The sequence below is a fragment of the Eupeodes corollae genome, chromosome 3 (assembly GCF_945859685.1).
Source record: "Eupeodes corollae chromosome 3, idEupCoro1.1, whole genome shotgun sequence".
Classification (NCBI taxonomy): Eukaryota; Metazoa; Arthropoda; class Insecta; order Diptera; family Syrphidae; genus Eupeodes; species Eupeodes corollae.
In genome coordinates, this window is record NC_079149.1 from 70255457 (window position 1) to 70543814 (window position 288358).

Below are 288358 nucleotides of genomic sequence, written 5' to 3' on the forward strand. Positions count from 1 at the left end.
TCTAGTATCTGATTGGCCAGCTGCGAAAAAATTGCCTTCCAACTAAGGCAACTTTATTGGAAAGTTGACTGGAAAGTTATTCAAGAAGAATCTCCCTAACTATCAAGTCCAGTGAACTTATGTCACAATGACAATTGATGATGTTTTCTAATTCAACTGAAAGCTGAACTTTATTACTCCATGAATTATTTATTTTTTGCACAATTCTATTTAATCTTTTGTGTAAAAGGCTTCTTTGTCTAATTGAAAGATAAATTAGTAATATTTCTCTATAATACAAAATACAAATCCTGATGGATTTGTAGCTTGAGGAGTGTTTTGAAGACAATCTCCAAGGTTGAAGATTGTGACAGTTGAAAAACTAATCAAAATGTACGTTCAGGGAATGCAGTTGACTGCAAATGAAGTCCCTAATGTTGTCTGACCTGTCCAGTGCCATTGTTATGATTTGTTGAAATTTGTTAAAATGATTTAGGAACGGCTATTGTCGGAAATTGTCGATCTGTCAAACTACCAATGCAATGTGAAAAATGAAAAAAATGATTTCACAAATTCAAATCGCCAAATCAATAGTGGTAGAAAAGTTGAAGCTGCTCTTAACTTGCTTGACAAAGGTAATACAAATTGATGACGTAATAATGTATAAACAAAAGGATGAAAAGCAAAAAGAGTCGTCAACGTTTAAAACATTGGTTTATTGTGTAATGAACTTTTGTCGTTCGCTATAGATTAACTTTTAAAGTCAAGGTTTTCTCCCAAGCAAAAAATAAATAAACCAATCATTTTGTTTATTGCTGACAGTTTTACACTTTCAACTCATATCGTCGCTGAGCAAATAGTTAGAAAATTGCCATCTTCAAGTGCGATTATATATAAGTTGAAAGTTGCGTTCATATTTATAAAATTACAATAAGATCGAGAATTATGTAGATTTGGTGTACAACCTATAAATCGCGAAATGGAGGTTAATGGTGAATTTCATCATTTATATCAAAATCTTCACAAATTCCCAGAACGATTTTTTCAATATTTTCGTAAGACAATACCATCTATTTATTTGCTGTTGGAAAAAGTTCAACCAAAATTAACAAAACAAAAAGAAAGAACAACAACTAGTTTTATGTTTAATGTAAACTTTAAGTGTTTATATTATCCATCTTTATTCTTTCTGAAAAATTAAAACAGATTTGACGTTGCGTCGCTCTGTCGCTTAAAAAATCGCCCAGTCGCTCTAGGTTTTTGTGGCCACCTTCATACTGGATTGAACCCAAGACCGTCCGCATGACGGATTTCTTACTGGTTTTAAAAATGGGTTTAGTATTTCATTGAAATTTTGTGTTATTTGTTAATCCTTTTTTTCTAAATTGCACCTGCCTCCTAAACCCATAATGAATGACCCCTCCACAAAAAAAATGCCATCAAAATTTACAGTCTAATTATCGTACTTGTGCCATTTAAATTTAAGGACCTGAAAACATTGACTTGCTTATACATCTAATCATATATGTATATCATCAGAAAGTAAGGAAAAGAATTTACCAACATTATTTTATAAAAAAAATGTCCATACACAATGTATATATAGTAACATGTAAATGTAACTTTCTTACATTGTATACACAGGTAACTTATGCAAAGTATAAACAGACCATAACGCATTATCTGTAAAACCAACTTCTCCACACTTTCTTCTATTTGTGTGTTTGTTTTTTATTATTCTGAAAGATCTTTTTTCAGTTGTACCAATTTTTAAATACAAAAATCTGGCTACTGCGGATCGTTTTGTTGGCAATTTTTGACTGTACTATATATGGAATACCATTGCTTCATTTTCTATCCACAGTAAATACATTTTATTGGCCGTTTAGGGTGGTCTATGAGTTTCCCAGATTTTTGTAACAGTATTATTTATTTTTTTATTTAGCAAAGATTCATTGAAATAAAATTAATATGCTAAATTATTAATTGCCAAATTTTAAAATTAGTTTCTTATTTTATTTGTTGTGTTTTCGAATAGTTACAAAACATATGAAGCACATTACTTGCTGTTTAAAGCGTCGAATTATTTACTCGCATGCTCTTTAATAAGTTTTGACACAAGCTTATATATTACAAGTTATGTCTACTATTGCATAAATAAAGATGTTCACGTGTAAACTATGAACAACTGGAAAAGAATGTCATTAGTTACATAATAATTTTTAATGCAATTTTTTTTTTCAATCAGTAACTCATAATGTTACATACATCCCTGGTTTAATAATAAGTGATTTTATATCTTACCACTTTCAATTTTAATTATACTCAAACGTTTTTTATTTTTCTTATGGTAAAATTAAAAATTTAATTTGTATTTACTCAACAGTACTCTGTTCAATATGTAGTTGAGAATAATAACTGAACAGTACATAATGTTTTTAAAACATGTGGTCTTGTATTTTTTTCAATGAATTTAGAAATTATATATGAAATTTTTAGTATAATTTATGATTTTAATTATTCCATGTTTAGTAAAAATATATTTTGTACAAGGTTGGTTTAACAAAGTTATAAGAAAATGTATTGTCCAATTGTTAAATATTTTATAATATAAGATGAGCTGAGATGTATAGTTATGTATGTATATTTAAAACGATACTTAATTGTTTTATGTTTTAAATAAAATCAGTATGTAAAAATTAAAAAAAAAAAAACGGAATGGGAATAATATTTAATAGATAGGCTATATAATTATATACATTCACTCAGATAAAAGATAATTTATTATATATGATTGTAATTAATAAACAAATCCACTATAATACAATTTGTCAATAAATAATAACAAATAATATAATTTTTTATAAATAAAAACAAAGTGAAGAAATAATTTAAACAATATAATATGTTAAGTTTTTGCATCTTTTATACAAATTTAGTTTAAAATTTATTTAAAACTAATATGTTTGCTCAAAGGTAAAAAATAAAATAGCTATAACAAAATAAAGTACATACAATATGCAACATTTAAAATGAACTGTAGTATTTTTAAACAGAATTAAAGTTGTAGCAACGAAAGAAAAATACAAAAAATACATACATAAATAATATAAGAAACTTTCTTAATATCTTATTGCGAATATCAACAATTAATTGATAGTTGATAAATATTTAAGTTCAATTTTGCAAAAGCAATTTTATTTATTATTTATTAATTTGCTCGTATTATGCACAACAGTCTGAACAGGCATTTTCAATTATAGAAACTCAGTTGGTTTTTTTAAGTTTAATTGTTAAATTTATCAACTATTAGTTAAAAGTTAACAATCGCAATAAGGCTGTAAACTATAATAAAATAATAGACTTACATAAAAAAAACAACATTATGGAAATAAGTGTGTAATAGGTTAAGTTGTTTTTACTTTAAAAAAAAATGAAAATGGTTTTCTATTCTACGCAAAAAAAAACGAAAATGTGGTAACAATAAAATGGATTTTAAAATAACAATTGTATAAAAAACCTTAATCGATACACTATCACATTAATTAAATGATTCGATAAAATGTACCTTTGGCCCAAAAGAAATTGTATACAAGCTTAAATGTGGTTTACAAAGAAAGTTTCATATTTTAAGCCCACCTTGGGCTCCTACTTGCGGCAACCTTTTTCTGACTATTTTTAAAATAGTTTAAGAGGATTTTGAATGCAGAAACTGATTGGGATTGGAATGATATTTGTTTTGTGGTCTTTGTGGGTATCGGGACAGGATAATTGCATTTGTTTATCCCACACGAACAAACATATAAAAATAAGCATATTAACTTTAAATTATAGTTTTGTTTGTATGCTAATTTACATTTGACCTCCAAGTACATTACACGGAGTTATACGTTCGTTGTGTAGAAACCTTCCAGCTTCCATTTTAAGTTTAAATTAAAAGTCCTGAAGAATGTCGGCTGTTCAAAACAGCAGATTGTACTTTATTAATTAAAGAACCTCAAAACTATTATAACATGCCCTACGGCACACACATACCTACTTATGTGGCTATTTACCAATTACACAGAAAAGCATTATAAAGTATTGATGACATCCAGATAAATCATAAATATTCCAAAGATGAAATAGTTACTTCTGCCTTTTTCACACATTAATTCACTTTTCATCAAAATGAGATTTGAGGCTTAAAAAAATAAACCTTTTCACTGAATACCAACCAATAACTATAGCTAAGTTGTAATTATTTTTTTGCTGCGTAAATATTGTTTTATTTTAAAGTTTAACAAAAATTAAAAAGCTGAAAATTTGATAAAAATAATTAAATTTATTTTCTTTCTTCGTCAATAACAACAAAAAAAACTCTATAAAAAATAACAATAATAAATCGTAAATTCGGTTGTATAAATAACTATAAATTAGATTCAAGTAATATTGAACTTTCAATTATCTATCTCTGTGTATATATGTAATATCTATATAAGAATACGGGTTTTATTTGTAATTATAAAAATAAGTTAGTAAACTACATATAATATATATTCGAATAAAAGAAAATGCTTTAAGTCAAATTTATACAAAAATAAATATGAGGTAAGTTAAATAAAAACATGTGTTTTAGAATAAATTAAAATTTTGTGTTTGACTCAAAAATCGAAATATAAAAGATTCATCTATTGCATCCAAAACACATCATATTTACATTTATTATTCACAACTCAAAATACAAAATATTCAAACAATTGAAACTGATTATTTTGTCATATCTCTTCACTGACACTCAATAAACAATTCACACAATATTTTTGAAAGCACTAAGTAAGTATATTTTTTCATTCTTTCAAACAGCGACTAAAGCATACAAAGGGACTTTAATAATAAACGTACACAAAAACATAACATTTAAACAAATCTCTTAATATTTGGTAACACATCAAACCAAATACAATATAAATATTTAAAATGTATACATACCTATACTTCAATATAAAAAAAATTAAATTTATAGTGAATGTTCACACTTAAAATAGAAAAGTAACATTATTTTTGTAAAAATCAAATTAAAAAAAAAAAAAACAAAAAAAAACTAAAAAGAAATTAATATATTTTTTAAACATTAATTCAGTTTCGCCTCTTTATGTTTTACCATTTTACAATTTTAATCATCATGTAGATTAAAATATTGAAAACAGAAATAAAACAAAAACAAAACCGATTAAAATAAATATAAGGACAAAAAAGAGTTAAAAGAAATATTTAAACCATTTTTTATTGAATATAAAGAATACAAAATATTTATGATAGTAAAATAGGTTATTTGTAAGAGATTTATCGAAAAAATAAAAATAATTTATATGAAGGAATTATGTTATAATATCAAATCGAAGTAAATAAAACAATAAAAGAAAACATGAATATTTAATTATTGATCTTGTGAAAATAAAGATCAAAAAGAAAATGTAAAAATAATGATAAAAATGGAAATATATTATTAATATATAAAACAAATATCTGTCTTTCTTACTTTATTGTGTCTTAATGAACATTAACATTACATAGCCGCCTGAATATCCCTTAATTCCTAAATTAACTTATTTTTTTTATATTGTGCCTGCATCTAAAGGGGTTATGAGTACCCTTATAATGATTAAACACAGTTCGAGCAATTAGGAAAGGAGAATAGGATTAGAAAGGAAAAACCGATGCACATTGAAGCATTCCACATTTGTGTAGTGCGGCTAAAGAAAGAATCTCTGTACTTAACAGTACGTCCGAAATTGGGCTCAAGGTTAAACTGATGGGAATTCAGGGGAGAAATGCAACTGGCTATTTCGCTAGAGCATTGGTTATAAAAATATCGATAAAACAATGCCACGAATGATACCTTGCAGCAGCGGTATTCAAGAGAAGCAATTGTCTCGGTGAGAGAACGATCTCCTATCATTTTTAGAAATCTTTTTTCGATTCTATCCAGAAGACTCAAGTACGTTCTTGGAGCACCAGCTCAAATGTGAAAATTATATTCGTGTTTTGGTGAAGAAAAGCTTTGCAGATTATAGCCAGATCAGAAGGGGTAAAAAACTTCTTGCATCGTCTGAGAAAATCTAAACACTCAGCAGCATTTTTGGCGATGTTAAATATATGATCACTTCACAACAAGTGGGGGAGAGTCCTCTTTTGCGACAGTAGACAGCATTTAAGAGTTTTCGAACCATTAAATTCTACACAGTTTTTGATTCCCCATTGAATAATGCTCTCAAAATCAGAATTTTATGGGCTTATCATACGCTGCTTTCATTCGCAAGGCGGGCAAATGCTCGCATGTCAACCGTATAGATCTAAGACCTATTAGCCTATCATCCTTCATTCTCAAAACTCTGGAACGATTGATTGATATTCATGTACGTAATAGCATTGATAAGAGACTACCGATGTCTCAGCATGCTTACTGCATAGGGAAAGAAACAGCCTTGCACACTCTGGTAAGAACTATCGAATACTCCCTAGAGCAAAAGGAATATATTATAATGGCCTTCCTGGATATTGATGGCGCTTTCAACAACTTTGACACATCCACTATCACTTCTGCTATGACGACCCTAAATGTCGAATACTTAATCTGTGAGTTGATTAATCTAATGCTAAAAAGTAAGATCATCAACTCTAAGATGGTGGATTTTTGTACGAAAAGGTCTGTCTGTAGAGGCACTCCGAAAGGTGGTGTTCTGTCCCCTCTCCTGTGGAACAAAGTGGTTAAGGAACCACTAATATCCCTTAAGAGGGAAGTCTACAGAGTGGTTCGGTATGACGATGATGTTGCTATCGCCGTCACAGGAGAACATCCTAATACACTGAAAGATCTCCTTCAAAACGCACTTAATATGTTCACTAGATGGGCTGATCACTGCGGAATTAGTATTCATTCTCAAAAAACAGACCTCGTCCTTTTTACACGGAAATACAATTTTTATCCCAGTAATTGTAACTCCTTCAACAAAAAGTGTACCACACTAATTTTTACTAATGAAGCCATATATCTTGGTCTGGTTTTGGACAAAAATTTAAGTTGGAAATCTTATATTCAGAAAAGAGTTAAAAAAGCTACAGTAGCTCTTTTCTTTTGCAAGAAAGACATAGGAAGCAAATGGAGTTTTCAACCTCGCATAACCTATTGGCTATACACATTGGTCATCCGACCAATACGTATGTACGTGGTTGCAGTATGGTGGGCTGCACTGGGGAAGTCACATACTACGAAAAAACTCAGCAGAGTCCAACGCACTGCATGTCTCTGCATAAGCGGGGCATTGAGAAGTGGAAGCTATAAGACTCAACGCCTCATCTCAATGGACCAACAACAATGTGGGGCACTCCATCATTTTGAACCTCTTTGGTTCTATACCAAAGAACACAGACTACACTATTCCTAAACCACAATTTGAAAAAAAAAAACTTCAAGGTATTCATTCCGTCCAGAGATGAATGGGAATACAAAAAACTCCTGGATAACAAAAGCATTCATTTTTATACAGATGGATACAAGACAAATGAGCGGGTTGGTTATGGTGTGTACTCAGAAAAGCTTAATATGAGAAAACGTGATATCAACTTTTGATATCCGCACCTTCTCAGTCAGGCTGTTATGAAATCTCTTGATGGTGTCTCAACCAAATCTCAAACGGCCCTCGATTGTCGATCGTCTCTTATGGAGATGGCGCAGCAATTTAACATTCACCTATGTTGGGTGCCGGGCATCAGAGACATCACGGAAAATTGAACTCGATAAATATGGAACCGTCGTGCCTATTTCACCTGAAAGGGAAGAGATAGGTATACCGATAGCTACATGTAAACTTATGCTAAAAGAAACGGCTTTTGCGATAGCCAACTCTAGGTGGCACAGTTTACCAACATGCGCAGCCACAAAACTCATATTGCCTTCACTGGGCCTAAAGCACTTTAAAGACTTGTTATCTCAAAGCAGACTTCATATTTGCTCCCTAATAGGTGTCCTTATGGGACACTGTCTTATAGGCAGACACGCAATACGACTTGGTGTAGCCTCAAATGACTTCTGCAGGAGCTGTATGGACGAAGAAGAAGAGGAAACAATCTCTCACCTTCTTTGCACTTGCCCTGCTCTTTCACTAAGACGCAAACTTCATCTGGGAGACTACTCTTTTGATAATCCCAGTAAACTAGCTAAAAAGGATATAAAATATCTTCTTCGCTTTATAAAAAGCTCAAAATGGTTCGTAGTAAAAAGTAATTCTCTGGATTCATGTGATATCACAATGTGCCTTTTCTTTTGGCCTAAGTGTGTGGATTCTGAATCTGCAGCCACTTTAACCTAGCCTAACCTATCAAACGCTGCCGTTGGTAGTCCACATCCGAAGAACAAGGATGAGAATCTAAAAACTAATTTGAAAAGCTGAGCGTACTGTCATCTACGAAAAAATTTAGTGGGTTAGAAGTTTCAGACAAAAGATCATTTATAAAAACAAGAAAGAGCGTCGGAGACAAAACGGAGCCCTGGGTCACACCAGCGTTTATTTTGTGAATATCAGATTTTAACCCGTCCAATACTACTTAAATTGAACAGTCCGAAAGGTAATTTCTCACCCAACAAAGAAGAGATTCATCGATACCAAAAGCACGCATTTTCAATAAGAGAGCTTGATGCCAAACTCTATCAAGTGCCTTTGAAATATCAAGTGCGATAATCTTACTTTTTCCAAAACCATGTAAAGATTTGTTCCACTTTTCGGTGAGATAAACCATGAGATCACCAGTGGAGTTATTGCTTTTCTAATAGAGTTTAAAATTGAGGGAAATCACAACCGCCCACCCCCAGTATACCTGTCAATGTACTGAAAGTGTATGTCCACCTTAAGCACTATTCACATGAGCACGACCAACGTATGAACAAATGTTTGTTGATTTTGACATTTCTTTCACAAGAGAATTTTTAATTGGTCGCGAATAAAGTTTGACTTTGACCACAGCCGAACACCATTCACCACCGAACCAAAACAAGAATAATTTGTTAGGTTAAGTACGCGTGATTATTTTATTCGTTGCGAGTGTGGATAATGTGGAACGCGGATAAAGTTTGACAGTTCGTACCAACTACAATTTTGTTCGTGACGAATAAATTTGTTTTGTTAAATTTATTAATATATGATATTGAAATGTAAAAGTATGCATCATAAATCAAATAGAAACTATATTGCTATCGTTTTATTAAGAATTTGTGTGGAAATGTGTCTCAAACGTATATAAACTCACATTTAGTCGTTCGTTGGTCGCGCTCATGTGAATTCTGCTTTATTATTAAGACAAGCTTTGATGTGTGTGTAATAAGCTTCGCGTCTTCTGAACCCAAGGATCAAGAATTAATCTGCATATCTGCAATCTAGTCGACAATGGGTTTTGGTTTATTTAATTCAAATCCACCTTCTAAATGAATGGATTAAGTCAGGTTTTTGAAATATCACTTTTTAAATTCGAAAAAACACGTACCTAAACGTTTATAAATTCATGAAGTATCTTTATTTCAATAAAATCTATAATGGTTTTTCAAATCTTTAAACCTCTTCTTCCATATTCAGTTCAAATATATGTATATATATATATATATATTCATACAACTTCACACACACACAGTAAAATGTTTAGGTGGTATTCGAATTTAAAAAATAACATTCTTTGTTTCTGCAACAGAAATAAAAGTAAAATTGTTGACCAGAACATGTCGGAAGGCATTTCAATATTTCGCAAGTGTTTTAAGAAATTCTTTTAGGCATGTTTTTTGACTACAAACAAGTCAACACAAACATTTCCCGTTACTGTTATTACAAAAATTAGATTTATATTTAAATTCTGTAAAACAGTGGTTTATTTTTATCATTTTTAATTATTTTCTAGAAATTATTTAAATGGCAAAACAACGTTTGCCGTATCAGTTAGTCTACATCAAAACACAATATTGTGTGGATTTCCATTGCTGCCAGTATCCTTCTGATTTTTGTACAGTTATGTAGGGGTCTCAATAGAGCAAGTTTAAACTATTAAGAACGCCACCGTTAAGTCACAAAAAATGTTTATTTTCAGATTTAACCCTCCTTTTTTTGTATTTTATTTTTTTTTAAGCCACTGTAAAAGTTTAAGAAAAGTTTTTTTAATGGAAAGTACGGCGTTTTACACAGATGGCTCAAAAACCAAAGAAAGGATTGGTGGTGGTGTGTACTCTGAACGACTGAAATTAAGTCTCTCATTCCGACTTCCCAATCATTGTAGCGTGTTCCAGGCGGAACTTTTGGCGATTAAGGAAGTCTTGTCTTGGCTCAAAGAAAACGTGATATCAACATCTGATATCCGTATTTTCTCCGACAGCCAGGCCGCTATCAAATGTCTGGACTCTGTCTCTACAAACTCTATAACAGTCCATAACTGTCGATCATCTCTAATGGAGATGGAGCAGCAGTTTAATATTCACCTATGCTGGGTGCCGGGCCATAGAGACATTCCAGGTAACTGTAAGGCAGATGAACTCGCCAGGAACGGTACAGTACAGCCCATCCTACCACGTTTGGCAAGTACTGGCATACCAATCGCTACTTGTAAACTGCTACTAATGCAAGACGCTGCGAGGAGGGCAGGCACCAGGTGGACCAATATCACCACGTGTCAAGCCACAAAAAACATCTGGCCAACACTGGATTTAAAACGTTCAAGGTGCTTGCTCTCTCTAAGCAGATCGCATATAAGCTCGATAATAGGTCTCATAACCGGACACTGTCTAATAGGAAAGCACGCCACGAGACTAGGCGTATTCTCAAATGACTTTTGCAGAAGCTGTATGGACGAGGAAGAGGAAGAAACGGTTTTTCATCTTCTCTGCACATGCCCTGCTCTAGCTCGAAAACGCAAGAATTACCTAGTAGAATTCTTCTTTAACGATCTAAACGATCTAAATCATATCAGTATAATCAGCCTCTCACGTTTCGTAAGCGACTCTAACTGGTTCCATTGAGCTTAGGAGGAAGCCTCAAGATTCATGTGGTATCACAATGAGCCATTAAACTGGCCTAAGTGTGTCCGTTTCCATCTTGAACTGCCACTATAACCTAACCTATCCTAACCTAACGGTGTTCTAACAGAGACGTGTGTAAAAAGCAGCAACCCCTCTGTTTACTTCACTTCAATGAAGTCCCCAAAAGTAGAAGTCAAAAGTAACCATTTTTGCTTGTATTTTTTGTATGTGAAAAGTGATCTTTGAAAACCAATTTAAAATCAAAATAAATGTTTCCTCGCTCTAAAATTGCATTAATTATTTTTTATTTGAACATATCTCGCAATCAAAATGCAATTGGGATAATAATTTTTTTGTTCCATTTAAGATTTTAAACTCACTTTTCGTATTACGTTGTGAACGAGCCTTCTTACATTAAACATGCCTGTTTGTATTTTTAAAAATTTCGGGTTATCAAACATGTCTATTATTCAATAATTTTGTGTACCACTGTAAGCACATATCTGTAATCTGTCACTGTCAACTTGGACTTTCACCAAAGATACTTCAAGTTCATATGAAAGAACGAATTTCGGTATTTTGTAGTGATTGTCGTTGCCTGTCGTCCCGTCGCTCCGGTCTTCAGTTCTTTATTGAATTATACTTATTTATTTAAAAAATATTAAGTTTTGATAAAGTCCTAACACTGCAAACAAATCGGTGAAGTGTTTTAATTTGTGACGTGAAAATATCCATTTCATTGGAAAGCATAAATCGTTTGTTTACAACTCGTGCTTCGTGAATCATTTATTTACACTTAAGAACTACTTCTTTTCAAGTAATTGATCTTTTAGGTACATTAATTGTTTATAAAGGTATTTTTAATTTTGTTTGGAAACAAATTAGCATATTTTGAAATTTCAATCTTTAAATCATAAGATGTGTCACAAGAGTCATATTGCCATTAGAGTTTTAGCCATCTACATAAATACAAATAGATATGATAACAACTCGATAAGCCTTATGAATTTATAATGTATGAACGTAATGCGTAAAATACTTTTATTTTACACCATATGTTGGCTATAAAACTAATTTGAAGCGTCTGCGCTTCGGTAAATTGAAATATTTTTGAATGTTACTGTTGAGTTCTGAAAAAAATAAGAGAGTCATCGAATGGGTTTACCACAAATAACCGGTAATATTTTATTTGTCTACTACAAACACGGTTAATATAATTAATCACCAATCAATTGAATATTTATAAACACAAATGGTTTTATGGAATATTATTTCATTTTGTTTACATTAGCGTTCTACTCTCTATTTTTGTTTAGAATGTTATGAACAGGGTTAATGCACCAATACCCGACTACCAACTACATTTTCTTAAATCGAAGTTAGTTAAAAATTCAGTGTTTACCATAAGTATTTTTATATCTGTTATCTAAATATATTGGAAAATCTTTATCAAATAGACATGATTCGAAAGTTATACCCGAAAACCTAGTTTCATTAACCTGTCGTTTTGATCTAGTACCCGACCAACATTTTTTTAAGAAAACATTATCATTATATTATGTTTTAGTATCCGGTCATCCGTCCGGTTTCTAATAACATTAATATAAATAATTTGGGATAAAATAGTAAATGTTGGTTAGTTTTATATTAAGTTATCGTAGTACCCGTGCTGTGATTATTAGTGCGTAGGAACTAAAATGCTAGAGGTCTTGGGTGCTGCTTCTTGCGAGGACTTAACAAATATTTCCAGAAAAATTCTTATCCTGAAAAGTTCTTTCTCAAACTAGTCGAACACGGAAATAGTTGAGTGTTGTGAGTCTCTTTTCTAGGTCCTATTTCTAATTTATTGGTATAGATTTTTTTAACGTACTTACTTAAGGTGGCGCTACAGTCTTGTGTGAACTAGGGCCTCCCCCAACAAACTTCTCCATCTAGCTTGGTTCCTAGCTATGTGTCTCCAGTTTCGCGCTCCAAGTTGGGTGAGGTCACTTTCCACTTGTGCGCGCCACCTGATCCGCGGTCTTCCTCTACTGCGCTGTCCTGTGGGTGTGGATTCGAAGACTTTCCGGCCGGAGCATTGGTTGCGCTCTACGTCACCCAGCCATCTTAGTCGTTGGACTTTTACCCATCTGGCTAAGTCTACGTCGCTGTACAGCCCGTACAGCTCGTCGTTCCATCTTCTATTTCAAAGATCTTTTCTCTCAAACCGACCCAAGGTGCTTTCATCCGCTTTTGTCATAGTCCATGCTTCTGCACCGTATAGCAGAACGGGGATGATAAAGGTCTTATATAACAACACTTTGGTCCCCCCAGAGAGGACTTTACCACTCAATTGCTATTTTAGTCCAAAGAAACAGCGGTTAGCAAGAGTGATTCTGCGTTTGATCTCAGCGCTGGTGTTGTTTTCTGCGTTTACAGCGGAGCCTAGGTAGACGAAGTCCTTGACTACCTCAAAGTGACGTTTTGACCAAGACGTCGGTGTTGTATGTCCTTTCTTGACGACAGCATGTACTTTGTTTTGCCCTCATTAACCGTTAAACCCATTTTTGCCGCTTCTGCCTCAATACTCACAAAAGCCCCATTGACATCACGCTGAGTTCTTCCGATTATGTCAATGTCATCAGCATATGCCAGTAATTGGACAGACTTTTGAAAGATAATGCCTCTAGTGTTGACGTGTGAGCTCTGCACTATTCTTTCAAGCACGATGTTAAAAAAATCGCATGACAGCGCATCACCTTGTCTAAAGCCTTTTTTGACATCAAAAGGTTCTGTTAAGTTGTTTCCAATCTTTATGGAGCAGCGTGAATTCTCCATGGTCATCCTGCACAAACGGATGAGTTTGGCAGGGATGCCAAAACTAGACATGGCTCTATACAGCTCGTCCCTGTAGATGCTGTCATATGCGGCCTTAAAATCGATGAAAAGATGGTGGGTGTCGATTTGGTGTTCTTGAGTTTTTTCCAGGATCTGCCGTAATGTGAATATTTGATCAACTGTGGACTTTCCTGGTCTAAAACCACACTGATAAGGACCTACCAGGTTGTTGACGATGGGCTTAAGACGTTCACATATAACGGCAGAGAAGATTTTATAGGCGATGTTGAGTGACTGATTCCTCTATAGTTGGTGCAGTTTAGAGGGTCTCCGACCATATCTTACAGATAAGTTGGTGCATGCTCCTAACCAACATATCTCCAGCTGCTTTAAAGAGCTCGGCATTCAAGCCATCTGCCCCAGCGGCTTTATTAGACTTCAGCTTAGATATGACTTGACTTCGTCTAAGTCGGGAGGATGGAATTGTTGGCTTTCGTGGTTTATGTTGAATGGATCATCATCCTGCCTGACAGCGGAATTCGGTTCGTCGTCACCGTTATGCAGTTGCAGAAGTGGTCCTTCCATATCCTCAGCATTGACTGCGAATCCACTATGATGTTTCCACTTTCGTCTTTGCAGTCTTCGGTTGTAGGTTTATGTACCTGTGAATTTCGTTTCACCTGTTCATAAAACTTTCGAACTTCATTCCATTCCATTTTAAACCTCTCAACATCTTCGACCGCACCCTTCTCATGCCCTCTCTTTTTTCTTTTGAGAAGTCCGCGTTCCTCTCGCCTCTTCTGCTCATAGAGCTCATGAGCAGCTCTCGTCCTTTTATGCGCGCCGCTTTGCGTGCCTGTTATTTGGCTGCATTTGCCTGCCGACATTTCTCATCAAACCAGGGGTTCCTTGTTGGTGGCTGCTTGAAACTGATGATGTTGACACTGGTTTTCGATACATTTTGTTGGCGGCAGAGAACTTCGAGAGAGGTTACTTGTAACTCGGTCGGAAAAAGATTTGGCGATCTCTGGCAATTGTAGCCGTTCGACGTTGTACCTTCTCACAGCACCTCTCTCTTTTGCCTTGGGTCTGGAAACCCGAAGTGCTACCTTGGCTACAACAAGGTAATGGTCCGAGTCGATGTTAGCTCCTCGGAAAGTTCGAACATCCATGATGCTGGAAGCGTGTCTGGCGTCGATCGCAATATGGTCAATCTGGTTGACGGTAGATTGATATGGAAACTCCAAGTTCCTTTGTGGATGTTGAGATGTAGAAAACGCGTACTGGCTACCATGACGTTTCGCCGCGCAGGAAAATCTATGAGCCAGAATCCGTTGTTGGAAGTGTTGTCAAGCAGGCTGTTTTTCCCGATTCTTCCACCAAAGATGTCTTCCCTTACTATAAATAAATTGGGTGGCAACAGTCCGTTTGAGAACTAGGGCCTAGTGACTTACAACTCTCAACCATTCCTGTGTGTAAGTACTGTTGTCAGGGATGAAAGGGACCTACAGTTTTAAGCCAAATCCAAACGGCAAATTTGAGAAAGCACTTTTCACGACAAAAATTACTCTTGGAGAATTTGTCAATTCCTGGCAAGAGGCAGTACCCGTGAAAAAAAACTTTAGGTAACATAGGCAGGGATCGAACCCAAGACCTCTCGCATGACAGTCCAACGCTCTAACCATCATGCCATGGGTACTACTTTCCTTCCTAGCTTGGCATTAAAATCGCCCAGAACAATTTTAATATCGTAAGTCGGACATTGCTCATATGTTTTGTCTAAGAGCTCGAAAACATATCATTGGTGTTATCATCTTTCTCTTCTGTGGGGCGTGCGCGCATATCAGGCTAATGTTGCCGAATTTAGCCTTGATGCGTATGGTCATGAAGCGCTCATTGATGCACCTATAGCTCAAGTTAGCCTAAGTCTGGTTCCAATGAGAGTAGGAGTTGATAGACAGAGGTGGGTTTTGAGAAAAACCTGTGGACGCTTGTGTCCTCTTGAATGCACATGTCTACCATTTGACCATCGATTTTTTTTAAACTTAAAGAAAATCATCCTTCTTAGCAATAAAACTTATGTTTTTGCTTTTCGCTCTCCAATCACATGGAAAGAAAAAGCTTGATTTAGCTTTTTACATTTCATGGAAATTTTCAACTTTCTAATTGTTCTCCTTTCGAATCTAACAATTTATGAATTGCCAAATTTTAACAAAATAATGGTAAAATGAGCCTGAAATAAATTGAACATATTTTTGAATTCTTAATATTTTAGAATGTGTAATTAAAAACGTGACCAGAAACTAGTGACTATCCAGGTACTGGTCACAAACTCTAATCCGAAGACAAAATAGCAAAGCAATTTAAAAGACCACAATTTTAAAACAAACAAAAAAACACGATTTTTACCTCATTGTTAGGAAGCTTAGGTTTTGTGCCTAAGAAGCTTTAGTTGTATCTTAGCAGCAATCGTGCCGTAATGGTTAGAGCATAAAACTGTCATGCTAGAGGTCTTTTGTTCAACCCCTGACTATGCTATCCACAGTTTTTTTCACGGATAATGCCTCTTGCAAGGAATTGACAAATTTTTAAATACTGACATAACTCCAACACAGGAATGATTGAGAGTTGTAAATCGCTAGGCCCCAGTGATTGGGCTGTGGACTGTTGTGCCACCCAATTATGTTATATTATAAAGAAAAGTAAATGAAAACCTTCATTTATTTGAATTGGGTTTGACACTCTTTAAAGGTTGGAAACATAGTGCTGATTTCATATATTCTAGATCCCGAAAAAAAAATATTTCTTTAAATTAAGTAGAAAAAGTAGTATTTTAATGTCGAATATATTGGCTAATTCAAAATCTATAACAAACAATAATCTTCTAAAACTAAATTTTTTAACGTTGTACACCTATCTCATTTGTAGGCACTAGACGCACAATAATTTCCTCTTATTTCATTCTCTAAATCGTATTAAAAAAATAGGGTTTTCATACTGTTTTGTGAATTACTTAAATCGTCAAGAGTGAGCAATACTCTCATAGGCAATTCTGTGTATGAAATATGTAGCTAGGCTTAAAAGCTAATTCTCCTTTTAACTTATTATTATTGAGGTCCACCTTTGAAGGACTTGAATTCAAGCACTTAAATATTCCTTATATTTGTAAATAAGTAACTTACACTATTTTCTTGACCCTAAAATTATTTAAAATTACACTATTTTCTTGAATATAATTATTGACCCAAAAATTATTTAAAATTGAAACCTAAAAATATGCTAATGATAATAAATGTTTAAGTAAATAATAAATAATAAATCAAGTTTAACGAAAACAATTAATTGCCAAAAAATTTAGTTTTTGTTAACAAATATTATCCGCAACTATTTTTTTTTTTCAGAATCAAGTTGAAAAATAATTAATATAAATTATTGTAGTGAAATAAAGACAGTGTGAGAGAAAAAATGCCGAGCTTTAATTATAATAACTATCCGAAAAACTACGGCGCGACCGGTATCGGGCTCGTGAATCTAGCTGCGCTCGGTTACGCAGATGGCGAACAACGTGAAAAAAAGCCAGTTGGATTGTATCCTGCATTGCCGTATCCAGCAGCAGCTAACTTATCGTATGTGCCAACAGCACCTTCTGGAACATCTCCGTATCCAACATTACCATATCCGTCGTCAGCACCATATCCAACTTCAACTCCATACCCATCGTCAACACCGTATCCAGGATCTGCCCCTTACCCTACTAATATGACAATGCCAACACCTTATGGCAACGCACCTTTTCCAAGTGCCCCTTCAATACCTTCTCTTCCATATCCTGGAAGTTCTTCTTTCCCAGGAATGCCTATGCCCTATGACACTGTGTCGCAAAATTCACAAAGTTCTGGCTATGCCAGTCTGTATCCTTCTATTCCTTCCTTACCAGGTATTTAAATCACATCCAGTTGCACTGGCATGTGGTTTGAAGTTGTTTTTTTCTAATTTTCAGATACTGACGGATCATTTGCTAGGCCAGATTTTCGCAATCCACCATCAAATGTTTATCCAACTTTGAAAACTGACGATGATTCCGACATATCTGTACCATCACAGGCAGAAGAACCATCGGTTGGTATCCCAGAGATACCTTTTCATACCGTCAATGTACCGGAAAATGAGAATATGTTTTGGGTAAGTTAGTTTCATTAAGCCTAAAGTAGTAATAAAACCGGTTCTCAAGAAGATCTGATCAAACTCTTTTACTAGGGAAAATTAAAGAGCATAATATAATTTTTAAAAGTTTCAAATACTGAATTTCTATTAGATGTATGTATGTATATGGTTGAGAAAAATTGTTCTTAAATTTGCTTTTGACAAAAATTGGAAATAACTATTTACATATGTACTCGTAGCTTCTTTTACGTATGCGTATGTATATGTATATAAGTGTAATTCGACTATTTTTCGTATAAGAAGTCTTTAAATTTTTGCTTACAACTTACACCAACAAACTTCCCATGCCCTCAAAAGGAAAAAGAAATTTTGTATTTATTTATAGAACTTCTTATAACCTACATATTATTACATACAAAAATGTATTGGACGAAATAGAAAATGCATACTAAATTAAATTGCTATAATTTTCCATTCATAAATATGTATGCACATAAATATTTAGAAAAATCAAAAAAATTGTATTATTTTTCTGGAAATTATTTACTTTTCCCTTATTGATCAATGAGTCAATTTACTTGGAAGTTAGGAAATTAAACAATGAACCAAAATGTGTATCTGTTTATATTAGGTTTTCTGACTCACTGGGAAGTTGGCCGGCTTCCAAACGAACATAAAAGACTATATAAGAAGAATCATTTCTTCGATGTATATGATTTTATAAAAGCTATATCAGTGGCTAAAATTTATAACGTGTTTATTTAAAAGAGTATTTTTATAAACTGTATTTGGAACAAAATTAAAATTTTAGAAACAGTTTAATATGGATATTATTTATTTCAAAAACACAAGTCCAATGAAAAATTAACGCACGCACGCTAAGTATTCTATGTCTTCTTAATTATTAATGGGTCTATTTAAATATTGATTGTTTATTCATATCAATAAAATGTTATGTTAATTATATTTTATAGAAAGGTATGTTTTTTTTTTCCAAGAAATCTAAAAATTCGTTACCATTCAGATCTGTTTTCGAGAAGAAAACTCTCTGACTCGTACAAATCAATATAACATAAACTTTACTTTAAGCAACAATTTGTTGCCATGAAATGAATTCTAATTTTAGTATTTTGTTAAATGAGAAAGAATGCATTTGAAGTTAATTTATTTTGTAAATCCAGCTGCAAATCCGCATTACGTTTTGAAACTGATGAAATAAGAATGGCAATAGGCAGTGATCATGTTACATTGCTAACACTGTTAGATTATTCAAAGGCTTTTGATACTGTTAACCACTCAATTCTTTGTAGAAAGCTGCGAATTAACTTTGGGGTTTCTTTAGAGTCCTGTAAGCTTGTTCTTTCGTACCTCAGTGGAAGGCAACAATACGTGGTGGCCAATAAATACTCGTCCACATTTCTCAATGTTTTTAGGGGAGTGCCACAGGGATACATCTATCCAATCCTCTTCTCATTTTACATAAGTGAGTTACCACAAGTTGCTAAATATTGTTTAATGCATCTTTATGCTGATGATGTGCAGTTCCTGATAAGTCGACCTTTTTAGGCTAAAATTGATGCCGAGGATCTGCTCCGCATTTCAAAGTGGTCAAAAAAGAACGATATCCGATTTAACTCAGTCAAATCACCATCCCTTCCCATCTTCAGCAAAAACTTTGATCTATAGGGTTTAAACCTGTTCAAACTTGACGACGAAACCATTGAACATGTTAGCACTGCTAGAAACCTAGGAGTAGTATTCAATCGCACTCTCACTTGGGATGAACACCTTAATAGTGGCATTGGTAAAGTCTATGGAAGTCGCCGCCTTGTTCAAGCCACTTGAAATTTCATACCGGTCATAACTAAACTGCTGCTTGCTAAGGCCCTTATACTACCAATTGTTTTGTATGTTTGTGAAATCTTTTGTAAACTAGACTGTGTGCCTAGCCGTCAAATTGAATGTTGCTTATAACAATATTGCCCGCTGTATTTAAAATCTACGTCGTTATGATCACATATCAATTTTTGCGGTACGGATTTCTTGTTGTAGCCTAGACAGCTTTATAAACTTTCGCTCTCTGAGTTACCTCCATGAAATCATCCAAACGCAACAACCTGATTATCTAAACGGTAGGCTGAATTTCCCTCATTCAACAAGGTCCTTTGCTTTAATATTACCCCGATACAATTTTCTAAATACTGAGCGTCAAATTTGTATTCATATTGTACGCCTTTGGACGTTTCTGCCCATCGTTATGAGAAGAATAAAAGCATAAGTAGATTTAAATTTTTACTTTTTAACTATTTGGCAAATAATTGATGTTAAATTTCCTTTTCTTTATATAAATATGTAAATAGAAGTCTGAGGTATATAATTTTTATTCAAATTCTGAAATTAATGTAAAGGTTTACAAAACTTTATAAGACTCATGTCCTACCTTGTAAGCCATTTTTGAAATAACTAAAATACAAATAAAAACAAATACATATTTAAGTGGTGAACGTTCATTTTTATTGAACTACGAAATGCCAAATTATTATTGGAACACAATGTTTTCTAAACTTAAAATAGTTGTTTATGCCTCCACAAACATATAATGTTGTTTAATTTTGCTTCAGTGCTAGTTGCAACTTCGGTTTTATAGATTCAAATTTAAAGACATCTAACAAAAACATTTTTAGAAAAATCAAAACGATGGCCAGATTATAAGTTAGACATGACGCTCTGTTTAATATTAGCGATTATTCTATTTGACATAGACTTTATCAATTTCGTGACTTCACATCCAAAATCTTACCATTCTTCATTTAATTCATTACATGAAGCGCATTCATAAAGCTAGTGACTACGTAGTCAAAATACAACTACGAGTAGCTTTGTGAATGAAAAATTACACTATAAAGGTAGCCAATCCGAATATGTCATTAATGACAAGTATACCAAATAAGAAAGATTACTTAAGGTGGCGCCAGAGTCCGGGGCGGACATGGGACTCAACCAACATGTGTTTCCAGCAAGCTCGGTCCCTAGTTAGCCGTCTCCAGTTTCGCACGCAAAGTTGGTTGAGATCTTCACCCACCTGCGTGCGCCACCTGAGTCACGGTCTTCCTCTCTGGGCCGTCCCTCGGGATTGGATTCGAAGACCTTCCGGCCTGGAGTGTTGATGTCAATTCGCTCTACTTCACCTAGCCATCTAAGCAGTTGGAATTTAATTCTGTTAACTAGGTCAGTGGTTCGGTACAGACCGTACAGTTCGTCGTTATATCTTTTACTCTATACTCCATCTATGCATATGGGACCAAAAATTACCCGACAAATTTTTCTCTCGAAGCATCCTAAGACGCTCTCATCTTTCTTTGACAGGATCCAGGCCTCAGAGCCATAAATGAGAACGGTATGATGAGTGTTTTATAGATGGTGATTTTAGATGCTCGAGAGATGACTTTACTACTCAATTGCCTTCTAAGTCCAAAGAAGCAGCTATTTGCAAGAGTTATTCTTCGTTTGATTTCAGCGTTGGTTTGATTATCTGTGTTTATAGCGGTGCCTAGGTAGACAAAGTCCTTAACTACCTCGAAGTTATAGCTTTCCATGGTGACGTTTTGTCCAAGACGTCGTTGTTCAATGTCCTTTTTTGATGACAGCTTCCGTCGCAATGTTCAAAAACGTTCGCATGACATCACGCTTTTATCTTCCAATTATGTCAATATTATCTGCGTATCCGAGTAATTGGATGGACCTTTGAAGATTGTTTCTCTAGTGTTGACAGTTGAGTTTTGCACAATTCTTTCTAAAACGATATTGAAGAAGTCGCATGACAATGCATCGCCTTGTCTAAAACCTTTTTTGACATTAAATACATCGGCGAGATCTTTTCCGACCTTGATAGAGCAGCGTGTATTCTCCGTCATCATTCTGCACAAACGGATAAGTTTGACAGCGATGCCAAAACTAGACATTGCTCTGTAGAGCTCTTCCCTATGGATGCTGCCATACGCCGTTTAAAATCGATAAAGTGATGGTGGGTATCGATTTGAAGCTCCTGGGTTTTTTACAAGATCTGCCGTAGTGTGAATATTTGGTCAATAGTGGACTTTCCTGGTCTGAAGCCACACAGATAAGGACCTATCAGGTGGTTGACGAACGGCTTCAGACGTTCACATAATATGACAGAGAGGATCTTTATGCAATGTTAAGAAAACTGATGCCTCTATAGTTGGCGTGATTTAGAGGGTCTCCTTTTTTATGTATCGGGCAAACTATGCTGAGATTCCACTCATCGGGCATGCTCTCTTCCGATCATATTTTGCAGATGAATTGGTGAATGCCCCCTACCAAGCCATCGTCTGCTGCTTTAAATAGTTAGGTAGCGATGCCGTCAGCTCCAGCAGCTTTGTTTGACTTCAGTTTAAATATATGTAGCTATCTTCACATTTGTGCTTTGTGGACTTTAAATAATCGTTTTTTTTTTATTCAATAAAATCAGAGGAAATATAAAATAAGAATGATTTCTATTTGTAGTAAGCTACTAAACGATTAATTTAATTTTGAATTCGTGTGTTTACTGAGCAGCTGATTGTGAAACGTCAAAATCAGTTCACTACGACCGGAGGTAATGTTTTAGTTCATTTTGTAGTTGCATTAAGCCAACCAGAATGCCTTGACTACGTAGCCGCTAGCTTAGTGAATGCCCTCAATCCATACCCTCAATCTATGTGCGGGGGTGGCACATAGTAAGGTTAGGTTAAAGTTGCTGTCCGTGATGGAGTAGGTCACACTTAGTTTAATGGCCCATTGTGATACCACATGAATTTTGAAGGTTTCTTCTAAGCTCTATGAAATCAAATTGAGTCCCTTACGAGATGTGAGGGGCTGATCATGTTAATATGATTAATATAATTTAGATCGTTATATAAGAATTCTCCTAGGTCATTCTTCCAATTTTGAGCTAGAGCAGGGCATGTATATAGGAGGTGAAGAGCTGTTTCCTCATCCATACAGCTTCTGCAAAAGTCATTTGAGAATACGCCTAGCTGCGTATCTTGCTTTCTTATTGATAACGATTATCGAGCTTATATGCGATCTGCTTAGAGATAGGAAGCACCTTGATCGGTTTAAATCTAGTGTGGGTCAGATGTTTTTTGTGATGTTGTTATTCCACCTGATGTTTGCCTTCTTCATAGCGTCTTGCATTAACAAAAACTTAAATGTAGCGATTGGTATGCCAGCATAAGCCAAACGTGGTAGAATTGTTTGTATTATACCATCTGCCTTACAATTTCCTGGAATTTCTCTATGGCCCAGTACCCGACAGAGGTGAATATTTAACTGCTGTGCCATCTCCATTATAAATGGTCGACTATTATAGAGTTTGTAGAGGCAGAGCCCAGATATTTAGATATTTGATAGCGGCCTGACTATCTGCGAAAATACGGATATTTGATATTGATATCAAGTTTTCTTAAGCCAGGACAAGGCTTCTTTTTCGCTTGGAACACGCCTAAATGATTAGGAAGGCGGAATGAGTGACTTAATTCCAGTTGTTTTTGTCGAATTGCATTTGGAGGATTGGGAAGTCCGTGTGCTTTGAAATTGATTTTATGTACTTTATAATTTCGGAGTGGCGTTGTTGTTAACCCAATCTGACGAAACTTTCAGGTGAATGGTAGAGCTATTGCTTGCTAAATATATGAAAGGTTTTATGTAGAGTAGGTTGCCCAGTGACGCAGGTGGGTTCGTGCGAAGCGATCCGCTTATACATAGGCAAGCTGAAAGTTGGACTTTAATAAATTTGTAGCGGCTTATAGCTTTTTCTAAAGCAGTCTACTATATTGCCACACCGTACCTACATTAAATTCGGGTTTATAAATGATTTGTATAACCAATACTTGAATAGAGGTTCCAAGGCGCCAGTTTTAAATATCATTGATTTTCACAAACTTCGTGATTGAAATCCACCGACAAATTGGCTACGTTCAATCTCAGACAGATATGTTATTCGGGTACCTTTTTGTTAGTGTTTTACGTATAAAATAATAGCTTACTAAAAACAGCTGAGATGTCAAAAAAAGGAATCCAAAGGTATAAAAGAATTTCTGAGGTATATATGTATCTGACAGAACAGCTGATTCAATACATCGTTGAATTTCAAGAAACTTGAAAATTGATTTCAGCCTTTTGTGTTTGTTGGTAAACAAAAATATACAAAATGTTAGTTGAAGTTGTATTTGAGGATGTTCTGTACATAATAGACGATGAAGAAGCTATTTGCCTCCTATATCTATATATTGTCACTTCATGATAGTCCTCGTTTCTGTTAATCGTATAGAATTCCAATTGAGCTAAGAGGAAATTTAACATATATTGCAGATTTACGTTATCTCTTATTTATTAAATTGTTACGCAATTCATCATCGTCCGACAAATCAGTTGAATTATCCATTAAATGTTTTATCTTTCAACAATTTCGACTTCGAAGCTAAACTTTTTCTCTGCCTTTTGTGAACAGCTATCCAACTCGTTCAACAAGGTATCTAAAAATCTACCTATCCAAGAATGAGGACAGTTTTTCAATGACAGAAATTTTTAATGATAGCTATAAACGACCTTTCAAACAAATTCCAATGTTTGTTTTCAAAGATGAAAACCAATGATAGCTATAACTGGCGCCTTAGTATTTCATTTACCACCAGGTTCCAGAGGAGAGGGGATAGAAGACCACCTTGCTGTGTTCCCCTACTAACGAATCTTCTAGCAAAAGAGTTGCCCAGCTTTAAGCTAGTTATTCTGCAAATAAGTATTAAATGAACTAACTCCCCAAGCGAAATTTCAGAGATGATAGTGCAGATGTGATGTGCAGATTTATCTACGTTGTTGAAAGCACTCTCTGCGTACTAGTGCATGTTTCGCCATTTCCACCGTTTTACCTTTACAGTAGGCATGTTTAGACATAGACAAAAGTCTTGTATGTTGTATCAATACTCGATTGATTGATTCTAATGTCTTAAGAAGGAATGATGATAGACTTATGGGTCGTAAATGTTTGGGGATGACTTGCGAGTATTTACCTGCTTTGGGACATTAGCTCGTACAGTTTTTTTACATAGCCTTTTTGTAACTGCTCCATGACAATACTTTAGATTTTATATGTAAAGCTGTCATTTTCAATTTATTCAGTAAATTGTGCTTTTTCATCATGAGCAACGCCCGTAAATGTTAAAACATTTCTGGAAAAAATCGGATTCTTTGACCGCAACTTTAACTTTAATCACCACTCCATCCACAAGAAATAATTATTTCGTGTGTTCTGCATGCCGGCAGCGTTATTAGACTATATCAGTTCCTCCAATTTATTTGTAAATATGTATCAGTCATGTAATCCCACGCCATAACTTTTTCTACACCATGTTTTTCTGTGGGTGTCAGGTTTATTGTTTTAACAGCTGTGTTAAACTTTCTTACACGGTTATACATTCAAGACACCGAAAAACGTTGAATATGCCTTCATCGGTAAAGATGAAGTCATCCAAGAAAATCTATAGCCTGCCTTTGTATTCGATTCGACTTACTTTTTGCTTCACTATTGATTAAAAATCGACGAACATTATGCATGATGCTGCGGAGAGCTTATCGGCTTTTATCCGTTATTTTCTTAATCTTTGCATATTATTTACCATGGTTATGCCTTAAGAATTGCTTCTCAATTGAATTCAGTGATCTCTTTTTTTAAAGTAATTTGTATGCATTCGTTTTAATAAACTTTTTTTAAATAGTTTTTGAGTAACTGTAACTAAACTTATGTAAGAAGTCGCCTTATCTACTAAACGGTGTATTCAAAACGTGTGTACGTCAATTATTTCCTAAGTTATGGCGGTTCAAACTTCAATTTTTCGCGTGGATGGAGTTAGGAAGTCTTAGTCTTTCTCTATTGGACCTCAAATACCTTTCATTTATTTTGGATAGTGCTCATAAATTTTCAAATCAGCCCTATATCAGGGGTGGAATCGGCTGAGGTGATTGTTGATAAATGACAATCAAAATGATCGAATTTGATCTACATTAGGTGATAGTCAAATTGATGTCTAAAAAGCTATCACAAAAAAATTTGATAGTCGTTTTCAAACAAATTAGGTTATTCCGAATAGAGCTACCAGACGCTTACACAAACGACTGGAAAATTTTCTTAGTTCACTTTGTTTCTTTTAAAAAACACATTCCTGTGACCTACAAAGCTTACGACATTCGAAAAAAAGCAAGAAAAGTAAGAATGTTATTCAAAATCAGCCAATTTGAAACTTTTATTTAGATATTTTATAAGAATCAATTTAAAATTTCACCAAGGCAACAATCGAATTGAATTGAGTTGAATCATCTTACACAGACGGAATGAAAATGATAGTCAATTTGACTAACAAAAAATTGATAGTCCACAATCACCTTAGCCGATTCCACCCCAGAATTTTGGGGCAAATCTTTTTTTTGTAGAATAATTAGCTACAATGTGTAATTGTAGTTTACTAGTAAGAATTTTTATTTGACCCCCTTTCAGAATCAACAATGGACTATGTTTTACTTGCAGAAAGTAAAAAACTCTTATACAGGTTATAAGTTGTCTTTTGTATTGCATTCCTTTTTCAATATGACAAGGAACTCTTACATAACATTTTGACTACATAGATTAATCACAGGACTACATAGATTAATCATTTAGCCTTTAGTTAAATAGAAAAACACGATCAGCTGACATTTTTGACTTGATAACAAGGAGCCAGTTATAGCTATCATTTAAATTAATCCGGAAATTAGTTTAAATGTGTAGATATTTGACTGTGTTTCTCCTTATTAGAAATGAAAATTATGTACTGCCCGACAATCACACAAAGAATTTTGTTGACGAAAAAACGTTTAATTTATTTTTCTATTTTTTCGGACGAAGGTTCATTTTCCTTAACAGCTAATTCTTTTATGTTCAAAAGTGAGAGGAAATGTTCAACAAATTTTTGATCCAATGGCAGATTTCGGTTGATTTCAATCAGGATTTTTTGCAATAACAGGCATTTTTAATGAGAATTTATAAACGACCTGCCAAAAAAATTCAATAATTGGTTTTAATGATGAAAACCAATTATAGCTATGATTGGCCCCTAAGGAAGATTTGTTTGACATTCTCTCCACTCGCCTTTAGAGTAAAGTTGATCAGCCGAATTTGAAACGTTATGTTATGGAAAATATTTTAACATCATTACAAAGATAAAGGTTTACCATTGTGTTTTAAAAATTACTTCGAGCAAGTGGCCGTGGAGTAGACAGGTCCAATTTCCGACCACTTTTTAGAGCAATTGAGATCATATCAGCAATAATGCGCCGAATATTCTATTTCAGGCCCAAGACGCAAGTTAATGCGCTCATCAAAGCTTTATTCAATAAATTGATTGTTTTCTTATCTGTACTCTGTATGGCATGTAGCATGATTTGCGAACGTTGTTAAGAGACAAGTCAATTCATTGGCTAAGTACAATCTCTTGTTGAATAGGGTATCTTGGATAGATGGATTTTTAGATACCTTGCTGAACGATTTGAATAGCTGTATTGAGATAGCTGTCAAAAAATAAAAACAACATTCAATTGGAGGTAAGACCTAGCAAATAAGTCATCTACAAAACGAGAACAAAATAAGTCAATTTTAAAGTTTAAAAAAATAGATTATAATTACCTTCTAAAGCGCCCAATACACTATACAATCTATCGTACCGACTTGAGTTGTACCGATGTCGGTAGCGATATCGAACGTGAGCACACACACATACGACTAGCTCACGATTTGATCAACTGTCAAAATAGTTCCTCATTTTCATCTTCTATTCTCCTACTTACTTGGTGCTAGTCAAAACAAAAACATCGGTTTCACGGTCGTCACATACGTTACAAACGGTACGATTCTCATCAAAGCAGTCGTATGCAACCTCTCGTTTTCGCTCGATAGCATTCGACCATGCGATTTCAGTACAGCGGATACTTTGTTTTACACACACAATACAATCATCGCATGCGATTCAACTTTTGTACGATAATCGGTACAATTATTGTATCGTGTATTGAGCGCTTAAAAGTCGGAGGCAAATAGCTTTTTCATCGTCTATTATGTACATATTGTATCTTTTTGTTTACCAACAAATACAAAAAGCTGAAATCAATACCAGTGTTTTGTTGGAAAAATCTATCCATAGTATAGTAGGATTTTACACGAATAACAAAAACAATATCCGTAGTATGAATTACACCGATAAAAGTTAGAGTAGAATCTTACTATGGATGGGTTTTCGACATTTATACGAGTCTCGAATGGATCTTATGTGATTTCGTTCTCCAATGTTGGTAACATTGATATTGCATTTGTTTCTCGATTGCTTTGCTCGTTGAGTAGTTGTGCATTTGGAATCATGTGTTTTCCATTGGGAAAAAAAATCAATCTATTACTGTTCATATTATTTAGTTTTGGTTGTGGAAATGGGCTAACTGGGCTTATTTTGCACGAGAAAACAAAAAGAAAAGATAATTGAGTTTTGCTATGTTTACATCAGTTTAGATTAAATAAATCTTCATGGTGTTTACACTGCACAAGATGATTTAAAATTAAGTTTGACAGCACTTTCTAAATTTCAAATGGTGTTTTGATGCTTCTTATGAAGTGCAAGTGAGATAGTTTGATTCGTATTAAACAATGAAGAACTGAATACTTCAACACCGTATATATTCTTATATATAGTAGCTACTCCATGTGCAATTTTGTTTGTATTTGATTAAACCAAAACTACATTTCTGTACACAAACATGCGAATAAACAGACCATAACGTATTATCTGTAAAACCAATTCCTCAACACAGTTTTTTTCTTCCCAAATTTTGACTTGACTGGGATCCCCGACCCGAATAGAAGCGAATCAAGCTCATTTCAACTCGGTTCAGGTATATAAAGAATTGAGGCGAGCTTCAAGCTCGCTTCAACACCACATGTTAATGTAGCAGTCTACGGACAAACCCCCTCCTTGAAGCAATTGTTAAATGAACTTTTTTTATAGAATCTCAATTTCCAGATGTTTTCTTAACATTTCTTGTTTGTTTATTATTATTCTGACAGATCTTCTTTCAGTTGTAAACATTTTTATACCTAAAAACGCACTTAATATTTAAGTTTCTTGAAACTCAACCATGTTCTGTTCTATCTACATACCCCAGAAATTCTTGGATACCTTTCGATTCCATTGTTGACATCTCAGCTGTTTTTGATCAGCTGTTATTTTACACGTAAAACACTAACTAAAAGGTATCCGGATATAATTGACATACTATACATGGACTGCTAGTGGTGTGAATTTTCCATACAAAATTTGAATAAACATGGTTCCACTTAGCTACACTAGTCCTTTCAGGAACAGTGGCAAAAAAAGTTATGAAATATTTAGCGACATCTGTTTGTATTTAGTTGAGATAAGCTTTATCTGACATAGAAAGTACCGACATCTAGTATAATTTGTTGACAGCAGTGGTTGTGAGTATTAAATGTAAATGTTACACAATTTTTCCACAAAGCCCTCTTTGCGCTAGTGTTTTGTCCGTTAAAAGTGGAACTATCGTGAAGTTGGCTACTAGCAGTCCATGTATAGTATGTCAATGCTGGATACCCCATCTGTCAGAGATTGAACGCAGTCATTGTGAACTAGCAAACCAAACTCAGCAAAAATCAAGTCACAACTGTCAACAAGATCAACTCCTAAATGGAAAATAAACGCCTCTTTGATAAAATTAATTAAAAAAGTAAAGTATTCCTTTTCGATTCCATTTGAAAAACATGGTCCGTCTGCATTGTGATTTGTGAATCACACTTCACTTTGAGAATTATACCTATTGTGAATCGAACTGTAAATACAACCCTCACCAACACAACTTTATTCACATTTAAAAAAGAAACAGAACTTCCATATGAGTTCGAAGTTTGTATCTAATTTATTATTTTCAGAGTACACCAAATATACCTTGCTTTTAGGTTCTCTTTATAAATAAAATTCTCTTTTCCACAGTTTGAGAACTTCTGACATCAAACATTATTTTAATTTTCTAGAATTTCTTTGGAGACTGCTTTGACAATTAAATCTAATAATATAAGATCTCATAACATCCCTGCAATCTTCGAGTACGAAGAACAACAAAACGAATATAGATTTTATTAAGTTTCGTGGCGAAGCGTTCAGAGACAGAGACAAGTTTTTTACTACGCTGAAATATAAACTAGCCAACTTTTGCCATTTGATTCTTTGACATTTCGTTTCATTACATTCACTACTAGTGAAACATCATAGACCATAGGCAAGGCAGGAGAAAATATACAATTTTATTTTATTTTACAGACTTAAATGGCAAAATAATATAATAAATACAATATTTTCAATTGATTGTGCAAAGAAGCAGATAGTTTCATCAAAATAATTTATATTCAAGTGAGTGTTGGATTAAAGACATTTTATCTAATTAAGAAGCAGTTTATTATGTGAACTCGATTTTTGGAATTTCTCCGCATTCAGTTCAATATGTCTGGTGAAATGTTAATGTTAGGTCAAAGTCGTGGGAACTGGAAATTACTTAAATAAAATTAAATTTTGTGTTTTAGTGACGTCATTTAGACACATTCTTCATGTTTTTGAATTAATATTTATACCAAAGAAATCCCTATTTTTAACCATAGTTTTGGTAGGCCACATTTAATTTAAAAGTACCAAAAAAGGAATCACCCATTAGGTATTGTTTTTATTTATGAATTACTACGTATTATATACCTGAAAAGATAAAGTTTAAATTGACTCTTGAAATACTAACAACAATTAGGGTGTGCTTGCTACCCGGTTGATAAGATGTGATGTCATCAAAAATTGTGAACGTCGCTCGGTCGATTTCATTTGAATCATAAAGACAAAGCAGGTGACTCAAAACAGCAACCAACTAATTGTTACTTCTTAGGAATGTTATTATTTATCATAATGATTAAAAAAGCTTTACTTTATCGATTGAATGTAGGTAAAATAAATTAGTAGCTTAGAAAAGAATGTGCATTATTTTGTGATAGCAATTAAATATCATCGTTGCAGATATACGATAGCTTCTCATGTCAAAAGCGAAACCATGATGCAAGTCTAAAGCATTTATCATTCTCTTATAGATCCAAAAGCCTTTGCTGCTACTTGCTTTTCTTTTATATGCATATTAATGACAACTTACTTTTATTGATATTTTAATTCAAATAATATTAAGTTATGCTTATTGTCGGGACAACTTATTATCACAACTTTTGATTATTCAATTTGTAAAGATAACTAAACTGCATACTAAAAAGTTGTAAAATGCCTGGCGAATAGCTGGATTGTCTTAGGGTTTCAGTTTTCAATGAATATTGAATATTAATTGCACGAATAATTCTTAGTCTATTTTGAATTTAAATAAATAGCATTTTCTGAGATAAAAACAATATTTAAGATAAATCAATATTGATTTATACTCTCACCATATGTACATAGGTATTTCCTGTTCTTCTTCAATAAATTCCAATTTAAATATTATTGATGATAAGTCGAGCATTAAAATTTAAAATAATTTAAAATTTTGTTTTAATGAGACTGAAAACTTCCAAATCCTCGATATGATTAGCAATTACCTCTTGTAGAACGATGTTTACTCTTGTACACGATGTTGTCAAAAATGCCTCAAAATGTTGTTTGGTTTTATTTAATCGATGTTAGCATTTTGTCTCTCCCTCTAATCTGGTTGTTTACTTCAGGACTTATATACGACCAAGCATGAGTATAATTCATATCTCTTGAGTAATTCAAAATCAAATGATTTAATTAATTTATGAAACATAGAAATTGTTCTTCGCTTCTGTCTTTAATTGATTTGTATGCTCCAAGTCGTCCTCTAAGGACTAGATTTTTATTTTTTTAAAGCGATCATAGGACAAATCATGCCAAAAATGAGCCAGTAACTCGCTGTGTCCGTGAAGTTAATCGTATTTCTTGTGTTTTTGATTTTGACTTTCATAGTAATCGTTCTACCCTTAAATGTAATCTACAACGTTATTTTATAATTAATTTTTGAAATAAGCAAAATACTATGTACATACCCATATACGAGTATATTTATTTTTATTTATGTAAGTTATTTTCAAGTAGTCTGTAAGATATTTTTGTCTGATTGATGAATAAATAAATAAATACTAAATACTAAATTAAGCTTAGAACTGTAAAATATGTAAAACTGAAAACTAAGTAGGTTTTAAAGATAAACAAAAATACATTCAATTCAATTGAATCAATTTCTGAACCACTAGTTTTCCTGCAACTTATTTAACCCTCTTGGACAGTGTTAAACGAAGAAAATTGATGATGGTGATACTTTCATCATTGATAGATTTACGTCGCTTGAATATCATCATAAAGTTTCTTGTCTTATCCTTTTTTCTCGTTATTTTGACGGATTTTTCTTAAGACAAGTAGCCAGCCTTCCCAGTCATTGCAAGGTGCACTGACACCTCCTTCCATACCCTCTCTTTCTTTCTTATATTGACACTATATCTTGACATTATACTGGTTAGTAATATTCCATTATGTGACCTATAATTGTAAAAAAAAAATCATTAATTTTAATTTTGAATGACAAATGTGGGAAATATAAATATGTTAAAGTTGGCAGAATTGAGGCGACCAATTTTATGCCCATGTCAAACAAGTATAAAAATTAATTTTACATGAAATGATAGATTTCAAAAAATCTGGTAATATAGACAATATTTTGATGATGCTTTACTTTAACTGATGTAACTAAATGGATTCAAAATCACGTATACAAATAATCTACTTACAAAATTGAATTAAATCGTTTTGCTTTAATGTTATTACTATTTGTTTTTCTAGTAATCTTAACCTAAAGACTCCTAATAAATGACAATCATGATAAATGTATACATATTATTTTTTGTATAAACATAATACCAATATAATATTATACAAATTAAAAACTGATTATGTATAAGCTTCAAGTCAATCAAAGACAAGCACTTACATGCTAAAAAACAGTTGGATAGTGCGTGATACCTTTAATACAAATAATTCAACAAACATAACACTCGTGTTTTTAATGAAATTTGCTCCACTTTTTAATAACTACGTTCAAACGATTGATTTTTAAACCAAATTTTATGAATTCTTACTTGAGATAATGATGCAATCGCAACTAGTATTACCTTGTATTATTCTGTTTCTTCCTTTGGTTTGTGTGTATATATATATATATATGTACATATATCAAACCACAAATATTTCTAACGATTTGTTTTGTTTGTACATCTTAATTGGATTGTTTAAAAAGAAAACAAAAAAAGAATACTGTGTTGTTCTTTTAAAGCGGTTATTTGGATACAATATTAAAATTCCCAATGTCTGTTGAATATAAGTAATTAACTGGCATTTATTTGAAATATAAACAATATTTTAAGGTTAAATAAATAGTAATTTGTCTAAAAAAATACATACAAAGAGGAATGGGCTTTTTGGTCTACCTATTGCTCACAATTGAGATCTATGTTTTTGGAATTCGTTCCTTAGCCCTACTACGCGAATGTAGAATGCCTTTGCGTCTGTATTTCCAAATCATTGCAATATTCAGTAACTCAAAACCAATGTGGTGTAGAACTCCTTTCCAACCCTCTTTCCCTTTAATAATGCTCATACTGTGTCTTTGGAAAGTTTAGCCATATTAAATTTTTGGTAAAGGTTCCAATAAGAGCCCGGCAGCATTGTTTACATCATGTATTACTATCAACAACAAAATAGATTAACTTTTGCACCAACGGCCAATATTAGGAAATAATATCGTGGTAGGCGAACAATTTGCTTAACGGTATGAAAATGGTGTTTTTTATATTCGATTTATTTATTTGTTATGTTAGAAAGCTTATGAGCATCATTTTTGATTATGAACACAAAATTGTAAGGCATGGGGCTTAAGCAGAATGCTAAAAAAATTCTTACTTTAAACAGTATACAATTCTTTTTTTTTACTGCTAAAATAAATGTGTTTTGTTGGTAATTAATTTCATACTCTTACTCATTCGTTTAGCCATCATTAGTGAAGTATTGTTTAATAAAATATTTCCGGATGGAATTATGCATTGAAACAAAAGTATAAGAACTTATTTATTGAATAATAGTTGAACGAAGAATGGAAAATTAAAGAACAAAATAATTTATAATGAGCAAAAAGTTTGTATTCCTTATGAGAAAAAATTTCCAACACATTCACACCATAGTAATAACTTCTTTTCAAAGATAAGTGGTAAGTTGCAAGATACACTAGTTTGTACTTTTTAATCAACGAAAATATACAGCAGATACATGTTATTATTATGATGGGGCTCACATCGAAACATGTTCATATACTTTTGAAAATTCAAAAGCAATGTATTATATAAAATATACAATACATACCATGTTTTTATTTTACCACTGCTCTTGTAACTTCTAACAATATTAAACTCCAAACACAGCACAGAACTTTCACAGAGATTAAAATCTCTGTTTAAAGGTTACAGAGATTAAAATCTCTGTTTAAAGGTTACATAAATAAACATATATTAATAATGTTTAATAGATAATTCATGCTAGATTTTTCATAGCATTCCTGTGGCTTAAGATTGATTATTTGAGCTGTGTATATATTTTGTCTCATCAACTTCCATATAATTAACTAAAATTTGACTTTTGTATGAAAATGTTTAAGACTAATAGACCGGTATTAAAATTTTATTTTAAGTTCTTATTAACTAGATATACATATATAAACCAGATTCCATCTTTTAAAAATTAAATTCCAAAAATCGAGTATCTCTTAATTTATTTATTGATTTCACGTAATAACGTTATAAATTCTTTTTCAATTTCTCCAAAATCCATTAAAAAAAAGAACTGCACGTGCATATCTGAGCACAAAAATGGATGAACTAAAGGGTTTCTTTAAACAAGCCGGCAAAGAATTTCTGAATGCTGCCGGCGAAGCGGCGGCCGGGGCAGCGAAAGAGATCGTGGGAAGTGTAATCAATGAAATTTTTATTAAAAAAGAAGCCGAAACAAAAAGAGTTCTTCCGAGCATAAAGAATATGCGAGTCGTAAGTAATTTATCCTAATTAAAATTAATTCACAAATAAAGTTACTATTCACTACAAATATAAGGAATACGTTGAAAGCGTTTTTTTACTCTTTATATATAGCAATTCAATCAACTAGGGAGCTATATGAATCACCAAATCGGAAGCCATTGAATATTTTTCAATGTTGTTTGTCAACCGCCTCAACATCACACGATGAAAAATATTTGAATGGAAGGTCGATTCATGCTTACATGCTCATTGCTTTATTACAATCTCTACACAATAACAGTGTCTTCCTGTTTCTTTCCAAGCCCTCCACAATTTCTAAAATAATTGTCTGTTTTGTTTGTCTGACCCTCACACATAAAAGTAATAAAACTTTCAAAAAAAATAATATTTTTATTTTTTGATATCGTTTGAATTTTCACTTTCTCTTCTTAGGGTTGTAAATATATGTAGCTATTAAAAGATCTATTCAAAGCAATAATTCAGTCTGGCTGCTTCTAAATAAAACAAGGCGGCGCCTTTTTGAGTGAAATTTTTGTGTTTAAGCATGAGACTGATTCAAAAAATATAGAAAATATCTTTGTTTCAGTGCAAACTTGCTTGTCCCGAAATACTTTTGTTTGTATAATTATAAGAAATCGAAATGGGAAATTTGTTTTACTATGTTCACTTTGTTTTTTTTTTTCAAATCATTTTGATAGAAATAACTGATTTTATTGAGAAATAAAATTATTCTAGAAGAAAACGTTATGTTTAAAATAATTTTTTTACCTTATGAAGTTGTATGTTATAACGTTACTCCAATTACACTGTTCTACAATGTTTTCTCTCGGCTATCAAAATGCACTTTTTCAAATCCAACTTTTATCATGTAAGGTTTTTGAGATATTTATTTTTCAAAATAAAAAAAAAACTGTACGAGGCTTTTAGTAATCTAAATTCATGAAGAAGCTTTTGTTCCATTAAAATCTTGATGTTTTCCCAAATCTTTAATTTTTTTCTTATATATTTAGTTGAAATATTTATATTATTTCATAAAATATTCGAAAAATGTTCATAAGTTGTTAGGTTTCACGTGGCGCAAATTAATATGGAAGAAACGCTGAACTGTTTGTGTTAAAACGATTTAAAAAAAGGAAAAAGAATTGCTCTTGTAACAAATCCGAAGTCTTAACAATTCTATCATATCAAGTTTTTGAAATATATTTAAAAACGTAGAACTAACGTTGAAAACGATATAATATCTAAAACTTGAGACTGAAAAACAGCTCTAATAATAAACTCCAGAACGTATTTTTAAACACTATAAAAGTGTTAAATTCAATGCTCAAAACTTTATATAGAGTCCATAAACTAAGTATTTTGTACTTTGCAAGATCATCATATAAGCCCCATTTTTGGCAATCTTTAACATTTTTAAAGGAACATATTCTAAAAATCTGATGTGATCAAAAAATTAAAAGGCAAAATTAGAATTCAGGACAATGAATGTTTGTGCAACAAAAAAAAACGTAATTTTTTGTCATGGGAAAAATATTTCGTTTTTAATTATTTAAAATATTTTATTATTACAACAAAATTAAAATACAAATGGCGTTGCTCTTGTTCTCCATTTAGCAAGGATTTCAAACATTTTATATGAGAACATGTGGGCATAAGTTTTACTTTTTTAGTTGTAACACAATAGATGAAGGTACACACTTTATAAATATCTAATAAGCACTATACACACAATTAAAGAAACACAAATTAAGCACCAAAGATCCAACTCTTATCCGACCACTAATTGTAAAACATCAAAACATTGCCTGACATTTTATATATGTACTTATGTACAATATACGTACACACATATACATTTTTAATTTGTTTCTAATTTGAAAAACAAAATATAAGTTTGTTAAAATCTTAAGTTCGTAAAAAGAGCTTTCAATTTATAAAATAACTATTCACCACTGTATTCCACCCTATACTGCTCTCTGCGGAACTTTTTTTTGAAACAATGCCAAATATTAACTACTAGAATAACAACAAAAGGGTGTGCGTATATTTTGTGTAGTCAAATGGTTTTCATAAAATAAAGCCAACCCTTCAAGAGTACGATATCCATCCCAGCCAACAAAATGAGTTCAACAAGTTTCCTATTTTCATTGTCATGTTTTGTTGTCGTTTGGGGAACGAAATCCAAGGGACGCACCCGCAAATTCCAACTTTGTCTGCCACTTATCATTCATACCTACATATATACATATGTATGTTGATAAAAAGTAAAAAGGCGACGCTGACTCACTAGTTCCCGAATCCATCATTGAGCGAATAAGTACATGGGAATATCCTTCAGGACTAGTGGTTATGTTATATTACTTTATTTTATTTCATTTCAGTTAACACTTGTTTGTTCTTAGGACTACACTTGAAGCTTAACAATCAATTGTGTATACCAAAAGACTGCATTCAAAATTCTTGAATACAATAAATACAGAAACCGCGTTATTTGATAAAGAAAAACTGAAATAATTTCATTCTAATTTTTTTCGTTATCGCTTATAACCTTATGGTTAGATAAAAATAAAAAAAAAAAAATTTCTATGGTGTGAAAATCACATCGTTTAGTCAAAGTCTTGCTCTTGAAGAATTTCGAAGTAAAAAAAATGCCATTTGTTGCTAAGCCCGAAGTGACATTTTTAAAGACCTTTCGCAATAGTAACAATGAAAGGGTTTCATTGCGAATTATTTCTAAAGAAAAATTCTCAAAAGATGTAAAAAAATGTAATACATTAAATTGTGAGGGTAATGATGACGATAGTTTGCATGAGAAACTCTTTTCAAAAGTAAACATTAGGGAAGCCGAGCATGCATTCGATTTGTTAAAAACACCATTCGTTGATTCGTGTTTAAGTTTAAATGCAAGAAGTGATAGTTTTGCCCATATCGATGAGGAAAAAAGTGAACCAGATAAAAATAAATCTCCCCACAATAATACAAATAAGTCCCGAAAAAAGACCTTTGATGGAAAACCAATATATCAAGTAAAATATTGAATTAAAATTGAAAATTTTTTTAAACTCGAATTATTCATTTGATGAAAATTAAATATTTTTTAACCTGATCTTTTGATTTGTTTAATTACAAAAATATGAATCCAATTAGTGCAGCCATACTCAACCTTTTTTTTTAATGGGCCACATTGATAATTTTGTAACGGTACCCCGGGCCACAAGTAATATTTTTGTATCGTAAATAATAATACTCATTTTAATGTGCATACAGACATACATTATGTATTTATTATTTATTGAAAATATTTTAATGTGATTTTTGAAATTGAGAACACATTTTCAAAACTTTATTTAGATCTGGCTTGTTGCTGCATGCCAAACTAATGACATCATCTAGGTGGGAGTCCTTAAGTTTTGTTTCGGTAAATATTGTTTGCATTTTCATTCTGGAAAACGAAGATTCGCAAACAAATGTAGATCCAAATAGAAGCCACTCGTGAGATAGTCGTTGTTTCCAGATGCCATGGGTTTTCTACAAGCGTTAAGCATTTTTTTTATTTTTCTGATATCATGAAACCTTTTTTCAAATTCTTTGACAGTGCTGTTAAGTAATTTAATATTCTCAGCAGATTTCTTTAGAGATGTCGATGAGTCGCTTTGTAGCTATTGCCATTGTAGCTACTAAGTAAATTTTGTAGCTGTTTACTTCTTATTTCTTCATGAAAAATATTAAGATTTTCTTCAAAAACAAATATTTTATTTGCCATCTGTAAAATTATGTTATTTTGTTCTGGTAAATTTCGATTGAGGCTATTTAGTTTTCCTGTGATATCGCATAAAAATGCTAAAAGACAGCACCATTGATCACCTTGCAATTCTGCGTAAACTTTTTTATTTTGTTGTAAGAAGAGGATTATTTCTTGGCACAAGGAAAAAAACCTTTCCTAAACCCTTCCCCTACTAAGCCATCGCACAGAGGTATACAAAAGAACTTCACCATACTCACTTCCCAATTCTTTTAAATTTTATGTGGCTTAATTCTTCCGCTCAAATATAATTCACAATATCAATTACAATCTTCATCGCAGCATCGAATTTTAAATTGATAATCCGTGCTGCCAAGTTTTCTTGATGAATATTGAAATGAAATGTAATTAAATTTGTCAAATTATATTTTATTTTAACAAGATAATAAATCCATTTTCAGATCGAGTCATGGATGGACAGCCATCTGTACATACACCCACGATTTTCTTAATATCAATTTTATTCTGATCTAGAAAATTTGAAATTGTATCAAGATAATCTATTCCCCGGGTCTGACCTTTCGTCGGAAGGGATTTGAAAAATTCTTGGAAGATTAAATTCTGTTCTGTGCAATATCTAACAAACACCGAGCATTGAGATGTTACTGAAATATCAGTAGTGGAATCGAAAGCCAAGCTAAAAAACATACAGTTCCTTAAGTTTTCTATTAAATTTTTAGGAATATATTTGGAAATGTCTTTAATACGTCTCACACATGTTGAATCAGACAGCAGTAGTTTTTTTATTTAGGACAATATTTGTTTTTTTTTTTTGTTGCTAAATTTATCAAACGTATATCGGCAGCACTTACGAAACATTCTTTGACAATTTCTGCGTCGGTGAACGGTTTCATGTGCTTACCAAGAGTATTGTATATTTCGTAAGATGCCTTAGTTACCACAGACTCTTGAGATAAAGCCACGGACATCACATTTTGTTGCTGTTGCAATGACCTTCATAAAAAAGTTAATTTTTCACTTCTACCAGGAGGATAAGTTTCGTTGAAAGATTTGTATTTTGTTTTAAAATGACGACCAATATTATACTTTTTTAAAATAACTTTTTCACAGCATATTAAACAGGTATCCGCGTTGTTTATGCTTGGCATAACAAAATATACTGTTTCCCATTCGTCTTGAAATGATCTATTTCCATAAGATATATTTCGTTTTAGTTTCGAAGAAATTCCTGCCATTATTCTTTATTTACAAAAATTCACTGCAACCGCACAAACTGAAATTCAAAATGTAAGTACCTAATCATCAAAACAAGGTATGTCAGAAAAATAGTTTCCTTGACTTATTATGCCTGGACTGCTGTGTTTATGAATTTTCCATTCAAAATTTGAATAAAATGATTCCAATTCGATTTCGCAATAGCAAGAAAAGTAAGGAATACTCAGCGACATCTGTTTTTTATTTAGTTGTGAAAACTTTTCATGGCGTTGAAAGGACTGACATCTAGAATATTTTTTTGAAAACACACGATGTCCATTTTTCCGCTATGTACGTTATAGGTTTGCTTTCATTTTGAAAACTTAAAAAGATATATTTTTCTTACGTTTTTCTGTAGTCACTCGATATTTTAAGAATTCATTAAACCAAGCTGCGGGCCAACTTTTATAAGCTCGAAGGCCACAAGCGGGCCGCGGGTTGAGTATAGCTGAATTAGTGGCTAGAATCCATTGGCTTTCAGGGAATGAATAAACGAATTTACTGTCTGTCTATTTTAAAGTAACATTATTGATTAATATATACATTATATATATATATATAATTATTATACATTATTTTATAATTTATACAATTTAAGTTTATTAGTTGAGTTCCGGTTTTATCTATTAAATGTGCATATATTTATTTTGTGTTTATATGTAACACACAACTTTATTAAATTTAATTACAAAAAAATAATACCTATATTGTAATCTTAACTTGTTTATTTTTTAGCTTGGCGAAAAAGCTAGTGGCTTACGTGTTCATTCTGATGTTCAGGATTTTGAAAGTCTTCGCGAACAGTGCCTCTCATCGGGTTCTCTTTTTGAAGATCCCATGTTTCCGGCTAATGACGAATCACTCATGTTCTCACGTCGTCCAGATCGTTATGTTGAATGGATGAGACCACATGTAAGTTCTTCTTGGGTTTCTTCTAAAGAGTTTCTTACGTAATTGGTCTCACATTAGGAAATATGCGATGATCCTCAATTCTTTGTCGAGGGTTATTCGCGTTTTGATGTACAGCAAGGTGAATTGGGCGACTGCTGGTTGCTTGCAGCAGCCGCAAATCTTACTCAGGACCAAAACCTATTCTTTCGTGTTGTGCCAATTGGTCAGGATTTTGACAACTATGCTGGTATATTTCATTTCTGTTTCTGGCAATATGGGAAGTGGATTGATGTTGTTATTGATGATAGACTTCCAACTTATCGTGGAGAACTACTTTACATGCATTCGTCGGAGAAAAACGAATTCTGGAGTGCACTTCTGGAAAAGGCTTACGCTAAGTAAGACATCAAAATTATATTAATTTTCATGACTTGGACGTTATGCATTTTTAGACTTCATGGTTCCTATGAGGCGCTTAAAGGTGGTACTACATGCGAAGCTATGGAAGATTTCACTGGTGGAGTAACAGAATGGTATGATCTCAAAGAAGCACCTCCAAATCTATTCAATATTCTTGGCAAAGCTGCCGAGCGTAACTCTATGATGGGTTGCAGTTTAGAGCCAGATCCAAACGTAACTGAAGCTGAGACCCCACAAGGCCTGATTCGTGGCCACGCGTATTCCATAACGAAAGTGGCTCTCGTTGATATTGTAACACCAAATCGAACAGGAAAAATTCCAATGATTCGTATGCGTAATCCATGGGGTAACGAAGCTGAATGGAATGGTCCGTGGAGTGACAGTTCGCCCGAATGGCGCTATATCCCAGAGGACCAAAAAATCGAAATTGGTTTGACATTCGATAAGGATGGCGAGTTCTGGATGTCATTCCAAGATTTCTTGAATAATTTTGATCGTGTCGAGATTTGCAATTTATCACCAGATTCACTTACTGACGAGCAACAGAATAACGGCAAACGCAAATGGGAAACTTCCATGTTTGAGGGTGAATGGACAGCTGGTGTGACAGCAGGAGGCTGTCGTAATTTCCTTGAGACATTTTGGCATAATCCACAATATGTTATCAACTTGGTTGATCCCGATGAGGACGATGACGATGGAAAATGTACTGTTATTGTTGCATTGATGCAGAAAAATCGTCGATCGAAACGAAACCAAGGCATGGAATGCTTAACTATTGGTTTTGCTATTTACCATTTAACTCCGCGGGACTTGGGTACAAAACCCCAACCATTGAGTTTCTTCAAATATCGGGCATCTGTTGCACGTTCACCACATTTTATTAACACTCGTGAGGTATAAGATATGTCGGTTTTGTTAATTGACAATTCTCGAATGTAGATCGAACACTTTTTCCTAGTTCAAAACTAATTATATTCTTTTTCAATTTGGATTTTTAACATTTATGGATTTTATTTATAAGCGAATATAATATAATTATTCATGAATCCTCAAATGACATGCTTATATTAAACAAAGCATGAAGAAGAATATATTTTTTATTTGGAGAAGGATTAAAAAATTGCTTTATGAAACAACCTCGAGTGAATGTAGTATTTAAAAATTCAATATCTTGTGTTTATTTGAGATTAACTAATAACATCTAAGCTACTGCTCGAACATTTTTGAATAAACTTCGTGATACATGAGAGATTGTCAAATTCTACAAACCAGCAGCATAATGGAACTTCACGATATTTTTTTAGGTTTGTGCCCGCTTTAAGCTACCTCCTGGTCATTATCTTATCGTACCCTCAACTTTTGATCCCAATGAAGAGGGAGAGTTTATTATTCGTGTGTTCTCTGAGACGCAGAATAATATGGAGTACGTATTCAATTCTCTTTTGTATTTGTATTTCTGTGTAAATATTTTGTCTGCAAAACCAGATGCTAATTATTTATTCTTCTAATTTTTTCTTTTGGTTTTTTAATTTCTACTAATATCATTAAAGAGAGAACGACGACCATGTTGGATATGGAGATGTGGATGACAGGGTGAGTTATATTAAGACAATTTATATTAAATTTACATTTATTTTTGCGAGCAGATTTTGAATTAAATAAAATAATACAAAATTGCAGCTTCATGCTCAAATATTAACAATATCCAGCTGCATAGAAGTTTAAAATAATAAGAACAAATGTTAATTTGGATGGATGGATAAATTGTCAATTTAAGAGAAATTTGCCATGAAAGCATTTATTTATAGGGTTAGTTGTTTTTATAACAAAACAATTAAAAGCTCACTGAATATTATATTTGTATTTATTTTTATTAAATACACGTCTTGCTTTAGTCGTGTCTGACACGCAAACAAGGACGAAACATTAATTAAATGTGGCAAGAAAATATATGTAATAAAATTCAAATATCAGCCACAAAAAACTCTAGCTCTGTTTCAGGGCTAAAGCGCGCTATTTTGATACAATAACTCTTTTGCACAACATTGATTTTAAATAAATAATTTAAAACTCAACCTCTCTCACAACCTCTTGGCAGTGATTATTCACCCCTTTACTTCTAGAACAGTATAACAATCTAAGCAAAGTCTTATGTCAGTTACACAATTAAAATTCTTTAATTAAATTTTAAAGCTACACCAACACTAACTTTTAAACTAAATTCACCAGAGTGCATAGAGAAAAAACTCACATTCATACATAATCTGATGTGAATATTATAATTCCACTCCGCCAATTAACTTTTAAAAGAATTTTAAGGACAATAAATTAAATATGTAATGAAGCTGTATTTAAAACTGTAACCAGCTTAAGTCAAAGTATTTGATTAAACTTAATAATAGCAAGAATAATACTAATTAATTATCACACTTAATAATGTATGATATCAACGTTATACACTACGAATTTACATATATCTATAGAATTAAACAAACCACTTGCATAAAAACAATCTATCATTAATTTTAAAAAAAATACCCAAAGCTTTGTGGTCTCATCTAAAAAAGAAATTAAAATATGCATGCAAAAGGATTCACAATTACACATTGTTTGATGAGACCATTTATTTTAACTGCATGTTTACACTACGCTAGAATGAATCAATGGTCACCGGTATTAATATGCTTTAATTCAATATCTATATATAGGTTGGCAATTATGATGGAAGAAATAATGGTGATGGCTATCCCGAAGTAAGTTCCAACGGCTCCAATATATGCCAAATTTTGTTTATTTAAGTGCTTTATTTTGTTAGTTTGAAAATTTGCGTACTTAAATTTTAGATAAATTGTGTTTTTCCTGTCATTTTTAATTTAGAAACATTTTAGTTGTCTAAAAAACTAAAATTAAAAGTGTAAATTCATGATACTATTTTGAGTTTAAAATAAAAAAAAATACGAGGAATGCAACGTTTGTGACCTTGATATACAAACGCAGGTACATTTCTTATTTAGGGCTGTTGGAATATTATGTCAAAAAACGTGTTGCCATATATACTTAATTGAATATTTGATTTCAAACTCAAACAACTTAACGTTAAAATGTTTATGTTAATTTGGTTTTTAAATAGTTTGTATAATCTTCAAGTTGAGTAAACTTAAAATTAAAAATAGAACTGAAATTAGACTGAATCAATAAAGAACTATGCCTTGCCACCGGTATTTTTTCTTACAAGTAAAACAACTTATCACATTAACGCAATACTTCTACTATTTGGTGGGCTTTGATTCTTAATCCCTCAAAAAGTGTTGTTTCACTTATTATTACACTATATTTTCCCTTCAACTACAATACACATTCAAGTAATGTTTGCATAATTCCAAACGCTTTTAATTTCATAGATTTGAGCCCCGCATCATAATTGTGAAATCTTCATTTTATTTCCACCAAATTTTGTTTTTATAAAATCAAAATTAATCATTTTGTCAAAAAACTTAAATTTGAATCAAAATCATTTAAAATTATATTTAGCAAGTTAATTTTAACTCACAACAAACTGCAAATTAAAAGTAACAATGAGAAATATAAATTCTTTCGAAAGAAATTAAAGTATGTGCACAAATATGATTGAAATCCTAATTACTGACGCATTCCTGTTTAAAAAAAAATATTGTAATTAACTTGACTCACTTATTTATATTATTATTACAAAGTAAGCTAAAGAAAGACATACATACGAGTAGCTAGTGATTCCAATTTTAAAGAAAACGATTTTCGTTCTTAGTTCCATTTTTAAGTTTTGAGAATATATTTTGTATGCAATAGTTAAAAAATCTATTGAATAGAATTAAAATGTTATTTTAAAACAAAACTAGTAAACATATTCCGTAATTTTATTATTTTATTTGATTTTTATTAGAAAGATTTAAATTTTTGTATCCCAATTATTTGCTCAAATTAAATACAGAGGCTGCTCTTACATTTTCAGTCTTGGTGAAATTAAGTATTTTTGTTGCTTTTTGGAATTGCCGCTGAAAAAATTGAATGTTTAGATATATGAGCACGAATAATTGTGTTTAAAGCAAATTGAAAAGTAATAGAATCATTAAAAATATCATGTTGGGCTAGAAATGTTAAGAGTAACTCTCGTATAAACAAATACATACATGCATACATATGTAATCCATTTAGAGTTTCAAACCTCATCAAGTTTACGTTGAACTTCATATATGATTTTTTGTTTTTTCCCGAAATTACTTTTTACATTTGAAACATATACACAATTTAGATAGGAAAATAATTTGAAATTTTTAATATCAAATGAAAGATATTTTTCTTAACTCAAGAATATAATCTTAGACCCGTTTGCTGATACTCTTCTTAAATCTGTGCCATTACTAAGTACATCTTAAATTCTAAGTATAACATAATTTATTTTTGGTTGTCAGAAAATTTGTATGTTTCACTTTACTAAGTTTCATAAAATGAAAGCTAACTTCGTTTAGATGTAAAATTTCAAAAAAATCAAATTGTGTAAAATTATGTGTGATATTTCAAAAACGGTAAATTTATGAATAGATTGTGAGACGCTTTGTGTTTGTTCAAAAAAATGTATTATTAATGGCTGACAAAAAAGGACAAGAAATCCCAATGTTTCTCTAAAAGAAAAACCGAACACTTTTAGAATGTGCTTATGAAGAAAAAACAACAATTGGGAATAGAAAAACAGATGGAGTTACGTGGAAGAACAAAGAAACAGCTTGGGAGAGAATAACATCGAATTTTAATTCCCATTCAAATTCAGCATGCTACAGGACCGTCGAAGCGCTCAAAAAAAATATACCAAGGCTATAAAAAAAGAAATTAGGAAGGTGGCCGCAGACGAAAAAATGTCCAGAATTGAGACTGAAGGTGGCAAGGCCATAAATGTACGGGATAAAAACTTGGATCTTGCCATATCCATTATGAATCCAAAGTTGTTCTGCTGTGTCACGAGAACTGAGTAAGCGGAATCACCTGCGTTAAAGTTATACTGCATATACTATGAAATCATTACAAATCAAATTCTAAACGCAGAATAACGCAATCAGTAAAATCTGTGTTTTCCATCTTGGCTCTTATTTGGCAGCTATTAAAAATTGTTTTATCATGTGCAGTACCAGGCCACCTTGGAAACGCATCAGTAAACACCATATTCGCAGTATATACTTCTTGTACATTTGTTAAAAAATAGCTTTTTCTATTCCTAAATATTTCCCCATCGGACCCCTCTGAGACAAACTTGAATTTCGTGTGAAATGAAACCATATTTTATCATATCTGGAGACTGAATTTTAAGATGTGTGCCGTCAACAGCACCAATAACAGAAGGAAAAGATGTTATATCAAAAAAATACCTTTTAACCTGTGAAACTTCTCATGATGTAGATGGAATTTTAATATATTTCCTATACAGCTTTGCAATTCTTTTGGCACCTCTTGAAACTATTCTTGAAACAGTTGAAACATGTATCGCTCCAAAATCAGCAATACTTAAAAGATGATTACCTGTAGCAAAGAAACGTAGAGCTACCAATAGCTGGTTTATGGGTGGAATTCAATTATTTCTAGAGGACGGAAAACTTTGTTCAAAGATTTGTTATAAAAGTCATGTATCAAACCTGTAATAAGGACGTTCTAGATCCTTCTCTATTTGTTCTAATACATGGATAGTCATCTTTTTAGTCAAACAAAATCTTTTGTAGAAGGCCAATTCACCGAAACTAAAAAAGTACTCATTCCTATCGTAAACCTGATCGGGGACACCAACTTCAATCATTTCAAGAACCTCAACATCATCTTAAAGCAAATCGGCCAATTCAAAATTCATTGTTATTATTTTATTTTAGTTTGAACAAAGAACTCCTTTTTTTGGCACAACAATTTACTGAAATGTCATCACACAACATAATCTCCTAATTGAAACTTAAGGAATTATGCCCTACTATATTTTCCCCATAAAATAAGTTTCATTTAGGTTCATTTATGTCAAACTTTGAGTTCTGTGACAACCATTAAGCAGAACTTAGTAACTTACGTGGAACTTAAATAGTTATGAGTCCTATCAGCAAACGGGCCTTAATGGATGGAGTATAAAGAAAACTCACGGACCAGTTTTGTTCATAACAAGATATTATTTCAGATATCATGATCAATGTAAACTTTCATTTGATATTAAACTAATTAATAAATGTTGTTTGGCTTGAAATGTACATGTAGTACCTAGTAGTAAAATAAATTTAAAACTTAGAATAATTTTGTTAATAATAATTGTTCTTATTTGACGGAAAGTTTATAAATATATTTTTAAAATATTTATTGTATTAACATATTTAGCTGCTTTTCATGCATAACTACTGCTTACTTGTAATTACTTTTGTTTCGGTTGCTTTCAAGGGATTGGATTATTCATCGTAAATCATTTATATAATACTTATACAAATATATTAATTTGTGGATTTTAAAAGAAATGAAAGTAGATGCTTATGTATAAACTTCTTTTATTGTAAAAAAAAAATTGAAGAAAGACGAAAATTTTACAACTTTTCGGTTACTTAATTTATCTACAGTCAGTGGTGGAAAATAATTTAAGAATTTTTTTTTATATTTCAAAATGTTCTTTAACTTCATTTAAAAAACAAAGAAGAAATTTGTGTTTTCAGTTTAAAAAAATAATTAAAAACATACTAGTTATTGTTATCCAAATTTAGAGCTGACTAGTTTAAAACTCTCAAACGCATTACAATTTCTAGTATGGTTTTGATGTGATAAGGACATTTGTCTTTCGATTCGCGCTATAGGGCCAACAATTAGCTTGTTAAACGCTACGAAAACCGTCACATTTCATGAAATAAATTCGTGGTAAATTGGGCATCGCTCATAACAGTAATCTTATACAAATATGTTTACTGTTGATTTATCACTCCATAAGATCTATTTCCAACTTGATATTGTTTTTTCTAAATGTTCTAGCGCAAAATCCGAACAACTTTTAAAGTTTTTTGTTGAAACACATAGTTTAGCTCAATCGGGATGAAAATGGTATTGCGAATTGCTGAAAAATTGACCCTACTGTATGCGACTATGAGATTTTATTCTCTTTAAGTTGTTTTATAATTCTTTGATTTTTTTCTCTTTCCACTTGCGGCACACAAGGCTTTATTTTTCGCAGTAAACCTTTACAGCATTATGTACCAAATTTTTTGGTTTTAAATGGTTTACAATGGCTTCTTTGAAAGATTTTCCTGAATAGTACATCTGTACAATGAGCTTACACTTTTCATTTGTGTGGCTTTTGTTTTTAGTAATTCGCGATTTAACCGGATATAAACTTTTATAAATTAGAAAGATAAATTAGGAATTGTTCGAATCCAATCATTCACCACGTTTCCAGATAATTAACTAAATCAAAACCGTTTCTAATTATTTTCCCAGAAAATCGATTATTTTTTTTGGGAAGAACTCAAAATATAATAATTTGTTCCTTTTTTGTCATTAAACAAAAATCCAGATAAGAAGAGACTAATAATAATTGTGTTAAACTAAGTACTCGCCATTAGTATAAAATAGTTAATATAACTAAAATTAAGAAAAGAAAAACAATAAGTGTTTTTTTTCATCGTTTCTAATTATTTTCCACCACAGTATTTCAAATGAAAGCTGATGTTTTCTCTTAAATATTATATCGTTATTAATTAAAATACATTAACCCACCGAAGATGGTTCATACAAACTCAATGGTATACAAAATTAAGCTTGCTTTGAACTACGTGGACGTTTCTTTTAAATTCCATTAAATTTAAAATATTTAACAAAAAAAAAAACCAATACGAAGAATGTTTTTAACATAAGTTTTATTTTGCATTTCCCTAGGTTGCCCCAAGCATTCCTTTACAGCCTCTCGATCCACAAAGAGAAAGCCTGCGGCGTTTATTCCAAAGCATTGCTGGATCTGATCAAGAGGTTGATTGGATGGAATTAAAACGAATCTTGGATCATTCGATGAAAGACGGTGAGTTGGAAAACCAAATTGGTCCAAATCAAGTTATAGATTAATAACAGAGTGAATTCTTATGATAGTTGGTTTGGAATTATTACAACAATATTATAACTTAAGAATGTGCGGCTTTAATTTGTTGTCATATAAACTTTTATCAAGAGTAGAGTCTCAGGGTTCTAGTTATTGAAGAACGAGGTAAGAATAATAGATGTATAGTTGTAGAACGTAGAAATCTAGATATGATTTATGTTGCCCAGTAGCTTTGTGAAATAGAATAGTTTAAAGTTTACATTTTATGATTCCAAAGGATTCGGATATACATTTTTTTTTAAATGGGCTTGAAACTCATAATGCTACCTTTTCAACTCATTTAACTTAGTCTTTTCTGAATGGGAATGTTATTTGTGTGAAGATATATAATTTGCGTGCCCTTTATATTTGTTGGTTAAGCTTTAGAAAAAACAAAGAAGCCAATTAATGTTGTAAATACGTTTACAACTTCACTGTCCCCATAAAATCTAATTGAAAAGCACCCATAGCTCTATTATTTCTTTAAAACATCAATTATAAGTCCCATGAATCGTATTTGATAAACAAAATTTCTTGTGGTCTGCGCCTCAAAAGTCCATGGTTTAATTTTGATAAACAAACAAAGTTCGGCCTCTGTCGTCATACAAATTGATTTAAAAACATCTCCATGTTTTGGTTTTTTTTTCAATAAAATTCATAATTATTGGCATTTGTTTGGTTGCGCAGACAGTTAATTGTCTACTTCTTTTAAAAAATGTTTGAATCTGAAATTAAAAGCACTGCAAGCCAGGTCTGTTGAACTATTCTTTTTTCGTTTCCTATTTCAAACTTAGTACATGATGCATATATGTATGTATGTACATATTTAATTTTTGTTTAAATCAAAAAACAATACGTTTCATTACGTTTAATATTTTGCTTGGCTTATCCCAAAATGCTACAAAAAGTTTTAAAGTTAGACTTTGTAGATCATGAAATGATCTTTAACATGATTTTATTTAACTTTTATTTATATGAGCAAGCATTTAGAACTTACAGCGATAAACAAATGTAAAATGTCGAAAATATCACCTGAACGCTACTTTGTATAGAAATCGACATACATATAATAATTTTATACATAGTGTTCTTCTTTTCGAAAACCTATTTTTTTCTATCATTATTTTTTTTTAATGTAATAAGTGTATTGTTTTTCGTAATATGGGAAATATTAAAAAATGTGTTTTGTTTTATTTTTCATAGTTTGTTATTTACTTTTATTTTTGGTCTTGTTTCTTGTTTTTATTCAAAAAGTTGTTATTGTTTTTTTTTTTTTGAATTTCATAAGTATATATTCGTTACTGTTTTTAAGATTAAATTGTGTTTTTAAAAAAGCTTCTTTTTTATGTTTCAAATGTTCGTGCAATTTTTAAAAAAAAGAAGACGATACATAACCTTTGCATGAACATTTGGCTCTTAGGAATTTTTTTTTAAACAAATGATTTTGTATCGAAAATGATACATGTTACTTATGGATAATTGTTGAAGAAAAAATTATGAAGTTACAGGTACAGACAAAACGACAGGACCACTTTTAATGTGCTAAGATTTTTTAAGAACATTTTGTACCTTTAAATAATTTACATATTATTATTTTTTGAACTGCTACGATATAATTATAGTTAAGGAAGAAAAAAACATTGTATTTAAAAAAGATAAGATGTTAGAAAAAAAAATTTTTGCAAAAAAGGGGCTAAAACAATAGGACCACTTTTAAGAAAGTTTTAATTTTACTATATGATAAATGGGGCCTTCGTATTGTGTTATTTAAAGTATTTTTAAATGTATTAATTTACGCAGTTATTGCCAAAAGCTTGCCATGGTACATCACTGTTTATTTTTAATATTGTTTTGATACAATTGTTTTGGATTTCTTAGCACTTAAAGACTTTCGAGTATGCAGTGCAAGGAAGATTATATATTTGCCTTTCAACCATACTTTAATGGAGTTCAATAGGTTATCTGCATTTGAATGCTCTTTCAAGGCTTCCGTCGTTATCATTATACTTCGATATAATTTTTTGAAAATTGTCGGTAGGGTTTCCAACTGTTTATAAAGATTTTATGAACAGAAGCATGTAGATCGTAAGTTAGTAAATTAAATTAAATCTATCTTTTTCCAAACCACTAATTTTGTCGACTTTAGCTGCCATGCAAACACCAGCAGGCATCAGTGTGTTTGAAAAAGCTCTGCCATAAGGAATATTCCAACTAAATAGAGTATAGCTCATTACTATGGGCCTACATGCATGTGATATTTTTCAATAAAAACACTGTAAGGACGTGAAGTATGCCATGTGAAGCAGCAGAAAAAGTTAAATAACTTCAAACGGTTCTTAAAGTTGATTTATTCCCGTGACCTTCCTAATTTTTTGTCTTTTTTTATATAGAATATTAAATAAGTATTATTCCCAAGTATCCTAGTGCTAAAAACTCAAATGCCTAAACTTATTTTTGTACGAAAATAAAACAGTACATACTTATGCCTTGAACTGTGTAAGTGAATACTTTTAAAATTAATTTAATTTTGTATTGTAAGTCAATACTTTTAAAATTAATTAAATAGTCCAACACGAAAACTTCAGTGGTAAACATATAGTCTCTGCTATAAATTAAGACATCGAATATTAATTGTTAACATACTTAAAAGTGCTTTGTCCATTTTTTTTACAACTACTTCTTGTCTAATGAAGTATATTTTAGGAGTATATGAACTTCTTTACCTTCTCAGTTTGTATGTAAATATTTGTTTTTTCTTAAGAAATCTTAACATGTTAAAAGTGGTCTTTTCCGTCACTGTAGAGATGTTGGCATATTAATTTGTGAAGTCAAATTCGATAATATATAAAATATGACACATTTCAGAAAGGCACAATTTTCTGAAAATATTTAAGATTCTTGATATTCTTCTTCATTCTGAATTTGTTTGCATGCACAAATGGCATGAATATAATTTGGTTTTGTATTTTAAATATGTTAATAAATTATAAAAATTAAAAAGTTGTAGTAGATTCAATGAAGAAATAATTATCATTTATCATGCATATCTATCATTTAACATACATATTACGTACATGAGAAAGAAACGCATGCTAAACATGTACAATTTATGTAATTTATTTCTGTTAACTATTTTATTGGTTTTACAAATTTATTTTCCGAATGAAAACCAAGCTTTCCTAATGCTCTTTTTCTTGACACAATTTTAAAATCGTTTAAAGTTGTTACTTTTAAGTGTTCTGGTTTATCAAGAGATGAAATTAAGTTCTAATTTTCCCTTAAGTCGATTTTTAAGGCAAGGTTATTTTCATGATGTTTTCGACCTCAATTCATAAATCCAACCAACTAAGAAAAAACAACTGATTTTAAATCGTTTTAATAATTTTACAATAATTCTTCAACGGTTTTTAACATTGCATTACATAAATTAATACATATTTTCGATAGTTTTTAAAACGTTTGGCCTGCGGTTTTACTTCATAATTCAAAGATACAAATTTGAGATCTTAATATACATATACAGCTACACCTGAGAGTGTCAAAGCATTCAACTAGCTGTTTGATAATAATTTTTATAATTGTACAGCTAGACGGACAGTAACAAAATTTATAATTTATTGATTGATTGGTGCAATACATACATATAACACTGTGCTAGATCTAAAAATCAACAGACTTAGCATAGAGCTCCTAAATATAATAATTTAAAAGATGCCGATCACGTTTAATTATTTTATGGTAGTTGATAAAAGAAAGGTATTTGGGTTTAAAGTTTTTCAATACCTTTAGGAGATTTATCTGCAGTCTGTTAGAACAAAAGTTCCTTTGTCAATCACAGTGTACCAACTAATTCAACCAGGGTAACGTGGAAGCAATAAAAATTGTCTTTTGCGTTACTGTTAAAAACAAAATCATTAAGATAATGATATCCAAAATTAAAAATACGTATTATCAATAAATAATAATAATTAATATAAACAAGAAATTGCACTGTCATCTGTTCTATTATTATATTTATTCCTAATTGTATGAACAATTGTATTTATAGTTTAGAAACAATAATTTATAAGTATATACATAAATTAAGATTTTAAAACCCTACGATTTATGTTTTGTTGTGTTTTTTCCTATAAGCATTTCATTTGTATAGTAAGATTTTTTGAAGTGAAATTAAATCAGTAGTATGCATTTATTTACATTTGCTTTTGATAATTGGTTTTGATAAAATTTAGTAATGTGTTTGCTTTATTTGCCTTCTCTTATTACATTTCTAAAAATCGAACATCAACTCATATCGTCGACGCCAATAAATGCTAAAATCGAAATTAAAACCAATGCAATAATATAGACTTGCCAAAACATCCGTCAAATGGTTTTATGCAAACATCTAATAATCAGTTTGCAAGTGGAGGTCCTGGATCTGGAAATAATGATGAAGATGGGGGCGGCGGCGTCGGTGGAGGAGGGGGCATGGATTTGTTTGCCTTGCTCTGTGGTCCTTTCTGCAAAGGAACTCCTCTTGAAGGAGTACTTGGTTTGGACCAACAACAGCAGTCTTACACTAGTGTGAATCCATTAAATGCAGATCCTGGTGAGAATAATATGTGACATTTAAAACCCCTTTTTCAAGTTTGTACATATTTTTGATCCCCTCTGTTCTTGTTTTTTTAAAAGAAAAGTGTATATGTGGAACAGCGCTACATATTAACTTATCGGACAGAGGCCTGAATTTTTTTTTTAATCCAAGATAGTGATAGAATTATTTTTGAGTTTATAGCAGTTATTTTGATATATGTAAGTAATTGCTATGAATATAATGATACACCTTTGTTATGTGCATAATAACTGTCTGTGTCAAATGTTTGCACTCGTTTAAGAATGCATCTTAAATGCGGAATTGTGAGTAAAAAGTTAATTGTTTTTTTTTTGTCTTTAAATTATTTATTTATAACGAAGTAATTTTTCCCGAATTAGAAAAGAAAGATGAATCGTACAATTAATAGAAAACAATCAAAATTTAAATTGTAGCACCTGTCCAATTTTATACGTTTTATTTAAAGCCAATAAAAGAATAAATTAAAATCTTCTAAATTGAACATTTCCTTTTGAAGTGAACTACTAGGGGTTGTATGTATGGCATTTAAAAATTTTTGATAGACGTCGAAAATCTCAAGTTATTTTTAAAAAAATACGTTTTTTCAAATTTGCGTTATAAATATTTTTATTTTTCTTATTTATTTCACATGATATAGGGCTAGAAAGAGAAATTCTTTTTGTTCTTAAAAATACATACTTTTTGGAAAAAATAAAAAAAAAGAAGGGCGAATGTTTTGGATTGAATTCAAATTTTATTTTTGCATATTATACTTTGAAGGCCACTTAGTCAGTTTTTTAAATACATTTTATTTCAATACTTGTTATGTAATGAATATACTGAGTAATTGTTCATCAAACTAAGACAGATATTTTGAATCTGTAAATATTTTAAAGGTATCCTCAAGAATAATATTTGGTACATCCGTAACATATAAAGACTAATAACTTATACTTATATTTTTTAATAATTAAGATAATGAAAATATTTAAACGGAATATTGAAGCTAGAGATTGTAGCTTTGAAAGAACCGCACGAATTGTCTTGAAAAAAATACTTTATTACAAAGCATCAAAACAACTTATGTATAATTATATATATACATATATATAATATATATTTAATTTAATAGCTGCATTGAATTAAGGCCATCAAAAGCTATCGTGCCTTGTCCAGTAAAAAATGAAAAAGCCAAATCAGCAAAGCACCGATTTTTGAAATATGACGGAATAAGTGAAAACAAAAAAGGTGTAAACATAATATTGATAACATATAAACACAAGTTTAATTAATTCTTATTAGAAATGTAGAAACAAATTAAAAAAATCAAAAAAATGATGTTAATGACATTTTAAAGTATTTTCTAAATAAGCGATAAAATATAATTTATTTTGTCAATAATGAAATTTATCGGAAAGAAGGAACGAAAAGTAATTTTTATCTTCAAACGATATTAACGAACCCCTGTGACAACCAATACATAATCCGGAAAATGTTATAAAGTCGGCCATACTGGAATAAGCTAATAATAGTCCAGTCAATGAACGAACAAAATTGCTTTCACCTCAAAATATATACAACAGTTTTGAAACTTGGCACGCTTACTAAGGAATGTCTGGTGATGACAGTTAAGAGAAACATGGAGTTTGTTTCAGTTTTTCGCGTTTATCTCAAAAACAATTTGTCGTATCAAAAAATTAAATTATATAAAACAAAAAGGTATCATGAATGTTTTCGTATCTCTTATAGTTTATAAAATAACTCTAGCGGCAGTGGAAAAAAACATACGGTTTTTTCGGGTTTATCTTGAAAACTATTTGTCGTATCAAAAAATAATCTGGTAAAAAATTAAAGCTTATTGAATTTACTTAAGAAATATGATATTAATTTGTTTTTTCTTGTTTTAGTTTGTAAAATAACTTTACCAGCATTTAAGGAAATCATGTGTTTTTTTCACCCGAAAAGAAAGCTTATTAAATTTCCTTAAAAAATATGGTATGCATTTTTGTGTCTGTAATTGTCCACAAAAAAAAAACTTTAGTATTCAATTTGTGAATGCCTTCTTACTTTTGAAACTCGTTGGCCCACTATATGGCTCATTGCCTGCATGCCTGGAGAATAAGCATTGTAGCAAGTTAATTTATCACTCGCTAATGACATGATTTCATTTGTAACTGGAAATGGAGGATGATTTTGGGACCAATTTGACAGCTTTGCAATGTCTGTATTATCTCTAATTTTATGTGCCTCCCCAAAATGTTCATTTTGCTCACTAGTAGAAAAAAGAACGCCAATGAAATCTTCGAGTGATGTGCAAATTTTATGAGTAGCAGTCAGCCCTGGAACACATTTGCTAAGTACAATTTCATCATGTCCTGCAATACAGGCGACATGATGTAGCGTCCGAGAAGTGTCTGGCGACATGGAAATATGGAATCATATTCTTCACACAGAAAATATAGGCATTCCAATCGCCAGACCACTCAGCGTGAATAAAATCTTTAAGCGATGTAATCATATTAATCAACTAATTCCATAAGGCTGCTGTTGGTCATTAGATTTGAGTTTGTAGAGATTTGTTTGTAGTTTCTCACTAAGATGGATCAAAGAGGCTTTTGTTTTAGTGCACATAACGAATGAGACTCATCAAGAAAATTTGTCTAGATATTTTGTTGGCTTATGTCAACTTGTTTCATTATTTTATTAGCTAAAGATCTGGTAGCGAAAGCTTTTCCTTGCAGCATCTTTTCAACAGAAACAGGGGCGTATATTGTACTCATTAACTCTTGCAGGCCACTTCCACTTAGCAGCAACCTTATTGAACCAATATAGGTCATTAAGAGGTGAAATCCACTCAATCTGACTGCGCATTTTAATAGACGGGACTCAATGCGGCAAAGATTTCTTTACTTTTTATATAAAGACGCTGGTCAATTGTTACCACCAAGCATTTTTGGACAAATTTGTCACACAAACTGCCAGCATACGGTGGGGAGTTTATGAACGGAAGAGGAATGATTTTAGTTTTTGCTCTAAACAACCCTATTGTTATTGAGTGCATGTACCCTTTGCGTCCTGGAATATCGTAAATGCCAATCATTTATTTAATTGGCTGTAACATTTCTTTGGAACACGCATTCACATTCTCAAAAACTGTTTCTGAAATATTTCCAAAGGAAGTTCTGCAGTTGATTTAGCACAAGGTATTTTTTTCAGCTTTTGCATTCGTGTGTCGGTTTCTTTTCCAATGGAAGCAGATACAGAGATACATCTTATTCCGCCCGACATTAAAGTCGGCATTATCGAACACAAATTGGTTAAATAGCTAATAAATAAAAATCTGATATCTCCAACAACTGAGCTTCATAGAATGAAGAACAAAACCCTAAGCTTGATATAAGGTTTACCAACTTCTTAGAACCAAGCTTTCTGTATATAAATAAGCAAGGCTGTTTAGTATTGGAAACATGAATGATCTGTGACCCACAGCTGATACAATGATATGCCCTATGAACGTGTTTCACAAAAAAAAATAATATATATAATTAATTCATTAAGCTTTAATTTTTTAGAAGAATATTTTTTGATACGACAAATAGTTTTCAAGATAAACCCGAAAAATCCGTATGTTTCTCTTCACTTATTATTTATTTTATAAACTATAAGATATACGAAAAATCTCATGATAACTTTTTTTATAAAATTTAATGAGCTTTTAATGTGTGCAACAAAATTTTCTGATGCGACAAATAGTTTTCGACATAAACGAGAAAAACTGAGACAAACTCCATGTGTCTCTTAACTGCCGCTATCCGGCATCCCTTAGTAAGTGTGCCGATTTTTTTTGAGGTGAAAACCTTTATTATGTGCACTATAACACCCGCACGGCATGCGGCGAGCTAGTTACTGCCTCGGTCGTGTATGATGAGATACATTTTTCATGTGAGTAAACAAAATACAAAAGTTACAATTTGGCCTAAAAACTGACCAGAGAATCCTGTCTGCAAAGTAGAATACAATTAATGGAAGCGCTTATAATGGTTCTTTGATATCAACTTAATATAATATCTTTGGTTGAATTTAAAAGGAATGCCAGAAACGAAGACGTCTTATTGTCAAAAATAAAAAGTACTCCATACCTATAAGGACATATGCCATGTCAAAGACAAGAGTGTAAAGAATATAAATTAATTTTAACATTTAACACACACATACTTATTTTCATACTCTTCCGTAAAAAAATGTTTATTTTATTAATGTGTTTTTATAATTTAGTTATTTTTATACGGTATTGACATATTTTATTTTATACAAATTAGCCATTAGTCTAATTAGTCATCAAACATTCACTCAACATTGAAGTGAACTTTATTAAAAATAAATTTCATTTAAGTTTACTTTTGGTGTATTCTTTTTCGAACAATTATTAACTATTATTAATATGTCAAAAATGTTACGAATTGTTAGAATTTGTTAAAATTATTTACGACAATTGTTAGAAGTTGTTGGTCTGTCAATCTGCCAATATCCAAAATGAAAAAATAATATAAATTAAAGCCGCTCCTTCCTTCAAATTTTGAATAAAGAAAAATGGTAAATAATAAAACATTTCCGGAATTAAATTTTATAATTTTCATAGCAAAAGGATGTAAAGAAAAAAAAGCAATTTACGAAAACCATTAGTTTATACATAGTATAATGAAAATTTGTGGTTCGATTAAGATGAAGATAGGCTTTTAAATTTATTGGTTTCTGTATAGTTAAAACAAAATCATTGTTTGTAAACAAATCAACAGTTCAACACTTTCAGCTCAGCTTAACGTTTAGAAAAGATAATAGTTAACTATTGTTAAAAATAGTAAACAATGGTTAGAAAAAAACTACCTGGTATGTCTTATAAAAATAGGTAAATTATTTTTAAATCGTAAACCAAAAATTAAGTTAATTCGCTATTAAATTTAGCAGAATAAATAAAATGATACATCATAGTTCCTGAGATATCAAAACATTTTTCGAATACAAAGTTTCTCGATGTATGTCTTCGTTTTCAACGTTTTTTATGTTTAGTTCCTTAAGTTCTCTAAAAGGGTCAATTAGCTATTAGATAATAATGTGTTTTATGATTTCAAGTATTTTTTGGAAAAAGTGAGAAGTGAAAAAAGCTCAGCAATAATTATGTTGACAAATGTAAAACCATGAGTTTTGCACGCAAAAAAATTGCAATCGTTTTTAGTTACATGTTTGATTCTTGTCCTTTAAGTAGAGTATATGTATTTTCTGATTTTGGGTGTTGTTTTAGATCCTAAACTAACATTCAATTAACATATTAACTTCGTAGTTAAAATAGTAAATCGAATTCTGGGTTTTGTTAAGAGATTTGGCTGTGATTTCCGTGATCCATATGTTTTAAAATTACTTTGTGTTTCATGACTAGTCCTGGAATACGTTTGTACAGTATTGTCACCTTACTACGCCGTACACGTCACAAGACTCGAAGCCATTCAGGAAAGATTCTTGCGTTTTTGTCTACAATCCCTTCCGTGGTTTTATGATATTTATACATTACCGCCTTATTTACAGAGAATTTCTCTCATAAATCTTCCTTCTTTGACAAATCATAGGAAGTTTTGTTTTATTGTTAAAATAATAAACGGACAAATTTAAACTTTAGTTTTCGTCGTTCAAGTATAAGACTCCAGAAACCATTGAATACTAATTTTAGCTGATGGAACTATGGTGTACATAACCTCTTAAATCAATTATTTTAAATCTATAATAAATTTTACTCTTGTATTAATTCACCAAATGATAATATAAAAAGTATGAATTGCAAATTAATATTTTTCAATAGTCTAGTTTAAGTTTTTAGATTTTAAGTACCTATATATTAAGAATTGTTAACGTAGGTATTTAACGAATTATAAATAAACAAATTATTTTCATATAACGCTAGATAACCGTAGACATAAAATTAAAATTTTAACTGGGTTTAACAGCAAATGTATTTTGATTGAAAATTAGTTTTTAATGCGAATATTATTAAATTGGGGTAAAGAACCAAGAAATACACTAAAGTACCCAGTTTTCAAACTTCACGTGTGATATTAACACACTAATAATTAAAACAATGTCAGCCAATGGTCTATTTTTGCAGCACAATATACTTTACATGGAATGTTCCATGACCAATTCACACATTTGCAGTTGTATGTCGTCCACAACTCGATAAATTCAATCAAGGGCCTTTAATCTGAAACATTCGTTGTAGACCTTATCTTTTACGTGGCGCTTCAGATAAAATTTAAAAGTGTCATATCTTAAATTATGTCAAAATCACGATGATGTTTTATTTGTGGTCAACTTTTTAAGAAATAACACGATACAAAAATTCTTCCAAAATTTTGATTGTTTCATGTGGCACGTAGCGCCGCTATCTTGTTAAGCAGAAACCTTACCTATGTGAATATCACCTATGTAAATTCCGGCCCTTAAAAAACATTGATCAAAGCACCATAGCGCAATCCGGTCAACTTAAATGAGACCTATCTAATTAATAACGTAGGCTCAAAGGCGAAAATACATACGCCTCATCATTGTTTTTTTTTTTATTATTATTATTAGATTCCAAATCATTTCGATGCATTGAAAGCCAAAATCAGCGAAGATACGACACTTTCCATTACTGCTGGTTGACCAGCTTGCGTTCTAGTGTTAATTGAGCTTTAAAAACATATTTTAAGAATATACGGGTTGGCAGCAAAAGCGCACATACAAAAAACGCAGTAACTCAGCAAAAAACCATTAAAATTAAAACTTAATACATTTATTATGTTCAGGTTCCGGTTATATTTTAGCTAGAATTCATAGACTAATATGTTTTACGGGTGCTAGCAAACCGATCATCAGATTCCTGTATTTGTGGAACTTAGTCTTTGGTTCGTGCATATTAATTGCCTCAGCCACATCAGCTGGATTTTTTACTCAAAATAAACTTTAACTTTTACAAAGCACTTGCTGCATGAGAAGTTGTAGATTCTACTGTGATTTGAGGGATACGACAATCATCTAAAATGATGTTTCAGCGCACCAAACGTCTTCTCCGAAAAAAAACAGCTTTCTTTCAAAAACTCTTAAAAACTGTGTTCCGATACCAGAGTGCTTAAAGCAAAGAACCACACTTTCTGCAGCTTACTGTCATATGAATCAACGCGATGCAGATAAAACACTAATGTTTTATATTTAATTAATTGAACAACAGATAAAATTAAAACATAAGAAGTTATACAAATTGTGACAACCAACAGAATTGTTTTTTGACTGATATACAGTTTTGGCCAAAACAAAAATAACTTTTTAATTGCCTCGATTATTAAATATTTAAAATACAAATTAAGCGTTTAATTATTGTATTTTTTTTTAAATTTTAATAAATATTTACAGTTTCTAATGGAAAATCAAATAAAATTGCTTTTGTAATACTTCATTAAATATAGCACAATAAGTACAATCAGTTCAATATTAGGCTGGTCCAAACAAAAGCAACTTATAAAAAGTACAACCATTTTTGGTAATGTTCCTAAAATATTGCTAGATTTGGTAGAACATATTTGTTTTTTATCACATCAGCACGTTTTTGAAGCGTGGAGTCAATTAAATTGCTTATAATGCTGCTTGGGATACTTTTCCAAGCCAATTTGATTTGATGAAACAGATCTTCTTATAATTCGTCGATCTACAATTTCCCATAGATTTTCCATGGGGTTGAGATCTGGGGATTGAGCTGGCCATTGTGTGCTTTAGGTCGTTGTCCTGCTGAAATATCCATGGCATCATAATATTTTGCAAAATATCACGGTACAAAAAAAGGTCAATTTTACCATCTATTTGGTTTATCTTTCTCAGTCCATGCCCTGAACGACATCCACCACTATATTCTGTAGTGGTCTATTAAGAAGTAAATACATAATGTATTAAAAAAAATTAACATGATTTGAATGACATAAAGATGAAAGTATTTTTAGTTACTAATGTTTTGGCCAACAGTGTATGTCAGGTGGTTTGTTTCTCTAAATGCGGTGGACCAAATTTTGTGACATACCCAATTGCTGTGAACAAAGCCGAACAGACTTATGCGGGCCCAATTGAAAACTTTCAAAAATTGCTCCTACGTTTTCAGGAAGTGAAAGAATAGCAATTGTTTTCATGTTCCGTTCGAAGATCGTTCAAAGTTTTAGCGACACTCGTCGCTTTTTCATTATAGTAACGCTTTGTTCAAATGTGAACCTCTCCATGAAAAAAAATACCAAAAACTGCTAAAGTTAAGAAAAACATTGGAAACTGCTGCCAACCTAGAAATAATAAAATCCCGAAGTTTTTAAAATGTCCGCTTCTGGTGGGACACCATGTATACGAATTGAAACGAAGTTGCCTAATTTAATAAACACGATCCATAAAATCTAGAAACCGTAGACAGTTATTCTCTGTTTAAAAGTATACCTTAGCAAACTTTTAGCCTGTAAAACAATTCAAGATACATATAACGATTTTTATTAAAAAGTAATGGACGGCCCCATGCCGAGAGACCAAAAACAGACAATATTTAAGTGTTTCCCTGTGAATAAAATTTAATTTTATTTAACTTCTTATCTTTATAATTGTGTAACATGAATATTAATAACCATTTTTTTGTTTAATGCTACCTACATGTAAGTACTCACGTCCAAACGAATATATTTATTGTAATTTTATTTTTGTACCTTGTCTTAAAAGCACAACTGCACTGAAAATATAAGAATATAATACTAACTAGTTTATTGTACAATTAGTTAGGTAGGAAGTAGGAGATTCACCCAAAAGTTAGATTAAATATCCAGCAAACAAAAAATTAAAAAAAAAAAAACGTTAACTTAACTCACCATCTTCGGGTCAAAGTCTTATACTTTCCATTCGTATACCCCAGACTGATCTTGTTTCCCAAAAGAAAGGATTAAAAACCTCAATATTGAGATACCATTTATTGATTATTATTTTGATTTTGAAGCAATTTTGCTATAATTTTGATATATATATATATTTGATATAATTAATATTTAAGTTAAAAAACTGTAATTTAGAATGATGTTAATAAGGCTTATTGCAAAAACTAAAAATGTCATTTAAACTAGCAAAGAAGTTTCTGATGGCATTTTTATATCCATTTACGGATGACCAGGTCTACATTTAAGTAAACCCTTTTTAACTTAACATAGGAAGTTATTGTAATTGGATTAAAAATTTTGACATTTCTCGAGTTTCAAGGTCCCTAGAGTCTCAATAACAGATTTTTACAGACATGCATTCGGAAAGTTGTTTTTTCGTATTCCATAGCTCAAGAACCAAAATATTGCCTTCGAATAAATGTTTGTACTACAAATTCCCAAAGGTAGTACAAATTTCTGGTCATTTGTAAAAAAAACACTACAACACAAAACACTACGTCATCGTCAGTTCCTACACTCGTTTCCAAAGACATTCCTTTTGTAGCTCGATAAATAAAACCAATTTGCTTGCAGCACAGTTTGCTATTAATTCGATGCTGCCAATGAGTGACATGACTCCTCCTGTACTTGAAAGCGTAAACTATTCCATGAGACGAATCTTCTTTCTTTACATTCACAAATCCGCTGGCCCGGATAGTATCCCCGCTATTCTTCTGAAGAGATGTTCTTCAACGCTGGCAAAACCACTTTGTAAGCTTTTCCATCCGTCCTATTCTACTGGTCTCTTTCCGAGTGGATGGAAAACTGCATTTGTCCAGCCTGTTCCTTAAAAGGCGAACCCTCCTCTCCCTCTAACTATCGTCAAATTGCACTTACGTCCCTTCTTTCCAAGGTCATTTAAATGCTGATGATTTTCAGCTTAAGAAATATCTTGAAGAACGGAAGCTTCTTAATGACCGGCAGTATGGTTTTCGTTGCAATAGTTCCATTGGTGATCTTATGGTTTATCTCACCGAACAGTGGAACAAATCTTTACATCGTTTTGGAGAAAGTAAGATGATTGCACTTGATATTTCAAAGGCATTTGATAGAGTTTGACATCAAGCTCTCTTATCGAAAATGCGTGCTTTTGGTATTGAATCTATTCTTTGTTGGGTTAAAAATTACCTTTCGGACCGTTCAATTCAAGTTGTATTGCACGGGTTCAAATATGATATCCACAAGATAAACGCTGGTGTGCCCAGGGCTCCGTTTTGTCTCCAACTCTATTCCTTATATTCTTAAATGATCTTTTGTCTGAAACTTCTAACACACTACATTGTTTCGCTGATGACAGTACCCTCTGCTTTTCATATTCGTTTTTAGATGTTCATCCTTTTTTTTCGGATATGGACTACCAACGGCAGCGTATGATAAGCTCATTAAATTCTGATCTTGACAGTATTGTTCAATGGGGATTCAAAAACCGTGTAGAATTGAATGCTTCGGAAACTCAATGCTGTCTACTATTTCAAAAGCGTAACCCTCCCCCAATGCCACTATGCATGGGTTGTACTTGCATCGAGGAGATTGAACAACTAACAGTCCTAGGCTAGATGTGTGCATCACAAACCACTTGTATTAAAGTGATCACATATTTTACATCGCCAAATCGCCTCATATTTGGGCTGGTACTCCAATAACGTACTTGAGTGTTCTGGATAAAATTGAAAAAAGAGTTTAAAAAATGATTGGAAATCGTTCTCTTAGCCAGACATTTGCTTCACTTGAACACCGCCGAATGGTCTCATGCCTATCGTTGTTTTATCGTTACTTTTATAAACAATGCTCTATTCAAATAGATAGTTGCATTCCTCCCCTTAAACAATTCAACCGTAACACCCGTACCGCTAGGAATGCCCATTAGTTTACTCTAGAGGCCGATTTCGGACGTACTGTTTAGTACAGAAATTCTTTCTTTCGCAGTACACGAAATGGAATGCTTTACCAGGCTCAATATTTCTCACTCATTACGATGTGCAGACATTCAAAACATCGGTGCATCGGTTTCTCCTTTCTAATCCTTTCCTAATTGTTCGCACTGTGTTTAATTATTATAGTGCACGCATAATATAAACAAAATAATAATGCAGAACGATGTAGAGGGAAAGGAGTCAAAAGAAAATTGAGTTGGTGGTTTTTTTACCACTAAATTTTTGGCTAACCCAAAATATCTCACTTGTAGCCATAATTTCTGCTTTCGTTGAGTTGTTGATAAGGCCACGGTTCGTTGAAGCTGACTCGCCCGTGATACAGCACTACCAGCAGATAATGAAACTACTCCAGTACATCTGGTTTTAAGATCGCCTGCATAATCAGCATCACTGTAAACTGCCAAATTGTCTTTGCTCTTTCCTTGGTATCTTAAAGATAAGCCGGTAGTACCACGGAGATAACGAAAAATTCTTTTAAAGCTATTCCAGTCATCTTTGTAGGATTTTCCATCTTCCTTGCTGCAGAACTTAGTGCAAAAGCTTCACGGTATGGAACTTGTTCTCTTAAATCTTCAAATTTTGAATTTTCTTCCTCCCGACTAGCTGGTGTCAAAAATAGATCGTTTTGTATATTTTTCTTGGCTTACCTTAATTGAACCATCATTTTCAATTTATATTCATGACTAGAAAATTTTCAAGAGTTCCAAATGTAATTTTGAATTCATTTTGAAGAACATTTTTACTATTAAAAAAAAATTGCGTGGCGCAACAGTCCGTAGAGAATCAGGGCCTAGTGACTTACAACTCTCAACCATTCCTCTGTGCGAGTAATTACAGGGATGGAGGGACCTACAGTTTAAATGCCGAATCCGAACTTCTAATTTGAGAAAGCTCTTTTTCATGACAAGAAAATACTCTTGGAGAATTTGTTAATTCCTCGCAAGAGGCAGTACCCGTGAAAAAAACTTTAGGTGGCACAGTCAGGGATCATATCCAAGACCTCTGGCATGACAGCCAAACGCACCAACCATCATGCCACGGGTACTACACTATTACTTCTATAAAAAAGACATGGATCAGCTGTTGAATCTTAAAATCCCTCAGGCTGCTCTAAGTATACTTCCTCCTCAAAAGCACCATATAAAAATGCGTTTTGACGTCAAATTGTTGAATTTTCAGTTTTTTTGTTGCAGCTAGGCCTAACAGCATGCGAACTGTGTCGTAACGGGATACAAGACAAAATTTTTTCATCGTAATCGATACCTTTTTGTTGAACGTACCCTTTTGCAACAAGTCGTGCTTTGTATCAACTATTCCCATCGTTTCCTGCATTCTTCACAAGAAATTTCTATCGATTTTAGACTACTTTGACGTTTTTAGGTGGTTTAACAAGTTGTTCCCATGTTTGATTTGCTTTTAGAGATGATACCTAATCTACTATTGCTAAAAGCCACTGTGCTTTATCTGGTGATTTTAAGGCTTCGAAGTATGAACTCGGTTCTTGACTAGAACCACCTTCTCCTGCAAACATGAGATACTCCCCACCTGTCATCCAACTTGTCTTTTTCTCGTTCTCTTCTATTGATGTTCAATTCGTTTTCCATTAAATCTTCAGCATCGAAAAATAAAGCATTTTCTTCATTCTGAAAACTTGAACTTGATTGATTTATTTCTTCAGAACTTAAAGTTTCGTCGGTACATTTTTCACGGTCTTCATTCTGAGAGCCAAAGTCAACACTTGTTTCTGCATTTTCTTCAGTTTTTGCTTCCCCATTTACATTCTGAAAAACAAACTCAACACTGTTTCTAGTACTTTCTTCAGCACCTGGAATGTCTTCATTAGATTCGCATTGCAGACCACTTCTGGCTTGAAAATTACGTCATGACTGCAGACAAGTTCCTTCAGGTTAGGAATCCATACGCCATATCCATCTTTTTCGCTGACATATCCAACAAATCTACCATACATAGCCTTTTCATCAAACTTTTTACGAAGTTACGGGCCTAGAACATCTGCATGGTTAACTCATAAACAGTAGTTAATTGATTACTTCTGGACTTGAAAGGAAGTCGATGCATTTTACCAGCTGCACATCCATCATTGAACTCTTCAACACTTTCGGGAAAACTAATATTCATCTTGGCAAGATTCTGGTGAGCAAATTTTTCGTGGTATACTTGAAGACTTTCTGAAGCCTTTGACATGTATACCTGCGCTATATCTGATGGTTTATCAATTACTTCACCGCTACAAGTGTTTTGAATTGTAACAGTTCGGTCATTAATTGTTGTCGTACAACCAGCCTTCACAGGAAACAACTGTGCACTTGCTTCAGGGACGTACCATACCTCCATCAAAGTTCCTTCTTTCCACATCTCTTCAATGTTGACCTTAATGTTGATTTTGCCTTTACCATACGCCTGCAGCGTGACACCTTGCTTACCTAAACACATTACTTTAAGAACATAGAATTGTATGTACGTTTTAAAGGGCGATTTGTTTGGTGTAATATGTGTTGTTCTGCCATTAAGAATCCGTTTAGAGAGGATATTTTTCTTATGCTTGACTAGTATATCATTTAGATCTACAAATAGCTTTTGTATTTTAGCAATGTGTGCCTGTGCACTGATATCCTCTTGTTCATCTTTTCTTGCTTGGAAGAAACTGTCTATTAACATGTTAGGCATTTCGATGCTGCTTTTTTTGAAACGAGCGCATAATTTATACCAAATGTCCTTTTAATATACACATGTTAAGACCAGTTCTGCGATCGGTGAGCTAAGCGATGCAGCAATCAAGCCAGCAGCTTTTGCGTCTTGTTTCAACTAATCGTTTTGTTCTATCTTTTCATCCGCTTTTGATGTTGGTGTGACTGGGACATTTTTTTTCTCCGGAAACGATCCCTTTGAGATCATATGCACGAAAAAGCATACCCATCTGCCATTTCCATTTCGCCCAATCGCTAGGGCCTTCAAGCTTGTCTACAGATACCTTCAAATCATTTGATACCATTTTCTTCTAATGCAGTTTACACGAGACCTGGGCCCATAACCTGATAAGGATTGTATAAATGAAAGGCAATCTTACAAACAAACAATATATATTTATTTAAGGAAAACGTTCCTACAGCTTGAAGTATTCATTTGATAATAATTAATAATTTTTCTAATTGATTAACTCATAATAAAATTACTACTTAGAGTTATATATATTATCTACAAAGTAACATGTTTTTTTAAGTTATTTATCTAGCTTTAACACAGACTAATTTTATTTCACAGAAAATATTGACTTCGACATTCATTACATTTTTTATAAAAATCTAACATTCTGTTTTTTCATCTACAAACAAAAAACTGGGTCGCAAACCAGCCTCCTTTTATTTATAATAGTTTGGAATCAGGTTTAGTCTATTCAAATAAAAATAATAAGTTTCATAATAAAGATAAGAAAACAAAATATTGTTACGAATGTAAATGAATAATAAAAACAAATGTCGATATTTGTTCTTCTGCCATTTTCTTCCAATGCAATGATAAATACATTATTAAATCCTCCTCCCAACAGTTTATGTTATTCATTCAACACCTAAAGGTCAGGTGACCTTGGGGGTGAGCGAATAGTGGAGATCCTGGAAATTAATTTGTTTGGGAATACTATTCAACGAGGTTCATCTGTAAGTAACGGTTATATTTGACAGTTACTGTTACACCATTTTTTTTTTTCAAAGAAGTACGGCCCGACAATAGACCTTTATGAAACTGCGTACCACACAGTTACTCGTTCGGGGTGCAGTACCGTCTATTGAAGCATTTCTGGATTTGATTCACTTCAAATATGGCATTTTTGCTTGTTAACATTGCCGTTTAGGTCAAAATGGACCTCATCAAACATGAAGAAACAATTAATCAACGTGTTGTCGTCTTCGGCCAATGCAATAATTTTTAGGCGAAATTCCTCTCAAACAGGAAAACCCTGAGGATTTAACTTGCTTATAATTTGGACTTTGTACAGAAACAAGTTTAAGTCATCTTGTAGTATTCGCTGTAACTACCGTCTGCTAACTCCAATTTGCCCGACAAATTTCGAGTCGAAACGCTTGCATTCGCCTGTATTGCCGATGCTTAAGCGGTTATTCTGAACACGTACATTGGGATCTCGATTGTACGGTCTTTGTCCGATGCTTCTAGATTCGGCGGATATGCTCACCACCTATAATTGTCCATCTACTCCGCAAAAATCCCGCCTAAATTTGATCCAAATTCCTGCAACATAAAAAAAACTAAGCCGATTACTCACACAAAATAAAGTTAATACGTTTTATTTTTGTAGCACAATTCATGCGCCACATAAAAAACTTTCGATAGTTGTCTCCATAGCAACAAATCTTTAAAATAAGTTTTAGTGAGTTTTGGTCTTTTTGTAGACCATGTGTTTGAGATGGTATCAAAAAACTTCTTTGGCTAAAATTATTGTATTTCTTGGTTTTATATCGGTCTTAAAATTGAAAAAGAAAAGCTTTTTAGTAAAATTATTATTATTGTTCTCATCTATAAGCTTTTGTTATTCCACTGCCTTGCAATTCCTTTTAAATAATTAGATGTCTCATATTTATTTAATGTTATGTTTTTGACTTATATCAACCTATGTTTAGATTTAATACTCTAAGAATATTTTAAACATTTCTTTAGGTTTTATTTTTGTTTCCATTAAAATCTAAAATTTAGACTTAAAGTTTCACAAAAGCCGCAAATTATTATATTAAAAAGCAGTAATTCTGAACATATTTATGAAGTTATAAAAAGCACTTGAATCACATTTAGTAGTAGAAACATACCTAACCTATCTATCATAAGCACAACAAATTGTAAGCACATTTTGTATTTGTGTATTGTAAATTTCTAAAATAAATAAATAAATTATATATGTATTTATATTTTCAGTAATGTTTGAAGACAATACCGGCTTCTCCAAAGATGTATGTCGTTCAATGGTAGCTATGCTTGATGCCGATCAATCGGGAAAGTTAGGCTTCGAAGAATTTGAATCACTCCTGAACGACATTGCGAAATGGAAAGCTGTGTTTAAACTCTACGATACTGAAAATACAGGACGAATTGAGGGTTTTCAATTAAGAGATTCCCTTAAAGCAGCAGGTTACCAAATTAATAATCGAATACTCAATGCATTGGCACATCGTTATGGATCGAGGGATGGTAAAATTGCATTCGATGATTTTCTTATGTGTGCAGTAAAAATTAAAACATACATAGGTATTTTCACTTTTATACTTCGTGTTAGTAATTTTGTTTATTTATAAATTGTTCTACTTATTTCAGATATCTTCAAGGAAAAGGACACAGAAAAAAGTAACACAGCCACATTCAGCATGGACGAATGGATAGAAAAGACATTATATTCGTAGAATCTATCAAGCAACATAAAACATCATACACAACAAACGATTATCTCTTCCACGTTATAAGTTCAAACCAAACAACTTCCTAAATATTTTAACTAAAGTGCTTTAAATCTGCAGTTCAGTGAATCTCTGTCGAACAAATACAATAAGTTTATTAGATCTTACCTAGCTAAAAATGCATTTCATGTGCAATTTGTGGTGCAAATTGTTTCTTGAGTGGATAAAACCTTCCCACATTTTTCTATCTCATCTTTCTTGAAAAGCTTCAAATTAATTTTTTTATTGGAAAAACTGTGATGAGACCCCAAAATGCTGAATAGATAAAAATTAACAATCGAAATTGAGGAACATGGACTACCGATTGTAAAATAGGAATAACGAATAAATGTGTTCTCATATTATTTATCAGCATTGCAAGTCTACATCCAATATCATCCAGTAGAAAAAAGAACATTTTAACACAAACGCGACACTTAGTGGTTGCGTTTATCCAACAGCGCAGCATTCAACAAAAACTCAGTATATTTACATGATTATACCAAAACAAAAATAGAATTTACTTAATATTCTCTTAAGTAATTTTTGCATTTGATTTTCTCTTCTTAAGTTTAATTGAGTCTATTTTTGATACAGTTTTGTTTTATTTGTTGTTAAACTAACCTTATTACTAACTATTAAACAGTCGGTTCTCTCTTTTTATTTGTATTCTAAAGTTGAATTTCAATTGTTTATTTACTAAAACTTATTATTATTAATATTTATACAAATAAATAATTGCCAAAAAACTTTAATAGTAATTATTACTTTGCTCTAGAGAAATAATACCAATGGGTTTGATAAAGCTCAAAATATATATACATAAACTGTGCTACAATACAAATATTTATATAATTTGAAGTTGCCCAGTAAAGGTTGTAGCTATGACTTTGAAGATCATTTCATAGCACTTAAATGTTGTTCCCTATTTTTTTTCTGACCAAATTAAGACTTTTTTACAATTTGAAAGAAAGTTTTCTTCAATTCAAAATATCTTTAAAATATTATAAAATTTTTCAGTTGTGAGATATAAATTAAATATCAAATCTCTGAGCAAGCTGCGTATTATAAAAACAAAAACAATAATTTGTAAAAAGCATAATTTGTAACAAAGAAAGTTTTCTGTAGTATTTCGAAAACTAGATAAATATTTTCATAACAACAAGTGATCTAAAAAAAATACTTAACAATGAATTTCAATTATACCTTATATTTAACTCATGTTTTAACTATAACAGATTCTTAAGTTATAAAACGATGATGCAAAGACGACGAAAATTCTTACACAAATTGTATGGAAAATAGAAAAACCGGATGAGCCATCACTAAATACTAATCCTAAAGGAGTGAAAATTAAGAAGTTGTATTTTGCGAAACTAACCAAAATTCACATTGAATATTGAAGAATTTTCTTTGATTATATTAATAAGATTGAGATCGTTCAGTTCGTTATAGAATAATTCACTATTCTTGCGTTTTTGAGCTAGAGCAGGTCTTGTGCATAGGAGGTGTAGAACTGTTTCATACCCTTCCTTATCCAAACAGCTTCTGCAAAAGTCATTTGAGAATACGCCAAGGTACATGGCGATTATGCGATCTGCTTAGAGTTAGTAAGCACCTAGATCGGTTTAAATCTAGTGTAGTCCAGATGTTTTTTTGTGACCTGAAACGTGGTGATGTGCCTTCGTGGTACCTACCTTCTTGAAAGCATCTTGCATTAGCAATAGTTAACATGTAGCAATTGGTATGCCAGCATTAGACAAAGGTGGTAAAATAGGTTGTACTGTACCAATTGTGGGTAATTCATCTGGCTCCCAATTTCTTAGAAAGTCTCTATGGCCCGGCACCCACCAAATGTGAATGCTATTCTGTTGTGTCATCCCCATTAGAGATGATCAACAGTTATGGACTATTATAGAGTTTGCAGAGACAGAGTCCAGATATTTAATAACGGTCTGACTATCTGAGAAAATACGGATATCAGATATTATATACAAAAATGAAGACTTTAAAATATACCAAAATACTTGTCCTGTAAATTTTTTACAAATGCATGGGTTTTGTCGGTATCTAAAACAACGAAACAAAATTTTTTACGACGTCTCTTCAAACACTTATTAATCAGAATAAATGTTTGAACAAAATATTTCTTCCATAATTCATGCAGTATGAGATTTACATACATTTTTAAGAAACAACCAATGGTTAATGTTGATGGTATTATTTTAATTACCACTCAAAAGATTTGCTAAGATTTCATCATTTCCTAATTTATATTTTCAAGAAGCTTCTGAAAACAAAGTTCAATTTAGGTTGGAATATGCAGTTTTTTTAATATAATGAAATAAAACACGTCTTGTCTAGACAAAACATTAAATAAAAATAAAGGATTTATAAAAAAACAATGGTTAAACAATGTTTTACAGACAATGATATCAAAACAACATCCCCTATGAAAATTCTGAATCGGAGGAATCGGAGCCAAGACGATCTGTTAATAAGTATTATTTGAAGCAGGTGAACAGGCGATCGACAGTCCTAAAACTTGTTCATAATCGAATCAGCATAATAAATAAAGCATAATCATAGATACATACATATGTTATTGTCGAAGGGTAGTATATTAGAAAATTATGCTAATGGTAAATTATCATGATGTTTTCTTTAGAAAAAAAAGTGATTGTTTCCCATCTGTATTTAAAAATTTTGTTAATAGGCTTAAAATAAAAATCATTTTGATAATTTAAAAAACACAATTTGGAAACACGGAATTTTGAGATACATTTTGATCATGCAGAATTTTGTAACTAAAGTACCTACTTTGAGATTTTATATACAGTATTATCATCAATAAAGTATTTTGACCCAAACCCATATATATTTTTCTCCTAAACAATAAAATGTTAATTTGATACATTTATTAAATGAAACACTCAAAAAATTGCTTGGGTTATTATCGTACTGTAATGACACCTTTGTGGCATTTTATGTGAAGCGGACAATGAAAAACGTGTTGGTTGTTGCAATTAGTTAATTTACATATGTCCAATATAATATGGCCAATTTTATATCCAAAAGGATTTAGAATTTTTGAGCCAGACCTTAGAGCTATGGGCTCGTAAAGTTTCCCAAAGTTTTGAATGACAAAATGTTCTTAATAATATCAAGAGCGATACGTTTATTTTTAGGTAAGTATGAATTAAGGATTTTTTTTTTTATTTTCGTAAAAAATCGGAAATTAACATTTTAAATTAGTTATTTTTAGATAAAAGTTTCAAAATGGGATCTTTATTTGCTAATAAAAAACTCCAGTTTAAAAAAATCAATGTTTTGTATACAAAATTAGAAAGAGGAGGAATTGTGGGTAGATTAAATCATTGTGCTGTATTCTTTTAATTCCTCTAAATATTTTTTATATAATATATATATAAAATAACATGTTTGAATGTGTCATCTTATTAATGTTATTTAAAAATAATATCGTTTTAACTTGGGGTCTCCATTAAACATTTCTGATGACAGAACTATCAGCCTGTCATCAGATAATCCAATGGAGACCAACAATCCAATATCCAGTCCATGATCCGGTCATCGCAGTTTGGATTTTTAGAGCAGATTAAAATCCTGTCATCAAATTTGACGTTTGTGTTGTATGTAGTGGTGAGCGTCCATTTCACAGTCTTTTTGAAATTAAAATTTTATTTCGTTTAAATTGTCGTCGAGTGCCTAAATTCATTAACTCAAAGTTATCTTTACTCGGCACAGAACAGCTTCAAAGCTGTCCAACGACATCATACGAAAATTCTTATAGTCTGCACCCTCCTCCCATAGTAAGCCCTTGAGTAGGTGCGCCTCCAAATCATGAAGTTCCCTTACTTCGAGAAATTGATTGACACAAAACCAATAACTACCGACACTAAAGGTAAATCAAAAAAAATAAACAACAGATTAACCGTTTCTAGTGTCAAATGTGATATTTGAAGTTGCTCATGTCAAGACATAATAAACCCAGTCAAAAAAAAAACAATGGATTGCGGAAGAGAAGCTGGATTTGAGTTTTAAGACCAGACAGAATTACATTGGCTTTAGGTGGATTTATAGATACCTTGTTGAACGAGTTGGATAGCTGTATTGAGATAGCTGTCAAAACTAAAAACAACTTGTTAATGTCTATGATAATGTAGTAGCGCTTTTTCGTAATTTGTATTTCTAATTCCTTCCCATCAAAAATTGACCCGTGTTCTTCAAAAACTTTTGAAATTTTTTGAAAAAATGTTCCTCGCTGGGTTTTTGGGTCTAGGAGCTGGTGCCTTCTCTAAGAAGAGCAGAATGGATTTATGTTCCCAACCTTAAAAAAAAGTGGTTCTTGTTTGGGTTTTGAATCATCTAAAAGAATAACTTACCTTTACTTTCAGCGACCTTATTTGCTTGTAGCTAGGCAAGCTGACCGCTTCTGTTTGCTTTTAAACATAAAAACCAAAAAATTAGATTTATTTACTTCCACAAGATTAATATATATTTACCTGTATTCTGTTCTACCTGTGGAACAGGATGAGGTTCTTCAACTTCAGAATGCTGGACGCTAGACTGGAGGTAAGACCTAGCAAATTGGTCATCTACAAAACGAGAAGTTTAAAAAATAGATCATAATTACTTTCTAAAAGTTGGAGGCAAATAGCTTGTTCATCGTTTATTATGTACAGAACATCCTCAAATACAACTTCAACTACAAAAAGCTGAAATCAATATTCAAGTTTCTTGAAATTCAACAATGTGTTGAATCAGCTGTTCTGTCAGATACCTACATACCCCAGAAATTCTTGGATACCTTTGGATTCCTTTTTTGACGTCTCAGCCGTTTTTGATCAGCTGTTATTTTACACGTAAAACACTAACAAAAAAGGATCGCGATACTCTATCTGCCTAAGCAGCCATTATGTATCTTCTAAGCGAACAGAGTTCAAGGACAAGTTACCAAACAGTCATATAAAAGACTTTCCCCGAATATAATGTTCGAACCATTTTTAAGATACGTTCGTTATAGTATCTTTGTATATAAAAATGTATACAAAAACTGCTTATGGGAATAAAAATAATATTTGTCTTCTGCTTTTGTGAATCTCTCCGCTTCGACACCAACTCCAACGAACCGGCATGTGCACTATGGTCGCACTATGGTTTCTGCTCATGAGAGAACTATGGTTTTCATATACAAAGATAGTATCCAACAGCTACAGAATTAAAAAACAGTTTTATTTATCTCCTCTGCAGATATCGTAAATTTGTTTGAGGCTTTTCGTGATTTGTTTGAATACGTAAATTATAATCAAGTTCCAAAAGGTGTTTCTTTTTTTAAGCTCAAAACAGACCATTGAGATCATCGAGAGAGCTCCAAGCAGAGTTTGGTAAGAGCTATCCAATTTATTTTTGAAACAAACTAGTGAATTGAACTGTAAAAATGTTTTGAATTTACCATTTGCTTGTAACGTATGTACATAGGTACCACACGAAACAAGCGTGAAGTTAGCTGCGCTCAGATTTTTAACCCATCGGGTCTGTAATCTACACTGTTTTTGTCATATATACTGCCAGTATATCATCTCAACAGCACTGTATTTATTTTTAAATTCCCTGACTGACCCTGAGGTTCTACAAGAGTAAAATCCAATCCAACTTCTCTTCCGCAATCTCATCTGCAATCCATTGTGTTTTTTGACTGGGCATATTATGTCTTGCAACTTCAAATGTCACATTTGACATAAGAAACCGTTAATCTGTTCTTTACTTTTTTGTTGATTTACCTTTAGTGTCGGTAGTTATTGGTTTTGGGTGGATCCATTCCTCGAAGTAAGGGAACTTCATGATTTGGAGGCGCACCAACTCAAGGACTTACTATGGGAGGACGGTGCAAACTATAGGAATTTTCGTATAATGTCTCTCGACAGCTTTGAAGCGTTTCTGTGCCTAGTAAAGATAACTTTGAGTTAATGAATGTAGGCACTCGACGACAATTTAAACGAAATGAAATTTTAATTTTTTTTTTAATCAAGAAGAAAATGTACCTGTTTACCGATTCATTGACCTATAGAAATAAGTGTGCAACGAGTCAACGAGTTTTACCTTTCACACACTAAGAACCCAATGTTTGCGGATTAAAACTAAAACCGAAGATTAAAATAAAATCTTATTTCTCTCACTCTATTAGTTTATACAAGAGAACTTTGCTTTCCCGTCTTAAATTAAGGTAAAACCGATTTAAGAATCGTAACATTTGTTTAATTGTTGTTCAACTTACAGAGTATTCAATCGAGGATAGTCGGTCGTCGATCAATTCGAAACAATTTATTTTTGACAGCACGTAATTTGAGACGAGTTCCATTGTGACTTTTACTTAAAAAGTCATTGTGAACTATAAAATAAAATGTCAAATGAGTTTTTTTGGCAAATATTTCATTCTAGTTTCAATTTTAAGTTTTTTTAAAAATGTTTTTCGTTGATTCGGAGAGGTGAAGAAGTGTCCTGTGCTAAAATCAAAAGAAGATTTTTGAGAGATATTAGCAACCCTTTAGAATTGAGAGAAAAACAATTTTTGTTTAGCTTTGTGCAGCAGTTAAGAGTCAACAAGGAATGTTTTCACACGATACCCAGCTCGTTAGATCTTTCAGGATACAGAAAAACAACATCAGTTCCACCAGTTCTACAGCTTTGTGCAATATTCAATCTCCTAGCCAGTGGGAGTTACCAAACCAAAGTTGGAACAAATGTGTTGCTAAGTTTGGTACAGACAACAGTTTCCAAGTTATTTTGGAAAATAATTTTTGTCGCAATGGATTAAATTTGATAGCTCTTAATTTGGAGACAGCAAGGAGTATTATTACAAGAAATTTAAACTACCGGGGATAGTGGGCTGCGTTGATGGCACTCATATTTCTGTTTTAAGACCAAAAAAAAACGAGCACATCTATTTCAACCGATGTGTATATTGCTTTTTTTCCTCCCTTGGACACTTTTAAACTTCCCCTAGCTAAATCAACGTGAGTACTCATAAAATTGTTCAAAATCTCAGTCTATTTTTTATTTATTTGCATATTAGTTTGTTTTTCCATTTTTCTCATACAAAAATCACGCCGATGATAACTAATTTCAGTCGAGTGAAAACTTTTGTTTCAAACGATTATTTAGTTTTTCCATTTTTCTTATACAAAAATCACGCCGACGATAGCTAATTTCAGTCAAGTGAAAACTTTTGTTTCAAACGTCAATTTGAAGTTCATGTGCTGCCAAATATGGCGAAACAATCGAGGACACTCGATTGAACCAAATTGTATTTTGCCAATGCCCGATTTTATCGACTTATCTCAGTTGTATCAAGTTACGTGCTGGCACTCCAGTCTGTTCTAATTTCTCCGTATGAAATTAAAAGAGAATGTTCAAAATCTTAGCATATCTGTTTCCAGCTTAAAGAAATCCAAACCAAACAGCTTGTTATAAAAGTTATCAAACAGAGCCAATTTGAGTAAATTTGACGTTTATGAATAAGGGAAAACTTTGGTGAAAAGAAATAGATACCTCAAAGCCACACCTGTGCTGGAAAATAATGGGAATTTCTTTTTTTAACTTGGATTTATATATCTGTCTCCGTTATTATTATTATTATTATTTTAAAGGTCGGCATCGCCATCGCCATTCGACAAGCGCAACGGCGCAATCATTTCTCAAAACAGAAACAGACACTATTTTCTGTCTGCTCCTGTGACAACGACAAGATTAGATACGAATACGGAATACGAAAAGTCGAAAGGGCGATGTGCGACATCTCCCACAACCTATCATACTGGTCATTTTTATTTCAATATTTGGCTCTTTCACACCAATAGACGAAAATATATACCTATATATTTTTGTTGTTGTATTTTGTTCATATTGCAGACGACGGACATTGTCACTGTGTCAGTGTTGGAGTTACAGCGCGTCAGGTCAAATCCAAGTGAAGTGACGTGAATGGTAGCTCCCGTTACATTCCTATGTTAGGTGCTGCATTTTAATGGAATACAAATAATTTGAGTGTTTTCATATTCAAATAGTGGGAAATACAGTTATTAAAATAGAGTGAGCATAATAAACAAAAGAAATGTCACAAAAATAATATATGTAATCGCAAGAAATCGAAAAAATGTGGCTACGTCATCATCTCCAATCTACAAAAAGAAAAGAAAATAGGAATAATAGTTGGTAGACCATTTTTTTTCGTCTGCTGCTTCACACGTCAAAGGAGATCGTCTTCGTCATCCCGGAAAATAAATAAAAATGGGATATTTTACGTCATTCACACCACCACCACCACAAACAAAAAAATAACAGGCGCACACCGAAGATCGACTCGACAATCGACATCGAACAACTTTGTGCTCTTTTGCTCTTCTAGCACCTTCGTTTATCTTTATTTCTGTACTGTTCGCAATTTGAATACATCGAATTCGAAACGAATTAAAGATGGCTGCCGTCGTTCTTTCCGAGTGAATTCGTGTGTGCAAATTTGGGAATTAAATTCACAAATAATTGCCGTGTTAATTTAGAATTTTTTACAAAATTAAATCCATTGCGGTAAATGGAAGTAAATATTAATATCAATCAAAATTGCAGTAACTCATTGTAAGTGTGCGCGAGAAAGTAATTTTTCTAAGCAGTGCAGATGTGGAATGGAGAAGAATTCTCGTCAAGAAAAGTGAAAACTTTTTTCTTTCTTTCATCTGCAGATGGATTAACTTTTCTTACAATTGGAATACTGAAAAGACCATAAAACAAATCTGTAATAAATTTTACGTTCTATTGAAATAAATTTCTTAAAAGTTTTTATTTTCTATTTTCTGTGGAAAATTGTGTAAAAGAAAATTTTTCGTTTTATAAAAAAAAAAAAAATATCCTCAATAACTATTTTCCCTATTCCCTTGTCAGTGTTTATATATATACTTGTATATATTTATACCTATTTTCATACAACTTATCCATACATAAATTTTAAAGTAGTGTGCGTTGTTGCGGTCGCAGAGTTGAAGTTGTGTGCGAGATTTGCGGTGATGTGTAGTTGTGTTCGAGTTGTGGGTTGTGCTTGTATGTGACCGACAATGGGAAAATTTTTTGAGTAAAAGGATTTTTCATCCAAAATTAAACCAACAACAAAAATAAAATAAAGAAGAGAAAAAACAAAATAATTTTTTTTATTAAAATAAAGAATAAAGTGCTTAATATTTGCTTTTGTATTTCTTATTCAAATACTTAAAAATATAAATTTCCCATTTAAATAAAAAAAAGTGAAACTGAACCACATATTGCCCGAATAGATCGTTTCTTCGTCATCTTCGTGGTGTGGTCTTTGCCTTTATCCAAGTCCCCAGAGCCAAGATAAAGATAAAAAAGAAACAGTGGAAAACACCGAACCAAATGAAGAGAGAGAACATAAAAAAGGAAAAGAAAACGGTAAGAATCAATAAACGTTGCATATTAAATGGTGCCTATTCCAAAGCCAGGCCGAAAGTGGGATTGGGATGTAGTTGCGCCCTTTATGGTTGATTCGATTCGAGGTTGTACAAGCTTGGCCTGGTCAAAATCTATATGTACAATGTACAAAGACAGGAATACGAGGAAAGCAAAAATGCAATAATATCGTCTACCATAAAAAAAAATGAAGACAAAATCAAGTTATCTTCAAATTGGTATAAGAGCAATTTTCTGAAAACATATTTTTTTTTAATATCAAATTAAAAAATTATGAAAGATTTAGTACATATATATATATGCATAGGTATTAGAAAAGATATTATTTATGTGCACCAACAAAAGTTACTTTTAAAGTTTGTCTAGAGGGGAATTCGGGATTAGATTTTACAAACTTTTATTGGCAATGAGCACTGAAAAAGTCAAATGATTAGGTATGTGAGTGAATTCTTCTAGAGAAAAATTTGTAACATAAATAGGGTTTAGATAAGTACCACCTAATCATATATTTGTAGATTTAACTAAAGATGAAAAATAAATTTTGAAAATTGGCTTTATATCAGTGTAGGTAATTAGTAGTTGTCAAAACAACGCCATTTCGATTGCCCTAAAACCTGACTGCACCTTCTTATGCATTTATATATGAAGCATCATCACCCAGCGGGTACTTCAGTTAATTAAATTTGGTCAACATTAGTCTAGCCGTTTAAAAGATTATATCGAACACGATAATTCATCTTTTGTGGCAAGAAATGCAAACAAAAATTATTTTATATAGATATCCATAATATGTGCGGTACGGTACGTCTGACGAATAAAAGATTTCTTTACACCTATGAAGTTGCTGATGACTAACATTCAAAGATAAATTTTTAAAAACAAAAACAAAGCAGACCATAAATAAAAACAATACTTGTCGAAATCGGGAGAAAAATTGGACAGTTTTTGATAAATTTAGCATTTTGTTTTGTGTGTGTTGCTTTAATAATAAAATACCTTAGAGTTTAACATTTTGTTTTTTAATTTTTAATTTTTGATGATAAGAAATTTAAAATTATCATTATTTTTAAAAGAAAGAATGTTAAATTGATGTTAATTAATTTCTTATTACACTTAAAAAACACTAACCCTTGTTCACGTGGTCATAGATACAAATTTTCCAACAATTGAAGCTCAGGCTTCTGGTTAAAATGTGTACTTTTATGTTGTCACCATCATGCGTTGGCCAAAGTCGTACATTTTGTGAAGAGGTAGGTAAATGAATTGAATACTTAAAGGTAATATACAGTTAAGGCCAAAACTAAGGCACGAAAACATCACACATTGAAATCATTAGAAAAAAAAAGTAAAATACTCCTAGTTTTGAACGTCTGTTTGTAAGGGAAGTAAATTGCCTTTTTAACAGAACGACAAGCTTTTAAGTCCTGATCTTCGCCGGATCAATCTATAAGAGATCTTATTCTTTTTTAAAAGATCGGTATAAAAGAGACTATTTGTATAAATATGCCACTATAAAAATCGGACCATTAGAATATTTACTTTTACTTTACACTTTTTACTTAAATTTAAATTACGAACGTTTGAATATACATACTTGGCAAAGTGGTAGTACCATTTGGAAAGAAGCGGTAAAATTTGTTAATTGTGGGGAAAAAATAGAACTTCTTCTTAAGTTTTATCCAGCTAGGTTTTAAATACATTTTTGAACTATTTTAATTTTTCAGAAATAAGTAAGATTTTCAATAAATTCATGCTTGAAAAAATAAAAAGTTACAAAAATATCCCTTTTTTTATGTTTCCTGTGTCACTGTAGATACCCACTCGTCGTATGTCATTTTATAGACAAACAATTGAAATAAAATTAGAATGTAGTACCTACATGGCATGATGGTTAGTGCGATGGACTGTCATGGGTTCGAACCCTTGCTATGCCACCTAAAGTTTTTTCACGGGTACTGCCTCTTGCGAGGAATTGACAAATTTTCCAAGAGTAATTCTTGTCATTAAAAGTTCTTTCTCAAATTTGCCGTTCGGATTCGACTTAAAACTGGAGGTCCCTTCCATCCCTGACAACAGTACTCGCACACAGGAATGGTTGAGAGTTGTCAGTCACTAGGCCCTAGTTCTCAAACGGATTGTTGCGTCACCCAATTTATTTATTATAAAATTAGAATGTGCTGGGGCCTACAAAAATGGGTTGGTACATTAATTTGGTCGCAGAATTTGTCTGGACTTATAATTACTATACCTACTATTTTTACAACATAATGTTTAATAAAATCAAGAAGTAAACTCCTTGAAATAAATTTCACGGCGCTTTTAAATTATCTATGTATGTATGAAATGTATAAACAAATATCTATAAAATCTCCGTTTTAAGCCTAGCCCAGGCGACAACATATTGTTTGATTTCCTAGTTATTTTTACTAGTCAGTCTAGACTCAAAAGAAAAGAAGTTTTTTTGAAGAACAACAACTTAATCCCAACACTAATAACTTTGGGAATAGCTGGTAAAATAAATCAATTTAATTATAATATTTTATATCTATTAATTCCAATTCAAAACACACATAACATATCAAATATACAAACTTAGGGCTTAAACCTAACCAAAGATGAGTTTCTTCCTTTTGTAACTTTAATACATTTAGCGTTGATTTGATTGTTATATTGATGTTTGGCATCAATTAGGCTGTTTAGGCGGAAGGGGCAATTTAAAAAAATATGTACGTTAAGTAGAAAACAAATACCTACGTATTAGGGAATCCAATACTGGCCGCGGATTCCTAAAGGTGCGTGTCCATTTGAGAGTACTTCTGCTAGTTAAATCTCGAGAGCAACTTGTCCATTTGAGAGCCAAATATTAGAAGTATTGCTATCGCGAGCTCTCTGCTAGAAAATTGAGAGTTTTCTTGCTCAGAGTACTCTCATAATCGTGTCCACTTGATAGATTTCTTCTTCTGGCATATTATCCACACTGATAACTTCCCATCCCGGTTGTCGATTTACCTTGCTTAATAGGTCTGTCGGTTTTCGTGTTTTGTTAAAAAAGTTGTCAGTTGAATTATTCTAAAAGATTTAAAAATTACCAACAAAATTTAATTCAAGTCTCAAGCGTTTTTGGTTCGTAAGATATTTAGGGTTAACCAACATTTTCACCTTTTTTTTTTTAAATGCTGTGGTAAAAAAACCGACCACTAAATTTTCTTGAGATCCCTTTCCTCAACTTTCCATAGTCGATATCTTTACTAGTTTTTGAGCTGTGGACGACGAAAAAACGTCGGACGTGTGAACGAACGTACACACGCATGCATTGGCATCGTTCTTAAAATCTTTTATTTCGACTTTAGGGATCTTGAAACGTCGATAAATGTCAACATTTTCAATTTTACAAATTTTCAAAGTTATAAATGTATATTCAAATCGAATGTATTTGCAAAAAAAAGACATAGTTTTCTCTGCTTTGACATGTTTACTCTCGACAGCTACTCGCAGAATACGAACTGTGGTATTCCGCGAGCTTATCTCGGATAGTGGTAAACACATGTGTCCACTTGCGAGTGACTTTCAAAAAGATCGAATGTCGAGAGTAATTAGTCAACTCTCCAGACTATGTCCACTTGCGAGATCGCTCTCGAGAGCAGCTTGAGAGCAACTCGCAGCACGTTTTCTCTCAAATGGACACCCTCCTTAAGGTAGGGCGGGTTATGGCCTTACTGCACTAACATCCGCAGTGCCCTGATGTGCCAACAGTCCTTCCGTGTATGTTTCCCTCCTTTTCTTCATTCCTAGGCCTGATCTGTGTTTTTGTCTGCAGGTGAGGTTGAGTTTCGGGGTAAGCCCCCCCCTTCCGACGAGCTAACGCCGTGCACTGCAAGCAGGCCGCGTCCCCCGGAGCTCTAAAAAATCCCACCTAAACATTTCCAAATCTTCCTATCTCTTTTTCCTACCTCATCCTTATCCTACCCTTCCACTTAACCCTTCTCCTTACCTCCTCTTGCATAGTTTTTAAAATTTGGGCAAAACAAGTTAAAAACGGTTGAAAGTGTAATTTTTCAAAACTTTAAGATTATCCACTATTGTTTTTTTTTTTAATCCATTGTTCTCATTTTTTCTGATCAAAAACTGAAAACAAGAGATTTACATTACATTACATTTCACACTACTCTGCACATAAATGTGCAGACTAGAGAACACAGCACCTTGAGCAACTAGGCTATGTAAGGTGATAACAACACAAAACATTAATACAAGACAGTAGGACAGAAGAGAAAGAACAACAGAAAGAAAGAACACATGACAACAGCACGCGGTAGGTTTCGAGACGGTCCCCCATCTTTCTACTAACCACGCTCACTGATGCTTGATCTCGGTGATCGATGGGAACCGAAGCTTTATCAGTGACTAGGCCGTTGCCAAGAGATTTTATGTCTTCTAGTTCTTGAGCAAATTGAAAATTACAAACAAATATTTTAATTAAATTATTTTTTCCTTGCTTAAGTATTTATACGTACCCAGTCTTATTTTGATATTAAAAATCGAATATGGATTAAGATATATACCTAGGATAAATTAATTTGTTTAAATCCAGCTTATTTAACTTTTTTTTTTCTCAAATTTTGAGTTTAAAATTACATTTTTCAAAAACTATGCATAGCCTTGACTTGGCTAATAGAAAAGAATAGTGGCTTTAAAAATACGTATAATACTTCATTGTAAGTATTACTGTTATTTTTAACTATTTTTTCCATTTTAAGTAATAATTTTTAATTGCCCCTCCCGCCTTAACTGGGGGAGATAGACCCTCTCCCCTTCTATAGTATAACAACGGTTGTTTTAACTTTTCTTAACAAATCCCTTATAATATTATAATATCTTGTTGCTTGAGTTATCGTACTCTTGTCAATTTAATTAACCTTTACATACTTTTTTTGTATAAAGCCCGGCTTTTATAAACAAAAATGTACCATAAAGAACACGAATTTACATTTTTATCATTGTTTTATAAACAAAAACACAAAAAGTAAACAAGTCTTAAATTCAAAGCTACACTAGTTGAAAAATGGATAAAAGCGTATGTAGGTAGGTATATCAATTGGCACCAAGAGTGTATAATATCTATTTCCATACCCATTCATTTATAAACCGGATGAAATACATTTGTATATGCCTACGTTGCGTTTAGATTGTCTCTCCTCCCCTAGTTCAGTTATTTTAGAGATTTCTTTGTTTCTATTCAGTTTTAAAACAAAAAACCTCATATTCTCTTCTGAATGTTTAGAATTCAATGTCTGATAGATCTCTTCTCAATAAAAATTTAATCTCAATACCTACTCAAAAAAGATAATACCAGTTTCCGTTCATAATATTTATGTTATTCACTTTTGCCGGAATAATAGAGACAAGTTCATCTCTCAAAATTGGAAATCAATTTTTGTTTATTCATGAATGACAATTTCATTTGTATATTTGTTTCAATTAGCTTATGTTTCCGCATCAAGACACCGCCTATAGATGTCATAAATTAACACTTAAAATAACATGGACATCACTCGACTGTCCCACTATTTCAATATGAATACGATGTGTTTTTGATATGTTTTATTTAGGTTTAAGTAATTTACGTTTCCACTCTAGCGTACTCGTGTTTTCTTAAGGAAAATGTCAAAGGCAAGTATCTATGTGGTACCCTTTGTTGAATACATACATGCAAGCATACACACACACATCCATATATTTGTAGTATATGTACAGTACATAAATGCCATCTATTTGTGTTGTTGGAATTTCTGTCTCTGAAATGTTTGTTTTTGTACAAAGCGGTGAGAACAAATTGTGAGTTCATTTAGGATGACACAAGTTGCTATTCTCAGGTGTTGCAAATCTAAAGAGGAAATTTTTCATTTAAAGGGAAGAAATGTGAATATACATAAATCAATAAATCCCGGGTAAATAGATCCAGACTACGTTCAAATTCCTATAGATTTTGTGCTAGTTGGATGGATTTCAATTGTTTAATATTGTAATAATATTATAAATTAAGCACTTTAAAGTTTCTAAAAATGTATTTAAGAAGGTGAATACAAAAAATAGAATAAATAGGTACAACAATAATTGTATTGTTGTTTATGAGCGTTTTTATGTGCTGGACAGGCTTAATTGACACTTCTAGCATTATCAATTAAATTCATGAAAAAATGATAGAGCTACATAAATGCCTTAGCAGTGATAAGACAGCTAAAACCAATTTGCTTACAGACCAAGACGGAAGTACAATAGCTGCTAAATGGCTTTTACACTTACTTAAAAAATAAGGATTCGAACAAAAAAGAAACAAAAAGGGTTTAATTTTGATGGCCCTCCTCATTTATTTAAGTTTTATTTTCACGAATTAAGAAAATGAAAAGATTTATAAGCTTCATACCAGCCGTAAAGCAGGTGTTTGAAGATTGATATGGAGAGCTGTCAGGTATTGTGGAACAGTTAAGGTTGACTTGGCGTAGTTAATTGTACGAATAAAACTACATACTTCTTTGTATGTCAAGAGCCGAGGTTGTCTTGGCTGTAACACATCTTCTTATTGTTTGCAAACGTCGTTAGGGTCAAAGTCATTTAGTTGCAGATCAAACATGGGTATCATTTTTTTTACATCTAGTAAAAATTCTAGTATTTGAGATCCCAAGTCTCCTTGTTTATTTTTCAACTCAGTATTTTCTAGAAAAGGCAAGTGCAATAATTTTTGTTAACTGATTTTCAAGATCATTTATTGTGTTTTGTCAGCATATTGGCCTTTGCTTTGTTTCGTTACTTCATAGCTCTTAACACAGGAGAACATTTTTTCAATACCTATGTACTATGACATACATACATACATATGTATACGCATACTTTTATATTTATAATTGGCCCTATCAGGAATTCCTTGGGAAATATTTTTCCCACGGAATTTTGTTGTTCCCGGGAACGCATTCCTTCTATCGGGAATTCCCCACGAAATGCTTTTCCCTGGGAACATCTTTTACTAAAATGAAAATGAAAACAAAAAATTCGAATATTGTTTTCGAAGATTTTGACATTTGTGCAGTGCTTAATTTATAAACAAAGTGATAGAAAATGCAAAGAATATAAGTTTTATTATTAATTGACGAGATAGAACAGAGAGGACGAAATGAGCAGAGAATTATAAGGCGGAGTTTAAGGGATCATTCAAATCCTTTTTCTATCTACAGATTCCATCGTTACTATAGAGCCATTTTTTAAACATTTGATGGATACGCTGTCTGATTGCTTGCCTCAGTCAAAGAAACGTATCGCTATTCCTCCTTTTAGGTAAGTGCGTGTTTGCGTTTATTTGCAGTAGGTGGGATAGGAATGGGAAAAGACCATGAGGTTGGGTTGGCTCAATCTTCATTTTCAGAAGTCCTTTCAAATGTATTAGATTTCTTTGAGAACAAAATTTTCCCATTATAGATCAAGATGTAAATTACTCAAGAAGAAAAAAGGAAAACAAGCTTGACAAGCCTTGCACTGATTCGCCCATTGCACAAATCCTAATGATGGTTTCTTCCAGAGCTGAAGTTGTACTCCTTGCAAGGGCCTCCGCCAGTCGCTTCTTTGTTTTTTAAATTTTCTGCCATTTTTGTTCTCATATACCTTAAATTCTTTTATTTTTAAATAAAAACACCATTAAATTAACTAACCACTTATTTTTTTCCAATCGGCAACTCATTTTACTGGATTCCCAATGCAGTCGAAAATTTGAAAAATTTCATGGGAAAAAATTCCCGATAGCCCCAAATATTAATAATTTTTGTATCCAAATTCTTTAAATGCAAAATAACTTAACGTGCACAAAATATTGTTTGATAGATAGATAGATATTTTATTTTCATAGATAAATGCTTTTTACAAATTATTGTTTTTGTTTTTATAATACGCAGCTTGCTCAGAGATTTGATATTTAATTTATATCTTACAACTGAAAAATTTTATAATATTTTAAAGATATTTTGAATTGGAGATTACATTTGAAGGAAAACTATGATTAAAACCTTCATTTAATATGTTTTATGCAGGGTTTTATATAAAAGGAAAAAAAAGACTAAATAAAAATAAAACTTAAGATCTAAAGGAATTGCCAGGCTATGGGGCATAATATTTGCGTTTTTAAATAATAATTGTAACAGGGAATAAATAATAAATATATAGACAATATAAATAAATAAATTAATTAACATATAAGAAAATAAATAAATAAATAATGAATAATTTAAACAAAAAAAAAATAATAATACAACAAAAACATTTAAACATGTATATTTATAATTAAATAAATTATATACATTTATTGGTTTATTAAATTTTGTATTAATACATTTTTAGAATCGCTACATCTTAAATTAAATTTTTGGTTGAGAAATTCAATTTTTCTTGCAACTGGATATACACCGGTTTGTTTATGTAAGAGTTGAGTGGAAAAAAACCAAGGTAGATTTGCCATCATTTTCAAAGTTTTGTTTTGTGAAATTTGTAGTTTTTGAATGTGCGATTTTGCACAAGTTTCCCACACTGGACATCCATACAAAATTATAGCTTGAAAAACTACTTTACAGAGGATTATCTTATTTGATTTACTCAGAGGTGATTTCCTACATATAAGGGGTAAAGCATTTTAGTAGTAATACTTATCTTGTTTAGGGTTTTTGTGATATGGTCACGGAAAGTTAATGTCTTGTCTAAGTGTACACCTAGATACCCGCGGGATATCACAATTGTTAATTTTAAGCTGACCAAGTGGTAAGGCACAGGCTTTTCTTTTTCTAGTGAAAAATATGGCCTGTGTTTTTTCAGCATTAAGCTTAATTTTCCATGATTTAAAATAATCGTAGATTTTGTTTAAACCATGTTGCAAGTCATTCTCAATTTCATGGCCAAAATTATTTGAGCTATAAATAGCGGTGTCATCAGCAAACATTGCTATTTCGCAATTCCAAATTTCTGGAAAATCAGCAACGTAGGTAATGTACAATAATGGAGCCAATACTGATCCTTGGGGTACACCCGACGATATATTTTTTAATGATGAATGTATGTTATTCATATTTACTTTAAATTGTCTGTTTCTGAGAAAACTTTGTATTATTTTTACGAGACATAAAGGACAACCAAATAAATTTAATTTATGAAGTATCCCGTCATGCCATATGCTATCAAAAGCCTTTTCAACATCCAAAAGGACAAGACCTGTAGACTGTTTTGCACTCATTTTTTCTTTAATGTGTCTGCAAATTCTAAGGACTTGGTGTGAGGAGCTATGACCCTGTCTAAAACCAAATTGTTGGTCTGGTATGACATTCGAGGTCTCAAGAAAATACAGAAATTTAATTTTTATTACCTTTTCATATATTTTGCTTAAGTTACTGAGCAGACTTATTGGTGGTTTTCCTGGTTTGAGAATCGGTGTGATCTTCGCGGTTTTCCATTTACTTGGAAAGTATTGCAACTTGATACAAGCGTTAATAATAAAGCATACAAATGTTATTCCAATGATTGGTAGCTCTTTAAGGTAAATATTTTTAAACGTTGGAAACGAAGACATCTGTGGGTAAGGATTCATTAGTATGGTTTAAGCCATTTATTGTGTCATATACTTCGTTATCAATTGAACTGGTTTCATTAATCAACGGATTATAAAAATTGTTTTCAAAAGAATCTGCAAAAACTTCTGCCTTTTCTTCACTAGTAATTAGCAATGTATTATTGTGTTCTAAGTGAGGAACAAATTTATTTTTATTTTTAAGTACTTTTGCAATTTTCCAAAATGGTTTCGAATTTTGATCGAGATTGCAAAGTTTTTCATTCCATGTTTTGTTTCTGAACTTAGAAATTTCGAAGGCTATTTGTTTTGTGTATATATTCATTTCATTAAAATCACTAACTTTTCTATATATTTTCCACTGACTTCTAAATCTATTTCTTAGCTTGATTAAATTTAAAATGTACTGTGGAAGAACAGATGTTCTCGTAGTTTTTGATTTTTTAGGAATTGACTCTTCAACACATTCCAGTAAGGAATTTGTGAAAAAATCTATTTTTTCATCAATTTGGTGGGAACTACTTATACTATCTATATCACAGGGTGTATTTCTTAGGTGTTGTTTGATTTTTGTTCTATATCTATTCCAATTTGCGTTTTTAAAATCTAGGTATTGCACATCTTTTATTTTACTATTAAGGAGAATATCACAGTTTATTGGAATATGATCTGAACTCAGAGCGTTAATTTCCACAGGCTGAGTAACGATTTCAGGCGAGTTCGTAATGATCATGTCCAATGTTGATGGCGAAAACTTTTTGTTGGTTGGGAAGTATGTTGGCCCATTTGGATAGAGCAAGCTTACTGGATACCTCATAATGATATCCAGTAGCAAATTTCCCCACTTGTTTGCTCTTTTGCAACCCCAATTTCGATGCCGGCAGTTGAAATCACCCCCGAGTAAAAATTTGTCATTAATGGTGATAAGCTTTCTAAGATCACTCTTAAAAAAGCTTATCATTTGAGCATTAGAAGCACCCCCGGGAAAATAAATAGAAATGATTTTAAATTTAGTATTATCATTCAATATTAATTCAATACCTATTGTTTCAAAAATATTAGTTTTTACGTTTGGTACTAAATTATATACTAAATTCTTTTTGACTACGATGGCAACTCCACCTCCTATGTCATCATCGGTACGATGACGATCTAATCTATGACAATAATAATTATTGTGTGAGAAAGAGATGCTACTATTAAGCCAGGTTTTTCAATTTTTTTTAAACTAGGAAACAGTAACTAAACTAGAAAACATAGTTTTCAGTGATTGATTTGATTTGTTTTTCAAAAAATACACAAACAAAATTTAGAACGTACATAATTTACATAAAAACGTATATCTAAAATTCGAAGGTATTATTTTTATTAATTGTATCGAAGCAGTTAAACACTAACTAGTTGGTATTGAAGTTGTAGGTAGTCTTAGAAAAGGTGTTAACAAAAATGTACGTCTACCAGCGGGTAGTGGTCACGTTTTTGATAAAAACATATTGTAATGTACCTACATATGTACATAAATTTAAAGATTTTTAACAACAAAAAATTGAAGCTTAACTAGCAGAAGCTTTAACCAAACCCTTATATCTATTGTATTGTAAAGGTAATTTTTTAAATTGAATATAATTTAAAACGGTTTTCTCGCGAGTGCTTATTTTTATGAAATCTAGAACTCAAATTGTTTGGATAAAGCTCAATACAAAAATCAAGAAAAAGAATTTGCGTGCCACTGCCATATCTGCAATAGGTCTATGGGCGCAAGTGGAAAAGGAGTCTTTAAATTCATTGATACAATTGTGAACAAATCAAAATATCTGGACATTTTTTCAACTGCAGCCAATAATATTAAATCAATTAAAAGCGAAGGTCACCGAAATTAGGGAGATTTCTACCCTTGTATTCCATACAAAAATTTTCGATAGCGATTACATGCTGTGATAGTAGCTAAGGTGGTCGTAAACAATAATAATCTTCTTATTTGACCAGTAGTACCCGTGGCATTATGGTTAGTAAGTTTGACTTTTATGCCAGAGGTCTTGGGTTCAATCAATGTCTGCGCTATCTAAAGTTTTATTTCACGGGTATAGCCTCTTGCGAGGAGAAACATAAAAAAGGCTTTTCTTGTTTGATTACGGCTGTAATTTTGAGGATAAGCATAGTAATAATATCATCATATTATTATTATCTTTTTTTAAACCTTCAAGTGCCATGTTTGCAGATACTTAAACAAATTCCCTTGTTAATACCCTGCCCTTATTTTGCCTTCAAGGGTATTTTTGGTCAACTTTGTTGTCTGCGAAATCTAAAATTCGGTTGACTTAAATACTTTTTTGTTTTTTGCTTAACGCATTCTACATCATGATGATTGATTAAAAAAAATACAATTTTTCGTAATTTTTGTTGTTGTGAAAGAGCTTACCTTCCTTTTGAATATTTCGAAAAATTAATTTACAGAATCCCTTCGTTGTAATGAAGTCAAATATTATTTTTTTTATGTAAATCTTTTTTATATTTTTCAGGGCTTAACTTAGTTGAGTTTTTTTCAAAATTCTAATTCTAATCATCAGACATTTTTATTACAAGTAAATCGCACTAAACATTATATAGGTAAATATATACATAGGTATGATATCCCTATCATGAAGTTTTACTATCTGACTAGAATAAACACATACAAAATACTTTTAAATGCATGATGTAGTAGACAGAAATAACCATTATACCTAATGGATATATGCACGAACACAATATCACTCATAAGAATTATGATGAACATATTCGTTTTTAAAATTCAACAGTCGGGTTAAGCCTTGAGTTATTCTTCTTGTGCACTTAATATTCCCTTTTCTGTATGACGACCTTGACTGCTGCGTTTTTAATTGAAATTAGTAATTCCATTCTGTTTACTCACCCACCATTTCTGTAAACAAATGTATGTATGTACTTTATAGACTATATACATACATATTCCTGCACCCAGCAACCCAACGTATTCCTTTTTATTTTAAAAGGCTTTAAGTCTACGACAGCGTCATACATTTTGAAAAGGTTAGAAATTTGTTGGTTTAAACAAATAAAAAAATGTTTCATATTACTTTTACCAATGTAAGTTATTTCCACCGAAACCTGTGATTTCTAACAATATTTTCCAGCATCTATTCATTTTTCTTTTGTGGTTCACTGTTTTCGAGTAACTCTTGAATCACTAAAACTTAATGATGAACTTATGTTGTTGAGTTGAATTTCGATTTAACGTAATTTGGTGCTGTTATTAATCAAACAATAATTTCAGTTAGGTATTACTGATGAATTATTTTTTTGTGAATTAAGTTGTTTCAAATAAATATGTTTGGGTTATTCACCTTCGATTTTGATAGTTTACATATTTATATGTTATCTACGCCAATTTCTCCAATATTTCATCCATAAGACATTCAAATCCATCAGTGTATAGTGTACATTATGTTCGCTGCCGCTGCACTTCGATTGAAAAATGCAATTTCTGTTTTATTGCTGCTTAGTGGTAAGAAGAGAGAAATCATAATATTGATTCGGTAATTAACGAACGGATATATGTAGGTATACATGTAAGTAAAAAAAAACTACGAGATGCAATCAGTCGCCGACGCGTAAATCGTCAATCAAATGCCCTGCAAGGATAAAACTTGTTTGTCTGGCTCGAATCGGGAACAAAATACCAATGGGCGGGGTATGAAGTGGGCAATCATGTTTGCCGTATATTTAGTGTCTTAAATGTATCACCGAATGCGTGGCTCTAAGTATGGAGCCTCATGACAAATTCATGTGTTGCTTGTTTAGCGAAAGTTTTTTAATCATAAAACTTTTTAAATATCTAAATTTACATGCAGCAAAAAAAAATACAATGCATTTTCTATGAAATTGTGTGTTAACTTGTTTTATAAACGTTTTCTATAAAATATTATATACATATAAATAAATATATAAAAGTATTTTTAAATTAGTTAAATATTTAGAAACATGTACTTAGTAAGTTTACAAATGCTTACTACAATATTTATAAACTTAAGATTAACTTGTGAATGGTGGGGTGGAAATATAATACATTTTTATTTTTCGAAGCAGCACTTGCCAAACTTTTAAATATGTACAAATTAAACAAGACCCAAATACATTTCAAAACACTAATTCTTGACGATAGGAAAACATATTTTTGATTATTATACAATCTATGGGGCAAATCTTTTTTTCGCACTCGTACTGTAGCGAGAGTCCTAAAAGATCTTAACATACATAAATCTGCTGGTCCGGATGGTATCCCCGCTATTGTTCTGAAGAGGTGTTCTTCATCGCTGGCAAAACCACTGCGTAAGCCTTTTCATCTGTCCTACTCCTCAGGTCTCGTTCCAAACGGATGGAAAACTGCATTTGTCCAGCCTATTCCCAAGAAAGGCGAATCTTCCTCACCCTCTAATTACCGACCGATTGCACTTACGTCCCTCCTTTCCAAGGTCATGGAAACGCTGATTAATTATCAGCTCAAGAAATATCTCGAAGATCGAAAGCTTCTTAATGACCGACAATACGGCTTTTGTAGCAATAGGTCCACTGGTGATCTCATTGTTCATCTCACCGAACAGTGGAACAAATCTTTACATAGTTTTGGAGAAAGTAAGATTATTGCACTTGATATTTCAAAAGAATTCGATAGGGTTTGGCATCAGGCTCTCTTATCGAAAATGCGTGCTTTCGGTTTTCATGAATCCCTGCGTCATTGGATTAGTAATTACCTTTCGAATCGTTCTATACAAGTTGTATTAGATGGATTCAAGTCTGAAAACCACAAAATAAATGCTGGTGTGCCCCAGGGCTCTGTTTTATCTCCAACACTCTTTCTCATTTTTATTAATGATCTCTTGTCTGCAACAACTAATCCAATACATTGTTTCGCTGACGATAGTACTCTCAGCTTTTCATATTCGTTTTCAGATTCACACCCCTCTTCTTAGGATGTGGAACTGCAACGACAAAATATGAGAAGATCATTAAATTCCGACCTAAACACCATTGTACAATGGGGAATAAGAAACCGCGTGGTATTTAATGCTTCGAAAACGCAATGCTGTCTTGTATCGTTAAAACGAAGTATACCCCCCTTGCCATTATCCATAAATGGCACTTGCATCGAGGAAACTGAACATCTCAAAATTCTCGGTATGTGTATCACCGCCAAAAATGCTCCAAGATGTTTGGTTTTTCTAAGTCGATGCAAGAAGTTTTTCTCCCCCTCTTATCTGGCTGTTATTTACAAGACTTATATACGTCCAAAGCTTGAGTATAAGGCCCATATCTGGGCTGGTGCTCCTGCAACTTACTTTAGCCTATTGGATAGTATTGAACGTAGAGCATTTAGATTGATTGGTGATATTACCATCATAAAATCATTTACGTCACTTGAACATCGTCGAAATGTTTCTTGTCTCACCCTCTTTTACCGTTATTTTAATGGTTTATGCTCTAGAGAAATAGCCAGCTGCATTCCTCCCCTTAAACAGTTCAACCGTAATACTCGCGCTTCTAGGAATGCTCATCAATATACCCTCGAGCCCAACTTCGGTCGTACTGTCAAGTACAGAGATTCGTTCTTTAGCCGTACTATGCGAATGTGGAACGCCTTGCCACACTCTGTCTTTCCCAGCTATTGCAATATTCAGGAATTCAAAACCAATGTGCACCGACACCTCCGTTCAACCCCTCTCTCCCCTTCCTAGTGCTCACACTGTGTCTATATAATAAGGGTAGTTATCCCTTTGAGTGTGCGCTTATTATAAAAAAAAAATCTAAAGCGTATCTGAGGCAGTCTATTTCGCCCTGTTTGGAGCGAGAAGCAATTTTTTTAAAAAAATAACACCTGCAAAGTCATGGTACAGCATTTTGAAAAGCCAGAAACGCATTCTTTAATTTTATTTCTAAATTAAGCTGTTTGGGAAAAAGTTATCATTACAGATTAGTTCCAATTCCATGTTGGTATTTTGTATGGAGGTTAGTCTGATAAAGGTAATTCTAAAGCTACCAAATTTCCAGAAATTGCTTGTCAATGTCTAAATATCTAGCATATTTCGTTGCAAGAACTGAACTTCGAAATATGAAAGTGCTGGTACATTATAAGAAAAGCAACATTATTTTTTTTTACCTGACTGGTGGATAACGTAATTTTGCAATTAATTGTTTATAATGAACTATACCAATAAGGTCTTGGAACAATGTTTATGAACTGACATTTTAGAAAAAACTCATACTCACATTACAGTTAAAGATATTTAAATTGTTATGTTTATTTTGAATACGATCAAAACGGTGAAAGTCGATGAGAAAGCAAGATTCTGATCTTAACTGGTTTGGCTTGGGAAACAAGGAAATACTATTGACCAGCAGCGTTGCGTTTTACGAAGGTGCGGCTTAAGTTGACTTTCCTGGTAAGTCTTGAAAATAAGAATTAGTTTCAGGGTCAGATAAATTATTTCCACATCAATCCTTTATTTAAGGATGAATTAAATGTGAACGGTAAACTGCTTGCGAAGTCAAGATAAACTTACGACCTCATGAAGAAATTCACGTTGCATATTTACAATTGAGCCTTTGTTTTGATAGTATTTTTAAATTATTACGGCACTCTCGCAGAAATTTTTTAAAAATATGTAAAAAGTTTTGAACACCCAAGTCTGCGCGTACACGGTTTATTCTTAATAAAACTTCATTCGATTGTGTAAAATATAATGCCATAGAACGGTACATTTACGAGTATGTCGTGTTATTATACATATAATAATTATTTTAAAAAAAAATCTACAGGGATATGGTACGGAACTTATACCACTGAACGAATAATAGTTAAATATTTTAAATGGACATCTTTGAAGTAGGTTTTGAACATTGCATGCAGAACACAACTATTTTGTTGTTCTTTGGTGACTTCTTGTTGTTCCTTGATGATCTATTTTTGCTCAAATACGCACATTTTCTCAATACAATTCTTTCGGGTTGGCACAGAGAGACATATTGAAGCCGTTGGTTTTTTTCTTTATGAGCAACTTTTAATTTATTAATTAATTTATAATTTATACATCCAGTTTAAACTGTTTGAGAGATCCCTGCATAATTCATCAAGATGTAAGCATTTACTACAGCAACTAGAAACATCTAAAAATCTCAACTGACTTTTCTTTCATAAAATAGTGTATATTATTTATAATTTTCACACCACTTAATACGTGAACCAGGATTTGAGTTTTTAGGTCAAACATGTTTTTATCGAAATAATTGGAAAATTAATAATTTTTCTAGAGAATCACATCACGAGCAATTTTTAAATTTTTTTCCAAACGGTGAACTTAAACACCAAGTTCAAATTAAATCATTTTGTTTCTTCAAGAAAATACTTTTAATGTGTAAATTAAAATTAATGCATATTAAAGCTTAGAGGCTTAAATAGGTTGTACAATTTTCTTACTCCTAACCATCATCTTCTAATAAATATTGATCTAGTAGCAATTGCCTTTTTATCAATTTATTTGAGATACATTACTTTTGTTTTTGTCTGTAGGTTTCAAGATGAAATTCCACAAATAAATCTGTAAAAACACCACGACCTGAAAGAGGTGTATGTGTGTAAACTTGTTGTATGGAAAGAACTGAAAAAACTAGATTGTTGGTTTGTTCAAATCCAGTTTTCTTATTTTAAATTTTATTGAGGAGGCTGCGTTTTTTGTTTACTTTTTGTTGGTTGCAAAGAGAAATAATATATAGTCAAATAAGAATAGTATTTCAATTTAGGATTTTTAGACTTTAATTGAAATTAAAAAAATATCCAGTAAAGCTGGATATAATTTAAGAGATTGATTTAAACGCCAAAGGAAAAATCTTCAAATATATTTAATTCCTATACTGCCATAAATGCGTTATCTTAATAAAGCGTTTTTAAAACAAAGGTGACGCAGAGTAATTGAAAAATGAGTTAAATTGCCATGATTCACTTTAGCTTTGTCCAACTCAGGACAAAACTTAAATTACATAAAGATCGATTAATTAAATCAAACCAAATTTCATTCTATTTTGTGTGTACTCCTAAGTTAATGGTTGTATGTCGAAAATTATAATATGGAGCTCTGTCTTTATACAGTAAAGACAAAATAGTAAACAAGAACAAGGGAAATTTTATATCCCCTGTATTTTAACCAGGACAAAAATCAACATGCATCTTTATACTGGGTTCTGCAATTTTGTCACCGTATATACGCTATATTCCGAAATGAACAAAAGATTTAATTGTGTAGCCATATTTTGAAATATTAATTCACAACCCTTTAAAATGTAGGTTTTTAGTCTTTACAAATATTTTAAAAAATAATGAAAGTATCGAAGATTGAGTAAGGTAAGAAGTAATTTAATATTGGAAAATATCAAATTATCTACTAGGAATTAGGAAGAAAAATATTGACCAGTAACCTAATTTTAATCAATTTTCAAAGTTTTATTTTTAAAAATTGAGGTTTTTAGTGTGTATCTTAAAGAAGAATAACAATGACAAAAAGCACTTTGTAAATTCGAATAAACATAAACGAAATAAAATGAATCGTATGTGGACTGTAGGTTCTTGTTTCGCTTTAGTTTAAGTAATTTAGATCAACACAACAACTTGACTTCAAAATCATTAAAATGTTGTAGCATTTTAATAATAAAATAATTCTAATATATAAAAAAAAACAAAATTCTCATACTTTTAATCTAAATGTTCGATAGTAAAAGTTTCATTATTTTGGGGTGTATTGCGTTCATCAAAAGTGGCCAGGGGCCCTACTATAAAACTAGTTATACAATGAAAGTGCTCGAATTCGAAAAATTGGTACTATGTATCTATTTGACTACTTTCGAACCAACGAGAATCGAATAGTTCTAGTAGTGCCAACTATATTCTAATGAACTTTCGAATAAACGAGGAACTACGTAACTCGCTTAGTCCAATTTTGGCATACACTTTCCAACATTTCGCCCGGTATCTCACGAATAAATGCTTCAATGTTTTCTTTCAATGCGTCAATTGAAGCGGGCTTGTCTGTTTAGACATGGGCTCTAACAGCTTCACAAAAAATTGTCTAAATATAGACATAGGCTTTAACATAGCTTCACAAAAAATAGTCTAAAGGTGTTAAATCTCACGATCTAGGCGGCCAATTGACCGGTCTCGAACGTGAAATAAGTTCATTATTGCGCGTGCTGTGTGGCATTAGTCACATGTCATGCAAGGATGCAAGTTAAGCTCTTACATTTTGGCCAAACAAAAAGTTGGGTATCATCTCACGGTAGGCCTTACCATTCACAGTTACGTTACGATTCGCATCATCTTTAAAGAAGTACCGTCCGATAATGCCACCAGCCCATAAATCACACCAAACTGTGACTTTTTCTAGATGCATTGGTAGCTCTTGTAATGCTATTGGCTGATATTCACTCCAAAATTGAAAATTCTGCTTATTTACGTACCCATTGAGCCAAAAATGAGCTTCGTCGCTGAACACAGTAAAATGAAAGGAGCGCGCGATGAATTTTCTTAACAGAGCACGCATTTTGATAATAAAATTCAATAATTTGTAAGCGTTGTTCGTTTGTAAGACGATTCATGTTTAAATTATGGACCAAACTGAAGATGTTTGACAGTGAAACAAAACACGAAACGTGCGTCAGACGTTGCCAAAAAGATAATAGCTAAAAAATTATATGTACAAACCTTTTCTCACTCAGTTCTATTATTTTAGAATTATCTCTTATTCTTCTGCGTTCAATTTTCTAGTACCGTTCTTCATTTCCTTGCAAATTCCACCGGTGTCCATTTTTGTAATAATCATTCTTGTCCAAAAATTGTATGTTTTGTTTTCAAAACTGTCAAACAACTCGATACTCGTTCGAAAGTACAGCATTTTTTGAAAACAATTTTGTATAACCGGAATCCGATTCTACTTTCATACGTAGTACGATTTGAAAGTAGAATCGGAAATAAGTTTCGAATAGAATCAAAAGTAGAATCGAGTTACATAGTAGAAAACTAAAGCAATATATTTTTTCTCTTATTATAATCTCTGTTGTCATATTCTGCCCAAATTCTACTCTGTTGGCTTTTCGAAATGTTCCTCTTAAAGAATATCCCTCTTAATAACTATTCTTATTAAAATTATATCAATTAGCAATTGAAATTGAATTCCTATAATTGTAATGCTAAGAAATCGAAGAATTACTCTTCCTTGTAATCTTTGCCTAGTAAAAATCGAATTATTCTTTTTATTAAAGAAAAATATGTTCGATGTGTAAATACATAATTTTGTATGCAGATTGTTCTTGCAAATATTAAGGGATTGTCTCTCTATCTCTATCTACAACATTTCACCCCATAATTGGGGTAAATTTTGAATGTGGAGTACCTAAATAAAGTTCCTCCCAAAAATAAACCCAGTTACGCAAATTCATTGCGGCGTTCTCAAGGTCGTTAGAAGATATGTCCAACTAAATGGATGCATTTTGAATTATTTATTACAAGGATAGACTTAACTGATTGATATTGTCAAACTTTTGCATGAAATAATTTCATACAAAATAATAAACGAGCAAAATCGCATATTTGGAGACTAGGAAAGTGCATTGACACTGGTTGTTGTTGTTGGGTATGCTCTTACTCACAAATACTCGTACCTAGGGCTTTATAAAATGATTTGTTTTATTGCTACACGCAAACGCAATTCTTGCCATAAATTTAGTGCCATATCTGGAACGCTTCGCTGGCTGGTTGAGCTATACAACACCTCATTCAACCCTCACTGAATCATCACTTAAGCAAACGTACTCAATTCATCTATTAGCCGGTAAATAAAATTAACATATTTATTGTTTTTTATTTTTCAATACATTCATATTATGGAAAATATGTACATATATAAATTGTGTTGCTTTTTACCGGTGATGATATTTTTTTTTTTAATTCTGCTAATACAGTGTATATGTTAATGTTATGTAGTATTATTTTTATTTAATAATTTATAAACAAATAAGTAATTCAACTTTGTTTTACTCTTCTCTCAATGATTTTCGATATTTTGGAACTTATTAGTATTAAAATTACATTATTTAAGTAGATGATATATGTAAATGGGTTGCAAAACTACTGTGAAAGTGATTGATCACATATACAATCCTAACCAGTAATCTTTATAATTTGCTGATTAATCTGGTAATACTATTAAATAAACATTATATTATAGTTCTTTGCTGTTGACAGTTTTGATCAAACTTCTCGCAACGACGTATCTACCCAAATATCAAAAATAGGTAAAAAACTAACAAAAACAAACAAATTCCGTTCAATTATGACAATTTCCGAATCGGATATACAGATATTAAAAAAAGATATCGATACAGCACTTCATATAAGGCTCTGTGATGAGATCACCAAACTTGCTACAAAAGACGCCGTGCTCAACTTGAATAATAAAATTAAAAATTGGAGATTAAAAAATTAAGAACTGAGTAATTAAGTTCAAAAGTTTGAAAAAGATGTGAAACACTTGAGAATAAACTTGAAATAGAGAGTCAGATTTTACTAGAAAAGAATATCATTCTTCCTCAAAAAACATTAGTGAAATTTTGCTTGGTGAAGCACAACAAATCACGCAAACAATAAAGCTAAGTGAGAATACCTCTCTTGTTATGTAACTCGTAAAAGCTTAAAGGCTCTGGTGCTCGCATTCAACGAAATATGACAGAAGATGCAATTCAAACGTCATATTCTTCCTGCATGTAAACAAATTATCAAAAAAAAAAAAAAACAATTTGACATTTTATTTAAACATTTGTAATATTACATATATACAAAAATGAGGTTAGAAAACAACAGGTTAGGTTTTAGAATCCACACACTTAGGCCAAAAGAAAAGGCGCATTGTGATACGACATGAATCTATAGAATTACTTCTTACTAGTCGAACAATTTTGAGCTTTTTAAAAAGCGAAGAAGATATTTGTTATCCTTTTTAGCTAGTTCACTGGGATTATCAAAAGAGTAGTCTCCCAGATGAAGTTTGCGTCTAAGTGATAGAGCAGGGCACGTGCAGAGAAGGTGAGAGATTGTTTCCTTTTCTTCTTCGTCGATACAGCTCCTGCAGAAGTCATTTAAGACAACACCAAGTCGTACTGCGTGTCTGCCTATAAGACAGTGTCCCGTAAGGAAACATATTAGGGAGCTAATATGAAGTCTGCTCTGAGGTGACAAGTCTTTAGAGCGCTTTAGGTCCAGTGAAGGCCATATAAGTTTTGTGGCTGAGCATGTTGGTAAATTGTGCCACCTATAGTTTGCTATCGCAAAAGCTGTTTCTTTTAGCATGAGTTTACATGCAGCTGTCGGTATACCTATCTCCTTCCTTTCAGGTGAAATAGGCATGACGGTTCCATTTTTAGCGAGTTCACAATTTCCCGTGATGTCTCTGTGGCCCGGCACCCAACATAGGTGAATGTTAAATTGCTGCGCCATCTCCATAAGAGACGATCGACAATCGAGGGCCGTTTGAGATTTGGTTGAGACACCATCAAGAGATTTAATAGCAGCCTGACTGAGAAGGTGCGGATATCAAAAGTTGATATCACGTTTTCTCATACCCAAGAGAGAAACTCTTTGATAGCTAAAATTACAGCTTGGAGACGCTTCAAGGATTAGGGAGGCGGAATGAGATGCTTATATTAAGCTTTTCTGAGTACACACCATAACCAACTCCCTCATTTGTCTTGTATCCATCTGTATAAAAATTAATGCTTTTGTTATCCAGGAGTTTTTTGTATTCTCATTCATCTCTGGACGGAATGGATACCTTGAAGTTTTTTTTTTCAAATTGGGGTTTAGGAATAGTGTAGTCTGTGTACTTTGGTATAGAACCAAAGAGGTTCAAAATGATGGAGTGCCCCACATTGTTTTTGGTCCATTAAAATGTGGCGTTGAGTCTTTTAGCTGTACTCGCTGCCACTTGTTTACTGAAGATGTCGAGGGATGTCAGATGGAGGAGAGTGTCTAACGCTGCTGAGGGTGTGGTTCTCAATGCTCCGCTTATGCAGAGACATGCAGTGCGTTGGACTCTGCTGAGTTTGTACACGTATGTGACTTTCTCCAGTGCAGTCCACCATACTGCAACCCCGTACATAAGTATTGGTCGGATGACCGATGTGTATAGCCAGTAGGTTATGCGAGGTTGAAAACCCCATTTGCTTCCTAGGGCTTTCTAGCGAAGGAAAAGAGCTGCTGTAGCTTTTTTTACTCTTTCCTGAATATTACATTTCCAACTTAATTTTGTGTCCAATATCAGACCAAGATATTTGTCTTCATTGGTAAAAATTAGTGGTACACCTTTTATTGAAGGGGGTACAATTACTGGGATCTTGTATTTCCGTGTGAAAAGGACGAGGTCTGTTTTTTGAGGATTAATACTTAGTCCGCAGTGATCAGCCCATCTAGTGAGCATATTGAGTGCGTTTTGGAGGAGGTCTCTTAGTGTATTAGGATGTTCCTCTATGAAGGCGATAGCAACATCATCGGCATATGCAACCACTCTGTAGCCTTCCCTCTCAAGGGATATAAGTAGTTCGTTAACCGCTAAGTTCCACAGGAGAGGGGACAAAACACCACCTTGCAGAGTGCCTCTACTGACAGACCTTTTTGTGCAAAAATGGAAAACAACAACTTTAAACTCCAATCAAAGAAAATGAAAGTATTAAATCTGTAACCAGAAAGGTATCAATTTATTAAATCTTTTGCAGAAGTTTGGCTGTAAAGTTCTAAAAGGATGTAATAATGGTGACACTGACTTTCACATTATCTTTTTTGCATATGAAGTCAAATCGGTTATAGACTACTGTGCTATCAATAACGAATGGAATGGCTCAGTGAAGAAATTCGAAGTCCAGTTCAAGAACTTTTCCGATCATATGCCAATTACAGTAGATTGTTTGCATGACTTTCAGGCTGGTTTTGTTTTTAATTTATACGAAGGCTGATTATGTTTTCTATGCAAGAAACAAGGAAACCTATTAAATTGAAATGCTCTCTTTTATAAGCTCTAGAAATAAGAACTATTAACGAAATTCTTACATGTTATACAAAAATTGTATTAAGTGTTAAAAGCTGCTGCACTACTTACTCAGAATGGTTTTTAACTGACAATGGACTGAAACATCGTTTCCTTCTGAGTACACTCTTGTTTTCTCCTAAAATCGATGTGTCGATGTTCTTGTTATACTTTCAGAATCTCAAAAAACCTTAGTCAATTAGTAAGAAGCCAAAACATAGGTATATAATTGATTCTTAGTCTGGAAATTGTAGATAAGTTCAAATATCTGGGTGTGAAACTAAACTGAGTTCTTGATTTTAGTTGTCATTTTTAGGCATCTTCAAAAAGCCTATTGAATGTAATATTCATTAATCGAATCAACCTCTCGTATAAAATAATTGATTACGTGGTATATCAACATTGTACTCGTATTACGCTGGTCAAGTTTGGGGTAGTCCATCGAAAAATATTAAATACACTTTTTAAAAAAGCTTCGAAAACGCCAACCTATTCACTTCATCTTCAAACAGGAATTTTAAAATTGCATACAAATATGAATTAGGATTGTGAATCGTCTAAGTGAAGACGTCTAAGTGGAATATCCAAAATATGAAAATGTTGTTCGAAATGAGTTTATATTGAGAGTGGTGTAAATCGGAGAGTAACTAAATAACAACTTGATGGAGAAAAACTACTTTCATGACTTGTAAAGCTAATTTTTAAAACAAGATGTAAAGTTTCACATACTCGTAATAATGGTCAATATGTAACCTTAGGGCAAAACAACTGTTTTCAGTTTCTAAGTATACGCCAAGAACTTTTTCGATGTATTAAACAAATGTCATTTCGAATGATTTCAACTGGATTTGGTAATACTTTTTCGGAGTTGGTGATTTTGAAAACTGTTACTTTGGTTTGCATTCCATAGTGATCGCATTATCTCGACTCGTAGGTATGTGGGGCGTGGCCTTCAAGATCGTGCGAATTAACACAGCTTGAGTGTTTGTTGACGGGTTTAACGCCTCACATAAGATTATATGGTTTAAATTTTTCTTGAAAAAAAAACAAGTCTAAAAACCATCCTTTAGATAGCTTATAGTTTTATTTTATTTAGGAAAATAGAACCATAATTGATGCTTAGGTCCTGGAGAGAAAATGGAATGAGATAATACAAATATAAAACTTTTTGAATAACACATGTTTTTAATTTGAAAGCAACCGTATAGGAACTTCATTGGTGTTAAGGCAGTGTTCTAAACTTTGTTTTATTTTACAAGTTTAAACAATAGAGACAGAATTATCCAACAAAAATTTGTATCTATACAATATAAAAGTAGGTACATACACTTAAATATACATACATATACTGTATACATATATGTACTGTACATATATAGTATACATGATGTATATATTTTTATTTAGTTTCCTTTGTATAGCCAACAAGTGAAGAGCTTTTTGAAATAAAATCTTAATGGCTTTATTTCTCACCTTTCGTCCCATAACCTTGAAAGCAGTCTTGGTACCTGACATTCTTGCACCTACATAGGTACCAACTATCTGCTTAAGTATTGCACTTATTTTTATTTTTTTTTTCTATTCATTCTTATATCCATTGGAGAAAATTGTTTGAATGAAAAATCTTTTTGTATTCGTAGAACAAAAAATGGTAATTAGAAACAAGTTCAAGGGTTCTCAAATAATAGACCGGAAATAGACAACTAAAAACAAAAACTTAAAGAAAAGCCACCGTGAATTTCTCGGAACAAATTTCGATAAGAGAGGCACAAAATTAACTTAAAAATTGATTATATCATATTATTTGAAATATGTACACTTAGTCCAAAAAGTCTCCGTTCAGCAGCCTAGATTTAGTGTTTTTTTGTGTGAAAAATGTACGAGGAATGAATTCAAAAACCAAAGTGGCAAAATTTAGTTTCCACCATCACATTTTTAACAAATTTAAAAAAATTGTGGTTGTGATTTTCAAAATTCTCGTTTTCAATATCTCAGAATCAACAAAAAGAAAGCTGCTGAACGGAGACTTTTTGGACTATGTGTATGTACCTTCCTAACATCCATTGAAGTTCGTATACACTACTGTCCTGTATGTGCTTTTAATTTTCAAGTTATTTTCCTGACTTAGAATCAGGTGGATAGTAAAATAAAACGCAAGGTCTATGAGCAGTTTCTCTTATACTGTGTTTGGTACAGAGTTTTAATTATATAAGGTACTTTTAACATTTATGACAGATATATTAAGCCTGACAGCTAAGAAATAAAGCAAGGGTAGAGTAGTTTCATATAGTAATTATACAGGAACTTATGCGTGTGGCTTTTAAGAATCATTTTCAACCAACTTGACTTCATCTCTTCTTATATGTTTAATAGAAAGTAATGAATTGATATAATTATTTTTCTAGTAAAAACAAGTAAAAAGGTCTATAATGTTTATTTTAAATCTTAAAATATAAAATTGTTTGTTTAAATATTTTGATAACATTGGTAAGATTTAAAAAAAATGCTTTAATTAAACACATCGTGGACAACTCTACGCTAGAAAAGTTTGGAGATTATCTCTTCTAACAAGAATACTTCAGGAAATGTTTGTCATGTTGCCACTATTGGTTAAAATATAGTTTCAGAGGAAAAATATTTATACATTATAAAATGACCAAGCTTAGAATCTGTTGGAGATTCAAAATCTCTAGAGAGGGATATAAGTTTAGATCTAGTTAATGAAAATTGCAATAGGGTTTCTGGTCCCATTATGTTGGATCTTTTGGTCAGAATGTTTAAATTATGCAGAGTTGATACATATTTAATACAATTTTGCACAAAATAATGTCAAATGAAATATTGATTATTTTTGATTTGATATGACATGATTTGTTCTAAGATGTTGATTTAGTTTTGGTCAGACAAAAAAATATATAGTACAAGAAATGTTGGTTTATTTTATTGTATAGCTAGTTTAAAATTAATTTTGTTTGCTGTTATTATTGTAAATATAGGAAGGTCATTGAGTGATAAAAAGATGTTAGAAAACATCTCAACTCAAGAACAAATGAAAGTTTTTTTATATTTTAATTTATTGAACCATACAAAATTAATATACATTTGGCTTAATTCTAACACAAATAATATTTAACAATAACTTAAAATAAAACATTTGTTGGCATAAAGGGGGCCTTACTTTATACATTGGTGAATTACAAAATTTAACATGTGGCTAAGTTATGACTTATTTTTGGCTATTTTGACTGGACTATATGGTGCTTCTGTCGTTGACGGTCGAATTGTAGATCAGTGCATATCCTTAGTATCTTTATCTGGAAGACCTTAAACTTTTCCATTGCAGTTTTTGATATGGTGAACCATATCGAAAACTGAAGGTGGTAACTGGTCTTAGCAGGTGTTTGTTTATCAACAGTTTCGTTGATTTACTTAATTCTGTTTCCTTCTTTAAGAGAGGATGAACTCGATGGAGTGCGATGTTGGCTTTCGTTATCACAGCCTTAGAGTGCAGGTTGCAGCGCAGCAGCTCATGGAAGTGTATTCCCAGGTATTTGGCATTCTTCTTGGCTTTAATACTTGATCCATCCGGAAACGTCCGAACGGGTCTCCGGAAGCACACCAATTTGGAGTTGTTTATCCTTATTCCCCACTTCTGGTAGTACTCTTAGGGTCTGCTTATGTGTACTTCTACTCTTTGGGCTGCGATCGTATTTGGAGGACGAAGAGGTGAGTGAGTCATCTGCAAACAGCAGGTTCTCACAATTCGTTGGCACTGATTGGTCAGACGTCATCAGGCAGTAGAGGAGCGGTCCAAGTTTTTATCCTTGGGCGACTCCAGCCTTTACGTTTCTAATCTTTAACGTGCAACTATCTATTTCTATGAAAGAGTTTCTGAAAGAAAGAAAAGAAAACAACATTTTTATTATTGGCTGTGGGATATTAAAAATTTGGAGCTATGGATGAGGGCCTCAATCCATACGCTGTCGAAAGCTTTCTCGACATCCAGTAAGCATCCTCCTGTGGCTCGGTGACTAATGAGAGCAGCGGTGACGTCGGACTGAAACTTGTGGATGAATCGTTGAGTGAGCTTCAGCCTCCTTACAATGACTTCTTCCAGAATTTTGCTGATATTGTTGAGGAGTGAGATCATAAAAACTTACGTAAGTCTTTTCAGGATATAGTTGGAAATCCCGTCCATCCCAGTTGACTTTTTCGGCTTCAAGTTGTTAATGATCTCAGCTATCTTCTCAGGATTACAGAATTTATGGGTATTAGATGGTTGGCTTAGTTGTGGCTGGCACTTTATATATCTTCCACGGTGATTTGTAGTGATTTATATATAGTATGTTAAACAACATAACATTTGTTCGGATAGCAAATATTAATTGGTATAAGGTAGATACCTTCATGTGAATTTTTTTCATTAGTACAAAAATATTGTCATATTAGAATATTTGAGTCTGACAGAGGCCAAAGCAGGAAAAAACAAATAGATATTCAGGGCATACACGAATTCCATCGCAATCGGAAACTTTTACGAATTCCAAGGGATAGTTCGTAATGCAAAATTGTTTGAGAACTATGAAAGTATTTGGTAATAGTTTTTTTTCGGAATTTTGTTAGTAAGTTTTGAACCAAAGTTTATGTTCAACATAACTAAAGGTAAATGTCCCCTTGTAATCCAAAACTTATTTATTACTTAATTGATGAAAAATAAATGTTGTCGATTAAATTATGTATTTCAAGGCAATCAGGTTATTGATTACAACTATACATCCATGAAATCAAATCAATAAAACAATATTACATACAATTCAAAAAATTATTTCAAATACTTCTGTCTCTTCTTTGATTTACAAAGTTATAGTACGAAGCTTGTGGTAAAAGCAATTTGTACTTGCATTATTATGATGCAAATGATATCAAAATACAAAAACCCAAAACTTCGGTTCCAGTACATACATCGCAAGATTGTCCTCGAAATTTGTTCGTCTGCGTTGAACACTTATTAGTGCTAGAAAGGTCAAAAGAGCAAGCAACAACATTCATCAGCAAAATTCTCGTGCAACTTGAGATTTTAATCAGCTTGCTACTTGTTTTCTTTTTTTTACTCGCAATTTTCGTTGTTTCCCTCTTGTGATTTGTTGGGAAAAAATTACAAACCATCTTGAGCGGGTATTGGATTACCTAACTAAATAGCGCACCTGTTGTTGTGCAATTTTAATCTGCACTATCCTCGTGTGTCTGCTTTGAAGCAAGAATAAATAATTTTAATATTTTTTTAAATTTAAAAATCATGATTCATAAATAAATATATGTATGCATATAAGTTTGGTAGCTATTGAGTTAATTACATGTCTCTGCTTGGAACAATAAAATGAGATTTTCTTTAAAAATAAATATGTGTGAAAAACAATTATATTATCATTTCCTGGCGACTATTTGTAGTATCTGACAGAGTCGGTTTTTTTTCCATTGATTTAGTTTTTAAGTTGATTTTAATTAATTTGCTTGAACTAAGATCTTTATGGCATACAGCTTTCACAGTATCCATTAAGGTTAGCAATGGTAAAAAACATCACTTTACAGAAGAACTTCTTTGAGTGGTCATAATAAGGAAAACTTTCAAAGGCCTCATCAACTTTTTGTGATACATTCGCAATAAAAAATAAAATAAAAAAACATTTAAAAGTAGTTTATACATATATTTACAAAACATGTAGATTCAAAGTTAACTTTATAGAGTAATTCAAAAGTAATTCTTGTCATGAAAAAGTGCTTTCTCAAATTAGCCGTTCGGATTCGGCCTAAAATTGTATTGGGAGTTGTAAGTCACTAGGCCCTGGTTCCCAACGGACTGTTGCGCCACCCAATTTAATTTAATTTAATATAAAAAAAAGTAATTTTTTTGAATATTGGATGTAAATATATAGCAAACATTTATACTGTGACGATTGCCTCGCACTAACATTGAAAAACTCTTTGAATACAATTTGTTTACCCTCTTAATCAATAATTGCTGATTAAAAACAGTTTGCTGCAAGGTGAACACATTTATAATGTGCAAACATTTAGTCCCTTTTTGAAATGTTGAAAATTTATTCGTAATTAAGTACCAGTTAAAAAAAATACTCTATTAAGATTAAAAGTATAAACACTTTGCTTTTCAAAAATTTAAAAGATAAACCCAATTCTTATAATGATTAATAATTATTATTTATTTCTTTTATTTTCAGATAAACCCAAAACGCGTTTTTGATATAATCAGCAGTTTCTTCCTCATTTTAACTTTGGAAATGAACATTGAAACACAACAACAAAAATTACCGCTTTCGCACACCAAAAAACCTGCGCTGTATTTTTAACAAATTAATTAATTTTCCAAATTAGTTGAGATATTTTCAGTAAATTTTTATACAAACATACATATTTTTGTATTCGACCTCTATTCTATTTTTTTCATGAAGACATTATTATTTTATTCAAGTTTAACAAAACTCCCCTTTTGGAGAGAAGTCATCGAAATCAAATTCAAAAACAAGAAAGAAAGAACACAAAATATCATCTATGAATCTTAAGAAAGATCAATCTTTCTATTCGTATTGTGTTCTTGTGCAACAAGATAATTGCGAAAAAGTGAAAGGCATCTTCTAACAATAAATAATATTTGTCATCGTCATTATTTCTTATATACCTACATATAACTTTAAGCAAACATTTAAACATTAACGTAAAAAGAAAAATTACGAAAAACAAAAAAAAAAACCCAAATATTAACATTTAATCGCGTGTATGAACAATTATGTCTGCCACAATGCGTACAACATTACAAACCGTGCCAGAATCTCTACCCGCCGATCATGTTACCAATGGCGGTGCATCGACACCGACTGCAGCATCAGCCGCTGCAGTGGTGGCGGCATCAGCTGCCATTGCCGCACAACAGCAACAACACAGCACACACAATAGCAGTAGTTCAGTGCAATCGATCAAAGATAATCATCATCACCATCATCACCATGATTCGACAAATGCCAATATCATAGCTCCACCACCGCCATCCGGAACGGTCTCTACTACAGCATCATCGATGTCCAACAATGCCACTGCGATATTGACCAACTCAAGTGTAGGCGGTGGCGGAAACAACGCCGCACCACAACCACAGCAGCATCATGTCAGCAATAATTCGGTTACAACCGTAACTTTAGCAGGAGGTGGTGGAACGGCAACCACAAACCAGGCAGCAATCACATCTTCAGCAACGTCCGGATCAGTTTCTTCCGCTACTGCAGCTGGGACAGCCAACAGCAATAGTAATAGCGGAGGTGGCAATACTGCGGTCACTACTGCTGCCCCAACAACCAATCACCACCATACAACATCAGTGACGGCGTCTAGCGGCGGTGGTGGAGGTACTGTTACCGGTATCAACAAAACCGTTCTACCTCATTCACATTCAAATTCGTCTGCAATGAAACTGAGGTCATCAGCAGCTAAGGTAAGTTTTGTTTTTATTTGTATTTCTTATTTTATAATTAAAATAATGTTTATCTATTTAAAATTAAGTACAAAGTTCTCAACTTTCAATTGAAGACCGTGCCGCGGCGAAAACAAAACAGAGAAAAGATTTGCTAAGACGTCATTGGGTGCATAATTTTAAGCTAATTAAATTTTTATTGTGTTTTTGTTATTATTTTGTATTGTTTGTCTGATCACGTATGTTTGTATACTCGTATTGGTACCTTCAATTCATTTTTGTTTAGATCGTGACCAATTTGGCAAGAGGAGAGGCACTATTTTTTTCTTAAGTTGTTTTTTCGGAAGAGGGTGAATTGTAAAAGTAGAGAATACACCTTGAATATATTTTTTATCATGTTACATATTATGCATAATTTTCTCAAAAGCAAGTTATTAGAAACTTGAAACTTTAAGAAAGGATATTGACTTTCAAAGTACTGATAAATGAAAAGATAATTCATCTCAAGAACGACTTTCTCTTTTATTGAAGATTTTGTCTGGATTTGCGCTGTGAAAATGTTTTATGTTTTATATTATATTTTTTTTTTGTATTTTATGTAATTCATAAATGATGAATGAATTTATAGGTATAGAAAAAATTTAAAGGTGTTTCGCTATCATAATTTGTTTTATAAAAAAGATCACAAAAAGGAATTATTATTTTATATGTATGAATGCACTGAAAATCAAAATATCCTGTTTCGTATCATAGACTTTTGAAGTCTGTTGCATCAGGTCAATACTTTTAACAATAAGGTTCCAACTTCAACTTACTTTTTTAGTCCATATGTATAACGGATTAGCTTATTTTGTTACATATTGAAACATTGATTTTTTGTTCTATCAATACAAAAAAACATGACCTACCTTTTTTTCTTATTTTGGCCCAAACTGTTATGTAATAATTGAGAGCAGAATAGAGTATGAAGTGTTTTAGTTTTTTTTTTTTTTGTATAATGAAGTCAGTTTATTCGGTTAAAAACTCTCTCTCCCTCTCTGAGGGCCGGAAAGCGTTAATTCTAAAATCATACATAAATATAAGACTTGAAAGTCGATGTGTATTTGTTCGTTCATTCCTCAACAAATACATTTAAAGTCCTCGTCTCGGGTAGTAACTGCAAAAGGACACTGCGCAGGATCAAAACAAATTATTTAATAAATATTCGTTGCTATAAAATTGTATTCTTGAACTTAGACACAAAATATAATTCGAGCTGGGTAAAACATCACCTTAATCACACCGTTAATTGATATATGAGTTCTAAAAATAAATATTTTGACACTATCCTTTAAACTTAAGTGTGTTAGGATATCCAAAACATACATAGAAATACATAGATAAAGGGACAGATAAGCTCAAGTATTGATTTAAATTGTGTTTGTAGACAAAAGAGCCTCATGAAAATGTGTTGTTTATGTTGATGATTTCATGCGTGGGGCTCGAAATGAATTGTTGTTGGTTGAAACGGAAGAACTTATTCGTAACATTATTGTTTCTAAAGCGGAAGAGTTTAAAAACATTTTGAAAAATGTGGATTTACTTAATTTGTTGGTTGAAATAAGGTTCATGATACTAATTGATTTTAGCTTGAAACATAGATTAAAGTATTACAAGTGACGAAATATGCACAATTCATTGTAGTATTCTTTTTAATTTGAGTCATACAAAATCTGGTGCTACATTAGTACATTTATGTTGATATATATTTAATTTTTGCAAAAATATTCGTATGTATGTATACATATAAATATGTATTTTCATAAGAACAATTTTGTCTAAAAAAGATTTTCCAAAGAGGTACTTTTGAGAGGTAATAGCTTACTTTTGTTAGAAAGGGGTTTTAATTCAAAGTAATGCTTTACTACCATCATGAAATAGTGGAACAGGACCAATAATAGGGATCTGGACTTGCACCACTGAAGAAAGAATTAAATCAATGTGGCTATAAATAATCCAATTGACAAATTAATAGAATTTCATTTGTATTACTTTTATGTATATTATTTCCAACTGAACGTAATAAAAAAAGTGATTTTTAAGAGCTCCATCTGAGGACTATCAGCTATCGCTGGTCTCAAACAATTTTTAATCAATGGCCGATACTTCTTCAAACAAAATTGCAAAATGTTTTATTCTGAAATTATACCAAACCGGAAAGTCCACTTAAGTGAATGCAATTTCCGCGGGTGGATCAACATTGGGCTTTTTAATGAATCAGTATAGATAAATACAATTATTTTGCTGCTTTGCCATTCCTTGTAGACGTACTACGTAAATATTGTTGTTCTTGATGATCTCATGGCTTTAGTTCTAGCTGAAATCGGATTTTGTATGGAAACATATTAAGTTCTATCAACACTTCTCAATGAACTGCGGTTCAAATCGAGTTGACGCACCTTCTGTTGGAATCTTATTTCTGGACTCTCCACAATATTACAAGCATGCGTTCCACATTCACTTAAGTTCGTCAGTGGTAGGTTTTCTAAGTATAGCAAGATGATTGTTCAAGAAATCGGGCCTGGAAGTTGAATTTTGCTCTTTAAAATTAAGTAATGAAATAATCGAGTTATTTTTTTCCGAACAAAAAATCAATTAGTTTGGTCCTCCCTTAAGCTGCTGCGCCAATCTTAATTACGAATCAGTAAAATTGCTTCATAATTCTAGATTCCCTTTTAATGGTCAGATGCTCGATATAAAAGTCTCAATAGGAGCACAAAATCATTGTCGCAAAATATAAAATTATTGCGATTACGCTGATTAAGAGCTTCCCATTTTATAAGTATCTGTATCAAGACAGATCAAACGATACTTAAGATAAAACTACTTGCTCCAAAACGGTCAGATTATAATAAGCCGAACCTAGGAACAAAGTTAAAAATGTACAAGTAAAATTCTTTTTACGTGACACGCCTGCATTCAACGATACCTACAAAGGCTTTAGGTTTGGCAATTATGCTCACTTCTTTAACATGCTGATCAATTTTTTAATAATTTTTACAAGGTGGACAATTTAGTATAGTTTTGTATGGTTTTTATAGCACCAAAACTGTTATAGAAAAAAAAAAAAACAGCGAAAAATATGTCGCTTTTTCCTTTACCATAGTTAAAGCTTTTTATTTTCCTAATAGGCTTCCGTTTTGACGAATGTACCATCAGTCTTCAAAAAATAAATAAAACAATAAATTTTCCGAATCTAAAAATGATATTTTGTTTGCTTTTGATGGGACAATATTTATGTAATCAATTTATATCGTCGTTTTACTAAAATATTACCAGGAACTAAAGTCGATTCTTTAAACTCAAACATAAATTCTTGTGTTTGACCTAGCCTTTAGTTGTCGTAACTGTGCAAATTACCTTTTATAAAAATAAATACAAATATCCTTTCAATGTTGTCATGAAACGCATAAAAGTACTATATTTAGAATCTTAATCTTGCTTGCGTCAGGTATTATGAGAATGCACTCAGAAATTTCATTGAAAAACGAAAAGAAAATATTTTATTCTGATTTATTAATAAATCTTTAGCTATTCTAAATGTTTTTGTGTACTTGATTTCGAAGAGGAAAGTCTGTTGAAGTTTTTTTGAGATTTGACAAACAATTGTGATTTTGATTTATTAGTCCTAGTGCATAATTGTTTTGATAATATGTAAGTATTTTAGATCTCCCTGTGCATTTCTTTTTTTTTTTTTTTTGTTTTCTTGACGAATAATGAAAATGATGACTCAAAACATGGGATATTTATGGTCCAGGATAAACGGCATAAATAGTTGCAAAGCAATATAAATATGAAGCGCTCATTGATCTCCAACTTCGTGTAATTAGTGAACATTTGTTCAGGATGTTTAAGGTTGAAAATATACATACATATGCTGGTCATACTACACTCTATAATCTTTTAATTTTATCTCTATCTCTTAACTTAAATACTTTTTACGAAAGTTCTCTTCCACTCACTCTACCGAACCGACTTTGTAATATCCGTAAAGCTTTCAAGAGTTGTGTCTTTGATAAGGTAATACAGTTTATTAAGCGTGGAACTTAGCCAATACACATGCACTCAATGATGTCATATACATATATAAGCTAAATTTTAAAAAAAGCTTTTTTTTCAATTGAAAGTTGAAGAATTTTATTTTGTTTATTTATATTTTATGAATTTCAATATACGAAAAGCTTATTTCATTGGTTTGGGTATATCGTCTCCGCAATGTGATTGTCCAAATTAATGTTTTAGATAGGTATTTGCAGTAATTAAAATAAATATTTGTAGAGTATAACAGCCTTATTTTTAAAATAATATATTATATATATACATGTACGTGTAAATATGTATATGTATTCGCTATGAGTGTTGGTGGAGGTTAATTTGTTTTCAATTTTATGATATATAGATACTATGATATATATTTTTTTAATTTGCATCAAATTAAAACTATGATTAATGTGTATGGACAAAAAATTAAAATAGTTCTTTTTGTCTGCAATGTTTATGAAATTTCGGTAGGTATTATAAATATTTAATATTATTTGGACTAAAAAGTGAAAAAGATAGTCAAACAAAAAAGGATTTCATCCCTTAGTAGATATCGCAGGTTTATTATGTACAGTAAATTATTGACCATTGTCCATTTGTCTGTAATTAAATGAACGTAATCTTATGGAAGTTCATCAAATTTGATGGGCATTCTTCAAGTTAATTCATTGTACCTATGAACATTTCATGGAACTTTTTTTATCTAAGTTTACAAGAGGTTTATGGAGGTAATAAGACGCAAATTGGAGTTATCACAAACCTTTTTCCGTCAATCGATTTTTTATTAGATTTCAGAACAACAACTTATTTTGAATCAAGAGAGCTGCAACAAAAGTATACCATAACTGTCTGATTATCGGGTTATGAGGAAATGGTGTTTGGACGTACTACTCTGCATTCGAAAGGAAAATCAACGCATTTTTTGAATTGAAGATATATTACTTAACTTAAAAAAAGAATAGTGCATTGTAAAAACGGCTGATTCATTTCAAGGTACTCAATGACAGTTGAAGCGTAGGTCGTATTGAGCTTTTATGGTACCTATTTTCGTTCAGTAAAGTTTGAAATTTTATCATGGACACAGTGCCTACAAATTATTGTTTTAGCTTGAAAAAAAAAACAGTTTTGTTAAGTGTTGAGGCGTCTATATGTCAAAAAAACAAAATTGCCAAAAGTGGTTCAAGTAGCAAACTGAGAAGATCGAGGGGCTGACAAACAACGGTTTTTATATCTCTAAAATATAAATATAAACAATAGTTCTTTCATACATTTATTTTACGAATCTGATCTGTTATATATGTATTAACACACATTTTTTCGCCAAGTTAAATGACAGTACTGTATATTTCACCATAAATAGGTACAAAACTCTCTCTTATCAGTTTATACATACATAGTATATAAAAATGAATGTATGTACACACTCGTAGTTCCAAAATAGATTCAGAAATTTGTGTACTTCATAATATACCAAATGCTATCTTGACAGATAAATCTAAACAGCAAACTGACGAGCTGTCTGGGTTAATTGTTTTTTGAATAAATAAGGAATTCTTTAATATTTACAATATTTGCACTAGTCTGATTTATTTTGCTTAACAAAGGATTTTCATCATCCACTTATCTTAAAAAATGTGAAAACAAATTAAATTTACGTTATAGAAATTTTAGATCTCATTGATATACTCGTACTCTTATACAATGTTGGAGATCAAACTTGTTTTTATTTTTTGCGAAAGTGAATGTAAAGCATTGGTAGATCTTCCAATATGGTTAAAACTTTCATTGAAAACCATGCTTACAATCTCTTACTACCTGGTTTTATTAGAAGATCATCAAAAAATTTGTATTTTTTTTATAATGACTTTACTTAGTCAGAAAATGTTTCTGACAATTTAGTTTTTTTACCATAAGTGTGAACACGCTATTTATTTGTCGGCGTATTATTAGATTATGATCAGACATTGAAAGGTTTGAATTGAATATGCACGTGTTCTATTATATGTAATGAGAATGACAGAAAATTGAAGTCCCGTTCAAAATTTAAATTTGGTTGGTGTTTCCCAACAATTAATGCAGTGCAAAATCTGATATGATTGTCTTGTAAAATACCGGCGGATATGGATTATCTTAAACATTAATATGGCTAGTATTATGCATTTTATGTATATTAGTTAATACTCTAGAAATTTAATGGTATTGACTCAAAAATCGTGTTTAAATGACAAATTATGGATTATAAGACTGAAATTAAACAACAGTTAATTGAATGGGTTTTTCATAATGAACCATTTCCAACAGTAGAGGTTCGTGCTTGTAGTACATGAAAAACTGGACCATTTATATGTTAGAAGTCTGGTAAGATTAGGAAAACAAGTAAAAAAGATTGGTTTACATATATATTTACTTTTGTTAAGGTATATTATAACATGTTTGAATTGAACGATGGTATTTTATACTTAAATTAAATAATTTTAATTGTATCTCTAGAATATTTGTTTTTATTTGACTTCCTAATAGGACTGATTCGTTTCAAGCGAAATTAACTTGTTTAATAGGTCTTCAGTTAATTTAAAAAATCAGTTTCTAATTAATTTCGTTAAAGAAATTAATTAAATATGTTTTGGTTTTTTGATTCTAGATTAAATAATTAAGTTTAACGGTGATATTTTGTGCAGGACATATAAATTCAGTTATCAATGTTATCAGAATATGTGTTTATATTATTACTAAAGCTATAAATAAAATGTATACGTAATACAGAAATTTATTACAAAACAACATTGTTTTTAATCATAAGTCATATAACATTATATTATATTATGTACTATTAGCTCGTGGGTATAAACAAAGATTCAACAATAATCCTATCTCATAAGATTTGCGTCATGTTTGCGATCGTCAAACGCAAATCTCACGTAAGTTATATCCACATGACTATAACGTTATCTACCAAATCCAAAGGGGGACGCTGCCGTCATAAAGTACTAAAAAAACCTGTCATCAACCGATGGCTGCGGCTACGGCATTAAACGTGAACGCGGCGACTAACTTTAAAAATCTTTGATTCCAAAGTATGATTTTATTTGAAAATTATTTCATATTATAATGTGCGCAATTCTAAATAATAATAACAAACACAAAAAAAAAACTTAAATTAATTATGATTTATTATGTCAATTGTTAAAGTTTAAATATTTGATAAGCTCTATAATAAATATAACAGATACAGAATTGAACTTAACAAGCTCTCGGTTAATTCAGATCTCTATGTCAGGTTTTCGACCTTTTCAAATTAGTATCTCAAGCTGAACTTGTATGAATTAGTGCAATCTTTATTTCTTTTATATATATTTTTATATGTTTTATTTTTTACTAGGTATACTACATTCAATTCAGTGTGACGGTCATTCCAAAGTTAATTTAACTTTTCTCAATGTATCCATGAATTCAATTCGCTAACTTACTAATAAACTCAATAAGTTCATTCTAAAAGTCTTCCGTCTCTGTCGCACTGCCACAGTTTTATCTTTTTTTGATCCACCTACTCTTGCTTGCTTTTTAGGCTTCTTAAATATTAAGGTGTAGTTTGCTGTCATCATCAAAAAATATCTACAAGCAAGTGAATATGAACCACGAAAGAGAAATTCATATCATGTAAAAGTCTCATACATGCCAGTATATAAAAATTAAAGCTTTTTTCAAACGTCCGCGTCGTCGTCCGTTGGACGATCGTTGGGCTGGCCGTTTCTATATTATGTGTCACGTTGTTTCCAGTAATGGATACTAAGTCGAGGTCTTAGATGGAGAAATCGTTTTCAGGGGACAGGAGAGTAATCGGAAAATATTATATTAATTCTATTAAAATCTATATTGCTGTTGATTCTTAAATTAAGGTATACTCTATGTATACCTATTTACCATATACATGACACTAAATGGCACGTGAGTGGACAGGGTGTTGCTTTAAAAATAAAAAATATAAAGCAATAAATGTTTAAACAAAATTTAAGTTTTAATAGTTAAGTGAGGTTTAACAAATTATATCGAAACTGCTAGCATTTAAAATAGTAAAGTAAATGAAGTGACCAAACATTGCGGTTAATGATCTGAAAATGCCTTGAAAAAGAATTCCTTACCCTAAATTCTTAAAAATATACAACCAATAATACTATACAATCCAAAATTCCCTACTTCCAAATAACATCAATTAAGCATATCTAATCAAAAATATCCAAAATTGCTTCTTAAGATTATTGGGATTGGGATAACTTTAAGAATTGTTTGCAAAGTCGAAGTTTCAAAAGTTATTTTATTTTATAATTTGATTTCTTTCGGATGTGTAAATATGCATGTATTTTAATTTATTTGAGATGGGATGACCTATACGGACAAAAAGTTTATTTAAATTTAAAATTGCTTTTCTGTATGATTGGCTTGGAAGATTTATGCATATATATTTTTTTATTGCATGTATAAAATATATATAAGTGCATTAAGCTATCCAAGTATATTTTTTGCAATTTTGTTCATTATAATAAAAATGTATTGCTTTTTATCTTAGGAACTGACAATTTATTTTGTTGTGGTTCTTTTTCAACTCATCAAGTCAATAAAGTGAGCAATTTCACTATTCCTTGTTAGATCTCATCACCTAACATTATTTTTTTGTTTGCTTTAAGGACCTGACATTTAACTACCTTTCATTTTAAATTCAAACCCTCGAAACAGTTTTTCGTTTGTGCAGATGAGGTTTTTTGTCACCGTTTTTGTTTAATTTGTCTTGCAACGCTCTAGATCAAATGGTTTACAGCAAAGTTTTTAGGCCAAAGTTGCAGATATTCCACTTTACTTTGTCCGATAACAGTTTGTATAACAACTTTTACCTTCAATCACCCTGTGGTTTGTACATTTGTTTGTATGTATTTCCTAGTGCAAATATTCAATTGACAGTAGGTACTACATTAAAAAACAATTTGTGCGAATAAAACAAAGGAGATACGTATCATTTATATATTCTCAACATGCATATGTGTATATTCATATGTAAGCACTTTACTATGATGCATCATGATTGAAACAATTCACTTTACTAGTTAGTGCTTGTACCCTTTTTTCGTATCGCTGTAGGAATGTTATTTGGAAAGTCATATGCTTCTAAACCCACTGGTCCTTTTACGAATTATTTTGTTTTTTGAACAAGTACATACCGACTGAGGTCTTAATTTTACCATGATCACTCTAAATTCTGTCTATGTTTATATTTATTAAAACAATACATTTGAATAATGGTAATTGTAAAATAATCCAAATAATTGTAATGAATTAAAATTGCCGATTATAGAGCTTTAAAACTTTGATTTGCAGTAAAGTTCTTTCGCAAAAGCGTCTTATTATGAAAAGAAATAAATGTTACAACGATTTATAATACTAAACAAATAAGGTAAAGAACCAAGGCCTAGTGACTTGCAACTCTCAATCATTTTCCGAATCATTCCTGTGTGCGAGTAATGTCAGAATGGGTACCTACATTTTATGCCTATTCAGAACCATTAATTGGAGACAACACTTTTCAAAACAACATTTACAGCCTTATTACGGTTGTCAAAGATCAATTAATTGACAATTGAAACATTTTGTCAATTAATTGATACATTGGTATTATGAACGCGAGTGGATCATTTTTTGATCCATTGTAAACAAAGATCAAAAATCTATTGTGAATAGTGCCTATTTATGTTTGGGATGGATTGTTGTCTTTTCGTTGGTTTTAACTTGTTGTTGATACATATCTAAAAATACATTAAGGAAGGCTTCTTTCGAAAGTCTAAAGTTGAATGAATCTTAAAGCGAGCCAAATTAGATTTTGTAATGTAACTAAAAATGATCTTTTATCTACATACATATGTTCAGCCAAATCCATCGGATTTGAAGCATCGCGTAGTTTTCTTCGAATCTTTGCTTGCTCCAAATAATTTTTTTCTTCAATTTCATTTTCACCGAAAAATAGTTCAATATGAGACATGCTTTTGGCTTTCGCGATCCGTAAAATATTTTATTAACAAGGAATTTGTGATTGACTGAAAATTTGATAATCAACAAATATTTTGACAACCATAATACCAAGACTGCCAATTTGAATCATTCACAATAGATCTAATTTCTGAAGAGCGTTCACAGTTTATCAAAAATTTTGATTGCTGACAACGATAATACAAATTCATCGATTTCATTGAAAAATGTCAACTATCGTATTGATAATTGACAACCGTAATAGGGCTGTTACTGTGAGGATTTGTCAATTTTTCTAATGAGGTGAAAAAGTTAAGTTTTTTCCAGCTTAATTTAATAGAAAAAAAAGCCAAATTCTTGGCTACAGAATTTGGTTTTACCACATCTCAGAAATTCAGTCTGTAACAGGAATTTAAAAAAAATAACCATATTATAGTTAACTAACTATTTTCTGTCAGGCCGGAAGTATTAAACTTAGTTCGATTCTGCTTTTCCAAGTACATAAATGTTGCTAGTTAATTTTCTCGAAATCTCTCTCTCATCTGCTTAGTTTCCATATTTCAGAAGCATTTTATTATCACTGTCTAAAAAAAATGTTTCTTTTAACTTCAAAATAATTTCTTAACATGTAAAACACCGACGTCGATTTGGAATCGCCTTTTAGTGGTGTGAACAACAGGCGGACACCAGCGTTTAACGTGTTAACATGTCATTATAGGAATTACCAAAGTTAAATTAAAAAAAAAATCAAAGACCTTTTGAGTTAAAAAAATAAATACATATTTATAATAAAAATATAGACATTGGGCAATATGTACAAAACTAAAGTACTTACTACTGGTAGAAAGTAAAAGTTATTACTGCTAAAGCCAAGATTAACGGTGTTTACTTTAGTTGGTATGCATACAAAAAAGTATATACTGGTAGTTTTATACTAGTAGTAAATATTGGATTCATCCAAGTAAGTACTACTAATTCATCTAAAAACGACAGTTTATACTTTAATAATATGTTTACGTGGAGTACAATATTTCAAAAGCCAATCATGTCTAGCTGCTAAAAGTTCATAATTTGAAGGAAACTTTATCCAGAGGGAAGACTTTTGGACTATGAGTTTTTCTATATAGTGCACAGCTTTACAAACAGTACTCTGATGAAACCCTAGGTCTTCGCCAACGTCAACTAGAAACCTGGATCTCCAACATATTTCAAAAATATTAGCATCTTTTCTTCAGGGAAGTTGCTCCTCCTCTGTTTGGTTTGAATACCTTTTTAAGATTTTTATATAGTCAGTACTGATAAAATATTGGTTGTGATAATTTTTAAATTAATTTGTTTACCAATAAAATACTCGCTTAATAACTCAGCGTTTTCTTTTCCAAAACGTTAAAACGTTTTGAAATTGTTACTTCCGGTCATTCTTCGCTCCTTATAAACTTTTTCTTAGCTAATATTTAAAAATGATGCCATTTCAAATAAATAAAATGGACCGATTACTTTAAAATTACACTCACGAATGCGAATATGTTGCTTTTCAACACACAAAACTATTTACTATAGAATATCAAGGTTATTTACTTGACAAATTTCCACTAAATAATAGAAAAAAATGTGTATGCGTACCATTTTAAGTATTTACTGGAAAAATTAATTCGAAGCTTGTACATAATGTTTTTTACAATAAGTACTAGTTTTGTAGTATTTACTTTGTTTTAATACATGTGACAACTATGAAAATTTACCAGGGGAGTTATTCCGTAATTTTCAAAACAATATTCGTCAAAACTATTTCATTAAAGATATCGTCAGTAATTTGCTTCACGTTACTTTGTCACTATAGTCTCGTCAATCGTTTTCAGTATAAGATAGCTGAAATGTCAAAATGAACTCAACGAAAGATAATGCTTGTTCGATAACTTGAAAATGTTATTAAACTTGGTTTGGTCTATGGGAAATTTGGAAAATTTGCAACAAATTGCTTTTTACCAAACTTACCAACTATTTTGTGGTGTTTATTGTTATTGTTAAGGCCCAACTATAATAGACTTAACGGAAAGTAAGCTATTGTCAAAACCGAACGAAAAGTTATCAGAAGTTATCGTCAAAACAAAAAGCAACCATAATGGATTCCAGTAACTTAAGCAAATTTGACATTTGCTTAAGCTCGAGCCATTTAAATAGCTTTTGCGTAATTGCGCGAAAGTAAGCAAAATTTAACGAAACTGAGCAGAATGTTTATTATGGTTAGTGACATATAAGGATGCGTATTGGTTCGTTCCCTTAAGCTGGCTTAAGCTAGGTTAAGTCTATTATAGTTGGGACTTTACTGTTTTTATTTTTTGCCGTTGACGATGTAACTTTAATTTCAACATGTAAGTTATGTATATCTGTTATTATTTTAATTATTATTATAATTTTGTATAGGTATACATAACCCCGATTATGTTCAAGGGAAAGAAGACAAGATTCCATTTTAACCACAGGGTACATACCGAAACTATTTTGGATAATGTGCTTCGTACAAGAACATTGGTATCCTCCGCCACCCAAAGTTTTAATAGTTATAGCAAACCGTCTGGGAAATTTATTGTTTCCAATATCTTTATTAAGGCCTATTATGAAAAACTTTAAAACAAAACTTTAATGGTTTAAATTATTTTACAAGTGAGGAAAAAAAGAAAAATGCTTATAAATAGAGGGTTTGATTAACATCTTAATTGTCGTATTCTTTCTATTTTTTTCTGAGTTTTCACTTTATAACAAAACTCCAAGCCGAAGCATTTTTATTTCAATTTCCTTAGTAAGTATTTGGAAATTAATGACAGACGATACCTACGAGGTGTGTTCAAAAAGTACAAGTATTTTTAAATTTTGCGGGTCTGGAGATTCCGAAGGTCAAAATTTGTTTTGTATTGTGTTGGTATACATGTCCCTAAAGTATGATGCAATTTTCATCTTATTCACTGTTTACTTTCTCTGTGGTAGTTGCTAAACTCGACGTATTTTTATGAGCTCAGCGATTTTTGCTTTTGTGAAATGACGTCAACGACGATCCAAGTTTGCTTGAAAGGGTCATAACTGGTGATGAAACATGGGTGTACGGTTATGATATCGAAACCAAATATCGATTATAATACCATAGTACATCAAGAGATATTTTTGTTGTATTTTCCAAAACGGGCAAGATTAAAAAACTTTATTTTATCAGTCTAGACAAACCAAAGATATATTTTCAATGCTCAAACAGTTATCCCAAAATATGTAAAAGCCAGACAGGCCAGTTCAGCTTAGTGCTATTTTGTTTCAGCTTAGTTACAACTTAAGGGTGTGTGCACATGAAGCTGCACTACAATTTTCACAAGGTCGTACGGTTAATAAGGAGTATTACCTTGAAGTTATGCGACGTCTGCGTGAAGCAATCCGAAAAAAACGCTCAGATTTATGGAAAAACAATTCATGGCATTTGCCCCAAGATAACGCACCTGCTCACAAAACCAATTCCGTAATCATACCCCAACCTCCAAATTCACTAGATATGGCTCCGTGTGACTTTTTCCTGTCTCCAAAGTTGAAGAGACCCATGAAATGACGGCGGCGTTTTTTCTCGATCGAAGAAATAAAGGCCGAATCGCTGAGAATGCTCAAGGACATATTAAAAAGTGAATATCAAGAGTTCTTTGAAGATTGGAAAAAACGCTGGCATAAATGTATTATATCTGGGGGGACTACTTTTGAACTTCAAAAGAATTCCAACAAAACTGAAATTTTGTAACAATACTGTTAAAAATCTCTATAAAATCTTTTTATCGCGTTTTTGCTTTATACTTTTTTGTATAAAAACAAGGTTTTTCTAAAAAAAAAACACATACAATTTTACACCAAAAAGATTACTCCGATAGTCATTACCCTGTTTAAAGGTTGTTAAATGCTTTCCAGATTTTCTTAACCCATCCTAACAAATAAAATTAAGTTGTAAGCAACCCTTATAACTTAGAATCTAATTGACGTACGCCCCCTTAGAGAGTATTAGGGATTGATAACTGAAGCTCAACTTTTTCGGATTTTTGTTTTGATTGAAGTAAGTCGATTTTTTGAGTCTAATTTTCCTTGACTATAAAGAAGAAGAAAAACAAAAATAGAAGGAACAAATATTTTGCATACCACAAGTGGCGACCACTTATAATACTTATTAGCCCACATACTCGTACATACATGCAAATGTGTATGGCACATACATATCTTCATCTATAAAGTTTTGGTTTATTTAAGATGAAATAAACGAGTGTTTTTTATAATAATAAGCTTCTCTCTTCCATTCTTAAAGTTGGTAGGTAAGGTATGTATGTACATAACTATACATGAACATGAGTGCAGTTTTTTGAATGAGTTTGAGTATCTTTTTTGTGTTGCCGGAATTGACAAAGAGAACCAAACGAGTGTCTGCCTGCGTCTGGCTCTGGCTATGGCTGTTGCTCGTCAAGTTTAGTACTTGAGAGAGTCAAAAATGTGGCAACAAAAGCAAAATAAAAATTAAAATAAAAAGAGGAAAGAGAGAAACCAGCCAAAGTTTAAGTTAATTAAATTTAAATTGGATTAAAGTCAAAAGAGTTTCCTTCATTAGCACTTTCCGACGTTGTCTAGCTATTTGTATTCTCTTAATGTTTACAAGAGAGAACAATACAAAAGAAATCAATTGTCTTGTGTCTTGTCACTAAACTAAATCATAATTAACTTAAATTTAAGCTTTCAGTTTTAGGGCGTATTTTTCTTCGTTAAATTGAAAACAAAATAAAATAAAATAACCTGTGTGTATTTATTTCGATAGTGCACTGCACCGCGCCTCGCCTATCCGCACCTTCTTCCTTACTTACAAACTTTTCTGACAGATATACACTAACACAGAGGCACGTTGACTGACTATTAACTAGCGAATTTGTGTGACGCTGACGACTGACGTACACTGGGTCCTACTATCCAACTCTGCGAGCAGTGAGCATCGAGAATAATGAACGAGCTGTAAATAAAGAGAAACCGCACGATAAGTTGAACGTCGAAGAAAACACATTATTCGCGGCTCATTGAAGTACGGAACGCGCGCGGCGACGTTAGATTGCGTTCATATTTTTATTTTATTTTAATCATAATTTTTATTCTCCATTTTACTGTTTTTTTGTTTGGAATTCTTTTTGAAAATTTCGTTAGATTTTCAAAAAAAAAAAAGAATATTAGTAATAATAAACATTTTATTTCTCGATCGTTTCGTTGTTCGTACTGAACGAAATTTTGTTTTGACCGTTTCTCTCTCTGAATCGTCGTTGTTTATTGGTTCGTTGTTCGTTGTTGGTCGTTCGTCGTTGGATCTGTTATGATGATCAAGAACGGATAAAATATCGAATATTTTGTATATCTCTTAATTTTGTTTGTTTTGTTCTACGCAAGTTGGATACGTTATTGAAAACTCGAATTTTGATGCGAAATTGTTTGGATCTGTTTCTGTGCCCGCACTCTTCGATACAAAAAAAAAAAAAACACATTGTAGTGGAGGAAATGTGAGAAACAGGTTTTGGTTCTAAATTTTGTTGCTAATATAAGTATTTTAAATATAAAAATAAAATATAGCAAATCTATACAAAAAAGTGCTTGATCAGTTCGATTTGCAGTGGTTTTATTTCTCCTTAAACGTACAAAAATATAAATAATTTCAGTGTTTATTTTGTTGTTGGAATATGAATGTGCTATGAGGTCCAATATGTGATGTGTAATTATCAGTCAACTTTATTGTAAAAATAACAACAAAAATCTACAGCCGATAAAGTTAGTTGTGGTATTTTTCCACGAAAAAAGATACATTTTTCACAGCAGCAACAATAATAGCAGTGCAATGGAGTTAAAGATAATGCAAAGAGAATCTAGACAAATATAAAATTATATGTGTGTATAAAATTATCATTGAAAAAGCGAATGTGTGCTCGGGCGGATATAATAAGAAAAAATATTTATTATAGCTATACCTACATAATATAACTGAGTTTTATTAAAAGGGTGTGTTTATATTGAAATCAGAAGAAATATTGATGCAATTTGGTGATTAAATCTATTTCAACAAAGCAAAGAAACCAAGAAAATGTATGTATTTGAAATTTTGTCAAAAAATCTTTAAATATTTAACTTGACCTAAATGAATAAGTACCTATTCGCCAATTAAATTAAAGATACAATACGAAGTTAGATGTTTTTTTTTTAAACAAATGATAAATGAAAAATATTAATAATAGTTTTGGATCCTATGTATATTTAAAACAAGAGAAAAACACAAAACAAGTATGTTTAGATTTGAAAAATTATTACCATTTTAAAATTTGTAAAGTTGTAATTTGTGTCTGTTTATGTTCACCGAATTCATTTGCTTGAGAGTTCTTTCAAACGAACTGGTTTTTTTGTTTTATGATGATGAGGTATATAGGTATTGTATAAGTTTCGTTTCTCAAGGTTATATCGCTTGCCTGGTCTTCTGAAGTCTCATTTTTGTCGCTTGTTCCTGTTTTTGTAGCCCATTCAAGCTTGTTTATAAACAAATTCAAAAATCTTTATTTTAACACGGAATTTAACTGATTTATTCATCATAATAATCAACATAACATTGTATGCGATCGTGTAAAATGCTGTTATTTTTTTAGCAAAGGATTTTAAAACGAGTTTGAATTTAATATAATATTTTTATATCACACTATAACGTGCTCGAAGGACGTGGGAGTCAAATTCAATCAAAAGACTGAGTATAATTTTTTAATTGTAAATGTTTTTGATAAAATTAAGTAGCTAAGCAATTAAATTCGTGGAGTTTTGCAAAATAAAGTTTCTAAATTGTAATACATTGAAATTGAAGTTGAATTCAATTTAAACATGTACATATGTAGTTATTTTTTTTAAGCTTAAATAATGTTCAAGGATTAACTACAGACCTACAGAAAATTTGCTTTAAAAATTAAAAATCTAAAACACAATCGTATATTTTCACGAGTTTTCAAAGGATAGGGCACTTCAGCAAAGAGAAAACAACATAATTGAAAAACAAAGGCCGTTAATGGTACAAAATATTATTAGACTAATAATGGGTTTGAAAGTTATGGTGAGATATTTTTTACACCACGACACAAGTCATGTGTAATAACCAATTCTGGCATTTAAGAAACGTTTGACTCACCAATTCTTGACTTATTGTCTATGTCGGTTGTAAAAACACAATAATTTTGCTTGGAATGTTTAGTATTGATTTATTTTTCGTTGGTGGCTAGATACGTTTTTTTTTATTTTTACAGTCGTTAAAATTCTTTTTTTTTATGGTACATAGGTATATGCATGTATTTATGTAAACCATATTTTTTATGGATTCATCTTTAGACTTTTCTAAAAGAAAAACTCACACACATGCCTTAAATTATATTTAATACCGCTATTGCACTAATATTGTTGACCAGTAATAATGGGGGCGTACCTATTTAATGAACAATTCATGTCATCAATTAATGTTTAATATTATTTTTTCACTTCGAACACCTAATGATTACATGACTATATTCGTGGAACACTTTTTAACAGAGTTGTAAGTACTTTACAAAGTAAATCTATAGTAATAAAAGAAAAAGCTCATTTCACAGAGCTGAAGAAGTAGGCAATTTAAAAAAACAACAGACGGTGCACTTATGTACATATATAAAGAACATTTCCTTTTACTTGGCATTTAATTTATTTTATAGTTTTAATCTTCCAAAAATATTAATATGTATGCATAGGAATATATAAGAAGTACATATATATGTATGTACTTTGTATAGTAAGAGTTTATATAAAATGGTACATGGAACATGAATCAGAAAAGAAAAGTTATTAAAGTTTAAATTAGGTGCCGGCAAAGACCGTTGAGCACTAGGGACTAGTGATTAGTGATTTACAATTCTCAACTATTCCTACGTGCAAGTAATGTTGTCAGGGATGGAAGGACCTACCTACTATAAAGCCGAATCTGAACGGCTAACTTGAGGAAACACTTTTCACAACAAGAATTACTCTTGGAAGATTTGTCAATTAACTCCAAGATTTTGAAGATTTTTTTTATTGAACTTTTATATATACAATTGGATAGTCTTAAGATTAAATAGATACATTGTCTTAGAATATAATAGATTGTTTTTCCTCGGGGTGTTCCCGGTTGTCATTTGCTGGATTTGTTGATTACTTAGAGAATGTTTAGCCACGTCGGTGGGCTGACACGGGGTCAGCGTAGAATGCAACGAGAATTTTGTTGTAGTCTTGGATTATATTATCATCCATAATGTCCATGACGCTGAGGTACCTGGGCTCTGGCAGTCGCTGTTGGGTTATCGTCCTTCTTATTAGTTGGTTCGGGTGGCTTGATGAGTTACCTGCTAGTTTTTTAGCCAAGATTAGTAGGTAGTTGTCCAATGTATTTTTTCTCGCTTCAAAGCCCAGTGCAGATTCTTAGGATCTTTCTTTCAAAGGCTTTTAGCTGCTTCATGGCCGTTTTGGAGATGGTTTACCGAACGGGAAAGCTGTGTCCAATTACTGGTCTCAGCAGTTGTACATCAGGATCTTGGTCTCTTGACTGTGTCCATTGTTCTTCTACATCAATGGATGTACACGATGAAAGGCCTAGCTGGCCATGCGGGTTTAACTTTAACAGCTCGTGGCGATAAAAACCCAGGTACTGGACAGTATTCTTGGCTAAAAGTGACAATCCATCTGGGAGTTTCAACTTTAAGTTTCTGCATATTGTCGCTTTTTAAGAACCTTTACGGACGACAGTTGACCCATCTGCTTCTGCCCATTTATGGTAGAAATCAAAGAGACGGTGGATGTGAGCTTCTACTTTCTTCACGGCTATAGGTGGTGAAATTGAGGAGCAGTAGGTCAAAGAATCAATGGCGTATAGAAGGTTCTCGCAGTTGACGGGGGTATTAATTAACTTGATAAAGGCAGGGATTAAAGCCAAGACCTCTGACATGACAGTCCTACCCACTAACCATCACGCCACGGATACTAAAAATTTAAATATGTATAACTAAACCAAGCAAGAACCACCTGTTATCTCTGAAGAATTCAGAAAAAATCAAATTCAAAATAAATGTGGCGCAAACAAGTTTGACAGGAGTGGTCAGAACAAGCTCTTTCTTAAGGTTATTTAAAATACATATGCATCTTTTTTTCTCTTCCGATAACTTCGGATTTTTTAAATCTTCTGATGACTGAATTTTTGAATCATGAATCATCTTAGTATATATATTTCGTGTCTGTACACTATTTAACTTTTTTTTTGTGAAAGTTGTTGCTAAAATGTTTCTTCTCGATTTCAATAAATGAATAAGCCAATGGTTCGCAACATGTTTATCTTATTTAGAATGTGAGTAATTTCTTTGTTTGTTTTGGTTTTGGCGTATAATTATAATTTTAGGTAACAAAACATAAATAAAATAAAGAACAGTTAATCGCAGTACCACAAAAGTTATATCATAAATAAAAAAGAAAAATCCCAAATAAAGTTTACGTTTAATACAAATATTTATCCAAAAAACTTGAGCATATAAGGTCTGATATAAATTGAAGCCAGCAAAACTAATAATCATAACGTATCCTTTTACTGTGGTAAATGATTCAGTTATTGATGATCACACATAATAACCTATTTTTATAACCAATCATTAAACAAAACAGTCCCAAACTACTTGAACGCACAGAGAAAAACAAAACCAGGAAATATGTTACGTTAAGTATATTACGCGGGCGTGCCGATGAAAATTGTTCAAATTCATAAAATATCTTTTGATCTTGCAACAAGCTTTCAAAAAATGTATGTTTATGTATATGAATTTTCCATACTTTTCTAGTTCTCCATTCTTAAAGCTACGTTCAGTGTTACATATTGCAACATTTCAATATTTAACTTTCCACTCATACCTATGTACTATGTTCATACATAAATACATACATACATATTCATATTTATGGACTAATGATTATATTTAAATGCATAACACAATCCTATTTTTAGACCTAAAATCGTCTGCGAGACTGTGCGAAAAGATTTAAATAATGTGCCGCTGCTACAATAATAAAATACTTGCCGCAGTATTAAAATCAAGGCAAGTTTTTCTTTTTATATATAACGATGAACTTCATAAGGATTCGATATTATTTTAATAAATAATTTATCGATGTGGAAGAGGAAGCGATTTAATTAAATGCGTATTGTATTATTTAGATATGCGTGTCAAAAAGATATGCTATACTGTAGCAAACAAATCCGCGTGGAGAATAAATCATCTAATTCGATTTAAAATCGATGATTTCGTGGCTTCACGTTGGTCAAACTGTCATTTGAAGTATTATAATATTAGTTGAGTTTTGCCATTTAAAATGTTGGATCGATTGACAATCGAACAGCGTTTTAAAAATACTAAATTTGCTTTACAATAGTGTGACTTAAAACATAGCCACTTTTCGTTGAGGTAACATTCGCAAAAGCTTGTCGATGAAGTTTTATTTGCGGTTTCCATAGATATAAAAGTTGGACCTCAAATTCAGGCAACATAAGGAACATGAAAGTAAGGCACGTTTTTAGTATATGATTGACCAGCTGCCAAAAAATTGCCTTCCAATCAAAGCAACTTTGATGGAAAGTCAGTTAAGACAAATCTCCCTAACTATCAAGTCCAATCAACTTATATCAAAAATGAGTAAAAAAAAGATTGCGATGTTCAATGTTTAGTTAGTGCCTTATTTACTGCAGTAATAAAATAAGAATTGATCCAATTTTGTGAACAAAATAAAAACCAATAATTTTGTTTTAGTATACTTATTATATTTTACTCACATTAATTTTAAACATGTCTTTGTTTTCTTCTGTTCTTTAAATAAATAAATCCTGTACAACAACTGCATTGTATTTCAAAGTTCTTTATTACTAGACAACAAATCTGAAGATTCACAGACAAATAATGAACACTTGCATCCTGTTAATAGTATGATGTGCCTCTGATCGTAGTTTGACACTTGCTATAAGCTTACTACTTTCTGAAAATTCTGAAGTGTAAAATATTATTAAATATTATTTTAAAGCCAATCTTCCAATCTCAATGTTTTGCTTTCTTATAAATACAAGACAAATAAAACAAACAATAGTTTACACTATAAGCGTTCAGTACTTTTCCTCTGCCTCAAGCTTGAAGAATCATATTAATATATTTTGTTTGTTGTATTTTTGAAGAACGTTCAACATAATGCAACAACAAATACAATTACAAACAAATGTAATAATATATAAATAATTCAGGGCAATAATCCATGAATCACTCAATCGTACGCACATCACGGTAAGTGTTGATACACATCAATATCTCTATATATTATATCTGCTGGCTTGATGGTGCTTGCGCTGATTAGTATAGCTTCATCAAATTAAAAAAAAAAGAAAATCATAACACAATGACCTGGCGTCATATTGTAAAACGATGCATGAATCACAACAACAAAAATAAGCTATTAAATAAAACAAGCCTCCTCAATAAACGAGTCGATAATAATTTTGTATATATAAAGAAAAAAAAAACAAACAAAATTGTCTGGAAAGTTATTGTTTGTTTGATTTGAGAAGATAACAGATACGTTGCGACACAAGTATATTTGTACTTGTTTTCATTTCAAATATCTCAGATTTTTGCTAAAAAATAACAAACGCTTTATTTTTATAAACTTGTGTGATCTCCTGCATTAGTTTCTTTTTAAAGACTTTTTCCTAACTTGTTTTAATGTAAAAATGTGTGTTAATGAAAGTTAATTGCAAACAAACTATATGAAAAGATATATAATTTTTGCATACACATTTTAGAGGATAGCTCCTGGGCCATATGCATAAAACTGAAATACTTGCTACTAGTAGAATGTAAGAGTAAATACTGGTATTAGAAATAAAAGGAAAGGTCTACAATATTTACTTAATTTAGTATGCATATAAAAAGTATATACTGATAACTTAATACTATGGGGCGTATTATCACTCGCGAGTCGAAAATTCGCCTAAAGTCGAATGTTTTGGCGAATTAACAGTTTGGTGGTATTACCAATGGCGAACTCCGTAGTTCTGCTTTGAAAACAAAACTGCCAACATTAAAAACTGAAAGTGAAATGTCATTCATTGTCATAAATATTTACTTACTATATTTAGATTGAATAATATTGTTTTTTTGTGAAAAAAAGTAAATAAAAATAAAGATGATTAACAATATTGAATTTTTTTTTCGAGGATGAAAATGAAGAAGTAAAAAATAAAGAAGAAAAAAATCATGATCTGCAGATTGAGGAGAAGTTTATGAGATGCTTCCAACCCACTGAAAGTACCAGATATTTTGTAATAAAATTTACAATTACTTGGATCAAATTTAACTAGATTTTTTTCATAGATTTGTTTTATACTTTCGGCTAAGCAAACACGCATTTAACTATGTTTTAAGTCAGATAAGTTCAGGATTTCAAACAACTTAAAGTTTTGCAATTCCACCAATTTTAAAACTTGCGTGCGCACTACGATTTCTCGGATGTGGAAGTTATCAAAATAGTGACTTTGAGCTAGGTTTCTCCCAACCTACAGTTTCAGTAGTTTTTAGCGAAGTTCCTTATTTGCTTGAAGCAAGAATCTGCCCAGTTTGGATCAATGCAGATATGTCCACTAATGAAAAGCACTCATTATTGCCGCTCTTTACCCTCTCGTATAGGAGGTCCCAATGCGATTAGATCAAGGGCAAACGAATCCCAAAATTGAGCTTGTTATTTTTGGATGATCCAAACATCCCGACATCCTTGGCAATGTCGAGGTTTGCCTCAATTAGCTTTGAAAACTGGGTATTGTTGGTTCTTTTAATGCTATACCAATAAATTAATTGTAATTTTAATAATAATTTATTTAATAATTATTTAATTTGTTCTTACCTTTGTCGATTTTTACTCGTTTTTTTTATGTCACAACAAAAAATCTAGACAACTACTCCGAATTCAAAAACTGTGATTTTTCCAAAGTCACCAAGCCACCGATTATGACAGATAAAGGCGAGCATTCGCCAATTGTAATAGAACGACATTTCAATTCGCCTAATTTTTGATGTTTAAGGCGAACGTTAACTTGCCGAATCGCAAACAGTAATGCGAAAAAGTCACATTCGCTTATTTTTTTAGGCGACTCGCTAGGCGACTCGCGAGTGGATAATACGGCCCTATTAGTAAATATTGGATTCATCAAAGTAAATACTATCAATTTATTCAAAATCGCCAGTATAGACCATATAAATATGTTTGCGTGCTTTGGAATCGTTTTAATATGTATTAACCATCTTTTTTTAAGGCAAGTTGTTCATCCTCTTTTTTTCATTTTAATGCTTTTATATAGTCAATACGGATGAATATTAGTTGTTATAATTTTTTAATAAAATTTCCTACCGATAAAATACTTTTTCGTTGCTTATAAACATTTTCTGAGCTAATGGTGAAAATGATAGGTCGCGTTTCAGTAAAAAAGCTGGTCATTTTAAAAGAATTTGGAGTTTAAAACTAACACAAAATTAATTCTAAATTGAAATTCATCACAAATCAAATAAAGATTTTTGTGGTTCCCGCCTTACGAAAAGGGTTTCCAATAGGGACTTGACAACTCTGAATTTAATATGTGAACGTGAATTCTTTCACAAATAATCGAAGTGCTATTGTCAATATATTTTGTGAACTTAACATTTTTGCGATGGTAAAGTACACGACGAGCAACGAAATTCGACCGGAATTCGGAGGCGATGATCGTAATTCCAAATTTTGGGCCTAACTTTGGGTTCGCAAATAAAAAGAATATGCGATTTTAGGCAAGTTCAGGAGACATTAGGGACTTGAAAGTAAGACAAGTTTGTAGCATCTGGTTGGGCAGCGGCCAAAAAATTGTCTTTCAATTAAGGCAACTTTGTTGGAAAGTTGACTGGAAAGTTAGTCAAGAAAAATCTACCTAATTATCAAGTCAAGTCTAGTCATGTCAAAATGACTGGTCATCATGTTTTTTCATTCAAATGAAAGCTGAACTTTATTAATGTATGATTTATTTTTCTGCACAACTTCATTTAATGCTTTCTCTAAAATGGTTCCTTGTCAATTTTGTAAAGAAATAACTAATATTTCTTTACAATACAATATATATTGTGGTGGAGTCTTAGCTTGCCTGAGGAGTGTTTTGTAGACAGTAATTTTGTTCGTACTTTTTGTAATATGAAATTAAAGTAGAAGTTTGCGAAGTAAAGTTCTGAATTTGAAATTCATGACACTTAAAAAATTAACTAGATGTTGTGGTAGAAATGTACGTTCAAAGAATGAAGTTGACTGCAAATGAAGTCCCTTGTGTTGCCTGAACCTGCCCATTGGCTTTGTCATAACTCTACATCTGTCATGTTATACAAAACAAAAAAGCTGTGTGACCGTATGTGCAGAGCTTTTAAATTTGACTGCAGTCTTTCAACTTTTGAATGCGAATGTCTTATTTTTATTGCGGGTTTTTCGAATATACACGTGCCAATTTGGAGAATATTATAAATATTTACGAGTATTGGTTTTGGTTAGTACGGAGGATAGTAGAATAGTAGGATTGTTCTATTAAAATTATAAATAAAGCTGGTTACAGAAATTGCTCTTAACTATTTAATCGCATTTGTAGGTCGCAGTATGCGCTCAAGGCGCTTTATTCATATCATTGAATCAGATTTCAATTGCATGCAATTCTGAAGTACACTTTTTCATCTTTATTGTTGTTGTTACTTCCTATTACAATTAAAATCTATTCGTTCTGTGTTTAGATTTAACAAAACAAAGAATGAATCATTTAATAATTACACGCGCTTTGTTCGCTATTTCTTTTTTTTAATTTGTTAAGCTAGTGTTGAGTTGATGTCATCTTCTGTCTTCTAGCTAAAACACAAAGGCGCCTAGCCTGCTGAAAAATCAGACATTTTCTACGATGTGTACATCATTCTATTTAGTTTATATTTATCTAATTTTGTTTTGTTTGAATACTTCAGTTAAACGAACTTATAAGCCAAAATAAATTTGAAAACAAAACAAAAAATACAAAAACTTCTCGTGATATAGTTGTCTTGTAAATCTGTCAAATAGTATCTTTGTGCCGTATGTTTATTTTAGAGACCTCATGATATTGTTACGTATGTAGATATTATTATAGAATAATTCTCAATTTGGGTAAGGAACTAGTTAAGAATTAACTATTATAAACTTCAAGGACGGAAAATAACCAGAAAGAAACGACAACGCGACGACACGATGAAGACGAAGATGAAGACGCAACGTACTACTTATTGTAATCTTGAGCTTGTATAAATAATTGTCAGTCTACAATCGTTCAAGCATTCGAGGGAAGTTGGCAATTATTTGCGTAAATAATCAGATATGCATGCAACTGAAATGGGAGAGTAGGTAAAGCTGATTTCCCTTTTGATTACAATTTCGGTAATTTTCCAACAACTTATGCCTATATATGTACCCAACTAACTATTAAATTATTAACAATAATTTAACTTTGGATGTTTATACAATGTAAACTGTAACACGGTAATTTATTATGTCTTGGTAATAATCTTGAATTTACTGTGAATAGAGCCTTAACTGTACATTTCCAATGTTCCTACATCAACTTTTTAGTTTTTAACAAAAATGGTTAAATACTCCACAATACTTAGTTTTGACATTTCAAAGTTATTTGCATATAAAGATATAAGTTTACAGAAACGTTAAATCATGATTTTAAAGTGATTTCAATTTCAAAGACAGTAAATTGAGTAACGAAATGGCACAAATGTTGGGTACCAGAGATTTAAGACCCATCTCGTTATAACCCAATAGTCAATGGTCGACTGCGAATTAATCATTTAAAAGAAAATAAATTGTCTGTACTTAGTGGCTTCATTTCTCAGTTCTATTCAGCTTTCAATAAATGTTACTAAAAGTGTTTCCTTAAAAAGGGTGTTTTTAGAGGCATTGAACTTTAAGTTGGCAACACTGTTTCAACTGGCGGCCATTTTGTCAACTGTCAAGTTATTTATTTTTAGTTTGGTATTTTTGGATTGATAACAATCCTGAAGTGTATGCTGGGATACCGTTCGGTGTGACTTATGGGTTAGTGAAAGAATTGATCCTTATTTCTTTAAAGACAATAAGAACTTCACAGTCAATGGTGACCGCTATAGATGTGGGATTTTTAGTGAACAGCCATGATGTGCATAAGCTTTGGTGGCCGACGCGGCGCGGCGAAAATATCAAACAGCTCGTGTCACTTTGATTTATTGAAGGAAACGCTTGACTCTTTTCTCTTATATGTGGCGATATGGAAAGTCACTAATTACCTCCATTAAGACTGAATCAGTTGACAACTTGGAGGACAACATTTATAACGCCAGAAGTTTTCCTTTCATGCCAATTTAAACTAATCATTTTTGTTTTATTCAATTTCAAAGTGATAAAACTCTTATACCTACTCATAATAAAAAGGAGTGTATGCCACAGGTGGGATGCAGTTGAGATATACATACATATATGTACATATTGTGAACATTGCAATCCGCAGTATAGCCATTTCCAAGCTGAATTGACATATTTTAAGAGAATATTAAGCTAAATCGAGAGAAAACGTTTGAGATCGAATTCTAAAAGAGAAAAATAAAACTGAATTCTTAACATTTTTCATTTTTTAACTCATATAGTGTGAAATTTAGCATCGCAGTAATGTCGTTTAGGCATCAAACGTATTTAAATAATAACAGTTGTCCAACTCCAAAACAGGTTTACTTGGATTTATACAATTTTCAAAACTTGATCGCAAAATTCTTTCTGTTGTATTTACACATGTCTATTGGCTTAATCACAGAGTCGATTATTGCTTTGTCTTGGTTTTAGTCCCACTAGAAGCAGGTGCACCAACATAATTAAAGTTTTACTTATTGTCAAGATACTGAAACAAATTTATCTAAAGACAAGAAAGAAGTTGCAAGCCAAGTGTGCAGTTTGTATAGCCCCTTTTTGCTGCAAAAGATCAATTGATCAAAAAATTCGTTAAATAAGATTCATTCGTAAGTTAGCATAGGTACAGTGAATCACAAAATTGATCACGCTTTTCTATGAGAAATGCAAATATTTTGTTTCAAGTCTAAAAAGTAAATGAAAAACTTCAAATATTAGAAATCTTAATATTTCAAAATATCAAATATAAACAAAAAGAAATGTTCAACTCTTAATCGATTTTAAGTGTTTTCTTTTTCAAAAGCGTTGGATAGTTAATATTTTGTGTTTCCCCCTCTAGCATCAATTACCGCTTGTATTTGATTGGGCATACTATCAACCAAATTCTTACATATTTCTGGGCTTAAATTTTCCCACGCTGTTTTTATTTTTGGACATAGATTTGTTAAATTTGCAGTTTCTCCTGCAATAGACCTTTTTAACACACCCAACAAGTGTTCGATGGGGTTAAGATCTGGGGATTGCGGTGTCCATAACAATATTGTGTAGCCGTGGTCTGTCTTGCTGGAAAGCTAATGTCCGAAGCTTCAACACCGAATTTTACCAGCGATTCAATCAAATAACAATTCAAAATCTCAATATATGATGATGGCGTCATACGGCCTTCAATATTGTGTATACTTCCCACTCCTCTCGCCATCATACATCCCCAGATCATAACGGATCCCCCACCGAACTTTAGAGTAGGTTTGATGTGACGAGGTTGAAACTTTTCTCCTGTTGTTTTCCACACCCATTCTCTTCCATTGCTCTCATCCGACCAAACCACTCTTGCCCAGTCATCCGTTGTCCAAGAAGAATATTTTCTTGCGAATTCCAGCTTCAATTTTTGGTGTCGTTTAGTTTGAAGTGTTTTTTTTTATACTTTTGCTCTTCCTCTTAAACCAGCGGATCATAGAGTCCTGCGAACTGATTCCGCTGAAATGCGAATGTTTTGGTCTTGGTTTAAAGCTCGCTTGATTTGAACAGCATTTTTAAATTTGTTCATTCTTAAATCTCGAACAATCTTCCATTCTTCGACCGAAGACAAGATTCGCTTTCGCCCAGCTTTGTTTTTGCAGGGTAAATTTTAGAGGTTTTGCCGAATTTTACTAATTGAGCCTAGTGATATAGTGATGGTACTCTTTTTCTCAAAAATACTTTAACCTACTTTTTTTGGGTTATTTTTATTGGTTTATTGTTCGATCCCATTATAAGAAATCTGAATTAACAAAACATCAAATTTTCACTTCATTAATTAACAAAACTAAGCACTGAATATTAATGAGGTCTTACTTCACTTTTTTTTTATAAAATTAATATTAATAAATAAGAAATGGAGTCTTTACGATCTTACTCAGCAAAACGAACAAGATGCAACTGCGAATGCAGTCATATAGTAAAACTTACTTTTGAGTAGAGGAAAATAAAACCCGTTATAAACTGTTTGAAGAGAAAATTATGTAAGGAATATAATATAATACCTTAAAATAAAAAACAATTAAAATGAGAGCAATTAAAGAGAATTTGTATTTTGTTCATGATAAGCGTAACCAGTTTTATGATTCTCTGTACATGTTTTTTCTAATTTAATCTCAAAAATGCCTCAAAATTGTATACAAAACACGAAACCGTTTTGTGAATTTATTTTAAAATCATTTGATACATAAATTAAAATAGAAATAAACAACCACAAGTATAAATTCCAAAACCTAATGGCAAGTAATTGCTGTCACGAAAAGTGCTTTCCAAATTAGCCGGATTCGGCATATAAACTTTATGTTCCCTTAATTTCTGAAACTACTCGGATGCATGGTTGAGATTTGTAAGTCACTAGGGCCTGGTTCTCTACGAGCTGTTGCGTCACTTAATTTTTCCATATTTAATTTATGGGTATCAACACAAAAAAAAAAACGAAATAATTAAGTATCGAAACATTTCCTTATTGAAAAACCTTACTAATTATTTTTAATTCTTAATTGTTTACGCAACCGTATTTGCTCTTTTATTATTTAACAACGGTTATATTTTTTACCAATATCTGTTATTGATTGTGTATATTTAAGTTTAAGCAACAATCAGCTATAGCTATAGTATTTATATCTTATTAATTTCAAAGTGCAATATATGCTTTTGAAAAAGAATTAGGTAATGTGTTATGAATGTTATACTCGTAAACTTGGATACGCATTGATAGTTTTTGTATTTAAAGTGGTATTTTAGTATATCAAAAAAAGCACATATATATTTATTTTATTTGGGTACCTCTGGAAATATGAAAATAGAGCACAACTTTAAATGTTCATTACGCACTTTGCGTGTTACTTCCGTGCATAAATTAACCAACGCTTAAATAAAATCTTGATAAATACCATTTAAGGTAGCAAATTTTAGCTTAGTTCTTACACAAAATTCTGTAAAGTTATGTAACGAAATAAAATGCAACTTGACTCCTTAAGAACGTATTTTGGTTTTGATTATGAAGATTATATGCAAAAATAACATCAGAAAAAGTTAAAATTGACACCAAGTTATTTATAAGTGCCAGTTTATGTTGCATACATGTATGTAAGTTTTGAGCAACTTGTAAATTATTCTTTTTTCACAAGTATGCAAGCCTATATTGGCAGGTCTTCTAAATTTGTTTAATTCGACGCACTTTATTGGAAATTATACGTCTATAATCAATCACATTCTTTCATTCAAATAATTACAGTTCTTTTTGCTTAAAGTTAAGAAGTTTGTTTCTTATGGCTCGATATGCTACCATATTTGATTACTCGTATCTGTGTCGTCTTGAGGAAGTTTGGAAGCGTGTTTTTCTTATGTTGTATTGTGTTATGCATGATAAATAGCTATACTCATATTTGTTATGTATGTTGTCAATTAAAATTTGAAGTAAGCAAACATATCATGTTATCTAGGGAACACAATAAACGATTAGAATACGCACGCATGCAGCAAGTTATATACCTTAAATTAAAAAGATGCTTTGCTTTTTTACATATGTATATGTAGGTAGATATATTTTTTAGCTACTATGAAAAAAATTACATACCTGTAAAAGCTTTAAACCATACCCTGTCTACATAAAAGACGATTAAGTGAAGGGGTCGCAATAATCCAATTTGCCACTTGTGGTATCCAATTAGTCGACCTTATACCTTGGTTACACACAAACATAAACAAGATCATTTATTAGTGCTACAATATGATACATATATTGTTGTAAACATATAGAAATTGCATTCGTAAAGTACACAACCTGCACCCTCTTTCTGCATTCATGGGCTTTTCAGCTGTCGATTATAGTATAGGTATGAAGTTTATATATCGTAGGCTTTTGTTGTGACAAGTCTCGGCTAGATGTAGATGTCACAATTACAACACACAACATTCTATATATGTAATGTACGAGTATGGATGTATGTTCAAATGTACATCCTTCTATACAAAAGTTTAAAAAAACACAAAGCTTATTTTCCAGCACAAAATATCATGACTCGATTGAATTTAGAGTAACGTTCAACGATGCACGAATAACTTAATTCTAAATTTACATATTTTTCTATTTGAATCGTCTTACAGTGGGGTAGAAAAGATGGGAAAGTGAAAATAATTAAATTTCTTACTAAGAAATGCATGTAGTCTTAATGTTGACATAAGAACTATGTTCAATTATATCTATAAAGTGGAGTTCGTTTGACCATCGAAATAGTTTAGACCAAAGTTATCGATGGGTTGGAAACTTTATCATTTCAATTATAATAGTTTATAATATTCTAGTACCCGCGGGGGCCTGATGGTTAGTGCGTAGAACTGTCATGGCAGAAGTCTTGAGTCCAATCCCTTCCTGTGCCATTTAATGTTTTTCCACGGGTATTGCCTCTTGCAAATAATTGAGAAAATTTGTCAAATTTTTGTTCGGATTCATCTTTAAAATGTAGGTTGCCTCCATCCTTGACAACATTACTCGCACACAGGAACGGTTTTAATTGTAAGTCACTAGACCCTGGTTCTAAATGGCACTAACTAATTTATTTATATTTCTTATATATAATAATTAAATGACAACTTCATTAGTAAGTTTTGTTCTTATAACAAAACATTTGTCGAAAAATGTTCAAAAACCATCAAAATAGGTTCCCCAATTCCATGTAAAAGATCACTTAAACATGATTTTAGCATCTTAAACATAGTTTTAGCTCCTTAAACATGATTTTAGCTCCTTACAAAATATGATTGTTCGCGCAATTATTTTTGATACTTTGAGACAAAAAAACCATAAGATTCTGTACAGCGGAAGACCGATCAATTTAAAGTTTTTAAAGTTGTCAGTGCTCAAAAAAATCGTTTTATGATAAAACACCCCTTGCCAGTTTCAAATTCATCATTATATGTATGTGTAGATGCCAAATCTCAAAAACATTTTTTAAAAGATTCCACGCAATAAAATTAGTCTATGTGTCAATGATTTTAACTAAATAAGACATCTAAAATCATGTTTAAGGCGCTATTTGTGTATATCGAAACCTAATTAAAATATAAATTACATTGAATTATGAAAATTACAAACATAAGTCCATCTTAATATGACCAAGTGAAAAATGTGAAACCTTATATTAATGTTAACTTTAAAAGGTGATTATTATTATGATAAAAGTAGAGTTTTGTCAATTCTAAACGAGAAAAAGCCAAATTTTTAAATGTGGATTTTTTTTATGACTGTGATAGGAATATTGAAAAGCATATACATACCTACTTACACCAATATTATTCGATGATTTTATATTTTATAAAATTTCGTTCATGTTTATTTGAGCTCAGACTTATTTAAAATTATTAGATTTTGAGCTAAAACACAAACCCTTTTTAAACTGATGTTACTTCTACAACGCTTTAATTCAAAATAAAAGAAAAGTAGGATACTAAAACATATAGCTCTTAAGAAGGGATTTCCCCGTTTAAAATTCAAATTCTTATGTTACTATGTTTTCTGAATTGAACAATAAAAAAGAATTTTATTTTAATCAGTGATGCCACATTATTTTTTTTTGTTTAAATTCAATACAAATAATGTCACTGTGTTTTTTTCTTTGTGCTACTGAAACTGTGAAAATTGAACTGGTGTTGCAATTTGTTGTATGTCTTAACGTTATTGAGATTGCGAACAACTAGCAATCCTTAGTGCTTTTGTACTCAATTTAGTCACAGTCTTATATTAGGCATTATATATTTTATCTCCACCATATTCATCTTTTTTTTTTCTTTCTTTAAACTAAGTGCATATAAATATCGCTTCAACCCCTAGAAGTTGAGTCCATTGCAATTTTGAATTAACATACAATAAAATAATCTTCATCCCCATACCCACAACTCTTATACATGCGTATTTGTATATTCGACGCGACGACTAGTAGTAGTTCTATGTTGCCGTACGAATTAAATAAGAGTTTTTTTTTGGTTAGATTATTAAAGATTACCATCAAAGTGTACCATAGTATAATTAAAATATTTTATATTTGCAAATTTTATTTCAGTGCGAACAGGAGTATGTTCCACAATATTTACACCAAACTGTGAACATGGATTACTTTTTGCTTATAAATAATATCCATACCTACGATTAAGGAAGGTGGCAGATTTTAGAAAGTGGCGAAAATTGCCTATAAGTGAAATGTTTGAGGTCATCTTCCACCTGCATGCGCCATCTGAGTCGCGGTCTTCCTCTATTGGTCCGTCCCTCGGGATTGCATTTGAATACATTGAGAGCTGGAGCGTTGATATCCATTAGCTCTACATGACCCAGCCATCTAAGCCGTTGGTCTTTTATTCTTTTGAGCAGATCAGTGTCGCTGTAGCTAAAAATATAATGATCCACTGATTTACCCACATTTCATATGCCTACCTATATATTTCTGTACAACTTGCTTTATATATTTTCAAAATCGAATCCATAATCTTTCTCTCATGCTAATGATTTTTATTGGTTTTATTTTAGATCACGACTGCATATGCCTTGTTTAAACAACCAAATGCAAAAAACTAAACAGTGGCAGTATTTTGATTAAATTAAACACCTACCACATTCCTTTTCCATTAATTTAGGAAACAAATTAAAACAAAACAATGTTTTTTTCTCACTCAATTTTAGATTCGTTTAGTTTATCTCTCGTTAAAAGAGAATAAAATGTCTCTTAAAAATGTGTCGTTCGCTAGTTTACTGAAATTTTTAAAGAGTAAAATGCAAAACATATTAAGAGAAAAAAAGCAGCAATTGACAACATAAGAGCGAGAGAGAGAGGGAGAACAAAAATCAGCCAGCAAAAGCTGATGCTGAATAAGAAGACACACTGCGAGTATATGCAAAGTGTAACGTGTAAAATAGTGTCACTGGAAATGTTTTACTTCATTACCCACAATCAAATTTAAATTAAGCCTAAGCTTTCAAATTAGAATTCAAGGTAAATAGTAGACAATTCGTCGTTACAATAACTCAAACAATAACAGAATAAAATATTATTACTAGATGTATACATTCATTCTAAAATGTTTATAGAATAAAATATAAAACCAAATAAAATTAGTTTCCTTCAATTTCTATTGAAACATTTGTTTAACAAAATTTAGACTAGTAAATGAAATGTATGTAGGTATGTAGGTATTTATTTCCTAAATGATATTGTATTCCTTCAATTTCGATTGGAACATTTGTTAAACAAAAATTAGACATATTTTTAGTTTCTAGGTTTGTGACATAAGTTATTTGAGTAAATTTGAACCAATTGCGTGACCTTTTGTAATTAAAAACAAGGTAATTGTTCTTGGGTCGGATGCATGTCCACACTAAACTATGTCTAATTTATACTATACCAACAAATATCTAAATGGATGTACCTATCTATATTGTCATAGGAAAATACAAACATATGGATATGGCATAGACTTTCGACCTTTTTCATAAATGAATTTTATATTTCACAAAACAAGTTCTTAATTAATAAATAAAATATCGCCATATTTTTGTGAATCATCTTTCGTTGTCCATACACACAAGGTAAATTAGATGTATGCAATAATAAAAACACATCAACTTATGAATAAATTGCTTTAATTAAATATTAAGACATTTGAATTTATAATGTCAATACGATTACAGCATTTATGGTTAGATAAGGTTCCATGTCAAAACTTTCAACAAAAAAAAGAATACATTATGTTGATTGAAAACAAATAAAAAAACGCTTATCTAATTGAATTCAAGTAATGTTTCTTGTAAAACTAAGCTAAGTTAGTAATTGGACTTCTATAATATTCATTCAGTTAAAGGACTTGCACATGAGAGCAAACAACGAATAGACGAACAAACGTGATTCTACACATTTCAAAAAGCCAATTTCAAATAAAACACATTTATATTATAAGAAACCAATTTACACTAACGTTAAGATCATCGCTAAGGTACATTTTGTAAAAACAGTTTGGTAGTAACGAATTGCAGTGTGATTGCTACGAACTGTCAAACTCTATTTGCGATCCACATACCATCCACACTGCAACTAATAAATTATTCACGTTCAACTTAACCTCAAAATTATACTACTCTTGTTTTGTTTGTTTAAAAGGGTAATTATAAATTGACAATTCGTCGTTGTCTGTGAATAGAAATAAAGCCCATGTGAAAGAAAAGTCAAAATATGCGAACATCCACAGTGTTCGTAGTTCGTAGCTCATGTGCAAGATGCTTTAATGTAAAAAAGGTTCAAGTGCTATTGAATATTTCTTCCATTAAACGCGACTTCTATCGAAATCCTTGATTTTAGCAAATCCCTGATGAACAAGCGCATCTAATGTAGGTAAGGTTAAAGTGGATTCCCAACGGGAATCGAGTCGAATAAAGCTCATTTCAACTCGATTCAGGTATATAAAGAATTGAGGCAAGCTTCAAGCTCACTTCAACATCACATGTTAATGTAGTAGTCTACGAACAAACCCCCTCCTTAAAGCAATTGTAAAATTAACTTTTTTCTATGGAATATCAATTTGTAGATGTTTTCTTACCATTTCTTCTTGAAAATTGTCCATTTTATTAGTTTAGTTAGTTTTTTTGCTAAGTTAATTTTATCTTTTTATTTTTACAAAACTTTCTTTTATTTGTGTGTTTTTTGTATTATTATTCTGACTTATATTCCTAACTAGCTAATTGTTATCTATTATTTTTGAATATTATTTAAAATAATTTTACTTGATTTTCTCCTTAATGAAGCAGTTTTCCTTTTTTGTTTTACAAAAGCAAAATAATAAATATTCGTTTTTGTGTCGATTTGATTGCCGAAATATGATAAAAAGAATATATAAATTACAATTACGTCTGTATTTTAATGTATTCAAATTGTACATATTAATTGCTAACATAACAAACACACAATTTAATCAAAATAATTGGTTTAAAGTAAATATTATTTGGTTTTCATAGACACATCATCTTACATAATAATTATTGCGATTTGCGAGTTGAAATAAAACGATTTACTTTATATTTTATAATCTAAATCACAATTTACTAATTAATGTTGAAGGGTTTAATTTGTATTTTATGTTGCCTCTTTGGATGTTACAAGTTGAATGCTATTTTAGGTTATTACATATCAATAACAAGGATAATTTATAATATACATGCATACATATCTAGATATAAGGAGAATCTAAGTTTGAGACATACTGGATTTCTTATCTCTATACTTTGGCGACTCAAGCGCCAGTAGTTAAATTGGGAAGTTCAAATTGTGGATAGTTCACACTTGGTTTGGTCACTACATAATACATTAAGAAAACTGATTCTGAAAGTTAAGAATATAACCCCTAAATAGAAGTGCTTACTTTAAAATATTTTAATGTTCTGTTTTAAGTCCTTTCTAAAGTAAGATTTACAATGTGGAGTACTAACATTTGCAAGTTTAGTTTTTCTTTTTTTACATTTGTCATGTTAGGAAGGCATCCATTTTTTAAATTATATTTAAACGGAAACGAAAAAGAAAACATCATCGAATGTTGTCACGACTTTTTTTATAATACTATTTGAACGTATAACATAATCGAGTAAAAAGTAATTTCTAAAAATTATAATGTGTATACAAATATCACACCAATAAATTAATTATACACACACCAATATAAAAAAAAGCAAATAACTTGGCAAATGTTCGGCTAACATAGATTTGCTTTCGTCACTAGTGGTTTCGGTAGTAATATTCATATTTTATTTTATTTAAAAATAAATACGGATTCAAAACAAAAAAAAATCAAAGAAAAATATTAGCAGCTTTCTGATGCACGCATGCGATATGCTCTCATTTCAAATGCCATTGCAAAAATAAACAAGTAAATAAAAGAATCCTCTCTCTCAAAAATGCGCGCTACTCGAGGTGCCCCTAAACTATTTTTAGTAATAAAAAGAAAATAATGTTTCACACACAAAAAAAAATCAACATTTTTAAGTAAGTTTTAATTTTAAATTCTAAATTGAGAACTAAGTGTCATTGTGTAGAATACCTTCATACATGCGAAAAAAAAAACAAACAATTGATTTCGCACCACCCCCTGCTATTAATGATTTCTTTCTGTTTGTTTTTAATTGTGGGGAAGTTTTCTTTGTTTCGTTTTGTCTTTACATAACAACACAGAAATCTACTTGTTTTGAATTTGTAATCACTTATTGTCACAATCGCGGATCTAAGTTTTTAGCTCAAGAAGGTTTCACAATTTTTGGGGCCTGAAATAATAATTACATACTCGTTAAAAAAAACGAACAGGTTCTTTTAAATGCCTATATATTTTTTTTTAAATATCATCGCATGTTCTTCAATTCGATCGATTTCGAAAACTTCGAACTGTCAGAACTGAAGGAGCATCCATTTTTATTTTGTTTCTGAAGTAAAAGATGGATGCAATATTATTGGCAATTTTAAGTGGAAAAAGGGAGGAGAATTCAAGAGACAAAATAAGATAAATCAAATATATTGGATTTACCTGACATAATGAAAAATAATAGTGTGTGAAAATTATGTAGAATTATTCTGATAAATAAAGGTTTCATGGTGATTTTAGATTAAACAAAGACGTTTTTTATATGTTCTATAATTATTAATGAAACTTCGCCTTTTTACCATAAGTACAAACAAAATTAATACAGACAATTATCTTTCTTTGAGCATAACCCTTTAGTTATAATAGTTTTCCCATAACAATAGGCGACGTAAAGAAACTGTACACGTGTGGCAAGTTTTGCATTCGTAAAAAAAAAATTGAACTCGAGTTTTTATCAAACATGAAATTACTAAGTCGAAAAAGTGGGTCCCCGATTTCGTCCGTCTGTATATCTGTCTGTCTTAACCCCTATAGCCCAAACCATTGAGTAGGTGGACTTCATATTTAGAAATTAAGGTTTTAAACCGATTCGCGATATGCGTTTTTTCATTTTTTTAAGACTAAAAATATCAGTAGTCCACATGCAAATTTGTTGATCGATAACCAAAAATTTGAGTTTTCTCAAAAAAGAAACCAAAAGTTTTTTTTAACTGTCACTTGTTTTTTTGTTTGATTCTTTCAATACAAAAAAAATATTTTAGGTTTTCTCAAGAACTAATCAACGGATTTCAATAATACTTAATAAAAAAAAGTCGTTGTTTTAACATTTTTTCGAAATTCGAGAGCTCGAAAACGAGTCATTATTTGTTTACGAAATTAAAATATAAAACGTAAGCTCTAAATAACTGCATACTAAAAATGCCTTTAAACTCAAATGAAAACTATATCTTCTATAAAATATAGTTCTCCTGTCACAGTGTTAGTTGCCATACTCCTCCGAAACGGCTTAACCAATTTCAATGAAATGTTGCATACATTCGGTAGGTCTGAGAATAGTTTTTTATCTATGTTTTATATTCCTAAGTTCTATTGTTTTGCATCAACATTGTACTGTAGAAATGGCAGCGATTGTTTCTCGAAATGACCCACTAATGAATGAAGAACAAAGAACCATTTTTGACCACATCATGCTCGCAGTTTCGGCAGGAGAAAGTGGATTATTTTTGGCAGGTGGAACTGGCAAAACATTCCTTATTTCAGTTATTCTTGCTAAAATACAATCCAATATCAGCTGAAAGTAAATATGCGGGTTCAAATCCATCCGCTGAAACATTCTCAAAACAACTGATAGATATAAGTGACGGAAAAGTTACTTAGATGAAACTGGATGCATAAAATTACCGGTCGATTTCTGCACGATTATTAATTCACAAGATGCTCTCATTGACCAGATATTTCCCGATGTACACAGACAGTATATAAATCATGAGTGGCTGGCAGAAAGAGCAATTTCAGCAGCAAGAAATGTGGATGTCAACGAATTAAATCTCAAGATACAACATTAGTAACCAGGAGACTTGGTGTCATACAAATCTTTTGATACAATTTGAGTTTTTGAACTCATTGGATTTACCAGGCATGCCACCCCATAATTTACAACTGAAGGTTGGATCTCCGGTGATTTTGTTTCGTAGTTTGAAACTACCACCGGTTTGCAACGGTAATTAATGAAAAATGTTATCAAGGCCATAATTCTAAATCGCAAATGCCGATGTGAAAATATATTATTATCCCTATTAAACCCACACATGTGCCAATTCAATTTCCAATTAGATTGGCATTTGCTATGACTATCAATAAGTCTCAAGGCCAAACGATATCTGTCTGCGGCCTAAATTTAACCACTGTGTTTTTCACATGGACAATTATATATGCGGCATGCTCTCATCTAGTTTGTTTGTATTGGCGAAAGATGGGATTTTTTAGATTTCTTGTAGAAAACAAATTTTTACCAATTTTAGTACCATTTCTTAATTTTTTACAAATTAGATGAGTGAACCGAATATCTATTTTTATCAAAATTGCGTCCTATTTGTTGTAGATTTTATTTTTTATGAAAAAACGGATTGTTAGATTTTTATAAAAAAAATATCGAAAACAATATTTTATGTGAAATAAAAAAAGTTTGAAGACAATATTTTTAATTATTCAAAAGTTATTTGAGTCGAAAGTAAATTTTTACAAAGTTTTAGTACTGTTTTTATGTTAGGTTTTTATTTTTCTCAAAATTTTACTGAATGTTGAACACTATATTTTTTAAAAGATAAAAGTAGTTTAAACCAATATGTCAAAGTTTTGAAAAGATATTTTAGGCGAAAATCAATTTTATGTTTTTATTTTGTGTAAAAAACCTGTCAATTCTATTTTTCTCAACATTTTTCCGAATGTTGTAAACAATATTTCTTGAAATTATTTCGAAGCAATAATCTCAAATTTTTTAAAAACATATTTAAATCGAAATTCAATTTTTACCAACTATTTTTATAAAAAAAAAACTGTCAATTCGATTTTGCTCTTAATTTTACCAGATGTTACGTTATTTTTTTATTTTGGAGATAAAATCATTTTGTATTCGTAACATTTTCGTGGTGACAATATTTTTCAGTTTTTTTGATTTAAAAATAAGTGTTAATTTGATTTTTTCCCAAAAATATACTTGTTTGGTGTCACGTTACAATATATTATATAAAACTTAATTCAAGTCCTTAGCGTGTTTGGCTCATGAGATATTTAGGGTAAACCAAAATGTTTAACCTTTTTTTAAACTGCTATGGTAAAAAAAAACACCCACGAAATTTCCTTGAGATCCCTTTCTGCATCCTTCTGCATTATTATCTGTATAACAAAATTTATTTGAAGTCGATATGTTTTCTGGTTCTTAAGTTATGGACGACAAAAAAAACGTCGCGAACGTACGAACGTAAGTACACACGCACGCACAGACTTTCTAAAAATCTTTTATTTCGACTCTAGGGACCTTGAAACGTCGAGAAATGTCAAAACTTTCAATTTGACAAATCGGACCATTACGATATCTTCCTATGGGAAATTTAAAATCAATAGAAGTCAAAGTAACATTTTCATCTTAATGGCTTCGTTAATACTCATTTGGGGTCCAGAAAACCCAAGATCAATTTCTGAGAACAGCAACAGTTAAAGATGTTCGTTATAGTGACCTTTTAAACTATCTAAATATCAAAATGTGTATGTGGCCAACATGTGATTCTAGCAACGTACAATGTCAAGTCCATTTTCCAAAATTTACCTGATTCCACAGCACTGCCGCACCGCGAGATAAAAGTTGAACTACTGCAAGTATCATTTTGTTATCGTGTAATCGTCCTTTTTAGTGATCAGAATTGGTCATCTAGATCTTGTGGTTTTAAAGTTAAATCTTGTTAATTTTTTAGGCAAAGTTGTATGCTTGAAAAATAAAACTGGTCGTAGAAAATTTCAATAACAAAGTTCGTACTTACCATTCAAGAAGTTTCGCCTGTTTATCTTTTTCGCTTTTCCTAACAAAACTATTTTTAAACTCTGTATAAGTAACGCATTTAAGTTTCCTACATAATATCAAAATTATATTTTCTGTGAGGCTTAGTAATAGATAGGCTCAATTTTTTTAAAAATAATTTTTAATACGGAATCGTAAGAGCTCAAGATAATCCTTATTTCATACAAAGATAATGTTTTAGTAAGGTATCAGAATTTATAATTTCGTTTGTTTTGTAATTTCTACCTAAATAAAATAAAATCGTTTAAAAACAAAACAATCGGTTCGTAGGTAATACATACAGTGCCGCTCACTTGAATAGCACCCCCCCTTTAATTCGAGTTTAAAGCTCAATATTTTTAAAACAATTAATGAAAATGACTCTTTTTTTTCTTTTAAATCAAGTTTATTAAGTTCTGTAAAAAAAGGGAAAGAATGGAATGTATATTTACAGTGGTTATTTTTATATTCATTTTAAAGTGATGTGACTCAAAAAATTTGAATCGAATTTTAGCTCACTTGAATAGCACCTCTTCATTTAAAATTAATTTATTAATATTTTCAAACTTTTAAACAAATTTAAAATATAAAGAACACAATTATTAACATTAATTTTATGAATAAAAACAAAAATTAGTAATGGGTGGTCCTGCCTTGATTATAAATAACCTCATACATCCTGTTCGGTAGGGAATCATTCAAGTTTTTGATATAGGACAGTGAAATCGAGGCCCAGCTACACTTAATGGCTTCTATTAGCTCATCTTTACTACCATATTGTTTCCTAGATTCATATACTTTTCGGGTAAGCCACCCCCAAACATTTTCGATAATGTTTAGGTCTGGCGAATATGGTAGCCAATCTAACAATGAGACATTTTGGCGCTCTAGAAATAGTTTTACTACTCTGGTATTGTGGATGGGTGCGTTATCCTGCTGCAATTTCCATGACAAGTCACCAAACAATTCCTTAATCGAAGGAAAAACCTCCTCGAGTACCTCAATGTATGATTGCGCATTCATACGAGGAATCAAAAACTGCAACTCCAAAGTTCCATAATAAGTAATGGCTCCCCAAACCATAACACAGCCCACTCGGCTGTGTAAACGATCCAAATGATGTTCCTCTTTCCGCAAATCATGGAAGTAATAGTTAAATCCATCAGGCCCCTCTAAATTAATTTTTTTTTCGTCAGAGAAAACAACACGGTACCATTCCTTGCTCCATGTCATGTTAGCACGACAGAAACTAAGGCGTTGCTCTTTACGGGACGGGTAAAGCGGTGGTTTTTTCTTAAGCTTTAATCTTTTTAAGTGTGTAGCATTAGAAATTACCCGTTTTACGGTAGATACACTTGCTTTGACACCACTTTTTTCTTTTATTTTGGGGGCAGAATCATGCGAATTTGACGCGAGTCGCAGGATTGCTCTTTTGTCAGCAGCGCTAACGACACTAGACGTTCGGCCTTTCATATTTTTACCATAGCTGTACTCGTTCCGTAAAAATGTGGATATAATTTTGCGGCTTCGTTGCGTTTTTTTTAGCTATTTGGTGAATAGACAGGCCACACTCGCGATAAGCTTTAATTTTAGATTTCTCGTTCTCTGCCAATGATTTACCACGACCCATTTTGACTGAAATTATCTTAAAATGACTAAAAGAAATGGAAAAATATTTTTTAATAACTATCTGGGTTGTAATCCACACGAAAACTGATAATATAGGGGGTGGTGCTATTCAAGTGAACCTAAATAAAACCACGTTTTTCACAGTAGTTTCAATAAAGTTAACAAAAACTATATTTAACGGAACATTTCCAACGTATGAATTCGGTCACAGAGAGAGCAATTTAAGAGATAATTAAAATATACAAATATTGCAATGGTATACTGACTCAAAGACCCGAATTCTATACAGTTACATATTGCATAGTGGGGGCGCTATTCAAGTGAGCTGCACTGTATAAATAAAATAATTTCGATTTCTTATTGGGAAACGGTTGCAACTGAAAGGCAAAAAATACATTCTCCCAAAAACAATAACACGTCTATTACGTATTAAGACACTACCTCATGATTCGATAGTATTTATAAACTTTGCTATAAAGTTCATTGCGCTATTATTTCGTTATGCACGGGTCTTCCAACATCACTAGTTGTGATAGGCAATTGGCTAGGCTACGCGCACGTCATGAATTTTCGAAAATTGCAAACCCCAAGTTGAGAAAAAGAGAACAAAATCATCACATTGCAGTGTCTTAAATTTAATTAAATGGCGAATAGGATACAAAAAAAAAGATGTTGGTAGAGTAAATTTGTATTTTAAAATTTTATTTCAGATAAAATACCTATAGGTACCTACATTCATAGAAATAAATAAGAAATCAATAGAACGAAGCGATGTGAACTAAAAAAAGATTAACTACTTTGCATTTTACAAAGACGGAGGAGAAACAAACACTACAGGTCATTGCATTACTAGGACTTCCTTTGGAAATCATCAAAGGAAAATACAGTACAGAGGAAGAAAAGCACACGAGGGAGTTCTTAATACTCCCATCGCACTGAGGATACATCATAAAAATATGTATGAAGTAGCCCCAGTGGCGGGTAAGAAAATTGAAGCTGCATGTGCACTAAGTAGCTTTCGCATAATCATGGGACAAATTTCTAGCAACCATAGTAACAATAACAACCACAGCAACAACAACAACAATAATAATCAATCGACCGGCTATGTCAATCGACATCTATCGAATCAAAAGCCAAAAAGTCATTACAGACATTCCGCCGTCCAGCCATTGCGAAAAGAAGAAATGGTAATATTACGTGATCCTCTGAAAGATGCCTCGGACATCTACCGAGGGGTGGGGGTAAGAGAGTCCATTCAAATGAAAAAAAATAAAGAAATCATACCGAATGGACGTCCTGTCACAATAAGTGAAATGAACGCCTACAACATTGAAAAGAACGAAGAACAGCTTTCGCCATTGGTTAAGTTGGCTGGAATATCATCGGCCATGGACAAAGAAATCATAATAAAAACAACGAACGCTTCGGATGAGCTGTCAATAACGCCACCTCATCTGACTTCCTCTGCCACAGCCCCGCCAAAGGTTAATGAGTTCTATACAGTAGGTGATGGCTATCATAAGACAGAAAGTTGCTATTACCGCAGTCCGGATGGGAATTTTCACAAACTGCCAACGGACTCGTACCATAAGATGGCTGAAGGGTGCTATGTGAAGAGTCCGGAAGGTACCTTCCGTCGACTGGAAGTCTCGCGGAATATAGACGGTAGCGGTCATCTATCGGGCAATGGTAGTACAAATAGTGGCAGTGGGCAGCCAAAGATGCGAAGTCAGATGATGAAGTTCTTGAAACGTTCGAAGAGTCACACACCCGTGACTATTAAAGAACTGCAAAAAGAGAAGGATCGTCGCGATCGTGACAGGGAGCGGGAACGAAAGCATCGCGCATCAGCGGCCGCCAATGCCGAGAATAATGTGAGTGGCAGCAGTGGCAATGCAAGTAAAAATAATAAAGTAGTTGTTACAATGATGGAAAACGGAGGATTGCCGATTGTGGCGACTAGTAAAGCGGAACGTAGCTCGAAACATCATAGCCACAAGGATACTAGTAGTAGTAATAATGCTGCGGATAAAGCAAGAAATCAAAAAGTGAGGGTATGTTTGTTTTCATTATTGTTGTTTTTCTGAAATTTAATAATTAGTTATTGAATAAGACTTTTCATATATAATTAAAGTGTGGGAGAGGAATTGCTAAATGCAGAGGCAATAAAAGTGTTTTACATGAGTTAATAAGTATGCCATTGTTGCAATTCGAAAAGTAGTTGTAAGTTTAGTAATAGAATGTGGATTTTTTACTATAAACAAGTGTTAGGTTAAGTATTTTTCACTTCTTCAATAGAATGTGGATTTGTACTATAAACAAGAGTTATGTTAATATTCTTCACTTATTTATACTCCTAAGATTTTAATTTCCAGATAAGTTGATGCCGAAAAGACAACTTCATTGGGTTTTACATAGAAGCACTTACAATTTTTAAAATATAATGAATTATATTTGGCTTATGGATCCTATTACGTAGTATTGAATATAACATTGTTTAAGTGGCTGTCCCGATTTCAGTTGGTGGCGCTCATCCACTGGAATTTGAGCGATCGTAAAAGATTTAGGTAAATCATGCACACCTGCAACAGTTATATTGCCCCACAGCATAGTTTTTTTTTACACCATGTTACACAGTAGATGCCAGGTTTATGTTGTATAGGTCTGTGTTAGACTTTGTGCACAAGGCTATTCGGTTAAAGGGCCTGAAACATTGATTCTACCCGCAATAAAAATGGTAAGGTCTGAGAAACTATTTGACTTGTATTTGATCACGTATACTCGAATTGCTTTTTTGGTTCACTTTTGCACTCAAAGGCTTTTGTCTTGTAACTCGATTGTTGTAACCTTACAGTCATGAGATGAACCTTTTTCCTGGATTCTTGTCCCACTTAAGCAACGAATTGCGTTCATATAATTTTTAAACCTGTTTTGACATTTCGGACAGACTAATTAAATTCTCGAGCAAATGAGGTCCAAGGACGAATTATACGATAACATTTTTAGTGCACCCTTAAAACGATGCTCGTAATGGTGTATCGGTTCCTATCCATTATTTTACTAATCTCTGCATATGGTTCGCTATAAAATAAATAATTTAGGTGGCGCAACAGTCCGTAGACAACAAGGTCCTATTGACTTACAACTCTTAACCATTCCTGTGTGCGAGTAATTGCAGGGATGGAGGGGACCTACAGTTTATATGCCGAATCCGAACGGCTAATTTGAGAAAGCACTTTTTCATGACAAGAATTACTCTTGCACTCTTGTTTTAAAACCGCTTGATTTGAATATCGTGGTATGACAAGGATAAAGTGCGGCACTGTATATTTTTTGTTCACTTAAGAAATAAATCATCAACTTGATACAGCTAAGAATGCGTCATCCTTTATAAAGGCGGACACTACGTTTCAATGACCTAATTTTGTTTTGTTTTAGAAAAAGCCAAACAACTCAACGAAAATGCTGTGCAGTTTAAGTTTTAAATTATTTTTTTCACAAATTATTCATCCATCTTGTAAACGAGCTAAGCACAGTGTTGGCCAAAACTAAAGCAACTTTTTTAATAAAAAAAGCCTTTGTGTAATTTAAATACATAAAGATGTATATATTCTATATCGCCAATTGTTTATAAAATTCTTTGAACTTTAAAAATTAAAATTATTAAAATAAATACATAAATATTTCACTCCTTAAAAAATTACAATAAAAAATGTCTTTTTTGTCTGACCGAAACTAAAGAAACCTTATTTAAAAATAAATAATTTTACAAAAGAACGTGATTTTTAATCAATATTTTGTGCCGAAACCATTAACTGCTCTTATTAGTGCTATTGATAGGTACTATTCCAACCTTTTTGACTTTGGCAAAGAGTTCGTTTGGAGTTTTACACCTTTGGAGTAAGATTCTGTATAGGGTTGAGATCAGAAGAATGTGCTGGTAGTTCCATCACCTCAACTGTATGATCATGAAACCACTCCTTTACAGTCTTGGCGGTGTGTTTTGGATCGTCGTTGCTCGAAAGTTAATATAAGAGGAACATTCTCCTCTGCCTAGTAGAGCATGGTGTTTCCCACCATCCACCGCTCAGCGGCAAATCGTCCTTTCACTCACTTCCACTGATAGATCTATTTTAAGTATTCTGGTGGAGTTTCTCCCAAAATTGCAATACAAGACTATTTTAACTTTTGTTACGTTTCCAATGTCCAACTCGATTAAAACGAACTTTATTTTCTATCTCCTGATGTCATGTAACGAGTTTAAAGAAAAGCAGCAACAAAGTTGTTTTAGTTTTGGCCAATGCTGAAACGAAGTGGAGATAACTCTTTGCTATTTTTTTGTCTTGCATTGTTGCTAACTACTTTTAGATTTACAGCCCTGATCTGCTATTCACGTGGATCGTATATTCGATTCACCTATTCGATTCCCTTTTACACTGCCTTTGCATTCTGCTATCCATCGGGTGAACTACATTATCCCAAACCAATTTGACATTCAAATAAACAGCTGTCTATGTACAAATCTTGGGAATTTTGGATAAATTGTTTTGATTCATACAAAAATTAAGTTTAATCAATCCAACTAAACAATAATTTGCGTAATTTTTGGAAATGGGCAGTATTGGACTTTTTATTCCAATTGTCAGCAGAGGAATAAGAGAATCCTCAAACAGAGAGCTTCGGAGAAATGTTAAAAAGTGTATTCCTTCACCTAAAAATGTTAATATTCTTTTATTTATAAAACAAATATACTAAATTTAGAATAGATGAATACCGCGCAGTATTACCGACGTTACCGACATACACAGATTCACTTCGAATGAATAGCAGAATAATGATTAGTAAAAATTCAAGTAAAATTCCCCCCGATGAATAGCAGAATAGGCCTGTTAGTAGAATAATTAACAACAAGAGTGGTTATTAGAAACAATAAAAAAAAATATGAATTCATCATTAAAACGTACTACATCGTAAGACGTTCTTTGAAGCAAACTGTTGCTTAAGTTTTGGCCAACACTGTATATTTAATAATAATAAATTATTTATATTTTTTTTTTTCATAAAAATGGCAGTTTGTTTTCCGTAGTTAAGTTTTATTTAATATTAAGGAGGGTTTACTTTTACCTACATATAAACTTTCATGAATTATAACAGGAAATTATGCCAAAATGAATATAGAATTATAAAAAAAAACTTCATGGTGCATGCACTCCCACCACAATCACCATCATTTACGCATAGGAAAGGTGTTTGAACTTTTTACGTTCTGCTATTGTATCATAGAGTTATAAAGTTCAGCTTTCAGTTGAATGAAAAAACATGATCACTCGTCATTTTCACATAAGTTGACTTGGGTTGATAGTTAGGGATATTTTTCTTGACTTAATTTCCAGTAAACTTTCCATTGCCTTAATTGGAAGGTAATTTTTTGGAAACAGACCAATCAGATACTAGAAAATTACCTTACTTTCAAGTCCCTTATGTGATCTAAACCTGCCCAATGCGTTTTAAATAATAGTAAAAATTAAGTAAAATTACCCGTGTTATGAATAGTATGTACCCATAGTATGAATAACACCGATAAAAGTTAGAGTAGAATCTTACTGTGGATGAGTTTTTGACATTTATACGATTCTCGAATGGATCTTTTGTGATTTCGTTCTCAAATGTTGGTACGATTGATATTGCATTTGTATCTCGATGGCTGTGTTCGTTGAATAGTTGTGCATTTGGAATTATGTATGCGTTGTCCATTGGGGAAAAAATCAATCTATTAATGTTGATATTATTGAGTTTTTTTTAATGAAAATGGATTCAATAACTGTTTTTGGTGTTTCCACCGCACAAGAAGGTTAAAAATGATGAAGTATTTTCGATGTGTGAAGTGCAATTGAGATAGTTTGATTCGTGTTAAATAATAAAGAACTGATTTGTTCAGCACCATCTAAGCTACCTACTCCATGTCCATTTTTTTGTTGAAATTTAATTAAAAAAAAACTTTATTTTTTGTACACAAACATGCAAATAAACGGAACATAATGCATTATCTGTTAAACCAACTCCTCCACACAGGTTTTTCTTCTTAAATTTTGACTCGACTCCGATCTCCGACGGGAATCGAGTCAAATCAAGCTCATTTCAACTCGATTCAGGTATATAAAGAATTAAGGCTATCTTTAAGCTCGCTTCAACGCCACATGTTAATGAAGTAGTCTACGAACAAAACCCCTCCTTGAAACAATTGTTAAATTAACTTTTTTTTATAGAATCTCAATTTCCAGATGTTTACTTACCATTTCTTCTTGACAATTGTCCATTTTATTAGTTTTAGTTAGTTTTGTTTTGCTAAGTAAATTTTAACTTTTGATTTTTACAAAACTTTCTTCTATTTGTGCGATCTGTCAGAATAATAATAATTCTGACAGATCGTCTTTCAGTAGTACCAATTTTTAAATACAAAAAAACGATACTGCGGATCGTTTTGTTGTCCGGTCCATTCCTTGGGATGAATTGTTCTCCGAAGTTTTCCCTCAAAATGGCCATAGAATCGCGAGCTGTGTGGCATGTAGCGCCATCTTGTTGAAACCACATGTCAACCAAGTTCAGTTCTTCCATTTTTGGCAACAAAAAGTTTGTTAGCATTGAACGATAGCGATCGCCATTCACCGTAACGTTGCGTCCAACAGCATCTTTGAAAAAATACGGTCCAATGATTCCACCAGCGTACAAACCACACCAAACAGTGCATTTTTCGGGATGCATGGGCAGTTCTTGAACGGCTTCTGGTTGCTCTTCACTCCAAATGCGGCAATGAGCCTCATCGCTGAACAAAATTTGTCGATAAACACTGTCGAACCGAACACTGATTTTGGTAATAAAATTCAATGATTTGCAAGCGTTGCTCGTTAGTAAGTCTATTCATGATGAAATGTCAAAGCATACTGAGCATCTTTCTCTTTGACACCATGTCTGAAATCCCGCGTGATCTGTCAAATACTAATGCATGAAAATCCTAACCTCAAAAAAATCACCCTTTATATATACTATAGAATTCCAAAAAAAACGCACTTATTGTTTCGTTCGCTTTACCATTTTGAAAATGTTTTTACTTGGACAGCACCCGTGTTTTGTTGGGAAATCTATCCATAGTAAAGTAGGATTTTTACACGAATAACAAAAATAATATCCGTAGTGAGAATAACACCGATAAAAGTTCGAGTAGAATCTCACTATGGATAGGTTTTTGACATTTATATGAGCCTCGAATGGATCTTATGTGATTTCGTTCTCAAATGTTGGTACGATTGATATTGCATTTGTATCTCGATGGCTGTGTTCGTTGAGTAGTTCTTCTTTCAGTTGTACCAATTTTTAAATACAATAATCTGGCCACTGCGGATCGTTTTGTTGGGAATTTCTCACTTTACTATATATGAAATACGAACAAAACGTAGTCTTGTCCATGGGTACTTTACTAATGAAAGCTTTAAGTTACCAAACCCCACCTGGAAAACTATTAGTTTTTTTTCGATATACATAAATAACACTTAATTCGAAAATTCTTCTAAGAAATTATTAGACTAGTACTAATCGAACATATAATAGGCAGTATCTTCATTATCAAAGCGTTCTATCTTATTGCAGAGTAGTGTATTTATAACCATTATTCTATCAGCCACAGTTAAAACAAACTTGTACAAATCAGGTTTTTCAATTCTACTTAAATCCACCTACCTATACAACTCTATAACTCTACAAAATCAACAACCAAACCCACCCTTCTGTGCTCCAACTCATTTTTTTTATATTCACGATAGGAGGACGGACGGACAGACTAGTCGACAATGTTTTTTTTAATATTTTTTTTTTCTTTTACCTTTTATAGGGTACAATATGAACATGTTCAGTTGATAAGCTAGACGGCTGAGTGTAAGACGTGTGTATAGTGACCGCCGCCGTTCGGGTTTTCCATATTTCTTTGTCGCGTTATTTGAGTTAAATTTATGTCAAAATGACAAACGCACTTATCTTTGCCTATTGAATTAAAGTTTTCCCGATTTGTGGTGATCTGACAGATCTTCTAATCAAATCTAACCAAACCAATGTAAGAACAAGTGACATCTCATTTCACACTGCTGCGATTCACATGCATTATTTTTCTTTGTGTTTAAACTGAAAGAGATAGAATTGAGAGCGAGAGAGTGAGACCACTGAGTTCATCATGTTTAGCGTTGCCACAATGTTACAAGAGTGATTTTTATGTTTTGTTACTATAAAACTTTTAATTAAATGTTTTAAGGAACTCAGCTTTTTTTGCAAAATATTGTCTTATAAATACAAAATTATTGATATGACCGACATATCATATAGTTTATGTCTGTTTATGCTTTTTGTTTAAAGCAATATGTTTTGTTTTTCTGAAAATACTGTAATAGTTCACCACAACCACACGTCAAGTCGTGGGGCTTTTGACAAGTTTCTTAGCAACTTTACCATAATTTACGATATCATGAGTCATAAAGTTTGACCTAAGAATTTGCCAAACGTAATATAGCGTTGAGAATAAAGTTTACTTAATTTTTTTTGAATTTATTTATTTCTTTTATTTGTTTATAAATTTAACAACAAAGCGAAAGAAACTGCTACTTTGCACAGATTCTGAAATAAAACAAACAAAAAGTTGTCAACTGTTAAAGCGCGACAAAATAGAAAATAGATCTACATATTCCGGCGTCGAGCTGGAGCTTACAATTTGAACGATCTAAAGCGAGCACAAAGCTTGAGGTAACATTTTAAATTGCTTTGATAAGAGTCAATTGTTTCTGTTCAATATGTCAAAGCCATCTAGAACGATGTTGTGGTTTAACTATAAAACTTGTTACTTTTTTGTTAAGCTTTTGTTGAAGTTCTGCGGCAACACTGATCAGGTTGAAAAACGACAACTTTATAGATACACAACGGCAAAATAAGTTGAAAATACAAAGAAATACCTTCAGATTCTGCAGACATTGACTTCTCTTACACGTAAAGTATAAGCAGAAAATAATAAAAATATAAATAAAAAGAATGAAAGAAAATAACGACGATAACGACGACGACAACGACAACGACGACGAATGGCAAAATAATGCAATGCTTTTTGCGAAGTAGAACGGGGCAATTCCACTGCCACCGCACGTTTTTTGTTTGCTTTTTTCACTGACATGATACTTATTTTCTTTTCTATTTTTTAGTTTAATTATCTTATCACATTCATGATAAATACAAATTTACAAATACCAACACACCGACAGTTTTACCAGAAACGGTGGTGGGGTTCTTTGAATTAGCTTTTTTAGTATTATTTCAAGGTATTATTGATAAAAATAAATTTTATTCTCGAATTCAAGCGATTTAGAATTATTGCTTGTTGCTTTTTCTTTCTGTACGAGATACAATAGGTTTATGTACATACATACATACAAACAAAAGTGTAAACTGAGCTTAAATGATTGTATCTACCCATAAAAAAAAGTTTATAGGTATTGCTTTATTTACAAATACGAAATTATTCTGTTACAATTGAATCAAATTTATTTTGTTGGAATATTAACAAAAGTAACGAAGCAGAACTTTTATTTTTTTCGTTTGTGTATTTCTTAGAAGCTCCTACTGAAATAGGTGACAAAATTATAAACTCGTGTGTACATACATAACACATTTTAAAAAAAGTTAAAATTGTACCTAAACCCGACATCAACATTACTTCGAACGACGATGTTCTTATTTTTAAAAAATAATATGTTATGTACTTACATTTATATGTATTGTTGAGGTTTCCTAGACCTAAAGCTTTGCTCTCTCTTCTCTCTTCTTTAGTTTATAGTTTTCTTTTTTATTGTTTCTCCGTATTTTTTTTTCATCTATCTACCTATTCATTTTTCGTCTACCTATCAACTATCTACCTGTATAAAACCTACTATATCTACACTTCTACTTCAAAACTAAGCAAATTGTACCTCTTTGTGTAAATAAAGAAAAGTCTATCTAAAAGAAACAATGCAACCAGTCCACACGAAAAAAAGGCAGTACCAGGAAACGTCAGCGACCTGCCAACAATAAATGATACGCGGAGAGAAACGAATGGTTTTTGGTTGTTTGTAAGTGGGATTTAGTTATAGAACTTGAGTTTTCTTTGATGGATTTTCTTAAACGAGTTAAATTAACAAAATAAAAGATAGGTTTAAACGTCCATCATCTTTGACATTACTATTACTCGCATACAGGAATGGTTGAGAGTTGTAAGTCACTAGGCCCTGATTCTCTACGAGCTCCTGGACTTTTTTTGAAGCAAACCTACTTACATTATTAAGTGTCTGGTTTATTTAAAGCAAACCTACGTTAAGTGTCCGGTCTGAGCGAAGCACGAATTTGTTATTAGGTTTGGGAAGAACCGGATTATTCTCCAATCCCCATGAAGTTGTTGTTGTGCTCGTAGTTTTTGGTTACTTAAAAAATATAAGTGATAATTTCTATAATTTGTGATGCTAATGAACCTTTACTAACTTATAACATTTATAAAATTGTGTAAATTATATCTGTGAAGGTACTCAAAAATAGAAAACAGAGTACTTGATCATACTTTTAGTATTTAATAGGTCAATGCTTTTATTATAGAACTTCTGTACCTTTGATAAATACATATTTAATTATTAAATACAAACAGCCAAGTTCATGGCTTAATACGTTTTTTATCAAAAGAACAAATATACTTTATTTCACATGAAAAAAACACCTCCTGAGAGCTTGCAATTAAGTTAAAAATACCACTCTTAAGGCTTATTTTGGCACGAATATTGCAATGGGTTGTTGTTAACATTATAGAAGTAGTTGCCGACTAAAAATAAATGTACAATATACACTGGCGCAAACAACCTATTGATTGGTGTTTAAAAATGTACTAATTAGCAATTCGCTAAATATTGAGCAATTTGCTAAGGGACTCCAACATTTTAAACCATTCTTTTCGTTGTACCTTTTATTAAAAAACTGGCATCGGAACATGGCTACGACATGACAGTTCGTGAAAATAAATAAAGCCAATGGCTCAAAATCACCAAGGTGGCTTTGCTAGCAATTTAATGCCTTAAATCTTGATTTAATTGAAAAAAAATTATAAAACACTTACAATATAATTTATTAATAAGGTGCATTTTAAATGAAATCAATGGAAAATCATTTCGGAAACGCGTCCTAATTTCCAATCTTCAATACCAAGTCCAAAATATAATTGAAAAATTTAAGGTATTTAACCCCGGTAATTACTCAATACACCGTATTTTTTATACTAAATTTAAAGATAAAAGATTATTTATTTTTAACTATAAAAATGCAAAAATAGCTTGTCCAATACAGCACAAGTCATTTCAGTGAACATATCGATAATCGATCAAAAATAAATTTAAGTAAATCTAGCCATTCGGTGTCAAACGTCAGTCGAGGAAGAGAATAATAATAAAGCCGGCTGTCAGAGTATTTTTCGTCAAATAAATTATCAGCCTTATTCTGCTTTTCACGTGGATATTTGATTCACCCATTCGATTCCCTTTCACACTGCCTTTGCATTCTGCTACCCATCGGGCGAACTACATTATGCCAATTTGACATTTAAATAAACAGCAGTTCATGTACAAATCTTGTGAATTTTGGATAAATTGTTTTGATTCATACAAAAATTAAGTTTAATCAATCCACCTAAACAGAATAATTTGTGTAATTTTTGGAAATGGGCAGTATTTGATTTTTTACTCCAATTGGAAGCAGAGGAATAAGGGAATCCTTAAGCAGAGAGCTTCGGAGAAATGTTAAAAAGTGTCTTCCTTTCTCTAAAAATGTTAATTTGCTTTTATTTATAAAACAAGTATTCTAAATTTAGCAATATATTAGTTTTCACTTACTTTTTGCTTACAAAAATTAACAAACCAGACATCAAATGAAAAGTCCGCTGGATATTATACGCGGATCTGAATTGTATAGAATGAATGCTTTCACGTGAATAGAAGAATACCGCGCAGTATTACCGACGTTACCGACATACACAGATTCACTTCGAATGAATAATGATTAGTAAAAATTCAAGTAAAATTCACCCCGATGAATAGCAGAATAGGCCTGTACATCTAAATGTTAAGTACCTTTCTATTCATTACTCGTAGAGCGTACATCAACAGTCCTTCATTCCATGAACGTATTTATTTATTCTAAAATAACAAAGGCACCTCAAATAAGTTCCTATTGACAAAGTCAGATCGCATTTAAGATGGCCGCCTTATAATCAAAGGTCGCTCTTATTTAAAATCGCCATTTCGTGAGCGGTCATTTCTTGAACGTTCCGGACATGATTTGACGTATTTTCCTTTTAGAAGATTTTGTATGTATTGTTTTCATTAGTGCTTATTTAATATAGATACATAATACACCCATGTTATAAATCAAAGTTTAAATTATGTGCTTTGTTTTTGATTTTATCAAACTTAGAAAAACGTTCCCGAACTGATGGTTTGTATAAAGTATAGAATTCTATGCGCTGCCCTGTCGAAGTTCATTAATACACAAATTTTAAAACAGTATAAGCTAAAAGTCATCATTTTAGCTTGCAAATTTTATTTGTCCTAAAACCAATTTTGAAATTTGCAACCTTTGCTAAAAACAGACCTTTTAATTTGAATTCCCTACTGTGACAGTTCGTGAAAATAAACAAAGCAAATACGCTTAAACAGACCTTTTAATTGGAATTCACTACTGTAAACGGAACGATTTTATAATTTTATAGATATCATATGGATTTAGCAAATTGCTAAAAGTTAATGTAACCATTTCGTGATTTCAACTTTAGAAAATTATAAAGAGATAGTAAGATGTTAAAATCGTTTAAAATTAAGTAAATCATTTTGTAGGCTTAGTAAATTGCTAAAAATAGATTTTACAGTTTGCTAAATCGTTTTAAATTTTGCTCTCCTGGATGATATTAAAAATTATACATTGCCAATAAAAATATAGTATTTGTATGGACAAATATTATCCTCTATCCTTAATTTCTAGCAATTTGGTTATTTCCAGGTGTGAAATAAATTGTGTTTAACAAAATGAAAAGTATTTAAATAAAGGTCAAAAACTGGAGAAAATGAGAAAAGTCAGACTACAAATCCCATAAATGCAGAATAAAATCAGACATTTTATGGTTGTAAACCTGCTCCAATCTCTGCCTTGAACAAGGTCCCCAAAGAGTTCTAATGTCTGAACTAGTTTTTAACATCTACTTAAAAATACAGGAACGGTGCAATAATTCTAATTAGCTAATAGCAGATCGTTACTCATTACAATAATAGTTAATTGTCTATTAAATCTTTTTATATTGTTATATTTTCAATAAGCAGAATGTCACTAGAGCCTAATCAAATAGTAGATTAAGAACAAAGTATACCTGCGTACGTACATATGTATGCATTTAATTACCTGAATTGGTAATATTGGAAATACATTTTAATAAGATTATTTAAAAAAGATTTCGAATTATTTAAAAGAGTTTGATTTTTGCCTTTTGACTTCTTCGCTCGTTTTAACATAAAATTGTGTTTTACAACGGTGAAAAATAGAAAAAAGAAAATCTCTGTTATTTTGTGAAAAACCGATAATTTTGTCCTATACAATCTATTCGTGTCTTACATTTCTAGGTGGTTTGACAGAGTGTTTTGCTCTTATATAAAAACAAACCATTTTTAAAGTGTTTTTTTTTTGTATAACAATTTGTATAATTTTATTAGCTTATTTATAATCAATAGATATTAATAAATTGATAAGTTTGTGTGCTCGAAATGTACTTTAATCGTGTACATACATAATATAAATTTGTCACTTTTGCAAAAAAAAAGTGATAATCGAACTTTAATCATAAAACCTAAGACGTGAATTTGGTTCTCTGATTTAAATGATTATATGTCTTTCAAAACAATCAACTTTTGAGTTTGGTAGATAAAGTTGTTTTGTTTTTGTTGCTTGATTCTTATACAAATACGAATATCATACTCTACATGTATGTAAATACATACATATGTATTATGATAAAAATAAATCAATTTTCTTACAACTTCAAAAATTTAAAAGTAATCTTTTATAAATTATTATTTTCTGCTCTCACATTGAACCAATTTTAACACATACAGTCCCTGGCCATATTATTAGACGCACTTTAGTTTTTTTGCAAAATCTTAATTTCCAGCTTTTTTAATCATGTTTTCGAAATTATGCAGAATATAAACAAATAAAAGCAAGAGCTTTAAAGAATTTTTTTTTAATTAATATTTTCAATTTTTGTTGTTGTTATTTTTGTATTTTTTTTTCCAATATTTTGTTGAACCTCCTTTTGCTTTAATAAGAGCCTCAATTTTGAGTGGCATACTATCAATGCATGATTGGACTGTTTCCTGCATTTGTGGGTGGTGATTCCACATGTGAATTACACTTTCAATAAGTGACCTCATCTTTATCTACTTGCCTCTTCATCAGCTTCAACACGTATTCAATGAGTTCATATCAGGGCTGTTTCCCGGCCAGACCAACAGAGCGATGTTTTCTTCCCTCAAATAAGTTTATATGGACCGGCCTGTGTGGCATGGAGCTCCATCTTGCATAAAAATGTAACCATGCATCCATTCTTGAACGTTAAAAATATTGCGAATAATCTAATAATTATAAAAATTCTGCAGTGCGTCTAATAATATGGCCAGTTACTATAATGTGTTAAGAAAAAGAGAGAATTTTCTGTAAACTTTGTATTTTTATTAAATATTAATTTATAATTTGTTGATTTACAATAAAATTAGGCAATACCTGTATTTAAACAAACTAATCGAGTGGTCATACCATTTATTTTCATAAGTTAATTTAACGGTATTTTATATTTTTTGGGATGAGTTCTTTCTTACATTGTAAGCGGTTTAAGGATGATCTAATCCAGGGGTTGAAAACTTTGTGGAACTGTGAACGCAGCGCATCTCTTCTCTGCCCGTACCTAAAATGAGTCTTCTTATACCGGAACGGTGCAAGAAATTCGTCACCCCTTTTGTTCTGGCTGTAATTTAATTTGTCCAAAACATGAATACAACTCGCATATTTGCGAAAGGCCCGAAGGCAAGTTTATGTCTTAAAGATAAGATTCTGAAAAGAGCTTTGAAAATGATAGGCGATAGAACTATAACCGAAACATTTAGATCACTCGGCAACCGCCGCAATATTTCATGTCTTTCGTTGTTTTACAGATTTTTTTACAAACAATGTCTTGTCAAATTCGCCAGTTGCATCCCTCCCCCTTCAAACAATTCAGCCATCAACCGCAAATTGAGAGTGTGGATTGTTTTATCCAACTTTGTTTATCTCTTTCAATTTGATATCTCAATTTTTAAGACCAATGTGGACCGGTATCTCCTCTTGAATCCTTCCCTCTTTTCCTAACACTCGCACTGTGTTTAAACGTGAACATGTTAAAGGTATTAATAACCCCTTGAGTCCTGTAAACTAAAAAAATATCTACCGCATGAGGAAAAACTAAATTTTTGATGATAAGAAAAAAGTATGTCTTCCTAGGTTTATGTAGAAAGGTATTTAATTATATTTAATTTAATGATTAAGAATAATTTTTAGCAAGGTCTACTGGATTAGAAATGTTTTTCAACGATAGTTGTATCATGTCAGAAAGAGAGATACACACAATCTTTCGCCGCAATCAAAAGTGACAAAGGCAATTCATTTCACGAATTAAATTAAATTAAATTAAATTTTAATTAAATGAAAATTCTCAGGTAAAGAAAAAAAAAAACAGTTTCTGCATTGTTTGTCTAATTACTGAGAAAGAAAAACTTCGTGTAGGTATACACGTATATGCTTGAATATATTTTATTTTTGAACTGTATAGCTGTGATTGTTACACGCTGTACCACCATCATACACACAAAAAACAAACAAGAATCAAGCACAAAAGAAAACCTACGATTTCCCTCTGCTACTCTTTTTAACTCACATACTTATTCTTTTAAAAACACCATTTGTACTAATATAGAAAATGCGTTTCACCATTTTAAGACAGGGGCGAATCTGGGTAACAAACAAATAATAGTAAAAGAAAAACCCTAATATTTAAATTTTGTTTACTATTGATACCATCAGTAGTTAATGTATGTATGTCGAAGTTTTGATTCTTGTCTAACCCTTAAGAATAAAAAACATGGGCTTTCTATTTTTAAATTTAGGTCAATTTGGGTTAATAACCATTATGTTTTATAAATAATTCATGAGTTTATGTTTTCAGTCTAAATAAGTCAGTTAATACTTTTCTAACATATTGTTTAGCATGTAGTAAACAATTTTTTTTTTTTTTAACTTTGAAGTTAAACTAAGCGTCCTAAAGCGTAGAATTAAAATAAAAGAATATTATTTATTTACAGTTTCTTAACAAAACATTTAAGGGTTATTTACAAATAATAACATTTAAAGACAGTCTTTTAAAGTTAAAAAGTTGTAAATTATGACTAACGCCAAGTAACTGAAAGACCCTGTGGAACAATTCTCACATCAACGACGTCTGATAATATGAAAACATCAGCTAGTTGGTCCCCTTTAGAAAGCTCAAAGCTAGAGAGAATTTTCAAATACGATAGTTTGATCGTCTTTTATTCAATGCCATCGCCAGTCAGTTTCATAATAATGCTTTCTTCGAGACAGCTAAAAAATGGCATTTTATTTGCTGCGCCAACTGTACCTTTTGTTTTATGTTCCCAATCATATTACCGTTGATGAACATTTAAGACTAAATTCTCTTTTGCAACAAATGTTGTTGGCGTTTTCGTCCTCCAAATAGTCAATCGTTACGAGCTTATTGGCGTAGAGTAGAGTCTTTAAATATCCCAACAGAAAATGGGTCGGTCTTGAAGACCAAGTCATGGGTCCGTAACTTAGAAGAATATGCGATTACCAAACATCTCCTTCAACAAATCAGTTGTGCACAAGCTGTGTGACATGTAACAACAAAGTTTGAAATTCTTCAGCATGGTTAACTAGCAATGACATTTGCTAGGTAACAGCAAAAATTTATTGTGTTATATCAAATTATTTTCTGATATTAATGTTTCTTGAGTTTTTACTTTCTCTTATTTGAAATACATTAAAAGACAAATCGTAAATCTCGAATGAAAGGTTCACGCGCTGACTGCCAGGTGCAGAGACATCCTATGTCAATAACAACATTTAAAACAAAATTGAAAATTTCAGTTTTGTAGGTTTTGACTATGTTGTCCAATGGGTATTAATATTAAACAAAAATTGTTTGCACCACTATAATTTGTGATATTTATAAGTCCTCAAACTACCTACACAACCTCTCCACATAGTTCATAGAAGATTTGTGTGTTATGATGAATGTTCTTCACTAAAATACTGACATTTTTAAACAAATTTCACAAACTTATAATTTATAACGAAATTGTATATTGGTTTTGCGTGACACCAATAACCAAAACGTATGTTGATTTATTAAAATTATAAGCTCAGTATTTTTGAGTTTACAAAAGATAACCAAACCAAAAGAAGCTGTAACAGCGAGCGAATCATCAAAGGTATATTTAAAGCTGTACGAAATACTATTTGCTTTAAAATGTTCAAGACAGCAGTCTTGGGAAATTGTGGTAACTTTACTTCCAACACAAAGAGCCCATTTACTCCAAAAGTTTCATATTGTGTCAATCCGTCACTGCACATAACTAAAATATACAATCATTATACGAGTATCTCTCTTCGTCTAGATTGGTTGCCACGATAGTAGTTGTTATGTCGAGTGAAAAAAGAATACAAACTTAACTTTTTTTTCGTCATCATCAACATAACACTCAACATCTAGGGAAATAATCATTAAAAAAAAAAACTTAAAAAAAAAACAACAGTGAATAACCACGGTATATCGTCATCCTCATCTCCGTCATGCGGAAAGCGTTTATAAAGTATATATCAGGCGAAACGTAACCACAAAACATAGTTGTAGGCTTAAAGCCCTCGAGAGTCGAGAGACGACATATAAAAGAAATAAAGGCACACAGGTCGGACGGTCGGTCGCTCGGCTTGGGCTCAAGAGCAGAAAACATCAGTACTGGTAGACGTAGAGTCAGAGTGGCAGAGCAGTTAGCAGTTGTAGTTGTATCGCGGAAACTATTGGGAGCGCGTGGAGGAGAGCAGCGTTCGTTTTGACGACTATAATGACATATACTGGTTTTTAAATTGTTTCTCCTCGTAACTGCTTTGCCCGGTGGTGCTGCTGGCTGCTGGTGACTGTGCTGAGATTTTATTTCAATTTTGGTTACTCCCCATGAGAAGATACTTCTCCTTTTCTGATCTCTTACCAATTTCAATTCGTTTTTCCTAGTTTGTAGCTAACTTAAAATATTTTTTCCTTTTTAATTTTCAAAACGGGTGGCTAAATAACACAACCGATTGCACCTGTAGCGGTCGCGCTGTTGACATCGTTATACCGCCAGTGGTGTAAAGAAACAGTAGATATCTCGATTAATTTTGTTGCCAATATAGCCGAGAAGCTCATTTTCAAAATCCCCTGCGAAAATAAAACCCCTCTCCCATCCAATGCTGTGGTTTAAATTTAAAAAATCATGAAAGGTGAACAACTATCGTAAGAAATTGTACCTCAAAACCACGCGTGACACCAATCTACTTTTATTAAATTTTCGCAATCGGTTCTTGTTACTCGTGTACGTTTCTCATCGATAACAATTTTTTGTTCTCTTATTTATATCAAATAAAAAAGTGTTCAATAGAAAAACATAAAACATTTGATTATATTACCGTCATTACCGACGCCATTTTCTCAATTGTTTCGTTTTGTTTTCCGTCGTCTTGTGCTAATTTATTGTTCCCTGATGTAAGCGCCATCTCACAATCAAGTTCATTGTCAATTAATAAAATACAAACAATTTAAAACTAGCCAACAACTTTGAAAAATAAAAATATATATTAATTACTTCATAAAAACGTCATTCCATTTTTTGTTTTAACTATAATATAATAATTGTGTGTATGTTTGTCTTGTCCAAAATATTTTCCTTAATATCTGCTTTTTCTGTGCCAAACATAATTCATCATTAAGCGCCGCTGGATAAAGGGTGGTTTATAATGAACAAACATTCAAAGATGAATTCTCAAGTGCCCTTAAATATTTGTTTGTATTTTTTTTTTTTTTTCAGATAAACCAGTTTTGTATTTGAACTTCTACCACAGATTCAATTTTTTGCTGCAAGAGTAGTATGTGGCCATTTTGGCAAGCAAATAACGTCTTATATATTGGTGATGATGATTTGTTGATGATGATGATTGAAGGCGATCGTCTAATGTTTAAAAACAATGAAATTAAAAATGATTCTGTATATTTTTTTTAACAATTAATTTTATATTCATAACTTACCTAAAATGATTTCTCTAATTCAATACAGATTAATGTGTGCTTTGGTGATGTCAATATTGTAAAGATGTACCCGCATACACATTATACAGTACTTCATAATTTTTTTGTTTTTAAATTATAATTTCAAGGAATGAAATATTTTAAAACAAAATATGAAAAGTCTTAAAAAATCGACCGTAAATCACAACTCATGGTGTAGTGAAAAGAAATAACTTTATTAAAAACTAGATTCTTTCTTATTTCTATTTGAAACAAAGAGATATGAATATGATCAAGAAAAATATCTTGTTGGTTAGGTTAGATTTCTTTTTGTAGGTTGCTCAACCAAGTAACAATCTGCATTTTGAGGCTTATCACGATCAGCTGTAAACATTTGCTTAAATTTCACACAAATAGAAATTAAATTGCACAACCTGCCTTTTTCAATATAACTCAAAATCTAAAGTATTGATAATTTAATTCGATAATTTAAGCATTTGAAATTCAAGTAAAAAAAATTGTAGCACAGTATAATAAAATATTATCGAAAAACCATAGAAATTTAATTAATTTCTTATAATGTGCTTATGGTAATACTCCGAGTTCCACTTCTTGATCTAAAATGTACAAAAAAGTGCGATCGAATTCCATATTAAAAAGTAACGTTCAATTAATTAAAAAAAACTGAATGTGTTTTTTAAAAATATCCATCAGCTATAACTTTAATTTTAAGAAGAAATATTTGACTGTTAACAGTCCAATTGTTTTTTCCTGAACACCGTTTATTTTAGTAAATATGATTTAAAATCATGAAAATAAAAATAAATATAAAGCATAACTGTTCATATATGCGTTTCGCCCCGATATAATGGTTGAGCTCATCAGAAGATGACCATTAAACCTTGTCTTGACGCGTATTTTCTCGAATAAATCGAGATTCCATATAATCCGAGGGACATAGAGCAACTGTGAATTATTTAGTTGCTACAAGTCTTTAAAGAAGATAAATTGTAGCTATTTTTTATTGCCTTGCTATGGGACTTTTGAAGAGGAAATTTAATTTTAAGTTGATTTCGAAGAAAAATTAAAGTTTTTAACGAAAAAACAATACATTTACTGCGTAGGCAATTCTTTGTAAGAAGTGTAATATTTGAATTTCAAATATTTTAGTGTATTGCAACATTAGAAGCGTAACTGACAAATAATAAGATATTCTTCGATTTCAGTCAATATATAAGACATTTCCTGAACATCATCTATATATCTAATAGGTATGCGGTATTCAAGTTTACCTACGTTCTCTTTTATTTCGTTTAACCAAAACTGAAGCACACATTAATATGAGGGAGATAGAGAGAGGACCTTCAATTTCAGTTTAAATTTTTCATATTGCATGTGTTTCGTGCGCGGGTGTTGTGTTATTGTTGTTTTCTTCCCTTGTTTTCCAAACAAAATGACCTCGTTGAGAAAAACCTGATTTATTTTTTCTTTTTCGAGTGTCATCCGTGATGAAGTCATGGCGTTAATGAAGCGTAAAGCTCTTTATTATTATAACAATTTTGTTTTCCAATTTAGACCCTAACCCTCTGTTTAAGCAACCAATATTTGAAAGTTTCTATCTAAAACTGAACAAAAAACATAGAAGTCAATATAAAATTTAATAAAATATTAAAAACATCATGGATTCAGATTTGAAACGTGATGATACAACTAGAAAGAGTTTTCGAAATCCCTCGCATCGAAAGGGTACAGCTCCGGCACCGCCACCAGCAACACAACCAAAGATAACGGAGTTTGTAAAGCTCGCCGACATTGATATTGGTGAAAAACCCGTAACGTGTCCCCCACCTGGTCTAAATTTTGTCTCCAAAGAAAATGAAGACGAACCAAGTGCTTTGGTGGAACTGAGGAAACCTCCAATCAAGGACAGTACAGTCATTGTGGGGGAAAAAAGATGTTCGGTACCAGTTTCTAAATCGTTCAGCCAGTACCTTGCAAGTAATGCTAAAAAAGGCAACGACCGGGTGTCCCTGAATCCGCATGGTGCCGTACGTACAGGGCAATTTGAACAACTACGCGATAAAATTTTGCTATCGCCACTGCCAAACAGAGCAGATAATAAAATCAATCTACCAGACGAAGATGATGATAATGTATCATTCGCTTTGGGTTCAATAGAGAAGCACATAAATCAAGTTGAAGAAAGTTTCAAACAATCATCGAAACAAAATGCCTGCATTGATGAAATCAAAGTTGAAATAATAAAGAAGAGCAAGCGCTATGGAGAACATGAAAATCTTCTCCAACCAGGAATCAGTGATATGGCATCTGGTCAAGACTTTGGCTATCTGCCTGGTAGTCGTGGTACTGAATCAGATGGTGAGTCTGAATTTCAACGAGGTTCGGAAGCGCGCAATTCAACAGGTGCGTACTCGAAAGCAATAGCCACCACACAGAAGCCAAAAATTAGCCGTACAGCGTCGGATACCAAGAACTCTGAAGTGATTGCTATTCGTGCTGCACTTAAACCAAAGCAAAGCATTGCAACCAAAGATCTCCAATTGGATGTAGCTGTGGCAAAAAATAGCGCGAATTCTGCCATGTCATCGACGACATCGGCTGCCAAAAGAAGGGAAGAAAACCTTAAACATTTTGAGGCGCTGCTCCAGCAAAAGCCCAGAGTTGTTTCAACCGAAGTGAAGCAAGCTAGAGCTCGGCCGAACGCACCACTTGCAAAGCCAACTCCGACACCATTACCGTCTTCAGCAAATGCAACTCCAACAACTGGAAGGCATATCGTAACAATGCCTCCATTACCACCATCAGCAACCAAAGCACCATCACCGAATACTTCGATGCTTAACAATCGATATGCTACCGAAATTCAGGTAAACTTACGAACTAAGTTACTTTTTCTATAAGTTTTTAATCATCTCTCAAAAATGAGTTTTACCTCATTTTTTCATCTTTCATCCATATACGAGTACATACTTTTTCCCAAACAATGTCAACTGACAACAACAACATTGTTGTTATAACAAGAAAGAGAGTTGTGGAGGCTGTTCCATTTGGGAATGACATTTTTATTTGTTACTCTTTTTTTTTATTAGTTTCGAGTTCTCATAAAAAAAAGTTTAAAATTTCGGAAAGATACACTCCCCTTGTGTGTGTTTTCTTATTATGTGTGTACGTATGTGTGTGTGCGTAAGACCTACATTTTCTTTTGTTCTTCTTGCTCTGATAGCCATAAATGGATATTATTTTCAGAATAATAAAGAAAATGTTATAAATTTCCGTTTTATTTTGTGTATATTTTTGTTCTATTTAAGTACTGTGAATCATTTTAATTTTTTTTTTGCAAAATGAGTCATAATACACAGCAGGGTTTATATAAATAGTTAAGATTGATTACCTATATTGGTAAGATTTTAAAGCGAAAAACAAGCAGTCTAAGTGAATTTTAAAAAGGGATTTGTATGTAGAGTTTATTTTGATAACACACAAATCTCGAACATAATAAATAAATAAAATAGTTCCAAATTATAACAAAAATTCAATTAAAGAACTTAAAACAGATTTTAAATTTAGATATGTACCTATATATTTGTACATAGGAATCAAGATAGTTTATTGGTTATTATGAACATTTCTACTGAGAAGAAGATACCATTATACAGGTTATCGTACAAGGGTGGATCCAGACTTTTAATCAGGGGGGACGAGCTTAACATATAGACGAGTTTTTACTTGCCGCTTAAAAATTTTCTTTAAAGAAGGTTAACAAAATTTAATTTAAATAACATAATGTGCATCTTAACCTTAAATGTACACATTTCAAGAGCTAAAGTGACAACTTTAGTTATTATATTATTTTAGAACGCTATTGTCCAGCAAGGTATAGTCTAATTATTTTATTTAGTAGACATTCTTATCATGAAAGCATTCCAAGATTCTAACAGTTTTCTAAATATGCCATATTTAAGATCAAAACACAATATTTTAGAGGATTATTATTGCTTTCATGGAGAAATGTACGAAATTGTTTTTCCCTTTTCTTTGTTGCCATTTATATTAATGCGTAAAACGCTACAAAAATTCAAAAACCCATAAAATGAGAAAGAATCTGATATCAAGAATTTTTTTTTTTTTTTTTTTTTTTTTTTGACGTAGTTTTTTCGGACTCAATTTTTGGGAGTCTATTATTACTATCGCTATTGGTCTGCTCACCCGTGGCATGATGGTTAGTGCGCTGGACTGTCATGCAAGGGTTCAATCCCTGCCTGTGTCACCTTAATTTAAAAAAATGAATTTTCGCGGGTACTGTCTCTTGCGAGAAATTGACAAATCCTTCAAGAGTAATTTTTGTCAAGTAAAAGTGCTTTCTCAAATTAGCCGTTCGGGTTCGGGCTAAAATTGTAGGTCCCTTCCATTCCTGACAACAGTACTCGCACACAGGAATGGTTAAGAGTTGTAAGTCAATAGGCCCTGGTTCACAACAGACTGTTGCGCCACCCAATTAAATTAAATTAATTGGTCTGCTTACACGTAGATTAGAGCTGATGCTTGAAAATATTTTGGTCTTAAAGGAGTCAACAAAACTTTAAAACTGTGGAGAGAAAAATGTTTGGTTCTTGAATTGAGTGAAATAAGTGCATTTAAGTACATAATTTCTCTGAATATAAAATAAAAACAAACTAAGATAAAGAGATAAGCGGAGAAGATACTTTTGTGTGGCAGTCACAAATTTCACGTTTCAGAATCTCTTTTCACTTCAGTTCTCAAGAGATTCAAAGCTATTATATTAATATATATGAAACGTGCACTGTGTTTTTCAATAAGCCATTAGTTTAACAAAAGTGTCACTTTTGCTGTTTTTGGAACATTTATATTCTTGAAATTCGTGTTTAGATCTCAGTTGTTGAACATCCGAAGCAAACTCACTTTAAAATTTAGATTTCTTTAATTTGCTACGACCTTAAAGTTTTATACAACAGAAAATCAATTTTGAAAAAAATATGTTGCCCGACTGCAATACCTAGAAAATAATTTTTTCTCAAAAATTTAAATGCCACCAAAAAACTTAATATAAAATTGAAGATATCTTATTCAAGGTTTGTCCTTAAAAACCTGAATATTTGCTCTTTTTCTTTTAAACAAATTTTATGAAAATAATTTTAAGCATTACTTAAGTTACAAAAATTTGAAATGTTTTTTGACAGCAAACCACGTGTCGTGAAATTACTAACAAATCTTTACTTATACAATTCAACTGTGTAAGTTTTATGGTCAAAATTTGATGAATTTGTGCTAAGTTTTTGGAATAGAACTGAAATTCAGATTCATATTATGTTCTTGGCCCAGCCCTCAGTTAAAAGTGCTACTTTTTGCAACAAAGTTTAGAAAGTAAAATACAAATTTTGTTTTCAGATACATACATATGTAGGTACAAAAAATAAATGCTTCAAAGTATAATGGGGGTCATATCCATTAACTCAATACGATTAATTTTGAATTAAATAGAATTCCTACAAAAATACAAACAAATTATCTCCCGAGGGGGGGGGGGGGGCTCATGACCCCTACGACTCCCCTCTGGATCTGCTATTTTCATCCTATTCCTCCAGAACGCAAATATTTTCTGAGTTCATCAAACATAAAGTGATTTTTATTTACAATTTAAAACGTATTGGAAAGAGTATACAAACATTTTAAAAATATCTTACAACTCTCCATACTTTAAGGACAAAATAAACTTATTTTTAAACTCAATCAAAAATAATAATTTTAAAAAATTTCTGAAGTATTATTTATTAGTTTTCCCTGGCCAAAAAAATAGAAACGAATACAGAATGGTACTGTATTTAAAGTTCATACCAGACATATTCTTTTATTTAAAAATCAAATAATGTTGGTGGTCCTTCCATTAAGTATATTGTATAATGGAAATTATATTATTTTTACAACTGTTATGAATACTTGAGTTCATCATCAACTTGCTTGAAACATCGTTGATTGGAATGCCCTCTTCGGCAAGAGGCATCATTTTGATGCTTAGAGTCCTAATTTAGTACACAGTTTGGTTCAGTTTTTCATTTAATTCAAAATGTTGGCTTAGTTTCAGATGGTGACGAAAAAAAAAACTAGCAAAAACTCAGTGTTTCCACTTAAATCCTTAACTATCATCTTCGTGCACTTGGGATCGAACTAAAAGTTCGCTGATCGTCTGACATGATATTCCATTTTGTCTAATTAAATTTGTCATTGTTTTTCTAAACAGAAGATCAAAAACTCTAGATTTGATCCCAAATACACGGAGATAATAGTTATTAATTTTGTATAATTTTTGTATCGTTTCAATTATTTTTTCCGTCACTGTATAATTGAAGAGCTGCGTTGTAAATTTCATAAAGATGACAGCTCATATAAATCCAAATGCAAACAAACTTATACAATTTATACTAAACTCAACCGCTAATAATTCTTTATATTTTATAATGGAGCCTTTAGTGCATTCAGTGCAAAATGTTTAACCTTTCTTTTCGTTTTTCTAAAATGTAAATTGCCTTTCATTAGAATACGGGCATCCGAACATGTCTAAAAAGTGACAGTTCGTGAAAACAAACAAAGCAAATACACTTAAGCCGACCTATTAATTGCTTTTTTTAAAAGAAACATTTTCACAATTAAAAATTAAAAGGCTCAGTATGCAGTCAGTTTTGTCCATCCTTTTAATTCTTAAATTCGCAATAGTTCATATAACTAAGCTAAGTTAATTTATAGAATTTAGCTTTTTGAAAAAATAAATTAGTACTATTAGAAACTTTTCTTAAAGTCCTATTTTTGATATTTGGCTTCTGTGTTAAAAATTCCAATTAGAAAGTTCTTATCGTTACATATTTTGTTACGTTAACTATTTTATCTTGATAAACATATGTAAGTATGCATCTTTAAAATGTTTGTATTAATACCCACGAGACTGACGAGAATGTCATTATTTTATGTTTTATTTTTTTACTAAAGCATTTGTTAAAATGTTAAATGAAAATTATATATAATTTGAAAGGTAAAATATTTCAATTTATTTATTATTATTAGAAAATCTGACTAAGTTAATTTATTCGTCTAGTAAAAATATGCCCAGGCTGATGAACTTTTTAAGAATTTTAATCATATAAAAAAATGATTGTTAAAAATAGCATTAATTTCACTTATTTTTAAGTAATTGTGTTCCAAAACAAAAAAATATGCCCAAACTAATGAAATTTTAAGGTACGAGTATTTTACTCGTATTGAAAATTATTATTTGAATTAGCATTAATTTCACTTATTTTTAAGAAATTTTATACCAATTATGATAGATTTTTTAATGTTGTATTTATTTTATTTTCAGGGTTCACCTAATATGCAGATACGTGGGGGTGTGCCAATGCGTTGGCGTGCCACCGAGGAGCATATTGGAAAATATAAGCTGATTAAGACGATTGGAAAGGGTAATTTTGCCAAAGTGAAATTAGCTAAACATCTGCCAACTGGTAAAGAAGTGGCCATTAAAATCATAGACAAAACTCAGTTGAATCCTGGGTCGCTTCAAAAATTGTTTAGAGAGGTAAGCAAAGAACTATTGATATAAATATTATTGTTTATGATGTTATATTAACTCGTAAATTTAAAAATCTCTACGCATTCAAATAAATAGCATAGCAAACAGAAAAATGCATTTAGTGATTTTAAATATATAAAATCAATAACTTAAACGTTAACCTCGTCTAGTCAGTAACTATTCAAAGATTGCATAGATTATATTTTGTTAAAATATACAATATTTTTATTCATTTGAAACCTTACTTGAACAACGAAAATAACTTACATTACTCTAAATATTTCGAAGATTTTAATAGCAAATGTATTCTAGTAGTCAAAAATAACAGACGACTTGGAAGAGCTTTGTGTTAAGAATACTTACAAAAATATTAGCATACATTTTTAAAAAATTGAAAATAAAATTACTCTTATAGAGATTGTTCATCAAAAAAAATACTTTCGATGTACTTGAATTGTAATGATGTATAATGAGTAAAATTTTCTTAATAGTAATAATCATGAAGAGATGATTATTGAGGATTTAAATATTCGTATTAGTGTATATCAGAAGCCAATTTATTTAAATAACGATCTGTTACCTATGGAAAGAAAATCTTTAGATACTTCTCTGAATCAAAATGGTGGTTGACAAGAATTTAGCACACTTGTTAAAGAAAATAAAAACAATTAAATTTTCAATTTGTTTTCTTATTATGAAATTAGTTATATTTTATTTATATTAAATATACATAGCACTAGGTTTTCATAGTACTTCATCAAATATGTTTACCATCTGTAAGAAGAAAAAATTATGGAATGTAGAAAAATCAATTTTTTTAGCACATTCAACAGTTTCTTGATAAAATTGTACTTACCGTTATCAATTCTAAGTTTTTCTTAGTATTTGGTAGGGAACCCTTTATTTTGCAGTACAGAAGCAATTCTTCTTGGCAAACTTTTAACCAAAGCCTCACATCGTGACTTTGGAATTGCATTTTGAATCTCCTGCCCAATTGTGTTAAATTGGTTGGTTGGTTCTTTTTTCTCAATGTGATGTTCAACATCATTCTACAAATTTTCGATCGGGTAAAGCTCTGGTGATTGTGCTGGCCACTTCAAAACGTCGAGCTTATTCACCCCTAAGGCACACTTCACTAACTTTGAAGTGTGTTTAGGGTCGTTGTCGTGTAAAAAGTGCCATAATAAAGGCAAATTGTCTTCTGCGTAGGGTATCATATGATCCAACAGAATATCTCTGTACACGTTCTGTTCCATTTTGGTGTCAATTTTTACGATGGGGCCAACGCCGGCCGTGCCATGAAAAAGCAGCCCAGACCATAACGTTGCTTCCACCGTGTTTTACCGTCCTAATGGTGTATCTTGGATCATATTCCCTGTTTTTTGGCGCCGAACTGGCAGAATTTGGATTCATCGCTCCAGAACACGTTTTTCCAAAAACTAATTGGTTTGTCGTAGATTGTTTTCATTTATTCGGCGTCTTATGGTCCTTGAGGAAACATTTACTTCATAGTTCGTTGAAAGTGCCTTTCGAATGGCACTGGAGGTCTTAAACGGATCCTTGGTCGATAACCTATAAATAATTCTATCTTCATTTGTAGTTGTCTTTCTGGCCCGAGGGTTGTGTTTAACGTTTTCAATCACTAGAATTGTCTGTTGCTGTCCACCTTCTGACTTCATTTTCAAGATCAAACTTCTTTTTTCCTTTGAACACAATTTTCCTTTTGCCATGACTAATTGATTTTTTTTTTGATTTTTTTTTAATATAGATCATTAAAGGAATATTTAATTACCTCAAAAATTATTATTTTCTTTTAAAAAAAAAACACACAAAATTAAAAATACACTCTTTGATTGCAAACGGGCTAAATTTATGTCCAGCTCAAAACAACGCAAATCACAATCTTTCTTTTTTCGCAAAACGGTATTTCACTTTTCAATCATTTACACATCATTTTTATTACCATATAAGGTAGTCATAGTAACAACATAAAAATGAACCGTTACTTGCAAGTAATAAAGAATTGAAAGTAGAAAAATACTTGTACCATTTTTAATGTGCTTAATTCGTGTCCACTACTGTATGTCTTATCAGAGGCGATTGGTTGGGCATAACAGAAACTTTGAAGTACTTCCAGCTAATTTCTCGCCGAATCTTTTTATTCTCGTCACTTGCACTTTTGAAAAGTTTCTAAGCCAGTCGGCAGTTAAAAATATTAGGTTGAAATGGAGAGACAAAAACGTAAATATTTAAATTAGAAAGATAAGTCAACATATGGAAAACTTGCCTTAAATAGAAACGACCAGCTTATAAGTAATACCAACTTCGAAACTAAGTATATGTAAAGATTCAGAATCTTTTTGGAATACTGTTCGTTTTTTAAAATGGCCAGAATAGCAATAATGCACTTTCAATTGAGGTAAATGTTCTCGCGACGTATTATGAAAAACTTTTATCGACAAATCCGATTTCAAAAATGATTAGTTTCGCCATCCCAAATGTGGTCAACACATAATAATTATTCCATTATTTACAATGATGGAATTAAAATCATACCTGATAAAAATGAAAATTAAGAACGCGTCTCGTCCTGAGGTGTCCCACTTAAGTTCTATAAATATGCCACTCCGGAGTTTTTGGCATACATCTTAAATTTCTTCAATAGTTCCTGAATACTTTAGATGCTTCAAAATTTCAGCTGTTTTTTTGTATGAAAGGTGATCGGTATCAGGCAGAAAACTAAAGGGTCCGCCATCTAACGTTTTTTTTCAACTAGTGTTTATTTCCTGAATGGTAACACTTAGCTCATGTCTGATTTGACAGATAATTAATTCCTTATCCTTCCGCCGAACGAATATTATTGTGTGTACGCTGGAACAACGCTGAGAAATATTGCGACATTATTTTGATAATCATGGTAATGTTGCAGAATGTGTGTGAATTTGCGTACGGATTTTGGAAGAAGAGAAGCACCGTCAGCTCCGTCTGTTCTTTGTCTTTTTAAAAAAGTGAAAGAAACTGGCATCCTTATCTATAAACCAAAGCGTGAAGAGCCAAAAACAGTGCATACACCCGAGAATATTGCTGCTGTGGCAAAAAGTGTGCGTATAGCGCCATCAACATTTGAGCGGGTATAATAACAAAATTGTCGCATTTGAGCAAGAAAACCCACAGGCATACATTGAAAGCCGATACACCCAAAACTAGTCATTGTTTGGTGCGAACTTTGGTCTAGAGGCGTAATTGGCCCATTTCTCTAAGAAAATGAGCAAGGCTTGGCCGTTACAGTCAATGGTGATTGCGCCGACAAGCCAGAAACAATTGATGCTTTAAAGGACAATATTCGTGAAGCCATTGGTGAAATACAGTTGTACACAATCGATAATGTGCTTAAAAATTGGACCGATAGTGTAGGCTACTGCATGGCCAGCCGAGGCTGCCATTTGATTGAAATTATTTTCCATTATTAACAGGAAAGATTGTACTTTCAATTAAAAAAAATTGAGAAAATATTCAGTAGTTTTTTTTTTATAGCATTTTCAAAAAAAAATATTTGGCGGACCCTTAATGTATAGAATTGATTTGAATCCTGTTTGTTGGCTTTGTAACCTTGATTAGAATCCAATCCATTAAATCCAAAGACTCGATTTTATCGGAAATTTTTTCGTTAGAAGATGCATCAATATTTTGGATGGTGATTATAGGATATATTTCTATTTTTTTCACCCAAAATATTTATTTAAACAAGAAATCACCACCACTACTTTTGATACAGTGTAGTGTAGTGTACTATTAATTTCTCTTCTTTCTTTTAATATTGATTGATTTTTTTTTACTAAAGTAATTTACGAGTACATTACAATAATTATAACTACTTTTATTCTTCCTTTATTTTCAGGTTAGAATTATGAAAATGCTTGATCATCCGAACATTGTTAAATTATTCCAAGTTATTGAAACCGAAAAGACCTTATATCTTGTGATGGAATACGCATCTGGTGGCGAAGTATTCGATTACCTGGTGCTGCATGGTCGTATGAAAGAGAAAGAGGCACGCGTTAAATTTAGACAAATTGTATCGGCCGTACAATACTGCCACCAAAAGAGAATTATCCACAGGTTAGAATATTAATTTTCTTATTTTTTTTCTAACATACGTTATACGTAATTTTTGTGTATGCTTAAACTTACAGAGACTTAAAAGCTGAAAATCTTCTTCTGGATAGTGAATTAAATATAAAAATTGCCGACTTTGGTTTTTCGAATGAATTCACACCTGGTTCGAAGTTGGATACCTTCTGCGGTAGTCCACCATACGCTGCACCAGAATTGTTTCAGGGAAAAAAATACGATGGGCCAGAAGTTGATGTCTGGTCATTAGGTGTGATACTGTATACTTTGGTTAGTGGTTCATTGCCATTTGATGGTTCAACACTTAGAGAATTACGAGAGAGGGTTCTCAGAGGCAAATATAGGTATTAGTTGTCTGGTTATCAAATTTAAAATTTAATGGTAATAAATTTTTGTTTGTTTTTTTTTTTCAAAGAATTCCCTTCTACATGTCAACTGACTGTGAAAATCTCCTACGCAAATTTCTTGTATTAAATCCAGCTAAACGTGCTAGTCTAGAGACTATCATGAGTGATAAATGGATGAATATGGGTTTTGAGGATGAGGAACTGAAGCCATACATTGAACCTAAACAAGACCTAGCCGATCCCAAGCGGATAGGTAAGACGGGTACTGTACACATAACATTTTACCACTACGTGATTAAAATAATTAGACAAACGAAAATTATTGAAAAAAAAACTTCAGTTAAATTAGATTGACTTAATGTTGTGTTTTTTTTTGTTTGTTTTTAATTTTGATTATAAGTTGCTCCTTTGGAGAAAGTTAGTTCTTAAATGTTTGATGTTGTTACGTATATAAGGTTACATTTTAAGTTTCTGTCTATCTATCTATCTATATGACTATAAGGAGGCTTTATTTCGTAATTGTCAGTTTCCTAAGTCTATGTAATATTTTGTAAATGCTTTTTTAATAATATGAGTATTTTGTTGTTATTGTTTATTATGCCTCATTTACTCGTAAATGTTATTCTTTTTCTAAATATTTTATTATTATTACAAAGCTCTTATTTAGTTTTAGTGGAATTATTTTAATTTACTGCAACCGTTATGAACGTTGGAAAGAATGTGGAATGGCTTTTAACTATATTTTTGGTTTGTTTTTGTTTTTGTGTTGTTTGAAGTAGAAGTTTAAAGTATAATTCGATTATGTAAGTAGTTTTAATTTATAGATGGGTTTCTCAAAAGTCACACAAATATTTTCAAGTGGTTCACTAGTTTCAATTTTAAACTAACATGCAGTCATCTTTTCCAAGCATTGAAGAAGTCTATCATTTTAGATAAAACATTTTGGGAGTGGATGCAAAGCTTTAATACGAATAATGAATGCTTATCAAAACTTCCAAATCTGCATATTTCATTTCACTAGAAAATACTTCTGTTAGGGCATTGGGAACTAAAATTAAAACATATTACATATGCATATATATTTGAAATTAAATTATTTGCATCTTAGATGGCAAAAAATAAAAAAAAAATGGTCTAATACTCCATGCATAAATCAATCACCAAATTTATGTTGTAAAATAAAATAATTTTGTGTTTATTCCGTATCATATACATTTTTATCCAAGATTTCTTTAAGTTATAGAAATTAAAAAAAAAATTGATAATTTTACCAACATCTCATAACCTTAACAATTGTATTCGTGTTGTTGGCAATTTATGCAAAGGTTTTAGGTTATACCCTTCCTTCCATAATAACTTTGTATATGATAAAAATTGTCAGGAAGGTATTTTATTCTTATACAAATTTAAGTGAATTTTCCTGCTACTTGATATCAAGTTATCAAATGTGGACACTTCCTCCAAAACATCGGTTAATAATTGATAATCTTATAGAAGGAGAAGGATTTGTATGTAATATGTTCAATTCCCTAGAAATATGTGGTGTGAAGAACATCAAAAGATATTATTAATTTTTTGCTTTACATATGGAAAAAGGTGAACACTTTGTAGCCTTCATTAGTATTTTTAAATAAATAATATAATTTATATTTTTATTGTTCATATTCCACGGTTATTATAATGTTGTGTAACCTGAGTTCATTAAATCCACATAAGGAGTGGAACAAAACACTCCCTACAATTATAAATAAATTAAACTTGTATAATAAGAACAGTAGTTGCATCCGTAAAGTTGTATACATTTTTTGTTGTATTTCAATAAAACACTTAAAACATAATTTAAAAAAAGCAAACAGTAAAAACTGATATTAATTGTATGTACTTCCTGTTTATTCTTCAATCTTTATATGTACGTATGTTGTCGATAAATGATCATCTCTTTGTCTGTCATCCACACACATCCACCAAATAAAAACGTCCAGTTTGGTCAAACTGTAATCATAGTGACGCTCCAAAGATTTGGAGTAAGTGCGGTAAACCTATTCCTATAAAATTAAAAAAAAAAACAAAATTGTGTTTTATATTATTTTTTGTTTAAATTATTTATTTCCAAAAACAAAACAAAAATATATGTAAATTAAATTTTTTAATAAATTTTTTGAGAACTGAATGAGAGCTTTGTTGATAAAAATTTTGTTTTATATACATTAATTCAATATAAATGTTTAAAGCTTAAGTACCTTATTTTAAGTATTATAAACTGCCACAGAGATAATTTTTGTAAGAAAGTACTTCTATTTGCGAATCACTGAACTCCTAATGACGCTATCGTCTTGTTTGTGTATTTGTAAAACCAAAAACTTAGTAATGTATAATCTTGAGAAAGCAAGAGTAAGTTATAAACCCTTATTTTTAACGTTAAGTATTTTTAAGTGTAGGTTGGATCTAACTCGCCAAATAACAAAAAAATTAAAAGCCATACAACGGGCACAGCACAGTGAGTGCCATCCCTATTTTCTCTATCTTCCACAGTTGCATAGCCGAGCTTATGAGTTAAGTTTCATTACGAATGAATTGATGCGTATGGTATAGGTTGTACATTAGCAGATTATTGAATTAAAATTTAATGTTTTGCATCACAGGAACGAGTCGATGATCTTCACTGCTAAGTAGTGACGGTTATCGAAAGTATTCGGTGTTTCAATTCGGTGAAATTTTTTATATCGATTTTATCTGCTTTGGTTTTAGTAATATTTTTTTTTGCAATGACTGGAAATTATAGAGGTCTCAATACACATACCCGGTGTCCGGATTGTTAGAACGGGTATTCCATGAAGTCCAATTTATAAATAATATGAAAAATATCGAACTTCAATATTGTTCGATATTAAAACTATAAAAATTAATACAACAAGTGTTTTTATAAAGAAGTATATAAATACAAATAGTGAACTATATATAACACGGATGATCGGATATCCCCGCTATTGTTCTGAAGAGGTGTTTTTAACACTTTTTCATCTCTCCTACTCCTCAGGTCTCGTTCCGAGTAGATGTAAATACTGGTGTGCCCCAGTGCTCTGTCATGTCTCTAGAAATGGAAATGGCGATCTCAAGACAACCTAGCCTGAGATCCAATTGGCGTTTTAGTGCGCCGTTTTAATACTGTCTTGTCTCTAATCAATACATTGTTTCGATGACTATTAGCTTTTTATATTCCTTTTTAGACTCAACATATGATAAGATCATTAAATTCCGACCTAAAGAGCATTGTGCAATGGGAAATTAAAAAACCTTGTGGAATTCAATGCTTCGAAACGCTAGGCCATTATCCATGGATGGCACTCTCCTCAATAAGACTGAAAATTTCGATATTGTTGGTATCATCATCACTAACTACCTCTTGTGAAACGATCACATATGCAATGTCGCCGGAAATGCGGCAAGATGTTTGGGTTTCCTAAGGCGATTCAAGTAGTTTTCCTTCCTTTTCAATCTGGTTGTTATCTACAAGACTTATAATACACACGTCAAAAGCTTGAATATAATTCCAATCATTTGGCTGGTCCTTCAACAACATACTTAAGCCTCTCAGACAATATTAAACGTAGAGCATTTAAATTGATTGGAGATAATATCATCATTGGTTCATTTACGTCGCTTGAACATTGTCCTTACGTTTCTTGTCTCACCCTTTTTAAACGTTTTGCTTTAAAGAAATAGCCAGCTACATTCCTTCCCTTAAAAAGTTCAACCGTAATATACGCGCTTGTAGATGTACTTCGCGCATGTTGAATGTCTTACACTCTGTCTTTCCCACTCATTACAATATTCAGGAATTCAAAACCAGTACGCAGCGCCACTTCCTTTCAAACACTCTCTCCCTTTGCTAATGCTTAAGAGTGTTCGCTTATTATATATAAAAAACAGTTTTATAAAATGTAAAAGCCAACAAATGAGGAAGTAAAACAGTGTTTAACAATCAAACATTATTTTCCAATAATTAAATTTCATGGAGAAAACGAGTCTTCTAGAATTCCAATGTTATTTCGAATAATTAAAATATATAATTAATTCTCCACGTCTTTCTAATTTCGAAAACGTACACAAAATTGTAATTGCAGTTCATTAAAGTCTTTTTTTTTGGTCCAAATACATACAGTTTTGTATACACAAAATCCTGTTTTTTTAATAGTAACAAATGTATGTCTTACTGCATTGTAATGTTATATGAAAATGAGGTTAGAGATCTGGGAGCAATAGCGGTATGTAAAACGTACGAGATTATCGACAAAGTCAAAAGTCCATCAAGAGTGAATTTCAAGTTAGATCTATTGCTATAATAGGAGTAGTAACGAGTTGTAAATCTTAAGGCCTTCCTGTGGCAGTGTTTAAATATCACTTCAATATAAATTTTAAATTACATGATTACCAAGAACTTACATAATGTACTTGATATTAATATTTTCTGCGTTCCAATAAGCTATTATATTCATTATATTTTGGCTGAAGTTAATTTGTTTTTAATTTAAAAAAAAGCTCATTTTTGAAGAAAAAAATTAATGTCATGTAGTGTAAATGTTTTTTGTATACAAAGGACATACATAATACATATGTTTAGAAAAATGTAAACGTTGTAAAATAAATTTATTTTTGCTTATGTTTTAAACGTAAAATATATGTATATGTATGTTGTATGTAATAGTTACTTATTTATGTAAACATTTTAAAGAACAAATCTATTTTTTACTCTCTAACTGATATAATTTATTTTCTTTCTTTTTTCATCGAAAATTCAACTTTTATGCGTTATGGTAACTCAAACAAACAAACACAAAAAAAAACAAAATGTGAATGATATTTAAACTTGTGGGTTTTAATCAAAAAAAAAAATTAAAATTTGTAGAAGCTCTTGTTGCAATGGGTTACAATAGGCAAGAAATTGAAAATTCGTTGTCACAAGTTCGCTACGATGATGTTTTCGCCACATATTTGCTTCTAGGAAGAAAAAGCACTGATGTAAGTCAAAAATTTTTATTTTCAGTTTTTTCACATAATATTTCTGGCTTTTAAATTTGAATAATATGTGTAACAATGGTCGTGTTTAGTAAGAAATTATTTTTAAGGAAAATTATTAATTTAAATTGCATTTTCATTTCACAGCCCGAAAGCGACGGATCCCGATCAGGGTCTTCCCTATCGCTTCGTAATATTGCTGGGAATGATGGAGCTGCCGTTGGTAATTCATCCGTACAGAGTCCAACACATCGTGGCGTTCATAGGAGCATTTCAGCTTCCAGCACGAAGCCAAGTCGGCGCGCCTCATCTGGCGCTGAGACATTACGTAAGTGTATTCTTTATTAGTGTTATATTGTTTCATTCTATTTTTGCGAGTTATGGTTTCTGATGCGGTGCAGACAGCTGAGCAAAAATGGGTTTTATTGTTTGATTTGGTAACAAACTGCTATCTATTACTTTTGCTGAACATTACTTTTGCACAAATGTATTTTACTTTTTTATATAAATCACGTTCATTCATACATTTATTTCAAACTATATTTAAAATTAATTAAATCACTTCGAATATAAGAAAAAAATCTTCATTTGGAATTTCGGTGCAGGTTTATTTTTTTAAATTTAAATATATTTGCATGCTTAAATTTGAAAATCCTTTGAACCGAATTTCCTTCCACAAAGTACTAATGTTTTTTTATAATTATCATACATTTATGTTAAAAGATTAATTAATCGTAAAAGGTTTTGAAAGAAAACAACATAGCAAACATTCACGTTGGTGTTTTATTAAAAAAAAAAAGAAGACAAAAAACAGCATATTTGTTAGTTTTTGTAATATTTGTAATTTCTAAAGAAGATGATTTTGAAAGTTTTTATCTTGAAGAACAATTTCAACAATAAATTTTTCGATTGATATAAACAAGATGTTTACAAATTTTACAAGTTGTTTTAAAATGTTGTGTTTGCTTTGCTTTTTTTCTACTTATGGAATAAATTTAGTTTCATAAGAAACAATCCTATACTGGCATAAGAAAATCTACACAAATTTAGCACTCCAACATTAAAAGATAAAGTTGTACTCTGAATAAAACAAAAATAATAAAGTTGCCTTTTAATAAAAATAACAGGTTTTATTTTTGTGATATCAATTAAACCGAAAAATATCATTTTTTTGCTAAAATGAAATAAAAATACACTCATTTTAAAAGCGCTATTTACAAAAATGCTTCTCAATTTGGTTTCTTCAAACAAAACATGAAACTAATGCAGGGTTGTAATAAGTTAATTATACAGTGGTAAGATAAAAGTATATTTTAAATTTGTCAATTCACTCATGCATTTGAATAAAAACGTAGAAATATTGATAAGTTCAATATAAATAAGAATGCACATAAACCATTTTAAATGTTTTTTTTTAGCAAAGCTTATAAACTAAATGAACTATTAAAAATATCTTGATTTATTTTATTGCCTCATACATAAAAACACAAGCATTGAAAACTTTCATGTTTCAAATTGGAATCTTGATTAGCTTGTTAAAATTGATATATTTCAAAATCAAAATTCAAAATTGTCCCATACTAACAAGATATATATCCCCCGCTCAAGCCCAGCATCATAATTCATCGTTTTTTAATATTCAGAAATATTCCATCGTTTTATCACAGGTGTTGGTCCAACAAATGCAGCGGCAACGGCAACTCCGGCAGGCAATAATCATAGCGGAACTGGAACTGGTACAACAGCAGACCGGTCTTCAATGTAAGTTTGAAATCATTTTTTCATAACAACTGGGCAAAAACCGTGTCTTAAATAATTCTTTTAAGTATATACTTTTGCTCAAACGGAGAGACATAATATATTAATGTTTGTAGTTAGATTAAGTTTTCAGTGAATGTAATATACATATTATTTGCCTGAACTTAAATATGTCATATTAATTGTTCTTAATTGACAAGTTTTGGAAGATACACGTATATTCCTATTTTAACAAAAATATTTCAAATGTAATTTTTTAAAATATTAAACTGAAATTAATGTTAAAACATTTTTGTTAATTTTCACAAATATTGTTTTTGGTCTAACTTGCTATAAAATGTATACAAACAAAAATCGGATTAGTTACAGGTTTTGCCTTTTATTCAAGGTTTAAAGGTTAAAGCCAGCAAGTGGTTCGTGATTCATCTTTATTTTAATTGTCATTGTAATTTTCATAGCATAAACGGTTTCTGGTAAATTTTCATGTCTTACATCCATTGAAAATGTTATATCCTACCTGCAAAAAAAAAAATATTTATATAATTAAAAACTGCATTTACTATATAATTTACAGAAGTAGTAATTTTAAACGACAAAACACCATTGATTCAGCAACAATAAAAGAAAATACTGCTCGGTTAGCAGCACAAAATCAGAGACCCGCATCAGCAACACAAAAACCAGTTTCAACCGGAGATAGTTGTAAGTTCAGAAAAAATATTATTTCTTTAAGGTGCAATCAATCAATATTTTATATATTTATTTTAATTTACTAGCAGTTACCAGTCCAGCAAAGCCTCGTTCGTCATCAAAATATGATCCAACAAACGGAAACCGAACAGTCGGCCCAAGCGGTATGATACCACGACGATCAACGACTTTGTACGAAAAGACTTCATCAACGGAGAAGACCAATGTTCTACCAACAGAATCAAAGTACGTTCCGTTGAAAATGTATAAGATAAACAAAAAACCATTCCTTAAAGTTCCACTCTGTTTCTCCATGTCCCTGCCTTGTTACTTATTTTGTTCATATCCCTTTTATATTAGAGTGGATATAATTTTTAATTATCCGATTTTTAGCCGATACCAGTTTATGTTTCACTATTAGTCTAGTTTCGAACTTGAGAATTGCTAGTTTTTGAATAAAGTCTGAGTTTAATTTTGATTTCATTTGTAAAGATGTGTTACTGTTTTAAATACGATACACTTTTTGCAATGTCTCAATCACTTTAAAACAAAATTTATCCTTTATTTTATCTAAGTAATAATAAAAAGATACTTAGTACAGTTCTACAAACTATCGAATTTTTTTATAGTTTACTTTTTGTTCCTATCTATTTTATAAACATTATTAAACTGCAAACTTTAAATTGTTGTAAGTGCGTTGGCATTCTAATTTTTCTTTTTCTTTCTTTTTTTTTATTCAAAATATAAATAAAATTGCAAAAACTAAATTAACATGCAATCGAAATGCACGTTTTTGCACTTCTAATTAATTGCAAAAAAAAAATTATCAAATCATTAACCATTAAAAAATAAAATATTAGTTTTGTGACAACCATTTCCGAATTATCAAGGAGTGGATCGGCCGCTCCAAGTGGTAAGGGCCATGTTAAGAGCGCCTCGGTTTCTAGTCCCGGTCCATCAGTAGCTGACAGTAGTGGCGCTTCAAATGACCCACTTGGATCGAGGTATAAATTTTGTTATTCAACAACACAAATCACTCACATTATTTTAATTTGTTGTTTAATTTTTACAAAAATATTGTGTTGTTTAGTACACTTTTTCTGTTGAAAGTTGTTTTATGTCGTTTCCCATTGGTACCACTGTTGTCGTAGTGAAATACTATTAACAATGAATATCTACTCTTCGCATACAATAAGAAAATATCCTAAACTGAAAAACGCATAAAGTTTAAACAAGTTTTTTAATCGAAGATCTTTTTAGGGAATCTACTTAGTTCACAATCCAACATAATATAAATTCATATTCGAAAAATTGTATCATTTTTTACTAGAATTTGTATGTCAACTAGTTGTTCAGTTATAAAAAAAACAATAGTGTCTCAAAGTTTAGAAACAACGGCGATAGCAACCCTGTGAATTTAGAAGTAACCGCTTTTTATACTCTTTTAATCAATCTAAGGAAAAGTCGTACATTTTTTGTAAAAAAAAGTGTTTGACTCGTACAAATCAAAAGTAATGTGAACTCAAATAAATGGTTTGATTCATCTCTTGTTGTAACCTTCCGATTTCAAAATCAATGTAAAACTATTTTATATTACATATATTATTATTATATGTGCATTGAATTAAACTGATTTTGTTTATAACTATCTTCCATTTTTTTGGACAATTTCTTTGTAATAACATTTTAGAAACATTTAATTCTTTCTCTTCCAATGGAAAACGACATAAGCTAGGTCTCTTCGTGATTGTCATATATATAATTAACTTTGAATTTATTTTATTTTACAGTAGAATTATATTAAATTTTGAATATTTTTGGTATGATGTAAAGAATTTATAATTACATTCATATGTATTGGGTTTTTCGTTTATGTTTTTTCGGTAATTTACGGAAGGGACTAGTCACTTATTTTAATTATTTTGTATTTATCTGTTATTTATGTAAAACTAATATATTTATCATTTTATATTGCCCAGCTTCAAATTTATAGATCGGAATATTGCTGATCTACTCGTAAAACTATTATGTATACCTTCAAATTAAGAGTTGAAACTTTCATTAAAAAGTTTCAACTAAAGCTAAATATAAATGGTGTATCGAATCCATGAACGTTATTTAACACTGTCGTAAGGAACAATTAATTTTGTTATAAAACCTCTTATATGTCATCTATATTAATGAACACCATGAAGTTTAATAAATATAAAAAAGCACTAAAAGCTTTGTTTGCAATATTACTAAATACATAATGTATTTCGTGAACCAAATGCTCCAACAAACCATTTTCCATATCAAATACACAGCGATGTATGTAAAAAATATTTTTTTAAATGGAAGTGCACCACAAAAATGACAAATTTAAGCATACATTTTAATAATGTAGCTGAGCAGACTTGCAAACGGGATTGTGTGACTTTCGTAGTCTTTTTGAAGGAGTTCTAATTAAAATTTTGGTTTTATTTTACATATTTTAAGATCTAAAATATTGGTAGAAAAGAACTAAAACATGTTGTTAAATCATACTTACATTAATTAAAGTCTTTTTGAATAAAATTATTTGAAAACAAAAAACATAATCTCTATGAAGCTTAGATGTGACCCTTACCAATCTCTGTTTCTACCTTATTAAATATGACATTTACATTTTGACTTCTTCAATTTTTTTTTCAATATTTTGTTTATTTTTCAAGCAAAATGACCCTTTTATTTAAAAGAAGAATGCATGCTGAAGTTATCTTTGATTTTCTTTAATTTCTTCAGCAATTTGTAAAACCATTGCAAAGACAAATCTTTTTTTAATGTTTAAATTTCCGAATAATAACAAATTAATTAATTCTTTCTTTCCATATGATCTTCGTTCTTACAAATATGTCAACCATTAATAATTGTGCTTCGAAATGTGTCGGACACACGATCAATATAAAAATATATATCCATACAAATTAAAATTATGTTTTAACAAATATCAAAAATGTGGCAAACATAAAACGACGATTTTGTTTGCAATTACGATGAATCATCTGTTTTTGGTGAGTTTATGAATTCGTTTTTAAGCGATTTACATCTATTTTTTTTTTAAAATAATCTTTTAAAAGAATGCTTTTAACTAAGAATTGTTGAACCTTACTATATTAAGTAATTATTTCTGCTGCTTTTTATCCACACATAAACACATCATAAGTTGTGATTTCGCTGGGTTTTCATTGAAACAAGCTTTAGTTTTTACTTATATATTATTTTGGAATGAAAGACAATTTAAATATTACTTTTTTAATCGCTTTTTTATGGCTTTAACAATAAAATAATAATTGCATTTGAATACACTTACATTTTTTATATAAACGTACATATTTAGTTTATTAGTTAGTAATAACCTTGGCTACAAAGAATACATTTATTTTAAAAACAAACATAATTGCATCGCTGCATTCTAAAATGCGTACATTGATATCATTCTTGCAGACCATTCATTTTTAGAAAGATCATAATTTTTGTTTTTGTATAGGAAATGGAAAAATATCAGATGTCTTTATTTCCAGAATTAAAATAATTTTAATGTTATCCATCGACCACCAAGACGAACGTGTGGAGTCAGATGCATATTTTAAAATCAAATGATTTTGTATTGAATTTAAAATTCCGCATTTGAAGTCACATGGAAAGGTTTACTGTATGAGATTTGCTGTTCTTGCTCGTATAAGCCAGGAAATGTATTCTCAAAGAAAAAGGTCCAATGACAGGATTTCTACAAATGTAAAATACTTTAATTAACTTTTCATACATTTTTGGCACAAAAATATACGAGTAGCATTTAAGAACCAGTTTTTCCAAAAATTCTTGGAAAATCCCACCAAAAAAAAAAAGCTTTAACCACCTGCTTACAGGAAGCTATCTAGTTTTTGAGATTAAACTTGAAATCATGAATAATTTTTCATTTCTATGGACAAAAACTAGAGTAGTCAATAAAAGTTGTTTAAAAACCATTGAATACAAAACATCGTTGACTTTTACGTCTGCGTTTCACAAAAATGTGCGTATTTTTGATAGTTAAATACATTATAATTGCACACATCCTTTAGGTATTAGGTTATATTAGGTTAAATAATTTAAAATCCTTAAATCGTGAAAGTATGCAAGAACAACTTTATATTTTCGAGGTCCACATTTTTTTTATTTTACCATATAATTACCTAAACAGCGACACCTTCAATTTCGAGTATGCTATTACAAAATAAATAATAATTGATGAAAACTAGATAGATTTCAAGTCGGTATTGTTCAAAATGATAAACATACAAAATTTCAACATTTTCCCCATACGAATAAGTATTAGGATTCTATCGTTACTGTTTTATATTTTTTAATCATTACTGATATTTTGCTTCAGAACTTTCAAATTATCGGAAGAAAACAATTTATATATATGTATATTGGATATACATGTACATTTTTTGTAGGCTATTCAATTTCCTACTTCAAAAAAAAAATTCTAGTCAATGGAACCGTTTCCATGTAATCAAGCCTTCAATATAATGGTATTAATTTCACTTTTTGGCTGTAAAATTTTGAAATAAAATTTAATGGTCTAAAAAATATCTCAACACATTTTTACATAAAACTAACTTTTCAAAACATATTAATTCAGACCCAATTTTTCCCGCTTAATGGAACAAATAATTGACATTCTATAAATATTTACAAATCAGTGATAATAAATAAAAAATATAAAACAGCGATGATAGACCCCTAAAAATGCTGACCATATTTTGTGTTTTTATCATTTGCATTTTTTGACCCAGCTTGTATTGCAGAAAAGCTTCTGGCTAGCAACGACCATTCTGATTTGAAAATACAAGAACACTATATTACTTTGACTACATAATAAAGGATTTATATAGTTTCGGTTGTTTTTTCAAAATTATAACAACTTAATACTAGAATTTTCAATTCATTTTTTTAAATCTGGGATAAAAAGGTTATATTTTTGAGTTTGATTTTTTTTTATTCTGGGTAAAGAAAATCACACATATTATTTTTGTGTGCATGTTTTCATATTAAAAGAAAAATTAATTTGTTGTTAAAATATTAACAAACAAATGGGATTAGAAAACAAACAAAACAAAATTGAAGTTGGACAATATGATCGCAAAGTGATCTCGATGCATAAGTTGTGTGTAATATCTTTTGCTTTTTGTTTCATTTCATAAATCAGGCCTTATGTGTAAATGTCTTTATGTTATACAATTATATTAATAAATGTCACATTTTATATGCGTTGCGTTTGGTCATGTATTTTATTGATTTATACACAAACATTCGAATGTAATCGGTATTTTGTTTATGATCCCAAATTTAAACTGTGTGATTGTTATTTATTGAGACTTAGTAGCGGAATACCGATTATGATGGATCCCTTTAGTTTGGTATTTAGAATCAAATCGCTATCTTGCGTACATTTTTGTAGAGCTTTACATTATCTCATGCTATTTTTATATATATTTTTCTAACTTATTTAACTTATTTTTATTTTATTTTTAATTTCATACGTTTTTTTCTTTCTTTTTTGATTTCTTCGCCATTTCATACAAATTCTCTTTGTGAATGCAAACACCACCACAAAATAAAAAAACAAAAAATTATTACGTTTGGCAACAACTACCAACTGGCTCTCCGCCGTATTCTTTTCATCATTTCAAAATATAATAAAAAATGTCCAATCACATTTCAAATATCATCCGGGCGTGTGTTTAAAATATATGCAACCAAATACCATAATGTTAAAAACTAATGCGCATGTTAATAATTTTTTTTAATGCAATTGTTTAATTAATTTTTTAACGAAAATGAAAACAAAAAATTTTAATGCAAATTGCACTTAACTAAAACAAAAACTTCATTAATTTTCTTTTATTGTTTGTTAACTTAAATAATTGGAAATGTGTGTTGGATTTTTTTTTTCGCAAATACAATTGCATATAAAAAAATATTAGTTTGCTCGATCGACTTAGAATGACATCGGCTGTTAAATCTAGCAGGCATTTCCCAAGGAATGTACCATCACGATCAACCTTCCATTCGGGTGAGTTTTTTGCTCAGTGTTTTTTTTATTTAAGGTCTTATTTTAATTATTTATTTATTTTAACATTTTTAATAAATATTTTGTTTTTATAAATACGAATTTTTATAAATTTTATTTTGTATTATTCTTCTACTAAATTTATGTTAAAAATAAACATTACCATCCTCTTGTCGTTGTTTTTGTTAAATCATTAAACTGCTTTTTTTTCATAAAGGATAGACTTTTGCTTTTCTTTAAATTATTTATTTAACAAAAAAAATATTAATTTGATATTTATCCGAGACACAATACAAATTGCTTTTATTAAAATGCATATTCTAGCATGGACCAAAGATACAATCTTAGTAGCCACAAATATTACACAACAAGAAAGAGAATTAGTTTCGTTTTGTATTTTTGATAAACTCACTTTCAAAACGATTGTCTGACAGTCATTCAAATTATAATTGATTATGAACAAAACATAACTATCCAGATCGATTACTTAGAGTAAATATCGTATCTTCGACGCGTATATTACGGTTAATTTACTTAAAACTTTAGTTTTAAAAAGTACGTCTATGTTTAATTTAACATTTGATATATGTATGTATGCTGTTGGGATCTTATTTAATATTTTTGGAAGTGTTTTTATCTTATCTTCCAGTATTTTTGTATGATCTTAGAAAAATCGAAGACAAAATTAAACGATTTGTATGATCGTTTCCTTATAATATTAGTACTTTTTGAGATTTGTTGAGCTGTATCGGTTTTTTTTTAACGACCAACATTCATTTTTAATAATGAACAATACAATTTCTTTCTCTATGAAAAAAAGTTTAAAAAGGTGATTTTGATATAAGGCCGTGTGCATGTTAATGTTCTTTTAAATTTGTTGCCGTATATTATTTCAACATTTCAGTTGTACATTTTCGGATTGAAAAAATTGTTAACTCTCTTCATTTCGAAATTTTTATTAGGTAAGGTTTGGTTATTTTACTTTTTGTTCGGACAGCTTTTGCTGTCGTGATCTTAAAAAACTCATATAAATTATGATAAAGCCCATATCGTTCTATTCTGCGACTATTTTTTCATCGCACTAGTTGTAAGGTCAAAGTGTTTTTATATACGTAAACATTTTAATCTAAAGGGTTTTCCTATAAGGACTTGACAACTTTTTATTGTTAATAAAACCCAAACTTCTCGAGTAATTTAAAAAAAAAAAACCTTGACTAAAGTACAATCGAAACATTTTTGAATGGAACTCGGCTTCGTACATATGCCACCTCGGGGCACGTTTACGACACGGTCGATTCGTTGGACCCAATTTTCGATGACTCTACCTCACGATGAAATTCCTTACCTTCAATTCTTGTGTCAGCTTAATCTTGGATGGGTATACACCAAGATCTTTAATCAAAATTTACCAACATGTAGTTTGAGCGATGCCTAGTTCTTAAGAACACCTTGTAATTGACTAATCTGAATTGTTTGTCTAAAATGTTTGTATTAAAATTGCAAGTGTCTATATTGTAGGGCGAGAGTTATGACCGAAAATTATAGTCAAGGTTCTTAAAGTTGCGATCACTAGCTTGTAATTTCGGTACGAAATTTTTTAATTTGAAGACGTTGCTCGTTCGTGTACTCTACAATGATGAAAATTTGTATTATTAGTAAAAGAGTGGGTTCCGAAATTAAATTCAATGTCGTCAAGTCCCTATTGGAACACCCGATACATGGTATTTCATACATTTCGATGGTTATTTAAATCATTTAGGGTTTCATGATTCATGACGTTATTCGTCAAGTATTTTAATTTTTACTTTTCTTCTATCCAAAAGTTTAAGTGCATCTTTCCAGAGTAACTAAACTGTAACAAGCTTTAAGTTTGTCGAGTTTATCGTTGTTTTCCTGCATGATGCTTGAATCCAAATCGAACCGAATTCTGAAATAAAAATAATTTAAAAGAAATGTTTTGTAATTTTGTCTCTTCTTAATTTTTTTCTGTTGTACCTACATATTTATAACACTCATAACACTTCAATCGAATGCATGACCTAATTAAAATTTAAACAAATTGTGTCTTGTATAAATGCAAAATTAAAACTCAATTGGAAAATAAATTAAAAAAATAATTAAAATATAACTGAAATTGAAAATAGGAAGATAAATGAATGCATTATATGCATATTTTTAAAGTTAATTAATGTATCAAACTTCCTATCCAATCTCTCTCTCTCTTTTTCTTTCTCTTCGAAAATTTATTTGACCTTCTTAAAAAAAAATCGATACATCACAAAAAAATAGGCCAAACCAGGCGAAACAATACCGCTCTAGAATATTCAGGAACAGGAGGTGCAACAGGCGAGTCACCACATCCCGGACGCATGAGTTTTTTCTCAAAACTATCATCACGATTTAGTAAACGGTAAGTCCTTCCAATATAAACCTAAGCATAATAAGAGTTATCTTAAAAAAAAACATAAATTATAAAAATTAGGTATACATTTCTGTTCTACTTTCACAAAACAACCTAAATTATAACATAACAGCACAATTAATTATTATTAATTTAATATGTAAATATTTTTTTTATCTTTTGCACAAAAATAATAACATCTAAATTATAGAATAATATTGTTTTTTATGAATAAATGAATATTTATTACATCTTTTCCATTCCTCGATAATCATCATTTAACAATAATATTAAGCTATGTATTGATTGATGTTGTAATATAATTTAAAACAAAATTATTTGAATTTAATTTTTGTCTGCCCGCATGATCTGAGCATAAGTAGAGGATTTCCTTTTATTATTTGCATTTAATTTGTTTTTCTATATATTACTTTATGTTATATATTTTGTAGAATAAAACGAATACTGTAATTATTGTTGTTACAGTAATGTATTGTTTGACCCTTCTTCCGTTGAAACTAAAAGTAAAAATAAATTAAACCATATAGAATCGTCACCATCAAATTGATAAATCTATTCAATAACCATGTGAATTTTTCTATAATTTTTAAATCTTCAATGTAATAATTCAAAATTGTAACATGTTAAATATACGGTACTAACCAACGTGCGGTTTTTAAAAGGGTCTTATTCACGTACACATTTAGTTCACAACAGATTCATGTAGGCCAACCGCCCGACAGTTTACAATCGCTTGCCTAGTACAATGTCTTCATCAATCGTTGTTACAACTCAACTATAGGGTTCAAAACAGCGCCTTGGTTTCCAATATTATGATACGTTACTTACTTTTAATTTATAATAATAATACATAATATGACAAAAATTCACATGCAGTGTCCATCATGAACTAATCTTTAAGTAAACATAAGTTGTGATTAAAAAAGAGCAATGTTTTACGGTTTCGTATCAAAAATACTAAACACCGAATGGACTTTTTTATTTTTAAATCATTTCAAATTAATTGATTAATACTAACATTTACCTGTGAACATAGTTTTGTATTGTTTTGGACTATTTTCAGAAAGTGGCATGTGTTTACCATCTCCCGTGTCGATTTTTTTAAAGCAAACAATGGCAAACCGCAATTAAATTAAATCGGACGTCAAATTGCTTTTATTTAGGGTGTCCCATAAGTATTGTACCAAACTGTAGGACATCCACTTTAAAAGATTTTGAAAAATTCAAAACCGATAAGACTTCGGTCGCAGAAATATTTGTAATCAATACTTCAACTGCATTTTGATCGATAGTTGGTTTACCATTTAAACTTAAAATAAATCAACTAATCAAAATTGACCAAACGATGGTAGTATAGAACTGAGATTCAATCAAATGTATGGACAACTAATATTGCTGAAAGAGAAAAAGGTTAATCCTAAAATATTTTATTTTTCTTTTATTTATAACCTCATGCGCGTCTTCAAATGTGTATAACTTTCGATTTGCTTTATTTTTCAAAATCTCATTAGAAGAACTGTAATTAGAAAACCTTTTAATCATGTCCTGACCTAACAGCGTTAATTGTGTTTGGACAATTACTTATGTGGAACCCTGAATAATGTCTTAATGTCCAGAAACATTTTGTCCCCCTGTGTTAATTCCAAAATTATATACTGTCATAGTTAGAAAGTAGTTATACTTGCAAATAAATTTGTGGTGTCACATTGTTTAAGTCGACTAAAACATGAATTTGAATCCTTCTTTATTTATATTCGCCTCCTTTCTTTTTTAATAATACCCACCTAACAAACAAAAAAATTATAATTTCCAGTTTTTGTTCAATTTTATTTTTTAAAACACATTTTTTTTGGCATTTTTTGTTGTTTATTTCAGGTTTAGGGTATTGACAGCTAAAAACTAGAGTATAAAGAAAGAAAATTAAGTACTAATTATTTTAAAATTAAAAAAAAAAAAACAATCTTAAATGAGAAAAAAAAAACAAAAAAATATTTGCGCTACGTATTTTTAACCATTAATTAATAACAATCGCTGGCTATAAGTAGAATTCAACAATAGCAATGCAAATATCTACTTTTTAAATTCTAACAATTCTGTCTTCTGCAGTGTTGCTATGGTTATGTAAAACGTATATTTAAATGCCTTTATGAAGATAAAAATGTAATTAAAAATTGTATTCTCTGTCATTAAATCCTCGAATTATCAGTGTATGTATATATTGAAGCAAATATATTTATGTATTTAAAAATAATATGTTTTCTTCCAATAAGCTTAATATTCCATTTTTTTTTTATTGCAAACAAAATCTCAAATTCGAGTAAATCAGCAATAGTCTATGCATAATTGTTATTGCCTTCGTATATTATCCTATAAACAAGTTCTATAAAATGTATAACATTCAATATAAGTATTCATTATGCTAATTTCATGTATCACACAAAAATTAAGTAATTAAGTTTTTTAAACGAATCAAAATAAAAAAATGGATCTAAAAACAAACCAAATAATACTTTTTTATTAACTTTTCATTGGCTTTTTTTTCTGTTAGCATGATTATTTTCGTTCGCAATGCAAATTTGTAAGTTTGATGCGGAATGAGTCATAGTTATTAAAGATCTTACTTAAAAGCATAATGTTGTTATTAACTATTGCAAACAATTGACTAAAATGTTTATAAGTCTTTTTTTTGAAATATTTGTTTTGTAATTCTATTCACATAAGTATTTACACGAAAAAGATGCCTAGTTCTTTGAAACCTTGTTGAAATAAAATATTTGAATGACCCCGATAAACTCCAAGAGTTCATTTTCTTTTTTTTGCGAGTAGTTACGCTAATAGAATCTTTTAGATTTCTCCCCGTCGGCTCTGTTCTTTTGGAAGTTATATTTTCGCCATTTAAAAAAAAAGTGTTTTGATTCATTTAGGGGCAACAAAATTAATTAAACATTGATGGTTACAATATTTAAATTAATTTGTAAAAAAACACCTGGTATCCATTTTCATTGGTAAAATATGATTTTTTTACGATATCGACAATCATTTTATTCAGTAAAACGCATGTTGTTACTTTTTGAATTGGTTACAATTTCATTATAATATAATATTTATTAATTTTCAATTGGTGTTTGGTGTATTTTTTTAAAAATATTTTAGTAAATTTATAAGTTGATTTTCATTTATTTAGTTTTCATCACAACAAAATGAATAAAACTTAAAAATTAAATATGAGTGCTTTAAGGTACAAGTAATAAAAAATATTTCAATTTGTTTACCGAACTTAACAGGGGCTGCACAATGATTTTTCTAATAAATACAATTAAACTTATTATGTTATTATTACTAACTTGTTAAAAATAAAGGGACAACTACATATTATTTACTTAACTTACACAACTAAAAAATCTCAATAGCGGACCATTTATTGTGTATTTTTGAATTGTTTGATAGTTATTATTGTATTATGAACTAAATACTGTATATGTACTTACCATAAATATAACAAAAGAAAATAACAAACATTTAATCCTTTCATCATATAAAAATATATAATGGACGGAATAAGTTTATATATCATAATTATATAGTTTATATAATTTTCTGAGAGTGAAAAATAAATGTTTATTATCTGATTAAAAAAAAATCGTGCTCAGTTTGCTGTTTTCAAAATGCACTCAAATAATTGTTTAAAATAGTTATTAAAAAGCTAAGCAAATACAGTTTAACACATACAAAAAGTGTTAATTAATTTTATTTTCATATTTCTATGTTTATAAGAAAAACTTCTGTTTTCTACTTTGTTCTAAAAAAAACTTTTCAAAATGTAAACTGAGATAACTCTGGATATTTTCCAGTCTCACGCGAAAAAAATGGATAAGGGACAAAAAGGTTAAGGTCGCTCATATGTTGCATAAACGCAGTGGTTTGATGCAATTAATTCAAACTACTTTTAAGAATTGTATAGCATATTAAACCATTCTATAGTAAATCTTTAAGAGAACAAAGCTTTCATCAGCTTGAGCTTGTAGTTAGTATCTTAGAATAATTCATTAATATGAATCCTTTTATGCTGACGATATTATAGCTAAAGTACAAACCGAGGACGGTCCAAATAAATTATTCATACAATTTTATAATTCGTATCGAAAAAAATAATCCTTAGTAGAGTATCGAAAGGCCCCCAAAATCCATCTATTGGAAAGTATGGTTATTGATTATGCTGTCAACGCAACTGATCATATCCAATTTATCATATCTAAACTGCACTCTCAACACCTCATTACAACCCAGCTCTTTACAAGGGATAGCTCATCTCATCACAGATTGTTCACTTTCAATGTTTGTGATGAGTTATTCTGTATGATAAGTTAGTTGGGATGAGTTCGACTGTGTGTGTTATACCCAATCCATAATGGGATGGTTATTTTGGAAGAATATAAACATGTAACATATTATTCTAGGGTAATTTATAAATTTACGTTTAACCTTCAATATCTGGTAACAGTAAACCGCTTTCCGTACGGGTCAAAACACCTTTCACATGAGATATCTTTATACTCTTTCGATTTACATTACTTAAAATTATTTAAAATATTTCTTGATAGTATTTTACCTGCTGTACTTAACAAAAACATCATTACTAAATAAAAATGCCTATAACTTTTCTCAGAATTTGTTTATCGACGTAAAATAAAGAAATGTACAAGATACAATGTGTCATATGTTTATATTGTACCAAAATAAAAATGTCTGTATGATCATACTCGCCCCTCCTACCCGCCCGCACATCAAATGTGTGTATACAAAAAAGCTACAGAAGGATTTTGGGCGAGTTTAGGCACTCTAATCAGGGTTAACTGCTGCGTTAATCGCCATATTAAAATTTAATTTATTAATTATCTAAACCTTGATCTTATCTTTTCAAGCTTACTTATGCATTTACTTTTCGAAACACATTGCTACTTTTGCGGATAAACCAAAATTAATACATACTTTATATAAGAGTGCATTCTACCTTATTAAGTTTTTGCATTAACTGCTTTTTGAAGTCTATTCGTTTCTATTCAAAACAACTTCTCGTTCTTAGTAAAATTGCAGCTTAAGAATAAGACGGGTTATTTAGCAAAATCATCTACATACAATTTTAAAAATTGATCGCTTGAAAGTAACTCGGACAAAATTAGTTAAGCATTTTAATATTTTTAAAACATAGCATGTGCCTGTAAAAAATTTTGAATTTCTTTTCAAACTAATACTAAACTTATTTTGTATTTATTTTTTTTTTTCAATCCTAAAAACAAACGCTTTGAGGTTATTTTTATTTTGAATTTCAAGTTAACATGTAAATGTAAAATTTAAAATATTTATATCAGACCTAAAATCATTGTGCAAAGCATTAAAAATACGGTGGATACAGATAACATATAAATGAGTAATTAGTTAATACAAAAACGAGAGTATATCGATGTTGGACAAATTTAAGTTCAAAATTAAAAACATATATTAAGATATCATTATTTCATATCTTTAAAATAATCGTATTCTTTTGTATGGAAATGTGTGTATTTAGTAGGGATTACAATTTAAAATGCAAATAAAATGGAAGTGTTTTTAAAAATTAATAAATAGAAATAGGGTTATAAAGGCTCTATGCATTTGCAGCTTCTTTTCTCGAAATGTAAGCCTTATATAGTCATCGCGTTTTTAGTATACGAATATGTGTATAATCTAAATTGGAGTATTTTTTACATTAAATATTATATATTATACTCAAATATAACTTTAAATACATACATAATTTATGAGCAGCCTTTAAAAAATAATCAAAGTTCGATACAAATTTAGCTAATAAAAAAACTGGAACTAATCTTTCACGCAAGACAATCCAAATTCTTATGAGATATTTAATTGAGTTTCAATTATTCATTCCATAAGAACATTTGGCATTTTCGTAATCGGCACGTGAAAACGCCGAGCCTAAAAGACAAAGATACATTAACCTATAAAAACTTATTTACAATATCTTTATTTCATCGAATTGCAATCCATGCTTACAACTCTAAACAATTTCTTCTGAACTTATTGTAACTTATCAAATATAATGTACGAGAAAATGTATTTTAAAAATTAAAAAGGTTCTTATTTATATACTAAAGTAATATAGTTTTAAAATGGTCACGCTGCAAAGTATAAAAGATATATATTCAACTAAGTTAACAACTCACAATTATTAAAATAAATCTCAAACGTAAAGGCAATATTTGTTTTTGATTTAAATACAAAATAAATAAAAATACAAAATGGGAAAGTCATTGTGCATTACAAAAAAAAACTTAAAATCGCGAAATTCATATTTTTTTAATGTAATTAATTGTGTTTTATCTTATTATTTACTATGTATTCTTCTTTTCTGCTGTTTAATTATGTCTAAAAATGAATTATTCTTAAAAAAGAAAACTAAAAAATTTATCCGAGAGCTAAATGCTAATCTATTCGGAGACATTCTCGATTTAAATTTATCTATCTATCTATCTTTTCACATTTTACACAAACGCTTATTTTTGTTTCTTTTTGAATCAAATAACATTTAATTTCACTGATTTTTATTTATTTATTTTTCTTTTATTTTAGGCCAAACCCGTAAAAGAAAATAAAAAAAATTATAACGAGTTAAATATTTGCAAAAAATAGTATAATTTTTGAAGTAACATTAAATTTTGAAGCCGAAAAAAGAAATCACAAAACACAAAAATTAAATTCTATTTTTTATCGTGATGGTGATAATTTTATATGTTTTATTTTTATTTATTTTATTATTGTTTTTATACAAGCAAGATTTATGTAAAAGTATTATTAATCAAGAAATCTAATAATTTTAAATGAAATTAGAGAGAATAGCTAAAATCTTTTTGCAGCTGTGACCATTTTATTTATATCTTTGCATTATATATATATTTATATAAAATATATATATATAAATAGTTTAATTTTTTGTATAGGTTTGAAAATAAGTTAATTTTTGTTTTAGTTTTAAACATACACTGTAGAAGATCTTGTGACTGTATAAGTGCTTGTATTTTTTTTAAATATAAACTTTTTTTTATATATAATAGAACAATATTATAGAACATTTGTTTAAAATATTAAAAAAAAACATTAAACACCAATCTTTAAAGGAAAATAAAACAAAATTTACTTACATATATTCAAATATTTATGATTGTAGTCAGTTTTTTGTCTTTATACATTGAATATAAAATTTAACTGTTTCGTTTATTTTTAATTTTATTTTGAATTATAATAATATAAAAAAGTTTGTGTTTTGTGATTTATTTTAACAAATAAATGTTTTCGTTATAATCTGTGCTTTGCGCGACGACCTCGACAACGACGATGATGGTGATGTTAATCTTATGATGACAGCAAAAAGGATATTCTCCAGAAGTCAGCAATTTGAATAAAATGACAAGAATATGATATATAAATATAAATAAATTTCTATTTATACATTTGTAATAAATTAAACAAAATACTTACGAGAAACACTGACGAATAACACAGCGTTTCACATAACCATTATCATATACTTCCGATTTGTCATTATGATTTTTCTCCACATTATATAAAATGTAAATAGACAAATAAAACAATGAAGAAAATTAATTAGAATTTTTAAATATTGTATGAAATTATGAATAAACCATATGGTCGGAGATAAAGTAGAATAAAATTGGATTTTCCAAAATATTAAAGTAAATAAAAGAAATTCAATTTAATATTTATTATTTACATTCCTTGCAGGTCTAATCAAACCTTTTTTTAACATTTCTTTAGAACCGATTTTCAAACAGCAATACAAAGATTGCTAAATGTTAAGAATAAGAATTAAGTGATTATTGAAAAATTGGCTCCTTATGTTTTTATCTTCATCAACAAAAACAATCAATGTACATCAGAAGCAATTTATAAACTTAATAAACAAAAATAGTAAATTCACTACTAAGCAAAACAAAAAAGTGCCTGCAAATATAATCGCCGCCTTAACTTTCGAGTGTGGTTTGCTTGAACAATTCTTTTTTAAATGTCGATTAAATTAAATTTTTCTTTAAACAGTGTCAATGATAGTCTCGGTATATGGTTGATTATATAATATCTAATTTCAAGATGAGATGCATGACTCGCAATTAAAAATTTTAATATCATTAAAGTTCTTTATTAATTATTTGCATTAATCCAATTAATTTATGTAGTTTTTTGTAAGTTTATGAAGACGAATTACAAACTATTAAGTAAAGTCCAGATTATTTTATTCAGTTATTCATTCATATTTTAATATATAAACTCATTATTTACCTTAAAAAACGCTTCCTAAATTTTAGAAGCAATACATAACTAAAGCTTTGGTGCTCGCATTCATAAGGTCTTTTAAATAATGATTTATATTGGGACATTAATTTTGAATCAAATTATTAAAATGTATTTAAGTATAAGCAACAGTAATGGTTGGCTATTCGTGTAGATAGTTCTTCTCAAACCATATTTAATAACGGTAATACTTTGCATAACTTTATCCCTGGGGATAAATTAAACCAAGCGATTCATTCGATTTTAGTTTTTATTGAATTACGTTCTATTCCGAATGCTTTCATTCAGATTTTTAAAATGTCTAATACTTCATTTGTAGATTTTACAAAAATGCAAGTTTTTTAGTTCATACTCTAATCATACCATATTACAAATTAAATATATTATTTTAAATAAATCATAATATCGAGCCTTTCAAACAAATCCAAATTTGTTTAACTAATTTCTCTGGATCGGTAATTATCGTCTGAACAAAAATAAATAATAAAGTTTTGTAGTTTCACATAAAATAAAGAACTCGTTATTGAAAATATTAAATTTGTGTTTATTTAAATCATAGCAAATTAGTGTTCTGAGAGGGAATAAATTTAAGAAAATATACTTGTGTATGTCGTTTCATAAGAAACAACATAAGAAATACATAAAATAAAACTTTTAAATTAATAAAAGTAAGCAATCAATTTTTGTTATAACTTCTTTGGATTTAGTTACTTAGTTCTTAAATAAACAACTATACTTTAAATCAATCATCAATATTATATAATATAATTTATAGACTTTAACACTCGAGCAAATGTTGTTGTTATCAAAGAATACCGAAATAAAACAATTATGTGGAAAATAAACTATAAAATTGTAATGATATGAAACAATGATACAAAATAAAAGAAATGAAAAAAAAATAAAAATTATAATAATTTAAAAACGAAACAAAAACTTTTTTAATTGTTTTTTGTTTATTGTTTATTTTTGTTTCCTTCATTTATATTTAAATGTTATATTTAATCGTTTCTCTATGATCTTGATGTTTTGTTCCGTTCCATTTTTTTTTTACAAAACTAGTTGGTTTAGGTGTGCATGTTTTTATCCGCTGTAGCATATATGTTATTCAAAAAAGAACTATAATATATTTTGTCTGTTTAAAATTATAAATAATATTGTTTTATACAAAATGGGGTGTTGGTTGATATATTTCAAAAACATTGCATCTTTAATTAGGCATTTGGACTCGAAATGAAATTACATTTTCTTGTAAGGGATGAGAGTTTGTAGTCACTTGGCCTTCGTTTTATACGAGTTTATGCACCTCTAATTTATTTTTGTTGCTAAAACAAGCAATACTAAATAATAATTGAATTTATGTAATGTAAATTTTGACATTTGGTGGTGATGTTCGAAATCAAATAAGGATACATTTTGCTAATTCAAAAAAGGTAATGCACAACCGGGTTGCACGAATTTGTAGTGTTGAATTTTGTGTCATAAATTAATTTATTTAAATTTATTATTATCACCGAAAAACAAAATTTGCTTGGATGTTTGCAAGTGAAATGCTTACAAAGTGTTTAAAAATTATAGGAGTTTATAAATAGATTAAACAATTTAATAGGTAAAAAATGTCGATTCTAAGTGAAATACACCATTCTACATCAAATACAGTCCCTCCCTGGCCATATTATTAAGCGCACGATTTTAATCAGGTTTTCGAATATTGTTATGCATTTAAATTATTTTGTATGCAGAATAAAAACTATTTCCTAGAAATAAAGCAACAGATATAAAGAATTTTTTTTAAATTAATATTTTCAGTTTTGTTTATGTTATTTTTGTAATTTTTTTCAATACTTTGTTGAACCTCCTTTTGCTTTAATAAGAGCCTCAATTCTGCGCGGCACACTGTCAATGCATGATTTGACTGTTTCCTGCATTTGTGGGCAGTCATTCCACACTTGAATTACTCTTTCAATAAGTGACCGCATCTCTAGCTACTTCCCTCTTCATCAGCTCCCGAACGTATTCAATTGTGTTCATATTAGGACTGTTTTCCGGCCAGACCAACTGAGGGATATTTTATTCCCCCAAATAATATTTCATGGCCCGAGCTGTGTAGCATGGAGCTCCATCTTGCATACAAATATAACCATACATCCATTCTTGAACGTTAAAAATATTACGAATAATCTAATAATTATAAAAATTATGCAGTGCGTCTAATAATATGGCCAAGAACTGTATAAGTAACGAGATGGGACAAAATAGTTGGGGCTTAAAACAACGCCGGTCCAGCCAAACTTGCTTCCTTTGCGATATTTGTAGAAACTGCACCTTATACGTATTTGAATACAAACATACATAATGTATCTATGATTCTATCTTGAAGTTTAAAGCCTATTTATTTTTGTTTTGAAAAACAGGGTACAAAGAACAAAGTTTAACTTTGGTTTCAAGAGAAGTATTTACATGCCATCACCGATTTTTTAAAGATACTACGAGTAGCTGTATAATGCGAACATAATTATTTTTAAAAAGTTCAGAACTGTTTATAATTAGGAATCTTTGGCGACTAAAATTAATGAACGTGACAAATAAAGTTAGTTTAATTTTAAAAAGATTTTCACCATTTATCATCTTCTACTTTTATTTTGATCTTATTAAAATAATTTTCACAAGTCCAAGGCTGTGTCAAAAATTAAACTGGGATCTTAGAAGAAAAGGCATTTTGTTTTTTGGTGTTTAAATTTATGTTTTAATAAATATGCAAAATAAATAGCATTTTGTTTTATTATCCATACATATGTATTATTATAGCAACTTCAGGTATAAAGTTAAATTAATTAAATTCGTTCTTACAAATATCACTTTCATCTTTATAATACATATGTTTTAAGATATAGATGGAAATTATATTATATTATTAGATTTTTCGAAAACAATACATTAGAAGAGTCAAAATAAGATACAAAATAGGTTGGGAAGCATTTGTCTTAACGGTCATCACATGTGAGAAAAGGCGGAACTCCATTATACTTACACTAATATGCACCATATTTAAAAAACACTAGTCTCATTTAACTTTCGTCTAAACTTCAAAACAATATTACTATTTGTCTAAATAATTCAATATACATAGCAAAGTTTATCAAAATTCAGAATAAACTGCAACCGGCAAAAAAAACTAACACTAAGCTACTTTCATTTCTGTCAATATAATCGCATAATTTACGTACATTATGTTTTAAAACTAAAAATCAGCTTAACACAATATTGAATGATACGAATCGAATTAAAGTGATTCAGATGCATGGCGAAGAAGGGAAACATAAGAATGTTATTACATAATAAATGGAATTGTTATGGTATTTTGCTTTCTCTTACTATGTAATATCTTAGCGGTCTTGTATTCCAAGTCAGATGAAATTCCTCGACTTAATTATAAGTAATAGATATGTATTGTAGCTAACTAAGTAAAAATTTTCTAAGACCTAAAAATATTCGACTTACTTAGTATTCATCACCGCCAATGGTATCATATATTTAAAGGCATGTTTTCCTGCTTTATTTATAATGGGAATTTGGTGGTTTGTGGCGTTAGTAAACTTAAACTAACTAACAATTTAACAACTAAACAATGCTTACTCAGTTTCTTTAACCTTAAGTAAAAACTGCATAATTTGTTGTTTTTTTATATCTACTTTCAATGATTGCTTAAATAATATCAATTTTGTATTCTATTGTAAATACATTAATTTTTGTGTTTTCATACAGCCTCTTAATATAGGTTGCTTTTCTTTTCATGTTTCTTAAAAAAGTACATACAAACAGCAAAAAGTATATAAAGTTATCTTCAAAAACCTATGTACATATATTATAACCAAAGATTCTAAAAGAAAATTGTATTTCTTTTTTGAATTCAATTTTTGTTTTTGTTTTTGTTTTGTTCTGTTAACTACGTTTTGCGTTATTTTTTGTATCTTTTTTATTTTAGGCCCAGCGAAGGCCAAGCAAATACATCCAACAACAGCTTTAGGTAATTATATACTGACAGACTCACCAAAAAATCAAAAATATTTTTTTTCTAAAATCGGGGTGTATCTGTAGCCACGTCGTAGGGGTAATCAGATTTTTTTAAATTTTCTTTTATTTACAAAATGCCAAAACTAATTGTGAAACAATTGTACTAAATTTATACATACATACATACGTATTTTTGTATTTATTGTTTCATTTTATTGTTAAAAAAAATTCAATAGGTATTTACGTACCTATACTTAGTGTTAAAATTTTTCTTGCATGCTTATTATTTCGATGTTTCTTTATACCTATTTTGCACATAATTCATATGTTTTTTTGTTTAATTTCATCACACAACTTAAGCATGAGTATCCATAATACTTTTATATAACATATAAATAATAATGAAATATATTTGTTTAAAGATCTGATTACAATCCTAGAATAGATTTTAAGCTTATAATTAAATAAATAAAATGAATAGGCTTTCAAATGTTTAATACCAAATACATAATTCACAACCGAATTACAAGTATTTTTATTTGATTTTATAATTTTTAAATATAAATATTTCTATTGATTAATTTGAAATTTGTGCTTTAATTTTATAATACTGGTCGACAAGATTTTGTAGCTGTCAATCAAATTTTTCTTTTCCGAAGCGTTATTATCACCTGTAAAATTTAAATAAAACTCTATATACATCTATGGATTTTCATAATAAATTTTCTTTTTTAAATAACATTGTTGGTGATTTTTTAAATATTCAGCTTCTCATAAATAAGAAAATAAATTTAAATAAAAACAGAAAAATAATATTGGTATGCTTTTTTTTATCGAATTTGTCGTCTAAAAAAGGTATCACATCAAGTTTTTGATAATGATAAAAATGTTTATTTTTAAAAATCCAAGTGCAATTTCGAACTCTGCACAAATAAATAGCTCTAAAACGTATTTTTTTAAACCATACAAATATAAGATTCAAGTTTTCACAAAACTTCATACAAGATCAAATGTTGTGTTTTACATTAGCATTGATTAATTGTATATTTTTAGAGTGGAATATTTAAAAAACGTATCTTTGGGGGAAAATTATAAGTCAAGATTTGAAATGGGGATACCTTAATCATTTTATGACAGAATAAACTCAATTTTGTAGACCAGTGCATTTAATACTGATTCCAAACATCGTGGCATCAGACAACCGAAATGTTTTAGCTAATTATTATTATAAAGTTAATATAGTTGCATTATTTTAAAAATTTTAATTTTTTCCTTATTTGAGTGCCAAGATTATATGTACTGTACTTCAAAGCTAGTTTCATACCACTTATCGAAAATATTTGTCGATAAAAGTTCTTAGACCATCAGCGTACCGTTCTGGCTAAGTCTTGCTAAGTATGGTCGACCTTAATGCTACTTAACCAGGTAAATGGCACTGTTGGTGTTGGCTTATTGTGCACAAAACTGTTAAATAAGGTCTTACATTGACAATATAAAACTTGCAAATATAAACAAAACGATATTGGATATACTTTTTGTCATAGATTAAACTGACTGCTGGCCAATTTTTTTTACTACACATTGTCTCTTTAAAAACTACTTTAAAAAAAGTGTTTTTAAAACACTTGCTAAGTTGTTCACTACCTCAATTGTATTTCAAAGAATATGGCTAAAATATAAAATGTCATAAGACCATTGTATTTAGTCTTCTGTTTAACGTTGACAAATTGTTTTCGCACATGCAACAACGATTAAACTTTACTTTAACTTTGTTACACAAAGTTTCTTGTGTACATAATGTTTAAGTACAAGTACCAGTAGAACTTATTGGTGCTTAAATTTTTTCAGTACCCCTACAATTTAATTGTACTTATTTAATTGTTTTGGTTTTTGATTGAATCTTTTTCTCCGTTTATATCTTATCATTTTTGTACTTGAGATGATTGTTCTTAGCAGTTTTGCTTTTTCAATAAAAAAAAAGTTAAATAGAATCGATATTATTTATTTGATTGGAAAAGCAAATCTCGGTAGAAATAATACAATAAACCCTGGAACTATTCCGTATTAAAATAAAACTAAAATAATGCAATAAATTGAAAAAAAAATGTATTTACTTTTATCATACATATATTGTCATCATGAAACTTTTAGCCTTTTAACAAAAAAGAATACTTGTAACAAATTAATATACATATATAAATCTATACATACGCCGTGTGTGTTATCATTTTACAAATGCGAAGACTTTTTTATGGTAGTGGATCAACAACTGAAGAATCAGCCAAACCAAGAGTTCTGCGTTTCACTTGGTCGATGAAGACAACATCTCCTTTAATGCCTGACCAGATAATGCAAAAGATCCGCGAAGTTCTTGATCAGAATAATTGTGACTACGAACAAAGAGAGAGGTCTTTATAATAATAAAATGATTATAAAATGTTAACAGTTTTTTTATTTGTTCTTATTAGGTTTGTGTTGTGGTGCGTACATGGGGATCCAAATACAGATTCTCTGGTACAATGGGAAATTGAAGTATGCAAACTTCCTAGGTTATCTCTAAATGGCGTCCGATTTAAACGCATATCGGGTAAGTTTAGTGTTTGTCTGAAAATAAATCAAAAAATCTTCATTTCGTCATTATGTTTACAAAAAAGGATCTCAGCGTAATTTTACAAATAAAAGTCTATAAATTACATCAGATTTTACAACGGTGTTAAATTAAAGCTGCATAATATTTATTTGTATGTTCTTTTTTCCCTACTCAAAAACAACTTACATATCTAATTCTTGATTATTTGTTATAACATTCTTCAAATGTATTACATTTTAGAAAAAAAAAATAAAAATATTAGTTCACACTCACACTTCTTAATATGTTCCATTGATACAAGAAAAAAGACATCAAGAAGAAGAAGAAGTATATTTTCGCGTGTGCTTTATCCTAGTATTCCTTGAGATTGATTACTTCAAAACCTTGCATTATCTGTAATATGTAAAGTTCACTATAATAGTTTTGGTTGTGTAAAAAATTTTTAATAAAAAGTTTTTGTTTTTTTTAAGACTATAATATTATAATCTAACGTGATATAAGCGTTAGATTATATTAAAAATATGAAAGGAACAATCGACTTAGCCCCCAAGGTTTAGTGAACAGTATTTTAAGAATAATCATTTTTCAAATCATCGCATGTAGATGTAGTAGAACAAAAACTAATTACTTTTTTTTCATCAGGTACTAGCATTGGATTCAAAAACATTGCATCACGCATAGCATTTGACCTACGTCTGTGACTCGACCAAACTAAAAATGAATCATCATCACTTGCATCATCGGACGACCAACAAAATCCCTCGTCCTCGAATAATAATCGCTTCAAATACGAATCCAATGCAACATCGTCAACTAGAAAGGCCACATCTTTACTAAAAACTAAGTTAACCGATACATTAGTTCATAGCAGCCTATCTAAGAACAAAAAGTCATCTCTTATTCAACCAATTATTGTTACAACTAGCTGCACAAGTAACATTTCTGGTGCAACAACTTCAAAAAAGCAAAAAATTCGATCAAATTCCGAATCGGACAAAGTATCGTTGAATCTATCTTCTGGTGAAAGATTAGACACAGCTAGTAGCTCCAAGAATAGCAGCAATCATAGTCTTCGTGGTCAACCGCTGTCGTTTGAAGAAACTTCTTCAGCAGTTGCCCCTGCTTCTGCTGCTCTTGCCACTAATGAAGGAAGTGTTATTAAAGCATCTGCTCAAGGTAACAGCTCTAATTCAAAAACAATTGCAATACCTGCTACTTCAACTTCCAATCGCATTGATTCGACTATTCAATTACTTGAAGAGATAATAGACCCAATTGCCGAAGAAGAAGACGATGAAATTGATATCGACAATACAGAAGAGGATGATATTTGCGATTTGGCCTCTTCAGCTCCAATGAAGTGCAGTGTTGATAGCGTTAAGCAGCCAGGATCAAATTCTAGTACACCTAGTACATCAATTGGACTGACTGCTCTCAAACTCAATGTCAAAGGCAAATCAAAAACTTCTAGCGATAATAAACAAATCAAGATGAATACAAGCAAGAGTTTGAATGACAACTCAATAATTATAAATATGAGCAAGACTAAAGCAAAATCAGCTGCACGGGCACCAATTGCACCAGAAAAAAGTAGATCTAATGTTCTCTTGGGCAGAAAGTGCATCAAAGTATTGGCCACAAAAACAATTTCAAACGAAGAGTCACCAACAGACACAACCGAATCAAAACCACCAACAGAAACAGAAACTCCAGAAACGGAATCGTGCACTACAAGTGGAAACAGTAGAAAAGAAACTGGCAGTAAATTAGGATACAACAACTTGATAGCATCACTCTTACGCACAACAACGCTTTAAAGAACTGAAATCAAAATATTTGAAAATATTTGTTAAAATTGTATGAAAAATTGTTGTTGTTTACCTACTCATTTAGCTCATTTGCTAAGGACAGACAAACAAAATCTCAGAGCTTACCCCAACATTATATATTTGTTTATAAATCAGTTAAACAAAAGGCCGCACAAAAAATTATAGTTATTGTATTTGAATGATATATATATATATATAATAATTTGCTTGTACATTGTAGCAAGCAAAAATTTAATACACAAAAAGTTAAAATTATATGTATATTGAGAAAATCTATGAAGGTCCGATGCATGCATAACGGTGATTATGTGAATAACCAGGTTTACAACGGTATACATGTTTTCGGATAATGGCACTAGCTCAAAATCAATAGATAAATAAGAAAAGTTCTTGAATTTTTGAAATATATTTTCCATGGTTAGTGTTATGAGCAAATATAAAAAAAAGCAATTTCATCACTTTGGTACAAAGTTTTATTTTCTTTGTTACCTTGAATAACTGGACAAAACTCTCTACGCCTAACTTTTTTTATTTCAAATAAATTAGGTGCGTTCTTTATACCAGCAGCTAGGGTATCAACTTTTCGTCTAATCGTTTTATGCCAAACTCTTAGATATTTGCATAACACAATAATCTTTATTTATTGTGCAATGAATCACCTGATTCTGAATCAATCTTAAAAAATATCGATGCAAGTCACAATACAATTTATCAACAGAATGTTCACACTTCAAAAAAAAATAGTATTTTTTCTAAAGTCAAAACTGTATGTTTAATTATGAAAAGTATAATCGGTGAAATTTTCTTTTAAGGAAATTGGCTGCGATTTATCCGTGATGAAAATACATCACTTTTTTTTACAAAACTTTTCGAATATCAGTAAAAATCCATAAACTAAGCACTTCGAAAACATTGAACACCCCTCATCTTCCCGAAACTCATTATATACATATGTACATAAATGTGGTCTGTTGTTATTAAAATAGGTTGTAGGGCTCTTGTGTCTCTATAGATTCTATTAAGCAGTTGAGAATCAGGTTCATCATAGCACTTTGATAGCAAATATACAAATAAATAAATCGGAAGTTCATACCACAGTTTTGCATTGCAAACAAAAGTTATTTGATGAAAATCATTTAATATTTGTGTAGAAAAAAAATACCATCGGCTGCCCTAGTATATCAAAAAAATCATTTAAATTAATATAAAAGTGATAAACTCTTTCAATCAGTTAATAAAATAGGTCATTTAAATTCAGTTTTGTATTGTTTTCTAAAATAACATAATCAGATTCACACACCACATAAACATTGAATATTCGATGCTTAAAATTTAAAATATATATATTTACATTATGTTCTCATTTTAATTAATATGTATTTATATAATTATGGTATACATATGTATTTAGGAATAATTTAATTTCGTCCCTTGCTTGTATTTGTTTTTTTTTTCAATCAACCCTAGAAAAACAGGAAATAATCTCAAAGTTTTATTTAAACATAAAAATATTAAATAGTTTAGTAAAATAAAATGATTCAAATTCTTAACAGCAAGAAGTAATAATATTAAATTTTAAGTAAACTCATAAAAAATACTTTAATTATTTTACTGTAGAAATTAGTTACAAGTATGTAATCTTATCGCAACACAATAATGCACTCTATATTGGTAAACACAAATGTCTACTGTTATTAATTATTATATATTATTATCTATATAAAACAAAAGAAAAACCTTATACATGCATACGTTAGCCTTGTGTTTAGTTTTTTGTTTCTTTATTTTATTTTAAGATAAATTTAAATTATGTTTTGAATACAATATATATACTTTAATATCATTACTATGATACGAAAAAAGAGATGTACTAAATGGATTCTTAAAGTGATTATAAATATTGCATAAATGATGATGTATGTAAAAAGAATTGTATTTACTAAAGAATTTAAATATTATATTAAGTTTGTTTTATTTCAAAAAAGTAACATTTTCATTTCTTGTAAACCATTATGATTTTTCTTTTCAAAAAAAGGCAAAAGTAAAGGGGAAGTTAGCAAAATGTTTGTTGACCCTGTTATAAATTTCTCTGCAGATATAAGAAAAAAAGTGACACTTTTTCATACCCAAAGCAAGAATCGGACAGAGGACTAGAAATATACTTCTAAACAACTCGGTTTTATGCTCTATAGGTAATGTTCATGTCTGAAGAAAAAGCTCATTAAATAAATAATGAAGTTGTCAAATTCATATAAATAATTGATTTCTTCAGAAAAAGTATTATAAATATTACAATACAGGAAGCTTTACCAATTACATACTATAGTTTTGTCTTACTGACTACAATTTCAGCTATAGTGATATATTGATATAAAGAACTTTAATTTTTTTAGCGGAGAAAAAAAAGCAAAAAGTTTTAGAGGTGAGTATCTATACCTACTAAATATGCTTTAATGCAAATCGCGATTCTTTAGCCAACCAATCACTCAATTATTCCGTTTTATTTGTACTGGCCAGGGAATAAAATGTTATATAAGCCAGTAGCAACCGAGGCATGATGGTTATTGCGTTGGACTGTCATGCCAGAGGTGTTGAGTTCAATCCTTGCTTGGAATTGAGAAATTCTCCAAGAGTAATTCCTGTCATGAAAAGTGCTTTCTCATTTTAGCTGTTCGAATTTGGCTTGAAACTGTAGGTCCCCTCCATCCCTGACAACAGTACTTGCAGACAAGAATGGTTGAGAGTTGTAAGTCACTATTCCCTAGTTGTCAACGGACTGTTGAGCCACCTTATTTATTTTATTTATTTAAGCTATATGGGAATGATAAAATAAATATAATCAACTAACAAAGCCTAAAAAACCTTTGCGTGTTAAGTATTTTGGTCCGTAAAGTCAAGGTAAGCTGAATTTTATGTAACGTTTTAAGAAAATGAAGAATGACGATTAAACAATTCTGTACCTATTGTACTACTGGTATCTGATTTATAAACAGATATGTATTTCAGCCAGCGTCTAAAAGAATATTACATACATTTTATGTACGCATTTTTAAACTAGCTAATAGGAATACAGGCTTTGTTGTTGGAGCAGCTATTATAAATATACTAGCTCTGATGTTTATTTTTGTAATGTTAAATCAGTTGTGTTAAATCGACCTGATTGCCATGATTTATGATATATTGAACATTGTTATAAACAAATGTTCTTTATTTTTCCTTTTGCTCGATAATAAAGCATTGGTAAAGAAAATGTATTTTGATTACATTAAATATAGTTTTCCCGCTATATACGTAACAAAAGATATGTGAGCAATATTTATTCCTTATATTTGTTTGTATTTGATTTTATTTTATTTAAAAAAAAAAATCGAACTTAATTACAACTAACTGGAACTAGGTAATCCAATGTTATTTTTCGCATCTGCAACTTAACCTTTATATAAACAAAATTTTATTTGAATTTATACATTTTTTGTTTTTAATATTAAACAACAAAAATACATATTTTTTGGAATTATAAAGTTCAATGAGTTACCGACAGACATAAACTCATACATGCATCATTCATTATAAGAAAGATCTTAAAGAACTTAAAAAAGTAAAGCCTAATTCAAATTATTAAAACTATTAAATAAGCAATATTTTCTCTATAACGGAGAGAGGTGTGAAAGAAAAATGGATTCACGGTTTCTGATGAAAGAAAGTAGTAAATTTAATACAAATACAAATTGTGTGTATGTATTTATATATTAAAATAAACTTTCAACTTTATTCGGCTACATTATAAATAAATAAATATATGGTATTGAATACTGAAATGCGAATTATAATAAATGAATACAAAAAAACTTTAATTTATATTTTGTATTATCAAATAATATAAAATCGACTGATTTAAATATATCGTGAAAAATAAAAAAGAAATACAATTAAAAAACATTACAACAAATAATGCACTCACTATGCTATGTTTAATAAGTAGAATCGTGTAACATATACATAATATGTACTCAAATTAATTAAAAATATAAAAAAAATAAACACAATTAATGGTTAAACAGATTGAAATCTATAAATAAAATATTTGATAAAAGTATTCATCTTTCATGTATTAAAAAAATATGTATAAATTCTAATGTAAGCTGTACCTACTTAGTAATTATGATTCTTATTTTCGCCAGTTAAAATTCTTCAAAGCATGTAACTGATAATTTAAAAACAAAAATGTTAAAACAAATTTGATATTTATATACTTAGACTCATTATTTGGTGATATGATGTTAAAAATAGAGTACAATAAACCGATAAAAGATAAGTTGCTTCACATTGATTCTTCTATGAAATAAACACATAGTATTCTTCATTTAAACCATCTCAACAAAATCGTAAAATGTGCTAGTGCTTTCTTACATTCTTACAAATACTTATCAATTACACAAAAAGATAACTTAATTAAAAAGACCTTTACAGAATCCTTTTTATACCTTTCAGCCTGAAATATATATGTACATTGTTAGAAATTGAGGCTTAAAATTCAGAGGGATCTAAGAAAAACAATACAAGCATTAAAAAATGAAAGTTCTTGGGATTCAATTCAAAATTATCCTCTTATATGAAACATCCTTTGTACATGAATATAAATAATTTTTTTAAATTATTTAAAAATTTTGAATCAAGCAGTGAGTGAACAGAAGAAACATTACAACTTGCTGTAAACAATGGATAACCATTAATTTATTATTTAATCATGGCATTGTAATTAATATGTACATTGGTTATTGGTTTTAATTAAGGTCAGGCAAACAAAATATATTCACATAAATTAAATCATCATCTTCCAAAACCTGCTGCACAAATCTCATATACTCGCACATATGCAAAGCAAATCAAATAAAGGAAATCATTCATCAATTTTATTGTTAAACAAAATTCATTTATAAAACTTATGAATGAGCAAACGAATGCAAATTCATTTCATACCATAATTAAAGTTTCACTACAATTAATATTAATCATTAAGATCATTTTTTTATGGCCGAAACACATCTTTCCATCGTAAATTTACAAAAATATTTTGTAAAAATAAAAATGATTGTCATTTCATACTTTCATCAAACTCTTAAATAATTATGAAAATGTTAACTCTTTTAATATGAAATAGATGGCAGTTGGTAAAATAATAAGGTTTAACTTTATTAAATCAAAGTTGAAAGTGAAATATATTAAAGTTTAAAATCTTTTGAACTCAAAAATATACATATATGTAATTAAAAAAAAAAGAAACAATTCATAACAAATTGAGTAATAACCGCATTTTAAACATTTTAGTTCGTAAGTTGACACAATGATATATTGCTATATAGATGTGTAGAAGTATAACGTATAATAACAATGTTTAAAAATAAATAAATAAATCATAAAAGTAATTGTCATACAATAGTTTTTATTTTAAGTTAAAGCATGCTATCTTGGTATGTCTATGTTGTGCAGCATTCAAGTCGGTAATAAACTTTTTGTTAGGGGAAATGATGATTTCCAAAATAATTGAGTTTGCCTACAGTAACAGGGTATCTGGTGAACGGTGTGGAAATTGAAATAACATAGGTTTCAATTGAAATAGTAAATTGTTTTACATCGCACTGTTATTTGTGCTGGAGTGATATTTCACGACGCTAGAACAACAAGGTTCTAACTGACAATTAAAAACTGTATGTTATATTTATATCACATCGACATCTGCTACTAATAAAAAATACGTTTGATGCTCTATCTAAAAAAAAGTCAGAAATGCGGGGTTCTATCTGACAATTTTGGAGTTGAGATTTAACATCCATTTTAAAATTCAGATGCTCAGAATGTGTGTATTATTTTTAAATAAAACCAAACGTAAATAAATAACATAAAATGTACCTACATACATTCACCCAGCGACAAAAAAACCCTCGCAGTAGATCTTCTGAATAAAACATCGGTTATTTTCAGTATTTCTTACATATACTTCATATTTTTTAATTTATTTTCTTAATCCATAAGTTTTTAATAAAAGTTACGGTTGTTTTCTTTTTAATTTGTATTTGTCTTTTAAATAATAAGAAAAAAACGAAAATTAGCTAGTTATATTTCAAAGTTTTGAAAAAATCATTTTTGCCTATTTACACAACATTTTAGTGCAAAAAAACAGTTTTCTTTAACAAATTCATGGTTTATTTGTTATATTAGTTATAGGTTAAATAAATATTTACGAAAATCAAGAAAATAAAACTAATACTTAGTCGTTTCGCCCCTTGTTTTCATAACTTGACGAATTCGGTTTGGCATCGAATTAAACAGCTTTTTTAAATAATTTTCGTCTATTTCCTTATACCAAACTTGCTCAATTATCATGTATTGCTTTTGGGCGTTTTTCTCTCCAACAGTTCTCAATCGGATTCAGATCCGCAATGTTTCCCGGCCATGGAAGTGAGGAAATCCCAAGAGAAGTTTTGTGATTTTTAACCTATGCAAGCAAAACTCATAAATGTTTCTAAACATGTATAAATTAAGTCATTAATTTAAGTTTTAGAGTACCGTTTTGGCTCGATGGCATGGAGATGAGTCATCTTGGAAAATTAAATGTTCAGTATGCTCGGAAAATTGCTCCAATGTTGTCAAAACACCTTCATTGATGATTTCAATGTACAAACATTGCAATGGCTCCCCATACCATAACATAAGGAGAATGTTTCACAGTAGGTAAAACACATTGATCTGAATACCTTTCTACATTTTGAGGCGGACTTTCACATTGCCGTCGGGTCCGAACAAATTAAATTTGGATTCATCCGAAAAAATAACTTGTCCCCAATCATTTCCAGACCAACTTTTGTGTGACTAAGCCCATTTCAACCTTTGCTTCTTCATTCTGCCAGTAAAGAAGGGGTTTTTTGTGGGTCACCGTGCATTAAGTCCCATATTATTCAGCAGTCTTTGTATGGTTCTGTCACTTATTTGTTTTCCAGTTTGAGATTGAGGTTAAATCGATTACTGATTGATAGGCGGTGAATTAGACGATCTTCTCTTTTATTCATTAATTTGGAACTACCACGAAATGGAACCATTCGACTTGTAGTTTTTAAGGACATTACGCACACGCCATTCACTGGTACCAACCCAACGCGACGTGCTATTTACCTTTTAGAAAGATTTTCCTAAAGATAAAGCCATAGTCAAATGAAAGAAACAGACAAAATTACGATTTTTTATGTTAAAGCTTGATTTTTACATGCGCACTTCACTCTGCTGACTGCTCATTTGTCAAAACAAATGACATAATAGCAAGAGAAGGAAAATAATAGTTTAAACAGTAAAACTTAACCGTTAAAACTCATACATTTCAAAACATAGCAGTGCGAGGGTTTTCTATGTCGGTGGGTCTATGTATGTACATATATTTCAGTTTCAACTCTGGAGGATTAAACAAATGTGTTTAAGGAAATTTATTTAACATTTCCGTTCAGTGATTTTCATGTGTAACAGATTCTGAGATAAGATTAATTTAAATAATCCTGTAACGATTGAACAGTTCACAATTGAGACAGAGCAGCTCTGATTAATTCCACAATTGATAAGCCCGAGGTTGTAAAGCTAAGCATACACGATTGTTATATCGTCCAATATTGGCAGATTTTTCGCAAAACATTTTAACCAATTTTCTATCAACCATGTATACACCCAAAACGTGGACAGATTCAGGAAACACAATGGACTTTATTTGTAGTCAACTACATTCGTTGCACGTACATTTTGATCAAGGCAACTAGTAAGATGGTAAAGGGTCATGAACTTTAAATTCAAAACTTTACTTCACCAACCTCTACTTTTAGTTGATCAAGCACAAATTATTAAACACATAATAATTGTCTAAAAAACTTCTCAGGCAAGCTACAAGTCAATCTCGACTTGCAATTTGTATGTTAAGTAAATATTACTTTTTCCTTCACCAATTTGACAAGAATCACTTATAAAACATAGAATAAAAAAGTTCAGTTTTTAGTTAATAGAACAATCATGGGACAGGTTCAGACGACATAAGAGACTTGAAAGATAGACAAGTTTCTAGTATCTGATTGGCCAGCTGCCAAAAATATGCAGGCTCAGGCGATATAAGGGACTTGAAAGTAAGGTTAGTTTCTAAAAAAAACTCCCTTCCAACTGAGGCAACTTTATTGGAAAGTTGACTGGAAAGTTAGTCAAGAAAAATCTCCCTAACTATCAAGTCAAGTGTACTTATGTCACAATGACAATTGAGGATGTTTTTTATTTTAACTGAAAGATGAACTTTATTACTCCATGAATTATTTATTTTCTGCACAATTTCATTAAATCTTTTGTGTATAAGGGTTCCTTGTCAAATTGGAAGAGAAATAAGTAATATTTATCTACAATACAAAGTACAAATCGTTATGGATTCGTAGCTTGCCTGAGCAATGTTTTACAGACAATTATTTTGTTTATAGTTTTTGTACCATGCACTGAAGGTAGAGGTTAGTGAGGTTAACTTCTGAATTTGAAATTCAAGATACTTGAAAAACTTACTAGTTGCTTTGGTCAAAATTTACGTTCAAAGAATAAAGTTGACTGCATTATTTACCTTTTTTCGATTTTTCTAATTTTGACTTACTTCCCATTCTACTTTTCACTAAAACTTCCTTGATTGGAAGGCAATTTTTGGTAGCTAGGCAATAAAATATTAGAAACTTGTCATACTTTCAAGTCCTTTGTGTAGTCTGGAAATGCTCAGTGACAGACAAAAAATAAGCACTCAATGGTCGTCAAATTTTCTTTCAAAAAATTACTGACTTCTTGCAATCGTTTATACGAGCCTAAACATCCGATTTTTTGTATTTTTAAATAATTGGACGCTTGTTCACTTAGAGAATATTTGAAGATGTTTTATTCAAATAACATCATCCAATTTTTAATTTGCAGAAAGTTTTTGGGCAGGAAAAAACAACAGAAGTTTACAGGGTTTGGAAATAATTTAAACTACTATAATCGAAAGAAATAAGAATAACAAAAAAGAATTTTTACAAAAAAAGGATTGAACGCATGAACAAATTTTAAAAGATAGTCGTCATTGCCCGCTTTATTTGTTTCACTTTTTGTATATTTTATTTATTTTTTTAAATGTTCTTGCACGACCTGTTTTTTTCATTCCCTCTATCATCTGTCACTAAAATTGTCTTCCAATGAGTCTACCAGTTCTATTATTTTCTAAAGTCTTCCAACCGTATAAAGAGACAATTTTGAATTGGCAGGTAAGAACGTGCCGGCAATTAACAGCCGATTTTTTACCAAAAAATTGTCTAATATTTGAGAAAACCAACCAACCATATAAAGAACAATCTTCACTTGATAGAAATTAGCAATTTTCTAAATTGGATGCTATTGGAAGACCTCCAAACGTGTATTTTTAAAGTGTTTTCCATGGGTAAATTCAGAACGCTATTTGATTTTTTTTGTTTGTCATTGCTTTAATGTAACTTCGTGTACGTGTTAACGAGTGCGGTATAGCGTTCTAATTTCCATCTAATTTTTTTTTGAATTGTGTTAGTATTAAGCAGCATTCACCAATGAAATGCAAAAACAGTGGATTTGTTTGTTATGTCTGATCTAGATCAAAAAGTAAATTGATTTTTTTACCCATGAAAACTTTTAAAGCATTAGCTTAAGCAACAAGGATCCTCGCAGTTTTAAAAAAATAAAATCTATAAAGCCTGTATTCGTCCAAAGATCGAGTACAATTCTCATATCTGTACAGGTGCTTCAATAGTCCACTTGATTCTCTATGAAAGAGAGCTTCAAAATAAATGTGACCTTTCTTTAAATGAAGCATTTGTATCTATTTATAACCACCGAAAGGTTTCGCCTCGTACGATTAATTTCATAAATAATGCTGTCTAGTGAAAAAACTAGCTGCTTCCCAGCTCTCCAAAAATTAAACCTTAGTACCCAACAAGAATACATTTTGAATAATTAAAAACATTTAACATAAGACAATATATAATTTTATAGAATAAGAATGTAATTATTAATTTTCGCGACAACCTTTTGGTAATGAGAGTACCAATCGCGATCAAGAATGCAAGAATCTAGAATAAATACACCAAAAAAAATCAAATGGGGTGGCGCAACAGTCCGTTGTGAACCAGGGCCTAGTGACTTACAACTCTCAACCATTCCTGTGTGCGAGTAATGTTGTCAGGAATGGAGGGGACCTACAATTTTTTATGCCGAATCCGAACGGCTAGTTTGAGAAAGCACTTTTTCATGACAAGAATTACTCTTGAAGGATTTGTCAATTCCTCGCAAGAGGCAGTACCCGCGAAAATTATTTTTTTTTTTTTTTAAATTAAGGTGACACAGGCAGGGATTGAACCCAAGACCCCTTGCATGACAGTCCAACGCACTAACCATCATGCCACGGGTACTACATATACATAAATACACCACTCAAAGTAAAATAGGGCCCACTCAAGACTTATTTTGTATTTTGCCTAAAAATACTTTTTTTTTGGTGATTCAATTTGTTTATGACTCTATATCAATGCTTTGACAACAAATTTACCGTTACCTCCAAGTGAATAGGCAAAAAAGTCTATCGCTAGAAATATTTATGAATGCAAAAATTATTGCAGTTGTTTTCTCAGTCGAATTGGAGCGTTGTTGCTATTTATTTAATTTTTGTTTTTTATTTCTTCGTGATTAAACGAGAATACAATGAGCGGTTATAAACGCCATTCGGATACTGGAAACGAAATTCGACGGCAAATATGATGGGGCAAGGAGTGTCTCAAGGGGCTGTTGCAAACCGAATCAGTGTTTCGCGGTGTGCTATCCGAAACCTGTGGAACGCTTCCAGGAAACCGTGTAGCAAGAACACCAGGTAAAGGAAGAATTCAAGCCACAACCCAGTAAGAAGACCTTTACATTCAAATAACTGCACAGCGGGAGCGTGCCGTAACCACCTGGGCTTTATAAACTCACTTGAGGCAGTCAGCTGGCACTCAAGTCAGTGATCAAACCACTCGCAATCGACTCTATGAAGATGGTCAACGTTCCAGAGTGCGTGCTACTCGGCCGAAGCTTACACCCGCCCATCGGGCAGTGCGAGTAAGGAACGCCTGTTAACATTCAAATTGGACAATTAATAACTGGAAGTCTGTAGTCTTTACAGTCGAATGCAAAATCAAATTTGTGAGTGATGATAAACGAGTACGAGTTTGGAGAAGGGCAGGTGAACGTTTTAGCGTCCCGTGCGTTCACGGAAGTGACTGATTTGGGGCCCCCAGTGTTATGGTATGGGCTGGAATAAGTTTTTATGGCAAAACAGAATTGATAATCATGTATGAAGTCACCGTTACCACCGCAAGTTACATTGAAATGGTAATACATGTTGTGAACCCATTTTCACAAAGAGTTGGCGATGGGTTTGTTCTTATGCAAGACAATTCTAACATAACATAACAACATACGGCCCGTATCACAAGCAGCACTTTTTGATGCCAATATAACACTTTTGCCATGGCTGGCAAAGACCTCAATCCAATCGAGCATATATGTGTATTTTTTTAGTAAAAAGAAGCCTCGAAGAAAACCACAGCAGTGCCAACACTAAACAGGTGCTCATAAACGCATTAAAAGCCTGTTGGGAGCAAGGGCGGATCCAGACTTTTCATCAGGGGGGGGTCACACTCTTAAGTATCTTGCGTATGAGCTACGAACTGCGAACTGCGAATTGTGGATGTTCGCATATTTTGACTTTTCTTTCACATGAGCTTTGTTTCTATTCGTAGACAGCGACGAACTGTCAATTTATAATTACCCTTTTCAACAAACAAAATAAGAGAGATATAATTTTGAGGTTAAGTTCAGCGCCAACAATTTATTCATTGCAGTGTGGATTGTATGTGGAACGCGAATAGAGTTTGATAGTTCGTAGCAACCACATTGCAATTCCTTGCTAACAGATTGTTTTTACAAAATTGTCTTGTTTTAGAGAACAAAATGCAAATTTTATTATCCTAACATAAGTGTCATTTGGTTTCTTATAATTAAATTGTGTTTTTGTTTGAAATTGACTTTTTAAAATGTGTAAAATCACGTTTGTTCGTCCATTCGTTCATTCGTTGTTCATGTGCAAGGTGCTTTAGATGAGTTTTTACTCACCGCTTAAAAATGTTTTTTAAGCAGCATTCACATGAGCGCGACCAACGAACGACGAATGACTTACAAAATGTGAGTTCATATACGTTTGAAGACATATTTCCACACAAATTCTTAACAAAACGATAGCAATATAGTTTCTATTTGATTTATGATGCATACTTTTACTTTTCAATATCATATATTAATAAATTTAAGAAAACAATATTCGTCGCGAAAAAAATTGAAGTAGATACGAACTGTCAAACTTTATTCGCGTTCCACATTATCCACACTCGTAACGAATAAAATAATCGCGCGTACTTAACCTACAAAATTCATTCTTGTTTAGGTTTCGGTGATCAAAGTCAAACTTTATTCGCAACGAATTAAAAACTCTCATGTAAAAGAAATGTCAAAATCAACGAATATTCGTTGGTCGTTGGTCGTGCTCATGTGAATAATGCTTTAATGCTTTGTAAAAGGAGGCTAACAAAATTTAATAATTGCTGAAATGACAACTTTAGTTATCAAATTATTTAAGAACACTGTTGCCCACCAAAGTATGGTCTAACTATTTAATTTTGACGACTCCCTACATAAAAAGCATTCCAAGATTATAACAGTTTTTTAAATATGCCATATTTAAGAGCTAAAACACAATAGTTTAGAGAGTTTTTAGTGCATTTCGCGCAGAAATGTAGGAATTTGTTTTGAAACGTTGTTTTTTTCCAAAAATACAATACAGTTTTCTTGTTTTCATTTCTATTAATGCAAAAATTCAAAAGTTAAGAAAATTATCGAGGATCTGATATGTACATATGTCGGGTTTTTTTGAACTCAATTTCCGGGAGTCTCATTACTATCGTTATCAATCTGCTTATTCGTATTTTGATCTTAAAGGCGTCAAAAAAAACTTACAAATTGTAGAGATACAAAGGTTTTCTTCTTGAATTTAAGATAATAGTAGCATTTAAGTACACAATTTCGCAAAAAAAAAATAATAGGTAAACAAATAATTTGGGAAGAAAAGTTTTTGTAGCCCTCACAAATTACACGTTTTAATGCTTTTATGTCAATAGATATGAAAAAAAGTGTATCCCCTTTCTGAGATATTTTTTTTCAAAAATCATTTTAAATTTTGTTTTAAAAATATTTTTGGTAAGCACTAAATAAAGAGCTTATAAATATACATAATTACATTTAAATTTCGTTATCGTTATCTGAGATATCGAGTTTCGTAAACAAAATTAGTATTTTTTTTAAATAAAAAAAATACATTTTTGATCGTTGATGATCTCTTATTCAAGGTTTCTTCTTAATAACTTAAATATTTACTCTTTTTCAAAACAATGTTTATGAAAATGATTTAAAGTATGACTAAAGTTTTTTCAAATTCTAAATTGAGTTAAAACAAAAGTTTTAGTTGTTTTTGACAGCAAACCACTTTATGGCGAATATCTTTAAATTAATAACAAACCTTTAGATGAAATCTTTACTTATACAACTTAACAGTTAAGATATATTATATTATGGCTCATATGACACCCCCCTGGATCGTCCATTGGTCAAAAGTTTAAAAAATTGTGCTGTGTTTTTGGAATAAGGCTGAATATCCGATTTATATAATGATCATGGTCCAATCTTCAGTCAAAAGTAGTACTTTTAGGAGCAAAGTTTAAGGAAGTAAACTACAAAATTTTGTTTTCATATACAAGAGGGAATCACTTCGAAAAAACAAACAAATTATCTCCCGTGGATCCGCCATTGGTTGGGAGCGTATACCCAAAACAAATTTAAGGCATCTGATGGAAAGCATGAAGGCATAAGCAGAAACGCTTATACAGTGCATACGGAGTAGAGGAGGCCCTACTCGCTGCTACGCCAGAGAAATCAACAAAACATCATGACAACAAATGGTGATATGTAAAGTTTAGTTTTTGTAAATTTTCCTATAAAATGTTTTTTTTTTTCAGTGTAACTTGAATAAAGAATTGTTTTTCCTTGTAAAAAGTGTGTACACTAGTACTTATTACTTAGCTGAAACATAATAATAACCAAAACAAAAATATAAACACTAACAGTCTTATTTAAAAACGCTGTATAGAGCCTACATAAAGTTATGTTATCTCTATAATGCCTCTAAACGCAAAAATGCTATTTATAAAACTTATACAAGGTTGCATAGTCCCATAATAAGCTAAACGCGTTTTGAGGTTGAATAGAGCCTACATAAGGAAATTATTGTTATTATTATTTCGTAAATGTCATTTTGATTTCTCTCCTCTCTTTTTGAAATTAAAATAAAAACAATAATGCCTCTCGAGTTTAGCTCGTGAGCCGAAGAAACGAAGAATCTAAAAAAAATATAGATTTTCGAAAGAGAATATCATACAAATAATTGGAATTATTTTGTTATATTTTAGTTGCTATGACAACTAGCAGATTTTATAGTACTTTTGGCACTTTTTTTGATATAAGCATTGTATAACTAAAATTTATAGCAGATTTTTTTATAAATAGGAATTTTTGCAACGTTACATAGAGCCTACATAAATCCTTATTCACTGTATAACTATTCATCTGTTTAGCGAATTCTATTAAATAAGACTGTAAGTGTATCAGACGCAAGCAAATAAACTTTGTGAGCCCAATTTTATTTTGAGTAGTTTAATTTTAGATTATACATAACTTCTTTATCGATTTTCTTTTGAAATTATTTAATAAAACAGAATTTAAATGTATTAACTACGCATCATATTTTTCTACTGAGGCATGAGTTCAATTTAACCGAATTTACCAGATAATCTTTCTCTCCAAAACTCCATGTTATGTGAAGTCTTACAAAAAGTAAATAAAAGGGCAACATTTTGTTGCTTTCCGACTTGAACTATCCGCTAAGTTGCAAGAATAATGCATACTTCTTAATGCTTCCCAAGATTAGCTATCAATCGTTTTGTGTTGATGGTTTGGTTGTTGACCTCTTCCAATTATGAATCATTGTTATCAATCTGCATGAAAACACAACAATCTCGACAAATGGGCTGGGCAGCTAGATCGCGAAGAGGAACCCGCCCGGGAAGTCCTTTATGGTAGTACATTTTATGGCGGCACCGTGATAGACCATGCTTACGTTGAAGAGATGGCGTAGGCATGGACGCCCGAAACCTTGGGGTGCGCAACTGGATGGCGTCGGCTCCCGATCGGGATAAAAAGACAGACTTGTTAAAGGAGGCCAATACGGGTTCTGGTTGTTGAGGCGATGATAATGAAAACATTTAGATGGTATTTTATTTGGGATAGGTCGCCTTCTTGTCTGGATACAAGAAAACTTTGTAGTTTGCTGTGTCTTTATTTTGACCAATAATTGAGAAGATAAGTGGTGTTCAAATATTTCTATAGAAATTCAATGTTTATGGTAAAATGGTTTATTCGGAATTATTCGGCTTGCATCCTGTGGGTATTGCTCAAACGAAATTCATGACAAGTTTAAGGGAGGAAAATATTGAACCGAAACGTGTATTTTATCGGTGTTTCTATTAGGATGGGAAGTATCAAAATAAAAAACATAGCAGTAAAATCCAACTTAATTTAAAAGCGTTTTGAAACTGCATGAACTCTATTTTCCTGCTGTCTTAAATTTCGTTAGATAAAGCAATAGGACAGAGCTGCGTCAAAGAAAAAGCATTTTTAAAAGTAAACTTATTTAGGCTAAATGCTTCTAGTTGCCAACTAACCAACTTGATTGAGTTTCTTAGTGTTCTTTCTCTCTTAATAGCCCAGCCAATTGATTTTAAGTATTATTCAATCAAAAAAACATTATCCTGCAAAAAAAACTAACTTTTTTGCCATGAAAACTGTTAATTAAATCCACTTTCTAACAATAAAATCTTACTTGAAATCGAAACAAGCTCAATTTATTTCAAATATTTGTTTCATTCTACCAGGATACAATTATTGTTATACAAAGTTTAAAAATGTTATTGAAAAAAAAAAACATCAATAATGTGAGGACCAACTAATGGCTAGCGGCAGCTTTCTCTGCCTGGTATTTATAATGCAATTCCATACAGTCGGTGTTTGAGATATTTATCCAGCCATTTGGTGTCATGTGATAGACTCTCACTATTCCTCCAGAGTAGGCATCCCTGAATGTGGCATGGTAGATAGCACGTCGACCCAATTCCTGGGCAGCCTCATCAGTCAAATCCCATTTGTAGCCAGAGTCCAACACACCGAAGGCATAAATCGATCCACTTCCCACTGAAAATACATTACCGGGTGTCCGAGAACCTTCCGAGTCAACGTAATATAGTCCAGGTCCTCGCTTATCATAGCCGGCCATCATCATTCCCATGCTAAGGCCCATTCCCTTGTACTCGTGGGCTATATTAGCCATAATTTTGCTAGCAGCGGCAACAGAGATACGTTCCTTGTTTCGTAGCTCGTGTAGTCGGCATTCTTTAGCTAAAACACGATCCCAATAGACACAATCCGCAGCTCCACCAGCAAGGGTTCCTATTAGCATTTCAGTATTTGAGAGAATTTACTAGTATAGAAATTAGTAAAGGCCTCTTACCCAAAAGATATTGATTGATTTCAACAATTTTCTTCATGGTTTGAGATCCAATAAACTGGCCACCAGTGGCACGGGAATCAACAGCCAAAATCACTCCGCCCTTGTACTTGAAACCCAATGTCGTTGTTCCGTGGTCAAAGTCGATTTTAATGCCGGACTTTTCGCCATGAGCTGTGATCTTCTGTAGATTTTCGCACGGCTGAAATACAAAATTTTAACAATTTATATTTTGAGGATATTTAATAGAGATACGAGTAGTTTTCAATTCCTTTGTTAGGCATACAATTATTCTGTCAATTTAATAGAAGTTAATTTGGAACACTCAAGCAAATCAAACTCATCACGTTGATTAAATTACATATTCTCTTTGTGATAAATCAAATTGTTTTGGATAAAACACAAACTGTTGGTATAATAAAAGCTTTTATTAAAAAAAATATCAACTCACGTTCTCGAATGGGGGAGCCGCTAAGGAATAAGCGTTTTCCATGTTGCACGTATATTGAGACATCTCCCGCTCCAAATCAGTTGGAGAAAATGTGCTCATTTTCATGTAAGGAGCGTCAGCTAAACCACAAATTTCAGCTAATGCCATTTTTTTAATGAATCTTCAAAAAAATATCACAAGAAATTTTCTTTTTAAAAACCGACTGCAATGCAATGGTAAAGGTTGGAAGTTAATGGAGACGGAGGAGATAGATGGATGACCGATGACAACTGAATTTTGCATTGACGTGAAGTTATTAGTAGTTCACATGTTAAAAGGTACAGCGGCTGTCTATGTTTATATTGAGTAGAATTAAGCACTATTTACATGAATAATGAACGAATATTCGTCGATTTTGACATTTCTTTCACATGAGAGTTTTTAATTCGTAGCGAATGAAGTTTGACATGGAGCCACAGCCGATCACCACTCATCACCGAAACCAAAACAAGAATGAATTTTTTAGGTTAAGTGGCCCTCCAGGTTGGGGGTTGTGCCGTCGGGGTGACTTCCTGGCCACGTAAAAACATCATAGTCTCGAAGCAACAACAAGCATCGGATACGGACGGATTCACTGTTGACAACCCACGCAAACGAAATAAGGACAACGAACTTCGGATATGTACGTGGAATGTTAGGTCCCTTAACAGACCACGTGCAGCCGAACAATTAGCGCAAGCCCTAAACTGCTGCAAGGCAGATATTACAGCCATCCAAGAAGTGCGATGGGATGGACCGGGTAAACGCAAACTAAAAGACTGCGATATCTACTACGGCGACTGCTACCGAGAACAAAGACAGCGTCTATTTGGGTGTGGATTTGTTGTTGGAACTAGGCTCAGGCAAAAAGTCTTGAGTTTCAACAGTGTGAGCGAGCGCATCACGACAATCCGCATCAAGGCTAAATTCGCCAACATAAGCCTAATATGCGCGCATGCCCCAACAGAGGAGAAAGATGAAGACACCAAAGATATGTTCTTCGAGCTCTTGGACAAGACATATGAGCAGTGCCCTGGCTATGACATTAAAATTGTCTTAGGAGATTTTAATGCCAAGCTAGGAAGAGAAGACATCTTTGGTGGCATAATCGGGAGATACAGCCTGCACGACACTACCTCCGACAACGGATTCAGGCTGGTCGATTTCGCTGCGGGGCGAGACGTTCTGGTAGCTAGTACGCAGTTCACGCATCTTAATATCCACAAGGGGACATGGAAATCTCCTGATCAATCAACCGTCAACCAGATTGACCACATTGCGATCGACGCACGACACTTCTCCAGTATCCAGGATATCCGAACATTCCGAGAGGCCAACATTGACTCGGACCACTACCTCGTTGTAGCCAAGGTACGGCTACGGATATCCCGATCCAAGCCAAAACAAGGAAGTACTGTGAGAAGATTCGACGTTAGACGGCTACAATCGCAAGAGACTGCCATGTCCTTTTCCGATCGAGTCTCTAATAACCTCCTAAGGAGTCCTATGCTTCCTGCATTAAGCATTGAAAACCAGTGGCAACATTGCCTTGCAGCCATCAGAGATGCCGCCTCTGAAGTGCTAGGTTTCACACGGCCACCACAGCGAAACCCCTGGTTTGACGACGAATGCCAGCAAGCTCACGCAGCGAAACAAGAGGCATACAAAACGGCGCTGCACAAAAGGACGAGAGCTGCTCGCGAGCTCTACGAGCAGAAGAGGAGAGAGGAACACCGGCTTCTTAGACGGAAAAAAAGGGAGCATGAGAAGCGCGCGATCGAGGAGATAGAGGGATGTCACAACAGGAATGAGGTTCGTAAATTTTACCAAAAGGTAAAAAAAACCTCCCAAGGGTACCAGCCACGAACCGAAGCCTGTAAAGACGATCAAGGGAACATCGTAGTAGAACCACAGTCGATGCTGAGAATATGGAAAGATCACTTTTCCAAATTATATAACGGCGATGACGAACCGAATTCCGCTGTAAGGGAGATAGAACCACTCAACCTCGGCGACGCAGATCAACAATTCCGCCTACCCGACCTTGACGAAGTGAAGATAGCTATATCTAAACTTAAGTCAAACAAAGCTGCTGGAGCTGACGGCATCGCTGCCGAACTATTCAAAGCAGCAGGCGATGACTTGGTACGGAGCATGCACCAACTCATCTGCAAAATTTGGTCGGAAGAAAGCATGCCCGATGAGTGGAATCTCATCATAGTGTGCCCGATACATAAGAAAGGAGACCCTCTAAACTGCGCCAACTACAGAGGCATCAGTCTTCTTAACATTGCGTATAAGATCCTCTCTGCCGTATTATGTGAACGTCTGAAGCCATTCGTCAACAACCTGATTGGTCCTTATCAGTGTGGCTTCAGACCAGGAAAGTCCACTATCGACCAAATATTCACACTACGGCAGATCTTGGAAAAAACCTAGGAGCTTCAAATCGATACCCACCATCTCTTTATCGATTTTAAAGCCGCGTATGACAGCATCTATAGGGAAGAGCTCTACCGAGCAATGTCTAGTTTTGGCATCCCTGTCAAACTTATCCGTTTGTGCAGAATGACGATGGAGAATGCACGCTGCTCTATCAAGGTCGGAAAAGATCTTACCGATGCATTTGATGTCAAAAAAGGTTTTAGACAAGGCGATGCATTGTCATGCGACTTCTTCAACATCGTTCTGGAAAGAATTGTGCAAAACTCAACCGTCAACACTAGAGGCACAATCTTCCAAAGATCCATCCAATTACTCGGATACGCAGATGATATTGACATAATTGGAAGATCAAAGCGTGATGTCAGTGGAGCGTTTTTGAGCATTGCGACGGAAGCGAAGAAGATGGGTTTAGTGGTCAATGAGGGCAAGACCAAGTATATGCTGTCATCAAAAAAGGACACTGAACAACGACGTCTTGGACAAAACGTCACCATGGACAGCTATAACTTTGAGGTAGTTAAGTACTTTGTCTACCTAGGCACCGCTATTAATGCAGACAACGACACCAGCGCGGAAATCAAACGAAGAATAACTCTTGCAAATCGCTGCTTCTTTGGACTTAGAAGGCAATTGAGAAGTAAAGTCCTCTCTCGAGCATGTAAAATCATCATCTATAAGACACTCATCATCCCGGTTCTCATTTATGGCGCTGAGGCCTGGACCCTGTCAAAGAAAGATGAGAGCGTCTTAGGATGCTTTGAGAGAAAAATTCTTCGGGCGATTTTTGGTCCCGTACGCATAGATGGAGAATGGAGGAGAAGATATAACGACGAGCTGTACGGGCTGTACAGCGACACTGACCTAGTTAGCAGAATCAAAGTCCAACGGCTTAGATGGCTAGGTCATGTAGAGCGGATGGACATCAACGCTCCAGCCCGGAAGGTCTTCGAATCCAATCCCGAGGGACGGCGCAGTAGAGGAAGACCGCGACTCAGGTGGCGCACCCAGGTGGGAGAGGACCTCAACCAACTTGGCGTGCGAAACTGGAGACAGCTAGCTAGGGACCGAGCTGGGTGGAGACGCTTGTTGGTTGAGGCCCAGGTCCGCCCCGGACTGTATCGCCACCTTAAGTAAGTAAGTAAGTAGGAACGCGAATAAAGTTTTACAGTTCGTATCAACTACAATTTTTTTCGCTGCGAATTAATTTGTTTTCTTAAATTTAATAATATATGGTATTGAAAAGTAAAAGTATGCATCATAAATCAAATAGAAACTATATTGCAACCTTTTGTTACGAATTTGTGTGGAAATATGTCTTTAAACGTATATAAACTCACATTTTGTAATTCATTCGTCATTTGTTGGTCGCGCTCATGTGAATACTACTTTAAGATTCAGATTGGTTCTTAAGAAATTCTTACATTTAATACCATTAAAATCTTTGTATATACATATAATCTATTGCACAAAATTTTGAACGATTTAGTAAATTGTTAAATCCATTTTTGGTAATTTACTACTCCAAAAAGCCGACTTAGGTAATTTTAAACGATTTTAACATCATACTTTTTCATAGCAATTTGCTATAGTTAAAATCAAGAAATCACTACTTCCAACTATAAGCAATTTGCCAAATCCATATGACATCTTTAAAATTATTCTTGTAAGAGTAGTAGATAGAATGATCCAGTCTATCTATCTGAAATGTCGATTTACATCGCACACGTTTACAGCTAATATCAATTTTACATTAGTTGATGATAGATCGTTAAAATTGTTCAAAATGGTGTCGTTAAAAGTGTTCAAAAGTATGAAAATGGGAACAACAAATTTCAAAGTGGGTACTTTACCTTAAATGGACATGTTTCTAATGTTACCGATTAAACAAGAAATATTCCGCCGGACAAATTTAAGTTCAGCAAAGATCTTATAACCGAATTAAATGAAGGAATGATTGAAAGAGTCTAGGTTGGTAGTTTAAGCTTTGGAATGCATGTTTCACCCGTTTTAATAAAGTGATAGCCAACTTTTCTGTCTCTAAATTGTATTTTGTTTAATGTCGCTTTCAATGAACGACAAAAGCAGGTTAAAAGATTCATCAATCATTTTTATACAATTTAAAAAACGATGGTTTATCATTTGATTTTAGTTCTTTTTTCAAGAAAATGAAGGATTCTCTTCAGATTTCAATCAAATTCCCTTTTTCCTTTTGCTTGGGAATTTTCAAAGCATCCTCATCTCACAAATGTCTAACACATCTAACATTATTTACAGTTATTATCCGTACTTATGATGTCAATAATCATGACTGTAGTAAAAAGTTCAGTTTTCTTTAATTATTTACACGCTTTGACTTTGTGGATGAGAACAAAAAATTAAAGAAAAGTGTCAAAAACACGAAACCGAAAACATCCTAGTGTAATAATGCAAGATTGATGGGATGGGTGTTGAAAAGAAAATATGCGAAAAATACGAAGCATGCAGGTCTAAGTGTAATAACAGGTAATTTTGTCGAATCGAAAATGTATAGATTTCTTGACGTTTCGAGGTCTCTACAAAATAAATCAAAGACTTATATACAACAGAGAATGAAGTTTTTGAAGTCTGGGAGAGATTTGAAAGAAATCAATTGACAGTTTTTTGCAAAAACTTAAGAAAACCACTCTGAAAAGTTGGTCAAAATTAATTTTCGGCTCAAATATCTTTTTAAAAATAAAAGATATTAGCATCAAACTAATTTTATCATAAAATATTGTTTTCAACATTTAGTAAAATTGAAAACTTTTACTGAAAGTATCCTTGGTCTGGTGAAGAGTTTGATTGTAAACCCGGAAATTAATTTTGAGAAAACCTATCATTTGGAGTTGTTAGTTTAAAGATTAAAATTAACTAAATTGAAGTGCATGTGAAAAAACATCGTAGAAGCTCGAGTGCAGCTAGAATTTTCTGTTTTGTGGCTTAAAAGTGAATAATTTTGTATTTTGGTTTGGATATTCTTTGCCAAATTCCAATGCAAAAAAGCTTGTAAGTACCGAGCAAATTGTAAATAAATTGTATTGCATATTTTTGGGCGATTTGAGTATTGGATATTATATAATAATTATTCAAAACCTTCATGACATACTAATTCAACAACTCCTTTAAATATGCACCAAGCTCCTTTAAAACACCCCAATTTACAGTCGAGGCTTAACTTAAAAAAGACATAACTCGAAAAGAATGTTGGATGAAACATCCCCAGAAATCTTGGTTGCTACAAGACCACAAAGTCCATAGAAACTAGTTGGAAGCATGACTGTTGCGGATCTCATGGGCACAATGCAGTACGCCATGGCGAATCTCTTAGATGAAAAGCCCACTTAGATACCCACTAAAAAAGAAGCTGAAATAATCCATAAACCAGTTTTGAGGAACTTGCGAATATAACCAGTAAAAAATGTTCTTAAAATTATTACCAAATTTTGATTTGAAACTAATAATTGTAACAATATGTACGTTAATTCAACTACAAGACAGACGACATTTGTCAATGTGTAAGTTTTGCATTTTTGACTTCAAAAAAGTTTAAGCGTATTTGTATAGTTTATTTTCACGAACTATCACTTTTTAGACATGTTTGGATGCTCGTTGTAAAACCAAATTGTTGATCGACGGCATAGCTCTCGAAATGCGATCTGGTAAATGTCTTATTACGAAGTTTCCAACTGTTTTTATTCGACAATCAATTCGTTGCAAACCAGTCTGGTTACGTATAAATATATGTAAGTATGTACTTTTGATAAAAAATAGAATTAAATAAATTTGACAAATTAATAATATTAATAAATGGATTTTAACGATTCAGGTATAAGTTAATGATTAACTTCAATAGTATGGAAACATATTTGTAAACAAAAGTTGTATTTACAGGGAAGTTGAATTCTTAGAGGCAAAATTATATACACTGGCATTTTCGTGATTAGAGAGGCGTTAGCAATGGGATGGCAAGATTTGAGAGGTGGTAGACTATAAATGTTGGTAATCTTTTTATAGTATTAGCATACCGAAATTTCATCTTTTTATGAATTGACAATTATTCACATTTCTGTAGTATGTTGATTATTGTCTTACTAACTTTTGCAAGTCGGAAAATTTGGTAGACTCATTATTTATACATTTCAGTTTTTGCAACATCGGCTGTCAAATAATGTATTAGTGCAAAATGTGTGAGTAAAAGTTTTTAAACAAAATATAAAGATTTGCAAATTCTGAAATGTTGGCAAACAATGATTTAAATTATTTTAAAAAACAGTCCAGTTTGAGCCGCAGAACTTTCAATCTATGAACCTACTTTGCAATGAACTAAAGGATCTGGAAAGAGGTGTTCTCTTATTGTGTTCGATTGGGAGTAACATAATTCTAATGTAAATGAAATTAATTACTTTTGTTAGGTGCGAGAACAATGAAGATTTAGAAATAATTCTAAATGAACCCATACACATTTTCAAAGTTGAAAAAAAACAATACCTAAACAAATATTTCGGTTACAGAACAAAAATTTAAAATTTTTAAATATTTGCATTAAACATTTTGACGTTTTCTACAAATTCCTGAAGTATCAGCGTCATCTTCGTATTGGGTTGATGAGTACCTAATGGGGTCACCAGATAGCTTTAAAATTTAAAATAAATATGATCACATATGTACATAATGTGCATTTCACTAAAACAGTGTTTTTTTTTTAAATTTATTTAAAACTTTGCCTGAGGGAATGCAAACACACTTATTACGATTGTCAATTTTGAATAGAATAGATTCCCTGCACTGGAATGGAATAAATAGCAACGGGTAATTCATAGAATTTTTTTTTAAATTGTAGTTTCGGATTGATCTCAAACGCAAGACCAAAAAAGAAGAAAACAGAAAACAAGATTGAAATAACAGCAACTGAACTAGTTCTCAAAAAAACTGTATCACTTTGTATCCAAAAAAATGACTTTTCATAGTCATAATCTTCGTCATTATCGTCTAAAACTCCACGGAAGTCATTTAATTAAATTATTTTGTTTTAAAATATGGCTGAATTTGTTTATTTTTTTTTTGCTCCAATTCTTGTTTGAAATATTGAGTCAAAAAATGTTCTCATTCACACCTATCCATTTCATTTCGAATCAAAAATGGTTGAGCTGTATTGAGAATGCTGTCAAAAAATAAAAACAACTTTCAGCTGTTCACAAAAAGCAAAGAAACATTTAAGCTTCGGAGTCAAAATTGTTGTAAGATAAAACATTTAATGGATAATTCAACTGATTTTATTTCTTATTCCTTCTCAACAAAAATCGACCCGTGTTCTTCAAGAACTTTTGAAATTTATTGAAAAATTGTTCTTCGTCGGGTTTTTGGGTCTTGGAGCTAGTCCTTTTTCTTTCTGCACTCCTCCAAGAAGAGCAGAAGGGATTTATGTTTCCAAGCTTAAAAAAAGGGAATAGAGTGGTTCTTCTTTAGGGTTTTAAATCATCGGAAAGAATAAATTACCTTTACTTTCAGCGACTTTATTAGCTTGTAGTTCCACTAGCTGTCCGCCTCTGTCTGCTTTTATACATAAAAACAAAAAAGTTAGATTTATTTATTTCCACAAGATTAATATATATATTTTTTTATTTTGTTCTACCTATGGAACATGATAAGGTTCTTCAACTTCTGAATGCTGGACACTAGACTGGAGTTTAGACCTAGCAAATTGGTCATCTATGAAACGAGAACAAAATAAGTCAATTTTGAAGTTTAAAAAAATAGATCATAATTACCTTCCAAAATTCGGAGGCAAATAGCTTCTACATCGTCTATTATTTACAGAACATTCTCAAATACAACTTCAACTAACACTTTTTATCTTTTTGTTAACCAACAAATACAAAAAGCTAAAATCAATTTTCAAATTTCTTGAAATTCAAACATGTGTTGAATCAGCTTTTCTGTCAGATACCTACATACCCCAGAAATTCTTGTATACCTTTGGATTCCTTTTTTGACATCTTCGCTGTTTTCGATCAGCTGTTATTTTACACGTAAAACACTAACAAAAAGGTATCCGGATAACCTATCTGTCTAAGATTGAACGAAGCCAATGATTTAGTCAATTTTTCAATGTTTAATCCTTTGATCACTGACAATCGCCATAAGAATGAAAGTGAAATATTTCTTTTAACAGCAGCCATCAGCTGTTTTGCTTATATTTAATAGAGTGCTGAATGATTCGAAAGGCTTGTTTATTTCAGCTTTGGATTGCTTTCCTGTTTCGGCCAAAACCGATAATTTTAGGAAAACTGCGTTTTGTGTTTGGTGTGAAAATCCTATTAGAAATCAAAATCAGCTTTTTTAGGTAATAATGCGAAAAATGTGACGCTATCTCTTGCTCTATAAAGGGAACATACAAAATATTATGTTTATGGTTTGTTGTTAAGGAGCACCAACACCAAACATACACATGAACGATGTTTCGTGTTGTTGTTTAACGACGTGATAAGTAAAAAGGCAATTTTTCCATTTCTGCAATTTTTGTATTCTCTTTAATACGCAGCCATTGCCAATGGTAAAATGATATTTTAAGAGAACTAAGTTCTACTCTCTGTTCTTGCATTTTTCATTTTTAAATTTAAAACCAAACCCGGTTTTGAGACAAAGTTGTACTTATTCACGTTCTCACCCATACCACCTTATTCTTCATTTACTTTTCCTCTAAGTTGAAGAACATATATGTGTGAATTACTAATGCCGAAATGAATGAACTGGCTTTTCGGCAGCAAATTAAAATCGTAAGCCGTAAGAAAAGTTGTGTATTTTTAATGTTAACAGTTAAAACTTATTATTGAAACAAATACATATTTTTATTAAAATATATCAATATGCATACGGATCATTCAAACCGGTTAAATAGAAGAAGTCGTGACAATAATTAATGTAACTTATAAATACCGTACCATTCGGGCCACAAGAAAACAAAGTCCACCACTGACCTCACTCATACTACAGGTCTACAGGTGAGCATGAAATGCCTTACCTACACCTTAAGAGAGTATCTTTTTAAATTACCTTAACGTAACGTAGCTATTACGTTGTTGAAACCTACTAACTCCTAAGAAATTTGAGCGTCCGATTTGAGCGAGCACTGAAGTCTGAGCTCAGTTTAAATATCTCTGTCGCCCTGTCGGTTGGCGTTTGCGTTTGCGTAATTGCCGGTTATACTACTTTCTGTAATACATTATTCTAAAAGTGTTTAATTTGAGAAAAAATATAGATATGTAAAGACATAGTTTAAATTTTTTCTGTGATCCAGTGGCTTTATAAATATTTGTCAACCGTCTCTACAATCTGCAGTACATAATATTCATCCTGTTTTCGTACCTATAACGATAAAAATAAGTAAAAAAACAAAAATGTTCGTTATAAAGCAGCTTAAAATTTGTAAAATGGCTGAAGTTCCCAGGGGATAAAATAGACGTGATTCCTTCGGTATCTTCGGAATGTTAAGTTTAAGCCAAGATCCCTTGTTTTCCTTGTGGTAATACATAACATAACTAATTTAAGAAAATATTTTTGTTCATTTTAAACCTAAATATTCTTAAATAAGGAAAATTAAAATGCCCTCATACATACGAGTACATAATATGTTTATCACCTGTATCTTTTATTTAAAAAATATTTTTATCGAGTCTTAAAGAAATATTATTATGCATACGAAATTCTTCGAATTAAACATAAGAAAAAATCCGCGGATTGGTGTGTTGTCTTTTTTGTGAAGTATTTATTGCTAGCTCTATTGCGAATAGCATGCTTTTGTATGTGTTGTGTGAGTGTGTTAATGTTAATGTAATTAATAGTACCATCACGTTTTCGCTTTTGAAATCAGCAGCAACGACAGTGGAAGCGTCAACGTTTTTATTCAATTTCATTGTTTTGGATATGAACGTTAAATTTTTCATTTGTGGATATTATTGATATGTTAAGCTAAAAGGTAAGTTAAGTTTTGTGATATGTTTTTTTTGATTTTTTTTTTTGAATTTACTATTTGATACTGACCTTATGATTTCATGGATTAAAGGGGATTATTTTTGTTGGTTTTATTTTGGTTTCCTATTGAAGTTTTGATTATTTTTTCTTGAATAATTTATACTGTATAATAATCTTTTATGACACTGAATTTTTTTTAAATTTAAATAAAATAATTATAAGGTACGTGTGTGCGTATAGCTTCAGGTTTTCTAAGTATGAAAGTTTCTTAATGTGGTGAACAAACCTTAAAACAAATTCCCACAAACCTTTATACAACAATATATCTCTGGCAGATGGGCTCTAAGTCATGCTTTATTGAATACAAAAATAGTGGTGATATTGAGTTAGGTGTCGCGGATAATTCATCCTTCGTTACCTTTGTCGATTAGTAAAATGTGTAACTTAAACAAACATAATACACACTTTTAGGAACAAGTACGATATGTTTGGCAACAGTATTTAATAACGGGGTTTGGTAGAGGAGCTTAATGCAAGCATTTCTTATAATCGGAGGCGGTCTATCTACCTTCCTTTAGGTGGGAGAGGCAATTTTATAAAAAGAATTGACTTAAAATCTAAAAAAAATATCAAATATTTAAAAACAACGGCAACATTTACAGTTATAAATTACATCTTTTTCAAAAGCCAGGATTCTACACTTTCTAATAAACTTTGAATAAAGTTACCTGTACGTGGTCTATTTTACGAAAATACAGGTTGTAACTACAAATTTGTAATCCAGTTTTTCGATTCACCAACTACGAGTTCTAAAATTTTTGAGGAAAGCTAACACAATTGTGCAAGAAACATTGTAGAACACAAGTTTTCTCAAAATGTTTTGCGCTGAAATAATCAAGATGAAAAAGCAAAACTAAATATTTGCTGCCTCTTTGATAAGAGATAAGAAACACATTGTTAAGAAAGTTCTACCAATTTGACACATGATGATAAAAAAAGAGAATGGACAAATATTCTTAACCTTGTAGGTTCAAAACTTCTTATCAATAAATACAAATGCTGTAAGATAGAACATTTTCGAACAATAAACTGACAACCGTGGTGCGAACTCTATTTCATAGATATCGGCGATTTCATAATATTGTCCCTTCACCTCCAGACCTCAAAGCGTCTATTAAATGCTGCTTTTATGTTTAAGCACATAATCATCTTACTTCTGAATTATTTAATTGTAATCAATTTGTAGTATTTCGCAAAGATAGATGTCCATTTACGACTGGTTTTGACAGAGGAGGAGGTGTTATTATTGCAGTAGGAAATAATTTTGTTTGTAGTCAAGTTCAACTTATTTCCGATAACAATCCATCAAATTTCGATGTTGATCAGTTAAAAGTTAAAATTAATTTAAATAAAAACTTAAACTTATTTGTGAGCGTAAGTTATATTCGACCAGGAAGTTCATTGGAGTTATGTAACTTGCATATGTTTAACTGTCAATCAGTCCTTAATAACTTAAGTCAAAATATTCATGTTATAGTTTTAGAAGATTTCAATATTGGTGATCCAAACTGGGAACCAGATTTGGATAATAAGTATTTAGTGCCATTTAATGTTGATACTGAAATAGAATCGTCAGTGATAGATTTTTGTAGTCAATTTAACTTAATTCAAGTCAAAAACTTTCATAATAATCTAGATCGTATATAAGACTTACTTTTTGCAGAGTGTAAGTTTTTAACTTATGTAAAAGATACAATTGATGTAAAAATATATAAATTGGGTAGCGCAACAGTCCGTTGAGAAATAGAGCCTAGTAACTTACAACTCTCAACCATTCCTGTGTGCGAATAATGTTGTCAAAAATGGAGGGGACCTACAGTTTATATGCCGAATCCGAATGGCTAATTTGAGAAAGCACTTTTTTATGACAAGAGTTACTCATGGAGAATTTGTCAATTCCTCGCAAGAGGCAGTACCCGTGAAAAGACTAGATGGCATAGGCAGGGATCGAACCCAAGACCTCTGGAATGACAGTCCAACGCACTTTTTTTTTAAATTCATTTTTATTAATTCATTCTTAAACCTATCATAAAGCTAGACAAAAATTCATAAAACTAGCCTAATTATCCATAACTTACAACTAACTTAATGGTCCCATACGGACACTCTAAGTTAAACTATAACACTAACTACTAATGCCTTTCGGCCCTAAGATCTATTTTACTTCAATTTAAATTTTATTTATTTTTGTATATTTATTAGAAAATTAAAAAAAAACTAATATCAAGAACAGTCCAACGCACTAACCATCATGCCACGGGTACTACTATTGATGTACCAGAATTTTATTTTGGTTATAAACGTGCAAACTTTGTTGCAATCAATAACTTTTAGTCGTCAATACCTTTAGATAATACCTTTGATTAATTTAAGCTTTGGTCATGGGTTTGAAAAATTTGCAATGTATCTACATGAAACTTCTAAAACTTCTGAACAATAGAAAAACTAAAGCATATAAAGCTTATAAAACAATAAAAGATAATCTAGCCCTTAAGCAGAAATACATTCAGTGCCACCACCTTCAACCTTGAATATGACTGCTTTTAATAGCTTTCTTTTAAATAATTTTATTCTCTCTTCTGAGTCAATAATTAGAAAAGATTCGAATCACTTCTGGCAATTTATAAATATTAAAAGAAAGTCTTAAGGGATTCCAAACTGCATGAAGAACTCCAATTGTGTATCTAGTGATATGAACGTTATATGCGATTAATTTGCCGATTATTTTTAATCTGTTTATTTGCCTTCTGCTCCGTCTGAACCCTCTGATTTTTCGCCATCTTACGCTATTGATATTGGAAGTATAGACTTAACTGTTTCTGTTGTTTTCTTGATGTAAATAAAAGTACTGAGCCAGATAACATAGCCCTTATTGCACTAAAAAATTGCGCCGTTTCTTTGACATTACCGCTCAGCTTGATTTTCAATCAGTCTTTAAAAAGTGGCCAGTTTTTGGACTGTTAGAAGATCTCTTCTATAACTCCAATATTCAAATCTGTCTCGAAGCAAAATGTGACCAATTATACGCCTATCTGCAAATTATCAGTGATCCCAAAAATTTTCGAAATGCTTGTCTGCAAAAAATTATATTTTTTTGTTAAGGTTTTAATATCCGAATACCAGCATGGTTTTGTTTCTGGAAGATCTACTGCTACAAAACTTTCAATGCTATGCGAATCTGTACTTTGCGGGTTCGAAAATGGTTTACAGACTGATATTATCTTTACAGATTTTGCAAAAGCTTTTGATGGAGTTAATCATAGTACACTAATTTTTAGGCTATCAAAACTTGGTTGCCATTATAATTTCATAAAATGTAATGTTTACGACAAAAAAGGACTTGTGAGGTCCTTTTCTATTACATAGTCAGTAAAGCTAATGGAATGCTAGGGTTTATCAGAAGAAATTCTAGGGATTTTTCCCATACACCCTCAAATCATTATATATTGCACTTGTTAGATCGGTACTGGAATATTGCAGCATAGTTTGGAACCCCTATTATATCACGCATTCTTCTAGAATAGAAACAATACCAAAAATATTTACTAGGTATGCTTTCTATAAATTAAATTGGAATATGGAAGTACCATCTTATTCATCAAGATGCCTGCTTATTGACATTCAAACGCTTGAAGTAAGGAGAAAATATTTTTCAATAATGTTTGTAAAAGATTTAATAAGCAATCCTATCAAATGTTCTTTTTTGTAGGAACGAATACTTTTCTACTTTCCATCAAGGACTCTCCAAGGACGAACCGTATGCACGTTGTATAAGAGAAACGAATTCTATTGTGGGGATTATAGATATTTGTTCTAATATTTCAAGAGATGTTTTTAAAAAAAATGTTATGTCTGCTTTGTTATCGCAATCTGTTTTGTAATAAAGATTTATCTATTGCTACCATTTTAATTTATTATAATTTCTGTATATATATTTATATTTAAATTAATTATTATATTAACTGTAAGAGTTGAACTCTGTTGATGAAAATAAACTAAACTTAACTTTACAATCATCATCAATCATTTCCTCTGCCATCACAGATTAGAAAGAAAATGTTTCTTTAAAGTTAAATAAAGTTAAAAACTAACGAAAGACTCCTACTTGGCGAACAATGAAAAGTTATGCCATCAGAGTTTTCAAAACACAAAAAGAATGGTATCATGTGGTTTTTTCAGACGATAAAACTATTTAATTTCGGTGCTACTAAAGGGTCAATCTTTTATTGTCACCATTTCAAACAAATAAAAAAGTCTTAAAAACTTCATCGCAGCTGTTAAGGAGGTGTTTTTATATTGAAGGCTGTCAGTTATTATGGAACATTTGACGTTGAGCTCATTACATCAAAATGCAGCAGGGTATATGGGATCCTTGAAAAAAATGTCTAAATGATCTTACATTTTTTAGCCATGAACTTGTGGTACCAACATGGTAACGCGGCTATTCATTTGGCACAATAGAAAGAATGTAAAAAGTATTTTCAAAAATTTGTGTGCGACATGTGGCGTCTTTCGAGGTTGTTTTCTTTTTTTGTATTCGTAATTTTAATGAAAGCGCAGAATTAATTGTTTTTGATACTGAAACCAATATTGTTAATTTAATTACTAAAAGGTACAATTAACTCCGTTCATAAAAACATTTAATTTCTAATGTAATGTTTTAAACTGTATTAGACACAAAAGATAAATAGATAGATATAGAACTTTCATTTACTTCTTTCTAGTTTATTTTAATTAAGTAGAATATTGATTTTTGTGACAAATATCGTTAGAGCTACCATATGTAGGTATATACTACATGTCTTTTATAGATGTTATTGATGGATAGCGCCACCGGAAATTCAATAAATGTTCTTTGTAATGCTAATTGGAGAAGATTGAGTGACAAAACATTTTGAATATTTTAATTTAATTTCGTTTTGAAAATAAATTAATAAATTAATTTTTGATAAACTTTATTTGCTAACTATTTTTTTTTAAATATTCAAGTTATACGTAACATCAATTAAATTATACTGTCCCTGTAAAAAAATTTAACAAAAAGTAAAATTTTATTTTTAAAAACAAATTTAGTTTCAGTCACTCGGCAAACTAATAAGCTTCGTCTAACCTTTTGTTTCCAGTTAATATTTCATGTGTTGTGTACGTATATATATGACTGCTTAATTATTTATATTCTGTCGTTTAATTAAGGAGATATGCGAAACTTAAAAAAATTAAGTAGAACCCATCAAAATTGTAAAATTAAATGTTTTGTTGCGTACTTCGGAAAGTAGGATATCAATAATTGAAGCTAAGCTAGAGCATTTTTTTGTATCAAGATATTGGAGACTTATATATATAATATATTTAATTATTATTTATTTATAACGAAATGTTTTACAAAATTAAATGTGCACGACATCAACGGGATTTTAATTTTTTTTTATTAATGTTAGCTTAGAAAATTGCTGAAGAGGTAATTTTCTAAGAATTTGTATCTTGCGTGGTACAATGCTGGGTTGTGGTATAGGAAGTAAGTTGTATACACGTGCTCTTCATCATCGTTACACCCATTTCATATGTCGTGGTAGCCCAACGTTTTGTAAACGGTTATGTGCATAATCTAATGCGATCCTGTTTTTGTCAAAATTGGACCATAAATTCCTCGCCGTGGCGCAGGTTTCAAGGATTTGTCAACGTTTATTGCTTTCTTGAAGCATTTTTTTTAGCAATGATCTGTTTTAATTCACATTTTGGGTGCTTATGGTTAAGTCTATATTGGATTGGTTGAGTGTTGTACCTTTCCTCGCCAAATTGTAACTTTCCGTTTCACAAAAAAATGTATATGGTGTTTCCGACATTAATGGAATATACAGTCAACAGCTTTCATACTTACTTACTTAAGGTGGCGCTACAGGCCGGGGCAGACCTTGGCCTCAACCAACATGCGTCTCCATCCAGATCGGTCCCTAGCTAGCTGTCTCCAGTTTCGCACGCCAAGTTGGTTGAGGTCTTTAACTACCTGCGTGCGCCACCTGAGCCGCGGTCTTCCTCTACTGCGCCGTCCATCGGGATTGGATTCGAAGACCTTCCGGGCTGAAGCGTTGGTGTCCATTCGCTTTACATGAGCCAGCCATCTAAGCTGTTGGACTTTTATTCTGCCAACTAGGTCAGTGTCGGTGTACAGCCCGTACAGTTCGTCGTTATATCTTCTCCTCCATTCTCCTTCTATGCGTACGGGACCAAAATTTCCCCGAAGAATTTTTCTCTCGAAGCATCCTAAGACGCTCTCATCTTTCTTTCATAGGGTCCAGGCCTCGGCGCCATAAATGAGAACCGGGATAATAAGTGTCTTAAAGATGGTGATTTTAGATGCTCGAGAGAGGACTTTACTTCTTTACTTCAATTGCCTTCTAAGTCCAAAGAAGCAGCGATGTGCAAGAGTTATTCTTCGTTTGATTTCAGCGCTGGTGTAGTTGTCTGTGTTTATAGCGGTGCCTAGGTAGACAAAGTCCTTACCTCAAAATTATAGCTGTCCATGTACCGTTTTGTCCAAGACGTCGTTGTTCAATGTCCCTTTTTGATGACGGCATATACTTGGTCTTGCCCTCATTTACCACTAAACCGATCTTCTTCACTTCCTTCGCAATACTTAAAAACGGTCCACTGGTATCACGCTTTGATCTTCCAATTATGTCAATATTATCTGCGTATCCGAGTAATTGGATGGACCTTTGACGTGGAGTTTCCTTGTCTGAAGCTACACTTATAAGGACCTATCAGGTTGTTGACGAACGGCTTCAGACGTTCATATAATACGGCAGAAAGGATCTTATATGCAATGTTAAGGAGACTGATGCTTATGTAGTTGGCGCAATTTAGAGGGTCTCCTTTTTTATGTATTGGGCAAACTATGCTGAGATTCCACTCATCGGGTATGCTTTCTTCCGATCATATTTTGCAGATGAGTTGGTGCATGCTCCCTACCAAGTTAAATAGTTCGGCAGTGATGCCGTCAGCTCCAGCAGCTTTGTTTGACTTCAGTTTAGATATAGCTATTTTCACTTCGTCTAGGTCGGGAAGGCGGAAGTGTTGATCTGCGTCGCCTAGGTTGAGTGGTTCTATCTCCCTTGCAGCGGAATTCGGTTCGTCATCACCGTTATATAATTTGGAGAAGTGGTCTTTCCATATTCTCAACATAGACTGTGGTTCTACTACGAAGTTCCCCTGATTGTCTTTACAGGCTTCGGTTCGTGGCGGGTACAATCGAACCTCATTCCTGTTGTGACAGCCCCCTATATCCTCGGTCGAGAGCTTCTCGTGCTCTCTTTTTTCCATTTAAGAAGCTGGTGTTCCTCTCTCCTCTTCTGCTCGCATTTGCGTGCATATAGTTTGCATCACGATTTTCGGTTTATTGTATGAAAATGTTTATGTAAGCCTTGGCCTTTATTGACGAGAAGCTCTTAACACTGCAAAGAGACAGTAAACATTTTGTTTTGCTTGTTCATCTCGATTATTTCAGCACAAAGCTCAATAACATTATGAACAAATTGTTTTAAATCACAAGTTAATCTTAATTCCGATGCATCGACCAATTTCTTACACTTGTGGCCTACAATAATTTAATAATTAATAAAGAAAATCGTTGCTTTTTGCAATATCAGCTTATAACTAATAGAGTAAACTTTTTGAACTCCAAGCTCAAATATCTCGCAATCTCCCAAACGGATTTTAAAAACATATATAATGTATGTATATTATTGCGTGTACGTACTAGGGCCAAAGATTATGTAAGCAAAACTGTGATCTTGAGTTTACAAAATTTAGTTTGAAAAAAAGGATGCTCTTTTTGCGCGTAATTATTAAGTTAAACAAGTATCTAATCAACAAGGATTCATTGGCCTTGTGCCGCATCGTTTCTGGCACTTGTCTATTTTTCAAATCACAAAGCTATACTTTAACTTTTTCCCAAAAGTCGTGAACCTCTTTTTTTTCCAGCTTTGTGAATCCTTTTGATTCTCACTCATTAATTGAAAAAGTCTCTGGTATTGAGCCTTGTTTGTTGTTTTTGTCCTTTATAATTATGAAAAATATTATTTAAAACCAACAAAATTGTATAAAGACTTACATTTTTGTTAATATATCTGTACAGCTTCAATGTCCGACACAAATAACTTGTCGTAGAAAAAGATGGCTTATTCGATTCCATTCCAATCGAAATCAGTGATGCCAATTTTTACGAATTTCGAAAATCGTAAAACATTTTCCACTCCGAATCCACTACGAATGGAATTTGTGATAGTTTTATCGGGAAACGGAGGGAATTTTCAACTACGATGGAATTTGTGATAGGGCTGAATAGCTTGTATTTTGGTGAAATAGGCCACTGGATTTCTAGACAATTCTCTTATTTGTAGGTCTATTATCAAATCTGTATTACATATTAGTTTTTTTTAATGGTAAAAATGAATACAGAATTACGAAAATCTTGAAATAATTTACTTTAAATGTTTATAAAAAAAATGCATTCTATTGTGGGAACTTTTTTCGTTTCCTTTTTGTTTGACATCGACAAGTGCAACATAACAATTAAGGCTTCGTCGTCGCCTCGATTAATACCTTTTTTTTGCACAAAAGGTAAAGTATACCGGATGAATGTTTAAAGTATATAAAATAGCCATACAAATATTAGGTAGAGTTCTCGAAAAATAAAGAGTGTATTGTATGTTATGTTGTGAAGTGTGCAATGCCATGACTAACAACGAATATTGTGTAATATGATATGTAAAAAGGCTCTTCAAGTTCAAAAATACGCACCAGCATCTTACCTACTTTACGCGCATGTATATGTATACAAAATCATTATATAAAAGAAAAATATAATACTGAAACCAATATGTATTTGAATATTTAAAATATAAATACAAAATAAAAACATAATTTAGCACACAACTTAAATGCATACATTTTAAAAGATCATAGTTTTTTATATTTTTATATTTTTTTTTTTATTGTAGCAGTAATTATTTACATTTTTTCTTATTGCACAATTTACAGAGATTTAGTATAACCCTACTTTACTTCTGAAAAAATAACAATTTTATATAAAATTATCACAGTTTAACATAACTAACAAATCGAAGGAAAAAGCTACAAAAAAAACCTTCTTCAAATTTTTATGAAACATAGTTATTCAAGATTGGAGAGAATAGGAGGCTGAGAAGATCATAGTTGATTTCGTGATAGTCAATTTTCGGAAAATTTAAACCAAGCCAACAGTTCTTATATTTCACGTTCAAATCATTTCATATTTCATTAAACCAAACTAACAATTTGCATACATATTTCACATCCAATTTTGTGTTTATATAAATAATTACGAATTTCTTTTGACCAAAGGTGAAACTTTCTTTCAACAAATGAGATCAGAGGTCGTGCTAGGTTTTTGTATCATTATAATATGTGGTTCATTTGCAGCTTTAGTAAGAATGAAAACTTAACCTCAATAACGATCTTATGGAAGAATAAATAGAATGCAATTTATACCATTCCATGCATATTTCTCAACTCAAAGAAAATTACCATAATTTATATACCTATTTAGGACTTATATAGTATATAACGTTACGCGGAGAAAATCTTATTTACGTGATGTTATACTTTTTATTTTGCAGAAGAGTAATGGGACAGTCAGATGTATGATTTTTAAAAACTGATAGTAAAATTAAAAATTAAAACAATAGACGTTTACTTAGAAGTTATATTTCAGACAGAAAAAATATACCAACCTATGTATGCACAAACGTTCATGTTGTGTCTGTTTTAATTTTCACTATGCAAAAAATGATTGAAATTATTATTTACCTACAGTGGCTCCCACGACTAATCTGACAAAGAAAATGTAAATTTTTGAAGTGCAATTTATCCAAGAAAATGTATAGAAGTAATAGAACTTAATAATCATTTTATAGCATTATTAATCTTAAATTAAGTTTAAATAAAATAAAAACTGTATTGCAAGTTATTAATTATCAAATAAATACAAAAAGTAGTAGGTATAGTTCTTTTCCGTAAAATGTCAATGTTTTTATTAACTTTATATAACAGAAGGCTTTTACTTAAATTTTAAGGTAGTTTCCTGTTCCACGTCAAAATTACACCAAAACTAAAACCAACTTTGAAAATTAAAAAATTGGTTTTGTTGCAAAAGCCAGGACGTAAATCAGTTCGAGAAATAACAAACATTTCTTTTACAATTCATTACATTATTTCAGAATTTGAAAAGCAAAATAGGATTCATAATGTGGGCAGAAAAGTAAAAAGAGAAAAGATAGAGACGTAACGATGAGAAACAACTTTTTAGGCTAAACAACAAAAATCCCTTCTTATCTTCGGAATCTCTAAAGATTGTTTTGGAAGAGACCACGAGTAAAGAAGAAGTAGCACCACTATCAAATTAATGACCGAAATGACCGTGTAGCCGTGGCTAGAAACCCATGATTCAGTCGAAAAATAGATATGAAAGACTAAAGTTTGCGAATGATAACATAACACTTTTTTAATAAATAAGGCGGAACTAAATCATTGTTAGTAAAGCTTTAAACTTATGACAGTGCTTATAGTTTTAAATAGAAGAATGTAAATTTGCTTGGCTAAAAGAAAATGAAGAATTTTCTCATAATCATACTCGAGCTATTGTGAAGCATTGTGGTGCCATGTTGTGATAATGTGTTGCAAATTCTGATGTTCGGAAATATTTTATTCAGGGTTTGGTGTCTGTGAGCTTGGATACAAGAAACAAAGCACATATCTTGTACAGTAAGTTCGTGGTTATTGTATAACTGCCCTTGGGTGCTTAAAACACACAGCCACGTGACTCCATATATGCAATCAAGCATATATTGGATGAACTGGGACGTGCGTCGAGCTGCTCAAAAGAACTTTAGAAACATTGAGGATCTTAAGACGTTCCTTAAAAACGAATGCCAACAAAATTTCTTAAGTATTCTAACAACATTTTTCTTCAATATCTTGACACCTTAAGAAAGCTTCCTTATTTAAATTAAAAACGTGTGTAAATGTCATATAAAATGACTATAACGTTTTACACTTAATACATTTTCTTAGAGAAATTGTATTGCGAAAATATAGATTCTCTCTTACCGATAAGAGAGACAGTGGGAGCCACTGTACATGATATGTATATCGAAATACAATTATTGTAATCACAAAAACGATCGTTCGATAAATTAACACCCGCTTTGAGTTGTCCTAATTTTTAAAAAGGTATACCGAAAAAAAATTCTCTTTGTTGGTTCCGCAATTTTATAATTCGGCTATTGAAATAAATTAAAATTTCACTACTGGCCCTTAAAAAAGAGATCACTACTTCTGGATGATTATGCTTTGGAACTCCTATAGCAAAATAACGGGAGTAGGTTATGAAATATGAAATAGTTCCGAATTTAAATAACAAGAAAAAATAAGACGTACTTAAGTAAGTACTATGAAATTTCAAAAAAGAGTTTGGGATGCGACCCACACTGATAACTTCCCTTTCGGTCTGTCGATTTCTCTTGTTTAAAACATTAACGTAATATTCATAAGTCATAACAATATTTTGTGTGAGATAAATAAATTTGAAGTCAATTTTATCTTTTTATTTGTGTTATTTATTTATTTATTCAACTTTTTATAACAACAAAAAATGTAACAAAACTAATAAATTTGAAAAAATGCCTTGAAGAAGCTGAAAAATAGCCAGCGAAACGTCGGGTAACAGAAGATGAATTAGTTTTTTATTAACTGCATCAAGAATATTAATCATTAAAGCCCAATCAAACAAACATTATATATTAAATCAAGAACTTATGATCCAACAACCAAACCCATATCTAAAGTTTTATTTTATATAAACAGAGTACAATAACAAAAATCATTTATGGGCTGAATATAGACGTTAGTCCAAAACCGATACAGACTAGTTACCAAGTTGCAATAAGTCGTGCCCTGATTTTTCATAACTCTTAGTTATAATCATATTCATTATGCGACTCCCTGTATATTCCAAAAAATTACAAAAAGAAGTTGTAAAATTAACATTGGTACACAGAATGTATGTATAATGTTGCTTTCTCTCCCGCTACAAGTTTATAGCAACATAATATTTCATCTCGCATAGTGCTTATAAATACTTTTATGTTCCTAGAATAAATATATTCATACCTACACATACAAGATGTATGTGATTATGTAGTTTAAATTTCTAACAAGTAATTTTAAGATATTGGCTCTCACCACAAAGTATCTCACTTTGAATTACCGAACAGCACAACGATAATTATATTACGGTTAAGTTTCAGTTACAATCAGGATTGGTTGTAAGTCCTGATATTGGCATACAATACTTCAATGCAGAAAACGACTTCAGGCAATATGTTTTCACTGGAGGTTTAGCGCCATAAAAGTCAAAGATTATGCAGTTGGACTTATAAAACAAGCAAGTTATTTTGTGCCCACGTTCCTGATAACATTTACAAAAAAAGCAGAAAATCCATGTTATTAGACAAAATAAACTTTTTAATCATTTGCATTTATCGATGGATAAATAATAATAAGTTATGAATCTTAGCAGTCGAGAATTGTGCGAATATGTGTGAAATATAATGTAATGCAATTTTAGACAAAAACACGGAAACATACAGTGTCCATTTATTGTATATATATTTACTTTATAAATAAAAACAAAAACTGAAAAAAAAAATCTGTCACCTCGAAAATTTTTTTAATACAAAATGATTTTATCTCCAAAACAATTTTGTGCAACGAAAAATAACGTCTGGTACAATTTTGAGAAAAATCGAATTGAAATTTAAAAAAAAAAACATTACTCAAAGTTGGTAAAAAATGAATTTTGACTCAAATATCCTTTCAAAACTTTGAGATATTGGCTTTAAACTACTTTTATCTTTTAAAAAATATTTTTATCAACATTCAATAAAATTTTGAGTAAAATCCAATTGACATTTTTTTTACAAAAAATAAAATCTTAAACTTAACAAAAGTTGGTAAAAATTGATTTTCGACTCAAATATCTTTTTGAAACTTTGAGATATTGGCTTTACACTTCTTTTATCTTTTAAAAAATATAGTTTTCAACATTCAACAAAATTTTGAGAGTAACCTCATTGACAGTCTTTTACAAAAAATAAAAACCTAAAAAAAACAATACTAAAACTTAGTAAAAATTTACTTTCGATTCAAATAGCTTTTCAGAAATGAAAAATATTGTCGTCAAACTTTTTATTTCACGGAAAATATTGTTTTCGACATTCAGTAGTTTTTTTTATAAAAATTCAACAGTCCGTTTTTCATAAAAAATAAAATCTACAAGAAATAGTACGGAAATTTGGTAAAAAATGATGTTCGGTTCTTGATATCTCTAAAATTAATTTTATTCATCCAATTTGTAAAAATTTAAGAAATGCTACTAAAATCGGTAAGAATTTGTTTTCGACTAAAAATCTATTTAACAAAACTAGATTTTTAAACTAAACTATTTCTTTATATGAAAAATATTGATGGTAATTTTAAAATTTTTAAGAATAATTCAACTGACAACTTTTTTAACCCGACACGAAAACCTACAAACTTTTAAGCAAGACAAATCGACAGACGGGATGGAAAGTTATCAGTGTGGGTCGCGTCCATTTTTTTTTTATTAATAGCTACAAATAACAATGGTAAGCATGCATTAGGATATATGTACATATATAGAGTCCTTGGGAAATCGACATTCTATTTGAATACGTTTTTTTGTATTAAAACTCAATGTGTAGTGGCACTTGGGCTAGATATTTTATGAAATCTGTGCATGGAATTACTTTGTTTTCTAAATCGGACTTTAATTTTGTAAAGAAGCATGTAGCTTATCCAGAAGATCGTTAACCATGCTAATATCTGATAAATAAGGAAGTAGCTGCAAGAATATGCAAGTAGGTGACGACATGGTACCTATATGTAATGTATGTTCAAGTCTAAGGGTACCCTTTTTATCAAAGAAAATATCGTGAAAGACAATAAAAACATACATGTATGTATATCATCTTATTACCTTTTCTTAACAACTTGTGTGATATCAACAACAATTTTTTTCTATTGTAATTAAATCTGACATTTGTCTTATTATACACATGTACATACATATGTTAATAAAAGCAAAAGAAACTACACAATGATTCCCACATCTTTTTATACAACCGATCTTACTTAATTTAAGTACCATCCCACAACAAGACTACACTAGGTTTTTTTTAACGAATGTTGTAGTCTTTGCTGTCTTGCAATTGTTTTTAAGAATATAAGCCACAACAAAAAGGAAAGCACAGCAACAAAATAATAAAAACACACAAAGAGTGCACGGAATTATGACAATGATCTAATGCGTTGGCACAGGCGTTTAGACACGCTTGCTAAACCGTCATCGCGCCGACACAAGCAAAATCCATTTTTATTATGAAAAATATGGAATAAAAAAGATTTCCGTTCCATAGTCGAATTACGCGCATCGCGCATTCAAAACCATTACATAAGTGCATAGTGATATACCTATAGCAGAGAAGTAGAAATCTTTTGTATGCGTTTGTCTCCGAACCGAACCGAACCCGAACACGACCGGCCCTCGATCCGGAAAAAGTGGAACTCGTATGACCGTACGGCATTTCAGTGCACAGGTAATTGCAGCAAAATAATAGTCACATCATATTATACCCAACACCAAACCTAACCAACATGGGCTGGGCTTTGAGTGGTTTCGGGATATATGTATATAAATATTTAATTTACAGTCAAATCGCTCTAACGTAGACACTTTAAATCAAACTCTGGTATTTGAATGTTTGCATTTTTCTACAACATGATAATAAACTTACTGTTTTTGTTTTGCTTGCGAGATATACGAGTAAGAACTATATGGCAAGTTTTGCATTCGTAAAACATTTCGAACACGATATTTTAATTAAACATGAATTACTATGGTAGACAAGTCGAAAGATAGTGAGTCTCCCCTGAAGCCCAAAGCATTGGGTCGATTGATTTCAAACTTGGAAATTAAAGTTTTAAGCCATTTTGCGTAAGAAGTTTTTTTTCTGTATTTTTTTAGGATTTAAAATAAAAGTATTCGAATTTTCTATAAAATATACATTTTTTTTTAAATTCGATACCTTAAAAACGGGTTAATATTTTGTATCGAAAATTAAATTTAAAATGTATAATAATACGAGTAAGCTCAAAAGAACTACATTCTAAAATTGAAAAACATTTTATACGATTTTCGCAAAAATAATCTAATAAATCAAGGCTTTTTTTGATTATTTAAATGGCATTTAAATTTTTGAACAACAATTTATTTTATTGGCAAATTTTAGAAAATACGTTGCCAAAAAAAACTCTTTAATGCGTAGATTAGATATCTATTGAAATTCAATGAAGAGACTTTTGACCGTAGTCGCGGATCTTATTTAGACTGAAGTCTCTGCAGTCTATTGCTGTAGTATAATTATACGGAAAAGAATTATCTACATAAAATATGAGACTGATGGCGGTTAAGATGGTGCAGTAGTTGTTTTTTGCTTTCAAGGAAAGGTGTGTGAGCGATTTCTAATAGATATTTTTTTCTAGGTTATTTGTTTTTTATCCATCTGATTCGCATCCGATACGTACGTAAATGGGTCTTCATCTATAAATACTTTTAGATACATACCTAAACTATCTGCCTTAAACAACAATGCAAATGAGGTTAATCTATGACAACTTAATTTAAACTTAGTTTACTTTTACTTTTTTACTTTATTTACAATATTTTGTTTATGCTAAGAAAATATATACATACGTACATATCGTCCCGTTTCTATGTGAACCTTGTATCTATTAAATTTTATTTGTATTTTATTTTATCTACTTGTAAAAAATCTGTATTTTTACGAAATTATTGCAATTTTATGTTCTTTTTATTCATTTGAAAATATGACACATTACCAGGATATTTAGGTTGTTTTTTTTTCTATTAAGGGAAAAAATCTCTCTTGGCTTACAGAATTCAAATATTTTGTATTTTAGACACGAGGTTCTCATAGAAACTGAGCGATATAGACAAAAAAGTATATTGTTTGTTTTTCAATTTTCTCAAAAACTAGAGAACATAGACACCAATAACTTTCAGTAGTTATCTACATTCTTGATTATGATAATACTCAGTGATTTTTTCATAAGTGTTGGCTTTGAAGTCAATTATCTCAAAAACTATTTATAGAAATAACTTTATTAAAAATGTATTATAAAGTGTAGAATTCTGGCTTTTGAAAAAGGTATAATTTATAACTGCAAATGCTGCTGTTGTTTTTATTATTTTATTAAGGATTTTAAGTTCAAACAAGAGGATGATAGAACCCTCCCCGCATCCGATAACAAAAAAAGAGGCTGGGATACGACCCATCCCGCCTGTCTATTTGTCTTGCTTAAAAGTTTGTAGGGTTGGGTTAAAAAAGTTGTTAGTTGAATTGGTCTTAAAAATTCTTAAATTACCAACAATATTTTTCATATAAAGAAATAGTTTAGTTTGAAAATCTAGTTTTGTTAAATAGATTTCTAGTCGAACAAATTTGTTTACCAATTTTATTAGAATTTCTTAAATTTTTATAAATTGAATGAATGAATTTAATTTGAGAGATAACAAGAACCGAACATACATTTTGTACCAAATGTGTGTGCTATTTCTTGTTGATTTTATTTTTTTTATAAAAAAAACGGATTGTTGGATTTTTATAAAAAAAAACTAAATCAATTTTTAAAAACTTTTATTAATTTGTTTGTTAATGTGTTTGAATGATTTAAAATTGCATTTAATTTATGAAACTAACTTAATATTAAATTATAAAAACCGATTTTGAAAAATTGATGTTTTTCATAAATATAATAATTAAATAGTAAACATTGTTTTCAATAACAAAATGTTAATTAACGCGGGTTAGTTTTCTATGGTAAGGAATTCTCTTAAGATGCTTACAAATAAGTACACTTTAAAGTGACTATACACCAGTGTATCTTAGTCTAAATAAATTAGGCCAACAAAAATGGCTTCGATTACAAATTATGTGCAACGGCATTTGAAAATACTTACCACTTGACCAACAAAAATGATTTAATTTTTTTCATTCTCAGATACACCATTTGTCTTAACTACCTTCTATATAAAAACGACGCTATTTACAACGTTGGCAGATCCATCGGAACCGGTTCATGAAATAAATATGTTAAACTTTCGGCGCGATCGAAAACCTGTCGCTTGGTTTATTCAAAGTTCATTCAAGGCTTCGAGCCAGCAGTAAGCGTCCGTTCCGTTGCTTGAAGTAGCTAAGTACACATTGGTATCTCTTGCAATACACATTACACAATGTATGTTCTTATGTAGGTTTTATGTAGTCTTGTGCTACCACGGCCAAAAGCTTTGAGCAGAAAGAGTTTATTATTATAGAGCTGTTGTGTTAGGTGTCTTATATGCAGCGTTGCCACAAAGTGTCCAATCAGGTCATTCTTTCTTAAGTTTTTATTTTGGCTTTTGGTTCGAGGCGCTCTGAAATGTACCGCAAAAACTTATATTAGAAGAATTTCAACAAACCAAATTATTATACCTGTAGGACTCTGTAATATGTTAAAGATTGGATTAAATTTCTAAGACAATTAACTAACAGCTTTTTAGTATGCAGATATGTATTACTTGAAGAAAAAACGTGATTTGAGGTAAATTTCCGAACATTCAGCCACACTGTTAGTGAAATTCTTTAACTTATTCAGTTGCCCTGGAAATTTAATGGCAGAAGGACTACAGAATTACTTAGAAGAAATAAACCATGCCGATAATGATATTGAAGGAGTTAAATAGTGGGTTCAATTAAGAGAAGTAAGAAATGGTGGTAAGGAATATTTAATTATTCGTAACTAAAACTTCCGCATAATATTGTATCTCCTGAGAGGGCTTTGTCTTCAATGAACAATATGACAATAGATAATTGAAATGGATTATCTATGAAGTAATTTACTCGTTAATGAACCTTGCGATTTTGCAAAGCAACTAGAATAATTGCAATCCTTAGCCAGACCTTGGAAAAACAAAAATGTAAGATTGAAGCCTCAATGAATAATGGCCGAAAGCCAGGAGATGTTTATGATTTTAACAAATGTAAGAGATTTAATTCATTGAATAAGTAAGAAAACTAATAAGTGAAATTAATTCTTAAGATTGAATATCTATGAGAATTATAAGGTCCTAACTTTTTCCAATTGTTCCCCGTTCTAGTTTGTGGCAACGCTGTTTAGAAATACACTTATAATAGAGTAAGGAATCGGTGTAATGTTCGCACTTATGTATGTGTATGATGACGGTTTTCCGCCAGGGGGAGGGATGTAGTTTCATTGTGTGCGCAGTCGTGAAATAGTCATTTGTTACACCCACGTTGAATGCGTGAAGTTTTCACGTTAAAACAACAACGCTTGTTCGTGCTATCAATAATTCATAAGCTTTGCTAAGTAATTCTTTATACACAGTTTTTATTCTTTGGACATTGGATAATTGGTTAACGCCGATCGTCGCGTCGTCAATGAAGCATTTCTCCTCTGCTTACATAGGTAGGTATGTATTTTGTTTGCCTAGAATTGGACAGCCAGCTGACATTTCACTAAGAAAATAATATTCTAAGAATTTCGACAGACACCATTTTTACAATAACAAAAATTTGGGATTTTAATGCTCTTTAAAATACAAATTTGTGTTTAATTCTTTTATATGTACATACCTACCTATTTGTCCACTTTTAGTAGTATACATTTGGGCACTTGTCAGCATACTAAGCTGTAATTAAGAACGAAATTTATCTGTGTCAACTTTTTGTTTTTATGACAAAGAATACTTTAATGAAAAGAAATGGATTGAATTATGGACTTACTCCTAGGATTTTAATTGGTTTTTATAGTTTAAGATTTTTAATTTAATACTTTTAAATTTTAAGGAACAAAGAAAGTATAAAACAAACATGTACATAAATACATACGTAGAGTTTTGAAAAAAATTTTAAACAATTTTTAATTTCATTTCAGAACAATGCAGAATGGTTCATCACGAGGACCAAGGGAGGATACACTTCCTAATGCTGTAATACAGGTTTGATAATTTATACATACATACATACAGTTGTGGTCTTTTAATAAAGGCTCTGTTTTAAGTTATTGTTGAAAAGGTAGTATTGATTGAAAAATTAATATTGTAAATGAAGTGTTATACAGAGAATTAGCATAAAATAAAATGAAGATTTCAAATAAGCCAGGGGCCCTACTATGTAACTCGATTCTTCAATGAATTTGCTCGAATTCGAAAGATTGATACTATGTATCTATTTGACTCCTTTCGAGTTCCATCTACCACCCTAATTACGCAGGGAATTCGTGATTTTTGCCAAAAATTGCGTTTGGACTTTTGTTTCTTTTCCTCATTTGAAATTCAAAACATGACTCTTTCGATTGAAGTTAAAACTTCGGTTTGTATTTTGACATGGTTTTCTGTGCAATTACAGCGTTCTTGTCACCACCGATTTGGGTTTGGCAACTTTCTGTTGCCGAAAAATTCAATGCTGCTGATAACTTAATAATAATAGAAACAGCATTTTGCCTTTTGCGAATAGTCATGTCGGATGATATCGTGTTAAGTAAGAACATAAATCTTAACAAAACTAAAACAAAAATATACATTTTTCATTAAGAATGCATTCAAATATTCTATCGTATTTATTTGTATTTTCTCACTCAGCTCCATTATTTTGGTATTATCTCTTATTCATCTGCGTTCAATTTGCTCGTACCATTCTTCATTTCTTTGCAATTTTAGCCAAATTCCAACGGTAATAATTATTCTTGTCCAAAAATTTGATGTTTTATTTTTGTTTTTAAAAATTTCTAACAACTCGATACTCGTTCGAAAGTACAACCATTTTTGAAAACAAGTTAGTATAACCGGCATCCGATTCTACTTTCATACGTAGTACGATTTGAAAGTAGAATCGGAAATAAGTTTCGAATTAATCGAAAGTAAGTTAAATAGTAAGACCCCAGATTATTATTTTTGATTTTTTAAAAAACATAAACAAATTTTATAAAAAAATAGTAACAATTCAAGAAAATAGTAAGAAAAATCCATAAATAAGCAAAATGTGGTGGTCACACAATTAGCACAATTAATAAATTAAATACTTTTTTTTCTAACACACCTTGTCTAATTACAGCTTGTAACCTTCAAGGAATACTCTCTAACAGCTTCTTTAACAGCTTCCCAGAGTTTTTGTACATTTGTTGGTTTCCTTAATCCAACCTGATATTCTACATCGCTCCATAGATTGACTATAGTATGGTTCTGGGACACTCCAAGGTAATATATTGATTTGGTGATCACTAGTTCTGAGTTCACTAGCCGCGAAGAGTGCTTAGGATCGTTGTCACTCGTAAGTGTCTACGATAGTGGCAAATTATGGCCAACAAGAGCTCAATGTAGTTTTCTAGCGTGCTCTAATACTGATGCTCGTCCATTCGCTATAGTCTATTTTAAAACCATGCCATGAAAACGCTTCGTGCTTTAGTGCACGCCAAATATGACGCTTGCCTTCGGAGCGCAACCGGTTTAAAATTTTATTTCGACTCATTGCTCCGACTCATTTTTAAAAAATAGTAGCGACGCTTGTCCATATTCCCATAAGCGATTGTTCTTTTTTTTAATAATATTTCACTGCCTTTATGCCGATCATCAGCAGATTTTTTGTTTGGCAGCAGATTTCTTCGGAGGGCGTGAGTTTTAAAAAGTTTAATAGACTTAATTGTCTCACTAGCTTTGCAATTTCTTGAATTGTTTTTCCGTCATTTTTCAACGTTATTATAATCTTTCTGAGCTCAGTTGTATAAGACTGTTTGTCGACCCATCTAATTAAACCTCTGGAAAAACTTACTTTAAATCTAAGATTAATTTTTTTACTAAAATCTGAGCAATATTACTGTTATTTTAAAATTTACACACACAATTTTAAAAATTTGTGCTGGTTATTTGTTCCCATAAACTTTAGGAGTAATATATGCAATTTTGAAATAATATATACAAATGTGTAAATAACAGTACACTTCAAAAGCACAGCACAGTTTGTGACAGTGTGGAAAGTTTTTAACACATTTTTATTCAAGTGATAAAAGTATTTTTTACTAAAACAAAGTATTATGTTCTTCAAAAGATCCCAGTTTTATAACATTAAAACACACTTTGTGAAGAAATTTGTTCACATTTGAAGAACTAAAGTGGACATACAATTACAATAAAAAACTTTAAGATTGAATGTATTTAAATAAATAAGGTGACCCACAGTCAATGAGAACTAGGGCCTAATGACTTACAACTCTCAACCATTCCTGTGTGTGAGAACTGTTGTCAGGGATGGAGGGGACCTAAAGTTTTAAGCCGAATCCGAACGGCTACTACTACTCTTGGAGAATTTGTCAACTCCTAGCACGAGGCAATAACCGTGAAAAAAAACACATGCAGAGTTTGAACCCAGGACCTTTGGCATAACAGCTCAATGCACTAACCATTACGATTTTATGTTTTTACTGTTAGAAACCTTTTTTTCGTATAACTTCTGCAAATATTCTAGACACTGTACCGACGAGCACAGCACACTGATGAAATGTCAGTTAATTAACCCCCGTTGGCCTTAATAATCGGTTTTCAAAGGGCAACTTCGATTTTACAAGTAAATGTCAAACTATTTTCTTACTTCAAGGAAACTTTAATATTTAATTGCATACCCTTTATTTTGTATAACGGATGTATATCTTGTGGGCATTAAAGGTATAGCGTTATTAATAACCGTTTTTGGAATGTCATTCCACTGCCTCTGAATTCCAGCGAAGGGGTTACTTTTGTGCTTAAAATGTTGTTTCAAATTCTTCTCTTCACAATTGCCCACAGGTACTCTATTGATTCTAGGTCTGGGGATTGGGGTGGCCATGGTAAAACCTCAATCTTTTTTATGCAATCCACGTTGTGGTTAACTTCGACTTGTGTTTGGGATCATTGTCGTGTTGGAACGTCCATTTCCAAATGGGCATTAGGCAGCATGGTGTTACAAAAGATGTCTACAGGCTTCAGACTTCATTATGCCCTCCACTTGTCGAATTGGCCTGATTCCTTGGCCAAAGAAACAGCCTAAGACCAAAATTGAACCACCCCTTTGTTTGACCGTCCCTTTATTGTGTTTTGGATTTAGCCTCTTACCTCTTGGCCTTCTGACATTTTGTTTTCCACCCGATCAGTGCATATTGAACTTTGATTCGTCAGTAAATAAGACCGTTTCCCATTTTTGGGGACTCCAATTGAGATGTGTTTTTGGAAAAGCCAAACGAGCTTTCACATTTTTTTTTAATTAGATGGCTCTTTTGCTATTTAAATACAACATAATAGTTGATGGGTCAATGGGTAACCTAAGTTCAATTTTTGCTTCCCTGGATGATTCCGTGTGGTGCTTCGCGGTCTTCTTACTCTATGATGGCACTAACACAACTTTCCACTTCTGATGATTCTACGAGTAGTTGATTTTTGAATGGAATATTTCTTTGAAATTTCTTTTTGTGATGCTCTTTTTTTCAAAGAACTTAAATTTTTGAAAAGAATTTTTTTTTTAAAAAACCGTTTCATCGATCAAAGTCCTGGCTAAAACTTACTACACAAATCATGCTACACGTATAAAAATACCATCCTCAAAATAAATCAGATTCACCGTTATCAACATGAGACGAAAAGAGAATTGGCCACTAGTTGCAAATGTTTTGCACCGCTGAAATCAGTATTGTTTTTGTAAAAGTAGTGCATTTATGGAATTCGCCTGTGGACCAGTGTTTAAGGATTATGAACATTAAGGTGACACATAAAAAAGTCTAGAGCAATACAAATAATTTTATTGGAACAACTTTAGTATACACGAATGTTATATGTTTTGATTGCCGGTGATAGTTGCAAAAGTTTAGCACTAAGGCAGTCCATCTTAATCAAGGGCGGATCCAGACTTTTAATCAGGGGGGTCACACACTTAGCACATAGACAAGTTTTTACTCACTGCTTAAAAGTGTTCTTTAAAGTTCTGTAAAGGTGGCTGACAAAATTTAAATAATATAATGTGCATCTTAACCTTAAATTTACACATTTCAAGGGCACTGCTGCCTAGCAAGGTATGGTCTAACTTTTTTAGTTTGGACGATTCCCTATATATAAAAGCATTCCACGATTCCAAAAGTTTTCTTAATATGCCATATTTAAGAGCTGAAACACAATAGTTTAGAGGGTGCATTTTACGCAGAAATGTAAGAAATTGTTTGAGATAATCTGATATGAAGAATTTTTGGGCTTTTTTTAAGTAGTATTTTCGAATTCATTTTTTATTATTAATATCGCTATCAGTCTGCTTCTAAATTTGTAAGCATCTAAAGCAAATTCACTTAAAAAAAGATTTATTAACTTCCCATAGGAAGTTATTGTAATGGGTCCGATTTGTCAAATTGAAAATTTTGACATTTCTCGACGTTTCAAGGTCCCTAGAGTCGAAATAAAAGATTTTTCGAAAGATGTCTGTGCGTGCGTGTGTACGTACGTTCGTACGTCCGTACGTCCGTACGTCCGTACGTCCGTACGTTCGCGACGTTTTTTTCGTCGTCCATAGCTCAAGAACCAGAAGAGATATCGACTTCAAATAAATTTTGTTATACAGATAATAAGGTAGAAAGATGCAGAAAGGGCTTTCAAGAAAATTGCGTGGGTGGTTTTTTTACCATAGCAGTTTAAAAAAAAGGTGAAAATTTTGGTTAACCCTAAATATCTTACGTACCAAAAACACTAGAGACTTGAATTTAATTTTATATAATAAACTGCAACGTGATCTTAAAGAAATATATTTTTTGAAAAAAATATATCTAACGGTTTTTTTTCTAAATCAAAAAAACTGAAAAAAAAAATGTGTCCCCTCCTAAATTTAACGACTAACATATGATTTCATCTCCAAAACAATTTTGAGCAACGGAGAATAATGTTTTTGAAATCTGATAAAATTTTGAGAAAAATCGAATTGACAGTTTTTTTTATAAAAAATAAAAATCTAAAAAAAACATTACTCAAAGTTCGTAAAAATTAAATATCAATTCAAATATCTCTTCAAAAACTTAAAATTTAGGCTTCAAACTTATTTTATCTTATAAGAAATATTGTTTTCAACATTCAGTACAATTTTGAAGAAAATCGAAGTGACAGTTTTTTTTACAAAAAATTAAAACCTAAAAAAAAATTAATAAAAGTTGGTAAAAATTGATTTTCGACTCAAATATCTTTTCAAAACTTTGAGATTTTGGCTTTAATTTACTTTTATCTTTCAAAAAATATTGTTGTCAACATTCTGTAAAATTTTGAACAAAATCGAATTGACAGTTTTCTTATAAAAAATTAAAAACCGAACAAAAATTAACAAAAGTTGGTAAAAATTGAATATGGATTCAAATATCTTTTCAAAAGCTTGAAAGTTAGACTTCAAACTTATTTTATCTTATAAAAAATATTGTTTTAAGCATTCTGAAAGATGTTGAGAAAAATCGAATTGACAGTTTTTTTACAAAAAATAAAAACCTTAAAAAAAAATTTATAAAGGTTCCTAAAAATTGATTTTCGACTCAAATATCTTTTCAAAAATTGTAGATATTGGCTTTTAACTACTTTTATCTTTAAAAAAATATTGTTGTTAACAGTTAGTAAAATTTTTAAAAAAATCGAATTGATAGTTTTTGTACAAAAAATTAAATACCTGAAAAAATTTAACAAACGTTGGTAAAAATTGATTTTCGACTCAAATATCTTTTCAAAACTATAAAATATTGGCTTCAAACTAATTTTATTTTATAGAAAATATTGTTTTCAACATTGGATAGAATTTTGAAGAAAATCGAATTGACGGTTTTCTTACAAAAAATAAAACTCTAAAAAAAACAAAACTAAAACTTGGTAAAAATTTACTTTCGACTCAAATAGCTTTTCAAAAATTAAAAATATTGGCTTCAAACTTATTTTATTCCACAGAAAATATTGTTTTCGATATTCAGTGATTTTTATATAAAAATCCAACGGTCCGTTTTTCATAAAAAATAAAATCTATAAAAAATAGTACGCAAATTTGGTAAAATTGATACTAGTACATATAGACAAACTTTTAAGCAAGACAAATCGACAGACGGGATGGGAAGTTATCAGTGTGGGTCGCATCCCAGCCTCTTTTTTATTTTTTAATATCCTAAAAGTATTGAAAGAAATAAAATGAACCAATGGGTCGCTAGAACTTGCGTCTTCAAAAAAGTCTGTTAAAAAATATTTGTTATATTTTATGATTTAAAAATCTATCTGCAAAATTAATTTATCTTATTTTATTTTTAATATTATAATGTCATTTTATTTCTCAAGAAAACCTAGATTGAATTAAAATATAAAATTTTTAAATTTTGTCTTACAAATATTTTCGGTATGCAGTTGTTTAGTGCTTATAAATATACATTTGATATGGTGACCCCTTTCTGAGATATCGATTTTTGTAACCAAAAACAAATATATTTTTAAAAATCAAAAAAAATCAGAGAACCAACGTTTTTCGACTTTTTTACCATCGCAATTTCATTGTCATTTATTAAAATCTCGGGTTCGAAACTTTGTAAGAATTTCAAATTTTTTAGACGTAATTGAATACAAGTTTCAGGAATTGAAAGGCAACTTAATATCAATTTGACGATCTCTAGTTCAACTTTTCTTTTTAAGAACCTAAATACAGGGTCCGGCAAAAAAACTTCCGTTTTCTTAGACGTTTATATTTAAAGCGTTTATTTACTAAGTAATTATTTTATTTAATGTAAAATGGCATAGTATTAAATTCAAAAAATTCAATAAAATTATTCTTTTAAATTGTTTGTTTATTTATCATTGCCTTATAGGGTCCATCCTTTTGCGGACCCTGTATGTGCTCTTTTTTTAGAAACAATCTTGAACCCTACGACCCCCCCCTCTCTGGATCCTTCATTAATCTTAATTTGTACCGATGCATGGCAAGAAGAGATCCACTTTTATAAACCTAGTGATTTTTCTTTCCTCACTTATAGTGGTTTTATTATTTAAGAACGTTTCTAACTTTAACTTGAAAAAATCTAAGAATAAAGATTGAAGTTTTTGATAGTCACATTCTCACATAAAGTTCATCTGTTATATTTATCCCTATGAGTAAAATAAAATTTTAATTCAATTGAAATAAATTTAAAATAACTAAACACATAATATTAAAATATTCAAATTAAATTAGAGGAAAAAAAATAATAAAATAAACTAAATATAAAATATAAATCAATTTTATGACTTAATAATTCCTCCACTTGCATTATGATAAATGACTCGATTTCGATTAAAAGTAGCATTAAAAGCTTAATGTTGTGTTTTAAACATTTTTATATTCAAAACGTGGATTTTAGTTTTTTTTTTTTGTTTCTGAAGTATTTTAATGTAAAATAAAAAAGAAATAGATTTCATCAAATTTCGATTTGTCAATTAAGGATAAGCCGGAAGAGTTTATTTTGGGAAACAAGTTATACATAGGTCTTAACAAAATTAAAACATTTATCGTATCCAATATGTGTACCAATCTTTGGAGCTTATTTTTAAATATATGTTCGTGCCTTCGATTTGATTTGAACTCAGATCCCCAGTTGTTAATCAAATATATAGCTACATACAATGCGCGTTATCAGATAAAAACATCTCCTTGCGTAAATGAGTCTAGCTAAACTAAAAGAGCTACAATTTTCATATAATTATTCCTTATGGACGATTCAATTTTTCAGTAAAATAAGTGTTTTCTTTTTTAATGTTGTTTTTTTTTCTGAAATAGCTTAAAAAAACTATTTTAATAAGGATAGCAGCACAAGCACATATTATTTTGAACTTAAACATTAAGGAATTCAAATTTTGTTTTCATTAAACTTAATAATATGTTGATCCTCCCTTTTTGGTGCCGAAAAGTAAATGCAAGTACACTTTTGTGAAGTGTAATAAAGCCATCTTTCAGCAGTTGGTCTTATTACAATTAAGCAAATTGAAATAATGCCAAATTGGTTTTATTTCACTTTTAGCAGTATGGTTTGCCATAAATGCAATTAAACTTTACATCCCCTTAACCTCGCACCTAAAAAAATTGGCCTTATTTCTCTTTTGTAGGCCAATAAGGCCAATTTTTTAAAGTTGATCTTATTTCATTTGGTCTTTTTTGACGGCACCTCCTTTGTTGGCATTGACTTCATAGATTGGATTTGGAAATAAATCGTACAGCTTTCCAATGTTGTTCAAAGAAATGGCTGAACAGGTACTTTTAATGCCTTCAATTTATTCTTTATTTGGAAATTGTTTTTCAGATTCACAAACCAGTGCAATAAAGTTATGTTTTGGCCTTAGATCAATTAATTTATCACCCGGCAGTGTGGATTAGAAGTTTATTATGTTGATAATGCCGTGTCAACTAATTTTCGAGCACGTTTTTGTGAAAAATGCCGATAGATATCACTTGTAGACTTTTACCGATCTTTTTGGCTATGTCATATAGCCTAAGTAATAAGCTCCAAGTCTCGGTTTATCTTCAACAGTTAGGGATTTACCTTCACCCATTGTATTTGGAATAGATAGCACGAGTAGCAAATAAAGTGAATAACTGCATCGCACGAACTTGCTCATGCATCCAAAGAGTCTGTTTAAAAGAATTTCATGTGTTTTATGATTTAAAAATGTAGCCGCAAAAAAAATGTTCCTATCGTTCCAATTTTCAATTTTTGATAAAAAATTTGGTATGAAACAAAAACACGTAAAACGAATCGGCTTAAAGTCTTACATTCCAAATTTTGAGTAAATCAACCCAATGGTCTGGGCTGTAGGGGCCAGGACGAACGGACGGATGGAATGAGGGGAAGGGGCACTTTTTTCGCCTTCTCTATCATGTAACGTTTGGCTAAGATCTCGAATTCGAAATTTTGTACGAATGCAAAACTTTCCCAATAGACCCGAGGATGAAAAAAAGCACAACCTTCAATCGAAATTTTTCAAAACAGCAAACGGTATAAAACGCGATTATTCCTTTTCATAATTATGTTTTTTGTCAGTGAGAGTGAATACAAGGTAAAGATAAGATAAAACAAAAAGAAGCATTTTATAGGGGGTGTGCTTACATGATGACGCGCAGTGTATACGCGAGCTTTAAACTATGAAGTTTTTTTCTCTTCACCGCGACGGCCGCTCCACCATAGGTATTATATGAAGTCATATACGGAAGATGTATGCATAAACATTATACAATTTTAATTAAAAACATGTTTACTGCCCCTGATTTGGACTACCTAAGTTTTTAAAAATAAAAAAAAATGTGTCAGCCTGAATTTCAGTGCCTGTCTGAATGTTGGTTTAAATAAGACTAGAAATAGGTACGGTTTAGCTGATTCACAACGCCTTTGTTGTTGTTATATTAAATAACACCTTGCTTGTACATGTGTATATACAAATTTCTCGACTTCCGCTTTTCTATACTGTAATATGCAAACTTCGCTTAACTAAGGAAAGGGAAAATAAATTAAGAAAGAAAACAACATCTTGGCCAGATGTACCATCGCATAGCCCAACGTTAGCTATCATCATGATGTGTTGTTTATACGTCGCCGTCCGAGAGATTGTTTATTGTGTTACTACTGATTTCGAGAAGTTGTCGGCCAAGTTAATGGTGACGCGAAGCGACGATACTACGGTAGGCAGTGAAAAAGGTGTACATCAAAGAATAAGTTCGTTCAACTAGGAAGGCATTGAAAAAATAAATGTGTGGTACGCGTGTAGGTATGTTGTGTCTGCTTGAAAGAAATATAATAAAATCTCTATTCGTTCTTGTTAGGTATTTTGTATCTTGTACATACTACCTAGTAGCAAAGATACAAACATTGTTCACGTCTTCACGAGTTTCAAAGTGAAGATGGCACATGATACCTATAATGTGCTAAGGGCGAGAGAAAATTAATAAATGAAATATTTTCTTGTCCTTAGTTTATAAATTGTGGCTATATCGAAGGGTTAGGCAGTATTTCTTAAACTAATTGCAAAATGTTAATAATATAAAAAATAACTAAAAATAGGTTTTCTAAGTAATACCAATCTGACAAAATCGTTCTTAATTTAAATTGGTTCTCATTCTACCTTCGAAACAAATGCCAGAATGTGCGAATCAAAGGTTCAGTGCTCGGCCCTATACTTTTTATTATTTATATAAATTCACGCAAGCTGTGATCATTCTAGTTGTACCGTTTCTTGCATGCCACTTGAATGTGTAACAGGATTTAAAAACCTTGGCATAATACTAGACTCAAAACTGAACTGGAAGTCACACATCATGAGTGTTAAAAATAACATGTACATATATTATTTTGAACAACATTTTTCTCTTGCGAAAAATAGTACCACCAAACCTACTTACATCTATCTATTATGCATTAGCTAAATCTCGCTTAGAATATGGTATTTCCTGCTGGGGAAGTGCATTTGTCAGCCAGCAATCTACAGCCTTTTATCACAGCCCAAAAGATCATTAGAATAATGCTTCACAAACCTAGATGAAAACCCTCATTTCCGTTGTTTAAATCGCTCAATATACTCGTATTACCACTTCGGCATCTTTATTTTTATAAAGTATTGGGACTGTTCTATCTGCGGGGTGGTCACAATACATTAAGAAGAAATGCCATAAATCGCTCGTTGAGTTCGCCAGCGTCTACTGTGACTTTCCAAAGAACTAGAACGCAGCATCTTAGACGCTTCTGTACTTTTAAAGCTCCATTTATATATAATAAACTTCCAGCAGCCAATGCCACAGGTTCTTAAAAAATCGTAGAATTTGGCTCTTTTCTAAATCAGATGTGGAAGACTTAATGCGTGTAGTAGCTTGACCTTATACCACGACAACCTAAACCATAAAAAATATAGTTTTACTTGCTTTACTTAAATTAATTGCCATCCATAATTTTAAATTCATATCTCATTATAAATTCATATTCTCTCTCACCTATTCCTTGTCCAATCCTAAAATCTTCATCTGATGCAAATATATCTCTCCTTTTTTGTAGTGGTCTCTTACTCTCTTACAGCAGTAACTTTGACCCGGTTTTTAATCTAAATCAAAAGTATATCTAATGAAAACGCACTTTACACTGGTATCCGTACCACACAGTGCATGATACCATTTCATTTTATAATTCAATGTCAAACACTGTTTTGTCTTCTATAGTTTTCATGATTATAATTTAATGAGTAATTATTTTTATAATACATTATGTATAATTAAATACCGTTAAGCTTTTAATAACGAATTTATTTATACTTTATGTACAAAATATAACTAAATACTTAATGTTAACTTTACGGTATTAATCATTTTAAATAAACATTATTTTGCTAAGACAATCATTTTAAACATATGAAATGGAAATAAATCTAAATCTGAATCTAAAATGATATTTTAACGTTGTTGACAATACGTATTGGAGAGCCAATCTTCTACGACCAACAACTATTGTAAGAACTTTTTGATGATCAAATGAAAGTGTATAATGGGGAGAATTTTGGAAGAATAGGTTTCTCAAGAAAACACAAAGAAACTTCAAACAATTGTTGTTCCATTTTCAAATCCGCTGACCAGGATGGTATCACCGCTATTGTCCTGAAGTAGTGTTTTTCAACGCTGACAAAACCATTGTGTATAAGCTTTTCCATATGCCCAACGCTATAGGTCTTTCTTCAAATGGATGGAAAACAGCATTTGTCCATTCTGTCCCTAAAAAAGGCTTATCCTCCTCTAACTACTGTCCAATTACACTTGCATACTTACCTTCATTCCAAAGTCATAGTCTCGGTGACTAATTGTACCTCAAAGCAAAATATATTGAAAAACTATAATGGCGACAGTATGGCTTTCGCAGCAATAGGTCCACTGTTGGTGATCTGATGGTTTATATTACCGAATAGTGGAAGTGATAATGATATAATTTGGCAACAAGCTCTCCCATCGAAAATGCTTGCAATTGGTATGGATCGGTAATTATCTTTCGGAACAAATTTAAGAAACACAAAATTAACGCTGGTGTATCTGTTTTATTTTCGATAATCTTCCTTTTTTTTTATAAATGATCTTTTATTTCAAACTTTTAATCCCCGTAATTGTTACGCTGACCGGACCGCAGTAAGATCAGCTTTTCATCATCGTCATTAGATTTTCATCCTTGTCATTCGGAAGCGGACTACCAACGGCAACCTACGATAAGCTCCTTAAATTCTGATCTTGACAGCATTGTACAACAGGGAATACAAACCTTGTAGAATTGAATGCATCAAAAACTCAATGCTGTCTACTGTCGCAAAAGCGTAAACCTCCCCTAATGTTACTATCTATTCTTGCATAAAGGAGACTGAATAGCTTTTAATTCTAAGTATAAGCAACACTTTATTATGTAAGGTAGCTTAAAATGTGCTGTAAAAACGCATTAGGTGCAAAGCAGCCCAGATAAATGATATAAAACAAAATTAAAAGGAAAGTTTTCTAAGTGATTTTAATAGGAAAAAAAAGTTTTAAATGTCAGCTAAAAATCTTGTCTTACCTTATTGTTTCTTACAATTCTAATTCTACATAAAATCCTAAATCAATTGAGGATTATTTTAATTACTGTAGCTGAAAGCTGAATTACTTAAAGTTTAAAAACCTGATTGTTTCATGACTCGACTTAAAAAGAATAATAACCACTTGAAATTGGAAAAATGTAGACAAAAATTTAAATTTTTCTCCTCTCCACCTTTTCTCTATTTAAAATAACATTTAAAGCACTTGCATAGTGTTTACAAAAGTTATTTCGTTTAGCTTCCATGTCATATTCAAAACACAATTTTCCACTATCATTACACTCATAACATTTATTTGCTTTAAAAAATCTAATTGGCTTTTCTTATGGCGTAACATTTTTTTAGCAGGAAGACGCAAACTGGACTCCTCTTCATGAAGCGGCTGCTACTGGAGATGATAAAAGACTTCAAGCACTTCTTATAGCAAATACCGATCGCACCGCCAAGGATTCAAAACACGGAAACACTCCGCTCCACGAGGCTGCATGGCGTGGCTTTAGTAGATGTGTTAATATTCTTTGCACTCCACCTAATCCCAAGAAAGATCAAAAAGATAAAAAGCTCAAGGGAGTCCTTCAAGAAACTTTGGGTGCTCTGCATAGTGCTTTGTTAGGTATTAAAAATGATGGAGGTTTTTCGGCACTGCATTTAGCTGCTCAAAATGGTCATAATCAAAGCTGTAGAGAAATCTTGTTGGCTGGAGGTGATCCTGATATCCAAAATAATGTAAGTATTGATAAGACCCTTGTAATATTTTAACACACTTTTTTCAATTTTTTTTTTCAGTACGGAGATACCGCTCTGCACACAGCTTGTCGTTATGGTCATGCTGGGGCAACACGTATTCTCCTATCTGCCAATTGCGATTCCAACAAAGCGAATCTTAACGGCGATACTCCGCTTCACATCGCATGTGCAATGGGTCGACGAAAGCTGACTAGAATCCTGTTAGAAGCTGGCAGTAACCCTGCTTTACAGAATTCCCAGGAAGAAACACCTCGTGATATTTCAACCCGAAAAAACTACAATGAGATTCTTAACATTCTCGATAATCCTAGAAGACCTCGCAGGGAAAAAGAAAAATCCAGTGGAGGTGGTGGAGATAAAAATTCAAGCCACAGGAAGAGGCAATCCAAAGGTGATCATGTGGATGGTGCAGCAAATCCTGTTAGTTGGTCCCCATATGGCTGTCATTATTTTCCCGATCCCAGTTCATTCCCTTCACCCAAACTTGACACGTTACCAAAGGAACCTTTAAAAAAAGGCGAACAATACTTTCTCGACTTGGCTGGCAACATTTGTAAGGGTCCAGTTGGTATTGGAAATACTTGCTACTGCGGACCATTCTTTAGACACATCGAAGATAAGATCAATAAAAATCGTAAAAGTCTGCGGAAGTATGTCTTCAAGGCAACTGAGAGGCTAGATAGTAAAGTTCAAGCTTTAGCTATTCGGACTGACGACCAAATTGAGCAATTGACGCGATCTATGATTGCTGACCGCATCCGTTGTGAAAGTAGACGCCTGCATTTAGAACACTGGTTGAAGCGTGGTGAACCTTGTCGGGTTACAACAGCTGGTCATCAGTCCCGACCACGAAAAAAGAGTAATACTCTAAGTAGATGCAAAAGCCTTGAACTTCTTGATGACGAAAGCATTCATGGCAGTAAAATGCAAAATTCAAAGAGCTTCGATGTGTTGGAAGAAGCCCAGGTTACGGTACATCGTGAGGCCGAAGTAAGTGATGATGGTCATATATCTGTGACAAGTCTAGGTCGAACAGATAGAGATGAAGAAAGGTGGGGCCGCTTAGAAACTGATTATTTTAATGTCTCCGAACGGTTAGAAGAGCTTCTTGCTAAAACCAATGAAATTTTGGAAATGGAAAAGGAAGCAAGTAAAAAAAGAAAAGAGGGGCTTCTTATCTTTTCTGAGCCGACCGTCAAAAGAAGAGAACGGAGAGCTCAAAATGTTTTGTCTATGGGAAACGATATTATTGAACAGCTGCAGCAAGTTTCGCTTGAAAACCAACCAGAAGAGGATCTTAACCAAATTACTGTTTTGCCCTTAGAAGAAGACGATTCAAAGCCAGAACAATCCGCTTCGGGTTTTAGTGGAAAAACAAGCGACTATGCATCATACCTTTCTACAATGCAGGCACAACAATCCAGTAGTTTTCCACTCAACGACAAATATCAGCCCTTTTCGCAAATCCACAGCAACGAAAATATGCTTCATGATGTCATAACAGCCATTCGAAAGGATCATCAAATGGTTAAGGAACTAATTGAATCGGAGACACTTAACGAAATGGAAAACACACATGAAGACAAACTCAGCTATAAAGACGAACAAACACTTCTCAATGTGAACGGGTTCTTTCAAAACACGTGCTTTGAAGATGGCGTAGGAGATTCTCCAAGCAATAGCCTTAAAGCTGAGAACAAGGTCACAATGACATCAATGAAAAATATTTCTGAACTTTGTGAAAAACCGTTTGAAATTCCTACTTACGCTGAATTGAATAAGTTGAAGCCTAGGATGGAACCAATTTCTAATCAATCAAAAGATTGGCGACGTAAAGCAATTAAAAATTCAAACAGAGATCTGGAAGAATTACCAGAGCGGGTAAATGGAACCATTAAAAAAGTGGAAATAAAAAACAGTGAAATAAAAACTTTGAAGAAGCCATCCATCCTAAAACGGAGCAAGGTTCAGGAGCTTGTTGCTCGATTACAAGGCAAACTTAGCAGCTCAGTTGTAGCGAAGCCCACTGATCACGATTCGTCGGAAAGTAGTGAAGATGAGCAAAACGATCAGAATGAGGCAAACCAGTTGGAAAATAATCAAATGAAATTGGGTGCTTATACCTCTTATAGACAACCGCAAATGAATTCGCCAAATAATAGTACTGTAGGGTCGGCCAACAACATGGTACAAACAAATTCAACATTAAGTTTATACTCCACCATTGTTCCGAACAACAACTATCCTTATCGCTTTATACCCAAAGATGCATATTTCCATGAATTACCAAACAGGGGCCGACAAAATCTGCAGGCTCATTCTTTCTCCAATCTGCCAGAAAAACAAATCCAGCAGCTTCCCATAACTCTTCCTAATAACTACTATCATCACCAAAAACCTTTACAGAATCAACCACAGCAGCATCAGCATCAGCACCAGCACCAAACGTGGAGTTGCATTCCTAATGATATACACATTCCAATTGCTCTCCAGCAACAGCAACAGCAACAGCAACACCAGCAGGATCTCCAGCTAAGTGCTCCTCTTGTGAGCCGTCCTTACTCATCCCCTTATAACAATATGCCACCTCTAATGGTACACACTCCTCCACAACCTTTGCGACCCCCGGTTACCGAGCGTCTTCTCTCCAATCGAAAATTCATGCCTCTTAATAGCAGTTCTCCGGATTATGAGTTGCCCACCACTCCCGTTAATATTAAGAATTGCAATCAGGTGCAAAATGCGAACATTCTAATTCAGCAATCTTCCACCTCCGGTTTGATGACTTCCATGGATCAAAATCACCAGCACATGGTGGAACGTGATGTTAGTAATGACTCCGGTTTTAGTACTCGAATTTATGGAGGAGGAAGTGAATCACATCGACCCAGTCCCAGTCTCTCAGGACACACTGATTACGGAGGAATGCAGTCACCATCACACGGCGTTATATATCCAAGTGGACATGTTCAATCAGAAGTTGGAGATGTTACGTATTATATGGCAAATATCTCCAGTTTAGTTTAAGTATTGTTTTGTTTATATATATTTATGAATTAAAAATAATTTAACCTTATTAATAGTTATTATTAAAGCACGTAACAAAATTTCCTTATTTAATTTTTTCTCCATTATTTTTAATTAAACCATTAAAAATGTAAATGTATTTACTTAATTATTTGTAAGTTTATGTTTATAAAAAAAAAACAATAATTGAATTATAAAGAAAAAGACATTCGTATTGTTTTTATTTTAACGGAAAAGTTTAACTTGAAGCCTTGATGTAAACAAAGGCTCAAATTTGTAAACATTTAAAACCTACTTTTAATCATTTTACAATTCGAAGTCAACTCGAAAAATGAGTTTTAAAATGAGGGATAACTCCTTGACCATTTCAAACGATATAAAGTTTGGTTTAACGCTAAGGCACTCCTATAACTTTAAAAGCATCAAAATGCGTCTTTATCTTTTTTCAAGTATACTTTATCCATTTGAGGTTTGTCATTTCATAACAAACATTGGGCAGGTTCAGGCAACAGACTTCATTTGCAGACAACTTCATTTTTTGAACGTTAATATTGACCAAGGCAACAAGTTAGTTATTCAAGTGTCATGAATTTCAAATTCAGAACTTTACTTGGCAAACCTTTACTTTTAGTAGTTCTTAGTACAAATTATTGTCTATAAAACACTCCTCCGCCAAGCTTTAAGTCCATCACGATTTGTATTTTGTATTAGTTATTTCTTTTCCAAATTGAAAGGAACCCTTTTACAGGAAGCATTAAATTAAGTTGTGCAGAAAATAAATAAATGATAGAGTAATAAAGTTCAGCTATGAGTTGAATGAAAAAACATGATCAACTGTCATTTTGACAGAAGTAGACTTGATAGTTAGGGAGATTTTTCTTGACTAACTTTCCACTGGATTTTGAGCTTGTAAATCAACAATTATGAAAGGTATCTTTGCTGAAATTTGTAGTGCACGAACCAAGTTACTATTACCACGACAAAAAACGCCGTTTCTACCCCAGATTCAATAGACTACGACATCAAACAATACACATTATTTGGACAAACTTGCATTCATACAGAAAGGAAAGCTCTGCCCATAAGAAAGCATACAAATGCGCTAGGTCACGGGTAGGTACTTCCTCTTGCGAGGAATTGACTAATTCTTGTCATGAAAAGTGCTTTCTCAAATTAGCACTTTGGATTCGACTTTAAACTGCAGGTCCCCTCCATCCCTCGCACACAGGAATGGTTGAGAGTTGCGCCACCTAATTTATTTATGTATTTTAACACGGCTTATTGTTTAAAATTTTACTTTTAACTTGGCAATACTTGGTAAAACCAAGTTATAGCTAAGATCTAGCTTTCTTACGCGAGCCAAGCAGATTTCACTTATGCGTACAAAAATATGACACATTATTTATTTGTTTGTTGTGCTGGAATAACACAATAATCTATGTGGGATTTTTAAAAAGGAACAATAGTTTAAAAGGGTAATAACTTTGATAGATGTTTTTTTGAAAGTAGTAATGATGAAGCTAATGTAAATCAGCAAATCAAAATCCGCCGAGTATTACGGGATTTTTCGATCCATTAGATTCGGACAAACACATGTTATTAGTTACTGTTTTATTTAATTTCCACTTTGGCTAGAAAAAAAAAACAGTAGTAGTTTGTAGTTGTAGGTGAAGGCAGCGGTCCTAAAATTCTTTTCTCAAGGAAGGTACCAATTGAGCGTTGGAAATGACTTAAATATTGGCATGGCACAACCAGCGCAGCGGTGTCAGTCGTTCTAAGTGAATTACCTTTGTTTACTTCAGTTTTTCCCTTAAAACACAACGACTTTCCTCTTTCAATCAACTATTCTTTCTAACTGTTTTCTGTTGCTTACTATTCTGCTCTTAAATAAAGAAACATCATATCAAGAAACAAAGTTACTATTACCAGAGGGAACAAAACTAAACAATTAGTTTTTTCTCTCTGCTATTACAGCAACTTACATTTTTATTACAAGTTGATACGCATAATACGAACTTATTAAATAATTGATAGAAATGATCGACTATCAAATTGATGCTCATAATAAGGCTGTGAATGTTAAGATGTTTATCAAATTGACTTCATTGCTATGGTTTGCTGGTGACAGCTGACACTTGTGCACATTTTGTTAAAGACAGGACAGAAAGACAGGTGTAAGATTTGTAAGATAGAACCAACTTAAGGAATAAAGGAAAAGTTGTGGAAATTCCTTATCGAGAATTTCTAAGAATGTTCATTATTAACTTATTTTCAATTACATTTTTCAGATTCTTGAAAATATTTCGATTGAATAAAGAAACGTTTGTGTATGTTTTGCGGTTGCCCGAGTACCATAGTCACCTGTGACAATCACGATTTGGTGACTTTTTCTGGTGACAGCTCTTTAGTTGTCACTTTCATTGGAAATTGATTTTTATTTTTAGTTGCTGAAATTTCAAGACAATATAAATGTGTTTGTCCCTTTGATTTTACTTTCTGAAAATGCTGAAAATGAAAATATTAATCATAATAGAAATGATTAACCTCCGCAATAAAATAAACATTCTTGATCTTTCAAGTCCAAAGTAAATACGCATATGTGCTATATATTTGTTCACATATAAATACCAATTTATTATAACTTGATTTTTTTTTATCTATAATTAATATACTGAATTAAATAGATTCTTAAAAAACTTTCGATTGAATAAGGAAACATTTTTACATATACTACCGCTTCTGGATTTGTCAGCTGGAATGCGGTCAACACACATTCCCCCTATTCTTCGATTAGTCGTGACTTTAAATTTTCTTAGAGGTGGTGGCTACCAAAGGCAAGTTGGCGCTGACTGGTCAGCTCCAATGGGCCAAAGTACTGTTTGTGAGGTTATTTCTTTGACCTTAAAACAAATAGAGAGGAAATAGTGCCCACTTACAATCAAATTTAATAAATCGGCTTCAGAAGCAACAAAAATGTTTATCTACGAAAAATATAAAATTCCTGGAGGTAGGATTTTGTTTCTTAGTAAAATTAAACTAATTTTATTACTTGTTTTTTATTTTATTATTTGTTTCCGAGTAATCGGCTGCTGCATTGATGGGAGTCATATTATGATTCTCCGCCCTTCGGAAAATGAGCATATGTATTTCAATAGAAAATATGTATATATAATATATAGTATCCGGATAGCTTCCGATCGGTTTTTGAATACAACCACTGAAATTGTAACACACGTCAGTGAATTTCTTTTAAAGTGATACAAAATTTGGTTATCACCTTACATAGACGCAAAAATTAGTTTGCTCACTTTTTATGATCACAAAGGTGACAATCAAAAATCACCTTAGCCGATTCCACCCCTGGTTAATATAACAAATTGAATTGAGAAATCGATCCAGGTATACGTCGTCAGTGGATCGACGAATCGAATTGAAATGGAATCGAAATGACATTTGGGTTTTATTGGATGCATGCTGTAACTTTTATATTTATAGATAAGTAATAACTAATTGTGTAGTAAATTCAAATAAAATATTGCTTATAACACAAAAACGCGCACCAAAAAACTCATCTTTAAACAAAAACTAACTCGATGCCAGGATTCTGGTTTACAAAAGAATTTTCGATTCGGTTCACCTCGTTTTGTGAGATCGGATCGAGTGATCTTATTTCGATCCGGGGGTAATATATTCCACCTATGTATGCTTCAACTGGCTGCCACTTTAAATCTTCTTGGAGGATGTGGTTATCAACGACAAGTCGGGGCTGATTGGGCTGCACCGATGAGCCAAAGTATTATGGCTGAAATAAGCGCTGCAGTTATTAATAAAATGCAGTCGGTTCTATGCCCACTTTTTATTAATTTTGAGCTCTTGGATTAAACATAAGAAAATATGATTAATTTATAACTAATATAGAGTATAGTTACAGGTAATATTACATTTTTGCAGAAACGAAACTTTGCAAATTGCAAATACAACACAACATCTGATCGAAATGATATTTATTCCTGTTGCAATTTGTACAAAGTTTCTCAAACTTGTCTAAGTGCTGCCAGCTAATTATTAATTTTTAGCGATCGCCTTACAAAGAAGAAAGAAAAGTTCATAATCAAAACGAATGGGATCCCGTTGTTGAGTGGTTTCACAAACGTTTCAATACGAACATACAAAAAACTCCCAGTATATCACCACCCACCGTCTCGGATGCGGATAAAATGAAAATATCCAAGTACTTCCTTTCACACAGTGAAGATGTTCTATATGGTATGCATTCTCTCAAGATTCAATTTTTTGAAAATTCTTGAAGTGCAAACATTCTCCTAAGGATTTTTCTTTGCCGTCGACACCCTTAAGTGCTGTGATATCAGCGCATACAAGGCCGTAACACTAGCTCGTCTCGAAGAAGAGTTTCAACTGAAGTTCTGGGGACGGGTGGAATGGGCTCACGACATGAACCAACAAGAACTAGAAGCTCGCTTGGCTACAGCTATCCTTTTTGTTCACTTCAACCGGTCAGAACAATTCACCAAAGAGAATCTAATTGTGTAGAAAATATACGATCAAATCAATAAAAAACAAAACTTACAACAAAAAATAATTGTATTTAATAAATTTTCTTTTTTCTTTCACAACAAACTCAATCCAAAATATTGCTTATCACTATTCTTCTTCTGTTGGCCAAATGTGGGTTAAGAAAATTCTGGACAATTTCGTGTAGAAAAGGTCAATTCCTAGTTCCAGATTCGTACCAAAATCAGACTCGCCTGGCTTGTCCAAAGCACTGAGGATCTTCTTCATGTTGGCGTCGCTGTCCATTAAGGGGCGATAGCCCACTGTTGTGGTTTTATTCACTGGAACAACGATTCCCACGTTGTGGAATCGGAAAGTCTTTCTCCAGGTAGTAAGCGAAAGTTTCGAACATATTTGTGGCGACGAGTTGGAAGACGCATCCCTTGGAAACATCATTATGAACTATGAGCAAGTTTTCCTCGTCCTTGGGGTCGTCACGCCAGTAGCCATAGTGAATTCCAGTTCCTCGCTTAATGAAGAGCGTTTGAAACTCTGGGGGATCATAAAAGAACCGCCAGTGCCGCAAATAGTCACGGGCTTTTATTATCGACCATGGAAAATTGTCCATGTTCTGTTAATAAAAAACAAAAAGCAATAATTCCTATTTTGTAAGGAAAATGTATAAATAATATTACTTACCACGACCAAATTTATTTCAAAATGAAATATTTGTTTTGACAACAGAAATCAGTTGTTTTGTTTATGTACATTAATTTGAGCGCTGAATTTTTCGAAAGTTTGTTTGCTTAGTTCAACTTAGTATTGCAACTCGTTTTCGAGAGGTTTTATATAAAACATGTGGTTTACGAAAACTTGTCGTTTATTAAAAATGTATGGGAAAACTTGAGGTTTTGGTGAAAACCGAAGCTTTCGCGAAAACCGGGTTTTAGGTTTGATGTGAAAAGCCTATTACGCGATTCGACTCCTGGTACATCGAGTTAACATCTAAGTGCTTCACCCGGATGAGAAAGTATCAGACATCGAAATCGATTACCAAAAATTTTTATATTTTAATTATTGGTTTTTGGAAGAGCATATGCGTTGTTATAATACATAGCACCATACTCCACGTGTAGATGTCATGATAAAGAAAAACGTTTGGGTTTTGTTTTTAACATCGAATTTTATAATTCGTTTGGTTCAATCTTCAAGGGTCCAAGTTAAATCAAAACGCTGCAACGTGTATTGTCGGTTGAAAGAATAACCGTGTTTGGAGGTGGGACTGGTTCCACAAGAAAGGCTCCAAAGACCAAATGAATGATGTATTTAATTGAAATATTGGAATTCAGATAGATTTTATAATATCCACAGAAGAGTTTATTTTTTTCGCATCAAATCAAACGTCTTATTGTTACTAGGATTTTAAATGGCACAATTAATCTCTTAATAATAGCAAGAAAAGCTCATTGGCGGTTCAACTTTAAAAGGAGGACGACATAAGTGGGCCAACAGTATAGAGTTTGTTGCATGTAGAGTTGATATAAAACAAAATCCTGGGTCAAATAAAAGACCATTTCGAAATTAGTCTTGTGTCTTGACGAGAAACATTACCATATGCTTATGTATTATTTATCGATTCCGATAAAGTATACGAGAATTACAATAGAGTTTCATTAGTTTGCTAAGCCCAAACAAATGTTGTTAAAAATATTCTCGATGTTCCTATGTTATTAATTATTTTACTAAACTATTACCGTATATCGTATAGCTTTGATTATGAAACCATTAAAAACAATAAACATGACTAGCGTTACGATGATTTCCGAGCAACGCCGCTCAAGTAAGCAAGTATAAGTATATTTTTTAGCGAAATAAACATTAATCTCAAGATGTAATACAATGATGGAAAAAATAATAGAAACATGTGTCTTTCACTTAATGGTAAAAAGTTTGAGGTCAATAATGATTTCGCCTGAAAAAAATAATAGAAACAAGCTATTTTAACTTATGTAAATAGGGTTTTTGAGCTTTTATGTTCGTTTGTCAGATATTTTATTTTCGCTACTAACTACATTTTTTAAAAGACGTCTATAATTTTAATAAGTTAGGTCGTGAATTACATTGTATTTATTTTGAACGCCAAGTGATGAAAAAACTAGAACAACCTGGAAAAGTGATAGTTGACATTGCAAAAGTCTTAAACTGTTCAAAGAAAAATATTTTTGAAACTTTACATTCACGCCTAAAGAAGAAACAAGATGAGAAAAACAAAACAGACCAGTGATAGCTAGAACAAAAAGAAACCAACTTATAGAAGCAAGTCTTCCTGGTAGAAGTCCACGTAAAGTGCCATTATACAAAGACTTCCCTTTGCAAAAAAAAACACTTAATCGTTCTTATTGAAATAACGTTGTGTTGTCGGATGAAACGAAGATTTATTTGTTTCCTTCCGATAGAAAAATATATGTAAGTTCAAAAGACAAGAAGTGTAACTCAAAATACAAAAAGAAGGCATTGAACCACGGTGATGGGAAAATAATGATGTGTGGGTACTTTTCTGAATCTGGTGTAGGTCCAATATCTTAAATTCAGTTATGTAAACATTAACTGAAGAGGAGGTGCCAATCAAATGAG

General features: G+C 31.5%; 4 protein-coding genes across 37 annotated transcripts; 3 read left to right on the forward strand and 1 right to left on the reverse strand.

Moving 5' to 3' along the window:
• The first annotated feature begins 11623 nt into the window (after positions 1 to 11623).
• LOC129951529 (calpain-A) lies at positions 11624 to 71389 on the forward strand. Of its 11 annotated transcripts, none has more exons than XM_056063727.1 (13): positions 11624 to 11865; positions 17230 to 17765; positions 17829 to 18010; positions 40945 to 41121; positions 41179 to 41498; positions 41553 to 42417; positions 42828 to 42946; positions 43074 to 43116; positions 44232 to 44276; positions 49435 to 49573; positions 53979 to 54221; positions 70120 to 70449; positions 70516 to 71389. In XM_056063727.1, exons 2-13 carry the CDS (start codon positions 17294 to 17296, stop codon positions 70599 to 70601), a joined length of 3021 nt encoding a protein of 1006 aa, XP_055919702.1. In that variant the 5' UTR covers positions 11624 to 11865; positions 17230 to 17293; the 3' UTR covers positions 70602 to 71389. The 11 variants fall into 11 exon arrangements, with proteins under 11 accessions (XP_055919702.1, XP_055919706.1, XP_055919705.1 ...); XM_056063731.1 differs by having other exon boundaries at positions 70132 to 70449; XM_056063730.1 differs by having other exon boundaries at positions 17267 to 17765.
• A 7184-nt stretch (positions 71390 to 78573) lies between these two features.
• On the forward strand, positions 78574 to 219854 carry LOC129952865 (serine/threonine-protein kinase MARK2). 23 transcript variants are annotated; one of them, XM_056065770.1, is made up of 18 exons: positions 126511 to 127554; positions 154291 to 155631; positions 180448 to 180663; positions 184556 to 184776; positions 184851 to 185132; positions 185204 to 185388; positions 190042 to 190154; positions 190299 to 190479; positions 191819 to 191912; positions 192484 to 192611; positions 192686 to 192845; positions 193490 to 193603; positions 198611 to 198681; positions 200968 to 201088; positions 213447 to 213488; positions 215719 to 215883; positions 215944 to 216062; positions 216708 to 219854. In XM_056065770.1, exons 2-18 carry the CDS (start codon positions 154537 to 154539, stop codon positions 216764 to 216766), a joined length of 3366 nt encoding a protein of 1121 aa, XP_055921745.1. In that variant the 5' UTR covers positions 126511 to 127554; positions 154291 to 154536; the 3' UTR covers positions 216767 to 219854. The 23 variants fall into 23 exon arrangements, with proteins under 23 accessions (XP_055921758.1, XP_055921757.1, XP_055921745.1 ...); XM_056065782.1 differs by lacking the exons at positions 126511 to 127554; positions 154291 to 155631; positions 193490 to 193603 and adding exons at positions 78582 to 80111; positions 110093 to 111357; XM_056065759.1 differs by lacking the exons at positions 126511 to 127554; positions 154291 to 155631 and adding an exon at positions 174633 to 175945 and having other exon boundaries at positions 185204 to 185397; positions 191795 to 191912; positions 193460 to 193603; positions 198593 to 198681.
• Positions 219855 to 233972: 14118 nt separating this feature from the next.
• Positions 233973 to 235376, reverse strand: LOC129952008 (proteasome subunit beta type-5). Its single transcript, XM_056064420.1, has 3 exons — positions 235105 to 235376; positions 234657 to 234855; positions 233973 to 234595 (listed from the first exon to the last, which is right to left on the reverse strand). The coding sequence occupies exons 1-3, from the start codon at positions 235249 to 235251 to the stop codon at positions 234096 to 234098; spliced, it is 846 nt and encodes a 281-aa protein (XP_055920395.1). The 5' UTR covers positions 235252 to 235376; the 3' UTR covers positions 233973 to 234095.
• Positions 235377 to 244728: 9352 nt separating this feature from the next.
• LOC129950271 (uncharacterized) lies at positions 244729 to 281420 on the forward strand. Of its 2 annotated transcripts, none has more exons than XM_056062154.1 (4): positions 244729 to 245560; positions 264748 to 264811; positions 277787 to 278164; positions 278225 to 281420. In XM_056062154.1, exons 2-4 carry the CDS (start codon positions 264752 to 264754, stop codon positions 281210 to 281212), a joined length of 3426 nt encoding a protein of 1141 aa, XP_055918129.1. In that variant the 5' UTR covers positions 244729 to 245560; positions 264748 to 264751; the 3' UTR covers positions 281213 to 281420. The 2 variants fall into 2 exon arrangements, with proteins under 2 accessions (XP_055918129.1, XP_055918128.1); XM_056062153.1 differs by having other exon boundaries at positions 244730 to 245560; positions 277784 to 278164.
• The last annotated feature ends 6938 nt before the right edge of the window (positions 281421 to 288358 follow it).

What these genes read in the sequence shown, in the direction of transcription:
- LOC129951529 (XM_056063727.1), top strand. Translation starts at nt 17,294, where the DNA reads ATGCCGAGCTTTAATTATAATAACTATCCGAAAAACTACGGCGCGACC. An exon ending in GAGACGCAGAATAATATGGA is followed by an intron (nt 42,947 to 43,073) that starts GTACGTATTCAA and finishes ATATCATTAAAG; the next exon opens with AGAGAACGACGACCATGTTG. An exon ending in ATGGAGATGTGGATGACAGG is followed by an intron (nt 43,117 to 44,231) that starts GTGAGTTATATT and finishes ATCTATATATAG; the next exon opens with GTTGGCAATTATGATGGAAG.
- LOC129952865 (XM_056065759.1), top strand. Translation starts at nt 174,737, where the DNA reads ATGGATTCAGATTTGAAACGTGATGATACAACTAGAAAGAGTTTTCGA. An exon ending in CAAAAGAGAATTATCCACAG is followed by an intron (nt 184,777 to 184,850) that starts GTTAGAATATTA and finishes TTAAACTTACAG; the next exon opens with AGACTTAAAAGCTGAAAATC. An exon ending in TAGGAAGAAAAAGCACTGAT is followed by an intron (nt 190,155 to 190,298) that starts GTAAGTCAAAAA and finishes TTCATTTCACAG; the next exon opens with CCCGAAAGCGACGGATCCCG.
- LOC129952008 (XM_056064420.1), bottom strand. Translation starts at nt 235,251, where the DNA reads ATGGCATTAGCTGAAATTTGTGGTTTAGCTGACGCTCCTTACATGAAA. An exon ending in CGGCTCCCCCATTCGAGAAC is followed by an intron (nt 234,856 to 235,104) that starts GTGAGTTGATAT and finishes TTTGTATTTCAG; the next exon opens with CCGTGCGAAAATCTACAGAA. An exon ending in AATCAATCAATATCTTTTGG is followed by an intron (nt 234,596 to 234,656) that starts GTAAGAGGCCTT and finishes AAATGCTAATAG; the next exon opens with GAACCCTTGCTGGTGGAGCT.
- LOC129950271 (XM_056062153.1), top strand. Translation starts at nt 264,752, where the DNA reads ATGCAGAATGGTTCATCACGAGGACCAAGGGAGGATACACTTCCTAAT. An exon ending in TTCCTAATGCTGTAATACAG is followed by an intron (nt 264,812 to 277,783) that starts GTTTGATAATTT and finishes ACATTTTTTTAG; the next exon opens with CAGGAAGACGCAAACTGGAC. An exon ending in ATCCTGATATCCAAAATAAT is followed by an intron (nt 278,165 to 278,224) that starts GTAAGTATTGAT and finishes TTTTTTTTTCAG; the next exon opens with TACGGAGATACCGCTCTGCA.